This window comes from Bubalus bubalis, chromosome 5 (assembly GCF_019923935.1).
Source record: "Bubalus bubalis isolate 160015118507 breed Murrah chromosome 5, NDDB_SH_1, whole genome shotgun sequence".
Taxonomy (NCBI): domain Eukaryota; kingdom Metazoa; phylum Chordata; class Mammalia; order Artiodactyla; family Bovidae; genus Bubalus; species Bubalus bubalis.
The window spans coordinates 53,809,378-54,097,735 of NC_059161.1; the positions used below are offsets into that span (position 1 = coordinate 53,809,378).

General features: G+C 40.5%; 5 protein-coding genes, 1 long non-coding RNA gene and 1 pseudogene across 12 annotated transcripts in view; 3 read left to right on the forward strand and 4 right to left on the reverse strand.

Annotated features, from left to right (window-relative positions):
- The window catches only part of CNIH4 (cornichon family AMPA receptor auxiliary protein 4), a 17,475-nt gene extending 16,119 nt beyond the window's left edge, over window positions 1–1,356 (reverse strand). For 2 of the 3 annotated variants that reach the window (XM_044943146.2, XM_006062744.4), the window contains exon 1: window positions 1,202–1,356. In XM_044943146.2, coding sequence (XP_044799081.1) covers window positions 1,202–1,270 — 69 coding nt within the window. In that variant the 5' untranslated portion in view covers window positions 1,271–1,356. The remainder of the gene's footprint in view (window positions 1–1,201) is intronic. The other variant, XM_006062747.4, reaches the window with a different exon arrangement.
- A 27,975-nt stretch (window positions 1,357–29,331) lies between these two features.
- On the forward strand, window positions 29,332–193,367 carry NVL (nuclear VCP like). 5 transcript variants are annotated; one of them, XM_006044915.4, is made up of 24 exons: window positions 29,332–29,532; window positions 36,010–36,083; window positions 38,559–38,611; window positions 38,694–38,793; window positions 42,174–42,228; window positions 42,787–43,059; window positions 45,953–46,085; window positions 46,306–46,382; window positions 46,941–47,075; window positions 48,527–48,628; window positions 50,764–50,881; window positions 57,377–57,521; window positions 61,932–62,196; window positions 63,452–63,670; window positions 66,511–66,615; window positions 71,709–71,771; window positions 74,422–74,541; window positions 76,107–76,206; window positions 91,876–91,982; window positions 99,814–99,890; window positions 102,891–102,979; window positions 110,534–110,604; window positions 192,693–192,771; window positions 192,974–193,367. In XM_006044915.4, exons 1-24 carry the CDS (start codon window positions 29,476–29,478, stop codon window positions 193,006–193,008), a joined length of 2,652 nt encoding a protein of 883 aa, XP_006044977.3. In that variant the 5' UTR covers window positions 29,332–29,475; the 3' UTR covers window positions 193,009–193,367. The 5 variants fall into 5 exon arrangements, with proteins under 5 accessions (XP_006044977.3, XP_006044979.3, XP_006044978.3 ...); XM_025286065.3 differs by having other exon boundaries at window positions 29,474–29,532; window positions 38,564–38,611; XM_006044917.4 differs by lacking the exons at window positions 192,693–192,771; window positions 192,974–193,367 and adding an exon at window positions 148,064–148,096 and having other exon boundaries at window positions 29,335–29,532.
- On the reverse strand, window positions 124,886–125,272 carry LOC112585109 (small nuclear ribonucleoprotein G). Its single transcript, XM_025286067.3, has one exon. The coding sequence runs from the start codon at window positions 125,233–125,235 to the stop codon at window positions 125,005–125,007; it is 231 nt and encodes a 76-aa protein (XP_025141852.3). The 5' UTR covers window positions 125,236–125,272; the 3' UTR covers window positions 124,886–125,004.
- LOC112585108 lies at window positions 148,918–150,502 on the forward strand (annotated as a pseudogene).
- Window positions 156,577–166,674, reverse strand: DEGS1 (delta 4-desaturase, sphingolipid 1). Its single transcript, XM_006044914.3, has 3 exons — window positions 166,473–166,674; window positions 159,918–160,660; window positions 156,577–157,064 (listed from the first exon to the last, which is right to left on the reverse strand). The coding sequence occupies exons 1-3, from the start codon at window positions 166,552–166,554 to the stop codon at window positions 156,918–156,920; spliced, it is 972 nt and encodes a 323-aa protein (XP_006044976.1). The 5' UTR covers window positions 166,555–166,674; the 3' UTR covers window positions 156,577–156,917.
- LOC123465800 lies at window positions 166,677–167,604 on the forward strand. Its single transcript, XR_006641105.1, has 2 exons — window positions 166,677–166,980; window positions 167,241–167,604. It is a non-coding gene; the product is annotated as an uncharacterized LOC123465800 (long non-coding RNA).
- Window positions 193,368–194,577: 1,210 nt separating the features above from the next.
- Window positions 194,578–222,543, reverse strand: FBXO28 (F-box protein 28). The gene is made up of 5 exons (XM_025286066.3): window positions 222,241–222,543; window positions 211,730–211,839; window positions 208,402–208,540; window positions 200,623–200,818; window positions 194,578–199,199 (listed from the first exon to the last, which is right to left on the reverse strand). Exons 1-5 carry the CDS (start codon window positions 222,505–222,507, stop codon window positions 198,805–198,807), a joined length of 1,107 nt encoding a protein of 368 aa, XP_025141851.1. The 5' UTR covers window positions 222,508–222,543; the 3' UTR covers window positions 194,578–198,804.
- Between the last annotated feature and the right edge of the window lie 65,815 nt (window positions 222,544–288,358).

Below are 288,358 nucleotides of genomic sequence, written 5' to 3' on the forward strand. Positions count from 1 at the left end.
TTGATTCCAAGTTTTGTCTCATCCCACTTTGACAGGTTGCCAGTCCGTAATAAATTATAAAGCCACACTGAAAAATACTCTGTACAACCATCCTAATGCCAGAATGCTCTGGCAAACAGTTTAATTCTGCCAGAAAGAGACGCATATAATTTCCAAGGGGAAAAAATAAAATGAAGAGTTTCTCATGCTTTTTCTTAGTTTTAAGTAATTTAATTACTTAAAATTTGATTGTGCATTACATCACTGGGTGACAACTAAGACTAGAAGCTTCCTCAAGAGCAAAGTGATAGCCCCACACGCTTTCTAGAGTTCAACGACCATTTATTAGCCTGGAAAATAGTTTGAATACTATAGCGCGAACGGCTATACAAAATACGGAAGTTTTAAACACACACCGACAGAAAAAACTAAAAGTTGAGAAACAACGGAGAATTAAATCACGTGTATAGATATTGAAATTTACAGATATGCAACCAACAAGGGCAACGAAATAATCAGCTGTACCTGGTTTTTTAAAACAAACCGTTCCCAGCACTCCCTACAAAACCGCATCGTGAAAGAAACACTTCACTCGCTTTTGAAATGAGTCAACTTGGGGATGTGAAAGGTTCCCTACAAGTTCCAACACCCGCGAGAACAAAGGGGCAGGCAGCGGGGGAGTTGCCCAAAGAATGACAAGAGGCGCCAAATCGTCTCCGCCTGGCTCAGCGCGGGACCGTCCACGAGAGACCGCCCCTGGGACGTGGGCCCTCGCTCTCCGGACCCCGGACATCAGGCGAAGGGCCCGGGCACAGGACAGCTGCAAGACAAATCGTGATCCTTCTCTCTCGAGAGCCAAAAAAGAAGTAAACCGCGACCCTCTCCCCCGAGGGCCACAAGGAAAAGCCAAGTGCCAGTGCTGGCGCATGGCAGAGCGGGTCTGGGCGTCGCGGGGAGCAGAAGCGGCGGGCAGGCCGGGCCCGGGCGCTTCGAGTAAGGCCCGCTCGGACCCCCCAGGTGAGGGGCGGAGTTGGGCCACCGGGTCCCTCCTCCAGCCCGGGCTCGCCTCCAGTAGTGCCAGCACCCAGGGTACCCGCGCCCGACGCCGGCCGCCTCCCTCGTTCCCTCGACCCTGCCCTGGCCCCCACACGGGCCCAACCCCAGCCCGGTCCCTCGGACGGAGGGCCCCAGGCCGGCCTCCGCCCGTCTCAGGCAAGGATACGAAGTACACCGAAAGGAAGATGAGCGCGCAACAGTCGAGGAGAGAGAAGACGAACACCACCGCCTCCATCCTCCTCCGCCGCCGCAGCCACCGCTGCCGCGCCGCTTCTTCCGTCAAACCGGCTCAAGAGATCCGACCAGCCCCGCCCCGCCCCGCCTCCCGATAGTCTTTGCCCTGGCTTGTCGGGTCGTGTAGTCCGCTCCGCCAGGCCTCGGCATGCCGGGAGTTGTAGTCCATTGGAAAAAAAAAAAAAAAAAAAAAACTTGACCTCCCTAAGTCTGATGCATGCTGGGAAATGTGGTTCAGTAGTACGAATACCTATCAAAGCGGTGGACCAGGTCTCTGTCCTAAATCTGATTATTTCCAGAGATGTGACGAGCAATTAGTCAACAAGTGTTTACTGATCGCTTGTAATCTTCTGGATATCCAGTAGAACTTCTTTGCCATGTGCTAAATTCTTTAGATTCTGCACTGGACCCACAGGACCCCCTCACTTGGGAATGGTAAGAGAATTTCATCTCAAAGTACATATCTAACCTCAGTACTCCTGGCTTGATGGTTGAGACTTGCCCTTCCTGATCTCAGTTTCTCCGGAGATTTCACAGTCTCTTGCTTGTTCTTCGTTACAGCCATGTTTCTCTCCACTCTAGATTTTAAGATCTTTGAAAATTGAATATTCATTTACCACAGACTTACCAACTCCACTTCTCTATATGCCAAAAACTTCTGTAGACTCCAGAGATACAGAAATGAGTAAGGCAGACAAGATGCTGCTCTTACCAGGTGGGTGTGTGGGAGGAACACACAATAAATAAGCAGCTAACCAAGAAAAAGATAACTTCAAAGGGTTATAGGATCTAGGAACATACCTTATGAAAGTCATACATTCATTCAACCAGTATTTTATGAGTAGCTAGCATATGCCAATACTGGACCTTAAAGATACAGAATAAATAAAAGAGAAAAATATCCTCTGTATTTTTTACAGTTGTAAAAAATTGTTTACAATTTTTTGAATTATTATTAGGCAATGGCACCCCACTCCAGTACTTTTGCCTGGAAAATCCCATGGATGGAGGAGCCTGGTAGGCTGCAGTCCATGGGGTCGCTAAGAGTCAGACACGACTGAGCGACTTCACTTTCACTTTTCACTTTCATGCACTGGAGAAAGAAATGGCAACCCACTCCAGTGTTCTTGCCTGGAGAATCCCAGGGACGGTGGAGCCTGGTGGGCTGCCGTCTATGGGATCACACAGAGTCAGACAAGACCGAAGCGACTTGGCAGCAGCAGCATAATATTATTTTTATATTTTTAAAATATAAGAACATCCTTTATATTTTAAGCTATATATTTGTTATATAGCTTACTTTACAGTCGGGGAGACAGACACATCCATACATGCACACATACATATATAAGTAAATATCCATGACAAGCAGTTTTAAGATTGAAGAGTAACTGGTCAGAGACGGCCAAGCTGAGGAACTGACATAAAAGTTGGAATCTGAACAATAGCTATGTAAAGATTTGCGGGCAAAGTTTCAGACACTGAGAAGAGAGATCCCAGAGGCCTAATTGCTCATACGAACTTCCTGTGTTTAAAGATCAGGGGGGAAAAGCTAGTGTAGCTGAAGTAAAATGAATAAGGGTGAGAAAGTTTTAAGAAAGGATGTCAGAGGCCTGTAGGGCAAGGTCACCTGGGCCTTGTAGACCCCTAGCAAAGAGTTTTTAACTTTTATTCTCTTAAGATGATAAACTGTTGGAGAGTTTTAAGTATAAAAGTACCTTGATCTGGTTTACATTTTTTACTCTGATTTACATTTTAAAAATATCCTTCTTGTTGGTACACTGAATGTATGAAAAGGTGATAAGTTTTTCTGCAAGGTAACCACTTAGGGGAAAAGAGGATGAATAGGAAAATTAGTATGAAAGCAAAACCAGTTGGATTTGCCTGACACAGCCTAGGTTCATAGGATCATAAAGGGTTCATAGGCTAAAGCCAGATGAACTGCTAAAAGATTATTTATAAACCAGCTATCATTACACTCCCACTGCACCTTGAACATACCTGTATCAGAGCATTTATTACATTAACTGTCTTCCTTATATGCCTCGCCCACCATGCCTTAAATTTACAATGAAAGTAACATATTGTATTTGTTTTTGTACCACCAGTATCTTCTATCCTGCAAATAACTGGTGTTTGATAAGTGTTTGCCAAATGAATGATCCATACTGACTATATAGGAGATATATTATTAAAATTAGTCCATATTTTATTTAAAACATAAACTTCATCTCACATTAATTTTCCTCCAGTTCAAACAGAAAACACAGTCTATCTTATGTTCTCTATCAGCTGTTTTATCTTGAGTTAATTTTTAAAAAGGTGGCACCATAATCCAGGATTAGAAATATCAGTTCTAATTAAGATACTTTGTCTAATCTATGTGAAAAGTTAAAACATGGTTGCAATATCAAAACTATGGGGAATGCAAAATTTTAAAGGGGAAATAATCAGAATTAAAAAGCAATAAGTAGGGTGTGTGTATGTGTGTGTTGTGAGAGAGTTTTCAGGACTTGTGGTTTAAAATACATGCTATAGTGGGAATTCCCTAGCAGTCCAGAGGTTAGGACTCTCAGTTTTCACTGCCAAGGGCCCAGTGTGTGTGTGTGTGTGTGTGTGCATGTGCGTGTATTAAAATGCATGTTATATGTTTAAAGTACAAATTGAATTGTTTTAGTTTCCAGTCTGACACATGAGGAGCTTAGAAGTTATCAGTAGGTCCTAACATCAAATAAAAAGCCAAAGAAACTGAAAAATCAAGTCTTCTTGGGTTTGTCAGAGAAGTGAGGTCACTGCTCCAAAAATGGTAGCAACAGACCAATAGAATCACAATTTACCAGAGCAGGAAAAAAATAAAACAAAACCTCTAGTAGAAACCTCCGTGGAACCAGTACTGGAATAGGAAAACATGAACTGTACCTGAGGAGAGTATGGAGGCTTAGCATGGACAGGCTGAATATAAAAACTCGGTGCAGGGAGGGAAGAAGGAAGGCAGGGGCTTGCTTTTGTGAGTCTTATGCCCTATAGTTCTGCCAGATTTTCTTAGTGAAGATCAAAAAAATCTTCTGTCATGTCTGATTCTGCAACCTCATGGATTATAACCCGCCAGGCTCCTCTGTCCACTGGATTCTTCAGGCAATAATACTGGAGTGAGTTGCCATGCCCTTCTCCAGGGGATCTTCCCCAAGGAGGGACTGAAGCCCTGTCTCTTGTGTCTCCTGCATTGGCAGGCAGTTCTTTACTTCTAGCGCCACCAGGGAGGCCCGGTGATTCCTACGGGAGAAGGCAAAAAGAGGCCACTCGAAAAATACCAGAGCATTCTGCTCTTAACAAGTCCTGCCCTCAGGAGAAAGTATATTACATGAGCCTAATCTACTGGGGTTTTATCAGAGTCCAAATGACCTGAGAGAAGGGAAATACTCAACTCCAGTCCCTTTAAGTCATCAGTAGCCACTTAAGAGGATAGTGGGGGGAGCACTGAGAGGCACTTGTGAAGTTTACAGCTCAGGGGTAAAGAGTGACTAAAAAACTAAGACTTGGTTATAGGACTATATTTTTTGTTTCTAAACATTTTCTTTTTATCTTCCAGCTGTGCCGTGTGGAATGTGGATCTTATTCTCTGATCAGGGATCAAATATGCACTCCTAAGTCTGGAGGCATGTAGAGTCTTCACCACTGGACCATCAGAGAAGTCCCCTAGTCATGTGACTATACTATCTATCCGTCCATACCTTACTACTCTGTCACTAAAGGTGCCCTATTTATTGGAGTTTCTTTCACCTAATATATTTTGTGGTATTTTTCTCTCCATACTATTTCATTTCACTCTCTTCTTTCAACAACAACAACAAAATTACAATCTATAATAAAAGGCAAAAAAAAAAAAAAAAAGACACAGTCATTTGAAGAGACAGCAAGCATGTGATTCAGACTCATGTGCCAGGGATCTTAGAATTATCAGACCATGCATTTAAAATGACTGTGATTAATATGCTAAGGGCACTACGGAAAAAGTAGGTAATGTGCAAGAACAGATGGATAATGTAACCAAAATATAGACATTCTAAGAAAGACTCACATAGAAATGCTAGAGATCAGAAACATTGCAACAGAAATGAATAATGTCTCTCATAGGTTCATTAGTAGACTGGACATCACTAAGGAAAGACTGTCTGAGCTTGAGAATATGTCCATAGAAATGTCCAACAGTGAAAAGCAAAGGAAAAAAAAGACAGGAAAATGGACAAAATATTCAAAATCATGGGACAATTAGAAAAGATATAACATGCTATATGGGAATACCAGAAGGAAAAGAGAGAAACACACAGAAGAAATATTTGAAAAAATCATTACTGAGAATTTCTTCCAAATAAATATTAGACAAAACACAAATCCAGGAAACTTGGAGAATATAAAGCAGGATAAATGCCAAAAAACTAGGTATGTCATATTCAAATTTCAGAAAATCAAAGGTAAGTTTTAGAAATTGTTGAAAGAAGCCAGAAGAAAACAACAACTTACCTACAGAGAAGCAAAAATAAAAATTACATCCAACTTCTTCTCAGAAGAAGAGAGTGAAATGAAATAGTATGGAGAGAAAAATACCACCAACTTGGAATTCTGTATCCTGTAAAATTATCCTTCAAAAGTGAAGGAGAAAGAAACATTTTCTTAGACAAAAAGAAACAGAGAATTTGTTGTCAGTTGACCTGCCTTGCAAGAAATTTTAAAATAAGTTCTTTAAAGAGAAGGAAACTGGTTTAAGTCAGAAATTCAGATCTAAATAAAGATCTTTACAGAAAGAATAAGTGAAAATAAATAAAAACTTTTATTTTTCTTATTCTTGATTGATCTAACATAAAAATTTGTTCAAAATAATAATAGCAGCAATATATTCAAATATATACATATATATATATATATATATATATATATATACATGCGTGCTTACTATAAGTGAAATGAATAACAGGAATGATACAACCGAAGAGAGAAATTGTTTAAAAACTAAGCCATGTCTGACCCTTTTGTGACCCTATGGACTGTAGCCCTCCAGGCTCCTCTGTCCATGGAATTTCCAAGCAAAAGTACTAAATTGGGTTGCCATTTCCTTCTCCAAGGGATCTTCCTGATCCAGGGATCTAACCTATGTCTCCTGCACTGCAAGCAGATTGTTTTACCACTGAGCCACCTGGTAAGCCCCAAGGAATATTTTATTATAAGGTACTTGCATTATCCACAAAATGGTATAGTGTTATTTAAAAGTGGAGTTGGATTAATTGTAAATGTATATTGCAAACCCTAAGGCAACCACTAAAAAAAAAAAAAAGTTAAAACAAAATAAAACTGACATGCTAAGAAAGAAGAGAAAATGGAATTATTTAAAATACTCAATTAAAACCCCAAATGGAAGGAAAAGAGTGGAAGACAAAAATAGCAACAAAGGAGAAGGCAACAAATGAAAACAGTAACAAACATGAATCCAATATAGTACTGGTCCAGCTTTATATATCAATACATCACTTTTTATTTATTTATATTTTTGGCTGTGCTGCACAGTTTGCAGGATTCTAGTTTCCTGACCAGGGGTTGAACCCATGCCTGAAGCAATGGAAATGCAGGGTCCAAACCACTCTGCCAGGGGATGTCTAAGAAATACAACCTAACTCTATGTTGTCTACAAGAAACCCACTTTAAATATAAAAACACATAAAGATTGAAAGTAAAGGGATGGTTGCTATGACATTAGAGCTTTAATGTTTTCACTGTAATAACAAAATGGTAATTATGTGAAGCAAAGGATATGTTCACTAACTTTATTGTGGTAAATATTTTGTAGTAGTATACGTGCATCAATCTGTAAACCTAAAATTTACAGAATGTTATAAAGAAAGCTGAGCACTGAAGAATTGATACTTTTGAACTGTGGTGCTGGAGAAGACTCTTGAGAGTCCCTTGGACTGCAAGGAAATCAAACCAGTCAAACCTAAAAGAAATCAATCCTGAATATTCATTGGAAGGACTGATGCAAAAGCTGAAGCTCCAGTACTTTGGCCACCTGATGCGAAGAACTGACTCACTGGAAAAGACCCTGATGCTGGGGAAGATTGAAGGCGTGAGAAGAAGGGGATGGCAGAGGATGAGATGGCTGGATGGCATCACCGACGCGATGGACATGAGTTTGAGCAAGCTCCAGGAGTTGGTGATGGACAGAGAAGCCTGGCGTGCTGCAGTCCATGGGGTCGCAAAGAGTCAGACACGAGTGAGCCACTGAACTGACTGATATATGACTTATGTCTCATAAAATTGGAGGAAAAAGTAGCAAGGGGCTAGGGATGGAGAAAGATGTACTATGCTAACACTAATCAAAAGAAAGCAGGGGAAGCTATATTAATTTCAGACAGAGCCATCTTCAGAACAAGAAAAATGATCAGAGATAAGGGAGAGCACCACATGGTGATAAAAGTTCAATTCTCCAAGAAGACACAACCATCTTTAATGTGTATGCACCTAACAACAGAGCATCAAAATATGTGAGTCAAAGTTGACAGAAATGCAAGGAGAAATAAATGACTTTACTATTATAGTTGGTGTGCTCAGTCGCATTCTCCTCTTTGCAATTCTGTGAATAGCCCACCAGACTCCTCTGCCTGTGGAATCTTCCTGGCAAGAATACTGGAGTGGGTTGACATGCCCTCCTCCGGGTGATCTTCCTGACCCAGGAATCGAACCCATGTTTCCTGCATCTCCTGCACTGCAGGCAGATTCTTTACACTGAGCTGCCAAAGACCTCAACAACTCTCCAACAGAAATAGCTTCAGCAAGCAGAAAATCAGTAAGGACATAGCTGAGTTCAACAATACCATCAACCAAGTATATGTAATTGATATCTAAGGTGATTTCATCTGAGAGCAGAATACACATTTTCTTCTCAAATTGAACTGTTCCCTCACTTTCAGGGGGCTTCCCTGATAGCTCAGTTGGTAAAGAATCTTCCTGCAATGCAGGAGACACCAGTTGGATACCTGGGTCAGGAAGATCCACTGGAGAAGGGATGGGCTACCCACTCCAGTATTCTTGGGCTTCTCTTGTGGCTCAGCTGGTAAAGAATACGTCTGGAATGTGGGAGAACTGGGTTTGATCCTTGGGTTGGGAAGATCCCATGGAGAAGGGAAAGGCTACCTGTTGTAGAAACCAGTACTCGAAAAACCAAGCACCACACTCAGAGAGTTGGAGAACTCAGGTTTATTATGCTGGTGGGCCCATAGGAGTTAACACTCCAAGCTCTGAGCCCCAAACAAAGGGGTTACAGAGTTTTTATACATGGACAGGCATGATTAAGCAGGTTTGCGGGTTTGTAGGGGCTAGGGCGATTGCACAGAGCAGGACAAGGGTGAGTGATATAAGCTCCAGTTCCTAGTGTTATGAGTCCCCACTTTCTGAGACCTGCGTGATCCAGACTTTGCAAGGAACAAGCTGAGTTACAGAGGCAGAAGGAGCAGGTTATGTAAAAAATTTAACTTTTCCTCTTCACTCCCCACTCTTGATGCTTCTATCACTCATTGTAGAAAGCATCATCTCACGTTTTGGTAAGACATTCAGAGATCCCCCTCAATATAGGGGGCTATATTGAGCTATTACCATTTGTAACTTTATGGATTCAATTTGAGAGGTTATGAACTGGGTAATAGCTTTGAGAATACAAGGGCCAGACAAGAGCGCTGCAAAGAACATGAAGAGAGGATCAGTTAAAGGGAGAAGCCACAATGCCCAGCTCCAGATATTGTTCCAGTTACCCCAGGAATTTGCTAGTTCTTCTTTCCTCTTCATGATTCATTCCCTTAGCTGTTGGGCCATGTCCCTGACTATTCCTGATTGGTTTACATAAAAGCAGTATTCTTCATTTAAGAAGAGGCAGAGTCCTCCCTTTTCAGCTGGCAGTAGGTCTAGCCCTCTCCTATTCTGTAAAACCACCTCAGCCAGGGAATCTAGTTGGTCCTGTAAGGCCACTAAAGATTTGGCAACTCTCTCAATATCGTCTGTGAAATCCTTGGATAGTGTATGGCAGAAGGTAGTTGATGAAGCAATTCCTCCTATTCCCATTCCTATACCAGCCATAATTCCCAGACCAATTCAGTTCCGTTCAGTCGCTCAGTCGTGTCCGACTCTTTGTGACCCCATGAATCGCAGCACGCCGGGCCCCCCTGTCCATCACCAACTCCCGGAGTTCACTCAAACTCATGTCCATCGAGTTAGTGATGCCATCCAGCCATGTCATCCTCTGTCGTCCCCTTCTCCTCCTGCCCTCAATCCCTCCCAGCATCAGAGTCTTTTCCAATGAGTCAACTCTTCACATGAGGTGGCCAAAGTACTGGAGTTTCAGCTTCAGCATCAGTCCTTCCAAAGAACACCCAGGACTGATCTCCTTTAGAATGGACTGGTTGGATCTCCTTGCAGTCCAAGGGACTCTCAAGAGTCTTCTCCAACACCACAGTTCAAAAGCATCAATTCTTCTGCACTCAGCTTTCTTTATAGTCCAACTCTCACATCCATACATGACCACTGGAAAAACCATAGCCTTGACTAGACAGACCTTTGTTGGCAAAGTAATGTCTCTGCTTTTTTCCTTCCAAGGAGTAAGCGTCTTTTAATTTCACGGCTGCAATCACCAGACCAATTAGTAGGGGTATACACTGGCTGGCTCTTTTTGACCACATGTGCGCTGTCAGAGGTATGGCGAGAGTCCAGTTGTTAGGGACAATGTTCATCTGGGGAATGAGGAAAGCTAATGTGCAGATACCCATCCGGTTGATTGGCAGATGTAAGTAAGCATTTGTCCAAACAAATAAAAGGCCTTGATGAGGGCGGCACCATATTGTGTTTGTGGGGGGATGAGTGAGCCACTCACCTTTTAAAGTTTTATTACATTGGTCCCTGGTTAAATTGCCTACAGGTTCAGTTCCTCCATCATTTGTAAAGCATTCTGGAGCCTTTTGAGTTAACTCAATTGGCCTTAAGATTGGCCCTTGTAAGGGTGGATCTATAGGAGTTCCCATGGCTGTTGCATTATTTAATGGTACTGGTGTGGCTAAATTCCATGGAGCTCCTAAGGATAAGCAAAGTCAGCAATCCCTGGCCAGCTGGGGGTTGGTGTCATTAAAAAGGCGATGAGTTGTGTTGAGAACATGGTATACAGACAAGAGTCTAAGGGGGAGTTGACTCTGTAACCTGGGTCATGCTGCTCAGTGTTACCTGAGGGTAACACTAGCAAAGCAGCCTGCACATAACAGATAACTGAACACTAGCAAAAGGTTTTCTCCCCATCTTTGGGTTGTCACGGCTATAGCAACTGAGCCTATCGTGAAGGGGGGGACGGGGGCGGGGTCAGCTATGCTGTGAGTGATTTAGTTAGTAGGGAGAGTTGATCATACTGTTGCTACTGCTGCTAAGTCACTTCAGTTGTGTCTGACTCTGTGCAACCCCATAGACAGCAGCCCACCAGGCTCCCCCATCCCTGGGATTCTCCAGGCAAGAACACTGGAGTGGGTTGCCATTTCCTTCTCCAATGCATGAAAGTGAAAAGTGAAAGTGAAGTCGCTCAGTCGTGTCCAACCCTTAGCAACCTCATGGACTGCAGCCTACCAGGCCCCTCCGTCCATGGGATTTTCCAGGCAAGAGTTCTGGAGTGGGGTGCCATTGTCTTCTCTGAGAATCGATCATCAGATCAGATCAGTTGCTCAGTCGTGTCTGACTCTTTGCGACCCCATGAATCACAGCACACCAGGCCTCCCTGTCCATTACCAACTCCTGGAGTTCACTCAGACTCATGTCCATTGAGTCGAAACATCTAATAAGAATGAGGCTTCCCCACTACGGTGAGGTAACAGACAGCTAACCGGGGCTCAGTGTCTTTAGTGGGTGAAGACCTTTGTTTTTGGAACCAGACCTTGAGGGGATTTTCGGGGTCCTGAACTGTTTTCCAGTTGTCCTCATTACAGGAAGCCACTGCCTTCTTGACTGGTGTGGTGGATCCAAGGGATGACACCTGTAACCGTGAGAGCAGTAGGGGTTGTCAGGACGACTGTGAGAAGGCCTGTCCAAACTGGCTGAAGTGGTTCTTTTTTCCAGTGTTTAACTCATACCTCATCTCCTGGCTTATAGGGATGAACCCAATTTCCCAATGGAATGGGTGTCCTTTTTAAGGTTTCTCGGGAGAAATGGTGGAAGACTTTTCCCAGGGCCTGTAGGTGTTGAGACATCCCCAGGTCAGCTAGTTGTTGGTGGTCTCCCTTGAGCTTTTCTATCACTGGGGGTGGTCTCCCGTATAAGATCTCAAAGGGAGACTAGCCTGAGGACCTCGGGGTGCCTTTATGGAGGGCGGTAAGAGTCCACAGAATGATAAGGCAGCTTGTTCTAGTGCTGTCTGGGTGTTGGCCGGGGGATATTCTTGTCATACAACTACTTGGAGAAACAAATTTAACAAGAAAGTTAAAGATACATGGCCCAAAGATTAATAGAAGTAGGAAAGCTGAGGAGGGGCTAGCCAGGAGAACCAGATCCAGACATTGATTTGTGACATTAGTGTTTCTCTAGGTTTGGAAGATGCAAGAATTTGGACTCACAAAAATCTTTACCTGAAAACATCTGACTATCTGAAGGCCTGGTTTTTTTGTTTGTTTGTTTTTGTTTTTTCCAGAGTACTTAGTGCCTTATTTTTTTGTCTCCATCCTGAACTCCTTTCAAGGGGGTGTTGAAGGTCAACATCTTGTAGTGGTCATGATTTAATTTTTGTAGAGGCAGCTGGCAAGGGCCAACTTTCAGTCAGCAGGGCCCCTTCATAGCCACATATTTGACTGTGTCTTGTGGGTATTTCATGGTCATTGTGTCCCGTGGTGCTGGGAAGGCTCATTTCCAGGTCTAACAAAGATTCTATTGACAGGCCACTCACATGTGTTGTCACTGGACCAGACCTTGTAAGTAGCAAAAATCTCTGGACCATACCTGTCTTACTAGCCTCTTGGTCCAGGAAAATATTTCCTCTTGTTGCTTCTTCCCATATCTAGAGTTACATTATTACAATTATTGATCTCATATGGAACTGCATATCAGCATTTTATCACAGGCTCAGTCACACATTTGGTAACATAAGAAATAATCTTTTGAAACAATCTACCTAGAAAATAATATAGCTAGCAGTTATTAGTAAAGTCACAAGCAAGAATTTAAGTCAAAAACTTTCATTGGGTATAGCCTGGTATTCCCCAGGTCAGTTGACTCAGTTAAATGATTATGCTGCTGCTGCTGCTTGCTTAGTCACTTCAGTTGTGTCCGACTCTGTGCAACCCCATAGACGGCAGCCCACTAGGCTCCTCTGTCCCTGGGATTCTCCAGGCAAGAACACTGGAGTGGGTTGCCATTTCCTTCTCCAATGCATGAAAGTGTAAAGTGAAAGTGAAGTCGCTCAGTCGTGCCCGACTCTTAGCGACCCCATGGACTGCAGCTTACCAGACTCCTCCGTCCATGGGATTTTCCAGGCAAGAGTACTGGAGTGGGTTGCCATTGCCTTCTCTGTAAACGATTATAGCTAAGTGTTAATCTCCTGGTTGTATATCATGGAGCATCTGACTTTTATCCAAAGACTGGTTACTGACATAAGCTTTAGAAATAATCTTAGAGTATCCTTTTTAATAACTTAATTAAACCTTTTAGCAATATAATATAACAAGGAACTATTTCAGAAGTGTCTTAGTAAGCACAGACCTTAATTAGCAAAACTAGGACTTAATATTCAGTGAAACATAATTTTTTCTTTTCTTTTTTTTTTGAAGAACTCATTGTAAAGGCATTAACACTGTAGCCAGGGAAGGCTTTAACCCATCAAATAAAAATGAGGTCTGTCAGGGAGCCAGGAAAAGCCAAGCTACTGTCTTGGATTTCCCATAGCCCTAGCTCTTTGATTTTTAGCTGTTGTTTATCCATTTTTAATTTCCTGATTTAGGAGCAGACTATTACCATGTTTTAAGAACATCAAGATAGCAAAAGTCTAACCGTGAGGGATTATTTTTTTATAGAAGCAGAATGAGCTTTGTCTACATGTACCGTAATCTTAAATAATGTTTATTTACTTTACCAAAGTAACAAAAAGATTTTAAAAACAAATATAAATCACTTAAAGGCAAAGAAATTCATAATCTGTTATCAAAAGCTGCATTCTAAGAAAACTTCATTCTCTAAACAGAAAGAAGACCAAATTCCAGTCTGGTACCAGCTTACTGTTAATAACAAAATTTTTTTATCTGCTTAATCTTAGAAAGTCTTTTCATATATTTTGAAAAACTAGTAGTATTCTTCTAAAGGCATGAGAGTAAAACCATAGGAGGCATGTTTAAAATCTGGTTCTATTGCAACTGATAAAGAAACCTGTTCATAACACTTTAATATGATAACTAGAATTATAATTGTATTTTATCATGGCATATCAGATCTATATGAATTTCACATAATTTTAGGGTATCTATATTGTAACATCAACCATACAGTATAACCTGAAAAGATTTATCACCCCTTCAACAGTACTTCTCATATAATTTAACATATCCAATGAACACAGGTAGCTTAATAGCTCTTTGGGATGTTTCAGGGGCCCTCTGGAAGCATCCCAAAGTTAGCTGGAAGTCAAGTTATTTGGAAGTTTTGTTGATAAATATCAAAAAGGTTTATAACACTTAGTTAGGTAGGATCATATAAGTTACTGTGAAATAATAGTTATTCACTTAGCCAAAGTTAACAAAAGATTTCAAAGGTAAATATAGAACAGATCAATTAAGAGGTAAAGAAACTTAAATCTATTATTAAAAGCAGTTCAGCATCTGAAGAAAGTATGTCCTCTTAACAGAGAGAAAGGCCAAATTCAAGTTTTTGCACCAGCTTACTTTAAACTCATTTAGGTAAACTTAACTAAATTTATTTTAAACTTAATCCATGCGCAAAACTTTTTTTCAGGGTCCACTTTCCACAAACCTTTTAATTACTTTCTGTAACAGCCACCTGTAAGTCAGATCTACTTTCTTTTCCCTTTATAAAATGTAATTTTATTCCTATACCTTCTTTATTAAAAGCATACATCCCACTTCCTTATTAGATTAGCAAACAAACATTAATACTAGATATTTAATATTGAATATTTCCAAGTTTATGTGAATCTGAAATTTATTTAGGTTAATTTTTCTTGTATTTAGAATTGTTTGATTTGTAAGTACTTACTTTTCTTTAGGCCAATTAAATTAGAACCCATTTACAACGTAAACAATATTATCAGAAAAAAACAAAAGACATACACTGAGACATACATAAATCCAGACAGACAGACTGACAGAGATCTTATAGTTTTTTGTTTTGAGATTTAAAATATCTCTTTGACCCTTTTTTTTCTTTGCTTGAAGTTCTAATTTGCCCAAGGCTGAGGTTTCAGGCAAAGTTGGCTGTGTATTTCAAGGACATGGAAAGGGTTAACTTCAAGCTTTTTCCTAGGCAGGCCTTTTAACAAGCTGCTGCTGCTGCTAAGTTGCTTCAGTAGTGTCCGACTCTGTGCGACCCCATAGACAGCGGCCCACCGTAGTTTTTAATTGCATATGCAAAAAGAATTGGTTTTGCAGTTTCCAAGAAGAAAAATTTCTCTCGCTCTGTTCAATCAGCAACCACACACTCACAATCATTCAGAGGCTATCACAATGCCTCCTTTCTCCCGAGTCTTCAGGTTTCCTTAACTGTTGTTCCCTTCCTGGGAGCTCCAGGGAGGTTATCAGTCACAATACCTCCCTTCTCCCGGGTCCCCAGTTCTCACTATCTGATGTTCCCTTCCTGGGAGCCCAAGGAGGTGATCAGTCTCCTCTTCTGCCCGTTGGGGTAGGTCCTCACTGGTAACTGGCCCTGGAGCTTTACCTTATCCTGTGGCCATTCCTGGTGAATTGGTCCGTCCCTCCAGTGAGTCCATTCGGGGCTTGGCCATCTGGAGAGTCGGAACATGGGTCCAAAAGAGAACCCGGAATACCGTCAGGTGGTGTGCCTCCTCCTTCTTCTCAGGGTTCCTTCACTCCAGCCCGGCTGAGCCACCAGTCCAGTGACTCAAGGGGCCGGCGTGGTTGGACTCTTGCTGGGGCCTCCAAAAATGTTGTAGAAACCAAGCATCACACTCAGAGAGTTGGAGAACTCAGGTTTATTATGCTGGCGGGCCCAGAGGATAAAGCTCTGAGCCCCAGACAAAGGGGTTACAGAGTTTTTATACATGGACAGGCATGATTAAGTGGGTTTGCAGTTTTGTAGGGGCTAGGGCAATTGCAAAGAGCAGGACAAGGGTAAGTGAGATAAGCTCCAGTTCCTAGTATTGTGAGTCCCCACTTTCTGAGACCTACGTGATTCAGACTTTGCAAGGAGCAAGCTGAGTTACAGAGACATAAGGAGCAGGAGGTTATGTAAAAATTTTAACTTTTCTTCTTCATACCCCTCCAGTATTCTGGCCTGGAGAATTCCATGGACAGTCCATGGGGTCACAAAGAGGCAGACACAACTGAACAACTTTCACTTCACTTTCTCACTTGCTGGATGGCTCCCTTCAGTAGATTCCAGCGTAAGGATGTGAGTGCCCTCTAAGTTGCTTCAGTCGTGTCCGACCCTTTGCAACCCTATGGACTGCGGCCCACCAGGCAACTCTGTCCGTGGGATTCTCCAGGAAAAATTACTGGAGTGGGTTGCCATTTCCTATTCCAGGGGATCTTCCCAACCCAGGGATCAAATTCACGTCTCTTATGTCTCCTGCATTGGCAGGCAGGTTCTTTACTACTAGTGCCACCTGGGAAGCCCCCAGAGAAAGGATATATGAATGTAAGGCTACATGGAAACTTAGTATATCTAGCTTTTTACTAACTATAGCTAGTAAGACTAGCATTTTACCCCTACCTTGACTGATACTTTGAATTAGTACAGAATTATAGGTTGAAATTATTTTCCAGAATAATTTTGACAGCATTGTATTACTGAACACATTGAAAATTTTCTGCCATTCTAAAATTTTTGACACTCTGGATGCATCTTGTCTGTTCTCCCTGAAAGATGTAGGATCTTCTCTTAGCCTCAACATTCTGAAATGTCATAATAACATGTCTTCTTCATTGTTCAAGGCATTCAGTAGGCTTATTGAATTTAAATACCCATGCCTTCCAGTTCTGATCATTTAAAGGTTGCTTCTTTGATTGTTACTTTTTATTTCTGCTTTCTCCCTTCTAGGTTCATAAAACTCCTTTTAGTTATACACTGGGACCTCCTAGATTGAGGAATATTTCCTCTCCTCTTTTCATCCCTGTGTATTTTTTGTTTTACTTTCTATAAGAATTTCTCCACTTTACCTTATAAACATTCTAATGAAGTCTATAATATTATATTTTTACTTATGAGATTCTTTTTGTCCTCTGATTGTTCTGTTTTACAGCACCCTCTTCTTATTTCAGTGATACAGTATCTTCCCCTTTCTGTGTGCATGCCAAGTCACTTCAGTCATGTCTGACTCTTTGCAACCCCATGGACTGTAGCCCACCAGGCTCCTCCATCCATGGAATTCTCCAGGCAAGAATACTGGAGTGGGTTACCATGCCCTCCTCCAGGGGATCTTCCTGATCCAGGGATTGAACCCAAGTCACCTGCAGCTCCTGCATTGCAGGAGGATTCTTTACCTGCAATGAGCCACTAGGGAATCCCCTTCCCATTTTTACAAGAGTATAAGTTTTGAAGTACTTGAAATACCTTGCTCTGTGCTTTGCCTTTGTTTCTTCTATTTTTTCCACCATTACTTTGTTTTGATCTGTAATTCACTGTGCAAGCAAATTTTGGTTCCTGACAGTCTTTTCATGTGTTAAATTAAAAAAAAAAAAAAACAATAAAATGTGGTTGGAGAAATTCCCTGGCTCTTCAGTGGTTGGAACTCTGCATTTTCACTGCCGATGGCCCAGATTCGATCCCTGGTCAGGGAATTAAGATCCCACAAGCCACACAGTATGGCCAAAAAACAAAACAAAAGAAATAAGAAGGTAGTGGGAAGCTCAGTGTGGATGAGCAGGACTGGTTGGTTAATGGTTTCATTGTATGTTGCTCAGTGGTGACCCAGTTGATCAGTAGTTGACCCTCACCTCCTCAAATATGGATCTTTTCCAGAGGGCCCTTCAGTTACTCCAGAAAAAAGCTTACCTACAGGAGTACAAACCAGGCTGCCAGTGTTCTGAAAGACAAATGGGGAAATGGAACTGTGGTTTCATATTCAAAGACTTTCACTTAATCTTGTTTTCAGTGTTGGCCTTTCTGTTCTCTGCTATGACTAGTCAGTACAAGAAGGAAAGAAAAAGTACTTGCAGGCTAAAAAGGAGGGTATTGATTTTGTCTATATCGATTGTCTTATTAACAAGATTGAAAGACACAAAGTCAATACACAAGAACCAATTGCATTTTTATATACTACTGGGGTTTCCCAGGTGGTGCTGGTGGTAAAGAATCTGGCTGCCAATGCAGACGACAAAAAAGACGTGAAGATCCCTGGGTCAAGAAGATCCCCTGGAACATGGAAGCAACCTAGACGTCCATCAGTGGACGAATGGATAAGAAAGCAGTGGTACATATACACAATGGAGTATTACTCAGCCATTAAAAAGAATACATCTGAATCAGTTCTAATGAGGTGGATGAAACTGGAGCCTATTATACAGAGTGAAGTAAGCCAAAAAGAAAAACACCAGTATAGTATACTAACGCATATATATGGAATTTAGAAAGATGGTAACAATAACCCTGTATGTGAGACAGCAAAAGAGACACAGATATAAAGAACAGACTTTTGGACTCTGTGGGAGAGGGAGAGGGTGGGATGATTTGGGAGAATGGCATTGAAACATGTATAATATCATATATGAAACGAATCACCAGTCCAGGTTCGATGCAGGATACAGGATGCTTGGGGCTGGTGCACTGGGATGACCCAGAGGGATGGTACAGGGAGGGAGATGGGAGGGGGGTTCAGGATGGGGAACACATGTACACCCGTGGCAGATTCATGTTGATGTATGGCAAAACCAATACGATACTGTAAAGTAAAGAAAATAAATCCTAAAAAAAAAAAAAAAGGAAGAAGATCCCCTGGAATCAGAAGTGGCAACCACTCCATTATTCTTGCCTGGAAAACTCCATGGACAGAGGAGTCTAGCGGGCTATAGTCCATGGGACTGGAAAGAGTTTAACACAGTTAAGCACATACTACCAATTAACAGTTAGAAATGAAAATTTTAAAACAGTACCGCTTACACTATCACCAAAAATGTGTGAGATATTAGGGATAAAGCGAATAAGTTATCTTCAGGATCTTTTTTCAATAATTACAAAACACTCATAAAATAAATGAAAAACTTAAATGAATAGAGAGAGAAACAATGTGGATGGATCAGAACATTCAAAATGCTTAAAAATGTCAGTTCCTCCAAAAATGATCTGTAGTTTCTGTACAATTCTAATCAAAACCATAGTAGGATTTCTTTTATAGAAATATCAAGCTTATTCTAAAATTTATGTAAAAAGGCAAAGGAAATATAATACTTTATATTATAATATAAATATCATTTCAAGATGATTTTGAAAAACAGAAACAAAGTTGAAGGATTCACATCAGCTGATTTCAAGATATACTAAATCTACAGCCATCAAGACATTGTGATATTAATGAGAGTTGAGACACAGTCAGCTTCCCAGGTGGCACAGTGGTAAAGAATCCACCTGTCAATGCAGGAGACTTAGGTTCGATCCTTGGTTTGGGATGATTCCCTGGAAGAGGAAATGGCAGCCCACTTCAGTATTCTTGCCTGAAAAATTCCATGGACCAAGGGGCATGACAGGCTATACTCTACGGGGTTGCAAAGAGTCAATCACGACTGAGCTACTGAGCGCACGCGCGCACACACACACACACACACACACACACACAGGTAAGTGGAACAAAGTAGAACATTCGTAAGAAGACACATATTTATATGGTCAATATATGAGGATATGGAGAAACTGGAACCATTTTGTACTGATAATGAGAATGTAAAATTGTGCAACCGCTATAAAAAAATAGGATGGAAGTGTCTTTAAAACTTCAGAATAGAATTACCATATGATCCAGCAATCTCATTTCTGGGTATATATATACAAAAGAATTGAAAGCAAAATCTTAAAGAGAGATTTGCACACCCATGTTTTTTGCAGTATTATTGACAATAGCAAAGAGGTCGAAACAACCCAAATGTTCCTTGACAGATCAATGGATAAAGAAAATGTGGTATATAAATGCAACAGAATATTATTCAGCCTTTCATGAATAATATTCATGTGACATGCTATGATGTGGATAAATCTTTAGGCTATTATGCTACATTGAAATAAGCCAGCCACAAAAAGACAAATATTGAATGACTCCATTTATATGAGATACCCTAGTAGTAAATCTCACAAAAACAAAGCGTAGAATGGTGGTTTCCAGGGGCTGAGTTGAGGAGGAAATGTGGACTTTTTAGTCAATGCATACAGAGTTTCATTTCTGCAAAATGAAAAAGTTGTGGAGATCTGTTGCCCAACAACGTTAATGTGGTTGACACTACTGAAATATACACTTAGAAATGGTTAAGATGGTGAACTGTTACATATTTTTGAAAATTTGCTTACATATTTTTTAATGTTTTTTTAGCTTTTTTGTGTGTGTTGGGTTATAGCAGATTAACAATGTTGTGATAGTTTCAGGTGAACAGTGAAGGGACTCGGTCATACATAAACAAGTATCCATTCTCCCCCCAACTCCCGTCCCCATCCAAACGGCCACAGAACATTGATAAGAGTTCCATGTGCTATACAGTAGGTCCTTGTTGGTTACCCACTTTAAATATAGCACTGTATCCATGTCCATCCCAAACTCCCTAATTATCCCTTTCCCATACTTTCCCCTCTAAAATGTTTTTAAATGAAGGAGAAATGAAAACATTCTCAGGTAAACAAAGATAGAGATTTCTGTGCTAGGAGACCCACTACTAAAAAGATAAAGAGTATCAGTCCTCATGCAAAGAGTTGACTCATTGGAAAAACTCTGATGCTGGGAGGGATTGGGGGCAGGAGGAGAAGAGGACAACAGAGGATGAGATGGCTGGATGGCATCACTGACTCGATGAACGTGAGTCTGAGTGAACTCCGGGAGTTGGTGATGGACAGGGAGGCCTGGTGTGCTGCGATTCATGGGGTCACAAAGAGTCGGACACGACTGATTGACTGATCTGATCTGATCAGTCCTTTAGGCTGAAATAAAGGACACTAATTTGAAACCATGTGAGGAAATAAAGAATTCTGGTAAAAATAACAACTTAAGTAAATATAAAAGTTAATGTTAATTTAATTTTGGTTTGTAATACTTTCTTTCCTATATGATTTAAAATACAATTACATAAAACTATAATTACAAATCTACTGATGGGCACACAATGTATAAATATGTAATGAGAATGACAAAGCTATATATATATGTATATGTGTGTGTGTGTGTGTGTGTGTGTATGCCAATATGCCAGGTTTTTCACTCTCCTCTTTCACTTCCATCAAGAGGTTCTTTAACTCCTCTTCACTTTCTGCCATAAGGGTGGTGTCATCTGCATATCTGAGGTCACTGTATTTATCCCAGAAATCTTGATTCCAGCTAGTGCTTTATCCAGCACGGCATTTCACATGATGTACTCTGCATAGAAGTTAAAAAAGCAGGGTGATAATATACAGCCTTGACCTACTCCTTTCCCAATTTGGAACCAGTCCATTGTTCCATGTCTGGTTCTGTTGCTTCTTGACCTGCATACCAGTTTCTCAGGAGGCAGGCAAATGAGTGAGTGAAAGTTGCTCAATCATGTCCGACTCTTTGCAACCCCATGTATTATACAGTCCATGGAATTCTCCAGGCCAGAATACTGGAGTGAGTAGCCTTTCCCTTCTCCAGGAGACCTTCCCAACCCAGGGATCAAACCCAGGTCTCCTGCATTGCAGGCAGATTCTTTACCAGCTAAGCCACAAGGAAAGCCCGGAGGCAGGTAAAGTGGTCTGGTATTCCCATCTCTGGAAGAATTTTCCAGTTTATTGTGATTCATACAGTCAAAGGCTATGGCGTAGTCAGTAAAGCAGAAGTAGATGTTTTTCTGGAACTCTGTTGCTTTTTCTATGATCCAACAGATGTTGGCAATTTGATCTCTGGTTCCTCTGCCTTTTCTAAATCCAGCTTGAACATCTGGAAGTTCTTGGCTCACATACTGTTGAAACCTGGCTTGGAGAATTTTGAGCGTTACTTTGCTATATATATGTGTGTGTGTGTGTGTGTATATATATATATATATATATATAGTAGTAGCAAAGTTTTCATATGCTATTGAAATATGTTAATTCAAAACAGATTTTTGTTATAAATTAAGGTATTTAATTGTACATCCCAGGGCAACCATTAAGAAATAAACTTTAGGGAAATGCAAATCAAAAACAATGGGATATCATTTCACACCTATTAGGATAACTGAAATTAAAAAACAAAATGACAGAAAATAAGTCTTGGAGAGGATATGGAGAAATTGGAACCTTCATACGCTGCTGGTGGGAAGGTAAAATACTGCAGCTGCTGTGGACAGTGGTTTGGTTGTTCTTCAAAAAGATAAGTATTGAATTCCCACATGACCTAGCAATCCCAATCTTAGCTGTATACCCAAGAAAACTGAAACCACGTATTCATAGAACAATTTGTATACAAATGCTCAAAGCAGCATTATTCTTATAAGCTAAAAGATGAAATAATCCTAATGTCAAACAACTATGAACTAATAAGTAAAATGTGATATATCTATACAATGGAACACAACCACAAAATGAATGAAATGCCAATACATGCTACAACCTGGATAAATCTTGGAAACAAACTATGCTCAGTGAAAGAAGCCAGACACAAAAAGTCACATATTGTATGGTTTCATGCATATGAAATGTCCATAATAGGCAAATCCAAAGAGATAGACAGTAGAGAATTCACCTGCAATGCAGGAGACATGGATTCGATCCTTGGGTTGGGAAGATCCTCTGCAGAAGGGAATGGCTAGCACTCCAGTATTCTTGCCTGGAGAATCCCATGGACAGAGGAGCCTGGAGGGCTATAGTCCACGAGGTTGCAAAGAGTGTGAAATGACTAAGTGACTAACACTTTCAGTTTCACTTTCATAGATCCAAAAAGTGGCTTAGAATGCTTTCCAGGGGCTGAGGAAAGGGAGGAATTGGGAGTGATTGCTTAAAGGGCACGGGCTTTCTTTTGGAACTGATGAAAATATTCTTGAACTACGTATTCATGACACTGGCCCAACACTGTAAATATACTAAAAGTCACAAAATATCATCTGTATTATATTTAAAATGGTGAATTTTATGTTAATTTTACCTCAATTAAAAAAGTATTGAATTATACAGTTAAGATGAATACATTTTATTATAGATACAAGATACATCAATAAAGTTTTTTTAAAAAAGAGTATTGATATTTAACTTCTCATTCAACAATCTTTTGCTCTTCTTGGCCATTTGTTCTTTCACATTAATCTTAGGCTCAACTTTTGAAATTTGTCATTATTGTAATTATATGTTTGTTTGTTTGTTTATTTATTTATTTTGGCTGCATCAGGTCTTAGTTGCAGCATGCATGGCATGTGGGATCTTAGTTCTCCAATCAGGGATCAAACCCATGTCTCCTGCACTGCAAGGTGGATTCTTAACCACTGGACCACCAGGGAAGTTCCATGTGTTTATTATTTAGCCAGCCCACTGTTTGACCCTCTCACTAGAATATAAGTTCCAAGACCATATCTGTGATCATCACTGTATCCTCTGACTTTAGCATAGCAACTGACATATAGTAGACAATAAACATTTGTAGATATAATGAAAAAATGACAGCTCAAAATATTACTTGTATTCTCTTAGGATTAGGGGCATGAATATGGCATTCATCTCAAAGGAGGACAAACTTGATTAGAAATCAGAATTATTGGCCTTCACAAAATAAACCAAATCAAAGGTTTTTTTCCTCATCTCAGAAAACATGGATACAGACTCAGCCTCAAGCTCACAGCAAGCAGGCAACCTCCCTTTTGAACCTTGGTAAGGAATCTCAGCTATGCACACTCTCACAGTTTTCCTCCATATTCCTATTATACACTGATGACTATATAATTCATTGTCTAAACTGGAACCCTTATGAGACATAAAGGTGAGAAACTGGGTATTCAAATGAACAACGGCCAGACGCTGTAAAACAAAACAGAAAAACTATGCTCTGATTTATAATCTGCAGCAACCAGCCCAGGAAACCAACCTGCTATCTACAAGTTAGACTTATAGGAAGTCAGAACAATATCTCTAGCAAACAGTCCCAGAAGCCAAACAATAAACCCTGTAGCATTGGTCCTGAGTGTCTAGGACTCCACTGACAGGACTCACCAGAAAAATCAAATATGCTCCCCTAAGTAGTCACCTGGGCTTCCCAGGTGGCACAGTGGTAAAGAATCCGCCTGCCAATGCAGGAGACACAAGAGATGCAGATTAGATTTCTGGATCAGGAAGATCCCCGGGAGTAGGAAATGGCAACCCTTCTAGTATTATGGTGGGCTATAGTCTATGGGGTCACAAAGAGTCAAACACAACCAAGGGACTGAGCACACACAACTAGTCACAGAGATGCCCTGCTTTTTAGTTAGCTCTTCCACAGCTTCTCCATGCCAACAGCCTTTAGTCAGTGCACATCTGAAACCTTCCCTTCTCTCAGCTATGACGCTTTCCCAGTCCTTTACCCACCTTTGAGTCTCTGCCAAAATGTACATGATGGTGGTCAACTCCCTTGCTATTTTTGCAATCTTTGAATAGTCTTTGCCTATTCTCATTTGGGTGACTTTCACTCATTTCCATGAAAGGAATACTCTTAATAATTGTGCCAAGGACTTCCCTGGCAGTCCAGTGGTTAAGATGTCATCTTCCAATGCAGGGGGTGCGAGTTTGATCCATGTTTGGGGAACTGAAATCCCACAGAGTGTGGCCAAAATTTACAATAAAATAACTTGTGCTGGGACTTCCCTGGTGGTCCAGTGTTTAAGACTCCATGCTCACATTGCAGGGGGCAGGGGTTCAATCCCTGGTCAGGGAGGATCCCACATGCTGCAAGGCATGGACAAAATAATGATTGTGGTGGGTCAAGAGGCAAAAATTGGGACTATTTTGAGTAAATCAGGACACATATCATCTTAATTAAGAAGCACAGTTAGACAAGAGGCTATTTACCATTGAGGTACAAGGTTTGGGAGGGCAAAGCTGTGAAAAATAGTAAAATGTGCCACTACCACTAGGTGGGATTGTGCCATCAAAGAATGGAGGACAATTAACTTTCTGTGGGAAGTTCTTGAGATGTACATGCACTCAGGTTACTGTTCAGCAATCTTTTTGGTTTATCTGTATGGTACTGTAAAATCTGAATACTGGAATTGATGTAAAATTATCTTCAGGGCAATAATTAATGGAAATAACTCCAAAGGAAAATGTTATAGCATACCAGTATTGATGCTGAGCATTAACTTACTTTGAATTATTGCCTACTGCACCTGATGCAATAAATGGGTGAAAAATACTCCTTGCCCTTAATAGGTTTGCATTCTAGAGTACTTAAGGTCCAAATAAGTTATATAATTTTCAGGGCCCTGTACAAAATTAAAATAAGGGGCCTCTTGTTCAAACAGTGCCGGGGTCCAGCCCCGGCTGATCCAGGGTATTCGAAGCAGGGACGGCGTCGGTGACCTATTTATTTATAAATATTTATCAAAGATATAAAGAGTAATAGAATGAGGATAGCTCAGTAGGAAAATTCAGTGGAGAAAAGAGGCTGAGTAGCTTGGTTTACGCGGGAGACCAATAAAACTTCAAGACAAGATGTTTGCACCACTTACGTAGGCCGCAGGCGTCCTTCCGTTCTCCAGAAGGAGAGGAGACACTGAGGCCTCCCCGGTCGGATCTTAGAAGCCCAGGCATAATTAGCAAGCATGGCGGGTTCCGCGCTCCAGATGGAGACTCAGCCAGAATTTGAGAAAGAGAGCGACATGGGGAGACCAAGTTTCGGTGAACAAGGCCCACACTTTATTTTCCAAAGTAGTTTTTATACCTTAAGTTGTGCATAGAGGATAATGGGGGAAGAGGGGGAGTCATGAAAGCACAGCAGTTCCTGGTCCTAATCGAAGCCAGGCTTTCAAACTTATCATATGCAAAAGTTCAGGTGAATTACATCATCTTCTGGCCAGGAGGCCTATTAACATTTTAAGAAACTTATTTTTCTCTAAAGGTGATTATTCCAAAGTCAGGCACCAGCCTCCAAAAAAGCATTGGACAAAGCTGCATTCCTATAGGGCAAAGGTGAGGTGGGCTCAATCAAGAAAAGAATTAACTCAAGGGTCCAAGGTTACAAACATTGAGGCTACTACTTACATTTTTATACACCCATTATATCAATCAATACACTGCCAAGGACACAGTAGGTAAGGAGTATGGAGACTTAGCAGCAAACATTGGCCCAATAAGTGAAAAACCCTTCACCAATACAATTTCTAATCAATCTTTTAACTACTCAAAGGAATCTGCGTTTAGACAGTTTAGAACATCTCCTGCCTCTCACAGTTGGGAGGCTCTGAACAATCACATGTGGCCGGAAAAACCTATTCAGGCAAGCTAGAGGATTTTCAAAGGAGTTTGTAGGTTGAAACACTGTCACACTCAGGAATTATTAACTGGAGCTGTAAGTTAACTCCTTTTTCAGAGAGAGGTAGTGGGGGACAGCCCCCCGTAAAGTCAGAGGTGTAGGTGAAAGCACAAAGCAGAAAGTAGGCAGACTCTGGTTTTGGAGGGTAGATGCTCGAGAATTTCCAGGGGGACCCCTGAGGCTCGATCCCGCCTTTGCGTATGCCAAGCCTCCTTCCTCATGACCTTTGTCATGGGTGGAGCTCCTCACGCTGGCTCCCGGCAGTGATAGAATTCCAGTTGAGCTATTCCAGATCCTGAAAGATGATGCCGTGGAAAGTGCTGCACTCAATATGCAATATGCACTCAATATGCAATATGCCGGCTCCTGGCAAAACAGTGTTAAGAATTTCAGGATAGCAATTGTGGAGCATTAACCTGGTGTTGAGCCCTTTCTGAGCACAAAGCTCTTTGCAACTGCACAGGTCACACACCCATGAAGCTGACCCCAAATATAGGATAGTACTCTCAAACAAATTATGGACTAATAAACTATGCTGCTTGGTATATGTTGTAATGCTGCTGGGCCTGTTTTATTCCATGTAGTACATTTGGTACTCAGTCCCTCAGTTGAGTCCGACTCTTTGTGACCCATAGACTGTAGCCCGACAAGCTCCTCTGTCCATGGGATTTCCCAGGCAAGAATAATGAAGTGGGTTGCCATTTCCCCAGTTCATGGGTCTCAAAGAGTCTGACTCGACTGAGTGACTAACACTTAGTGGGCTTCCCAAGTGGCGACAGTGGTAAGAATCTGCCTGCTGATGCAGGAGACATAAAAGACATGGGTTCAATTCCTGGATCAAGTGGAGGATGTCCTCAAGCAGGAAATTGCAGCCTGCTCTAGTAGTCCTCTCAGGGTGCACCATTAGGGGCAGGATATGGCTGATGGCATTATGGCCACAATATTCTTTGTTTACTAAAATGGCAGGCAACATTCTTTATCCACACTGTCAACATTTCACCACCTTCTCTTAATTCCATCTCCTCTCCGCACCTCAATGCACTACTTCAGTTCAGTTCAGTTCAGTTGCTCCATCTTTTCTGACACTTTGCGACCCCATGAACTGCAGCACCAGGCCTCCCTGTCCATCACCAACTCCCTGAGCCTACCCAAACTCACGTCCATTGAGTCAGTGATGCCATCCAACCGTCTCATCCTCTGTTGTCCCCTTCTCCACCTGCCCTCAATTTTTCCCAGAATCAGGGTCTTTTCAAATAAGTCAGTTCTTTGCATCAGGTGGTCAAAGTATTGGAGTTTCAGCTTCAACATCAATCCTTCCAATGAATACCCAGGACTGATCTCCTTTAGGATGGATTGGTTGGATCTCCTTGCAGTCCAAGGGACTCTCAAGAGTCTTCTCCAGCACCACAATTCAAAAGCATCAATTCTTCAGTGCTCAGCTTTCTTTATAGTCCAACTCTCACATCCATACATGACTATTGGAAAAACCATAGCCTTGACTAGATGGACCTTTGTTGGCAAAGTAATGTCTCTGCTTTTTAATGTGCTGTCTAGGTTGGTCATAACTTTCCTTCCAAGGAGTAAGTGTCTTTTAATTTCACGGCTGCAATCACCATCTGCAGTGATTTTGGAGCCCCCCAAAATAAAGTCAGCCACTGTTGCCACTGTTTCCCCATCTATTTCCCATGAAGTGATGGGACCAGATGCCATGATCTTAGTTTTCTGAATGTTGAGCTTTAAGCCAATTTTTTCACTCTCCTTTTCCATTTTCATCAAGAGGCTCTTTAGTTCTTCTTCACTTTCTGCCATAAGGGTGGTGTCAATCTGCATATCTGAGGTTATTGATATTTCTCCCAGCAAACTTGATTCCAGCCTGTGCTTCATCCAGCCCAGCGTTTCTCATGATGTACTTATATAAGTACATCTCATGATGTACTCATGATGTTTCTCATATAAATTAAATAAGCAGGATGACAATATACAGCCTTGAGGTACTCCTTTTCCTATTTGGAACCAGTCTGTTGTTCCATGTCCAGTTCTAACTGTTGCTTCCTGACCTGCAGACAGGTTTCTCCAGAGGTAGGTCAGGTGGTCTGGTATTCCCATCTCTTTCAGAATTTTCCACAGTTGATTGTGATCCACACAGTCAAAGGCTTTGGCATAGTCAATAAAGCAGAACTAGATGTTTTTCTGGAACTCTCTTGCTTTTTCCATGATCCAGTGGATGTTGGCAATTTGATCTCTGGTTTCTCTGCCTTTTCTAAAACCAGCCTGAACATCAGGAAGTTCACGGTTCATGTATTGCTGAAGCCTGGCTTGGAGAATTTTGAGCATTACTTTACTAGCGTGTGAAATGAGTGCAATTGTGCGGTAGTTTGAGCATTTTTTGGCATTGCCTTTCTTTGGGATTGGAACGAAAACTGACCTTTTCCAGTCCTGTGGCCACTGCTGAGTTTTCCAAATTTTCTGACATATAGGCTGCACTATATGTCTCATAAGCCAAGTAAGACCTCAAATAAGAATATTGAGAACACAATTGAAACAAGCAAACAGGTAGAAACTAAAGACAGTAAATTTTTTGAAAATTGATTCTTTATTTGTATCTTCTGAGATGCAAGATAAACTTCTTTGTGGTCAAATACATACAGTTAAGAAAATCCCGGGCAGTTTCTAGCCCAAGATGGAGTCTGCCAGTGGATGTGCTCAAGGAATTATCTGCCGAAAATACCATAAGACCAAGCGATTCCCAAATGTAACAGACGGTTTAGTTTTCTGGTTAAGCTAATTTTTTTTTTTTTTTTTTTGGACACCAAGCCCCTTTGTCGGGACTCACTAACGTGGGTCACTGTGTGCGAAAATAAGCAGGAGAGTGGCGGTGTGTTTTTACCCTGATCTAATCATCACAATTACCCAGCTTCGGTTTTAAGATTCCGGGTCAAGATTAACTAAATTCGCAAACTGCGCCTCGACAGGCTAGAAACCTGTTACAGATGTGGGTGGCCACGCCCCCGCAGGAACCTCCCAGCTCCCGCCCCTGCGCTTGTCCGCAGAGTCGGGAACAATAAAGTTGAGCGTGTTCAAATGGGTCCTTGTATTCCAGGGCCTCTTGGACAAGCCTGTAAAATAAGACTCTGAAAAACTCCCTTCTTCTCTCAGATCTTCATCTTGTTCTTGGTGATTTTTTCCCCGTTTACTCGCGGTACAAAAGTCTTGAAGGGAACGGCGTGGGCTAGGGTGGGTGGGGCGCATTTCCTTGGGCAGCTGGCCCGGCAATCGCCGTGGGCAGCCTCGGGGAGGCCCCCGGTTCACGTGAAGCCCGTGCAGCAACAGTCGAGGCAGCTGCGATGAAGCCCAGGCCCGCGAGGTTCGTGGATAATAAACTGAAGCAGCGCGTCATCCAGGTGTGTATCCTGCACGGCCGGCTCTCAGAGTGGTCCGCGTTCGCTGCTCAGGCGCCCCAGAGGCCCTTTCTCGCCGCAGCTGGGAGAAGGGGGGGAGGCTTCTAGATCGGACTGACTTGCCGCCAGCGCCAGTCTGGATTCCAGCGTGGGGCTGTTGACGACTCCACTTTTTCGCGGGTGATTCAAGCCCCTTCCTCCTCATTTTGCGGCCGAGTTTCAAGGCGCAGCCCGAATCCCATGAGAGGCAGCAGCTTGATGAGGGCCTGCCCGGATGTGCCTGACTTCTGTGCAGATCCGTAAAGAGAGTGGAGATGGCGTTTGAGTTTAAAACTTCCTGTCTTGTGTAGTTGGGAAGGAAATATTCCTCGAAACCTTGTAGGGACGAATTGCTTTCGGGGTCATAAAGAATACGTTAACTTCCTTTCTTAGGAAACTTGGAGTCAGGTTCGGACACCAGTAAAGACAAGTACTCTGAATCTTACTTCATAACGGGCACTTTACCTGCCCTTTTTTTTTTTTTTGTATTCATAATCGTCAGTGGAATGCATTGTGTGGTAAATGCCTTGGACATTTAGATTACTAAGCACTCAGTTAGAAGGAGGGAGAGAGACTTTAAGAGCTATATTCTCACCTTGTTTTTCTTTTACCCTTCCAGCTCCTGTATCGTCAGTTTTTTGAATCTGTTTCTTCCTTTCTCCTTTAAATGTTGGAAGTGCCTTGAGCACCTATGCTCTTACCTTCTCTTTATATTCTATCTATCTGTGCATACTTCTAGGTGATCTCATCCAGTCTAGTACCTTTAAATATTATACATCCATTCATGACTTCAAAATTTATATTATAATCCAGTGCTGATTTTATCTTGAGTTCCAGATTGATATATCCAACTGCCTACTCAACATCTCCTCATGAGTATCTTACAGGATTTCAGCTTAGAGTATTGATCTCCAAACTGTTATTTTCTTTGTGTTGTTTTATTTCAGTAAATGACATCGCACCATCCATCCATTTGTTAAGGCCCAGAACCTTAAGAATCATTCTGACTCTTGCTTCCTGTAACCAATTAATCAGTGACCTATTTGGCTTTGCCTTCAAAATATACTTCAAACCTAATCACTTGGGCTTCCCTGATAACTCAGTTGGTAAAGAATCCAACTGCAATGCAGGAGACCCCGGTTCGATTCCTGGGTCGGGGAGATCCCCTGGAGAAGGGAGAGGCTACCCACTTCAGTATTCTGGCCTGGAGAATTCCGTGGACTACAGTCCATGGGATCGCAAAGAGTTGGACAGGACTTAGAGACTGTCACTTTCTTTCTAACATCCTAGTTCAAACCACACTCCCTTTAGACTGTTGAAATACCTCCTAACTGATCTCACTGTTACTGGTTTTACTTAGTCTGTTCTACACTAAGAGCACCCAGGGAGATCATTTTAAAGGGAAGATTGGAGTGTGCCAGGGTCCTACTCAAAACCCTTCTGTGGACTTTCAGACATCTAGAGTAAAATCCATTCCTAAATAGCCCTTTGTATTTTGGCCCCATCTACCTTTTTGTCCATTGCTTTTTTCCCCTTTTGTAATCTCCCTTGATTGCACGGTCCTATCCACATGGACCTTCTTAAACTTCCTGGGCACAGGACTTTTGTTTTTGCAGTTTACTCACTTGATTGCTCTTTCTCTGAATGTTCGCACAATTTGCTGCTTCAGTTTGTTCAGATCTCTGAGCAGTGACTCCTAATGGCTAAATCCAGTGGCCTCTTCTCAGTTTTTGCCACACTTGACTGCTCTGCAGCGTTTGACATTAGCAGTTTTCCTCTCGTTTTACTTTGGTTCATTATAAAAGTAATAGGGGGACTTCCCTGGTGGTCTGGTGGTTGAGACTCCATGCTCCCAATGCAGGAAACCTGGGTTTGAACACTGGTCAGGGAACTGGCTCCCACATGCCGTGTCGAAAACCAGGAATACTGTATGTCACAACTAAGACCTGGCACAGTCAAATAAATAGTAATTTAAAAAATAAGAGTAATAGGTTCTTATGGTTTAAAATAAAGGGAAAGAAAGTGAAGTTGCTGTCGTGTCCGACTCTTTGCGACCCTGTGGACTATAGCCCTCCAGGCTCCTCTGTCCATGGGATTCTCCAGGCAAGAATACTGGAGTGGGTTGCCATTTCCTTCTCCAAAAAAATAAAGGGAACTGGAGGGTATAAAATGAGAAGAAAGAATTCTTTTCATCTCCACTCCACTTCTGCATGAGTAATCATGGAGAGTTTCTGTTGTACCTGTCTTAAAATTTTGTATGCATATATGCACTTATAGATTTTTTTTTTTTTAAATCACACTCACAGGCTCATCTGCATCTCTTCTGCTGCTTGTTTGTTTCATTTAGCAATACGTTTTAGACATCTTCTTTCAAGCAGTAGACTTGCCTCCTTTTAACTAGCACATTAATCTATTGCTATATAACAGATTACTCTAAAACTTAGCAGGTTAAAGTGGTTTTAGTCCTGTTGTTTTTTGATTTGAAGTGGGTTTGAGATATATATGTGCAATTCAAGATTGACTGTGGTAAATGACAGCAATCTATAGGAGTCCAGAAAAGGGGACAGTTAACTGAAACTGCAGCCTTGGACACCTAGTCTCTTGCCATTGGGGGCATTTATGCAGAGGCATAATGTTAGGCATTATGTTAGGCATAATGCAGAGGCATGTGTTAGGGATGCTTGAGAAGAAATTGCTGTATGAACTGGGGAACCTAGACTAGATAATTAGCAAATATTGAAACTTGTGAGTTGATCACTAAACATTCTAGGTTTGAAATCTGGCCCCGTAACCCATGGGCTGGTAAGCAAGTAAGTGATGCTTTCTAAGGCCCACTTGACTTCACATTCCAGGATATCTGGCTCTAGGTCAGTGATCACACCATCGTGATTATCTGGGTCGTGAAGATCTTTTTTGTACAGTTCTTCTGTGTATTCTTGCCATCTCTTCTTAATATCTTCTGCTTCTGTTAGGTCCCTGCCATTTCTGTCCTTTATCGAGCCCATCTTTGCATGAAATGTTCCTTTGGTATCTCTGATTTTCTTGAAGAGATCTCTAGTCTTTCCCATTCTGTTGTTTTCCTCTATTTCTTTGCATTGATTGCTAAAGAAGGCTTTCTTATCTCTTCTTGCTATTCTTTGGAACTCTGCATTCAGATGTTTATATCTTTCCTTTTCTCCTTTGCTTTTCGCGTCTCTTCTTTTCACAGCTATTTGTAAGGCCTCCCCAGACAGCCATTTTGCTTTTTTGCATTTCTTTTCCATGGGGATGGTATTGATCCCTGTCTCCTGTACAATGTCACGAACCTCATTCCATAGTTCATCAGGCAGTCTATCTATCAGATCTAGGCCCTTAAATCTATTTCTCACTTCCACTGTATAATCATAAAGCATCACTATGAACAAAGCTAGTGGAGGTGATAGAATTCCAGTTGAGCTATTCCAAATCCTGAAAGATGATGCTGTGAAAGTGCTGCACTCAATACGCCAGCAAATTTGGAAAACTCAGCAGTGGCCACAGGACTGGAAAAGGTCAGTTTTCATTCCAATCCCAAAGAAAGGCAATGCCAAAGAATGCTCAACCTACCACACAATTGCTCTCATCTCACACGCTAGTAAAGTAATACTCAAAATTCTCCAAGCCAGGCTTCAGCAATATGTGAACCGTGAACTGCTTGATGTTCAAGCTGGTTTTAGAAAAGGCAGAGGAACCAGAGATCAAATTGCCAGCCATCCGCTGGATCATGGAAAAAGCAAGAGAGTTCCAGAAAAACATCTATTTCTGCTTTATTGACTATAAAAAATATTTGCTATATTGACCAAAGCCTTTGACTGTGTGGATCACAATCAACTGTGGAAAATTCTGAAAGAGATGGGAATACCAGACCACCTGATCTGCCTCTTGAGAAATTTGTATGCAGGTCAGGAAGCAACGGTTAGAATTGGACATGGAACAACAGGCTGGTTCCAAATAGGAAAAGGAGTATGTCAAGGCTGTATATTGTCACCCTGTTTATTTAACTTATATGCATAGTACATCATGAGAAACGCTGGACTGGAAGAAACACAAGCTGGAATCAAGATTGCCGGGAGAAATATCAATAACCTCAGATATGCAGATGACACCAGCCTTATGGCAGAAAGTGAAGAGGAACTCAAAAGCCTCTTGATGAAAGTGAAAGTGGAGAGTGGAAAAGTTGGCTTAAAGCTCAACATTCAGAAAATGAAGATCATGGCATCCGGTCCCACCACTTCATGGGAAATAGATGGGGAAACAGTGGAAACAGTGTCAGACTTTATTTTTCTGGGCTCCAAAATCACTGCAGATGGTGATTGCAGCCATGAAATTAAAAGATGCTTTACTCCTTGGAAGGAAAGTTATGACCAACCTAGAAAAGGTTGAAAAATTGAAATATTGAAATACCAATATTGAAAAGCAGAGACATTACTTTGCCAACAAAGGTCCGTCTAGTCAAGGCTATGGTTTTTCCTGTGTCATGTATGGATGTGAGAGTTGGACTGTGAAGAAGGCTGAGCACCGAAGAATTGATGCTTTTGAACTGTGGTGTTGGAGAAGACTCTTGAGAGTCCCCTGGACTGCAAGGAGATCCAACCAGTCCATTCTGAAGGAGATGAGCCCTGGGATTTCTTTGGAAGGAATGATGCTAAAGCTGAAACTCCAGTACTTTGGCCACTTCCTGCGAAGAGTTGACTCATTGGAAAAGTCTCTGATGCTGGGAGGGATTAGGGGCAGGAGGAGAAGGGGACGACAGCGGATGAGATGGCTGAATGGCATCACTGACTCGATGGATGTGAGTCTGGGTGAACTCCGGGAGTTGGTGATTGACAGGGAGGCCTGGCGTGCTGTGATTCATGGGGTTGTAAAGAGTCGGACACAACTGAGCGACTGATCTGATCTGAAGCAAGTAAGTAAGCTTTTAAAGCTTCAAATCAGAGCAGAGTGTTTCCCTTATTACTCACTGGTAAAGAATCTGCCTGCCAATACAGGAGACATAGCTCCATCCCTGATCCTGGAAGAGCCTACATGCCCCGGATAACTAAGCCCATGTACCACAACTACTGAGGCTGTGCTCTAGAGCCTGGAGCTGTGCATACTGAAGCTTTTGCGTCCTAGAGCCCCTGTTCTGCAGCAAGAGAAGCCACTGCAGTGAGAAGCCCGTGCAGCAACGAAGACCCAGCACAGCCAATAAATAAATAATTTTTAAAAAATAAATAAAATAGGGGGAGAGTAACATCTACCTCATAGCATTGTGAGCACTAAAAGAGAATGTGTAAAAGGCCCCTAGAACAGCTTTACCAGGCAGCTTTACCAGGCTCTTCTTTCTAGGTCCCAAAGTCAGTCAGTGAAAGTCACTCAGTTGTGTCCGACTCTTTATGATCCTGTGGACTATACAGTCCATGGAATTCTCCAGGCCAGAATACTGGAGTGGGTAGCCTTTTCCTTCTCCAGGGGGTCTTCTCAACCCAGGGATCAAACCCAGGTCTCCCACATTGCAGGTGGATTCTTTTACCAGCTGAGCCACCGGGGAAGCCCAGGCCCCAGTATGTTTGTATTGGGTTGGCCAGAAAACCTCCATTCAGGTTTTTTACTTTGGCTGACCCAATATTTCATTCTTAAATAACCACAGTTATTTACTGGTGAAATTTGTATGCCTTTTGGGCACTGCACAACTTCTCATACTTTGCGATCAGATTGACACTGTTACTCATTTCCTGTTCCACCTTGATTTTTATTACAAGAAATGCTGGAAACCCAGTTTTGCAAAGATGTGACATCGTCAGAACGTGCTTTAATATTGAAGCCATGAATTGTCTCAGGCTAGTACAATTGACCCTTGAACAATATGAGGGTTGGGATGCCAACATCCCCTTCTCCCCCCAACCCCATTCATTTGAAAATCTGTGTATAGCTTACAGTTGGCTTTTTATATTTGTGGTTCTATATTGGCATATTCAACCAGCCCTGGATCATGTAGTACTGTAAAATGTATTTATCGAAAAAATCTGCTATAAGTGGACTAGTGCAGTTCAAACCCATGTTGTTTGAGGGTCATATGTAGTTCCTGCAGATGGACAGATCAAATATTGTGTTCCTTCAAATTTAAAATATCCCTTAGTGCTCTTACGAGTTCAGTTTGTTGTGGTATGTCGGGGAATCTGGGATATAACAAGCTCTCATCTACTGCCTTATAGCCATTCTGGTTATTGTTATTGCATTTCATAGTGATTAATAATGTTAATTAAATTCTTTTATTCTGATTTGGCAAATATCTGGTGATTGTTGTTTATGTTTCTAGCATACTTTATTAATGAAGAGTTTGCATTAAAGTATAACATGTTCGAATAGCTCAATTGCTTAGTTGTTGATTACAATCACTGAGTTTGGACTACTGTGTTGTATTTGTCATGTTTTCTGTTTTAGTACCTCACCAGTAACAGATGTGGCAAATATGTGGACACTGGAATCTTAGCATGTGATTTACAAAGAATGTACAGGTAAAGAAATGTAGTCTCCAAATTTTTGCTTTTCTTTCCTACCTTTCTTTAAAAACAGATTTATTTGTTTATTTGTGTGGCTGTGCTGGGTCTTCGTGCTGTGAGGGCTTTCCTCTAGCGGCCATCAGGAACTACTCTCCAGTTATGGTACTTGGGCTTCTCGTTGCGGGGGCTCCTCTTGTTGCAGAGCATATGCTCTAGAGCATTTGGGCTCAGTAGTTGTTGCTCCTGGGCTCTAGAGCACAGGCTCAGCAGTTGAGGCGCATGGGCTTAATTGTCCTGCAGCATGTGGGATCTTCCTGGGCCAGGGTTCAAACCCATGTCACCTGCATTGGCAGGGGATTCTTTTCCACTGCGCCACCATGGAAGCCCCTTTCCAACCATTTTTTAAATCTCCATCCTGCCTAAATTTCCAGTTGATATTTATAGCTGCTAGCTTTAGTTCACCAATCCACAGGTTTAGAACTCAATTCATTTATATAAGCATTTATCAAGCACCAGTTATATGGAAGGAGCTGCCCTTGTTATTAATGAAAATGGCTACTTCTTAGATTTCAGCATCTTACTCACTGGTCAGTAGTATTCTTCTTTTCACTAAAAAATGAAAACCATCAGGCATGATCTCCTTCAGCTTCCTGACTATCTAAAAATGTGTCACTCCTGCAGTCTTTGCACTACAAATTAAATCCTTCTTTTGTGCCTCGGTTCCAGGTCTTCTGATATCTTTCCTCATTAATTATCCCTGCTTTGTGTATTGGTGTCTCTGTTTTCTTCTCTCCCTTTGTCTGTATATTAATTTGCTAAGGCTGCCATCAAAAAGCATCATAGACTAGGTGGCTTAAACAACAGAAATTGTATTCCTTAATGTTATGGAGGCTACAGCTTCACAATCTAGGAGTTGTCAGGATTGCTTTCTTTTTGAGGTTTCTTCCTGACTTGCAAATGGCTATCTTCTCCCTGTGTCTCTACTTGCTCTTCCTTCTGTGTGAGTCTGTATCCTAATCTCTTATTCTTAAGAAGACACTGGTCATATTGGATTAGGGCCCACCCATATGACTTCATTTTACCTTAGTTACCTCTTTTTATCTTTTGGCCAATACTGTGTGCCATGTGGCATCTTATTCCCTGACCAGGGATCGAACCTATGCCCCCGGCATTGGCAGTGCAGGGTCTTAACCACTGGACCTCCAGGGAAGTCCCTTTAGTTATATCTTTTTTTTTTTTAATGTGTCTTTATTTAAATTAATTTTAATTGGAGGATAATTAGTTTACAATATTGTGATGGTTTTTTGCCATACATCAGCATGAATCCACCACAGGTGTGCATGTATCCCTCCCATCCTGAACGCCCCTCCTACCTCCCTCCCTTTAGTTGCCTCTTTAAAGCCATATCTCCAAAAACAGGTATATCCTGAGATACTGAGGATTAGGACTTAAACATTATGAATTTTAGAGGGACACAGTTAAGCTCCTAACACTGCCCTTTTGCCCCCCAAATTCATGACTTCATTGTTTGTAAATATACTCTGTCCATCCCAGCCACCCCAGAAGTTCTTAACCAATTTCAGCATCAACTCTTAATCCAAAATCTCATCTGAATATCATTTAACTCAAGTACGGGTGTGACTTGGAGAAGGAGATGGCAACTCACTCCAGTATTCTTGCCTGGAGAATTCCATGGACAGAGGAACCTGGTGGGTTACAGTCCATGGGGTCACAAAGTCGGACATGACTGAGTGACTAATGTGCATGCATGGGTGTGACCGGAGGTATAGTTCCTCCTGAGGTAGAATTCCTGTCCGGCTGTGAACTTGTGAAGTCAGACAACAACTTAACCTGTTTCCTAAATATGATGGGATAGGCATAGGATAAACATTCTCATTCCAAAAGGAGAAATTGGGAAGAGGAAAGGTGTCATGGTCTTAAGCAAGTCCAAAACCTGGCAAGGCAGATTCACTAGACTTTAAGAGTAATTGTTTTTGGCTCAGTGCTCTGTCCTCTGGACTCAATAGAATGACTGCCCTGCTCTTTGGGACCAAGCGAGAGACAGTGCCTGTACCTGGGCCTGTGCGCCCTGGGTGCATGGTGTGAGTGGCAGCCCTGCCAACTTTGGAGCGTCCCTTGGAGCCGCCTTTCCTTTTTTTGAAGGGTAACACATGTTCACAGCTGCATTGTTCTTTTGGCTTGTCTTGTGGGATCCAAGAAATCCAGTAGCCTGCCTTCATTTCATCCCTCCTCTGTCTTCTTCAGTACAAGGTGGCAACTTTGCTGTGGCTATAACTCTATTTCTAGTCAAGGAAAAGTAGAGTAGTAAAAATATAAACATAGAATTTGTTTGAAAATAGGTTTATGGTTAATGTAAGTATAGTGACATAATCATATATACATGTAAGGTTAAGTTCTCAATTTAGATTGAGCTTAATGGGAAAATATTGGTGGAGACCCTGGTACTAAACTTCTTGTTATGTTTTTCAGTATAGACTATGGTCGAAGGAAAAGAAATGCCTTTAGGATTCAGGTGGAAAAAGGTGAGTCTTTTAGTGTTAGAGCTGAATTATTAATGAAGTCATAGAATTGTTTCAGCTCATGGCATTTTTCTTTTTGTTTCAGTTTTTAGCATAATTAGTAGTGAGAAAGAACATAAGGATCTAGCAGAATTAGAAGATGAACATCTGGCCAAAAGAGCAAGACATGGTGAAGAGGATAATGAGTAAGGATTATGGAGTGGAGGGTTTTTCTAAAACATTAACCTGATCATGTTACATTCCTACTTGTAAAACTTCCAAATAGGATAACTTGGCCCTTCATTGCCAATAAGTTCCTGCAGAATACTTACCTAACCTCTCCAGACTCGTTTCAGACATGCGGAATACTCGCTGTTTCTCAGAGAGGTTAGATTCTTTCTTTGTGCCTTTGTGTGGGTGGTTTTCTGTAGCTGGAGTGTTCATTTCCCCTTCATGAACTTTCACTCAACCTTCACCAGTCAGCCTTCAAAAGGTTATTTTCTTGCCTTTCAAGCCTTTTTGGACTCCTTTCTCAGCTTTTCCTTAACTCAAAGGTAATTTAGTATAGTGTTTCTGTCATCTGGTATATGAGATTATTTGTGTTACTTACAGAACTTTCTCATTAGCTTTGTTTTTCTCTGTCCTAATACAATGCCAGGTATATAAAAAGGTGTCAATTAATTTTTTGTTTAAGAAGTAATATTGTTGACACTTTTATGACTATATTGCAGTATAATTGACGTACAATTAGTGGTACATTTTTAAAAATGTACAGTGTATTGATTTTTGACATATGTATATACTCATTAAACCATTACCCTAAGCAAGATACTAAGCATATCCATCAACTTCACAAATTTTCTTGCACCCATTGGCAGTTTATTTTTCCTTCCATTCCTATTCTGAGGTAGCCTTTGATTTACTTTCTGTCACTATATATTTATATTTTCTAGAATTTTATATATATGGAATTGCAGAGTATGCATTAATACTTTAAAAATTTAGATTCTTTCGTTCAGGATAATAAGTTTGAGATTTATCAGTGTTGTGTGTATCAAAATTCCATTGCTTTTTATTGCCCTGTATGTATGTATATACCACTATTTTTTTTAATCTGCTTACATATTAGTGTTGGATTGTTTTCATTTTTTGGTTTTTACAAATAAAGCTACTATGATCACTTATGTACTGGCATTTTTGTGGAGAGTGTTTTCATTTCTTAATACTAGAACCAGAATAGCTGAGTCATATGGTAACTGCATATTTAACTTTATAAGAGACTGCCAGACTCTTTTCCAGAATGTTTGTATCATTTTACCTTTGCATCAGCAGTATGTGAGAGTTCCTCTGTTACCATGTGAGAGTTCTACATATTACCAGCATTTGGTATGATCAGGCTTTAACTTTAGATAGCCTGTAAAGGAAATGGCAGCCCATTCCAGTATTCTTGCCTGGGGAATCCCAAGGACTGAGGAGCCTGGTGGGCTACTGTCCACGGAGTTGCAAAGAGTTGAACACAACTTTGTGACTAAGTAACAAAATGTATGTTAGCTGTAGGTTTTTTTAAAAGGTGTTCTTTATCAGATTGAGAAAGCTTCCTAATATTCCTAGTTTGCTGAAAGTTTTCATCGTGAATAGGTATAACATTTGTCAAATGCTTTTTATGTGGATATTTAAGGGTTTTATTATTGGCTTTCTCCCTTTATTCTATGAATCTGGTGAATTTTATTGATTTTTGAGTGGTAAACCAATCTTGCATTCCTGCCACAAACCTTACTTGGTCCTAAAACATTATCTTTGTAATATATTTGAAAACTCTATTTGCTAATCTTTTTCTGTAGATGTTTATATCTGTATTCACATTGATCTGAATTTTTTCTTTCTTTTTTGCTCTTTGTTAGATTTTGGTATGAGTTCTAGCAGAATACTTATCTCACCTCTTCAGACTTTTGTTATAGTGGTCTTATAATATTAGTTGGAAAGTGTGTGGTTTTTTTGGTCTCTAGTTTATGTTTGTATAATGTTACTGTTATTTTGTTCTGGAACATTTCTTAGAATTCATCCAGGATTCATCTGGGCCTGGAGTCTTTTTTGTGGATAGGAGTTTGATAACATTTAATTTTGGTAGACATAGGTCTCGTCCCCCTTTTTTTTCCTTACATCAGCATTGGTAAATTGTACTTTTAAAAAAATTTGTTCATTTCACCTATTTTGGCATTTTGGCATTGAAAATTTGTGGCATTTATTGACATAAAACTTTTCCAGATACTCTTTTGTTTTCCTTTTAATAACTGTAGGATCTATGGATGATAACTCCTTTTCGTTCTTTATAGCTGCTCTTTTTTTATTTGGCTTTACCATAGTTCTTATAATTAGTTTCACATTTGTGGGCTTATAATTGTTTCCATTTTTGCACTATTGTATATGTAATAAATAATCCTTTAGTATATATATCTTTGTACAGATTTCTTTTTTATGTTGAAGTCCTGAAGTGGTATTTCTAGGATCAAAAAGATTTATATTTTTGAAATTTCTGGTACATATGCAGTTGCCATCCAAAAAACTTGCCTTTGGTTTATATTCCCAACAGTTTTGTATAAAGAGTGCATTTCTCAACATGCTTGCAGTTCTGGTTATATTTATTATTTAATCTTTGCCAGTTTTATAGGCAAAAAGTTGATTGTGTTATTTTCACTCATAATATTTTGATAACTAGTTTTGTGTTTCCTTTGTGAATTGCTTATTTATGGATTTTGTTTTTCATTTGAGGTCTATTTGAACTTTCCTTATTGTCAGAGCTCTTTGTGTAAAATAATCTCTTTTTATATGTATTACAAATGCTTGTCACAGTTTGCCATTTGCATTTTATTTTTGTTTATAGTGTTTAATTGAAAAATTATACATCTTTACCTAGTCATATCTTTCAATCTGTTCTTTTATGATTTATGCTAATGCACTTAGACCTCTATCACAAGAGTATGTAGAATAATTACCTATACTTTTTTCTTATATCTGTGGTATTTCATTTAACTCTTGATAATTTTGTAGAGCATGAATTGTAGGGTAAAACAATTTTTTTAAAGCTTTTATTTAATCCTCTGATAAGCCAGTGTGTTTGTGCTCAGTCATGTCTGACTCTTTGCAACCCCATGGACTGTAGCCCACCGGGCTTCTCTGTCCATGGGATTTCCCAGGCAAGAATACTGGAATGGGTTGCCATGCCCTCCTCCAGGGGATCTTCCCAAGCCAGGAGTCAAACCTGTGTCTCTTGTACGTCCTGCATTGGCAGGCAGATTCTTTACCACTGTGCCATCTGGAAATCCGATAAGCCAGTGAGAGATAGACATCATTTATAATCTCCATTTTATAGATAAGGAAGCTGAGGCTCAGGTTACAAAGCTAGTATCTGGTGAAGATGGATTTTTTTTTTTTAAGCTGTATTTTGAATCCACACTTCTCTGATTCCAAAGCCTGGATTCTTTACCACCATAGTATTTTGCCTCAGTTTATTTTCTTGTTTTGAGTAGTATTTTTTTTTAGGATGTGGGAGAAAATCATTTACATTTCTTTTCTTCTTTTTACTGAGGTATACTGAAAGCTATTCTGATGCCTCAAGTATGGAAGATTACCCAGACCCACAGGTAAGCAAGATATTTAATGAACCAACTTTGATTTTTAGAAAATCATTTTGAATCCTTCTCAGGAAAGACCAGTAAGGAATAGAGTTAGAGACTTTGAACATCTTCATTAGTAAATAATTGAATATTTCTGTGTGGAGCATTGAACTCATGGATTGGCCATCCTTCCAGTATTTGTGTGTATAGCCTGTTACACAGGGAAAAAGAAGGGAAGAGAATGGCCAGAAAAGTCATGATGATATCGTTATATTTGATCTAGTTGAATTGATAGGATAATAATTGCCTACCAGCTCATTTTCATACTTCGATGTTTTAGAAACAACCTTTCTTATTTGGTTTTGTTTGCCAATTATAAATTTGTACATTAACCTGGAATGGAGGGGGTACATCTTTTTGAATAGTAAATGTTTGTGAAGTATTGTATTGTGAGCACATGTATTTTCTGACTGTAATTGTTTTGGGAAAAGGTATTGAGAAGAAAATATAGAAAACTTAATACATGTAATCAAATTTTCATGAGTGCCTATTGAGTAATTTATGCTAAAATCATGTTTCCACCAGTCAGCAAATCATATGAACAGTTCGCTGCTCTCCTTGTATCGGAAAGGAAATCCTGATTCTGTTTCAAGTACTCCTGAGATGGAACAAAAAGAATCCATTACTTCATCACCACGGATAACTTCCAGAACAGGCTCCATTCCTTCAAAGGCCCCTGCCGGAGGTTCTGAAGGAGGATGGTTTATTGACAAAACCCCGGGTAGAAAGAAGGACAGTTTTTTCTCGGATCTATCAGATGAGAAGTGTAATGATAAGAAGCCGATCTCTGAGATAGAGGTATTTTTTATGCTGGCATTTTAGCCTCTTGTAGTTGGAATACATTACACCCTTTTCATTGAATGTAATACCATGTAGATTCTTGTGTTTTGTAAAAGGCTTAGGAACTTGAGATAGAATTTGCTCACTTCCCACTATGGTCATCATTTTCGTCCTGGTCCAAGCTTCTACTCTTTCTTCCCTTAACTTTTGAAATAACCTTCAGTTGCTTCTGTGTTTGATCCCCTAGTTTATTCTACACACAGAGATCATTTTTTTACAAGTTAAGTCTGATGATTGTCCTTCTTTTATTAAAAACCCTCCAGTGGCTTCATTCAGTCTTCAGTCAGAGATCTTGCAGTTGGCAGCCCTGCCTGACTTGGCTCCATGCTGTCTGTTTAATCTTATCTCCTGCTCCCCTCCTCTCCCACCTCCAAGTTTGGCCTCAGCCACAACTGAGCTTCTTGCTGTTTCTGAATAAGCTGACCCTTCTCTCATTTGGGACAGTCACACTTGTACTTTCTGTTTGGAACATCTTTCCCGAGATTCCTGTGGCTTACTCTATCATTTCTTTTAATTTTTATATTGATTCTTATTCTTGGCTACACCGTGCAGCATGTGGGATCTTAGTTCCCCCATCAGGGATCAATCAAACGGTGCTCCTTTGTTGGGAGTTCGGAGTCTTCACTACTGGACCACCAGGGAAGTCCCACCATCATTTCTTCACATCTTGTTTCACTTGTGATCTTTCCGGAGGCCTTCCCAGACATGTAAAATAGCGCATCATTGGATATTCTGTTTCCTAACCCTACTTTTTTCAAGTAATTAAAAAAATCACTATATTTTAAGTATTTAAAATGACTGTTTGTATAATTGTTTTTGGGTTGTTGTATAAGAATGGCAACTCCAAGAGAGGAGGGGCTTTGTTTAATAATGTGTCCCTGGCTAAAATATGTCTAGCATGAAGTTGTTAGTTTGTGAATTAGTGCCTGATAAACTTCCCAAGTTGTTTTTATTAGTGAAAGTTAAGGAGTAACTACTACCTTTGGTGTGCATCACAGAAAATTGATGATTGTAGACAGAAGGGAGGGTAGCTGCTAAAATATCTGTGTGGTTTATTTTCAGTTTAGGATGATACTTTGAGGGATCCAACATAAATAGATATACTATGAAAATGGATAAAATAAATAGATACTTAAAATAATTTTCTTTTAATTAATTAAAAAAATATTTATTTAGCTGCTCTGGGTCTTAGTTGCAGCATGCAAATTCTTAGTTGTGGCATGTGGGATCTAGTTTTCTGATCAGGGATCAAACCCAAGCCTCCTGTGTTGGGAGCAAGGAGTCTCAGCTACTGGATGACCACGGAAGTCCCTTTTTTTATCTTTTTAAATTGGAATATGCCATATATAAAAAAAGTAAAGCTTGATGGACTGTTGCAGAGTGAGCACATCGGACATCATTCTTACTTGATTCTTTTAATGCCTGGCAGAGAGGGGGTTTCAGGTACTCTGTCTCCCAGTAGAGTGGCTGCTTGTGCTCCGGGTCTCGCTGTCTGGTATGGGAAATGTTAGCTGCCTGTGTCTGTTGAGCTGCTGAAATGGGGCTAGTGCTAATGAGGAATTGAATTTTTAATTTAAATGTAAAAACTATCAGTCAGTTTAGTTACTAGGAAACTTCTACGTATATTTTAAATAACTTGGGTATGTGAATATACTTTTTCAGCTATAGATTTTATAAAATATAAACACATCAAGTGTTTCTCGTGAAAATTTTTTGTCTGAATTAAGATGTGCAGTAGATATAAAGTATCCACTGGACTTTGACAGCTTATTGTAAAAACAGTGTAAAACATTTTATTAATAATTCTTAAACTGACTATATGTTGATACTGTTTTGAATATATTTGGTTAAATAAAATAGATTATTATTTTCTTAAAAAATACTTTCACTTATTTTTTCCCTTTTTAAATGTGGCTACTAGAATATTTGGGCTTCCCTGGTGGTGCAGTGGTTAAGAATATGCCTGCCAATTCAGGAGACACAGGTTCAATCCCTTGGTCGGGAAGATCCCCTGGAGTAGGAAATGACAACACACTCCAGTATTCTTGCCTAGGAAATCCCATGGACAGAGGGGCCTGGTGGGCTATAGCCCACAGGGTCATAAAAGCGTCAGACATGACTTAGCAACTAAACAATGACAGCTAGAATATTTAAAATCCCATATGTGGGTGGTATTATGTTTCTCTTGGGTGATGCCATTCTAAGTGGTTTTCAAGCACCAAGCTCTTTGATTTGGCGAAGCCTCTCCCCTCTGCTTTTGAATTATTAATAGGCCTTTTCCAAATCTGTTTACTTTGTCTTTAAAGAACATTATTATTGTTGGCAAGGTCAAGGACAAAGCTTGACTTTTATGTTGAATTATATGGCTGTCAGAGCAGCTTTCTAGTCATACTTAATTTAGTGATTGATTAGACATCAGATGAGTACCAACTACGTAAAAGGCTCAGTGAGAAATAAAAGATGAATGCTATTATCTTAACTCCAGAAGCACACAACTCAGTGAGGAAGAAATAACATAGACAGGTGAGCCACTCATTTACAAGCAGATTGTATAGGCTCTACCACAGTTGCAAATTCAGTGTTCTGAGAGTGTGAAGAAGAGATTAATTCTATCTAGAAGATTCTGGAAAGGAGGTTTTTCAGGTTTTAGGAAGTAAACTGAGCAATAAGGTTGTGGAAAAGGACATCCCCAGCAGAGGTCACCCTTAAGCTAAAATGTTGGGAATAGCTAATGGGTGAAAGTACCAGGGTTGAAATGTATTTTTATTTATTTATTTTTTTAGTAATGCCTCCCCCCCCCCTTTTAAATGGCCTAGTTCCAAGCATGACACATTTAATTTTTTTCCCCCAGAATTCAAAAGATTCTTCTCTTCTGGAGAGTAACAAAAAAAGAAAAGGCAAGCTAAACAGCAAAGGAGGCAAAAAGAAGAAAGAAGATCTTCAGGAAGTAGATGGGGAAATAGAAGCTGTCCTGCAGAAGAAAGGTGGGATGGAAGTCTTGTGGGTGGCGGCGGCTGTGTTTGCTTTGAGCGAGACATTGTGATTCCAAGCTCTTTGGCCTGGGGAACCTCCTATGTGTGGAGACATTTACTAGAAAATATTTCAGTGTCTAATGGACCTTTGTTTATGTAAAGATTATTCAGTATAGTTCTGAGTCGCTACTGAATCACTAATCTTTTCACCTCCTCCTTTTTTGTTTACCAGCTAAAGCCAAGGGGCTAGAATTACAGATCTCCAGTGTGAAGTTCGAAGACGTCGGTGGCAATGATACAACATTAAAAGTTAGTTCAGATTCAGAATTTCTACCTCAAATGGGTAGATTACCAATCAAATAAGGCCTTCAAATAAGGTATTCAATAAGGTATTCAAATAACGCCTTCCTCTTTGTATCTAATAGGAACTGAGTCTAGAAAAGGAGGCCAGGAAGGTGAGAAGGGCAAGCCTGACTTGTCCCCTTCAGGGTCATGAGGGATACAAGAAACATATCTTCAGTTTTCTCACCATTTTAGCTACAGTGTGCATAAGATACTTGCTTTATCAGGAGTAGCACTTTAACAGTTGTAATGGTTAGTTTTTTTGTGTTTACTCTGTTTCAGTTACTATGCTAGTTACTATTCATTCTTTCTGCAAGGTAGGTATTATTACCCTTTGGAAATGGAAGCTCACAGAGGGGTTATTGCTAATTCCTCATGACAGTTACCAGAACAGGATTCAAACTCAGGTGTAAGTCTAAAACCTGTCTACTGCATGTTGTTGCTCCAAAGAATAGGTCCTTTCATTCCACATTGATTCATTCCCTTTGGGGCTGTGAAGGACATTGTTCCTGTTTATTCCTACAGGAGGTCTGCAAGATGCTCATACACATGCGTCACCCAGAGGTGTACCACCACCTGGGCGTCATACCCCCACGTGGAGTTCTTCTTCATGGACCACCAGGCTGTGGGAAGACATTACTTGCACATGCCATTGCTGGGGTGAGGTTTACTGACGTTTGTTTGCTTTTGTTCTTTTGTTGTTACTTGTTTTTCTTTTTTCTCATTGGTCAACTCGAACCAGACTTGGCGTATTTTCAGGAGGACTGATCCCTTCATTCTTTTCATGCTGCTCTTTGTGAGATGGTTTTTTTTTTTTTTTAATGTATCCAATTATATGGCAAGGGTCGGGTGGGAAGCCAAATAATATACTTATGAACAACCCATTTTTTTAACCCATAGTTCTTGTTTTAGTTTTAGTTCCTACCCATTGTTTTAGTTCTTGTTTTTAGTCCCTGTTCTTTCCCTTTAAGCTAGTGGTTTTCAAGAGCAATAAAATTAAACTGGAGGATCATATTTTACATAAAGCCAAATTTATTCAGAATTTGCATCCAGAGTCATGTTTTTATCCTTTTTAGTGTAAAAATGTCCTTTCTTAAATGGTGATAATAGATACTCAGTTGGCAAAATAAAAAGTTAGCAATTTTCATTGTAGCCCCATCAGGTTTCTCGGAAACTGTAAAATGCAAAATGTCCCAGTAAGTTTAGTTTGAAGAGGAGCACACTGTCAGTCATTAATAGATCGTGTGCTTTGAAAGAAAATTGTTTTTCTAGGAGAAATTGATAGATGTGCCTCTTTTATTCATTTGTTAAATAAACCTTTTGTGTGACTATTGCATGCCATACATTGAGACATAGTGATAAGTACAAGAAACTCAGTTTTTATCTATAAGGGGTTTTTCGATCTAATACGCGAGACACATTAAACTGTCTTTCACACAAATAAATGTTGCTTCATGGTTACATTTACACTGAGTGGGAGACAAGAAGTGCAGAATGCTATGTGGTATGTTGTTGGTATGTTGCTTTTACCCACGTTAAGAATTAGGGTTAAAGAGAATATCATTGAGGAAGTGAAATTTCAAGATAGTCAGAAGAATAGTAGGGTTTAGGATGGGTTGTTGCCAGTTATATTGGTGGGACAGTGGTAGTTTCTCTTCTTTTAAGAATCTGCCTCCTCTGACTTGTTACTGGCTATTTCTCTGGGTTTCTTTGGTGGAGAAAAATGCCAGTAGGGTGTGTGGGAAATGACTGTGTCACAACTCCCTGCTGTTTCATATCCAGCAGATAAATAACAGAGATTTGTTTCGGCTCAGCTCTAAGTAAGGGCAAATATATTTCTTAAGATTCAAGACCCTTTATTCAGAAGAGATAATAACAGTTTTATGATATCTGTAAAGTAAAAATAAGTAGAAAGTATCTAGTCAATGTGTTTGGATATAATTTCAGATTTTTAAGTAATGTTTTTCATTGGAACAGTACAAAAAGAATACGACGTTCCTCAGAAAATTGGTCATTTAAAAAATGTAATTTTGAGAGAGGGACTGAGTAAAGAAAAAGTAGGTAAGTGAAACTTTGAAAATTTAGTCATTTTTTAATATATTTGTGCATAGGAACTTGATCTTCCAATTCTCAAAGTAGCTGCTACAGAGATTGTATCTGGAGTGTCTGGAGAATCCGAACAGAAGCTAAGAGAACTATTTGAACAAGCTGTGGTGAGTCAGCTAATGACTGTAATGTCAGGTTGTCAGATCGTATGAGGCTATATGGAAATTCTTGTTTTCTTTAAGGTTGGTATTTGTTAACATGTTCACTGGCTATTCTTTTCTAAACGTAGTAATTTGTTCCTCATGATGGCTAAATGTTTAAAGTAGATTAATTGATAGATTGTTGGGTAAAATAATCTGTTTAATCTGAAAATAACATAATTGGTGAGAAGTTCTGACTGTCATACCTGTAGCGATATGCTAAAAATAGGTTATCCTTGTGATATATTTTTTTTTATTCTGATTATAACTCATTAAAATTTGGCTGCTTAAGAACTTCTGAGGAAGATGACATTTGTATTCCATTGAAGTTTTATCTTCAGTATAGTGTTATGGTTAAATGTACTTTCAAGTTAGAAACAGAGGTTCAAATCCTTAGGCCACTGCATACTAATTGTGTAATCTTGGGCAAGAGATTTAACCACTCTTAACCCTGTGTTTCCTTACTAGCAAATAATACTGATCAAATCTCATGGGGTTGTTGATTGTATTAAAGGGTTTATGTAAATTTTTAATGTAGTGTCTAACACATAGCAAAAGCCATGTAAATACTGGCTATGACATCATGCTCATTTGACCAGTCACTGGTCATCACTGTGGTTAAGAAGTTAAAAATACTGATAAGTTTAATTTTACATTGTCATCATATGCATCCCAAATACATTGGGACTGGTGACTATGGCCAGTGCATCTGAAATGCCAAGCTGAGAAGATAAAGTATATTTTACCAGAACTTGAAAATGTTTTTTTTAAATAGTAAGAAAGTAGCAAAATTTGTTACCTAGTCCAAGCTCTGTATTGCTTGCTGTGGCAGGTCAATAAATTGTTAACAAGTAGTTGGGGCTGCTGCTGCTGCTAAGTCGCTTCAGTCGTGTCCGACTCTGTGCGACCCCGTAGACAGCAGCCCACCAGGCTCCCCGTCCCTGGGATTCTCCAGGCAAGAACACTGGAGTGGGTTGCCATTTCCTTCTCCAGTGCATGAAAGTGAAAAGTGAAAGTGAAGTCACTCAGTCGTGTCTGACTCTTTAGCGACCCCATGGATTTCAGCCCACCAGGCTCCTCTGTCCATGGGGTTTTCCAGGCAAGAGTACTGGAGTGGGGTGCCATTGCCTTCTCTGGAAGATAGACTGCTGCTGCTGCTAAGTCGCTTCAGTCGTGTCCGACTCTGTGCGACCCCATAGACGGCAGCCCACTAGGCTCCCCCGTCCCTGGGCTTCTCCAGACAAGAACACTGGAATGGGTTACCATTTCCTTCTCCAATGCATGAAAGTGAAAAGTGAAAGTGAAGTCGCTCAGTTGTGTCCGACTCCTAGCGACCCCATGGACTGCAGCCCACCAGGCTCCTCCATGCATGGGATTTTCCAGGCAAGAGTACTGGAGTGGGGTGCCATTGCCTTCTCCGGAAGATAGACTGGTGTCCCCCAAACCATCCTCCCTGGGTTAGAATATAGGTTTTTTTAATTCCAAAAAGGAGAAGGGCTAAAGTCCTTGTTCCAGTCAGACTCCAGAGGGAATGTGTTCATTTCTTCCTTCCTGTAGTCATTCACAGGTGGGCCTGATCAGGATGTTTCCTGTGAGCTAAACATAGACTGGCATTAGAAAAGCTGTGGGCACGTACAGAAGATGCAGTGGAGGGTGGGAAGGATACTATGCAGAGCACAGCTACGTTCTTTAAGGTGTTACCTGTTTTCCAAAATGAGCTTGATTTGTTTGTTAACTGGTGTACAACAGAAAGACAGGTAACCACATTTGTGTTTATGGTGAACACAATGATGAATGAGAATAAAAGAGACAAAGGGAAAAATTAGTTATTAGTTCTGTGTTTATCTAGCTCTGAACCAGTGCTATGCTGGTACGATGCATAACAGCCGATACTTAATAAACATATGGTCTAGTACCCTTCTTTTCCAGTCTCCCCATTTCCTGGTGAAAGTCAGTACAATAAGATATGTGTAAACTGCTTTCTTTAGGGTAGTTCTTTTGGTGAATGGTCTCTGAACTTTAAGATCGAAAAAAACATACATACTTAACCACACCAGTATAGGGAATACATTTACATTTATGATTTTTTTTCTTATTTCTAGTCAAGTGCACCATGTATCCTCTTTATTGATGAAATTGATGCTATTACCCCCAAAAGAGAAATTGCTTCAAAAGATATGGAGCGAAGAATTGTAGCCCAGCTCCTAACCTGCATGGACGGTGAGTTTGAAACAGTGAATTCACTTTAAGATAATGTTTTTTTTTAAATATTGTAAGATGTGAAGATATGAAATATTTAAGTAGCATAAAACTTAGAGTACAAAGCAGAAATCCTTTTCTTTTCATAAAAAATTGTATCATTAATTTTTGGAGTATATCTTATTATTTATTTTTAACACATTTACACACACATATAAATACACTAAAATCTTGTGTTGCTTTTTCCAATACTGTGCACCGTGCACACTATTCTATACTCTTTGTATCTTAATAATATCTTGGAAATGTTGCCATTTAAAAAAAAATTTCATTTTTAATTGATGATTGGTTTACAACATTGGTTTGATTTCTGTCATACATCATCATGAATTAACCATAGGTGTACATATGTCCCCTCCCTCCTACCTTCTGCCCAAATGTTGCCATTTTAATCCATTTATATCTACCTCTTTTTAATTGCTGCTTGATATCCTTTAGAATAAATTCATTATATTGTACTTAAATATTTCCATTTTGATGGATATTCAAGTTTTGATTTTTGCTTTACAGTGAACTGTAAAGGATATCCTTAAATGGGCCTTTTTGGTACACATAAATTTTTCTAAGATGAAATAATGGTTAAAGATTACACATTTAAAATTGTTATAAGAAATGGCAAATTGCTTTCCAAAAAGACTTTTCCATTTACATCTTTACCAGTACTATTCGAGAGTCACCCTTCCTCCAGATTTTTCACAACACTAAATTGTTTTAGCTTATGACACTCTTGAGGGATGAAAAGTGGTATGTTTGTTGTTACTTGCATTTCCCTGATTACTATTGATGTAGATCATCTTTCCATAGTTTTTGGCTTTTCATATTCTTTCCAAAATCCCTTTTTTTATCTTTTTCCCATTGATTGAATTTTTAAAAATTTGAGTGAATACTATATTTTAATATATTATAGAAACAAATCCTTTGTTAAATATAGTACAATTCCTTCCTATCTGTAACTTGTTTTTCAGTTTTGTTTAATGGTTTTTGGATACAAATTTGGAAGAAAGAAATCAGCACAAGTAGAACTTCTGGAACTAGATCTTACCTGCTGGAAAATAGCATATGTTTTGTGTACATAATAAAATTTGAAATAGTATGTAATTTGCATTTCTTGTGATGGTAGGTTGTAGGTTGTTTATTCTGCTGTTTTATTCTTATGTAAAATTTTCTTGCAATGTCTTAAGGCCTATGTTCTGAATTGCCATCTTTTTAAATTTATTTTTTAATTGAAGGATAATTGCTTTACAGAATTTTGTTGTTTTCTGTCAGACCTCAATGAATTACCACAGTTTATTGAAGCTAATATGTTATCATAAGATGCACCATCATTTTATGTACATCTGAGAAGGAAAAAGACATAACACCAATCAGAATATGACATAATGCTTATTACATTGATAGTATAAGCATTCTGATTTCAGAGATATTAAAATGTGGGAAAATGACTAAGTATAGGGATTAAGCAGACTGCTTATTACTAGAACATTACTGAAAGCTCTGTTAGTTGAGGTTTTTGGTGTGTCTCTGTGTGTGTTTTAAGGTTTCCTTTTTTAAAACAGAATAGGGAAAACAGTAAACAATTCAGTTTACATAGTCAGCCTGTTACTGAACTGAACTTGGATCCAGTTGCATGACGCCCAGCAAAAGCCAATTTACTGACGCTGGGTTGTGGTGAAAGAAAGTATGGTGTTTATTGCACGGTACCAGGCAAGAAGAGTAGGTAGCAAATGCTTGAAAGACCCAAATCCCTGATGCAGTCAGGCAAGGGTTTTTAAAGGCAGCGTTAGAGGTGAGGGTTTCAGGGTGCATGAAATCAGCTCTTGGGACATTTTTCTGATTGGTTGGTGGCATGGTGATATTTCGGGAATCTTAATCATCAGCCAGTCTGGGGTCTCTCTGCTTGTGGTCGGCATGTAGTCACTGTGCTCCACTGGGTAGAGGGTCTTACTTTCTATAGAACAACTCAAAGATCCCTACAGATTGTTATCTATATATCCCTTCCTGTGACTCCCTGGTTCTAATTATTAGCTGCTTGAGTTCACTTTTTAGAACTCTGGGAGGACCAGACAAGAAGCAGAGGACATGGAGGGGCTTGTACCCAGGAGAGCCCAGCAGGATCTTGCTTGGTCTCAGCCCTCCCTTTTCTTTGAAACTTCTCAGTGCTGAGGGGGAACAAGAGTGAGACAAAACAGGAAATAAAGTGTTGGATAGAGGTGTCAATCATAAATTCTGCAGAGGAACTTTATTTTGGGGGGCTTGTTTCTTTCTCCCCAAATAACCTGTGACTTGTAGTCATTTTTCTTCCTACAGTTTGAGAATTTTGTAAAAACATGATTAATTCAGAGTTTATAAATCTGAAATTGTAGTAATTTTAATAACTAATTTTAATAACAAAACTCAGATGTAATTCTAATTACTAAGACCTGTGAAGGATGTTAAAAATACCATTTGTTTATGAGAAAACTGATACACAGCTGAAGGCCAGATGCAAACTGAGTCATTGGCAAAGTATCAGCTAGAATCCAGATATTTATTTACACATACAATTAATGACCTACCCACGAATGCTTTATTTATGAGAGCTGTTACCCAAGAAACGTGTTAACTAGTTTTTTTTATTAACTCTGTAAAAAGAACTGAAGCTTTCATTTTTTTAAATACTCAGAAATTCATTCTTTTGGCTAATGTAACTTCAGTTTAAAAGATCAAGTCCTCTAGAAGAGGGAGAAAAGGAATGAAGTTTGTCTTATAGTGGATGGCCAATCCTAGCTGAGGTCTGATTTTTATCTTTCTAGAAGCTTTTGAAGCAACCTTTATGTTGCTAAGTATTGATTTCCTGGGGAAGGATTTTTTTCATTACTGAAGATTTAACAGATTTCCATGATTGTTCTTTTTGAATTCTGTTACTAACCCTTGCTGTGTTCAGAGCTCATCACCAAGACTGTATTGTCTGAGCAACATGAACTAGCAAAAGGAAGCTGACTGCTGCCCTTGGTCATGTTTCTAGCTGTGAGAATGAAAGCAGCCCTGAGTTAGCAGGGGGACAGCTTTGGCTCTGTGCCTGCATTAGTGCAGGGAGGGTTCAGTTATGAGAACATCTTTCTGTGACTGCAAGCATGTAACTCATGGTGCTACCTCAATTACGGGGTGTCGCCTTGTTACCTATGAAATATAGGTCTCTTTGTTCACGGATCTCCTTTTGTAGCATATGAGTCTCCTTTTTTTAGCTAATTCCCTTTTTTCAGTTTTCAAAAAGTGTTACAGAGCTTTCCTCTCTCACTTAAAGATATACCTTATGCATATTTTCTTTATTCAAAGAGTAATTACTTCTTTATTCAAAGAGTAATTACTGCCAACTAAATGCTTCTAATTTGGTTTTGTTTTGTAACCCCACCCATGTAATTGTCTCTCTGCCTCTGCCATTCACTGAAACTAATCCCAGAAAGGTCATTGACAATTCCCACTGGCCACATCTTTGGGCGTGCTTTTAGCCCTCACCCCTCTGAACCCACCTCTTAAAGTTAACTGGTGGACGGGACTCTACCGAGAGTAGTGCTGGCCCAGGGCAAGCACCCAGTGAGTGTTAGCAGTGGGTCTGGGAGCATCTGATACTGTGGTTACCTTGTCCTTACAGGTGTCAGCATACTTGACTTGAGTAACACATTGTCCTTCTCCTGTTCTCTGATAGCTCTCTAGCACTTTCTCTTACTTGCCTCCTTTTCCCCATCCTTTAAAGAAAGATATTCCATAAGGTTTTACACTTGATCTTCTTTTCTTCTTGCCCTCTCCCTACTTCCAACTATCTCCTGTTCAGCTCATCTTTGGAAAACTTTCAAATTACATCTCTAACCTTCATTTCTGATAAACTTCCAACCCATGTTCACCGCTGCCTGCTAGATACTTGCAGGTAAGTGTCCCACGTCCCCTCATACTCAGTAGGTCCACTGGCTTTGCCTGTGGCCCTTTCTGCTGTCTGACCCCCCTTCTGTATTCCATATTTAAGCTAACAGCTTCCAGACTGAGTTGTCTTTGTCTCTTCCTTCTCCTCCTCCTTCACATTGAATCATTTGTGTAGTGCTTTTGATTTCATCTACAACTTGGACCTTGAATTGGGGTTTTCTTTTCTATTTCCTTTGTGCCTGCCTTCACTCATCTTTTACCTGATTATTGTATTCAAATCACAGCAAACTCTTGTATTTATTCCTTTTTATTCCATTCACAATTATTATTAGAGTTATCTTTCCAAAACACACATCTTAACAGAAAAACATTTCTTGGCTTCTGTTGGCAAAAGAATGTTCTATAAACTTCCTATGACTTGACTGTTAGAGGACTTGGTTAGCCATTACCTGTGTGTGGGGCGGGGGGCGGCGTGGTTGGTGTGTAAACCTCAGTCTCTCCGCTACTCCACTCTGGTTCAGTTGTGAGAAATAATACGTGTGGAAGGCACACTTTAGGCCCTGTATTCCGTCCATGAATAAAAATCTGTGTCTAGATTAGTTGCCAGAGCAACTGGAGACTATGTTGTATTCCCCCGTCTCAGTGCCATGAGTGTGTTTGAGATACTTACTACTGTGTCTTGCCCAGACTTCCTGATGGTGAACCACTCTCCCTGTCTAAACATGGCACAGCTGTTTGTACCTCTGTGCTTTCACTCGTTCTCTTTCTTCCATGTACAATTTCATTAGCCTGTATCTCCTTGTTAATAGCCTATCCACCCTTTAAGCCTTTTTGGAATGTTACCTGCTCCCTAAGTTCTTCCTGATTCCTCAGTCTGAATTCATAATATCTTCCATTGTATCACTGCAGTGCTTTGTTTATACTTCAGTTCAGTTCAGTTGCTCAGTCGTCTCCAACTCTTTGCGACCCCGTGAATCACAGCACGCCAGGCCTGCCTGTCCATCACCAACTCCCGGAGTTCACTCAAACTCAGGTCCATCGAGTCAGTGGTGCCATCCAGCCATCTCATCCTCTGTCATCCCCTTCTTCTCCTGCCCCCAATCCCTCCCAGCATCAGGGTCTTTTCCAATGAGTCAACTCTTCACATGAGGTGGCCAAAGTATTGGAGTTTCAGCTTCAGCATCAGTCCTTCCAATGAACACCCAGGACTGATCTCCTTTAGGATGGATTGGTTGGATCTCCTTGCAGTCCAAGGGACTCTCAAGAGTCTTCTCCAACACCACAGTTCAAAAGCATCAATTCTTCAGCACTCAGCTTTCTTCACAGTCCAACTCTCACATCCATACATGACCACTGGAAAAACCATTAAGTGAAGTGAAGTCACTCAGTCGTGTCCGACTCTTTGCGACCCCATGGACTGTACCCTATCAGGCTCTTCCATCCGTGGGATTTTCCAGGCAAGAGTACTGGGGTGGATTGCCATTTCCGTCTTCAAGAAAAACCATAGCCTTGACTAAATGGACCTTGGTTGGCAAAGTGATATCTCTGCTTTTCAATATACTATCTAGGTTGGTCATAACTTTCCTTCCAAGGAGTAAGTGTCTTTTAATTTTATTGCTGCAATCACCATCTGCAGTGATTTTGGAGCCCAAAAAAGTAGTCTGACACTGTTTCCACTGTTTCCCCATCTATTTCCCAGGAAGTGATGGGACCAGATGCCATGATCTTCGTTTTCTGAATGTTGAGCTTTAAGCCCACTTTTTCACTCTCCTCTTTCACTTTCATCAAGAGGCTTTTTAGTTCCTCTTCACTTTCTGCCATAAGGCTGGTGTCATCTGCATATCTGAGGTTATTGATGTTTCTCCCAGCAGTCTTGATTCCAGCTTGTGCTTCTTCCAGCCCAGCGTTTCTCATGATGTACTCTGCATAGAAGTTAAACAAGCAGGGTGACAATATACAGCCTTGACGTACTCCTTTTCCTATTTGGAACCAGTCTGTTGTCCCATGTCCAGTTCTAACTGTTGCTTCCTGACCTGCATATATACTTACTGTGCTTCAAATAGATTGAGTTGCTTGAGGACAAAGTTTGTATTTTCCTCACATCTTTCACATATTGCTGCTACTGCTGCTAAGTCGCTTCAGTCGTGTCCGACTCTGTGCGACCCCATAGGCGGCAGCCCACCAGGCTCCCCCATCCCTGGGATTCTCCAGGCAAGAACACTGGAGTGGGTTGCCATTTCCTTCTCCAGTGCATGAAAGTGAAAAGTGAAAGTGAAGTCGCTCAGTTGTGTCCAACTCTTAGCGACCCCATGGACTGCAGCCCACCAGGCTCCTCTATGCATGGGATTTTCCAGGCAAGAATACTGGAGTGGGGTGCCATTGCCTTCTCTGTTTCACATATTAGGCATTTAATAAATGTTAGTTTTATATTCATATATATAATATATCATTGTCATTGTGTAATACTTTCTCTCTAACCACTTAATAACTTGGATAACATTATTACCCTTAGTGTCAAGTGTCTTGTTCACCACTCATCCTCTGTCTGGTTCTTACTAGATCTGAATAATGTGGCTGCTACAGCTCGGGTCCTAGTCATTGGAGCTACCAACCGACCAGACTCCTTAGACCCTGCTTTGAGACGTGCAGGAAGGTTCGACCGAGAAATATGCCTAGGTATCCCGGATGAAGCGTCCAGAGAAAGGTATACTCTTACAGAATGAAGTTTGTATGCCACTATGTCATCTGAACTGCATGTTTTGAAAATGAGGGGTGAGAAATGCCATGAAGCCTTCTTTCTCTCTTATCTCTTTCTTTATGTGCCAGTGAAATTGATTTGGAAAGGAAAAAGCCCACATTAAATTAATGCTTAAGAAAACAATTTACTCACTAATATGGCAGTGGTTTCAGGCTGCTTTTCCAGTAGTGATAATGGACTTATGTCCACATTCATTTGTCTGATCTTATTAACAATGTCTTTTGTTTTTTAGGCGGCTGTCAGCCTAGGGAGAGTGTTTAGAGCTATGGAATAGTGCTCTTTGGTTCACACATGGGTTAAATCTGAGTACCATATTTTAACCTGTTGCACTAATCTGCCTAAAACCATAAGTCCCCTGACAGATAATTGCGTGGCAGCCAGAGAGTTGAAAGCTGTCTGTTTGCTATAAGACTACCCTTTCCTAGTAATTGGGTTTGAAGGTCCACAGAGCAGAGAGGTGTCCACCAGCATCTCAATAACAAAAATATCTGGGGAGGCACTGTTCAGGCAGTGGAGTAAAGGAAATCTAGTAAAGAAGTGTTCTGAAATACTGTATTTATAATGACTTTCAGCTTAAGTTCATGACACTAAATTGCTGCACACGATCACCAGCGGCTTTTAGGGAAAGTAGTATATAGTGAAAGGATAGGCATGGGGACAGGGAAGACGGGTAGAGATGAACAGGAGACTTCATGAGTGCTGAACATAAAACTGACCAGAAGACACTGGGCAGGAGAAAGCATTAGGAAGAAGAGGTCATCCTTCCCTTCTTGCTAATACTTAATGTGGCTTCCGCTTTTGATTGATTGGCAGTTGCTTCTTCAGCTGTTGTATTCAGCGTCATCTATAGGTATGCTCATTGTGTTCTCACATGTATTAATATAATCTTTAAACGGTTACTCAACTATTCAAGTTAAGTTGTTTGTATTTATTTAGGAAACATGTATTAAACATATAGTATATGTATACTAATGGGATAGGTAATGTAAGGAATGTAAAGAATTCTAAATCCTTGCTTTTAGGATGTTTACAGTACTGAAAGAAAAATAAGGCCTGTATCCTTTATCAAATCTTTTTTTGGTTAAGTGTCAAACTTTATCATAATAGAGACATAGACACAGTAAAGCCCACCATCCCTACTAGATAAAATTGTTCCTTGATCCACTCACTATTCCATCTTCAGTAGAGTCCTTAAAGGGCTTTCCTAGGTAAGTCATATTTTGAAAATATTTAAGCCTACAGAAAAGTTGAAAGAATAATACAATAAATATATGTATGTCCTTTAGCTGAATTTACCACTTGTTAACATTTTGCTATGTTTGATTTCACTCTTTATGTAAAAACATCATGTGTGTATGTGTGTGCGCATGTGTATATATCTTTATTTTTTGCCAGCCCACATGAAGGATAGTTGAAGAAATCATGATACTTTAGCTGTAAATACTTCTGTGTAACTATACCATTTTCACAGTAAATAAACTTAACACTGATAATAATATTACTCAGTACAATCTATTCTGATTTTCCCAGTTGCCCCCAAATGTCCATTGTTCTTTTAATCTTTCATTTTTTTAAAACCTAGAATAAAGGAGCAAACCTGCCATGTAGTTGGCATGTCCCTTTAATCTCCTTTAAAAAGTCTTTAGTCATTCGATATGGACATATTTATAGTTGACATGACATAATGCCTGGGATTTGCATTAAAACACTCCAGAGGGGGAAAAAAGTAGGGGATAAATAAGACTGTGAAAATGTTGATAATTGTTGAAACTGAGTGATTAAAAACATGAGGGTTCATTATTGTGACAGTTTTAAAGCATATATTTGTAAATTCTCTGTCCTCCTCTTAGTGGGAGGTGGGTCCGTGTCTTCTCTTCTTGAATCTGGGCTGAGTGACCCATCAGTCAATACAGAATAGGGGAACTGATGCTACGGGACTTTTCTTCCAGGGCTAGCTGATATGCTGTAGACAGTGTAGAGCTCAGTTTCTGAGTCCAGGCCACCTGCTCCAGCTTCTTTACTCAATTGTCTTAAAACTGGAAATCTCTTAATGGTAGTTTTCTCCTCCTTTGGAGTTTCCATGTCAGTGTTAGTCTCTCAGTCGTGTCTCTTTGCGACGCCATGGACTATAGCTCACGAAGCTCCTCTGTCAGTGGGGATTCTCCAGGCAAGAATACTGGAGTGGATTGCCATTCCCATCTCCAGGGGATCTTCCCAACCCAGGGATTGAACCCTGGTCTCCTGCAAGCAGATTCTTTACCATCTGAGGAGTTTCCATAGTATGATGACCAAAGTTACATTTTTTTAGGAGTAGACTGTTAATGAAAAAAGGATGATATTTATTTTATGTTAGCTATTTTTTCTTTAACATTCTAAATTTCTTAGTATTCTTATGCATAGTAGCAAATCAGATCTGTGTTTTGAGGAAGTAGTTCTTTTTTTTTTTTAATTTATTTATTTTTGGCTGTGCTGGGCTTCGTTGCTGCTCAGGCTTTTCTCTACTTGTGGTGTGCAGGCTTCTCGTTGATGTGGACTTTTTTGTTGTGGAGCGGGGGCTCTAGGTTGTGGGCTTCAGTAGTTGCAGCCCATGCACTGAGTAATTGCAGCTCCTGGGCTCTAGAGCACAGGCTCAGTATTTTTGGCACATGGGCTTAGTTGCTCCACAGCATGTGGAATCTTCCCAGATCAGGGATCCAATCTGTGTCTCCTGCATTGGCAAGCAGATTCTTTACCACCAAGCCACCAGGGAACCCCAGGAAATAGTTCTATAATGAACTTTTTCTTCACTCCTACTATTTACAGTATCTAAGTGAAAATTTTCATTTATAAGTAATGTTCATCTGCTTCTCTTCTGTTCACTTACATGATCCCAAAGGGTGTTTCTATAACTTATTGTCCAGTAGCTTGACATATTAAACTATTTGTTTCTCTTACACATTTGAAAATTTCACAACATGTTATTTTGTCCAAGTTAATGTATAATATCACAATATCTAAATAATAATGAACATTTATTGGGAACTTACTATGCATCAGCCAGTGTTCTGGCACCTTTGCATATATTCACCTAACATCCCTATGATTAAGTGCTATTATAATATGTACGTAACAGAAGAGAAAACTAAAGCACAGAAATGAAGTAACACAGAGTGGCAGAGCTGACTTCAAACTGAAGTGGTCTGGTATCAGACCTTTTGTCCAGAATATCTTTACTATTTTTAAATTTTATTCAGTATTACCAGAAATTATTTTAAGTATTCCTTTAGTGATAATAGACTTCCCTGGTGGCTTAGACAGTAAAGCATCTGTGTGCAGTGTGGGAGACCCAGGTTTGATCCCTGGGTCTGGAAGATCCCTTGGAGAAGGAAATGGCAACCCACTCCAGTACTCTTGCCTGGAAAATTCCATGGACTGAGGAGCCTGGTAGACTACAGTCCATGGGGTCACAGAGTCGGACACGACTGAGCGACTTCACTTTTTCACTTTTAGTGATAATAATTATCCAGAAGTCCACATTTCATTGACACATACCATGTTGCCAGTTGAGTTCAGCAAAGTTTTTCACACATGAAATACAGGGGATCAGCAGTAAATAAAGATGAAATTGGAGAAATAACTGTCCTAATATAGGATTGAGTATTAAAGTTTGTATCAGCATAACTTTTCGTGATGAATAAAGCTAATGGTTTGAGTTTAGAGGCTTTTTTTATTTTTAGCAGATGTCTGTTTAATTTACGCTAAAAGAATTTACCTTATATTCTTATAAATCATTTATCTTATTTCTTCTGTAATACTGTCAAACTCTTAAAGGCAGAATATTTTTTAAAAACCTATTTTTTTATTCTATTGTCTAATACAGCAGATATTTATAACTTAATCCCTAATAGAATAAGGTGGGATATATATTAGAGAGTTAGCATTTGTTAAATAAGGGAACTATTTGATCTTATATTATGTCTGTTAAGTGAACTGTTTGATCTTAAATTGTGTCCGTTATAATACCATTGGCAGAGAAGAAAGAATTCCATAAACATATATAGTTTTTAATATTTGGCTGTGTCGAGTCTTAGTTGCAGCACTCAATATCTTCGTTGTGTCACATGAGATCTTTATTGTTTTGGTGTATGGACTCTCTCTAGTTGTGGCCGGGGGCTCAGTAGTCACGGCGTGGGGACTTAGTTGCTCCGTGGCATGAGGGATGTTAGTTCCCCAACCAGGGATCAAATCCATGTCCCTTGCATTGCAAGGCAGATTTTAACCTCTGAACCACCAGGGGAGTCCCCATAAATATATTTGGTGACTTATTTTTACTAGTAGGTTAGGAATCTCAATTTCTTTTCCTTGTCTCTTCCACAGAATACTTCAAACTTTGTGCAGAAAACTAAGACTTCCGGAAACTTTTCATTTTCGTCACTTGGCACACCTCACGCCGGGCTTCGTTGGTGCTGACCTGATGGCACTCTGCCGAGAGGCAGCCATGTGTGCAGTCAACAGGGTCCTAATGGAGCTGCAGGGGCAGCACAAGAAAAATCCTGAGATTGAAGCTTCGCCCTCTGAAGGAGACCAGGAAGAAAGGACTGGGGCTGAACCCACTTCTAAAACACAGGTGCTTTCTATCCAGGTACCTTAAATGACCTTAAACTTTCCATTTGAATGTTTCTAATTTGTGTTAACCTTAAAAGCAGGCAGGTGTCAGTGTTGTTGAAGTTTGCGATTTTCTGTTTCACTGGAACTGTGTCTTTAAAATAATTGTTATACCCAGTATATGTAAAATTTCCGAAGTACAAATTTTACTTTTTTCAGTTGATTCCAAATAAATTCCCTTTGTAATAATGATTATGAAATCTAGAGCAGGAGTTGACACATTGTGGCACGCTGTGGCCCACCTGCTTACCTCCTGTTTTTGCAAATTAAAATTCTGTTGAAGCATAGGCATGCTCATTTATTGATGTAGACTCTTTTTCTGTTTTCATACGTGACAGCAGGATTCTCATAGGTGTCTGTACAGCAGAGAGTGCACGACTCACAAAGTCTCTGGTGTTTACTCTCTAATTCTTTCCAGAAAATTTGTCAACTCCTGTGATAACACTGACATTTGGTTATAATTCCAGGTTATCTTTTGTTAGGCAGACTAAAATAGTCTGCTGACATAACCATATCCTTGGCCCTAACTTCAACTAGGGGACAGTGCTGGGAATGTGAGAGGGATGTTTATCATCTAAGATCTGTTAAAATTTTGAGTCTTGTGAGTCATGAAAACTCAATATAACATTTATATAGCATTTTATAGCTTGAACAGGGGGATTTTATATAATTTGATCCATATAACTTTATCAAATAAATACCATTCCTGTCCCCATTTTATAGTCAAAGAAATGAAGCTTAAGAGATGGTGACTTGCCTGAGGCCATATGGCCTCTACTTTCCAGAGCAGGGGCTTAGATCCAGGTCTTTGGTTTTCAAATCATTTGTTTCTTTCTTACTCGTTTGGAACCAAAAGGATATCTGTTAATAATAATAACAGACTTATTCCTTTTATAATAGTGCATGTAAGCTAGGATTTTTATCAAAATTCACCTGTTTCTTGAATATGTAAAAAGTGAAAATTGGAAATACGTGGTTGTTGAAATGAATATTTACCAATTGCTCATGCCCTAGTATAGTATATAAAGATTATTTTTCTTATCTTTGTTAATAGTTGATATATCTTTTCTTGACTAAATCAGAGCAAAAGAAATGACCTATATCAATGAAGAAAATTATTAAAATGTATAGAGGTTTATATACCTTACAGAAATGTTGCACTAAGTGTAAACAGTAACTTTTTCAACAAGCTTTGTGGTTTTTCAATTTTTCCCTCATTGGTTTCCTTTAAGGAAGAATTACAAAGGCTGCTGGGGTTGCTAAGGAACCAAGATCCCCTCTCAGAGGAGCAGCTTAAAGGACTGTGCATTGAGTTGAATGACTTCATTGTTGCTCTGTCGTCTGTCCAACCCTCTGCCAAAAGGGAGGGCTTTGCCACTGTCCCTAATGTGACATGGGCAGATATTGGTGCCCTGGAAGACATTAGAGAAGAGCTCACCATGGCGATATTGGTAGGTGTTTCTGCCACTAAATGTTGTTGGTGTGTGTGATGCCCAAACAGCCATGCATGTGTACTGGATTATATATCTAAATTGGCATGATGATATACTTTCTGTGATAGGTTCTCTTGTAATATTATTATTATATAATAATATATCAATTATAATAATATAATTATTATTGTATGATAATACGATAATAATTATTATTGTATAATAACACAGTGATATTATTGTAACACCCCAATGATGGCTTTTCATTCTTCTGAGATTTGTTTTATATTTACTCTTTTGGTTGTGTTTGAATTCTATGACACTGAGGATTAAAGAGAAAAAGATTTAGGATTCAATCAAGAATAAATTGTTTGAGAAATACTTTCTGAGCTCAATCACACTCATTGGGATCAAAACAGTTTTAGTGCCCATGAAACTTTCGGTTAATTTTCATTTACTCTTTTCTACTTTCATGCTCCTTCATGGTTCCTTAATGATTTCCAATCCATTTCAGTTCAGTCGCTCAGTCGTGTCCGACACTTTGCAACCCCATGGACTGCAGCATGCCAGGGCTCCCTGTCCATCACCAACTCCCAGTTTGCTCAAACTCATGTGCATTGAGCCAGTGATGCTATCCAACCATCTCATCCTCTGTCATCCCCTTCTCCTTTTGCCTTCAGTCTTTCCCAGCATCAGGGTCTTTTCAAATAAGACAGTTCTTTGCATCAGGTGGCCAAAGTATTGGAGTTTCAGCTTCAGCATCAGTCCTTCCAATGAATATTCAGAACTGATTTCCTTTAGGATGGACTGGTTGGATCTCCTCGCAGTCCACGGGACGCTCAAGAGTTTTCTCCGACACCACAGGGCAAAAGCATAAATTTTTCAGTGCTCAGCTTTCTTTATAGTCCAAGCTCACATCCATACATGACTGCTGGAAAAACCATAGCTTTGACTAGACGGACCTTTGTTGGCAAAATAATGTCTCTGCTTTTTAATATGCTGTCTTAACTTTTCTTCCAAGAGCAAGCATCTTTTAATTTCATGGCTGCACTCACCATCTGCAGTGATTTTGGAGCCCCAAAAATAAAATCTGTCACTGTTTCCATTGTTTCCCCATCTATTTGCCATGAAGTGATGGGACTAGATGCCATGATCTTCGTTTTCTGAATTTTGAGTTTCATGCCAGCTTTTTCACTCTCCTCTTTCACTTTCATCAAGAGGCTCTTTAGTTCTTCTTCACTTTCTGCCATAACGGTGGTGTCATCTGTATATCTGAGGTTATTGATATTTTCCCTGGCAATCTTGATTCCAGCTTGTGTTTCATCCAGTCCAGCGTTTCTCATGATGTACGCTGCATTTAAGTTAAATAAGCAGGGTGACAATATATAGCCTTGACATACTCCTTTCCCAATTTGGACCAGTCTGTTTTTCCATGTCCAGTTCTAACTGTTGCTTCTTTACCTGCATACATATTTCTCAGGAGGCAGGTCAGGTGGTCTGGTATGCCCATCTCTTTCAGAATTCTCCACAGTTTGTTGTGATCCACACAGTCAAAGGCTTTGGCATAGTCAATAAAGCAGACATTTTTCTGGAACCTCTTGCTTTTTTGATGATCCACTAGATGTTGGCAATATGATCTCTGGTTCCTCTGCCTTTTCTGAATCCAGTTTGAACATTTGGAAGTTCATGGTTCACGTACTTTTGAAGCCTGGCTTGGAGAATTTTGAGTATTACTTTGCTAGTGTGTGAGATGAGTGCACTTGGGTGGTAGTTTGAGCATTCTTTGGCATTTCCTTTCTCTGGGATTGAAATGAAAACTGACCTTTCCCAGTCCTGTGGCCACTGCTGAGTTTTCCAAATTGGTGGCATATTGAGTGCAGACCTTCCACAGCATCATCTTTTAGGATTTGAAATAGCTCCACTGGAATTCTATCACCTCTGCTTTGGAGAAGACAATGGCACCCCACTCCAGTACTCTTGCCTGGAAAATCCCATGGACGGAGGAGCCTGGTAAGCTGCAGTCCATGGGGTTGCTAAGAGTCGGACACGACTGAGCAACTACCCTTTCACTTTTCACTTTCTCGCATTGGAGAAGGAAATGGCACCCACTCCAGCGTTCTTGCCTGGAGAATCCCAGGGACGGGGGAGCCTGGTGGGCTTTCATCTATGGGGTCGCACAGAGTCGGACACGACTGAAGCGACTTAGCAGCAGCAGCAGCTTTGTTCGTAGTGATGATTCTTAAGGCCCACTTGACTTTGCATTCAGGATGTCTTGCTCTAGGTGAATGATCATACCATCGTGATTATCTGGGTTGTGAAGATCTTTTTTGTATATTTCTTCTGCGTATTCTTGCTGCCTCCTCTTAATCTCTTCTGCTTCTGTTAGGTCTGTACCATTTCTGTCCTTTATTGTGCCCATCTTTGCATGAACTTTTCCCTTAGAGGTGTGTAAATATTAAAAGAAAATACATGGAGATGATAGTGAACAGGTTATCTCCTGCTGTTGACTACATGGAGTACTTCTGCTTCTGATTTCTTAAAGGGGAGCAGTGCCTAAAATTTTTATAGCCTAGAAATCTAGAGACATTTTCTAAAAATTTCCGAGTTTAGAATGTTGAAATATTGTATCTAAAATGTTCCCAGAACTTACATTTAAGTATAAATTTTTTAAGAGCAAGGATTTTAAATTTATCACCCTTTACCTCATGCTGGGAACAGAGGGAAGCACTCTATGCTAAGCCCTGTTCTTATCTTCAGGCCTCACAATCAGTGTTGAAAATAGGCATCTAAAGATAATTTGAATATGCAGTATAAAGTGGACATTTGTAACAGGTCGATGTTGGGATTGTGTTTTCCAGGCACCAGTACGTAACCCAGATCAGTTCAGGGCTCTTGGCTTGGTGACTCCAGCTGGAGTCCTCCTGGCTGGTCCTCCTGGCTGTGGGAAAACTCTGCTCGCAAAGGTATGGCATAAATCAGTGGCATGTGTTTTGTTTCTTACTATCAGGGTAATATGAATTCAACTTTAAATGTTACAGTGGGATATTTTTGCATAGTTTCTATTAGAAGTTCATTTTGGAAAGACTAGCAAATTTTCTTCATCAAAGTTTCCCACTTTTATTTGAATTAAAAAGATAATATCATTGAAAATTTAGAAAAGAAAAATTTTAATACATCAAAACCCCATCGATTTTAACAGAAATTGTATATTCTATGTATTATATTGATTTTAATGAGCATTATCACATAGTTGTAGTTTGTAGCTAAGATTGTTTCCTGCCTTGGTATAGTTATTTATAAGTGAAGTATTTTTTTCTGCATTCCTTATTGCAGTTGTTATTTTGAAAACTTCGTTTTTTACAGTATTAACAGAAAAAATAGATAAGCAAAAGGGGAAAGCATTACTTATAATCCCCTCTTTCTTCCCTGCTAATAATTTCATTTTGTTGTTAGTCCTTCCAGATGTTATTCTCAACTTACATATCAAGATAACATACATAACTTTTACACATATATGTACAGCTCTAAGATTTTTAAACATGGATTTCTCACTCAGCGATACTTCTTGAACATCTTCCCATGTCAATATACATAGATAAACATTAGTGTTTTTAATACCTGCAGAGTATTCTGCTATAAAGATGCTCTATAGTTCATGAAATGATCCCCTGTTTAAACAACAGTGCATGAAACAGTCCTGTGCTGACATTTTTGTACTTTGATGGGTAATTTTAGTAGAGTGCACTCCTGAATATTTCTTTAATGAAAAGAACGCATGCGTTTAAAGGTTTTGATCCATTACCATTCCATCAAAATACTTTGTTACCCAGGTACATTTGATCCATTACCAAAGTGTCTCCTAAGAAGTTTGTGCCAGTTTCTCCCCTTTCAGTAGAGTATGAGTATCTATTTCCCCAGCACCCTGAATTAGCAGTAGCCGTTGACACTGTTTTTAATATTTGACAGTCTTATAGGTAAACATGGTTATTTTCCAGGTTTTAAGTTATGTTTTAAAAATATGGCACCCCACTCCAATAACTCTTGCCTGGAAAATCCCATGAACGGAGGAACCTGGTGGGCTGCAGTCCATGGGATCGCTAAGAGTCGGACACGACCAAGCGACTTCACTTTCACTTTTCACTTTCATGCACTGGAGAAGGAAATGACAACCCACTCCAGTGTTCTTGCCTGAGAATCCCAGGGATGGCGGAGCCTGGTGGGCTGCCGTCTATGGGGTCGCACAGAGTCAGACACGACTGAAGTGACTTAGCAGCAGCAGCAGCAGTGGGTTTTTAAAAATAATGTGTTTTATTGGCTTTTTTCTTGATGAATTGTTTGTTCATATCCTTTGTTTTCCTACTGACATGTATGTGATTTTCTTTTAATCACTCTTCATATAGTAAGATCTGTTATATTTGTAGTTTATCAGTATTTTGGGCCTTCTTTTGTTAATCATATTTTTGACACTTTAAGTTTTGTGGCTTCCCTTCCTACCCCCAGTAATCATCTGGGCAGTTTTCTCAGTCTTTTGTGATTCCTACCTTCCCTTTGGAATCAAGCTTACTAGAGTCATTTTTGTTATTTGTAACTTACATTAGTCATGGTTTTTAGTGTCTGTATAATATTCCATCTATAATTTACTTAACCCTTATTACCTTTTAAAGACATTTGGATTACTTGTAAACAAATTAAAATTGATGCCAAAAATAAATTAATTGATTAAAAATAAAATTACAGAATCAAAAAATAAAATCAGTGGCATTTTTAGTAAGTTTCACAGCAGCCAAATAATTTGTGGCTCCTCAGTAAATACCAAATATCCACAGTGCCATTTGCTCATGTGTGTGTGTATACATGTAAAATTTTTTAAACTTATTTTTACTTAAATCATTAAATTTTCTTGCTTAATGCTTCTAGTACTCTTACACAGCATTGCTGTAAAGGAGTTTGGGAGCGGATGAGAATAAAAGAGGGGGTTGTTGGCCTGCATTTTTTCACAACAGTTTTAGAAAACTGTAGCCAGAAGGAAGGTCCTGCAAGCTAATATGTGGATTCACTGGGTTGATGCAGTTCCCTGGCCTGGGTTCCTTGTCATGTATGTTTGTTTTTGAATTGGTTATATTTGCACCTCAGGTTCTTATTAGTTACCCATTTTATGTATGATACTGTGTGCATGTCAGTCGCAATCTCCCAGTTTATCTCTCCCCTCTTTTTTTAAGAATTTTTAAGAATTCCTTGACAGTTAAGTGGAAAATGGACTGGAGGAAGGCAAGAGGGAAAGGAAGGTAGTCAGGGTTTTGGGGGTTTGATTTGATCTGGGTTTTTTGCCTGTTCAGACAATAGGACATGATGTGGATGAAGGTGATGGTATAGTGGACAAATAGGAAGTGACAGACTCACCTACATTTTAGCATTAGAGCCAGTAGAACTTCCATATGGGTTCACTGATCTAACAAGAGATCAAGGGGAGGCACCGTGGCTTTGGCTTAGAAAATATATTTACTGGGATGAGGAGGAAAAGAATTTGGAGTGTGGGGTTTGGAGTGTTAGGGGAGATTCAGGAGTCCTGCTTTGGAAATGACAGACTTGACATTCCTATAAGATCCAAATGGAAAAATTCCAAGTGGAGATGCTGAGGAGTGTGTTGAACACAAATCTTGAACTCAGATACCAAGTTTTAAACATAGAAAGGAGCTTTATTCCTTGATTGTTTTGAAGTTTTGAGTGATTTTATTTAGATTTCATCTCTGCATTCACAGTATAGATTTTGGATTCTTCTAAATGTATCACCATATATTTCTCCTTATTTGTTATCAGTGGCTTTAAACCATACAGCTTAATCTTTATTAAAAAAATAATCTGTAAGTACCATAAAGGACAGAAAAGGTATGGACCTAACAGAAGCAGAAGAGATTAAGAAGACGTGGCAAGAATACACAGAAGAACTATGCAAAAAAGATCATGATCCAGATAATCACGATGGTATGATCACTCACCTAGAACAAGACATCCTGGAATGCAAAGTCAAGTGGACCTTAGGAAGCATCACCATGAACAAAGCTAGTGGAGGTGATGGAATTCCAGTGGAGCTATTTCAAATCCTAAAAGATGATGCTGTGAAAGTGCTGCACTCAATATGCCAGCAAATTTGGAAGACTCAGCAGTGGCCACAGGACTGGAAAAGGTCAGTTTGCATTCCAGTCCCAAAGAAAGGCAATGCCAAAGAATGCTCAAACTACCACACAATTGCACTCATCTCACACACTAGCAAAGTAATGCTTTAAATTCTCCAAACCAGGCTTCAACAGTACGTGAACCATGAACTTCCAGATGTTCAAGCTGGATTTAGAAAAGGCAGAGGAACCAGAGATCATATTGCCAACATCCGTTGGATCATCAAAAAAGCAAGAGTTCCAGAAAAACATCTGCTTTATTGACTATGTCAAAGCCTTTGCAGAGAAGGCAATGGCACCCCACTCCAGTCCTCTTGGCTGGAAAATCCCATGGACGGAGGAGCCTGGAAGGCTGCGGTCCATGGGGTCACTGAGGGTTGGACACGACTGAAGTGACTTGGCAGCAGCAGTAGCAAAGCCTTTGACTGTGTGGATCACAACAAACTATGGAAAATTCTTCAAGAGATGGGAATACAGGCCACCTGATCTACCTCCTGAGAAATCTGTATGCAGGTCAAGAAGCAACAGATAGAACTGGACATGGAACAACAGACTGGTTCCAAACTGGTAAAGGAGTACTTCAAGGCTGTATATTGTCACCCTGCTTATTTAACTTATATGCAGAATACATCATGAGAAACGCTGGGCTGGATGAAGCACAAGCTGGAATCAAGATTGCCAGGAGAAATATCAATAACCTCGCATATGCAGATGACACCACCCTTATGGCAGAAGGCAAAGAAAAACTAAAGATCCTCTTGATGAGAGTGAAAGAGGAGAGTGAAAAAGTTGGCTTAAAAGTCAGCATTCAGAAAACAAAGATCATGGCATCTGGTCCCATCACTTCATGGCAAATAGATGGGGAAACAGTGAGAGACTTTGTTTTCTTGGGCTCCAAAATCACTGCAGATGGTGAGTGCAGCCATGAAATTAAAAGACGCTTGCTCCTTGGAAGAAAAGTTATGACTAACCTAGACAGCATATTAAAAAGCAGAGACATTAATTTACCAACAAAGGTCCATCTAGTTGAAGCTATGGTTTTTCCAGTAGTCATGTATGGATGTGAGAGTTGGACTATAAAGAAAGCTGAGCGCCGAAGAATTGGTGCTTTTGAATTGTGTTGGAGGAGGCCCTTGAGCATCCCATGGACTGCAAGGAAATGCAACCAGTCCATCCTAAACGAAATTAGTCCTAAGTATTCATTGGAGGGAACTAATTTGAACTCCAATACTTTGGCCACCTGTTGCAAAGAACTGAGTCATTGGAAAAGAGCCTGATGCTGGGAAAGATTGACAGTAGGAGGAGAAGTGGGCGACAAAGGATGAGATGGTTGGATGGCATCACCGACTCAATGGACATGAGTTTGAGTAAACTCCGGGAGTTGGTGATGGACAGGGATGCCTGGCATGCTACAGTCCATGGGGTCGCAAAGAGTAGGACACGACTGAGCAACTGAACTGACTGAAGTACCATAAAGACTAATATTGATGCTTTTGAATTTTGGATTATAGATGAATGAATGACTGATTGCTTTCATTGGGCAGGGCATTTGTGCCCAGTGAGATTATGATTTTACTAGGATTATAAACTCAGGCTTCAAATATGCTTACATATACCACATTTATGTAAACAAAAGATTTACATAAATGTTTCTGGTCATTTCCATCTAAATTTTGTCTGAGTAATTTGTGAAAAGTATTGAGTTTCTTTTTATTCCCATTTGTCTATTGTCCTTCTAATGAGAAAGAGGCAGCTATGAAAAGGGGGAAATAGAGATAAACAGCAAAAATTCCTTGTATTAAAAAAAAAATTCCTTGTATTATCACACATTATTAGTATTTTATTGTATCCTTGTCTTATTTGTGTCTTTTTTCTCTTACTAGGCTGTTGCAAATGAGTCGGGGTTAAATTTTATATCTGTCAAGGGCCCTGAATTACTAAACATGGTAAGTTCCTGTGGCATTAGCTATTATTTTTTATTAGGAAAAGTAATGGTCATTCAGAGTACAGGGTCCTCAGATTGTTGAAATAGTCATGGTATTTTGGTAAAATCGCTGCATTAGGAGTGAAGAGATTGAGCTTTGCTTTACTGTTCATTGTGTATAAATGCTTTCTTAATTAAGTCTGTTAACATCTGAGCCTAAATTTTTTCACCAGCAAAATGGAAATAATCAAAATAGTCAACATTTTAAAGTGTTAACTCTGAATTTGTCAAGCACTTTACATGTATTATTCTTCAGCAACCCTGTGAGGTACATATTATTGTTGCCCCGATTCACAGATGAGGAAACTTAAGTTTCAAGGAGTTGTATAACTTGGCCAGTGCCCAATAGCTTGGAGTTAGTGGAGCTGACATTTGAATCTTTGTCGTCAGACTCCTGATCTGCTTTCCTTCAGATGAGCTAAGGATTAATAAATAAAAATACTTAGAGGGAAAGAAATCACTGAAGTATTTACTATATAATAACTTCTTTCTGCATTTAAGCAGTTTGTATCTCAAGTTTGAGACTTTGAATTTCTTATTTCCTGTTTATGCCGATGAAAAGTAAAAATGCCATTCCATAATATTCAAAGAAAGAAGAAATGAAAATGGTATCATTTGTTTAAAAAGCCTTTTTCAATTCATTCAGTGCACTTTTTACATTTACTATATATTATATATTTATCCCTAAATTAAGAAAATAACTTTTAAGTGTGGTAGTCATGTAGTTAATGTTAAAACTACTATCTCTTAGGGGTAGTAAAATATTTATAAATAAAGTTATGATGTCTGGGCTTTCCATCAAAATAACAAGTAGAAAGAAAGTGGACAGGGTTTAGATGAAAGAAAACTGATCATGAATTATGTTGATAATTATGAAGATGGGTGATGGAGGTATTTGGGATTCATTACATTATTATGTCTACTTTCATTATATGTTTGGAACTGCTTTTATAAATGATAAAAACAAAGCCACTTTTTATAAATGTTATGTGTTCTTTTATAACTTGATTTTGTTATTTTTGTTAAACATTATAATATTTCCCTTGTTGATATATTTGCTTCTAGTTATTAGTTTTATGTGTAGTAGTCTATTGAATGACTTATAACCACAGTTTTAAAAACTTTGTTACAACCTAGAGGGATGCATGGGTTGGGAGATAGGAGGAAGGTTCAAGAGGGAGGGGAAATATGTATACCTATGGCTGATTCATGTTGCTGTATGGCAGAAACCAACATAGTATTGTAAAGCAATTATTATCCTTCAATTAGAAATTTGAAAAAAATAAAAACTCAGGTTTTTTTCTGGATAGATGTTTAAGTTGAGCATTATATACAAGTCAAAGTGCAGCAACAAAGACCCAGTGCAGCCAAAATCAATTAGTTTAAAATGATAATTTAAAAACATCTACTGAATGTTTCAGTTCAGCATTCCAAATTTAATTTTTGTTAATTTAGATTTTTTCAGGAAACTAAATTGGTCTGCTGTATTTGTACACTGTGCAGGATGTTATGGTCACAGAAAAATTAGAAATGGTCATGGCTTCTGCTTTCCAAGGACTTACGTTGTAATATGGTGAAGGTATTGTAGAATAGCTCAGAAATTACAACAGTAGGAGGTGCTATAAGAGATGAGAGAGCGATGGGAAGAAAGATCAATGATCCTTTAGACTGCAAGAACTGTGTTGAGGTAGGTTGGAAAAGCAGGTCCTGTGAGAGAAGCAGAGTAAGGCAAAGCACAGTGAAAGCTATAGGACAGATCTGAAGAAAAGAAGATCTCCTCAGATAGAAAACAGAAGTGCTTTAGTCGTGTCATCTCTGATGTCTTCTGTGCCTTAATTACTTTCATATGGCCATGTAGTCATACAGTAATAGAAAAGATACTTTAGGTATAATTGGCATTGTAAAGATGTTTTCAGATTCTGTCTTATTTAGCAGTATTAGAAAAAAGCTTTTCTTAGTTAGCTAGGTTGAAATTTTACACAAATAATTTTTTGTGCCTGGCTAAAAGTGAAACTATTTTACATATAACTTTTTATTTGAGTTAGTTCTAATGTTATAGCTGCCTGTGAATTGCTTTGTATTTTGATTTTACCATACAGTATGCATTTATGAAACCTGGTAGATATCTAGCTGGCTTGATTTGCCTCCTCTGATGCTATATTATGATCATGAGTTCTTCCTTTAGCAAGATGACCTATATAGAAACAACAGTAGGACAGTAAGTTGTCCTCTTCGCATTTAAAATACTGTTGAATTAATGAAAATATATGCTGGGTGTTTTATATGCATAAAGCTTTGATCAGTTCTAAAATGCCATAGAATTGTGGAATTTTTCTTGACCTAGAAGAGACCTTATATTCTATTTAGTCTTCATTTTATAAATGAGGAAATTTATAATAAGTTTAAATAAGACTTAATTTTATGAAGTTGAACCAAATAAAACTATTTTTATAGGTCAAAATGGTTAAATGTCAGCTGTTGTCTGTGGTTTGACCTAATGCTTTTTGAACTCTGATATATACATGTCATTTAAAACTAGTGTTACTGTAATTTGGCCCAAACTCCAAAGTTGAATTGTTTCTACATTTTATTTCCATTCTGTGTATGGTCAGTATGTTGGTGAGAGTGAGCGTGCTGTGCGACAGGTCTTTCAACGAGCCAAGAACTCAGCACCCTGTGTGATATTCTTTGATGAAGTAGATGCCTTATGCCCTCGAAGATCAGCCCGGGAGGTAGGTATCATAGTTTAGTGATTATAGATTTTTTTGAAGCACCAAACCTTTTTTAACTTCTTGTAAAATTATGTAGAGTTCAAATAGTTGTTTTATAAAGTCATTCCTTGAGAACGCTGAGACTGTTTAAGTGAAGAAAGCTAGTAATTTGAAAACGGCCTAAGGATAACAGTTTTATTTTTATTAGTCTCTGTATTCATTTTGTTTTCCTGTGTATTATTTTGGTTTGTCATACCTGTTTGACAAAAGTGTGTTGTTGGGAATGGAATGTTAGTTCTGGATAGCTTACCTTGTAATCCGATTATTCTTTTCAGGGTTCCTGAAACAGTAGAAAATATAATTAAAGACATCATGTGCTCTAAGTAGGGTCAGATAATATGCTTTAAGACTCAGCACCGTTTCTATCTGGGGAAGATATAAATTGATCTGCATTAAATACCACTTGCATTACTACTGTGAGTCACTGTTCTTAGAAATTTCAGTAAAATGAGTGCTCAGAAATAGTTCTCAGGAATACTGTTATAAAGAGTTGGAAGAGTAGTGAAGCATAGTATAAAAAAATACATAACCTTTCTCTTGGATGTTGCCCTGAGCTTTGTATTACATGCTTCACGGAAAAGAGAAAAGGCCTCAGTGTCCCAGCTTATCGATAGCTCTGGATATCCAGTGTCCTGGGGAGTCTGATCTGGCATCCAAACACTGAGTCTTGGGACTTCCCTGGCAGTCCAGTGGTTAAAACTTCACATACCAATACAAGGGGTGCATGCTTCATCCTTGGTCAGGGATCTAAGCTCCCACATGCCTTGTAGCCAAGAAACCAAAACCTAAAACAGAAAAAATATTGTAATAAAGTCAATAAAAACTTTAAAGATGGTCCACATCAAAAAAATCTTTAAATACCTTAAAAAAAAGAGCTGAGTCTAGATTTGCCCAAAGGGAAATTCACTGTAGCTGTTAGATCTTTTTTAAAAATTTATTTTATTGATGTATAATTGATTTACAGTGTTGTATTAATTTGTATTAAAGCTGATGGTATTAATTATACTAATATCAATATTTAGTGCATTAATATTTATGTTATTTGTTATATTAATATTTAATATTAATGCAATTAATATATATAATATTAATTGTATTAAAGCAAATTGATTCAGTTATACACATGTACATTTCTTTTCATATTCTTTTCCATTATGGTTTATCACAGGATTTTGAATTCTCAGCTGTTGCTTCTTCAACTGACTCAGAAGCGTAAGACTTTGGGACTAGCTGAGCCTGAGACTGAATTTCATTTCTATCTTTATCTAGCTTTGAGACCTTGGACAAAGAGCCTCTCTCAGCCTTGGTTTCCTCATCTGAATTGTGGATAGTAGCAGGATTGCGGGGGAAGCACTCTGACAAGAACATGTTTTGCACAGTGATCAGATACAGTGACTTCTTTGGAAATGATATTATATCTTTTGACAGAAACTTTCATTCAAGTTAGCAATTACAATATTTTGTATGAAAAAAAAGTAGCAGTGTGTTCTTTTTATTAGGAACTGATGGAGCTATATTTGTTTTAGACAGGGGCAAGTGTCCGAGTGGTGAATCAGCTGCTTACAGAGATGGATGGTCTGGAAACACGTCAGCAAGTTTTTATTATGGCAGCCACTAACAGACCAGGTAAGAAAGAAGATTATAAAACAGCTAAGTCTAAAGACTTCCAGCATTTACAAACAGTATAATTTACATACATCCTAGTAAAGAAAGATTAAGTTTGGGGAATCCCTTTTTGGTTCATAAGTTGGAATAAAACTTTAGAAAGCATTTAAGTCACCTATAATTTTTTTTAATGGATGGATGTGTGTGTGTGTGTGTGTGTGTGTGTGTGTGTGTGTGTGTGTGTGTGTTTGGTGGTATGGCCTGGATTCTGTAAGACTTTTTTTCTTTGTTGGTGGACAGCAAGTTGTCTTGTTGGCCAAGAACACTTGTAACATACACTTTGACCGTGAAGTATTATCAGGATTTATATCCTGTGGTTCCTCTCAAGCTTATAGGACACAGGAACCAGACTCTTTTTCACTGTATCTGAAGGTTGAAGGTGGGTGTTTAAGGTTTTATCGTAGAAGCTTATCCATATACCTGCACTTAACTCATTTTTTAAATTGTTAAAAAGCTTAAGTCCTCTGGGAAAGGCTTAGAAAAAGCCTCAAAACTTTAGAAATAATGAATGAAGGTGGCTTATACTTTGGGTCCTAAATTGTTTTCATATTGTTTGATACTTCACCATCCGTATGAGCGACTCTCATAGCTGCCCTGCATTGAGGTTTCTAACTATGTCTGCCAGCAGTGACATGGGACTTTAATTGCTTAAATGGATTTTTCAGTTTTCTAAGCTGATATAATTTTTCGTTTCTCGTAAGTTAGTACAGATACTAAAATCTTCATGAATTGTATACCATTTCATTTTAAAAAGAAAAATTGAAAGGTGTTATGGTTTAACACCTTTGAATTAGACTCTTATCTTTGAATCAGAGATATTTCCTTTGAGTTCAGCAGTACTGGGTGTGAGTCCTGGCTGTAGCACTTCACATCTTACCAACTCTTCTCTTTCAACCGTAATTAGTCTGTACCAACTGAGTAGGTTATAATTCAGTTCCGACACTAACCACTTAAGAGTTAGTGCCAGAACCTGCAAGTTAAGGGGTGAGTCGTCTTGGCGACTGCCCTCCGTCAGATGCCAGCTGCACGGGGTGTCTCCAGGACACCTGCGCTTCTGACCAACTTGCTACACAGGCTTGGGGATTCCCATAACTGCCCTCACGTTCAATAACTTGCCAGAAGGACTAACAAAATGAAGAAAAGCACTATACCTACATTTCCAGTTTGTTATAAAGGGTACACTTGGGGCTAGATCTCAGAGGTGGTACGGTTTCCAGGCCCTTTCTCCACGGAGTCAGGACACGTCACCCTCCTGTCCCATCAGCGTGTTCATCAACCAGGAATCTCCCTCAAGTTTGATGTCCAGAGTTTTTATTGATTACTCATCAGCCATGTGTTTGAACTCAATCCCCCTGCCTCCCCAGATGTCTGGCTACAAGTTCCAGCCCTCTAATCAGATGGTTAGTTATTCTGATAACCAGCCCCATCCTGAAGTTATATTGGGGCCAACCTTGAGTCATCTCTTGAGCATAACAGAGACACTCCTGTTGCACAGAAAACTCTAGCCAAGAGCCAGAGGTAACGACCACTGTACTTATTCTTTACTGTACCACATTAATCCTGAGCATATATTACTTCATATTGCTGCTGCTGCTGCTTAGTCACTTCAGTCGTGTCCGACTCTGTGAGACCCCATAGACGGCAGCCCACCAGGCTCCCCTGTCCCTGGGATTCTCCAGGCAAGAACAGTGGAGTGGGTTGCCATTTCCTTCTCCAACTTCATCTTGCTAACCAGTACTTATTCATCTATAAAATGAGGATGATAATACCTAATAGGCAGTATTGTCAACAAAGCTTAAGTGATGTTGGTAATGTATATATTGTAGTGTGTGGCAAGTAGCTGTTAAGTAATTATTATCATTGTCATACACACTTTAGGTATTGGCAGTAGGAACAGTCGTTGGGTCATAAAATCAGAGTCATGCTAGAAGAAACCTTGAAGGTCTCAAATTTGGATAGCATCACATCCTGCCTTTCCAAGCAGCTGCAGATCTTTTCTAGCAGATTTCGAGAAGACAGTATTGGGTCTGCCATAACCTATTCTGTCTTTAACTGCACTCAACGTCTTTCATTCATGTTTATTGTAGACATCTTATCTTTTAGTTTAATCTCTGTAGATTAGAAAATAGTGAATCCTTCAGCATTACTTAAATTTTACTTAAAATCCTTTCCTTCAAAAGGATTCAGGTACATTGTCTTTCCACTTTTTTTTTTTCACCTCCTCTGATCTCTTTATTCACCTCCTCTGATCCCTTTATTCACCTTTTAACTCCTTCTCCAGATTCTCCTTAGTTGTAAAAGCGGACAACTGAGTGTAGTCGTCTATTGAGCTTAGCCAGTGAATGGAGGCTGAATCATCATATGGCCCCTGTGTTTTGTTCTTTCCAGCATCCTTGAGTATTGTCTTCCTCTCTACTGTACCTCACCCATCACTTCCTCCCGATTACATTGAAGAGCCACATAAATTTAAAAACAGATGTTCTGGGTCTCTCTGCTTGTATTGATGCTTGTTTGGCAGTTCTGTCCCATTTTATTCTATCCTGTGACATTCTGTTTGGTTGTTTATAACTTCTTTCCTGGTTAGCCTTAAGAAATCCGCTCCTGCCTGATGTACTGGTCAGCTATTGCTGCGTGACAAACTGCTACCATACTTAGTGTCTTAAAATCACCATTTTTGCCTTGTTCTCATTTTGTAGGTCAGGAATTCAGGGAGGGCTTGTCCAGGTGGTTCATCTGTGATCCACATGCCACCAGCAGGCATGGCTGGGCCAGAGAATCCCTTCCGAGGTGACTTCTCTGCTCACGTGTCTGGTGCCTTGGTGCTCCTTGGCATTATGCCTCCCCTCTCCCTCTGCAGTTGTCCTCTTCCAAAGCCTCGCCATGTGGCTTGACTTCTGTTAGCATGGCTCTCTGAGTACTCACCCTTCTTAGACAACAGCTGGATTCCAAGAGATAAAGGCAGAAGTTGCCATTCCTCTTGAAGGTAAGGCCCAGATTAGACAAACTCTCTTTGTCAGGACAGTGACAGGAAGAGCCAGATTCAAAGGGAGAGAATTCGGAATGTAAAAACATGTAGTTATCTTTAATCCTTGTTATGTAAATTTTTCTCTCATCATATTCATTTTATTATGGTGCAAGTTATACATCAGCCTTACGGTTTGGTGTTGTATATGGATCAGTTATATCAGTATAGTTTTCTTTAATCTCAGAAGATTTACTTTTTCACTCATTTTTACAGAATTTTTATTATATGCCTGGTCCTACTGAGCTTTGGGAATTCAAAGGTTAGCAATTCAGAAAACTTATTTGCCTGCATATGTTCTGATTTGGGGCTGAACAGGGAATAAGTAATAGGCAGTCCAATAAAACAGGGTAAGAGGATGGAGAATGTCTATTTTGGGGAAAGGAATGCTAACTTAGATATCATGGTCCAGGAAGCCTTCTTCAGAAGAAGTGACATATGAGCAGGAAACCAAATAATGTGAAGAATTGAGCTATACAATAATCTGAGAGAAGGCATTCCAGGTAGGCAACAATAAGTGTAAAGGCCCTGAGGTGAGAACAGGTTTGGAGAACCAGCACGGCCAGTGTGTCTCAAGTGAAAAGACCTGCGGGGGGCAGGGGGGAGTCAGTAATGGAGAGGAGCAAGGGGTCTTTTAGGCCACAGTATGGGGTGTGGGTTTTATTCTGCCATGAAGATTTTTTGAATGGGAATGATGTGATCTAGTTTTCTTTTTATAAAATATATGACTTTTTTTATTAATAACTTTGTATTTTGAAACATTTATAAACTCACAGGAAATCATAAAAAATAATGCACAGATGTTCCATTTACCCAGTTGTTACATTTTACATAACTATGGTACAAAATCAAAACCAGGAAATAGACATTTGTGTAATTTTGTCTATTTCTGTGCTGTTTTAGCACATGTGTGGATTCATGTAATCCCATTGCAGTCAACACAAGAACTGTTCCATCACCCACAGACCTCCTTCCTGCTGTCCCTTTATGGAAATAACCACCTCTCTCCCCCCATCTCTAACTCAGGGCAACTGCTAGTCTGTTCTCCATCTCTATAACTGTATCACTTTTAAGAATTTTGTATGAAAGTTATCATACAAAATGTGACCTTTAGGTTGGCTTTATTCACCTATTCTAATGCCCGTGTTGTTCAGTTGCTAAGTCGTGTCTGACTCTTTGCAACCCAGTGGACTGCAGCACACCAGGCCTCCCTATCCTTCACCATCTCCCAGAGTTTGCTCAAACTCATGTCCATTGAGTCGGTGATGCCATCCAACCATCTCATCTTCTGTGTTCCTCTTTTCTTCCTGCCTTCGATCTTTCCCAGCATTAGAATTCTTTTCCAATGAGTCAACTCTTCACATTAGGTGGCAAAATATGAGACTGATTGAAATTCTTGTATGTATCAATAGGCTGTTCCTTTTCAGTACTGAGTAATGTTCTGTGGTGTGGAGGTAGGTCCTAGTTTGCTTAACCATTCTCTTCTTGGGGGCATTATGTTCATTTCCAGTTTTTGAGTGCTTCATATAAAGCTGCCCTGAACACCTACATATAGGTTCTTGTGTGGACATAATTTGTTTCTTTGAAATAGATGCCCAGGAGCATGGTTGCTGGGTCATATGATAAATATATGTTCATTTTTAAAGAGGTTATCAGACTCTTCTTGAGTGACTGTGATTTCTGTCAGTAATGCTGAGAGAGATTCAGTTTTTTTGCATCTTTGTCCCAGTCTGTAGCTTGTCTTTTCATCATCTTATTTCCTTTTATACATTACTTTCTGAGGACCATGTCTAAAATCTGTTTTTCAAAACTATGTCACAAAGATTGTCTCCTGTGTTTTCTTTCAAAGTGTTATGGTTATGTTTCACACTTAAACCTGTGATCTGTTTTTAGGTAACTTAAGTGAGTCACAAAGTTTTGGTCAAAGGTTTTTTTTTCCCCCTGTGGTATCCAGTTGTTCCACCATCATTCGTTGAAGACTCCTTCCTCCACTGAGTCACTTTTACACCTTTTTCAACAATAAGTTGATCAGTGCTAGCAATGAACAATTGGAGTTTGAAATTGAAAATACAATACCATTTACATCAGCACCAAAAAGAAAGAAAAACAGGGACTTAGGTATAAATTAATAAAATATGTACAAGATCTGTATGAAGCAAACTATGAAACTCTGATGGAAAAAAATCAAAGATCTGAATAAATAGATATCTCGAGATGTTGTGTCTGATAGGAAGACTCGGTGCTGTCAAGATATCGGTCTTCCCAGTTTGGTCTATAGATTCAAAGCAATCCTAGCAAGTTTTTTTAAAGAACATTTGTTTCTAAAGTTGATATTGAAGGGCAAAAGTTTATATTCTAAAGTTTATATGGAAGTTCAGTTCAGTTCAGTCGCTCAGTCGTGTCCGACTCTTTGCGACCCCATGAATCGCAGCATGCCAGGCCTCCCTGTCCATCACCAACTCCCCGAGTTCACCCAAACATTGTCCACCGAGTCGGTAATGCCATCCAGCCATCTCATCCTCTGTCGTCCCCTTCTCCTCCTGCCCCCAATCCCTCCCAGCATCAGAGTCTTTTCCAATGAGTCAACTCTTTGCATGAGGTGGCCAAAGTACTGGAGTTTCAGCTTTAGCATCATTCCTTCCAAAGAAATCCCAGGGCTGATCTCCTTCAGAATGGACTGGTTGGATCTCCTTGTAGTCCAAAGGACTCTCAAGAGTCTTCTCCAACACCACAGTTCAAAAGCATCAATTCTTCGGCACTCAGCCTTCTTCACAGTCCAACTCTCACATCCATACATGACCACTGGAAAAACCATAGCCTTGACTAGACGGACCTTTGTTGGCAAAGTAATGTCTCTGCTTCTCAATATGCTATCTAGGTTGGTCATAACTTTCCCTCCAAGGAGTAAGCGTCTTTTAATTTCATGGCTGCAGTCACCATCTGCAGTGATTTTGGAGCCTGGAAAAATAAAGTCTGACACTGTTTCCACTGTTTCCCCATCTGTTTCCCATGAAGTGATGGGACCAGATGCCATGATCTTCGTTTTCTGAATGTTGAGCTTTAAGCCAACTTTTTCACTCTCCACTTTCACTTTCATCAAGAGGCTTTTGAGTTCCTCTTCACTTTCTGCCATAAGGGTGGTGTCATCTGCATATCGGAGGTTATTGCTCTTTCTCCCGGCAATCTTGATTCCAGCTTGTATTTCTTCCAGTCCAGCATTTCTCATGATGTACTCTGCATAGAAGTTAAATAAACAGGGTGACAATATACAATATTGTCATATTATACAATATACAATATATTTGTATATATACAACTCCTTTTCCTATTTCTCCACAATTAGTTTAATCAGACTTGCTGTTTAAGATATTAATAAGGAAGTACATGTATTATTAGAGACTTCCCTGGTGGCTCAGACAGTAAAGCATCTGCCTACAATGTGGGAGACCTGGGTTCGGTCCCTGGATTGGGAAGATCCCTTAGAGAAGGAAATGGCAACCCACTCCAGTACTCTTGCCTAGAAAATCCTATGGACGGAGGAGCTTGTTAGGCTACCGTCCACAGGGTTGCAAAGAGTCAGACACAACTGAGTGACTTCACTTCATATGTATTATTATTCAAAATTTTGTTTTCCTAACAGTTTGATAACTTTTAATACCATTGATTTCTTTGTAATCCTATGTATTTTGCCTTATGCATTAAAGCACGTTTTTGACAAGGAGTCCATAAATTTCACTGTAGTCCCAAAGGAGTTCTTAACATAGAGGATCATCTTGAGTTAGAAGATCCATGGTCCAGGGGAGAATTGGTATGAGCTTGGTGGGAGAATTAAGAAGTGATCAGTGGGAGCTGATCCCACTTTGGGATATATTTTGAAGGTAAAACCAATAGAAAGTACTGTAATTAGATGTGGATGTGAGACAGAGAATAAACAAAGATTACTATTAGTTTTTTTTACCTAAAAGCTAGGTAAAAAGTTTGCTACTTGCTGAAATGGAGAGCACTTGGAGAGGAGTAAGTAGGTTTCTATTTTATTTGTATATCAGTTTCTTTTGCTATTAGCATACCTAAGCAATCATTGCCTATCCTGAGGTCACAGAGATTAACTCCTATGTTTTCTCTTAAGAGGTTTATACTTTTAGTGCTCACATTTAGGTCTTTGATCCATTTTGAGTTAATTTTTGTCTGTTGTGAGAAAGGTGTTCATCCTTTTGCAGGCTATTCATGTGTCTCAGGATTCTTTGTTGCAAAGACTAATCTTTTTCCCATAGAATTGTCTTGGCAGCATTGTTGAAAATTGAAGGTCCATTGGTAACACATTATTTTCTGTAAGTTGAAAATTGCTACTGTTAGCTCTAAAATTTTAGCTTTTTTTTTTTAGTACTTAATAGGATGGCTAAAAAGCCTCTTGATGAAAGTGAAAGTGGAGAGTAAAAAAGTTGGCTTAAAGCTCAACAATTCAGAAAACGAAGATCATGGCATCTGGTCCCATCACTTCATGGGAAATAGATGGGGAAACAGTGGAAACAGTGTCAGACTTTATTTTTCGGGGCTCCAAAATCACTGCAGATGGTGACTGCGGCCATGAAATTAAAAGACGCTTACTCCTTGGAAGAAAAGTTATGACCAACCTAGATAGCATATTCAAAAGCACAGACATTACTTTGCCAACAAAGGTCCATCTAGTCAAGGCTATGGTTTTTCCAGTGGTCACATATGGATGTGAGAGTTGGACTGTGAAGAAAGCTGAGCGCCAAAGAATTAATGCTTTTGAACTGTGGTGTTGGAGAAGACTCTTGAGAGTCCTTTGGACTACAAGGAGATCCAACCAGTCCATTCTGAAGGAGATCAGCTCTGGGATTTCTTTGGAAGGAATGATGCTAAAGCTGAAACTCCAGTACTTTGGCCACCTCATGCGAAGAGTTGAGTCATTGGAAAAGACTCTGATGCTGGGAGGGATTGGGGGCAGGAGGAGAAGGGGACGACAGAGGATGAGATGGCTGGATGGCATCACTGACTCGATGGACGTGAGTCTGAGTGAACTCGGGGAGTTGGTGATGGAGAGGGAGGCCTGGCGTGCTGCGATTCATGGGGTCGCAAAGAGTCGGACATGACTGAGCGACTGAACTGAACTGAACTGTATGGGATAGCAGTTGCTTTTTGATCAATAGCTGAGGAAGAGTTTCTCCTGTTATGCATCTGTCTGATTTGTAAGCAAATGGATTTTGTCCTTAAATCTTTAGAATTGTTGATGACTTTTTCATCGCAAAGATAAGAATTGTTCTGTTAGAAAACGAAGAGGGTAAGAATTGTTATCTTGAGTCTTCAACTTAAAGACACAATTAGGTAAGGAACCATTTAGGAAGCTGTAAAAATAATCCAAGTAAAAGATGATAGTTTGAATCAGGTAATATCTGGGGGTAGAAAGAATCTGAATATGTTGTATGATAGAGTTGACAGGATTTGCTAATGGGTTGAATATAGATGTGGAAGAATGGAATCCAGTATGACTCCCAAATTTCAGGCCTGAAAAGCTGGAAGGATCTGTTGGCCTTAACCAAGGTGGGAACTGATGGAGAAAGATCCGAATCTCAGTCATCATTAAGATGCCTGTAGTGAAACAGAATTGTTGAGTATGAACCAGCTTTTCTTTGAGAAATGATGTAATACATGAAAATTTATAAGAGCTTTTGTTGGAACATTGTTTAAATCATCTAACCCCCCCCCCCCAAACCTGGCACGCACCCTTTATGGCATGTAAACTACTCAGGATGCTTTTTACTGTAAATAAAGTAAGTAAATAATTTACGAAAATAATAAACTATAAGATACTAAATGTGATGTTTGTCAGTAAGAGAGTTTAAATTATTATTAAAGTCCTAAACTAAGAATCCTTTCTAAATACAATAGGGATTGTTTATATCAAGCTTTATTTTGAGACATGCTGATCTGGCTTTAAGATCTACATTTGTGGACTTCCCTGGTGGTCCATAGGTTAAGACTGTGCTCCCAGTGCATGAGGCGCAGGTTCAGGCCCTGGTCAGGGAACTAGAACCCACGTGCCTCAACTAAGAGTTTACATGCCATAACTAAGACCTGGTGCAGCCAGATAAATAAAACTAAATAAGTAAAAATTTAAAAAAGATCTGCATTTTTATGTTTAAAATAAAAGATGTTTTCACAGCATGGTATTGGTATAGACATAGACATATAGATCATTGGATTATAGCATCAAAACAATGTTTCTACAAATATGTGGACAATTGACTATTTTTTTTTAATAAAGCACAAAGGCACCGGTGGGAAAAGGATGACCTTTTCAGTAGTGATGGAACAATTGAATATCCATATGCAAGAAGAGTGAACTTTAATCCATACCTTTTATGACGTGTAAAAATGAACTCAAATGATCAAAGACCAATGAAAATCCAAAGCTACGAGACTGCTAGAAGAAAATATAGGGTAAAATTTTTTCTACCTTGGATCAAGCAAAAGATTTCATAGATGTGATACCAAAAGTGCAGTCTTTAGGGCAAGTGGTTTAATTGAACTGCTCTTCAAAGGATGCCACTAAGAGAATAAAAAGACCAAAGACTGAGAGAAAATTTGCAAAGTATGTTATTTGATAAAGGATATTTCATGAACTCAACAACATAACTAAAAACTCAACAGCAGCAAAAGGTATTAAAAATAGGCAAAAGAATTGTACAGACACCTCATCATAGAAAGTATAGGTGACAGATGAAAAGGTGCTCAATGTCATTAGTCATCAAGGAAATGCAGATTAAAGCTGCAGTGAGATATCACTGCGAACCTTAGAATGACTAAAATGAAAGAGACTAATTATAGGGCATTTCATGGACGCCAAGTCTGCGAGAGCACACGTGGGTGCCAGGCGGGAGGGGACCAGGAAGACCCAGCTGAAGGTGTATGGATTTGAGCCTCGATATTTCTAACCCAAGATTTAGAAGTGCATTGTGATTCCTGTCCATTAGACTGTAAAGTTATGTAGGTAATGTTGGAAACTATGATGACGGCTGAATTGGAATGACCTTTAGGCTATTTTGGACCACTCCAAAGAATGTGGGTTGCTAGAAACCCTCCCAGCTTTGCTTTTGTTGAATTGGAAGATCCCTGAGATGCAGGGCTAGATGGGAGAACAGTATGTGGGCATCTAGATCAGAGGTTTGAGAGTTCTGCCGTTGGTGTTCGCACTGGACAAGAGGTTTTCCAGTTGGTGTGGAATCCTAGAAATTTCAAGATAGATAGTTTACCTTTGCTTTGGGTCAGAAGGTCTGTATGTGATTCCCTGGTGGTGGGCTTCCCTGGTGGCTCACAGGGTTAAAGCATTTGCCTGCAATGCAGGAGACCTGGGTTTAATCCTTGAGTCAGGAAGATTCCCTGGAAAAGGAAATGGCAACCCACTCCAGTATTCTTGCCTGGAAAATGCCATGGATGGAAGAGCCTGGTAAGTTACAGTCCATGGGGTTGCAAAGAGTTGGACATGACTGAGCAACTTTACTTCACTTCAACAGTATCTCATGACTTCCTACTTTTGCATTCCAGTCCCCCATAATGAAAAGGACATCTTTTAGGGTGTTAGTTCTAGAAGATCTTGTAAGTCTTCATGGAACCGTTCAGTTTCAGCTTCTTCAGCATTACTGGTTGGGGCATAGACTTGAATTACTGTGATATTGAATGGTTTGCCTTGGAAATGAGCAGAGATGATTCTGTCATTTTTGAAATTTCACCCAAGTACTGCATTTTGGACTCTTATTGACTCTGATGGCTACTCCATTTCTTCTAAGGGATTCTTGCCCACAGTAGTAGATATAATGGTCATCTGAGTTAAATTCGCCCATTCCCAACCATTTTAGTTGCCTGATTCCTAAAATGTTGATATTCACTCTTTGCATCTCCTGTTTGAATAAGTTTGTCTTGATTCATGGACCTAACCTAACATTCTAGGTTCCTGTGCAATGTTAATGTTGTTCTTTACAGCACTGGACTTTACTTCCATCACCAGTCACATCCACAGTTGGGTGTTGTTTTCACTTTGGCTCTGTCTCTTCATTCTTTCTGGTGTTATTTCTCCACTCTTCTCAAGTAGCATATTGGGCACCTACCGATCTGGGGAGTTCATCTTTCAGTGTCATGTCTTTTTGCCTTTTCATACTGTTCATGGGGTTCTAAAGGCAAGAATACTGGAGTGGTTTGCCATGCCGCCTCCAGTGGACCACCATGTTTTGTCAGAATTTTTCACCATGATGCATCTGTCTTGGGTGGCCTTACACGGCATGGTTCATAGTTTCAGTGAGTTAAAATAAGTTGGTTCATAGTTTCACTGAGTTATGTATATGAATACATAGCTCTTTGTAACATTCTTTATTTGGAAATTTGAGACTATTCAAGATAACTGTGGCCTCCAGTTTAAGGGTACATTGTAGAGCTGAACTTTGAGATACTGTGCAAGAATTTTTTCCATACTGTCATTTGTAATATGTTTTGTGAGAATTCTTGGGATTAAAGTTTTGGTTACAAATTGTTGTTTTAACCTGAAAGCCTGTTTTTTCCTTAAAGAACTAAAATAATCTGAGCTTGGTATCACGTCTTGGTATAACACTCTTATTGGAAGCCATACTAACGTATTTTCTTGTAAAGTGCTTTTAAAAAAAATGTTAAAGATAAGGTGTCCATATGGCGTGGATTTATCTCTGGGCTTTCTATTTTGTTCCATTGATCTATATTTCTGTCTTTGTGCCAGTACCATACTGTCTTGATAACTGTGGCTTTGTAGTAGAGCCTAAAGTCAGGTAGGTTGATTCCTCCAGTTCCATTCTTCTTTCTCAAGATCGCTTTGGCTATTCGAGGTTTTTGTATTTCCATACAAATTGTGAAATTATTTGTTCCAGCTCTGTGAAGAATACCGTTGGTAGCTTGATAGGGATTGCATTGAATCTATAAATTGCTTTGGGTAGTATACTCATTTTCACTATATTGATTCTTCCAATCCATGAACATGGTATATTTCTCCATCTATTAGTGTCCTCTTTGATTTCTTTCACCAGTGTTTTATAGTTTTCTATATATAGGTCTTTAGTTTCTTTAGGTAGATATATTCCTAAGTATTTTATTCTTTCCGTTGCAATGGTGAATGGAATTGTTTCCTTAATTTCTCTTTCTGTTTTCTCATTATTAGTGTATAGGAATGGAAGGGATTTCTGTGTGTTGATTTTATATCCTGCAACTTTACTATAGTCATTGATTAGTTCTACTAATTTTCTGGTGGAGTCTTTAGGGTTTTCTATGTAGAGGATCATGTCATCTGCAAATAGTGAGAGTTTTACTTCTTCTTTTCCAATTTGGATTCCTTTTATTTCTTTTTCTGCTCTGATTGCTGTGGCCAAAACTTCCAAAACTATGGTGAATAGTAATGGTGAAAGTGGGCACCCTTGTCTTGTTCAAGGGAACAAAATAGAAAGCCCAGAGATAAATCCACGCACATATGGACACCTTATCTTTGACAAAGGAGGCAAGAATATACAATGGATTAAAGACAATCTCTTTAACAAGTGGTGCTGGGAAATCTGGTCAACCACTTGTAAAAGAATGAAACTAGAACACTTTCTAACACCATACACAAAAATAAACTCAAAATGGATTAAAGATCTAAACGTAAGACCAGAAACTATAAAACTCCTAGAGGAGAACATAGGCAAAACACTCTCTGGCATACATCACAGCAGGATCCTCTCTGACCCACCTCCCAGAATATTGGAAATAAAAGCAAAAATAAATAAATGGGACCTAATTAACCTTAAAAGCTTCTGCACGTCAAAGGAAACTATTAGCAAGGTGAAAAGACAGCCTTCAGAATGGGAGAAAATAATAGCAAATGAAGCAACTGACAAACAACTAATCTCAAAAATATACAAGCAACTCCTACAGCTCAACTCCAGAAAAATAAATGACCCAATCAAAAAATGGGCCAAAGAACTAAATAGACATTTCTCCAAAGAAGACATACAGATGGCTAACAAACACATGAAAAGATGCTCAACATCACTCATTATCAGAGAAACGCAAATCAAAACCACTATGAGGTACCATTTCACACCAGTCAGAATGGCTGCAATCCAAAAGTCTACAAGTAATAAATGCTGGAGAGGGTGTGGAGCAAAGGGAGCCCTCTTACACTGTTGGTGGGAATGCAAACTAGTACAGCCACTATGGAGAACAGTGTGGAGATTCCTTAAAAAACTGGAAATAGAACTGCCTTATGATCCAGCAATCCCACTGCTGGGCATACACACTGAGGAAACCAGAAGGGAAAGAGACACGTGTACCCAAGTGTTCATCGCAGCACTGTTTATAATAGCCAGGACATGGAAGCAACCTAGATGTCCATCAGCAGATGAATGGATAAGAAAGCTATGGTACATATACACAATGGAGTATTACTCAGCCATTAAAAAGAATACATTTGAATCAGTTCTAATGATGTGGATGAAACTGGAGCCTATTATACAGAGTGAAGTAAGCCAGAAAGAAAAACACCAATACAGTATACTAACGCATATATATGGAATTTAGAAAGATGGTAACAATAACCCTGTGTACGAGACAGCAAAAGAGACACTGATGTATAGAACAGTCTTATGGACTCTGTGGGAGAGGGAGAGGGTGGGAAGATTTGGGAGAATGGCATTGAAACATGTAAAATATCATGTATGAAACGAGTTGCCAGTCCAGGTTCGATGCACGATACTGGATGCTTGGGGCTGGTGCACTGGGACGACCCAGAGGGATGGTATGGGGAGGGAGGAGGGAGGAGGGTTCAGGATGGGGAACACATGTATACCTGTGGCGGATTCATTTTGATATTTGGCAAAACTAATACAATTATGTAAAGTTTAAAAAAAAAAATGTTAACATAATTGTGTAATAGTTGAATCCACTATTACCATAGTTCTTGTCCCATAGAAGGCAGTTGGTTACACAAATCTTATTTTGTAAAGAAACACAATTGAGGGTTTTGAATTGAAGGAAGACTTTGGTTGTCTTACCTTAGTGATGGTATACTTTTAGGAGCAGAAACCAGTTCAAAGGTCATGATACTCAGTGACCAACATTTTAAAATACAGTTACATGATACATTATAATTCAGTTTCCCTAAAAAAAGAAAAACTTTTATCATTAGTACGAAAACTTCCCACAAAGCTTTAAAAATTGCTTCCATTTTATGTAATTTGAGATACTACGTGGGAATTCTTCATTGATCCATCATGATGTAAAACGCACTTTATGACTCAGAGGTAACTGCAGAATTGAATATGGAGGCACATATATCCTTCCACTTAGAAATGGAGAGGAGTTGTAATTTCAAGGTTTTGTACAATTAGATTAAATCGTAATGCAACAACAACAAAAGATTAACTGTACTAAGAACTGACAAGGATACAGAGTATATGAATGTATTACTGTTGGCAATGGAAGATGGTACAGCTTGTTTGGAAAGCAGCTTGTTGATTTTTAAAAGTTAAATGTACACCTGCAGTGTGTTATTGCCATACTGCTTTGCATCCCATACACAGGTATTTACTGAGAGAAACAAAAGCATATACAAAGACTAGTACTTGAGTGGTCACAGCATCTCTGTTTATAGTAGTCCAAAACTGGAAATGAACCAAATGTTTGTCAACAGAAGAATTAAAAAACAAATGTGATATAGCCACACAATGGAATGCCACTCAGCAATAAAAAAGTTAAATACTGATACATATGACAACTTAGGTGAATCTCGAAATAATTATGTTGAGTAAAAGAAAGCAGACAGTATATACTGTATGATTCCACTTACATAAAATTCAAGAAAATGCAAACTAATCCATCGTGACAAAACGGATCAGTGGCTGCCTAGGATAAGGGGATTTAGGGAAAGACAAGAGAGAGAGGAAATCATCAGTAAAGTGGAATCATCAGTAGAAAGGAATCATCAGTAAAAAGGAATCGTCAGTAAAGTGCACTCCATTTTTAAAGTGCAGTGGTTTCCTAAGACCACAATTGTTTGCAAACCTTTGCCCTGTAGAGTCAGGTAACCCTTAGGCTTGTCAGACACATGGTGGTGAAAGTGTCAGGCTTCATTCTGCAGGGTGGAGCTGGATTTGAGAGAACTGAATATGTATTTTAGGAGGATAACTCCGGCAGCATTGTAAGGGGTCCCAGGGAGGGGAAATTTAGAAAAGAACCAGTTAAGGGGACATTACATTTGGCCTTGACTGAGGTTCGAGGTAATTGGAAGCAGACTTGATAAAATTGATAGAATGTGTCACCAATTAGAGGGAAGGGAGAAACCTGCCTGGTATTTGGGGGACAGGCAGGGGTCATCATATAAGTCTGAGAATCCTGAAGGAAAACAGGTTTGGGGTAGGAGGTGGATAGATAGACTTCACTTTTTTAAGGACAAGGAGAATCTTTTATTTCTAAAACTACTGTAATTTATCAGTTTTTTTCTCTTAAAAATGCACTCTTCCTGTCTCTCATGTTAATTATATTTTGTAAAAGATTTTATTTTATTTATTTAAGGCTTTTCCTCCCTTTGTCTCTAGATATCATTGACCCTGCAATCCTGCGCCCAGGCCGCCTGGACAAAACACTCTTTGTGGGTTTACCACCCCCAGCAGATCGTCTTGCCATCTTAAAAACTATCACAAAAGTGAGTAAAGGAAATGGTATATTTTTGTGTATGTTTCTGACATTTTAAATATAGATAGGTTTAAATATTGCCCAACCTATATCTCCCAAGGGAGAAGGTGAACTATTATTTATAATTTTTTAATTAATTTTTATTGGATTGTAGTTGCTTTACAGTGTTGTGTTTCTACTGTACAGAAAAGTGAATCAGCTATATGTATACATATATCCCCTCTTTTGGGAATTTCCGTCCCATTTAGGTCAACACAGCACTGGAGTTCCCTGTGCTATATAATAGGTTCTCCTTAGTTACCTATTTTATACATATATGTTACCTAGTGTATACATATATGTCAGTCCCAGTCTCCCATTTCCTCCCACCACCCCTCTTTCATCCTTGGCACCCATACATTTGTTCTCTACTACTTTTGCTTTGCAAATAAGATCATCTTTACCATTTTTCTAGATTCCACATATATGCATTAATATACAATATTTGTTTTTCTCTGACTTACTTCACTCTGTATGGCAGTTTTTAGGTTCATCCATTTCTCTACAAATGACCCAATTTCATTCCTTTTTATGGCAGAGGAATATCCCATTGTATATATGTCCACATCTTCTGTATCCATTTCTCTGTTGATGGACATTTAGGTCATTTCCATGTCCTGGCTTGTGTAAACAGTGCTGCAGTGAATATGGGGGTGCATGTGTCTTTTTGAATTATGGTTTTCTCCAGATATATGCCCAGTAATAAGGTTGCTGGGTCATTTGGTAGCTTTAAGAAACCTCACACTGTTCTGCATAGTGGCTATTATCAGTTTACATTCCCACCAGTGGTACACGAGGGTCACATTTCTTCATACCCTCTCCAGCATTGATTGTAGACTTTGATGATGGCCATTCTGACTGGTGTGAGGTGATACCTCATAGTTTTGATTTGCATTTCTCTTGTAAAAGTGGCAAGAATACACAGAACTATATTTAAAAAGTCTTAATGACCCAGATAACCACAATGGTGTGGTCACTCACCTAGAGCCAGACATCCAGGAGTGTAAAGTCAGGTGGGCCTGAGGAAGCATTACTATGAACAAAGCTAGTGGAGGTAATGGAATTCCAGCTGAGCTATTTCAGATCGTGAAAGACGATGCTGTTAAAATGCTACACTCAATATGTCTGCAGTTTTTGAAAACTCAGCAGTGGCCACAGGACTGGAAAAGGTCAGTTTTCATTCCAGTCCCAAAGAAGGGCGATGCCAAAGAATGTTCAAACTACACACAGTTGCACTTGTTTCACAAGCTAATAAGGTTATGCTCAAAATCCTTCAAGCTAAGCTTCAGCAATATGTGAACTGAGAAATTTCAGATGTACGAGCTGGTTTTAGAAAAGGCTAAGGAACCAGAGATCAAATTGCCAACATCCATTGGATCATAAAGAAGGCAAGAGAATTCCAGAAAAATATCTACTCTGCTTCATTGACTATACTAAAGCCTTTGACTATGTGGATCACAACAAACTGTGGAAAATTCTTAAAGAGATGGGAATACCAGACCACCTTACCTGTCGTCTCCTGAGAAACCTGTATGTGCGTCAAGAAGCAGCACTTAGAACTGGACATGGAACAACAGACTGGTTCAGAATTGGGAAAGGAGTACGACAAGGCTATATATTGTCACCTGGCTTATTTAACTTATATGCGGAATGCGAAATGCTGGACTGGATGAAGCATAAGCTGGAATCAAGATTACCAGATGAAGTATCAGCAACCTCAGAAATGAAGATGATATCACTAATGGCAGAAAATGAAGAGGAACTAAAGAGTTTCTTGATGAAGGTAAAAGAAGAGAGTAAAAAAGCTGACTTGAAACTCAACATTCACAAAACTAAGATCATGGCTTCTGGTCCCATTACTTCATGGCAAATAGAAGGGGAAGAAGTAGAACCTGTGACAGATTTCATTTTCTTGGGCTCTAAAATCACTGCAGATGGTGACTGCAGCTATGAAATTAAAAGACACTTGCTCCTTGGAAGAAAAGCTATGACCAACCTAGACAGCATATTAAAAAGCAGAGACCTCACTTTGCTGACAAAGGTCTGTGTAGTCAAAGCTATGATTTTCCAGGAATCATGTATAGATGTGAGAGTTTGACCACAAAGAAGACTGAGCACCGAAGAGCTGATGCTTTCGAACTGTGGTGCTGAAGAAGACTCTTGAGAGTCCCTTGGACTCCAAAGAGATAAAACTAGTCAATCCTAAAAGAAATCAACCCTGAACATTCATTGGAAGGACTGATGCTGAATCTGAAGCTCCAGTACTTTGGCCACTTGATACAGAGAACTGACTCACTAGAATAGACCATGATGCTGGGAAAGATTGAAGGCAAAAGGAGAAGATGGAAGCAGAGGATCAGATGGTTGGATAGCATCACTGACTCAGTGGACATGAATGAGCAAACTCCAGGGGATAGTGAAAGACAGGAGAGCCTGCTGTGCTGTAGTCCATGGGGTCGCGAAGAGTTGGACACGACTTAGTGACTGAACAGCACCACAATAAGGCCCCAGAAAGCTCCCTCCCTGCTTTCATCGTTTGATATTATAGCAAAAAGAAAGTCTGTGAACCAGAAAGTGGCCTTCACCAGACACCGAACCTACTGGCATGGCTTAGAGTCGGACAAAGAGTCGGACATGACTTAGTGACTGAAAAACAACAGACGTGATTATCCAGGAATCTTGTTTTTCTGTCGATCCATCCTGGTCAGGAATGGGCTTGTTTGATGTTGATGTTCTATAAAAAAAAAAAGTGTTTATGTTCAACAGAAGAGCACCACTGCCTAGCTGTGAGCCCAGTCAACTCATAGCAATGCCATGGGCCACTTGCTGGATGTCAGGGCCTGCTTTTCTCTGTCTTGGTGGCTTTATATTTCCAGATTTTTCTATCATGAACATATAGCTGTATATTAGGGGGAGGGGTATGGAGAATTTTTTCCTAAACAAAAACATAAATGTTGAGGTTAAAAGGGAAGGGCCTAGAATTAGCTAGAAAGGCTTTTTGGGCAGCTTCCCTGCACAAAGTTGTGACTGTTGAAAGAAAAGAAAAAGCGAAAGACTGATAAAAATCTGTACAGCTTCAAAAGGAACTTTTGTGGGCTTGTGGTTTAGACTGTTAAATTGTCAGTTCTCAACATCTGTCTATGCTAAAGGCTAAGGAGGGCTCTGGGCCACTTTTTCTTCGACTTTGTTTTTGTAGCAGTTTTGAGTGTGTCATGTTCTCAGACCCATTCCACAGGAAGGGACCCGCTCGGGCCTGGGCAGCCAGGCACATTTTGTTGCCCTCTGAGGAGAGCTCCTTGCACTGCATTTCACATCCTTACCTCACTTTTCCCCTCCAGAGGCCTGGAATGTTTAAACATCTTTGTCGATGGCTAAAGCTGAAGCAATGTAGAGGGAGCGGAAGCAGAATCTCTAACTTCAGGGCAGAGTCCACAAGGCAGACCTCCTGCCCACAGGTTGTCTTTATAAAGACTCAGCCAAAAGTGAGGAAAATTGGCATTTTTAATGTTTAGTAAGCCATTGTATTTCAAAGTTCGCTAGCTTTTTACTTAATGTCCCCAGATGGTTTTATATATACTCTTTCCTCTTTTTCCAATTAAGACTTGAAATATTATGGGGAGATTAGAATAAACTTCTTTAGTCTTGGTCTGAAAAGTGTAGGTCAGAGCAACTTTTCAGTATCTCTCGGAACCTAAGTTTCTTAAGAGAACAGTGAGCAATGACATACTGTTTCTTTATACTTTGTATTTGGTGATTCTGGTAATCAATCATGTGATAATGAGAGGCTTATCACTAAAAACCCCCTTGGACAAGTGGAATTTTTTTCTTTCGTAATTTCCATTTCTTTCCTATAAGTGTTATTAAAACTTACCCTTTTCTCAGAAAGCCAGAAAGGTTATTTGATGTCTGCCAAATGCTTTGAGATAATAATATGCAATCTTTAAAATGGTGATAAAAATCCTACTGAAAGACCCAAGATTCTCAGTGTTTATAAAATGTGCTCCAGAAGACTAAAACATATAAAACATCTCACCTAGAAGTATAACTGTTAAGTTTTCATGAGCTAAGATAAAAATATCTGATAGAATGATAAGTGATATTTATTAAACACTCTGTTCTAGGTACTTTGCATATATGAATATGCTTAATCCTTGCAACTGCTTTTTGAACTCTAACATTTAAATATTCAAATGAATATTATTTCCATTTTACTGATGAACTAACTCTCTCTCAACAACAAGATACAGAGATGTGTGTTTCTTTTTATTTTTTATTTTATTGAAGCATAGTTGAAGAGTCCATCTCCAAAACTCTTCCTTTTGCAGCCTAAAAATCTATCCCCATTAAACTCCCCATTCCACCCTCCCCCCACCTCTTGGCAACCACCTACTTTCTGTCTCTATGAATTTGATTACTCTTTCAACTTCTCTGGTGGCTTAGGTCACCTGCAATGCAGGAGACCCAAGTTGATTCCCTGGGTTGGGAAGATCCCCTGGAGAAGGAGATGGCAACCCACTCCAGTATGCTTGGAGAACCCCATGGACAGAGGAGCCTGGGGTTACAGTCCATGGGGTTGCAAAAGTCAGATTCTTAAGAGACTATTTTTCTCTAACAGTTCCTTTGATTCAGCTTTCTCTAGTCATGAAATTATTGAGACTTCCATTAGAGTTTTATTAAGAGGGGCTTCCCTGGTAGCTCAGATGGTAAAGGAATTTGCCTGCAATGCAGGAGACCTGGATTTGACCCTTGGGTTGGGAGGAGAAGGGAATGGCAACCCACTCAAGAGTACTTGGGAAATCCCATGGACAGAGGAGCCTGGTAGACTTTAGAGTCCATGAGGTTGCAGAGTCGGACACGACTGAGCATCTAGCACTTTGGCACTTTCAAGAGGTGATAAATCAGTAGTGAAGAAGACCAGTATAAAAAGTTCTAAATATTTTCATACACATGTAAGTATCATGTTAATAAATGAGTCTCTATAGTATTTACATATTTGGTTTTATAAGCTTACTAATATTCCACTTAAACTTGTCCTAATTGCTCCCACTTGACAGTAAATAGAATTGACCTTTCATTTTACTTCTTACTGAAGGTCAGAAACATTTCCACATTTCAGTTAGGAATAATTAGATTTTAATGATCCCAAGATTCCTTAGCCCACATTTCTACTCATTGGAAAGTAATATTGCTATTGAAACTTTTGCAGGTATCTTATGTTGACCACACCACTGCTGCTACTGCTGCTAAGTCACTTCAGTCGTGTCTGACTCTGTGTGACCCCATAGACTGCAGCCCACCAGGCTCCCCCGTCCCTGGGATTCTCCAGGCAAGAACACTGGAGTGGGTTGCCATTTCCTTCTCCAGTGCATGAAAGTGAAAAGTCAAAGTGAAGTCGCTCAGTTGTGTCCGACTCTTAGCGACCCCATGGACTGCAGCCTACTGGGCTCCTCCATCCATGGGATTTTTCCAGTGCCTTCTCCATGACCACACCACACACACCCCCAAAAAAGGACAATTTGTTATTTTTTTCCAACTGATAATATATTGGGAGTTAATTTTTCTAAAATATTGCTCTTAGATAAGCATTTGTTTATTGTGTTCCTTTATATATTGAGCTTTCTCAAAATATTTAAAAGAGTTCCCTGAATATAGGAAGTGGCGATTGCTCCCAGTATGTAGTTGTGAGAAAAGTTTCTCCTCTAGGTTGTCATAAGGAAAGCACTCAGATGTGATAGATGTTTTTGATAATATCCCTGTCAAATAATAGCACAATAATAACACAATAAACACAATATAAGCTTTTCAGTACTGAAGCTGGTGGTTGTCCTGGTGTAAGCTGAGGACATAACTAAAAACGGGCTCATTAAAAACAACTTGATGAAAGGTCAAAGACATGCATTCGGAGATGTGTGGGCCTCTGTGAAAGTCCAGCTTGACCCAAGAATAGAATTTAGATATTGAGAAATATAAAAGAAGTATCCTCAGGTATTCCTCCATGAATTGATTTCTTATGATTGAGTTTTTGATCAGAACAGGACAATAGATAGTTTGAAGTAAAATTCTCTAGCAGCGCAGGGAACGTCCATATGCTGGGTGACAGTCAGGGTAAGGTTGATAGTTTCTCAGGAACATTAAAGAGACTCATAAGGGCTCAGGCCTAATGAGGAAGCCTCTCGTCCCACCCCGTGCCTCCTACAGTGGACTGGGACTCGACATGGCAGTGTTCTCAGGCTTTCCCACTGCAGACGTAGCTTGGAAAGTCCAAACATTTTTCTCCATCATAATAAATCCTTATTACATGTTCATCATCACTATTTAAACAAGACTTCCCCTCCCTCTCTTAAATATAGCACCAAATTATCTCTATTTATCTGGTAATAAGATCTTGGGTTTTTTGGGGGGATTCCCTGGTGGCCCAGTGGTAAGAACTTGGTAAGAACTTGGTGCTACCATGGACTTGGGCCCAGTCCCTCATCTGGGAACCTAGATCCTGCCTCCTTGAATCCCTGCCCACCTCTGCCCCCTGACAAAATTGAAAACATTGATATTAAAAGGAACCGTAGGGGTCACTTAGTCTGTCTAGTTTTATATACAACCGGAGAGAGAAAGGAAAAAAGCACCAAAATTGTCTGCTGAGGTCACCCAGAGAGTTTACTTTCCCATGTTTATTTTACAGGTGTGGATTGAATGGGAAACATAACTTTCTTGAATCTGTGATAGATGAACATTTGCATTTTATCATATAATAGCAGCTAGCATATGTACAGTTTGTGAAATTCTTAAACGTGCCCAGCGGCAGGGACACCTGCTGAGCCTGTGCTAGAGCGAGGTGATGGCTCGAGTGCCGGTCGTCTGACCCTCTGCTGGGAGCACCTGCTGAGCTAATATTTACACTTGAGGCTTAATGACATATGTTTATTTGCTGTTTTCCTATATATATATTTCTTCTTAAACTGTGTCCATGTAATATTTACTACAAAGAAAAGGCAGTATGCAGTGTAGATATAAGTTATGAATCAGAATAAATCAGAATAATAAAGCACATATAAGCCTACCATCTAACATCGTAAACTTTGTCACTAAAATCTGTTTTATTTGCCTCTGCAGTGTAAGTCACTAAAAATGTTATTAAATATGTACTGTATGCATGCAAAGTACCATGTTAAGTGTTGTTGAAATTTTGAGACTGTTCTGATACTTGTCCTTTCTAGCATCTCTTGGTATGAGCTGGAGGGGAGTTGGCATCAGAGTGAGGGTTAAGTTTTAGATAAAGGGTTGGAAAAGAAGACATTGAGCACAGAGGGCTTTAGGCTTTTGTTGTAGAGCCGTTTGCTGATTGTTCTTTCCTGGCCACGGTCAGTGTTATTTCTCCCTTCCGAGCCAACCTCACACTAAAACTAAGCTAACATATACACATCAAAACTAATTACTGCTTGTGTATTTGCCATATTGAATCGGGCAAAGGAAATGTGATTCTTCACCTTTGGAAAGATTGAAGGTGTGGGTTTTGTTCTTGGTGTTTTGTTTTTGGCTGTGGTGCTTGCAAGTTTGTCATACTTCACCAGCATGAATTGTTTGCCTTTGGCTTTCCCAAGTTTGGGATCTGCTTCTTAACCTTGTTTCTCAAAACTGAAATTTGTAAAAATCTGTAACACTAGTCTGGGAGTCAGTTACATTCATTCAGTCAAGCAGCCGTTACTGTCTGTTTAGAACCTATCATGTGGGGAAATACTGGTCTTTAAAGTCTTGACTAAGGTGGTCTTTAAAGTCTCGACTAAGGTGGATGTTTCTCTCTCGCTTAGAATGGTACAAAACCCCCACTGGACGCAGACGTAAACTTGGAAGCAATTGCTGGTGACCTTCGCTGTGATGGTTACACGTAAGTATGTCGGTCTCAGATCACTTAACTCTCTGAGGTCCCATTTCCTCATGTGTAAAACGAAGGAGAGTGATAGCAAGAGGATTAAGTTAGGAGTCCTGTAAAGCACCAGGGTCTGGCTCTTCCTCCTTCTTAGAGACAGGACCACCCATTTTGAGGCCCTGAGGAGTTCTCAGGAATAGGTGAGTCCTCTCGTATGTCAGCTGCTGGTGTTCAGCCATCCTGACCACCATCACTGCCCTTCACAACTTGTCTCTCTGTCCTTCCAGAATATTGCAGGAGACATCTCATTACCAGCTGCCAAATTATCTAGGTGCTTCAGCATTTAAAAGAAGAAAATCTACAAGCTTTTCAAGTCTCAGAATGCATTTTTCATAGCACACCTATTAATATCCACATAATCTATGAAAACAGGAGGTCAGATATTTCTACTTTCATAGTTTGTGGTGGTTATGAGTTTTTGTTGTTTGCTTCATTATCATAAAACTTCATTATAGTAACTTTCCCAATTTTGGGTCACAGGGAAGAAAATGAAATTCACATTTAACAGGGCACATCTCTCCCTCCGTTTTGGGGTTTGTTTGTTTTTTTAATGAGGTGGTGAACCTCAAAGCATGTGGGATCTTACTTCCCCAAGCAGGGATTGAACCCATGCTCCCTGCCATCGAAACATGGAGTTTTAACCACTAGACCACCAGGGAGTTCTCCTCTGGCTTATCCCTGTTGATTGTCTACAATATACTTGGTGTTCATGATATTCCTATAGCTGAAGGCCAAATAAATGTGCTTTCTGAAGCTAAGTCAAGGAAGGTGGTGTTTTAATCTTCGAGGTCTTCTAGAGTCTGTTGTTCACAGTGTAAATTTATATCTGAAGAACATAGCTACCGGTACTGATACAGGCACCCAGTTCTTTCCAGTTCTGGTTGAAGATTTTCACAAAACTGTCTCATGAGATGATTACACTTGAAACCATGCTACTCACTTTCAGGGAGTGTGGCCAGGCAGGATCCAAGGTCTAATTTCCAGTTTTTTCATACATAAACATCTTAGGGATCTGAGTCTTGATCTTTGTTCTGCTACTGCACCCCTAGCGCTCCTGAGAGATTTGCTGCACTCCAGTTGGGACTCCTGTCTCACTATAAAAAGCGGTGACTGTCTCAGTGGAGGGGAAATGGTCATTCCCAGGCCATGGTGTTGAAGGGCCTGTGTAAAAGCCCTGCATTACCTTTAAGGAGAATGTACCTTTTTCCCTCATTGGGAATCAAATGCATGCCAGTCTGTAGTTAACGAACTTACTGCTAAAGAAAATAGGACTTAAGTGAGTAGTTTTTGTATTTGAGTGCTAAAATCTGAAAAGATTTTCAGTTGATAACAGAGGCAGTTTTGATGCAGAACTGACCCTGGGCCAATCTTTTGGATTCTGCCACATAGGAGGTCACTCATTAAATGGGCCAGGGTTAAACTTGGACGGTGTATGTTTTGGGTTTTAATACCACTGTCATCACAGGGACTGTGTAAGACTGCAGCCTTCAGCTGCTTGGTACATTAGTTAATGGTGTCTCTGCACCAGTGTTGATTTAACATATGGGGTTTCCCCCATGTCTCAGACAGTAAAGAATCTCTGAATGCAAGAGGCCTGGGTTCGAGCCCTGGATCGGAAAGATGCCCTGGAGAAGGGAATGGCAACCCACTCTGGTATTCTTGTCTGAAGAATTTTATGGACAGAGGAGCCTGGTGGGCTACAATCCATGGTGTCACATAGAGTTGGACACGACTGAGTGACTAACACTTTCACGCTTTTCTCAAAGAAATGAATACCCTGGCATGTATGTACCCACTCCAGTGTTCTTGCCTGGAGGATCCCAGGGATGGGGGAGCCTGGTGGGCTGCCATCTCTGGGGTCGCACAGAGTCAGACACGACTGAAGCGACTTAGCAGCAGCAGCAGCAACAGCATGTGTATGATTGTTAAATAATATTACAAACCTAACACCTAACCAGCAGAAACATTGAGTTCAGTTAATAATTTAAACTAAATTAAATAATCTTAGGTATGTGGATTATCAGCATTATATATTAGTTTGTCTAGAGATGAGGATTTTAATTTTAAAGATGAGGTTTTTATCTCCCAGTTGAAACTCTTTCTCAAAGAATCTCTAAGAATCCTGTTAAAGATGTAATGTATTGAAACACCAGTCAACCCCAACATCTTTCATTGAACGCAAGAACCATGCTGATTCAGCATGTTATTACACAGACCAATTAAATGAAGGCTTGTTAGTTCTTGTCATATTTTAAGTAATTTATGATGTGTCAATTCAGCTTGAGCTTGAATCAGATGCATCAAACTCTTTAGCCTTTGTATTTTCCTTTTTTGAACTAGGGGTCATAAATGACTTTTTATATAAGCTTAGTTTAGACTTTAGGTAATATATTAATGGTATATACTTGTAATGGGCCAGTTTGTACTTTAGCATGAGCCTTGTGAATAAAATTTTACAGTAAATAATGTGTAGGTTGCTTTCTTCTGACTGAGACTTTTTATATTAACATTACTATCTATAGTGATTAGCGTGAGAATATTTGACTCACTGCATGTTTCCTTCATAATTTCCTTTTTTCTAAAACTTAGAAGTATTTTGAGTAAAAACTAAAAGCTCTTTCCTAGTGACCATGATTGGTTTATCCCACCTTTATTGGTCAGTTTCTTTCCTAAACGTTTAATATGTGACTTAAAAGAAAATTACAGGACTTCCCTGGTGATCCAGTCCAGACTTCGCCTTCCAATGCAGGGGACACAGATTCAATCCCTGATCGAGCAGCCAAGATCCCACATGCTTCTTGGCCAGAAAACCAAAACATAAAACAAGCAATATTATCACAAATTCACTGCTTTCAAAAAATACATTTAAAGAAAAAAGGAAATTGCTTTCAGACTTTTTTCTGGGCTTTTGCACAGTGTCTAAGAATAAATGAGTTAAGAGCTCTTCTCGTATTTCAGGGGTGCAGATCTCTCTGCTTTGGTACGGGAGGCTTCTATCTGTGCCTTGAAGCAGGAAATGGCAAGACAGAAGAGTGGAAGTGAAAAAGGTACAGTTCTCGCTAAAATCTCTCAGTCCTAGTTAATTATCACTCTGGGTACCTAATGCCACTGGTAACCTGAAAAATAACCATTTCCTAGCATCTATCATCTGTGATATTAAAACTGACATTTTTCTGATGAGACCTTTAGCAGCTGTTCTGGAATATTATATAACCTCTGTAGCTGACAACTATAATAACAGCAGTTACTTGGTGCCTTATACAATGTATTCTGTCTTTGCTTATCATCATACATATACTGTTTGCATCATGAGTTTGGTCTGTTTATCGTCCTGGAAAACCTCCTCATTCTTTTTGTTAGGGCAGTGCTGCTGCTGCTGCTGCTGCTGCTGCTAAGTCACTTCAGTCGTGTCCGACTCTGTGCGACCCCAAAGACGGCAGCCCACCAGGCTCCCCCGTCCCTGGGATTCTCCAGGCAAGAACACTGGAGTGGGTTGCCATTTCCTTCTCCAGTGCATGAAAGTGAAAAGTGAAAGTGAAGTCTCTCAGTCATGTCCGACTCTTAGCAACCCCATGGACTTCAGCCTACCAGGCTCCCCCGTCCCTGGGATTCTCCAGGCAAGAACACTGGAGTGGGTTGCCATTTCCTTCTCCAGTGCATGAAAGTGAAAAGTGAAAGTGAAGTCTCTCAGTCATGTCCGACTCTCAGTGACCCCATGGACTTCAGCCTACCAGGCTCCTCCGTCCATGGGATTTTCCAGGCAAAGAGTACTGGAGTGGGTTGCCAGTAAACTTATATGCATATATAGAGGCTCCCAGACCAATCTGCTGTCTAAATGCCTTCCAAAGTACCATTTCAGAGACAAGAAGGAGGGATTTAGAGGGGACAGTCTTTGAATCACCATTTTGCCTTCAATTCTTTACTCCACTGACATCTGAGAGTTTGGCATATTGGGGGTCTTCAAATTTAAAAGAAATGCCAAAGCTTGACTAATGCAATCGAAGAAAAATGGTATAAACTCCAAATGCCTGTGCAGTTTTCTATAATTTCCAGCATTCTGCCTTGAAAATTTATCAGATTTAAAACTTAAGCCACTTCCCGTAGATGGTATAATTTTAGGAAAAAGCATTATCCAAAAATTAAGGTAACACTAAAATCGTATACCCCAAATTCAAGTCTAATGCTATTTTGTTGTTCTGGGTTACTTAGTGTGTAGGAGGATGTATGCAGATATTAACTTTGTTTTTGAAAAAACTTGAAAATTTTCCAGTGATTCTGTCTTACAGTTTCCTCAGTATATGTTCAGGAATCTCCCTCTTTGAGGTTGAATTCTACTAACCACCAACATGGTCCTCTTAAAAATAGGTCTCCGTCCATCATCCCCCTCCACCATGGTCTAAAAAATGTTCCATCTTCCATAGTTCGGGGCCTGATACAGCCAGAGCTGAAAATAAGTATACTTCACCTTTGCTGATTTCCATATTTCAGCTTAATACAAATAGGAGTCATGGCATTGACTGACCTCTGCTCTGTACAGCACTACTTTTGCAGTTATTCTGCTGTATTACTTTTGCAGTTATTCCACTACTATTCTTTTTTCCTCAGAAATATTAAGATTTATGTGCTTAAATATCTGAACGCTATGCATAAGAGCAAGACTTGCAGTAAGAAGTATTAAGTTGGAAAAAAAAAAATAAACCTGAAAAACAAGATGTTATCTTGTTTTTAAAGAAAGAGGGCTGAATTCCCTGGTTTCAGAATTAAAATTTGACTCTAGTTTAAAAGGTAAAAAGAAGGACCATTGATGTACTTCTTTGTGTCAAATTTCACTTAAACTTTAAAGTATCAGTGCAGAATAGAAAGAACTGGAAAGAAAGGATAGAAACATACGCTGCCAATTATTATTTAAGAGTAGATATGACTTCAGCCAAAATCACAAGTATATCAGGAATTGGCCTCTTTTAGGGAGTCCTTTAAAAAAAAAAATCTGTCATTTGGTATAGCCACTGCACATCAACTTTGAGATTTCTTTAAATAAGTTAGTATTCTTGTCTAGCTATGTGAAATTTTTCAGAGTAATTTTACTAGGAGGTAATTGGATATCATTTGGTACCTTCACATATGACACTGACATGGAATAAAAAGTTGACAGGTGGGAAAGGGGAGGAAGGAAGATCCACAAAGTATAAAGTGAATTATAATGTGTAAAAACTTTTTAAAAAGTAGGGCTGAAGAATTTGAAACCATAAGAACAAGCTATGTGTATACATACATATCTAAAAAACAGTTTTAAATCTTTAAAATTAGAATGTTATTTTACTTTAAATGTACAGCATGCAAAATGCTTTGTAAGAGTAGAATGTGTACAACAATATAAATTTAAGTTTCTAGACACTGACCTAGGTCCTTAAGCACTCACTTACCCAGCAAAGAGATTATTCACCCAGCCATCACTCTTGCTTGGACAATGCTTACTGGTACCTGGAGAATTTAAAGTGTATATGAATTGTTTTCATCAGTGAAGACACAGCTGTTCAGTTCAATTCAGTCACTCAGTCGTGTCCGACTCTTTGCGACCCCATGAATCGCAGCACGCCAGGCCTCCCTGTCCATCACCAACTCCCAGAGTTCACTGAGACTCACGTCCATCGAGTCAGTGATGCCATCCAGCCATCTCATCCTCTGGCGTCCCCTTCTCCTCCTGCCCCCAGTCCCTCCCAGCATCAGAGTCTTCTCCAGTGAGTCACCTCTTCTCATGAGGTGGCCAAAGTATTGGAGTTTCAGCTTTAGCATTGCACTTTCAATTGCTGAATTACATGTTTTTTCACTTTGATGATACATACCGTATGATCATTAGAAAGCTACTTACATAATGTTATAATCACACAGTATGCTAACTGCCTATTTGTAACTACAAGAAACTTGTTAAAGACACACTGTTGACTATGATACTTTACAGAATCATGGCCACAAGTTTCTGCAAATGAGGTTTACTTCTCTCAAATCAAAAAATATCCCACAGTTCAGATTTTCATAAGTAATGCTTCTTTTAAAATAAAAGCAAACATGTTGTCCTGTCTGTAAAATTATATTTCTAGTCCACTTTACAGAATGTTAAAATGCTTATAAATGCATTGCATGCTGTGTGCTCAGTCACTCAGTTGTGCCTGATTCTTTGTAACCCCGTGGATCTGTCCATGGAATTTTCCAGTCAAGAATACAGGACTGGGTTGCCATTTCCTCTTCCAAGGGCTCTTTCCAACCCAGAGATTGAACCTGCATCCCTTGCATCCCCTGCATTGGCAGGCGGATTCTTTTTATCTCCTAGTGAAAAACAAAAACCAGTCATCACACTGGCCCATGGAGCCATCTAGGGCTATTTTATGTTTCCTACCATTAGAAAAATTGAACTAAACAAGGAAAGAAAGCAAAGGAGAGAAAAGAAATTTTACAAAATGGCAACTAGCATGACCTAAAAAAAGAGTGTACTGAAATATCTTCCTTCAGTTCAGTAACCAAGCCCTTTCTGGAATGAACATTTATGGGTAACTAGGTTAGCAGAGTGTTCCTCTTAGTGCTCAGGACAAAAATACAAGGTATGTTGAAATAACTTCTATCTTTGTATAAGGAAAGACAGACTTTGAAACGGAGTGACTTTTAAAAACCACAAACCTATATTTAGCCAGAATGTTCAAGATTGACAGGTTTGATGGAAGATTTCATCACTGACAACAAAATTAAAAATCATAATCTTATGGATGCCAATTGTTTTTAGCAATGTGAAGATTGTTTGAACTTGTAACATGTCTCTTAGAAGTAAAAAAGTTGCTTTAGTTCTGTGGACTGTTGAATTGCCCTATTTAAATAAATATTGCCTCCATCTTAAAAAAAAAAAAAAGAAACGGCTTCTGAATAGCGTGGACTTCTTCACTGTGGGAAAATAGCCTTGGCAAACTTGTTTCAGAGGCTCCCTCCAAGGAGATTGATTCATCCCATCAAGTCTATAGTTATCTTAAGATCTGCATAAGATTGATTTCATCCCATCAAGTCTATAGTATCTCCAGATCTGCACCTCAGACTTCAGAAGTCTGTCTACTTCAGCTCCTAACATTTTCTCCATGCTTAAGCATAAAAGTCTAGTTCTTTCGGAATCTTCACGTTTTGAATTTCTCATAGCATTTATTCAAAATCTGGTTTTTCCAAATATCGTGTTAACAGCTCATCCATTGAGATCTACTCCTTCCTTCAAGCTTACTTTCCCTAATCCCATCCTTTACTGATGAGTTGTTCTCCAGGAGGTCAGTAAGCTGCTGTACTTGTTCTGGCTGGCTGCATTGCCCTAAGAGTGCTTCTGTGTTAGTGTAGATGAGGAATGCTGCTGCTGCTTAGTCGCCGTTGTATCCAACTCTTTGCGAGCCTGTGGACTGTAGACCGCCAGGATCTCTCTCCAGGGGGATTCTCCAGGCAAGAATACTGGAGTGGGTTGCCATGCCCTCCTCCAAGGGATCTTCCCAGCTCAGGTATCAAACCCAGGTTTCCCACATTTCAGGAGGATTCTTCACTGTCTGAGCCACCTGGGAAGCCCGAGGAATGCTGAGACCATGTCTGATAAGATGCCATCACACAAGAACGTAGGTTGTCATACAGTGGATAGCGTGCTATAGAAGTAAGGCCACACAAGCGGCTGCTCTTGTCACTCCCGACACTGCTGCAGTATCCTCCAGTAGTTTTTGTTACATAGATTGTATACTATCCAATATTGAGGCCTGCGCCGCTGCAGACAGCCTCAGCAAACCCAGAAAATCAACACACATATCTTAATCATGAAGCCCCTGAGTTTTTGGTTGTTTACTTTGAAGATTCAGTTATCTGAACTTCTTTTATGTAAGCTGTTTTAAGTTTGTTTTGAAAGTGGGTGGGATATATTTCACAAAATTAGAATGTCATGTAAAAAATCCTTATGTGGTACTATGCTGCCTGAGAGCTGATTATGATAACTATATTTGGATTTGTTTGTCACTAAAAATTAGCAGGCCTCTGTATATGTATTGACTGCTCCTAATAACTCTGATGGGATGTCTTCGTATAAATATGTGTAACAGATTCTGACATCCCTGCTTTGCTGCAGTTTGCATTTCCAGCTGCCTGTCCTTGAGGGACTTTGCATTGATATCTTACTGAACCTGAAATCAGTAATGCCATTCAACTTCCATTTGACATGTTCAGCTACACATTGTATTTTACTTTTAGGTAAATACACTTTCTTAATTTATATATTAGTACTATTTTGAGTATAAATTGTCATCATATAAGTTGTCATATAATTGTAAGCGAAGCCTTTCTTAATTAACATTTAGTTACTAGATTTCTCTTACCGTGTGTTGGCATAACCTTATAAGGAATTAAAGCACCCTTCTAGTCCAGTGTTGTCATATGATCTGTATATATTATGTATTATGATGTAACTCCCTACATCTCATTATGTGTATGTACCCTTAAATAATATGGAATTCCGTTTTCCATTCTTAGTCAAATTAATTTGAATTATCTTGAAAGAGAACAATTCTGACTCTTTGTCCTGAACATTGCCATTAAGTTAAACAATACAAAGATAACAGGGTTATCTGTTAATGAGTGATAGTTCTCTTACTACATTAAAATATGATGAGCCAGAGAGTGGGAAAAATGGGGAGGTATTGATCAGAGGGTACAAATTTCCTGCTATATGATGAATAAATTCTGAGGATCCCGTGTACTAATTATCAGTAGTGTGTTATATACAGTTAACCTGGGTTTGAACTGTGCAGATCCACTTATACATGTGGATTTTCTTCAGTAAATATGTAGTACAGGACTACACGATCCATGCTTGGTTGAATCTACAGAAAAAGAACTACAGATTCAGAGAGTCAACTATAAAGTTATACATAGATTTTTGACTGAGGGCCACCACTCCTAACCTTCACATTGTTCAAAGGTCAGCCAAACTTGAAAGCTGTTCAGAGAGTAGATCATAATAAGTATTACCACAAAAATAAATAAAAAGGTGATCATGAGGGGCTGGAGGTGTTAACTAACCTTACTGTGGTAACCATTTTGCAGTAGATCATCATGTCACATTGTACTTCTTAAAGTTAACATATTTATTATGTACCAACAATATCTTAGTAAAGCTGAGGGGAACACAAAGTAACAGAATATATGAACCATTTATCTTTTTTAAGGATAAGAATCTGTTTTTCTAATTAAATATGGACAAAGTACTTTTTAATATAATTTGTCCCATAATAAACTATTTTGATTGCTGGGGGGAAAAAAAGACTATGCTTTTAAAATATATGACATAACTTAAGCATTTATGGAAAATTAAATATGGTTCAGTGTAGTTCAGTCACTCAGTCGTGTCTGACTCTTTGCAACCCCATGAATCGCAGCACACCAGGCTTCCCTCTCCATCACCAACTCACGGAGTTCACTCAGACTCACATCCATCGAGTCAGTGATGCCATCCAGCCATCTCATCCTCTGTCATCCCCTTCTCCTCCTGCCCCCAATCCCTCCCAGCATCAGAGTCTTTTCCAGTGAGTCAACTCTTCACGTGAGGTGGCCAAAGGACTGGAGTTTCAGCTTTAGCATCATTCCTTCCAAAGAAATCCCAGGGCTGATCTCCTTCAGAATGGACTGGTCAGGTCTCCTTGCAGTCCAAGGGACTCTCAAGAGTCTTCCCCAACACCACAGTTCAAAAGCATCAATTCTTCAGCGCTCAGCCTTCTTCACAGTCCACCTCTCACATCCATACATGACCACAGGAAAAACCATAGCCTTGACTAGACTGACGTTGGCAAAGTAATGTCTGTGCTTTTGAATATGCTATCTAGGTTGGTCATAACTTTCCTTCCAAGGAGTAAGCATCTTTTAATTTCATGGCTGCAGTCACCATCTGCAGTGATTTTGGAGCCCAAAAAAATAGTCTGACACTGTTTCCACTGTTTCCCCATCTATTTCCCATGAAGTGATGGGACCAGATGCCATGATCTTCGTTTTCTGAATGTTAAGCTTTAAGCCAACTTTTTCACTCTCCACTTTCACTTTCATCAAGAGGCTTTTGAGTTCCTCTTCACTTTCTGCCATAAGGGTGGTGTCATCTGCGTATCTGAGGTTATTGCTCTTTCTCCCGGCAATCTTGATTCCAGCTTGTGTTTCTTCCAGTCCAGCGTTTCTCATGATGTACTCTGCATAGGAGTTAAATAAACAGGGTGACAATATATGGCCTTGACGTACTCCTTTTCCTATTTGGAACCAGTCTGTTGTTCCATGTCCAGTTCTAACTGTTGCTTCCTGACCTGCATACACATTTCTCAAGAGGCAGGTCAGGTGGTCTGGTATATGTAAATTAAATGAAAATGAAAAACTGTCTATAACTTTGATGAGCAGAATATATCTGGCTTGAATATTGCTCTGAAAAAGAATAGAGCCAGTGTCATTAATTGCCTCGGTGTTTCCCTTGAATGCTTGTAAGTCTCTCAAGAGAAATTTAGTTATAAATCACAGTTAGCTTACCATACCCAAAAATTATGTATGTTCATGCATTTGCTCCACAGGTGAACTGAAGATTAGTCAGAAGCACTTTGAAGAAGCTTTCAAGAAAGTAAAATCATCTATATCACAAGAGGTAAGCAATGCTCTTAAAGGTAGAAGAGCAATTAGAATTGAGAGTAGTAAGTATGAATTTATGAGAAAAAGCAAAATGGTTGCCTCTAAGAGAGTGTTCTTGAGAGACTGTAATTTTTAATGTTTCTGGAGACTAAACACAGAGAAAATGACCTCGTGTATGTTCATAATCTGAGAATTTTTAATCATTCAAGTATTACTTGACCTGTATCATCCTTTACACTTACCCATAGTTTCAGGAAAGTAAAAATACCTTCACTGTAAAGTCAGAGAAGAGTTAAAAATCGCTCAGACTTGTCCTTACAAAAGATGCTGAATTTTACTGTATTTCTTACTGTGTTGAGGTATTCTGTCTGTAATAAGTTAAAATGTTTGCTGTTAAGTGAAGTGAGGTTACTGTAACACAAAAGAGTTGAACCCAACCCAAAGTAATGTCTGAATTGAACACTGGATATCTTAGGGCTTCCTCATAGCTCAGTTGGTAAATCATCTACCTGCAATGCAGGAGACCCAAGCTCTATTCCTGGGTCAGAAAGATCCCCCTGGAGAAGGAGATGGCAACCCATTCCAGTATTTTTGCCTGGAGAATCCCATGGACAGAGGAGCGTGGCAGGCTATAGTCCACGGGATCACAAGAGTTGGACACAACTTAGCGACTAAACCACCTATCTTGGATGGATATCTTTTGTTTCTGGACTTCCAGAAGTCTAATTTGCCTTAGCCATGTGATTGTGTTTATTGACTATACTTAAAGTTCCTCTAAGTCATTATCCATTTATTACCCCTGGCTCAGTATTTCTTAAGATTATTGATTGAAAACACTCAAGTCCAAGTTCAAACAGTTATATGAGATGGGTTGCTGTGTTCCAGTGCCTCCAGTCCTGGTATAAATACTCTTATTTGACCATCTTACCACTTTTAACTAAAGTAATCAGTTAAGGAGTTTGGGCTAGTGATGGTGTCTTTTAAGTATATATTTTACTTCTTTTTCAACTAAAGTCTAGTCTGCTGAACCTGGCCTGGGCCTTTTACTCTATGTGGAGAAATGCAGTCTGTTTTGACCTCCCAGGCATTTTTTACACTAGAGGAAATGTTTTTATTTCATTGTCTGTCTTTGAATAAGATAATCTTATTAATTAAAATCAAACAGTTTTACAGTTAATCTTACTGGCACTTTTCATTCCCCCCCAAAGATTTAGTCATTAAAAGACAAATCTTCTTATGTTTATTACTTGTAATCAGAGTTCTGATTTGAGGCTTTTCAAGAATCAGGACATACTGACATAGCTCCACATTTTCACTCTCATCCTGTAACCTTACTTTTTTTAAATTAAAATTGTATTTACCTTTGTAATGCACAAATACAGTTCTGTGCGTGTGCGTATTAACTTGCTTCAGTTGTATCCAACTCTGTACAACCCCATGGACTGTGGCCCACCAGGCTCCTCTGTCCATGGGGATTCTGCAGGCAAGAATAGTGGAGTGGGTTGCCATGCCCTCCTCCAGGGAATCTTCCCGACCCAGGGATCGAACCCACGTCTCTTATGTCTCCTGCATTGGCAGACAGGTTCTTTACCACTAGCGCCATCTGGGAAGTCCTACAGTTCTGTAAGTTTTGGCAAGCTTAACTGGTACTTCAGTCAATATAGAGAACATTTTCATCACTTCAGAAAGTTCCTGTGTTCCTTTGTAGTTGTAGTCCCTTTACAGATGCTGTACCAGGTAACCCCTAATCTGACTTCCGTCATCATGCTCTAACTTCACCTGTTTGGGAACTTTATGTAAATAGAATCATATTGATATACTCATTTGTCTGGCTTCTTTTGCTCAATGTAATGTTGCAGAGACTCATCCACATTGCTATTTTTCACTAGTTTGATCCATTCTCTTGCTGAGTAGTTTTCCGTTAAATGAATATACTGCAGTTTGTGTATCCTTTCCCCTGCTGGTGGGCACTTGGGTTTTTTCCAGTTTTTGGCTTCCTCAGATAATAGTGTGTCAGAGAGAGAGAGAGAGAACGAGAACATGTGTTTTTATTTCTCTTGAGTAAATAACTAGGAGACGAATTGCTGGAACTGTGGCAAGTGTATGTTTAACTTTATAGGAAACCGCCAACCTTCTTTCCAAATGACTGTAATACCGTTTTGCATTTTGTGAGCATTCCAGTTGGCCCACACTCTTACCAACACTTGAGTATTTTCAGTCTTTTAATTTTAGCCATTCTACTGGATGTGAAATAGTATCCTGTTGTGGTCTAAATTTGTTTTCCTAATGACTAAAATGTTGAGCATTTGTTCATATGCTTATTGATCATTTGGATATCTTATTTTGTATCCTCACCTTTTGCTCTTAAAACATTGAGTTGTTTTCTTATTATTAAGTTATGCAAATTCTTAGTTTATCTTGGCTTGAAGCCTTTTATGAGATACACATTTTTTTCTGAAATATCTGTAGGATTTATTTTGGAGTATAGTTAAAATGTGTTTCAAGATTTATACAACAAAGTGAATCAGTTATGTATATATATCTCCACTCTTTTTTTTTTTAGATTTTTTTTTCCTCATATAGGTCATTACAGAACATTGAGTAGAGTTCTCTGTGCTGTGCAGTAGGTCCTTATTAGTGATCTATTTTGTATATAGTAGCATGTGTTATGTCAGTCCCAATCTCCAAATTTATCCATCCCTCCCTCTTCCCCCCTTGGTAACCATAAGTTTGTTTTCTATATCTGTGACTCTGTTTCTGTTTTATAAATAGAAGTTCATGCGTACCTTTTTTTTTTTTTTTAGATTCCACATATAAGCAGTATCATATTTGTCCTTCTTTTTCTAACCTACTTTACCTACTATAATAATCTCTAGGTTCATCCATGTTGCTGCAAATGACATTATTTTGTTCTTTTTTATGGCTGAGTAATACAGATGTGCATATTGAGGATATTTTGTCCTAATTTGGTTTTTTTTTTTTCCTTTCAATTTTCTAAAGGCATCGTTTGGAGAACAGGAGTTTTTAATTTGTATGAAATTCATTTTTTAAAAACGATTTGTGTTTTTTCTGTCATAAGAAATCTTGATTATCCTAAGTTTATGAAAATTTTCTCCTTTGCTTTTCTCTAGTAGTTTTATAGTTTTATCTTTTACATTTAGAACTATGATCCATTACAAACTAATGTTTTTTAATTTAAAGTTAGAAAAGTCATGATTATTTTTTTCCATGCATCTATCTAGTTACTGTTGTCTTGTTGGTTGAAAATACTTTCCTTTCATTGAATTATCGTGCCCTCTTTTTGAAAACCAATTGATCATATATGCATGAATTTATTTATTCACTCTTTTTTCTGTTCCACTGATCTTTATATCCATTTTATGCCATGTATATGTTTTGCCACTCTGTTGATTGTTTTACATCAATTTTTAATTTTTATTTATTTTCTGGCCACACAATGTGGGATCTTAGCTCCCCAACCAGGGATCAAACCTGTGCTCCCTGCAGTGGAAATTTAGGTTCTTAATCACTTTCGGGGAAGTCCACTTGATTATTACAGATTAGATATGTTAATCTTGAAGACAGCTAGTGTAAGTTATTCAGATTTGTTCTTTTTCCCCCCCAAAATTGTTTTAACTATCTTAGTCTCTTTGCTTTCCCATATAAAATTTGCAGTCAGTGTATCAATTTCTGCAAAACAAACTTTCTGGGATTTTGAATGGATTTGCATTGAATCTGTAGATCAGTTAGGAGAGTATTAAAAATACTGAGTTTTTCAATCAGTGAACTTAGTATATCTGTTCATTAATTTAGGTCATTTTCTTTTATATAAATTTATTCATTTTTTAAAAATTCACTTATTAGAGCCATTTGATCTCTCCCAGCAATGTTGTACATTTTCAGGATGCAGATTTTTCAGGATGTACATTTTTCATCAAATTGATTAATTTATAGTTTTTTATTTTTACAATGTTTTTTAAAATATTGTACTCTAATTGCTACTAGTATATAGAGGTTCATTTGGTCTTTATATATTGACCTGGGATAGCTCTTCATTTGTCACTCTTTTACCTTCTTTACCTCTAAAAAAATTACTTCAGTTTTCTAGACTAAAAAAATGAAACCATCTTGTTTGTATTTGCCTGCTCTAATTTTGAAAAGCTTCCATGTTTAATGTTTTTACATTTAAGAGTTGCATTTATATTTTGCAGTTACAATTAAGTAATTGTATTAGAGTTGGCTATAAAAATGTCATGCAGGGTTTGAAAATTGCTTGCTTGACCTATCCTTAAATTGGGCCACATTTTCATCCTTGCATTTGTGATAATTAAGGAGTAAATCTTTATTTTGTTACCTGTTCTGAAACTCTGCTGGTAGATTTGAAACCAGTGGATGTTACGTTTGGTGGGGGGCGGGCACTCAGTCTCTGCTTTCTGATTCTCGTCCTTCACAGTCCACAGCTGTACCAGAGAACATCTTCCTTCCTTAAATTGTTCTTAGTTGAAGTATAGTTGATTTACAATGTTGTGTTAGTTTCTGGTGTACAGCAAAGTTGAATCAGATATATATTTATGTATATTATATATGTGTGTGTATATATATATACTTTTCATTTTTTCATTATTATTTTAAGATATTAAATATAGTTCCCTGTTGCTATTCAGTAGGGTCTTCTTTATCTAGTTTGCTTATTTATTCTGGCCAAGCTATGACGCTTGCAGGATCTTAGTTCCCCAACCAGGGATTGAACCCCAGGCCCCTGGCAGTGAAAGCATGGAGCCCTATCTATTGGACCTCTGCGGAATTTCCTATCTCTTTTATATATAGCAGTTTGTATCTGCTAATCATGAACTCCTAATTTATCTCTTCCCCAGCCCCTTTCCCCTTTGGTAGCCATAAGTTTGTTTTCTATGTCTGTGAGTCTGTTTTGTAAATAAATTCATTTGTGTCCTGTTTTAGATTCTATGTATAAGTAATTTCATGTGGTATTTTTCTCTTTGTCCGACTTAATTCACTTAGTATGATAATCTCAGTCTGTGCATGTTGCTGCAAATGGACGTTATCTCATTTTTCCAGAAGGGTGCCCAGGAGTGGGATTGCTGGATCGTATGACCACTCTATTTTTGGGAAGCCTTGTTCTGATTTAGGAGAATTCAGTTGAAATGAGAGGAGTTGGGTAGTCAAACAGAATCCATTTGAAAAATCAAACCAAAAGACAGGTGTGGCGTTTGTTGATACAATTCTGAACGTAGGATTGAGTGGCTCATTTGTAACCCACCTCTTTCTACTTTTAATATTAGGGTTCCTTTAGTTGTAAATGACAGAAACCCAACTCTCTAAGTGGGAATAAAGAGGAATCCATTCCACATATAAGGAAGTTGAGAGTACTGCTGGCTTCAGGCATGCTGGATCCAAAAACTTCATTGCTTCGTTTCTTGGGGGAAAAGGCTGCCTGCAGGCCCAGACATACAGGCTACTTGTTTATTAACCCCCATAGCAAGAGAATTTCCTGATAGCTCCCACAGGAGAGTTTCAGGGAACCTGTGATTGGTCCAGCTCAGGTTAGAGCCCATGGCAAAACTAATCACTATGATTAGCTCAAAAGTTAGATACTCTGGCCAGGTGGAATGTAAGCGGTAGCATAGTTTTCTAAAGATCATGACTTCAGGCCCTAGGATAAAAAGCTATAGATAAGGCGAACTTAAGTCTTTTCACACTAAAAGAAAATCTACTAGGCTTGTTAAACACAAAAGGAACATTTAATTACATTTTACATTTTAACCTTTCAGACATACTTACAGAGATAGCAGTTGCTTTGAAGTGAGTTAACATTAAATAAATGCTTGGGAGATGTCGAAAAAGGAAAAAGAAAAATGAAAGGAGAACGATGTGCACATTCTGTCCCAGAGTCCACAGAGCTGGTCCGTATAGTTGAGAAATGTCCAGCCTGTTCTCAGGCTAGGTAAATCTGCCCTGCTAGCTGGTGCCTTCTCTTTCCTTGAGGCAGTCGGCTCCCTGGTGCTGCATGGTTTTTAGTTTGAGGTTGGAAAACAACAGCATGTGAAGTGGATTCGGTGTCCAGCAATTGGCAACGTGATAGTAGGGTCTGGTTTAAAGGCCAGATGTGGAAACTTGTCATCTGACCCACTGAATCCTCATAACCAGCTGAGGGTGAGAGGTGAACATAGCTTGCAAACATTCCTTCTGAGACTCTGCCTGTATTCCTCATTCGTTCCTACTTCATTGCTACCAAACTTTCAGGCTCCATCTGAAGATCCCTGCCCAGTCCTAGTTTGTCATGAGAGGCCACGTCCTCTTGTGATCCTAAGAAGACTGAATGGATCGGCAATTCATTACGCCAGATACCCCAACTTAGACGATTGGACTCTTTTTGCCAGTTTCTTCTAAGTCAGGTGTTATTTTCTTCCCTGAATGAAACCATTGTCCAATATGTGTCACTTCACAGACTTATAAAGCATAACTTACTTTGTTGGTTTGGTTTTTTTCAGTAATAACTGCTCACCAGAAACCTGAGCCTGGGTTAACATCAGTAAATGTTGAGACCTTGAAATTGTTTTCCCAGCTATGTATTATCTCAAATGTAGGCTTTTCCCTCTGCCTACTATGACATTGTTCAACTGTCAGGAAGGAAACCTCACTCAAACATAAATTGGGTATTTTTTTCCTTCCTCCTCTATTAAAACCACACCACAGAAACCCTCCTGTTTTATTAACTCATTGGTCTAGTGTTTTTCACACCCACTGGCTGGCGCACATTGATTCTCTTCTTCACACTCAGGATTATGTGGTTCATCCATTTGCTTGATCAAGTCTGTCACATTGAGAGAGAAAAACTTCCCGAGTAGAGTTGCTCTTGCCTCTAGCTGTGTATTGAGTTGCCTAGGATCCCATCCTTTCATCCATCGAGAAACATATATGTATCATGTACCTGCCATACACATGCCAGGCTTTGTGCTAGACTCACAAGATACAAAATTGTATAAGACCTGGGTTAGGAACCATTTTCACCAATTAAAGAGTTGTAAACACTACCATAGATGTGTATATAGAATACATATTAACCTGATCACTCAGATTCCTTCAGTGTTACAAAATAGTTTGCAAGTAACTTTTGCTTAGAAGGTATCAGCACAGTGTGACAGAGGCAATGTGACTGGTTTTATTACTCACATATCTGAACCAGTGGTTCCACACACTGTATACTTTGTTTTATCCTCTGAAGAACATCCACAGGAAGGCCACGTGTGTGTCCCAGTGATACTACTTGATTCCAGTATATTCTCTTTAATACTTTTGATGGTCATAAACCTTAAAACTTTGAAATATTTAATTTCTGAAAACTACCCTAGTGAATCTTAAGCTATCACTTCTCTTTTGGAGATAGGCATAGTATGAATTTTGAATAAATAATAAATAGATGACCAAGCTGATTATTACTTTGTGAGATCTTTTAAAAAATTAAGGCACAACAGTTAAGGTAGAGAGACAGCTTTCCTTGTTTGGCATCGTAACTGGCCCTTATGAAACTAATAATGATTGCTTGTGGGGAGAGAAACTGGGTAACTGGAGGACAGAGTTTGAAAATGGACCTTTCATCTTATTTGAATTTTGAACCATGTAAATGTATTACCTAATTTAAAAACTTAAATACTAAAAAAATAATAATTTAAAAGATCTTGAGGACCGAAGTACTAGTGATAGTTATTTCTGAAAATTAAGGATTTTTAATTTTTTTCTGCTGATCTGTATTTTCTAATATTTCTACAATAAATGTTTTATAATTTAAAACATTATTATTAAAAAGGGAATCACTTTAATCTGGCTCTAAACACAGCATGCTTGAAATGTCTTTGTTGTTGTTGTTCAGTCCTGTTCAACTCTTTGTGACCCCATAGACTGTAGCATGCCAGGCCTCCCTGACCCTCACAATCTTCCAAAGTTTGCCCAAGTTCATGTTCATTGCATTGGTGATGCTGTCTAGCCATCTCATTCTCTGACGCCCTCTTCTCCTTCTGCCCTCAATCTTACCCAGCATCAGGGACTTTTCCAGCGAGTTGTTTGGAATTCCAGCATCAGTCCTTCTAGTGAATATTCAGGATTGATCTCCCTTAAGATTGAATGTCTTTATTACACCTTTATTGTTTAGCAGTGAGTTGAAATACCAAAGCGCTCTTACCCTACTTCAGAGTTAATTCAGCATTTCACTAATGCCTGTTTTATATTCACTGTTGACACTGTTTGAGACCTACTTGCCAGGAGTTGGTCCAAGGGTTACAAAATGATGTTTTCACTGCCATGGGTCCAGGTTCAATCCCCGGACAGGAAACTTAAGATCCTACAAGTTGCATAATGCGACCAAAAAAAAGAAGAAGAGAGAGGTACTTGAAAAAAATCACTGAATTAAATATATAGAATTTTTTAAATTAATCTTTACATGGTCTTTTGTGCCTTAGTCTTTACATAGTCTTCCCTCTGTGCATGTCTGTGTCTTACTCCTCCTCTTATGAGGACACCAGATCATATTGGATGACTAAAGCCCACCCTAATGACTTCATTTTAACGTAAATCGCTTTAAGACCCTCATTTCCAAATCCAGTCACACTGTGAGGTACTGGAGGTGAGGACTTCAACATCTGAATTTTGGGGAACACAGTTCAGCTCATTTCAGTTTCTAGCTCCATATTCTGTCCTCTCCTCTCCTCTCAGGATCGAGCAATGTATGATGCTCTCCAGTGGTCCCTCAGCTGGTGACTTCTCTAGCAGCGAGCCTTCCGGGAGTCCAGTGCCTCGAGATGCCAGAGATGCCCACGTCCTCTGAGCTGCCCACTTTCAACTTGACACATGTGGTCTCACATAAGCGTTTTATCCTCAAATTAATGAGGCCAAGTCAAAGCTGAAGATTCTTCCCATCCGGACAACCTCATATGGAAACATCCTACCTCCTATTTAAGGGGAAAAAAAAAATTAATTGTCAAAGTAAAATAACAGATAACCTTTTTAAAATAAAATGTTTATTTTGAAACAACCTCGACTGTACTACAGAAAAGTTGTAATTACAGTAAAAAGAACTTCCCCCCCAAAACCATCTGAGGGTGCTTCCCAGCCTGATGCCTGATCACCCGTAAATACTTTATATTTCCTGCACAGCAGGATAGTCCCCTACATAACCAGCCATCCACATCAGATCAGCCATGTCAGCTGTGATGCTTCCCTGTCAAATCCTCAGGCTGCATTCAGGTTTCTCCAGTTGTCCCAATAAAGTCCTTTATAACAAAGGAATCTAGTTTGGAATTAGCTGTTGCAACTCATTGCTTTTCTTTTGGGGGCGGGGGCTGCACTGGGTCTTTGTTGCTGCACGCAGGCTTTCTCCAGCTGTGGCAAGTAGGGGCTACTCCTTGTTGTGCGGGCTTCTCATGGCAGCCACTTACCTTGTTGCAGAGCACAGGCTCTAGTTGCCCTGCTGCATGTGGGATCTTCCCCGAACCATGTGGGATCTTCCCCGAACCAGGGATCAAACCTGTGTCTCCCACATTGGCAGGCAGATTCTTAACCACTGAACCACCAGAGAAATCCTGCTATTTTCCTTAAAGTCCAGAACAGCTCCTGTCTTAACTTTTGACACTTTTGAAGGTTATTGGCCAGTTACTCTGTAAAATGCCTTCAGTGGAGTTTGTCTGATGTTTCCCCATAATTAAATGCAGCTTGTACGTCTTTGGCAGGAATAAATATCATGAAGTGATGGTCTTCTCACTGCATCCTGTCCGGTAGGTGCAGTTTCAGTTTGTTCCATTACTAGTGATGTTCACTTTGATCACTTAAGAGGGTTCTGCCAAGCTGCTTACACTATAAAGTTACTCTCATCAAACTCAGGTATTGCTATTGTTTTAGTGTGTTCTCTTTTATGTTGTTCAAATCGTCCCAGATTCAGTCAGTTGGGAGCCCCTCTCATTTGCCTCTGTGCACTCGTGACAAGTCTCTAGCTGATAATTTCAGAAGGGTTTGTGTCCTGTTTTATCTCATTGCTGATTTACAGTGCTGCTCACAGTGTTTTCTGAGACTGTGTAGATGGCTTTGGTTACCTACTTTCTCCCCTTCCAAATTTTCTATTCCACCTGACTCTACAAAAGTGTTTATGCTACTTTTAAAAATGTGATTGATAAAATGAAGAAAATAGTAATAGATCAAAGCAAGTCAGGTAAGTAAGGCACAGTCCTTTTTTTTGGAGTTCACAACTGAATACAGGCTTCTAACCAGAGTATCACAATACCCAAGGGAGGGGCATGAAAAGGAGGGTGCTGTAGGACCCCAGAGGAAGAACACCAAAAGAAAAAGCAAATCAGGATCATGTCTTCAGCATAGATGATTAAGAACGAAAGCTAAAAAGTGTAGGCCAGAAGGTCTTAAAGAGTTATGTAATTTGAGTAATAAATTTGATTGGGCTTGGTATCAGCCAAATCAAGAGAGAAACGCAGTCCGGTATGTCGTGTATATAATATAAGAGATAGTGAAGATTGTCTTGACAATTGAATTTTCTTGACAATTTCTAGACAAGTCTAAAGTACCGAACTTTCTGGTTGTTTAGCTTATCCTAAATGCCAAGTGTTGACTGCATCACAGGTTAGGCTGCATTTGGCCATCAGCTTTGCAAATCAGCTGTGATGTAGGTTGGACAGCAATGAGTTATTGGGCAGGAAGTTAACCAACTAATGTCACAGAGAATATTGCCAGCACTCTCCATAAGAAAGGAAAGATAACATGTTCTAAGCACCATCTGTGTGCTGGACAGTGTTGTATTGTTTTAATTCTCCCAACTCTTACTCCCCATACAATAGGGATCCAATAGCTGCTTCATTTTACTAAAAAGAAGAGCTTCTTCACAGTCACCTGCTGTATATACATGCGTGTATATGCAACAGCTGAATTCTGGTCCACAGCTGTCCATCCGGCTTTTCTTTCTCTTGAGAAAAAGTTCCAGCCCTGTGTTAGGAAACATCTGGAGTTGTATCCTCTGTTCTAGCATTGTGAAAGATTCAGCAACCTCATTAAATGCTTTGTGCTGCGCACTGATAACATAATGGTAAACTCGGAACTTACTGCCTAATTTGATATGTATAGCGGAAATAGCCAATTGTCCCATAATATCCATTCTTCCCTTCTTCCTTTTAGTAGGAAGAGTTCTTGCTGCCAGGAGAGTGAGTGTGTTCTGTCTAGTGTAATATGAACACTGGTGATGACCTCAGTTCTGGTCACATCCTTAAAAAGAAGACACTTGAACTGCAAACCTATCATTAACTGGGGGCAGTCTGCCTTGAACTCAATGCATCTTAGCCCATAAGCAGACTCTGGAAAATGTCCTCAGAAACCACACCTGGTTTAAAAAAGAAAACACTGTTTGTGCATTTAATTCTAGTTCTCCTTCCCTAGGCTGGAATGATGAAGTAAAGAACTGGCTTTGACCATATAAATAGGGACATTCTAGGAGGTGACAGAACCATAAGACATAAGAAACTTAAGGTCCCTAAGCACTTGTTGGGCAGTTTTCTCACCACTCAAGGCTCATTTAGCCTGAACTTTTATGTATGACCTTTATCTTGCTTAAGCCAATTAAATTTTTGTCTCTGTTAGAGCAGCCAGTCTAATATCCTAGTTAATAGCGTGTTGAGACAAGTAAGGAGGAAGTTGCAAAACAGCGCGCAAATGGCTGTGAAGGGATGAGAGTAGATGCTCTTAGGAGGAGCACAGAGGAGAAGCAGCTGGTTCATCATGGGGTCAGGAAGAGTTCAAAGAAAATGATGCCTCACCTCAGCTGAGTCCTGAAGGCTTGAGAGGGAAATGCAGGAAGAGAATAAATGATCTGACAGACGGTAGAAACCTCAAGATGTGAGAGGGACTGATGTCTGGGAAACTAACTCTGTTCATCCATCAAAGTTGTGTTTACAAGAGGGTCTTACTTCCAAAAGCTGAAATAGTGAGAAAGCAAGATAGTTATGTGTTAGGCACAATCTTCAGTCATTGTTTATCTCGCTCACTGTTGAACTCAGAACTGAATGGATTTGGATATATTTTTGCACCACTCAGTTCCAAAGCCTAGAGGCCAGGTACATTTGGGATAAAACGGAATCCCACATCATTCAGATGTTATCCTTAACTCCATTGCTTTAGTTCCATGAGACCTATGCTTGTGCTGGCATCAGCATTTTTAATTTTCAACTTATTTTTTATAAAATAAGGACAACAAATTCAATTAAATATGCAGGTGTTATAGTTGGATGACTGACTTTAGGTCTCCTGCTAAGTTTCATGAGGGGAGGGATCCTGTCAGGCTTGTCTCCTTAGCATCCAGCCCAGTGCCTGGATCACAGGAAGCATTTAATAATAAATATTAAATGTTCTTAGGCAACAGGACTGCCAAAATTAGACACTGTGCCCAGCGTCTCCCTCTGTGGGAGAACTGTAAGTGTTGATTCATTGGGTAATAGAAACCTCACTGTGTCATATGAAAAAAGATAAAGGAACAAGTGAATAACCTATAACCAACAGTTTCACTCTAACACATATATCCAAAATAGAAATGCATACACAAAGGCAGAAAAATTCATAATTGACCAGAAATGGAAACCTAAGTATCCATCAATAGTAGAGCGGGTAAACGTGGTATCTTCATGCACTACAATACTACACGGTGATGATGAACTATATATATGCAACACACGGATGATTCTCACACATACTGAGTGGAAGAAGCCTGTCCTGAAATCATCTTAGGCAATTCTACGTATTATATAAAATTCAAAAAGGCAGCTGGTCAATGCCATTAGAAGTCAGATCAGATCAGATCAGTTGCTCAGTCGTGTCCGACTCTTTGCGACCCCATGAATCGCAGCACGCCAGGCCTCCCTGTCCATCACCAACTCCCGGAGTTCACTCAGACTCAGGTCCATCGAGTCAGTGATGCCATCCAGCCATCTCATCCTCTGTTGTCCCCTTCTCCTCCTGCCCCCAATCCCTTCCAGCATCAGAGTCTTTTCCAATGAGTCAACTCTTCACATGAGGTGGCCAAAGTACTGGAGTTTCAGCTTTAGCATCATTCCTTCCAAAGAAATCCCAGGGCTGATCTCCTTCAGAATGGACTGGTTGGATCTCCTTGTAGTCCAAGGGACTCTCAAGAATCTTCTCCAACACCACAGTTCAAAAGCATCAATTCTTCGGCACTCAGCCTTCTTCACAGTCCAACTCTCACATCCATACATGACCACAGGAAAAACCATAGCCTTGACTAGACGAACCTTTGTTGGCAAAGTAATGTCTCTGCTTTTGAATATGCTATCTAGGTTGGTCATAACTTTCCTTCCAAGGAGTAAGCGTCTTTTAATTTCATGGCTGCAGTCACCATCTGCAGTGATTTTGGAGCCCCAAAAAATAAAGTGACACTGTTTCCACTGTTTCTCCATCTATTTCCCATGGAGTGATGGGACCGGATGCCATGACCTTCGTTTTCTGAACGTTGAGCTTTAAGCCAACTCTTTCACTCTCCACTTTCACTTTCATCAAGAGGCTTTTTAGTTCCTCTTCACTTGCTGCCATAAGGGTCATCTGCATATCTGAGGTTATTGATATTTCTCCCGGCAGTCTTGATTCCAGTTTGTGTTTCTTCCAGTCCAGCGTTTCTCATGATGTACTCTGCATATAAGTTAGAAGTCAGGCTTATGGTTAATATTAGAGGGCAGTGCCTGGAAGAAGCACCAAGTGGCGTGGCCTCTAGGTTGCTGGCCATACCCTCCTGGATCTGATAACAGTTTCCTGTGTGTGTGAGTGATGACTCATTGCTCCATATGCTTATCATAGCTCTTTTCTGTAAGTATGTTCACATCAGTTAAAAAGTTTTTCTTTTAAAAACTTATGAAGATTTATCTATAATTTATGATTTCATCTGATTTTATTTATAATAAACATTTCAAAAATTTAAAAGGATAGGAGTAGCAGTATTAAAAATGTATATCATTTAAAAGTAAAGAACCACACAGAGCCCAGTGTACTTGAAGAAAAGCCAGCCACATGCTTCTTTTCCCCCTAAAACACCAGGCATGTTGCTCATACTGTCCTTTCAGCTGGTTAGAGTTAAGAAAAGTTAAAAGAGGTGAGTGGGAGTGGGATTTGGTTGTTTAAATTACCCCAGTTCTAATGTCTCTCTCTCCACTTGGGAGAATGTGAGCTTCAAGGATGTCTGTAGCCATCAAGGTTGTCTGGAATGTTTCTTTTTTTTTTTTTTTTGGCTATTACAAAAGTTTATTTAACAAAAAAGTAAGAAAATGTACACAACCCAATTTTTCTGGTAGTAAAATGTGGAGAGGGGACACATGGAAGCGTTGATTTCTCTGGTGAACACAGCCATTGTTCATACTCGTTCCAAGGCTTCTAACATGATGATACTATTTCCTCGTATTACCACCATTCCAATATTGTTCTGTTGCCCACTAGTTGCCATCTCCACACATTCATCTATCACAAGATTCATAAAGGGATCAAATCCCCGCAATATTCCTTGGACATGTCTGCCACCATTTAATTTCAATGATAACTTCTTGTCCATAAATTTCTTCAACTCGGGAGGGTGTGCTTTGCTCATGTCTACTCTGCGAGCTCAAAGAAGCCTCCAAAACCTGGAATGTTTCTTTAGAGGGCATGTTGGCCATGCAGTCTGGTCCCACTGCCAGGCAAGCTTTGCCCCTAAGAGGATTACAGGAGGAACTTGGCAAAGTTTGTTCCAAAGACCTCTTTCTTAGGTGTGCAGGTGCAGGCTCCCCCATCCCTGGTGTGCAGTCCGCATTACTTCATAGGTGTGCAGTCCACATTACATCATAGACAAGGATGTTCTATTTTCCAAGACTGCAGTAAGCCTCAAGATGGAGAAACTCAACAGTTCCTTCCTTTCCTTTTGTGCCCCACCTCTGCACTGAAACACCACCTCTGCTTCCCACAGTCCTCACCACCCAAGCCAGAAGGGTGAAAGTCATCTTGAGTACTACTACTCAGTGATCAGTCATTCATTATTCATTCTCACAGACACTGACCTAGTTCAAGCTGTAATCAGCCTTCATATGTTTACTTTGACCTAATTAATCTCCTATTCCAAACTTACTAAAACCAGGATTGCCATCAGAAGATACTTACTCATTATGTCACTTTTCAGCTTAGCATCCTCCTGTGGCCTAAACTCATTGGTCTAGTTATGCATGGACCTTTGCAGGCAGTACACCTCTGACACCCATCCAACCTCCTCTCCCCTGACTGGATTCATTGCCATTCCAGTAGAACACCATATTGTTTCACATCTCAGCCTTGGCTCACGAGGTTCCCATTACCTGGCAAATCCACCTAAACACAGGACCCCCTTCCAGGCTTGAAACACTCCTATTGAGAAGTCTTGCCCAGTCCCTCACTCAGCTTTTTGCTCACTGTTCTGACCTAGACTCTGTGCTTTAGGTACTAGATTCTCAGTGGCAGAGTCCTTAGTTTATTTTTGCATTACAGCACTTGACACATAATAAGAACAAAGTAGCTTTTTAATAGCACAATTCAATCACTTTGCTCTATGGCACAAAGCACTGTCAACAGTGGGGGGATTTGGTGCAGATTTTATGTTGTTTTCATCTGAGGAATCTACCAGACTGGAACTTCATGGCTCATGGCTCTCTGAAGAGAAATCAGCAAAGTTCTGGAGGTGTGGCCTCCTCTGCTGCTGCTGCTGCTGCTGCTAAGTCGCTTCAGTCATGTCTGACTCTGTGCAACCCCATAGACCACAGCCCACTAGGCTCCCCTATCCCTGGGGTTCTCTAGGCAAGAATACTGGAGTGGGTTGCCATTTCCTTCTCCAGTGGCCTCTAGCACTTAGTTATTGCTTGTCAGAAGTCCTTTTAGCAATACTTCTCCATGGCTAAGGAACCCCTCTAGGTGTGCTCAAGGCATTCAAAAGAAACTATTTCTAAGAGCTTGCTCTACATAAGTATTCTCTCTCTAAAGCAGAAAGCTTTAAAAAAGAGATTATATATATTTATTACAACTGCTGTTTATTACAAATGCTAATTACCTTCTTTACACAGACAGGAAAACCTGCTCTCCTACTCTGTGACTGAGTGAGCCTGATAAATGGACAATGGGTCTTCTTTACAGACTCCAGGAAGTTTTTCTAGCTTGAACTTTCTCAAAACTAATATTACAGAAAGCTAAAAGTTTCACAGGAACTGAGGCCGTTAAAAGTGGAAATACCAGGTGGCAGAAGTAGCTTAATTCAGGGACCTGGAGAATCACTGTTTTGCAGTATATGTATAAGAAAGTCTGAGCTCCCTGGGTGGGTCAGTGGTAAAAAATCCACCTGCCAAGCAGGAGATGTGAGTTTGATCCCTAGCTTGGGAAGATCCCCTGGAGAAGGAAATGCAACCCACTCCAGTCATTTTGCCTGGGAAATGCTATGGATGGGTGAGCCTGGTGGGTTACAGTCCATGGGGTCACAAAAGAGACTTAGCAACTAAACAAGCAAATTAATTAATTCAACACTTTTGGAACATCTATTTCATATCTGCTTTTGCTTTTTTATTCATTTGCCTCCATTATTCTCAGCTCACTTAGAACTTGGATGTTGGAGCAACAGATTCTCTGACACTTTATTGTCAAACTCAGTTTGTAGTCCAACGTAGATTCATTTATTAAAAATGAAATTATTTGTGCCACTTTAATTTTGTACCTTGCATGGCAGAGGTTTGGAGCATTTGTGCTTTGATAAACAAAATATCATAGGCTTTGTTGTTATTGCCAGTGGCATGGGATGAGGAAAGAAGAGGAAGGTGGACTTACAAACTGTTTCTTTACTGACACATTAAAACTGAGACACATAGTATCCTCATTTTATATTTGAGAAAACCCAGGCTCAGAGAGGCTCCCAGGTGGCACCAGTGATAACCCTCCTGCCAATGCAGGAGACATAAGAGACTTGGATTTGATCCCTGGGTTGGGAAGATCCCTGGAGAAGGGCACAGCAACTCACTCCAGTATTCTTGCCTGGAGAATCCCATGGACAGAGGAGCCTGGCGGGCTACGGTCCATGGGATCACAAAAAATCAAACACAACTGCAGCAAATTAGCACGAGGCTCAGAGAGGTTGAACAACTTATCTTGGTTCTCAGCTAATAACTTATTATCTGGAAAAATCAAACTCAAGAGTGTCTTACCTTTAAAGACTTTGCCCTTCTCCTACATCTTACTGGCTTTGGGGGACAGAAAATGGACTTCTGTGTCATTAACTAGTGTGAGTTGTAATAATAATATTCTTTATTAAATAGTGAATAACTTTTTTTTCCTTTGAACTCAAGCAACTAATATCAGAAACTGTACACTCTTGCCACCCAGAAAACTCATAAGATTGTAGCAGACAAGCTTTGAAGTGACTATTTGTTGTTCCGTTGCTATGTCATGTCTGACTCTTTGTGACGCCATGAACTGCAGCCTGCCATTCTTCCTTGTCCCCCACAATCTCCCTGAGTGTGCTCATATTCATGTCCACTGCATCAGTGATGCCATCCAACCATCTCATCCTCTGTCACCCCCTTCTCCTCTTGCCCTCAGTCTTTCCCAGCATCCGGGTCTTTTCTAGTGAGTCGGCTCTTCACAGGAAGTGGCCAAAGCATTGGAGCTGCAGCTTCAGCCTCAGTCCTTCCAATGAATACTCAGGGTAGAATTCCTTTAGGATTGACTGGGTTGATCTCTGCAGTCCAAGTGACTCTCAAGAGTCTTCTCCACCATCACAGTTCAAAGGCATCAGTTCTTTGGTGCTCAACCATCCTTATGATCCAATTCTCACATCCATACATGACTACTGGAAAAACCATAGCTGTGACTATATGGACCTTTGTTGGTAAAGTAATGGCTCTGCTTTTTAATATGCTGTCTAGGTTGGTCATAGCTTTTCTTCCAAGGAGCAAACGTCTTTCAATTTCATGGCTCTAGTCACAATCTGCAGTGACTTTGAAACCTAAGAAAATGAAACCTGTCACTGTTCCACTTTTTCCCCATCTATTTGCCATGAAGTGATGGGACTGGATGCCATGATCTTAGTTTTCTGAATGTTGAGTTTTATGCCAGCTTTTTCACTTTTCTCTTTCACCTTCAAGAGGCTCTTTAGTTCCTCTTCACCTTCTGCCATTAAAGTGGCATCATCTGCATATTTGAGGTTGTTGATATTTCTCGCAGTAATCTTGATTCTAGCTTGTGATTCATCCAGCCCAGCATTGGCATTTTGCATGATGGACTCTGCATAGAAGTTAAATAAGCAGAGTGACAATATACAGCCTTGACGTACTGCTTTCCCAGTTTTGAACCAGTCGGTTGTTCTATGTCTTGTTTTAACTGTTGCTTTTTGTCCTGCATACAGGTTTCTCAGGAGGCAGGTAAGGTGATCTAGTATTCCCATCTTTTTAAGAATTTTCCATAGTTTGTTGTGGTCCACAGAGTTAAAGGCTTTAGCATAGTCAGTGAAACAGAAGTAGATGTTTTTTGGAATTCCCTTGCTTTTTCTATGCTCCAACAGATGTTGGCAATTTGATCTCTGGTTCCTCTGCCTTTTCTAAAACCAGCTTGGACATCGGGAACTTCTCAGTTCACATACTGCTGAAACCTAGCTTGAAGGATTTTGAGCATAATCTCGCTAGCATGTGAAATGAGTGCAGTCGTACGGTAATTTGGACATTCTTTGGCATTGCCTTTCTTTGGGACTACATTCTTTGGGACTGGAATGAAAACACCTTTTCTAGTCCTGTGGCCACTGTTGAGTTTTCCAAATTTGCTGGCATATTGAGTGCAGCACTTTCACAGCATCATCTTTTAGATTTGAATTAGCTCAGCTGGAATTCCATCACCTCCACTAGCTTTGTTTATAGTGATGCTTCCTAAGGCTCACTTGACTTCTCACTCCAGAATATTTGGTTCTAGGTGAGTGACCACACCATTGTGGTTATCTGGGTCATTAAAGGACTTTTTTGTACAGTTCTGTGTATTCTTGCCACCTTTCTTAATCTCTCCTGCTTCTGTTAGGTCCTTGCTGTTTCTGTCCTTTATTGTGCCGATCTTTGCGTGAAATATACCCTTGGTATCTCTGATTTTCTTGAAGAGATCTCTAGTCTTTCCCAGTTTGTTGTTTTCCTCTGTTTCTTTTCATTATTCAGTTAAGAGAATCTCTTCTTGCTATTCTCTGGAACTCTGCATTCAGATGGGTATATCTTTCCCTTCCTCCTTTGCCTCTCTTCTCTTCTTTTCTCAGCTATTTTTAGGGCCTCCTCAGGCAACCACTTTGCCTTCTTGCATTTCTTTTTCTTGGGGATGGTTTTAGTCACCACTTCCTATACAATGGTACGAACCTCCATCCATAGTTCTTCAGATACTCTGTCTGTATAGTGACTGTATAGGGTCCTTTTTGGAGAAGGCAGTGGCACCCCACTCCAGTACTCTTGCCTGGAAAATCCCATGGATGGAGGAGCCTGGTAGGCTGCAGTCCATGGGGTCGCTAAGAGTCAGACTCAACTGAGCAAATTCACTTTCACTTTAATCTTTCATGCATTGGAGAGGGAAATGGCAACCCACTCCAGTGTTCTTGCCTGGAGAATCCCAGAGACAGGGGAGCCTGGTGGGCTGCTGTGTATGGGGTCGCACAGAGTCGGACATGACTGAAGCAACTTAGCAGCAGCAGAAGGGTCCTTTTCAGGAGTTAACTATTGGTCAAGCTCTAAACTGTAAAATGTAAGCACAAAGGTAAAAATGAGAGGAATGAGGATATAGCCGAGTGTGTGATTTCACTGTTCACCATGGAAATATTCAAATATATGTATAAAAAAATCATTAAGTTATACCAAATGAAATGCTCATTTTTATAAGTTAAAAGGATCAAATGTACCAGTGCCACATGGTTCAACTAAATAGAATGATTCCCATGTGCCCCATCACCCAGCTTCACCAGTGATCACCTCATGCTCAATCTTTTCATCTGTTCTTTCCCTTGCTACTCCCCACCCTGAATAATTGTGAAGGAAGTCTGAGACAACCTATCATTTAATTCATATACATACATAAATGCCACGTGTAAGTTTTATACATATGCATACATACATTTATTTTTGGCTGGGCCATGTGCCATGCAGGATCTTAATTCCCCAATCAGAGCTGGAACCTGTGGACCAGGAGTTGATCCCACACTGCCTGCAGAGGAAGCTTTGTAGACTTAACCGCTGGACCACCAGGGAGATACTGCCTGTGTGTATTTTAAATAGTGATTTTTAAATGGGTAGGCTGGAGGCAGAAAAGTCATTGGAAAAGTCCCTGATGCTGGGAAAGATTGAGGGCAGAAGGAGAAGAGGGCATCAGAGGATGAGATGGCTGGATGGCATCATTGACGCAATGTACATGAACGTGGGCAAACTTTGGGAGATGGTGAGGGACAGGGAGGCCTGGCGTGCTGCAGTCCGTGGGGTCGCAAAGAGTCGGACAGGACTGGGTGACAACGAGAACAGGCTGTAGGCAGAGAAATAGCATCTTACTCTCCAGCCTTGGGAGTAAAAGGTGTAAGAAAATGGACAAGTGTTTAAGTCTGGGGACACTAGACAATGCTCAAGTCCCTCCTTAGGCATAATCGGAAACCATTGTTTGCATTGTGCTTTTCAAATCCCATTGAATTCTGGAGAACAATGGTTATTTCTCCACATCCAGGGATCTCAGGTCATCTAGCAGCATTACCATTTGAGTTTTATCTTGCAGATCATTACCTCCAGTTTACTTACAGCCTCCTTCTCAAGACTATTGAATTGTCATGCTACAAGAGGCCTTTGAATCCTCTGTCAGTGTTTCTCAATTCTGCATGACAGAAAAATCAACTGAGGCTTATAAAAAAATACGTTATCTGCCTGTCTCCCAAGTCAATACAAATAAAAGCAAAAATAAACAAATGGGACCTATCAAACTTTTAAGCTGTTGCACAGCAGAGGAAACCACTAAAACAAAAGCCTACAGATTGGGAGAAAATATTTGCAAATGATGCCACGGATAAGGAACTTAATTTCCAAAATATACAAGCAGCTCATACAATTCAAAACAACAACAAAAAAACCCCAAACAATCCAACCAAAAAATGGGCAGAAGACCTAAACAAACACTTCTCCAAAGAAGACATACAGCTGGCCAATAGGCACATGAAAAGATGCTCATCGGTAATTATTAGATGCAAATCAAAACTACAATGAGGTAACACCTCACACCAGACACAGTGGCCATCATTAAAAAATCTACAGGGAGTTCCCTGGCCGTCCAGTGGTTCAGACTTGAGCTTCCATTGGAGGATTCCATCCCTGGTCAGGGAGTTAGGATCACAGGTGCATCTTGGCCAGAAAGAAACAGAATACAAAGCAGGAACAATATGGTAACAAATAAAATACAATTCTCTTTTAAAATAGTCTACATCAGAAAAAAATCTACCAAAAAAAAAAAAAAGAAAGAAAAAAATCTACAAATAATAAATGCTGCAGAGGATGTGAAGAAAGGGGACCCTTCTTATGTTGCTGGCAATATAAAGGGTACCACCACTATGGCAAACAGAATGGAGGTTCCTCAAGAAACTAACAATGGAGTTGCCGTATGATCTTGCAGTCCCTCTCCTAGGCATATATCCAGACAAAACTGTGATTTGAAAAGATACATGCACCCTAATGTTCATAGTAACCGTATTTACAATGGCCCAGCCGTGGAAGCAACCTAAACGTGCATTGACAGATGAATGGACAAAGAAGATGTGGTGCATGTACACAATGGAGTAGTACTCAGCGATCAGAAAGGATGAAGGCCACTCGCAGCCACACAGATGGGCCTAGAAATTATCACACTAAGTGAAGTAAGTCAGAAAGAGAAAGACAAACATGCTGTCACTTACATGTGGTATCTAACATACGACACAGATGGACATATCTACGAAACAGAAATCGGCTCACACACGTAGAGCACAGAGTTGTGGTTGCCAAGGTGGAGGGGAGGGAAGGACTGAAAGTTTGGGACCAGCAGATGCAAACTATTATATGTAGGATGGATACCCGACAAGGTCCGACTGTATTGCACAGGCAACCACATTCAGTATCCTGTGACAGACCACAATGGAGAAGAATACAAAAAAGAATATATATAACTGAATCACTTTGTAATACAACAGACATTAACACAACTTTGTGAATCAACTTTACTTCAATAAATGTTTTTTAAAAAAGGCAACCTGGGCCTCACTGCAGTCCTATTGAGTCAGAGTCCCTGGGTGGGGCTTGGGGAGCTGCAACTCGGATCTCCCTAGGTGATTTTTTTTTTCACTTGGAATATAGTTGACATACAATAATATATTAGTTTCAGGTATAGAATATAGTACATTAACATTTATATTCATTATGAATTAGTCACCACAATGTCTAGCCAGCATCTATCACCATACAAAATTATTATAATATTATTGACTGCTTCTATATTGTATGCTTCCCTGGTGGCTCAGAGGTAAAGAACTCGCCTACCAATGCAGGAGACACAGGTTCAATCCCTGGGTCAGGAAGATCCCCTCGAGAAGGAGACGGCAACCCACTCCAGTATTATTGCTTGGAAAGTCCTATGGACAGAGGAGCCTGGCAGGCCACAGTCCATAAGGTTGCAAAAGTTAGACATGACTGAGCGACTAAACAACATCAACACATGACCAGGTAAAGCCTCAGTCATGTTGAAAACAAAAGAGAAAGCGAAAGTGGGTTCTGCCAACCCTGGCTTTCTGCTGACCTTGACCAAGCAAACAAGCCAGCCTTGGTGTGCAAATATGTGCCATCCAGACATGCCCGCCACCCTCCTTCTCAAGGTGAAGTCTGGAGAGTTACCAACCCAGGGATGGCTTTGGTGCCACAGTTTCCACCTCCTGTTTCTTTCCTTCACCTTTAGCCTAATCCACGCAGCTAGCTGTGGAGTGAGCTGACACATGACAAAATTTGCCCCAGTGGAAGTTCACGTGTTCCTCTCATACAGTGCAAGAGAGCAGGAGAGGCGTTTCAGATCAAGAGGGTGTGCTGGGCAGGGAGCGGCGTGATTGGCAGCAAAGGGGCTGAGGGACAGATTAGGAGCCCTCTTTCCTGCTGCTAAGCATGTGGCAAAGCTGGAAAAGGGGGAAGACTTTCAGATTTACATGAGGTCTCAAATCTTGAAGAATCCTAAATTTGTTTGCATTCGGGAACCCATAACAGTTTCTGTTGCTAGATGAAACTCAAGTTCATTTAAGGTGAGTCTGATGATTGAATTTTCATTGGCATCAGGGCACAGCAGCTATAGTAGTTTGCAGTCCAGAGTCCACTCGTAACTTGAAATCAGAAACTAAAAGGCAGTCACTTAAGTGGGAGGAGAGATTTCATTAATTTGTTCAACAAATATTTCTTGACTGACGACTGAGAGCAGGTTTGGTGCTAGTTGTGGACAGTACAGCTCAGCCTGGAGCAAAACCCACGTCATTCCTCTGAGAGGTGTGGGGAGGTAAAAAGGCAGAGTTGATAAGTCCAAGTGTTGTTCAGTCACTCAGTTGTGTCCAACTCTGCGATCCCTTGGACTGCAGTACCCCAGGCTTCCCTGTCCTTCACCATCTCCCGGAGCTTGCTCAGACTCATGTCCATTGAGTCAGTGATGTCATCCAACCATCCCATCCTCTGTCGACCCCTTCTCCTCCTGCCTTCAATCTTTCCCAGCAGCAGGGTCTTTTGCAATGAGTCAGCTCTTTCCATCAGGTGGCCAAAGTATTGGAGTTTCAGCTTCAACATTAGTCCTTCCAATGAATATTCAGGACTGATTTCCTTTAGGATGGACTGGTTGGATCTCCTTGCAGTCCAAAGGACTCTCAAGAGTCTTCTCCAACACCACAGTTCAAAAGCATCAATTCTTCAGTGCTCAGCCTTCTGTATAGTCTCACATTCATAGATGACTACTGGAAAAAACTCTCACATCCATAGATGACTACTGGAAAAACAATAGCTTTGACTATATGGACCTTTGTTGGTAAAGTAATGTCTCTGCTTTTTAATATGCTATCTGTCATAGCTTATCTTCCAAGTAGCAAGCGTCTTTGAATTTCATAGCTGCAGTCACTGTCCACAGTGATTTTGGACCCCAAGAAAATGAAATCTGTCAATGTTGTTTCCCCATCTGTTCACCATGAAGTGACGGGACGGGATGCCATGCTCTTAGTTTTTTGAATGTTGAGTTTTAAGCCAACTTTTTCACTCTCCTCTTTCACCTTCATCAAGAGGCTCTTTAACTCCTCTTCACTTAGTGCCATAAGGGTGGTGCCATCTGCATATCTGAGGTTATCGGTATTTCTCCCAGCAATCTTGATTCTGGCTTGTGGTTCATCCACCCTGGCATTTCGCATGATGTACTCTGCATAGAAGTTAAACAAGCAGGATGACAATATACAGCCTTGACATACTCCTTTCCCAATTTGGAACCAGTCCATTGTTCTATGTCCAATTTTAACTGTTGCTTCTTGACCTAGATATATGTTTCTCAGGAGGCAGGTTAAGTGATCTGGTATTTCCATCTCTTTAAGAATTTTCCACAGTTTGTTGTGATCCATCCACACAGTCAAAGGCTTTATAGCATAGTCAATGAAGAGAAGTAGATGTTTTATGGAATTCTCTTGCTTTTTCTATGATCCAACCAACAGATGTTGGCAATTTGATCTCTGGTTCCTCTGCCTTTTCTAAATCCAGCTTGAACATCTGGAAGTTCTTGGTCACATACTGTTGAAGACTAGCTTGAAGGATTTTGAGCATTATTTTGCCAGTGTGTGAAATGAGTGCAGTTGTGCAGTAGTTTGAACATTCTTTGGCATTGCCTTTCTTTGGGATTAGAATGAAAACTGACCTTTTCCAGTCCTGTGGCCACTGCTGAGTTTTCCAAATTTGCTGGCATATTGAGTGCAGCACTTTCACAGCATCATCTTTTAGGATTTGAAATAGCTCAACTGGAATTCCATCACCTCCACTAGCTTTGCTCGTAGTGATGCTTCCTAAGCGCACTTGACTTCGCACTCCGGGTGTCCAGCTCTAGGTGAGTGACCACACCATCGTGGTTATCTGGGTCTTAAAGATCATTTTTGTATAGTTCTTTTGTGTATTCTTGCCACCTCTTCTTAATATCTTCTGCTTCTGTTAGGTCCATACTGTTTCTGTCCTTTATTATGCCCATCTTTGCATGAAATGTTCCCTTGGTATCTCTAATTTTCTTGAAGAGATCTCTAGTCTTTCCCATTCTATTGTTTTCCTCTATTTCTTTGCATTGATCACAGAGGAAGGCTTTCTTACCTCTCCTTGCTATTCTTTGGAACTCTGCATTGAAATGGGTTTATCTTTCCTTTTCTCCTTTGCCTTTCCCTTCTTTTCTTTTCTCAGCTATGGCCTCCTCAGGCAACCATTTTGCCTTTTTGCATTTCTTTTCCTTGGGGATGGTTTTGATCACCACCTCCTGTATAGTAATATGAACTTCTGTTCATAATTCTTCAGGTATGCTATCTATCAGATCTAATCCCTTGAATCTATTTGCTACTTTCACTATATAATCATAAGGGATTTTATTTAGGTCATACCTGAATGGCCTAGTGATTTTCCTTACTTTTTCAATTTAAGTCCGAATTTTACAATAGGAGTTCGTGATCTGAGCCACAGTCAGCTCCTGGTCTTGATTTTGCTGACTGTATAGAGCTTCTCCATCTTTGGCTGCAAAGAATATACTCAGTCTGATTTTGGTATTGATCATCTGGTGATGTCCATGTGTAGAGTACCAAGTACATGTATGCTTATGTACAGACATATCAAATAGAATGAGAGGTAAGTGCTGCTAAGAAAAAGGAGGGAAGGGGCAGAGCCCAGTTTGTGGGTCTGTGGGTCAATGGTTGTTTTACGTAGATGAGTGGGAACAGGAAGCAAGAGAGAGGCAGGCAGCCTTTGGGGTTAAGGGTGCTGGACCACACTGCCATTCATCAGGAGCTCCTTATTCTTCCCCATGAGGCCTCAGAACCTAAACTTCCATCAGTCAAAGGCATTTATTCCCCACTGGGCCACTGTGCCTTCACTTTCTACCTACATCTTCATTAGACCTACACACAACATAGTGACCCCTGGGCAGCCTCTTCCTGCTGGATGTGCGGCTCCTCAGATACTTTCTAGCCTCCTAACAGGCCAGGCTGGTGGTCTGGTCCTGTCTCTGTCCTCCTCACTCGCCAGTGTAGGGCATGACTGCGTTGCGGCGGTCTCAAGCTCCATCTGTGGCATCAGTGACCCCTAACCTCTGCAGGGAAGGAGGTGTGCCGAGCTGTCACACCTGGATTCCTGTGGCCTCAAGGGTCATGACCTTGAGGCTGAGGGGCAGTGAGCTGGCTGCCTTCCCAGATTTTAGCTCTTTCACTTCTCCCTGTAGCCCTGGGAAGATGGTGTGTCTATTATCCTCAGTTTGCAGATGAAGGTAATCACCCACGGCTGGAGGCAGAGTTGGGCAAGTCTTATCCATAAAGAAAATCCCTTTCTTTAGGGAAACAAAGCACAATTATAGAAAGTTCAAAGGTCTAGGGTTTAAATAACGCCCCGAGTGTAGTCACAAGGCAAAAAATGGTGACTTAGGAAAGGAGAGAGGACTTAAGTACTCTTAAATACTGCCTGTGGGTTGGCACAAAAAAGGGTTGTTTGTGAGGAGCCTAGATAGAATGACCAACTTAGGTATGGGAGAGCCATTTAATACACCTGTGGATAGCTTTGTTCATATATCTTTTTGTTGCTAAAGGAATTTGTAAAAAAAATTACAGAGAGTTATAAAAAGTCATCCAGAATCAGAAAAATGTCCACAAACTGACCACACACCCCACAACTCCCCTCCCTCCCTCACCCTCTTTATAAACCTTTGCCTTAAAAAAAAAAACCTTTCCCTGAAAGCCTTCGAGGAGTTCAGTCCCTTTGAGCACTCGCCACCTGGACTCCTTGCTTGCCGCCTGCAATAAATGCTGCACTTTTCCTTCACCACAGCCTGGTGTCCGTAAATCGGCTTTTTTGGGTGAGTGGTCCTGAATTTGGTTCGGTAACAGTGCCATGCTCCATGTATCCCAAATGTCCTTGAAAGTCAGTTAAAAATAAGAGAGAATAGGTCCAACCAGTCAATTTACATACTTATTGTTCAAGGAAAGTTTAGTGAGCCCTGCCAGGCTCTGTTAGAGAGTTGGGGACGTGGTGGCAAATACGGCCCTTTCTCTCCCAGAGCCAACGTGATGGTTCATGACTGAAGCAAGCACATATCTGGGTGGGACACCTGTGGTAGCAATGCGTACCTGGAAGGAAATAAGTTGGGAATGGGCGGGGGCAGGTCCCAGTTGTGGATTGTTTTGGATTTTTTTTTAAAAGATATATTTATTTACGGGCTGTGGTGGGTCTCCATTGCTGAACGAGGGCTTTGTCTAGTTGTGGTGAGGGGGCTACTCTTCGCTGTGGTCCATGGGCTTTTCAATGCAGCGGCTTCTCTTGTTGCAGAGCATGGCTTCTAGGATGTCCGGACTTGAGGAGTTGAGGCACGTGGGTTCAGTCGTGGCTCCCGGGCTTGGTTGGTCCTCTTGTGGGATCTTCCTGGACCAGGGATCGAACCGGTGTCCCTTGCATTGCAAGGCAGATTCTTAACTACTGGGCCACCAGGGAAGCCCCAGATCCCAGTTTTGTGGAGGCGGAAGCTTATCTGAGGGCCATCTTTTAGAAAAAGAATACACGAGCTATTAATTTTCCAGGGCTGTCATGAAGTATCACAAACTGGAGGCTTCAACAATAATTATCTCAGTTCTGGAGGCTAGAAATCCAAGGTCGGGTTGATTCCTTCTGAGGACTCTGAGGGCAGGTCTGTTTTAGCTCTCCTTGGCCCATCCTTGGCTTACAGATGACACACCACTCCATCCTCCACCTTCCCATGGCGTTGTCCTGCACTGACATCTTCCTGTACATCTTGTTGGATTAGGAGCATGACTTTGCCTTTTGTTTTTAATTTTATATTGGAGTATAGTTAATTAATGTTGTGTTAGTTTCAACTGTACAGCAAAGTGATTCTGTTATACATATGCATGTATCTATTCTTTTTCAAATTCTTTTCCCATTTAGGGTATTATAGAATATTGAGCACATTTCCCTGAACTACACAGTAGGTCCTTGTTGGCTGTCTATTTTATACATAGTAGGGTGTACAGGAAAGCCCAAACTCCCTTTTTAATTGTGCATACCCACCCCACCCCCACCAGCATCAACTCATTTTAACTAATCACGTCCTGTGACCCTACATCCCATAAGATCCCGTTCTGAAACAGGCAGCCTTCAGCATGTCTTCTGTGGGGGACAAAATTCAACCCCAACACAAGGCTAGGGCTCTTCCCAGGGCTTACAGGGCCTTGTGCCAGCGAGGGGCTCTGCAGCATAGCTTCTTCAGCGTGGCAGCAGCTGTCCCCGTGGGATGCAGGTGAGCAATGGTGTGACGGGGGTGGACGCACCATCCCTGGGGTGGAGGGGACATGGCCGACCCATCACTGCCCCTCCTGTCTTCTCCACCCTCCTTGGAGGTCCCAGTCCCTCTTTTGCAGAAGCCCTCCCTGGGTTTCTCAAGGGCTTCCTCTGTCCCCACCCTCAGCAGCCTAGAAGTGGCCCCAGGAGAAACCATCAAGCAAAGAGGGTCAGGAGTTGGTGAACATACCCCTCAGCCTCCTCCTCCCTCAGAGGGACTTTTTAAAAAATCTTTTATTGTGAGTGCAGATGCAGAAATCGAGGGCTTCATGGATTACTCTAAGGCAGACACCCCATGACCACTGGGGGACTGTTCTCAGGTGCAACCCGTCCAGTCTCAGGAGGCACCAAGGCGAGACTTTTCTGACTCACTTCTCCATTGCCTCATTGTGCTCCTGGCACCACTTTCCAAAGAAGTGGCTTGCACCAGCTTCTTGTCTCTGGATCAGTTTTTGGTGAAACGCAAAGCAGGCTGTTGGTAAGGAGAGGCTTCTTTAGAGAAATGGCATCTGCGGTGGGACCTGGCTGTTGAAAGGACATTGGCCATGCAGGAATGTGGCCAGGTGTTTCAGATATTGGTGGGGGGGGGGGTGCCCATGGAGGCCCCAGGAGAATGGGCCCAGGTGCCCAGGCAACAGAAAGAAGCCTGCTCTGTGGCTGCGACACAGGCACAGGAGAGGCAACAGAAGCCTGGAGATCCTGTGTGTGTGTGTCTGTGCGTATGTACGTATTTGAGTTGTGTGGGTGGTGGGGCAAGGGCTCTGTGGGGAGAGGCCCTGCCTCCTTCCCTACCCAGCCCCCGCCCAATCCAACCTGAACATCCACAAATGCACACACTCACTGGAAGCAGAGCTTTGAAAACCCAATTCCATTTCCCCATTCACAAGTATTTATGCAAATCAGGTCATTCGAAACCAAATCATCTCCCCATGAGCCACACTAAGTGTGAAGATACCTGAATCACCAGGATGCCGCCTTAACTGTGCTCTTCTGGCTAATGATGGAGATACGACCGTGCTTGCCCAACTGCAGCCCTGGAGCTGAGATGCCCCTTCCTGGGGGCAAGTCTCTCCAGCAAAGGGGAGTGAGTCAGTGTGTGGAGAACTGCCCCGACCTGAGGCTGGGGTGGGTGTGGCTCCCCCTCTAATGAATACCTTTCTTTGTTACTCTACTGTGAAACAGGCCTGCCATGGAGTGCTTGTCGTGTGGATTGACATGCACAGTGAAAGATTTTGCTGGAAAAAAAAAAACCACTCAAGTCAAACTCAGAGACAGAAAGTAGAATGACAGATGCTAGCGGCTGGGGGAGGGAGACTTGTTCTGTGGGTACAGACTTTCAGTTTTGTAAGGTGAAACAGTTCTGGAGACTGGTTATACAGCGTTGTGAACGTTGTTTTTCTTCAGTCTCCAAGTCATGTCTGACTCTTTCTGACCTCATAGACTGCACCTTGCCAGGTCTCCCTGTTCCTTACCATCTCTCAGAGTTTGCCCAAGTTCATGTCCATTGAATCCGTGATGCCATCCAACCGTCTAATCTGTCACCCTCTTCTCCTTGTGCCTTCAATCTTTCCCAGCATCAGAGTCTTTCCCAATGAGTGGGCTGTTCGCATCAGGTGGCCAAAATATTGGAGCTTCAGCTTCAGCATCAGTCCTTCCAATGAATATTCAGGGTTGATTTCCTTTAGGATTAGCTGATTTGATCGCCTTGCTGTCCAAGGGACTCTCAAGAGTCTCCAACACCACAGTTCAAAAGCATCAGTTTTTCAGCACTCTGCCTTCTTTATGGTCCAACTTTTACATCGATACATGACTACTGAAAAGACCGTAGCCTTGACTACACGGACCTTTGTCTGCAAAGTCCTGTTTAGGTTTGTCATACCTTTTGTTCCAAGAAGCGATCGTCTTCTAATTTCATGGCTGCAGTCACCATCGCGGTGATTTTAGAGACCAAGAGGAGGAAATCTGTACAGCTTCCACCTTTTCTCCTTCTATTTGCCATGAAGTAATGGGGCTGGATGTCATGATCTTAGGTTTTATAATACTGAATTTTAAGCCACTCTTTCCACTCTCTTCTTTCACCCTCATTAAGAGGCTCACAGTGATGTGAATGTACTTAATAATATTTAAGGATGGTTAATTTGGGGGCCTCTCGCCTTCTGAGATGGCTCACACTCTGTGGAGTGTATGTCTCTCTAAGTAAATCCACCTCTTACCTATCAAAAAAAAAAGACTGATTAATATGGGTAAATTTTGTTATGTGTATTTTACCACAATTAAAAAAAAAAAATTCTAGGACTTCCCTGGTGGTACAGTGGATAGGAATCCACCTGCCAATGCGAGACACAAGTTCAATCCCTGGTCCGGGAAGATCCCACAGAGATGCCATGGAGCAACTTAGCCCGTGTGCCACAACTACTGAGCCTGTGCTCTGGAGCTTGGAAGCCACAACTACCGAGCCCATGTGCCGCAAGTACTGGAGCCAGCACACCCTAGAGCCCGTGCTCTGCAACAAGAGAAGCCACCACAGTGAGAAACCTGCACACTACAACTGCGAGTGGCCCCTGCTCGCCGCAACTAGAGAAAGCCTGCCCATAGCAACACAGACCCGGTGCAACCAAAAGATAAACAAATAAAAAATATTTTTCTAAAAATTCTCGGGACCTCCCTGGTGATTGAGTGGCTAAGGCTCCACGCTCCCCATTCAGGGGGCCCAGGTTCCATCCCTGGTCAGAGAACTAGATCCTACATACCCCAACTAAAAGATTCCATGCGCTGCAACTAAGACCCAGCACAGCCAAATAAATAAAAATAAATATATATTTTTTAATTCCTGAAAAAGCTCAGATATCAGACCATAGTTTAGGCAGCGGTTCTTAATTGCTCTGGGTTGGAACTTTTTTGGTTTCTGGCGCTGTTCCAGGTGGCCCATTCCAGCACCTTGATGTTCCCAGGGGCGGTAGTCATCATTCCTAGTGACAGTGCCTTACATATTTAATTTCCACAATCCAGCCCAACAGTCCAAGAGGTAGATAGAAAGATAAAGAAACCAGCTCTGAGAGGTTAGTTTAACTGGCTCCAGGCACATGAAGGTCCTGTTTTCTTCCTCACTGCTGTGACTTTCCTCCAAAAGCCACAGAACATTGGTGACCCAGTCAAGATCCCTTTCCAGGTTTCCCCCTCACAGGCCCGTGCTCTGTCCTGGGCCCTGGCAACTAGGGTTTACAGCTGAGGCTTATTAAGTAGCTGACAGTTGTCCTCCTGTCAGGAAAAGGAGTCACCGTTTTAAGGAGCTCACAGCACCCAGCTGTCCACCTTCCTTTCTTGTTGGCAAATCAGGCCCAGGTTTTGCCTGCTTTTGCTGGAGCATCTAATCTGGGCTTTGTAGGACTGATTATTTAGAAAATCATAACTGCTGAGAAAGCTCTTAAAAATGTGTGGTTAAGTGTGAGCTCCAGGCCACAGGCTCCTGTTCTGACTTTTGCTTAAGTACCCTGTGACCTAGGACATGTTGAAATAGCTTGAGGAGTTTACAGGCCAAGCCTTCCCCCTCATGGCACCCTGTCACTGAGCCTGCTGCCCAAATTCCTGGGAGGGTCGAAATTGATAATATCTTAAAAAAAAAAAAAAAACCTTCACATGTTACACTAATTAGGACAGGGCTCTGAATTCACCAGTAATGTTCACTGTGAAGTCCAAATGCAAAAGTCACGAACTTTGATTTTTAATTTTCATTTTTTGGCCATGCTGATCAGCATGTGGGAACTTCCTTGATCAGGGATCGAATTCCCACTTTCTGGGCCTTAACCACTGAACCACCAGGGAAGCCCCAGAAGTCATGGACTTTCAATTTAGACACTGGATTCAGGCTGACTGTGGCTTTAGACAAGTTACTTATTCTTTCCTATTCATTCATTTCTTGACTGAGAAATGAGACTGATGCCAGCGTAAAGCAGAAAGTATTAAGAAGCGGTGGCAAGAATACACAGAAGAACTATACAAAAGAGATCTTCATGACCCAGATAACCACGATGGTGTGATCACTCACCTAGAGGCAGACATCCTGGACTGTGATGTCAAGTGGGCCTTAGGAAACATCACTAAAGCTAGTGGAGGTGATGTAATTCCAGCTGAGCTATTTCCAATCTTAAAAGATGATGCTGTTAAAGTACTGCACTCAATATGCCAGCAAATTTGGAAAACTCAGCAGTGGCCACAAGACTGGAAAAGGTCAATATTCATTCCAGTCCCAAAGAAAGGCAATGCCAAAGAATGCTCAAACTACCACACAATTGCACTCATCTCACACACTAGCAAAGTAATGCTCAAAATCCTTTAAGCTAGTCTTCGACAGTATGTGAACCAAGAACTTCCGGATGTACAAACTGGATTTAGAAAAGGCAGAGGAACCAGAGATCAAATTGCCAACATCTGTTGGAGCATAGAAAAAGCAAGAGAATTCCAGAAAAACATCTAGTTCTGCTTTATTGACCATGCCAAAGCCTTTGACTGTGTGGATCACAACAAACTGTGGAAAATTATTCAAGAGATGGGAATACCAGACCACGTTACCTGCCTCCTGAGAAACCTGTATGCAGGTCAAGAAGCAACAGTTAGAACCAGACATGGAACAACAGACTGGTTCCAAATTGGTAAAGGAGTATGTCAAGGCTGTATATTGTCACCCTGCTTATTTAACTTCTATGCAGAGTACATCATGTGAAATGCTGGGCTGAATGAAGCACAAGCTTGAATCAAGAATGCCAGGAGAAATATCAGTAACCTCAGATATGCAGATATGCAGCACCACCCTTATGGCACAAAATGAAGTAGAATTAAAGAGCCTCTTGATGAAGGTGAAAGGGGAGAGTGAAAAAGTTGGCTTAAAACTCAGCATTCAAAAACTAAGATGATGGCATCCAATCCCATAAGTTCATGGCAAATAAATGGGGAAACAATGTAAACAGTGAGAGACTTTATTTTCTTGGGCTCCAAAATCACGGCAGATAGTGACTGCAGCCATGAAATTAAAAGCCGCTTACTCCTTGGAAGAAAAGCTATGACCAATCTAGACAGGATATTAAAAAGCAGAGACATTTGCCAACAAAGGTTCATCTAGTCAAAGCTATGGATTTTCTAGTAGTCATATGTGGATGTGAGAGCTGGACCATAAAGAAGGCTGAGCACCAAAGAACTGATGCTTTTGAACTGTGGTATTGGACAAGACTCTTGAGAGTCCTTTGAACAGCAAAGAAATCAAACCAGTCCATCCTAAAGGAAATCAGTCCTGAGTATTCATTGGAAGGACTGAGACTGAGGCTGAAGCTCCAAACTTTGACCACCTGATGTGAAGAGCTGACTCATTGGAAAAGACCCTGATGCTGGGAAAAATTGAGGGCAGGAGGAGAAGGGGACAACAGAAGATGAGATGGTTGGATGGCATCACCGACTCAATGGACATGAGTTTGAGCAAGCTCTGGAAGATGGTGAAGGACAGGGAAGCCTGACGTGCTACAGTACATGGGGTCACAAAGAGTTGGATACAACTGAGCAACTGATCAACAACAGCAACAACCAACATAAAGATTAATAGTGCATGAACAGACTGGTCCAGTGCCTGGCACGTGGCAGGAGCCTCATCAGTACTGTCAGCCCCCCAGTTAGGATTCTCTGGGAGCATGTATGCTTATGGCCCTTATATCCTTAGAAACAGTTTGGCTTCTTACCATGTAATTCTGTGAAGAGGATTAAGGTTCTTCCTACACGTTTGCTTACATAGTTTTCTCAGCAAACTTTTACGGGCCGGCCAGATCCAAATGCGTCTGGAGCAATGTCACTTTTCCCCTAGAAGGGCAACCATGGGCCTGAGTTGGTAGCAGAGACAGCTGGTGATATTGTTAGCTGTTTCTCCCTGGAATGTGGGGAGGGGATTGGGGCATGGGTGGGTTTTAGCCCTCTGTGGTGGAACATTCAGAAACTCTAGGATTCCAAACTGGATGGCACTATACCCCAACACCTTTGCTTCACATGGGAACAAACAGATATTCTTCAGAGAGAAGTTAGTAACTGAAGGGAGGGGTCCTACTGTGCTGGCAAGGGCTTGGACTGGGAGTAAGCTCATTAACATCTGGGTTGTGGGAGATCAAGCTGGCCAACCCAACCTGAAGCAAGTTACTTAACTTCTTTGATTCTCAGTTTCCTCCTCCTGTAAATGCAAGTAAGATTAGGGACTGTAATCAAGTGATTTAAAAAGAGATAATGATGCTAAATGGAAATAAGACAGTGACTATCCTAATCCGACAAAGGTCTGTCTAGTCAAAGGTGTGATTTTTCCAGTAGTCATGTATGGATGTGAGAGTTGAACCATAAAGAAAGCTGAGCACTGAAGAATGGATGCTTTTGAACTGTGGTGTTGAAGAAGACTCTTGAGAGTCCCTTGGACTGCAAGGAGATCCAACCAGTCCATCCTAAAGGAAATCAGTCCTGAATATTCAGTGAAAGGATTGATGCTGAAGCTGGAGCTCCAATACTTTGGCCACCTGATGTGAAGAACAGACTCACTGGAAAAGACCCTGTTGCTGGGAAAGATTAAAGGCAGGAAGTGAAGGGGACCACAGAGGATGAGATGGTTGGATGGCATCACCGACTCAACGGACATGAGTTTGAGCAGGCTCCAGGAGTTGGTGATGGACAGGGAAGCCTGGTGTGCTGCAGTCCATGGGGTCACAAAGAGTTGGACACGACTGAGCGACTGAACTGAACTATCCTAATACATGATTACTCTTGTCTCTGATCCTTTAAGAAAGGAAATAACAAAGCTATCAAACAGATGAGTGAGACCATCAGAGCACACTTGGGGTGGTGCCCCCACTACTTCCCAGGGAGCCTGGCCTGTGAGCTCAGGGGTGGCAGAATCCCACACATACTTGGAGAAATCTCCTGACTCTACAGAGGAAGAGACTCTAGATCAGTCAGCTAAATGCCAACTTAGTTCCCAAAGGACTACGGAGATTTTCAAAATCTGTCTTTTCCTCTGGTCAAGCCCCTCCTTCTGTTGCAAACAAACAGCTCTGGTCAAACTACTTTAAGATCCAGCTTGTTTGATGGCCCCAGGGACTCGGGCCCCAGAGGGAGTCAGGTACTCAGAAAGGAAAGAAAGAAATCTTCAGAAATTTGACGATGCTGTCATTCAGACTTGATTTTTGGTGAATTCTCTTGCTTTCACTTATCTGTTTTTGAGAAGGTAGCAGGAGATGAAAAGATTGGTTTCATGAAATTTAGGGATGGCAGAATTTCAACTGGAAACTGCAATTGTTTTCAACTCTAAAAGTCCTCAGAGTAGGGGCATCGTGGGTGAGCTACCAGGCTTATTTATGCATGTGGAGGGAAAGCAGCCACACCAGCCAGGGAGCACTTAGAGGATGGGGTGTGTGCCAAACAATGGGACATACAGGGTTTAGAAGCCCGGCTTGCTAGGCTAGCACTTCTTTGGTCAACGCTAAACCAAAAAGCAAGGAAAAGTGACATGAAAGTACTTTCACTCAAGGCTACAACAGAAAAGAATTACTTTCTCACATGTTTAAGGCCCAGCCTGGAGGGGAAACCAACTGTCATGATGTGTGTTTATTAAGTCAACTATACTCCAATAAAAATTTTAAAAATAAAATTTGCTTGCAAAATTGTGATGAAAAAAAGCTGTGTGATTATTATGGCTTATGGCTTAGATCAGACTGCCGTTTGGGGGGGGGTTGGAACCCCAACCTAACCCCCACAAAGTGCCAAAAAAAAAAAATCTCAACTACTAATTGGAAGGGAAATTTGAGGCTTAAACCACAACCAAACCAATGAATGCACCCCCCCACCCCGGCCTTTTTTTTGACTAATAAAGGGTTACTCTTGTTCTGAGGGTCTGTTCCTGCAGTCCTGGATCATAACCTCACAGGGAAGGGATATTAGTGGCCATCCTTGGATTAGCAACTTGCTGACCTATGAGGATTTAGAACCCAACATCGAGGGCAGCTCCATTCCTCCAGGTCTTTTTCACAATGCAACTATTCTGTGCCTTTGCTGAGGATTGCAAATACAGGAATGTGTGCCTAGTAACACGGAATCCACTCTTAATTCTACAAATGCTGCTTGGGTTTCTTCGGGCTCTGCTTTTCAAAGAAAGTTCTAGGTGTGTGCCCTGGATCACAGAAGGGGTCCATTACAAAGAACCCCCTCAAACCTGCTCTTTTTGATCTGTGTGTGCCAGTTCACACACAATTGTTACAGCGGCCACCTTCTGAGTGGCAGGGATACATTCTTTGTCCACATCTGAAAGCTTCCCTCTTGCTGGGTCCAGTTATTGGCCTCAGGAGCCATATGGCAATCTGGATTAAATTTAACAAAAACAAAACTCCAGTTTCAGATGACGCTCCGCATTCTTCTTCCTCTAACATGTGATTCATTTTCCAACCAAAAAGTACCTGCATGTCCCTCTGTTGTCAAATCTTACTCCTTTTCCCACTCTTTGGGTTGTCACCACACCCCTTTCTGCTAATCCCCACTGCAGACCTCGCCCACAGCCCAGTGGGGATCTCTGACTTTGATGTCTTTAGGCCTCAGTTGCCCCTTCTCCTCCACTCTGAGACCCCCCTTGCAGGTGCTACCCCTGTCCTTATCCTGTTTCAGAATCAGATACACAAAGAGGATCTCAGGGTTTTTGTGCTTTGGGGTTTCTGCGGGTACAATTTTTTTAGGACCTTCCCAGCCCAAGGATCAAACTATCCTTGCTTCATTCCAAATGACTAAGGCTTCTGGAAGGTTTCCCTAAGAAAACACTTTTTTTTTCCCTTATCCAAACAGATCTTCCAAGTCAGCTGACGAGTGGAACAGCAGCAACAGCCCTGGCTTGGACAGCTCACAGCGCTCACCTCGGGCTAATCTCTTGGAACCTCCCTGTCTTCATGGGAATTTACAAGGGATGATATTTGCCTCCCCAGGCCAATATGGATGAAAACGATAGCCTGCAGGGATGGTCTGGCAGAGTTTAGACACCTGATACTGTTGTGGACACCAGCCACATCGTGACTGTCCTATTTTTTTTTTTAATATTTATTTTTATTTATTTATGGATTTGGCTGTGCCCGGACTTCATTGTGGCATGGGGACCTCTCATCTTCATTGCAGCATTTGGGATCTTTGATCTTCCATGCGGCGTTCGAGATCATCAGTTGTGGTGTGCAGGATCTAGTTCCCCAACCAGGGATTGAACTCGTGCCCCCTGCTTTGGGAGCACAGAGTCTTAGCCACAGCCCCACCACAGAAGTCCCGTGACTCTCCTAGTTAAGGCATTGAGTTCTTTATTACTGAATTTTTTTCTTTTTTCAACTTTTATTGGAGTATAGTTGATTCACAATTTTGTTAGTTTCAGGTGTGTATAGCAAGGTGAATCAGTCATGTATATATGGATATGGATATATATATACTCATTCTCTTTCAGATTCTTTTCCTGTATAGATTATTACAGAATATGGAATAAAGTTCCCTGTGCTATACAGTAGGTCCTTGTTAGCAACCTATTGTGTATATGTTTATGTGTGTGCTCAGTCATGTCCGAGTCTTTGTGGCCCCATGGACTGTAGCCCACCAGGCTCCTCTCTGTCCATAGAATTTTCCAAGTGAGAATACTGGAGTGGGTTGCCATTTCCTACTCCAGGGAGTCTTCCTGACACAGGGATTGAACCCAAATCTCTTGTGTCTCCTGCTTTGGCAGGCAGATTCTTTACCACTGTTCCATCTGGGAAGCCCCTATTTTATAATATATAATAGTGTGTATGTATTAATCCCAATCTAATTTATTACTTCCTCCTACATTTCCCCTTTGGTAACCATAGGTTTGATTTTGAGATCTGTGAGTTTGTTTCTGTTTTGTAATAAAGTTCATTTGTATTTTTTTATTAGCTTTCACATATAAGTGATATCATATGATGCTGGTCTTTCTCAGACTTACATAAGTATGATAGTTTCTAGATCTATCCCTGTTACTGCAGATGCCTCTATTACTGAATTCTGATTCATTTGCGTATCCCAGCACTAGGGCCTCAGCTCCTTAACTTGGGATATTTTGTCTTTGCGTCCTCTCTGCCTAATGTAGTGCTTAGCCAAGTACCCGTAGAATGAATGTGCTTAGTCTAATCAGTTGTGTCCGACTCTTGGCGACCCACCAGGCTCCTCTGTCTATGGGATTCTCGAATACTGGAGTGGGTTGCCATGCCCTCCTCCAGGGGATCTTTCCAACCCAGGATCTTTCCAACCCAGGGGATCTTTCCAACCCAGGGATCAAACCCAGGTCTCTGGCACTTCAGGTAGGTTCTTTACCATCTGAGCCACTAGGGAAGCCCCTAGAATGAATAAGTAAGTTCTTTTTTACTTAGGATTTAAACCAGTGTTTCATATAAGAATTTAGATGGGTTCTTTGCTCAGCTTCTGTGAAGGCAGTGTTGGAGTGAGGCCCTTGTTTCTGGTGCTCAATGCACCTGGCAGTCATCCACTTGGCATTCGCCCCTCCACGGCCTCCATCTCTGAGCTTACCTGCATCTACCCAGCCCTCATCCTGTGCAAGGATGAGTTGCCACTCACGTAGAGTATGGCCAACGCCCTCATTAGCAGCAGCCAGTGTGAATGTCAAGCCTTTCTGGCCAGGTTTGTTTGCAAAGGCCCTGGCCAATGTCAACATCGAGACTCTTATCTACAACACAGGGCTGGTGGCCCTGCCCCAACAGGAGGTTCTGCCCCTACAGAGGACAAAGTGGGAGCAGAGAAAGAAGACTGAGGAGTCTGAAGATGACATAGGGTTTGGTCTTTTGATTAAATCTCTGGTGTAATATTTCTATTTTTTAATGTTCAATCCAAAGCTGACCTCTAGAAAAAAATAAAAAAGAATTTTTGATTGTCAAAAGTCAAACCCCCTCCCAGAAATATAGCCCAAACTGCTAGCACACAGGAAGGGGTCCACCAGGCAGTGGAATGAACACACATTTGATAACACATGGGAACATGTGTTCCTTCATGCTCCCGCTGCAGGACTAGGGCTCATTAGATAAGCCCCGTGAAGCTCGGTAGAGTCTGGGTTCTCCAGTCACTGTCTCAGTCTCACATCCTGTCTCTAAGTGTGACCTTGTGCCAGTTACTTAATCTCTCTGAGGCTCAGTCTTCTCATCTATAAAATGAAGATATTAATAATGTTAACTGCTTCCCTGGTGGCTCAGATGGTAAAGAGTCTGCCTGCAATGCAGGAGACCAGGTTCGATCCCTTGGTCGGGAAGATCTCCTGGAGAAGGGAATGCCAACCCACTCCAGTATTCTTGCCTGGAGAATTTCATGGACAGAGGAGCCTGGTGGGCTACAGTCCATGAGGTTGCAAAGAGTCAGACCCAACTAACATTTTCAACTTTTTTTCTTTCCTACATCACAGCCATGTTGAGAATAAAATAATTAATTAAAAACCTTAGTTCAGGGCTAGTGAATAATAGAATTCTCAATAAATGTCCACTGTGTTCAGTATACCACATTCAAAGGTTATCCAAGTGCCCTCTATCTTTAACTTTGCCTCTGTTTTCAATGAAAAGCTTCTGAAGTTTTAATAACCTCTATTGGTCTCCATTTATCAAGCACTTCAAGCCAAGCACTGACCCTGCTAGGCTTGGGCAACAGAGAAATAAAAGATCATCCCAGCCCTTAAGTTACAGCGTCAGGGGGAAAACAAACTGTGTATTTAAACAGTACATGGTAAGCACAAATGTTGGAAGAGGGTGTTTGCTATGACCAGTGCATTCTCTTGGCAGAACTCTATTAAGCCTTTGCCCTGCTTCATTCTGTACTCCAAGGTGAAATTTGCCTGTTACTGTTATTCCAGGTGTTTCTTGGAGAAGGCAATGGCACCCCACTCCAGTACTCTTGCCTGGAAAATTCCCATGGATGGAGAAGCCTAGTAGGCTGCAGTCCGTGGGGTTGCGAAGAGTCGGACACGACTGAGCGACTTCACTTTCACTTTTCACTTTCCTGCATTGGAGAAGAAAATGGCAACCCACTCCAGTGTTCTTGCCTGGAGAATCCCAGGGACGGGGGAGCCTGGTGGGCTGCCGCCTATGGGGTCGCACAGAGTCGGACACCACTGAAGTGACTTAGCAGCAGCCAGGTGTTTCTTGACTTCCTACTTTTGCATTCCAGTCCCCTATAATGAAAAGGACATGTTTTTTGGGTGTTAATTATAGAAGGCCTTGTAGGTCTTCATAGAACTGTTCAATGTCAGCTTCTTCAGTGTTACTGGTCGGGGCATAGACTTGGATTATTGTGATATTGAATGGTGTGCCTTCGAAACGAACAGAGATCATTCTGTCATTTTTGAGATTGCATCCAAGTACTGCATTTTGGACTCTTGTGTTGACTGTGATGGCTACTCCATTTCTTCTAAGGGATTCTTGCCCACAGTAGTAGATACAATGGTCATCTGAGTTAATTTCACCCATTCCAGTTCATTTTAGTTCACTGATTCCTAAAATGTCAATGTCCACTCTTGCCATCTCCTATTTGATCACTTCCAAATTGCCTTGATTCATGGACCTAACATTCCAGGTTCCTATGCAATATTGCTCTTTACAGCATTGAACCTTGCTTCCATCACCAGTTACATCCACAACTGGGTGTTGTTTTTGCTTTGGCTCCGTCTCTTCATTCTCTCTGGAGTTATTTCTCCACTGATCTCTAGTAGCATATTTGGCACCTACCGACCTGGGGACTTCTTTCAGTGTCCTATCTTTTTGCCTTTTCATACTGTTCATGTGGTTCTCAAGGCAGGAATACCGAAGTGGTTTGCCATTCCCTTCTCCAGTGGACCACATTTTGTCAGAACTCTCCACTATGACCCGTCCATCTTGGGTGGCCCCACATGACATAGCTCATAGTTTCATTGAGTTAGACAAGGTTGTGGTCCATGTGATCATCTTGGTTAGTTTTCTGTGATTGTGGTCTGTCTGTCCTCTGATGGAGAAGGACAAGAGGCTTAAGGAAGCTTCCTGATGGGAGATCCTGACTGAGGGGGATACTGGGTCTTGTTCTGATGGGCAGGGCCATGCTCAGTGAATCTTTAATCCAATTTTTTGTTGATGGATGGAGCTGTTCCCTCTCTGCTATTTACCTGGGGCCAAACTATGGTGGAGGTAATGAATGATGACCTCCCTCAAAAGATCCCATGCATATACCGCTACAATCCATGCCCCCAACCCTGCAGCAGGCCACCACTGACCCACGCCTTCACTGGAGACTCCTGGACACCCACAGGCAAGTCCGGGATAGTCTCCTGTGGGGTCACTGTTCCTTTCTCCTGGGTTCTGGTGAACAAGGTTCTGTTGTGCCCTCCAAGAGTCTATTTCCCAGTCCTGTGTAAGTTCTGGCAGCTCTATGGTGGGGTTAATGGTGACTTCCTCCAAGAGGATTTATGCCATACTTATGCCAGGACTTATGCTCTGGTGTGGACCCAGAGCCCCTGTCCCTGCAGCAGACCACTGCCGACCCGTACCTCCACAGGAGACGCTCATACACAGTTCAGTCTCAGCGTCTCTGGGTCCTGGTGTGCGCAAGGTTTGTTTGAGCCCTCTGAGCATCTCTGGCGGGAAAGGGGTTTGATTCTAAACATGAATTCGCCCCTCCTATCATCTTGCTGGGGCTTCTGCTTTGGCCTTGGATACAGGGTATCTCCTCACAGCCACTCCAGTGCCTACCATCTGTCATAGCAAACACCCTGTTAAAACAACACAAGGGAAGACTCTACACATGGACATCACCAGACGGTAAACACTGAAATTGGATTGATTATATTCTTTGCAGCCAAAGATGGAGAAGCTCTATACAGTCAGCAAAAACAAGACCAGGAGCTGACTGTGGCTCAGATCATGAACTCCTTATTGCCAAATTCAGACTTAAATTGAAAAAAGTATGGAAAACCACTAGACCATTCAGGTATGACCTAAATCAAATCCCTAAAGGTTCTACAGTGGAAGTGAGAAATAGATTCAAGGGATTAGATCTGATAGACAGAGTGCCTGATGAACCATGGACAGAGGTTCATGACATTGTACAGGAGACAGGGATCAAGACCATCCCCAAGAAAAAGAAATGCAAAAAAGCAAAATGGCTGTCTGAGGAGGCCTTACACATAGCCGTGAAAAGAAGAGAAACAAAATGCAAAGGAGAAAAGGAAAGATATACCCATTTGAATGCAGAGTTCCAAAGAATAGCAAGGAGAGATAAGAAAGCCTTCCTAAGTGAACAAAGCAAAGAAATAAAGGAAAACAATAGAATGGGAAAGACTTGAGATCTCTTCAAGAGAATTAGAGATATCAAGGGAACATTTCATGCAAAGACGGGCTCAATAAAGGACAGAAATGGTATGGACCAAACAGAAGCAGAAGATATTAAGAAGAGGTGGCAAGAATACACAGAAGAACTGTACAAAAAAAAATCTTCACGACCGATAGTCATGATGGTGTGATCATTCACCTAGAGCCAGACATCCTGGAATGTGAAGTTAAGGAGGCCTTAGGAAGCATCACTACGAACAAAGCTAGTGGAGGTGATGGAATTCCAGTTGAGCTATTTCAAATCCTAAAAGATGATGCTGTGAAAGTGCTGCACTCAATATGCCAGCAAATGTGGAAAACTCAGCAGTGGCCACAGGACTGGAAAAAGTCAGTTTTCATTCCAATCCCTAGAAAGCCAATGCCAAAGAATGCTCAAACTACCACACAATTGCACTCATCTCACATGCTAGCAAAGTAATGCTCAAAATTCTCCAAGCCAGGCTTCAATAATACATGAGTCGTGAACTTCCAGATGTTCAAGCTGGTTTTAGAAAAGGCAGAGGAACCAGAGATCAAATTGCCAACATCCGCTGGATCATCGAAAAGCGTGAGAGTTCCAGAAAAACATCTATTTCTGCTTTACTGACTGTGCTAAAGCCTTTGACTGTGTGGATCACAATAAACTGTGGAAAATTCTTCAAGAGATGGGAATACCAGACCACCTGACCTGACTCTTGAGAAATCTGTATGCAGGTCAGGAAGCAAGAATTAGAACTGGACATGGAACAACAGACTGGTTCCAAATAGGAAAAGGAGTACATCAAGGCTGTATATTGTCACCGTGCTTATTTAACTGCTATGCAGAATACATCGTGAGAAACGCTGGGCTGGATGAAGCACAAGCTGGAATCAAGATTGCTGGGAGAAATATCAATAACCTCAGATATGCAGATGACACCACCCTTATGGCAGAAAATGAAGAACTAAAGAGCCTCCTGATGAAAGTGAAAGAGGAGAGTGAAAAAGTTGGCTTAAAGCTCAACATTCAGAAAACTAAGATCATGGCATCTAGTCCCATCACTTCATGGCAAATAGATGGAGAAACAGTGGAAACCGTGGCAGACTTTATTTTGGGGGACTCCAAAATCACTGCAGATGGTGACTGCAGCCATGAAATAAAGAGATGCTTACTCCCTGGAAGAAAAGTTATGACCAACCTGCTAAGTCACTTTAGTCATGTTAGACTCTGCATGACCCGGTAGACGGCAGCCCACTAGGCTCCCCCATCCCTGGGATTCTCCAGGCAAGAACACTGGAGTGGGTTGCCATTTCCTTCTCCAATATGACCAACCTAGACAGCATATTAAAAAGCAGAGACATTACTTTGCCAACAAAGGTCCATCTATTCAATCAAGGCTATGGATTTTCCAGTAGTCATGTATGAATGTGAGAGCTGGACTATAAAGAAAGCTGAGTGCTGAAGAATTGATGCTTTTGAACTGTGGTGTTGGATAAGACTCTTGACAGTCCCCTGGACTGCAAGGAGATCCAAGCAGTCCATCCTAAAGGAAATCAGTCTTGAATGTTCATTGGAAGGACTAATGTGGAAGCTGAAACTCCAGTACTTTGGGCACCTGATGTGAAGAGCTGACTCATTTGAAAAGTCCCTGATGCCGGGAAAGATTGAAGGCGAGAGAAGGGGACGACAGAGGATGGGATGGTTGGATGGCATCATCGATTCAATGGACATGAGTTTGGGTGAACTCCAGGAGTTGGTGATGGACAGGGAGGCCTGGCGTGCTGCGGTTCATGGGGTCGCAAAGAGTCGGACACGACTGAGTGACTGAAGCACAAATGATTAGGTAAGCATTGGTTGGAGAGTCCAAAAGTGACACCTGACCTGATAGGAAGGGGGGTGGGCTACTGAATACCGGTGTGAGCCTGGTAAGGCCAGGAAGGCAGAAAGGGAATCTAAGCACAAGGGTAAATGTGGGCAAAGCCACAGAACCTTGTCTCAGGACCTGTCCTTGTGCCTTCAAGGCTCTGCAACCCAGCCTTCCTATGCCCTCTCCCTACCCCCGACTCCTCCTCCCTTTAGAAAAGTCACTGCCAGTGACAGAAAGAATGGCCATAGTTTGCAGATGGGAGCCAGACTGGCCCAGAGATGCTAGGAGGCCGAAACCTCCACCAAGCAAGAACCAACAGGTTTGGGGAAGGACAACGAGGCACCCCCTCTCCAGACCCAGCAGAAAATGGAACCGAGAGAGGGCTGACCCAGCGGGAGATCTAGGGGCTTTCAGCACTGGTCTGGCAGCTGCAGCCAGAGTTGTACAGGCGAAGGGAGTGCAGGGTTCAGTGAGAACGTAGGGCCCACTTAGCATCAAACCTGTCGGTAGGTTTTACCAGATACTTTTACTTGACTCAGCGTGTACATGTGAATCGTAAAGTTGGTTCTGTTATGACTCTAAACTTGTACTTTGTCCCCCAAAATTAGATCTGTGAGAAACCAATACTTTTGAGGGTGAATATTGTGCTTTTCACCACCATTAGGCAAAAGTATAATACAGCTGAGATTACACAAGTAGGAATTTTATAGTATCTTGTCTTCAGTACACCGGAGGGTTGGTGTTTTGTACAAATTGTAGACTATTTGACTTCTTTGATACTGAAGATTACTTTTAAAATAGTTCACTGTATTACAATAAATATACCCGAGTGACATGTTTCAGGTCACCAGGAATACCAGCCTAACAACCCCCAATACTGGCTACTTGACACCAGCCATCTACCATCAGACCCAACCAGTTTCTGCTGAAATGAAATGACATAAAATTATCAGTAAAGCTACTTCTAATCTGAGAGTCCACGCAGAAAAGGAAGTTGAGTTGTTGGACATGACTGAATTCAATAATGTCCTTATTTATGAGTAAGCCTGTGCTGGACTCAGTAAGCTCACCCCAGTCTGTGATTATAGTGTAAAGATAGTCAATTAAAAAAAAAAGTGATAAACGCTATGTATTGTGATTAATAGCTCAGTTTATTAGCGATTTTAATAAAGTAAATCCTTATAGTGAAAACAACATACTAGAAAGAGCTTTTTAAAAGCTTTTTTTATGATATGCTTACAAAGGGTCAGACCTAAGTGAAAACATCCACCACAGTGGTAATACAATGAGTACAGCTGAACACTGCGCAGATGGACTCTTTAAAGCCCGATTAGCTTCTTGACACTATGAAGATCACACTCTGAATTTGTATGAGGGCAGCTTCTAAACATAGTTGGTCTTAATAATGCAAAAATTCCACTTTCTCAGTTATGATCAAGTTTCAGAGAGGAGTTCCTTTGGTTTTAATGACATTTACTCCTGAACCTCGTTGCCTTTCAGATGCCTCTTCATTCTCGAATAGGGACTTATTGTATCATCTGTCACAAAATCATATAGCACTTTTATCCAGGAATTGTAGTGGGGGAGGTTGTCATAGTACTCAGCAGCTATTTTCCTCACCTAGAAGGGAAAAAATACAGCAAGATGAATAATGAGTGTTAACAGAGTCCTATTAAAGATGACAGATGGATGTCTGACATGCACACTCAGAAAAGAAACTATGAGACTTTCTCCTACCTCCCTCTTAAATAAATAAGTAACAGCAGCAGCTTTGGGAATTCTAAACAGAAAGCAGTTTACATTTTGGGAATAAACCATCCTTGACCCTCTAGGATTACTGACTCTTTTCAACAAGCTCTGAGGGATTAGTTTACTTGTAAATTTACTTGTAGTTTACTAGCTTACTTGTAAATGTGGCACTTGCCATCTTTTAACAACAGATACTTTCAATCCAATCAACTTGATGTTTTTTAAATGTCATACTGAATGACTGGCATTGCAGGGTTTAAAGGCACCACTTGATGCTGCCATTAAGGAACCTGCCTGCAAATACCGATCAATTATTGTGGCATGCCAGTAAGAAATTAATCACTTATCAAACGTACAATTCAGCCACCTCACATTAAGGATGTCTTTTTAAAAAAATGACTATGGCCAGTATGATTAGCAAGCAAGACTAGTTAGGGCAGAGTAAAACACTGATTTCAACAAAATGTGATTGCAGTGATTTTTTAAGGCTCTGAACAATCTAAAAACCACTGAATTGCACATTGTAAGTGTATGAATTGTATCTATGAGTTACATTTCAATAGAGATGTTGAAAGAAACCTTGTTATGCATATCTATTAACTAACCATGTGATCGTTACATGGAACATAATTACTGCAACACAACTATTGCAGAACAAGGTACTTCTTGGCATACACAATAGAACAGGCAGGAAAGGAAGACCAGAGAACTTTGAGAATGTCTATTAGTTCAGCTATGTGTGGAATGGAGTGGGAAATAAATTCTCACTGATGAACCATGAGCAGGTAATGTTTGAGCTGACCTAAGTTTTCAGTTTACAGACTGCTCAAGAAAATTACAAGTCAAAATATGTGGCTTATGTTGGAAAAGGTGAATTATTTTGTTCAAAGGTGACCAGCTTTCTCCTTAAACCATGTCATGTCCAACTCTTTTTGCGAGCCCATGGACTGTAGCCCACCAGGCTTCTCTATCCATGGGGTTTTCCAGGCAAGAATACTGGAGAGGGTTGACATTTCCTTCTCCAGGGGATCTTCCTGACTCAGGGATCAAAACTGTGTCTCCTGCATTGCAGGCAGATTCTTTACCAGTGAGCCACCTAAGAAGCCCTAATCTCTTAAAAATACAAAAATGTACTTTCCTAGGCAGGGAAGAGGTGAGCAAAGGTGGGCACACTCTCCAACCAAAATGACACAAAGTAGCCACACGGGCACATCACACCACGTTCAAAACTGTTTTCAGCCAGCTGTGTGGTGATTTCCCCCATTTTATTTTGAAAACACAAAACCGACAGAAAAGTTGAAAGAACAACAAAACCATCAGCCATATGCTCTTCATTTAGGTCCACCAATTAACACTATGCCACAGCTACTTTCTCTCTCTCTCTCCATATATGATATAGACCACATACTTTGCTCTTTGCTGGAAGAGAAGTTGCAGATGTTATGTGCAAACTTACCCTGAATATTTCACCCTAAATATTCAATACATATCTCCTAAGAAAAAGTTATGTCATCAGTCGTGTCTGAGTCTTTGCAACCCCATGGACTGGTGCCTGCCAGGCTCCTCTGTCCATAGGATTTTCCCAGCAAGAATACTGGGATGGCTTGCCATTTTCTCCTCCAAGGGATCTTCCCTACCCAGGGATCGAACCTGCATCTCCTGCACTTGCAAGCGGATTCTTTGCCACTTAGCCACCTGGGAAGCCCAAGAACAAGGACATTTCCCGACAAAACCATAATAGCATTCCACACCCAAGAAACTTAACACTGACACAATATTACTATTATGTGGTTCATATTCCAAACTTCCCACTAACTCAATGTCCTTTCTAGATTTTTCTTTCCTCAACTAGTAATCCAATCAATAATCAAATGTTATATTTAGTTGTCATGCTGTATGCAAGTTTGTAAACAGTCAACAGTTAAAAACTTAAGAGGAAATCTATAAAATTTGGGTGAGTAGATATGCTAGCATAAAATATCTGGTTATGGTTTCCTTAATATCACAGCTAAAAAAATAAAAAATCAAGAAAAACTGATACTACATCTCCTACAACTTCCCTTTTTTAAAATTACAGAAACATTTTTTGGTAATGGAACTGTAAAAGCTATCCATTCTGAGGATGGAAAGTCTAATAAGCTAATTCATCAGAAATATAACTGAAGTTTGGAGAGGATTATCCTTTGGGGAAGGATGAAAGTCAATATGCTGCCTTTCATTTACTCCACAAGCAGTAAGATAAAAGTCTACTGTGACGGGAAACGGATGGTCCCTGCTGTGGGATGTCTGCACCACTGGAAACTGACATTCACTTATTTTGCAGAGCAATTATACAGGGTATCTGTATTTCACAATAAACCAACACAAACTTTAGCTAAGTGTATTCAGTTTAGCAGTGATAAAGGTTATGTAAATTTTTGCTGCCTCCACAGAGGGAATTTCATTTTCCATTTCTGAATTACTTTACATGTCAGTTGATTATACAGACCCCCACCCCCCAACATTCTAAACTTCATGTGTCACCACAAAGCTTAGGGATCCAGGACAGTGAGCTCTGTAAAATTAGGCTGCCCAACTCATGACTTTTAAGACTTTTGCTGTTTTCTTTGATGAACTGCCTAGATGGACAAAATATACTACATTTCATTTTAAATGAGCAAGTCAAGACTAATTGTGATCACAGAACCATCAGAAATTAGAACATGTATAAAATCCTTTACTTACCAGGGGAAGGCTTTTTCCGGGAATGTTGGGAAAGTCGTGGTGTTCATTATGGTAACCCACATTGAAGGTGAGTAAATTCAGAGGCCCATAATATGAGTAAGTTTCATGTCCCTTTAAGAACATATAATGTTCAGCTATAAAATGTCCAGAAATTGGGTGCAAACCTAGGCCAAGTAAGGAGGCTGCCAACATGTAGACTAAAGATTTAACTCCCAAAACATAGTAAATCACGATGTCAAAAGTGATCTGGATCACAGTATTGATTATTTCCAGATAAGAGATTGGTTTGGGGTTGATGAACAGAGGTCGAAAAGCATAAAAGAGAGGCTGAAGGATGACCCATATAAACTTTCTGAAAGTAGTACAGAAGAACCAGCCTTCAAAGTCGGTTGGAATGTCCACATCGATGCCGTCGCCTCCGAGGTATCGATGATGATCCATGTGATATCTCTTAAAGGAAACTGAATATGGGACACCAATAGGGAGATTGGCAAATATTCCAAACCAACGATTCCACATAGCTTTGCAATGGCCAAAGGCACTGTTGTGGGAAACTTCATGAATAGCCAGAGTCATTGAATGATTAATGCAGCTGCCAAAGGCATATGCCCAAAACAGGACCCATTTCCAGTCTAAGTCCTTTACTAAGTAAAATGCAACAAACTGAGTGAGAACCATCATAATTACAATCCATATCAAGTTGGAATCAGGTTTCATTAAGGATTTTATCTCTGGATACTTTGCTGTAAGGAAAAACACAAACAAAAAAAATCACAGAGTGAGAAAACTGCATAACAGTTCTGCAATTAAACTAATATCAATTTACACATCAACTAATTTTTTCCAAATCATATGCTCTCTTTGAAACTATCAAATATTCATCTACTACAGGGAAGGGGTATATTCTTTTTTAAAAATAGGTATATTTTGATGTGGACTCTTTTTAATGTCTATTGAATTTGTTATAATACCACTTCTGTTTCATCTTAGCTCTCTAACTAGGGATGGAACCAACACCCCCTGCATTGGAAGTCTTTTTTTTTTTCTTTAAATAGAGTATGCATGGGTTCTAAGTCCCTTCTGACTCTTTGCAACTCTGGACTGTAGCCTGCCAGGTTCCTCTGTCCAGGGCCCAGGCAAGGATACTGGAGTGGCTTGCCATGCCCTCCTCCAGGGTGGAAGGCGAAATCTTAACCACTAGACTGCCAGGGAAGTCCCAGGAAGAAGTATATTCTAACAGTAAAGTTACTAAATATCATGTCACAACAAATTTGAGAATTTTTGTAGGAAAAAATTAGCCTCAAAATCTAGACCCTCATACATTAACAGAAAGATAGTCACAACATGAGTAAATGTTATCTAGTTCCCTTTTCTGGAGAAGGCGATGGCACCCCACTCCAGTACTCTTGCCTGGAAAATCCCATGGATGGAGGAGCCTGGTAGGCTGCAGTCCATGGGGTTGCAAAGAGTCGGACACGACTGAGCGACTTCACTTTCACTTTTCACTTTCATGCATTGGAGAAGGAAATGGCAACCCACTCCAGTGTTCTTGCCTGGAGAATCCCAGGGACGGGGGAACCTGGTGGGCTGCCGTCTATGGAGTCACACAGAGTCAGACACGACTGAAGTGACTTAGCAGCAGCAGCAATTCCCTTTTCACTCTTAAAAATTTTTGTATGTTAAATTTGTAAGTTTTACATAAGTGGCAATCAGAGTCTGATAAACTGATGTATCTGATTTAGGTTTTATAATTTCCTTATACTAAGTCACTTCTGCTTGCCAGTTTGTTGTAACTTCTAACCATTTCTGTATTTTCAGATGTTTAGATGTATAAATTTCTGCCAATGTAGACTTTTAGTTATCTCAAATTAGTGTAAATTCTAAAGAACTCTATCAATTCACAATGCCTCTTTCTTTCCTTTCCTTCTGCATTAGAACTGAACAATGCTAATTTGTGTTAGATTATTATTTGTTGACTTCACACGCAAATATCTAACCAAGTATTATGGAATATGCTAGTAATTCAGGGAAGTATTGCCTAGAGGCAAATGCAGATTCTTCTCCATATCCTGCCACTCCAGGTAATGGAAGCCCAGGTACACACTTTGGTTTTGTGGGTTGGCAAGTATGTTTAACCCAGCACAGCAAAAAGAAGAGGAGCAGCTTCACCTTCTTTTCTCTAAAAGTGAAATGAAGAATTCTAGCTTAAAATACAGGACAGGAAGGTAAGTCCAGTTTCACATATATAAGGGTCGGGTTAATTCAAGGTAATTCTTCTTGTTCCTTTCCTTTCCCCTCTCCTATCCCTAACTTCTCATCTTTCTTGCTGTTAGTCCATTTCATCAGTGTTAACAATTTTGTAGGCAATGGGTCAAAAAAAGTAATCTTATGGGTTTTGAGTCTAAAACTAATTATCCTGGGATAAATTAAAAGCTCAAATAAGTCTTTCATTTAAATATGGGTACGTCCAACAGTTGTTCAAACATAAAATAACAAAGTATTCAGTTCATTGGTGAATAAGTAGTAATTCTTTTGTATTAAAATGTTATTTCTATTTAGAGCTCCAGCATTTTTAGTTTAAATAAAATTTGATTAAATGGACATATCTGATAAAAGATAGAAGATAACACACGTTTTGCAGGTGTGCTGCTGCTGCTGCTGCTAAGTCACGTCAGTTGTGTCCGACTCTAGTATATAAAAAATCAACACTAGGATGCCAATATAATTAAACAGGAAAAAGAATAGTCTTTTCAACAAATGGTGCTGGAACAACTGGTCATCCACATGTAAAAGAATAAAACTGGACCTCTCTCTTACACCATACACAAAAAGTGAGTGAGTGAAGTTGCTCAGTCGTGTCTGTGGACACATGGACTCGTGGACTGTAGCCCACCAGGCTCCTCCGTCCATGGGATTCTCCAGGCAGGAATACTGGAGTGGGGTGCCATTTCCTTCTCCAGGGGATCTTCCCGACCCAGGGATCAAACCCAGGTCTCCCACATTGCAGGCAGACACTTTAACCTCTGAGCCACCAGGGAAGTCACAAAAATTACTTAGCTACAAAAAGGAATGGAGTACTGATACATGCTGCAACATGTGTGAACCTTGAAAACGTTGTGCTAAGCGAGAGAAGTCCATCACGAAAGACCAAGTATTATGACCTCATTCATAAGAAATGTCCAGAACAGTAAAATCCACAGAAACATAAAGATTAGTGTTTGCCCAGGACTGGGCAGTGTGAGTGAAGGATATACTCAATGCTAATGAATATAGGGTTTCTTCTTGGGGTGACAAGAACTTTCTAAAAATTAGATTGCAGTACCGACTTGATGGACGTGAGTTCGGATGATCTCCAGGAGTTGGTGATGGACAGGGAGGCCTGGCGTGCTGCAATTCATGGGGTTGCAAAGAGTTGGACACGACTGAGCGACTGAACTGAACTGAACTGAACTGAATGGTTTAAAACTGTGAGTATATACATAAAAAAAAAAAAAAAAAAAAAAAAAACACCCCACTGAATTGTACACTTTAAATAGGTGAGCTTTTGGGATTTCCCTAGTGATCTAGTGGTTAAGACTCTGTACTTACAATGAAGGGGGCTCAGGTTCCATCTCTGGTCAGAAAACTAAGATCCCACATGCTGTGCAGCAAGGGCAAAAACAAAAAAGGGGAGGGGGAGGGGGAACTTTACAGTTTGTGAATTATATCTTAATAAGACAGTTTTTAAAAAAAAAAGTTTCCCAGCAGAAGTACAGCAGTAAAAGGAACATTTCTTGCAATTATATGACCTACTAATAATCATCCTTTCCCTGATAGCTCAAATGGTAAAGAATCTGCCTGCAATGCAGGAGATCCCAGTTCGATTCCTGGGTTTGAGAAGATCCGCTGGAGAAGGGATAGGCTACCCACTCCAGTATTCTTGGGCTTCCCTTGTGGCTCAGCTGGTTAAGAATCCACCTGCAATGTGGGACATCTGGGTTCGCTCCCTGGGTTGGGAAGATCCCCTGGAGAAGGGAAAGGCTACCCACTCCAGTATTCTGGCCTGGAGAATTCCATGGACTGTACAGCCCATGAGGTCCCAAAGAGTCAGACACTACTGAGACTTTTACTTTCACTTCACTTTCACTTTCTGATGGCTCAGTGGTAAAGAATCTGCCTGTCAATGCAGGAAATGCAGGTTCAATCCCTGGGTGGGGAAGATGCCCTGAAGAAGGAAATGGCAAACCACTCCAGTAAGCTTGCCTGGGAAATCCTATGCACAGAGGAGCCTGGTGGGCTACAGACCTGGTGGGGTTGCAGAGAGTGGGGCATGACTGAGCGACAAAACAATAGTAATGGTCCAACTAAACAACAATAAATGGTCCAATCAATAGCTTTCATTAGTTTTGTACATAAATTTTGTAAATTTAGTGTATGGATGTTGGCTGTTATATCCATGTTCTCTTGTGCCTCTCTCCCTGTCAAAACCTGACACATTTCAAAAATATCTCATCATTTAAGTATAATTTAAACAAATCTCCAGATTCTTATCTTTTCTGAGGTTATTCCATCTCCACCGCTGATATGGAACACTGAGCAGTATTTACACCTGCAGAGAAAATGATTGGCATCTTCATCGGGAAATACTGTAGTCCTTTTACTTTCCAAATGAAATGGTCCAGTGATAATAAGTTTGTGGAAAAAAGGTTCATGTTGAGATAAGCATGGACAAACACCTTTTCAATTCCTTGATTTTCTGAGTATTAAACAGATAGCTATGTTCTGGTATTCAGGCGTTGGTTTTTACAGAGTTGGAGACCAGATTATTCTTATGCATGTATTGATTAGGCATAGATTAAAATGTACTATATGCCATCTCTTATGTGTGATTTGCAAAATACACATTTCGATTAAAAATAGTAAAGAAAGCATCCACGAACCAAAGTCTCTTAAAGGGGTAGCCTTAATAGCAACTATAAATGTTCACGCTCCCAGCTTATTGATTCGATTTTTTAAAAATCCATTTCAGTAGGATCTACTAATGCTTTTTTTTTCTTTTTACAATTTATAAATTTATTTAACAGAGTCCCTAGTGTCAGAAGGATATGGGTTTAAATCTAGATTCATCCATTTATTAGTTATATGATCACGTGTTACCCAACTCAGGTTCCACTGTTTGCTAATACTTGAGAGACAAGTATTGGTTGGAAAGGAACAGCCGGCAATCTGGAGAAGGTGAACTGCTGTTCAATAGCCAACTTTGAAGAGTCTGCTCGACTGTGGAAGTTTTTAAAGGTCTAATTCCTTTCCTTTTGTGAAAATATGACATTTCTACCTTATTCCAGCGAAGAGCAGGGACTTACTTGCCTTTTCTTTTCACTTGGCGAATGGATGCTGACAAGAACAACTAGGCGGATACTCTGTATGAGAAATAATTCCTCCTATTCAACTTGCCACCCATTAGTTTCCAGATTTTCAAAACAAGAGCGAACGTTGTGGTAGAATCTAACCCAGATCAGAATGCCCCTCTAACAGTTATTCACTCCTACCACATCTTTAAAATAGGGGTAACATCGACATAGTCACTGGGAAGATTAAATTGGATAATGTTTGTAAAGTACTCAACACAGTACCTAACACAACCCTGGGAGAGATGAGAGAATTCTCTATATAATATAGAAGCTGCAAACAGCTGAGCGCCTGACACCTCCAGAGAGTTGTTAGGGCCTAGTTTAACCTGATGTAAAGGCCCTAAATTAGCAGTCAGGGAACCAGAAGGCTAATCTTGGCAAGTCTTCCACACACAGCCTTTTTGTCCAAAAAAAACTGTGATGGATGAAAAATAAACATGAATCTGCCCCTCTCGCATCCCAGCCTTATTTGTCAGAATTCACGAGATCAGCGTGAGCACCCCAGGACCCAGGCCCTGGAAAGGTTACCCTTCCGGTCCGAAAGGCCCCTGGGGGCAAACGGGTCGGATACCATCAGCCCCCTCCCTGGGCCCAAGGCTGCAGCCGCCGGCGCCGGGATCGCTAGCGGGCGTCGGCCAGCGTCCGCGCGCCCCGCGTGTGGGCCTCTAGATGCTCCGGGACCACGCCCTGCCTCGCACACGCTCGCAGCCTGGCTTCGCCCGGGGCCGCCGGGCAGAGGAAGAAGGGAGAGGAAGAGAAAGAGGCGGGGGAGGGGGGAGACGGGGAAGGGGGAAAGGCGGAAGGGAGAAGGGAGAGGAGATTACTGCGCCCACCGGCAGCACGAGTATCTCTGGGCGAGAGGATATACTCGAGCGCGGTCTGGCCGAGGGGACCCGGCTGAAGGAAACCCCGTCCCCGAACGGACGCCCGCGCTCGGGGGCGCGCCTGTGCCTCCCCCGCCGAAGGTTCGGGTCCGCGCGGCCAGGCGGGGGCGCGCGGGGGAATCCCTCCCTCACGAGCCGGGCCGGGGCCCGGGCGGCGGCGGGACGCGGCCGGGAGCGGGCTCTTAACGGGCCTCGGGCGCGCAGGGGCCGCCGCGGGGAAGGCGCGTCCAGGTGGCGGGAGGCCGCGCACGCACATAACGGGGCGCGGGCCCGAGCCTCACCCAGGATCTCCTGGCGCCGAGTGGCGTGCGGCTGATCGGTGTAGACCCACTCGAAGTCTTCCCGCGAAACGCGATTCCCCATGGCGGCGGCTCACGGGCCAGCGGCGGGCTCTTGCTCCTACCCACTCTCCTCCCGGGCGGCGGCGAAAGCGAAGACTGCAGCTCCGCAACTCGTGTCAGCCGGCGGCGGAGGGGCGGGAGAGGAGACGCAGGCCGGGGCGGAGTCCCGAGGCCCCGCCCCCCAGCCTGCAGCTGGGTGGGGTGGGCGGGCGCCCCCTCCGCGGGGCGGGATTCCGTTGCTCCGGGGCGCTGGTTACTGCTTTTTATGTGACTCGGCGACAAGCCGGGATGCCGAGTTCCTGCAAGTCCCAGCTCCCTGAGGCCTGTCCTGCGCGGTGCTGGTGCTGGTGCCCGGGAAGAGGTGAAAAAGGCAGGAAAGGTCTCAAGTGAAATGAGACTGCGCTTTAACGCCTCGCGGGGAGGCTGGAGCTTGAGTCAAGAATCCTTGGTCAGTAATCAGTGGCAACTTGCCCAAGTTTTGTTTAATTTTGAAAAGCAAATTATTTACTGAGCTGTTTTTGGCTGCCTCCTCGAAATAATACCTCAGGAAAAAAATGCGGAGCGTGTGGTGATTAAGAGCTAATTAAGAAAAAGGAAATCACTCTCGTTGAGTGTGAAAAATCATGAGGAATTTGTTGTTCTGCCTGAATTATTCTAGTGTGACCATTTCTCTTGTAAATTCATTGCTCAACTTTACATCTATCACAGGTCGTTTGAACCACCGCCTCTTCCTGAAAGAGAGGACATTTTGTCTCAAAATTAGTTACCGCTTCTCCAATAAAAAAGAAACTAAGATTACAATAAGGAAGATAACCAACAGGATATTCTCGGTAAAACACCACATCCACACATGCACAGTACAGCCAAGTGTGATCAAATACCTAGAACCAAATGCTAATGTATAGAAAATAGAACAGAGGAGCATGTTAAACTACACCACAGAGATAGAATCAGCAAGATCTTGACTGTGGGAAATTCTGTAGGGCAACATCCTGAGTACTTTAATAAATAAAATGCAAGAGAAACAAAAGAGGGAAAACCGACAGATTAAAAGGGCTGCAAAAAACGTCAATCAACTGCAATTTATTGATTTTGTATTTTAAGTCGTTTACAAACTGTATTTACAGCATTTTAGTTTGTGTGTGTGTGTGTGCGCGCGCGGCTGTTCTGGGTCCTCCTTACTTTGCAGGCTCTTCTCTAGTTGCAGTGAGCAGGCTTCTCATTATGGTGGCTTCTCTTGTTTCAGAGAACAGGCCCTAGGGCCCCCGCGACTTCTGTAATTGCCACTCCTCAGCTGTAGAACACAGGCTCAATACTTCTGACAAGGGCTTAGTTGCCGGAGCCATGTGGGATCTTCCTGGGTCAGAGATGGAAGCTGTGTCTCCTGCTTTGGCAGGTGGATTCTTTACCACTGAGCTCCCAGGGAAGCCCACAGCTTATTCATCTTATTTAGATTATGATTCAAATTGTGAAAAGTTTTAAAAATTGACACGTGATCATTTCATTCAGATATTGATTAGATATGTGGTGATATTGAGGAGTTGTTAATTTAACTGTGATAATAGTGCTATATTATGATTACAGTTTTTTTTTATGGTTACAGTTTTATTTATTTATTTTTTTTTTAAGACCGTATCTGTTAGTGTTTCATACCAGAGGTAAAAACCTCAAACAAACTAAAACAAATAATGGTGCATGCAGTTAACCATACAATGTTATACTATGCGTCACTAAAAATAAATGAGGAAGGTCTTTGTGTGTTAATATGAACTAATCTTCAAAATACACCATTAAATGCAAAACATTGAGCAGGAATGGGGAGTGTATGCATAATGCATATATAATATGTTTTTCCTTGGATATGCACAAAATAGGTTTAGAAAGACACTCAAGAAATGATTATATTTTAGGAGAGTAAGTAGAAATCTGAGGGAAAGGGTTGGGAGGGAATATTTTCACTTAGTTCTTTTCACCTTTTATATTTGAATTGAATGTGGATTTTGACATTCTAGAGAAAAGGAGAAGAACTCAGTTACAGGCTTTTTGTGGGGATTAACAATATTTTAATTACACATAGGCATGCACACGCACTCAGCAGTGGCCACAGGACTGGAAAAGATCAGTTTTCATTCCAGTCCCAAAGAAAGGCAATGCCAAAGAATGTTCAAACTACTGCACAATTGCACTCATCTCACACCCTAGCAAAGTAGTGCTCAAAATCCTTCAAGCTAGGCTGCAATAGTATGTGACCAAGAACTTCCAGATGTACAAGTTGGATTTAGAAAAAGCAGAGGAACCAGAGATCAAATTGCCGACATCCATTGGATCATTGAAAAGGCAAGGGAGTTCCGGAAAAACATCTACTTCTGCTTTATTGACTATGCCAAAGTCTGTGACTGTGTGGATCACAACAAACTGGAAAATTCTGAAAGAGATGGGAATACCAGACCACCTGACCTGACTCTTGAGAAATCTGTATTCAGGTCAGGAAGCAACAGTTAGAACTGGACATGGAACAACAGACTGGTTCCAAATAGGGAAAGGAGTATGTCAAGGCTGTATATTGTCACCCTGCTTATTTAACTTATATGCAGAGTACATTATGCAAAATGCTGGACCGGATGAGGGACAAGCTGGAATCAAGACTGCTGGGAGAAATATTAATAACCTCAGATATGCAGATGATACCACCCTTACAGAAGAAAACAAAGAAGAACTAAAGAGCCTCTTGATGAAAGTGAAAGAGGAGAGTGAAAAAGTTGGCTTAAAATTCAACATTCAGAAAACTAAGATTATGGCATCCGGTCCCATCACTTCATGGCAAATAGATGGAGAAACAATGGAAACAGTGAGAGACTATATTTTCTTGGGCTCCAAAATCACTGCAGATGGTGACTTCAGCCATGAAATTAAAAGACGCTTGCTTCTTGGAAGAAAAGCTATGATCAACCTGCTGCTGCTGCTAAGTTGCTTCAGTCGTGTCCAACTCTGTGCGACCCATGAGACAGCAGCCCACCAGGCTCCCCCGTCCCTGGGATTCTCCAGGCAAGAATACTGGAGTGGGTTGCCATTTCCTTCTCCAATGCAGGAAAGTGAAAGTGAAGTCACTCAGTCGTGTCCGGCTCTGAGCAACCCCATAGACTGCAGCCTATCAGGCTCTTCTGTCCATGGGATTTTCCAGGCAAGAGTACTGGAGTGGGGTGCCATTGCCTTCTCTGATGACCAACCTAGACGCATATTAAAAAGCAGAGACATTACTTAGCTAACAAAGGTCCGTCTAGTCAAAGCTATGGTTTTTCCAGTAGTCATGTATGGATGTGAGAGCTGGACTATAAAGAAAGCTGAGTGCTCTTTTGAACTGCAATGTTGGAGAAGACTCTTGAGAGTCTCTTGGACAGCAAGGAGATCCAACCAGTCCATCCTGAAGGAAATCAGTCCTGAGTATTCGTTGGAAGGACTGATGCTGAAGCTGAAGCTGAAACTCCAATACTTTGGCCACCTGATGTGGAGAACTGACTCACTGGAAAAGACCCTGATGCTGGCAAAGATTGAAGGCGGGAGGAGAAGGGGATGACAGAGGATGAGATGGTTGGATGGCATCATCGACTCGATGGACATGAGTTTGAGTAAGCTCTGGGAGTTGGTGATGGACAGGGAAGTCTGGTGTGCTGCAGTCTGTGGGGTCACAAAGAGTCGAAAAGGACTGAGGGACTGAACTGAACTGATGCACATACATACATGTTTCTTTAGTTTGGGCTTTTAAAAGATCTTATTGTGTTGTCTTACTTTCATATCTTTTTCTTAAAAAAAATTCTGAATATCTTTTTCTGTGGGTCGTATATTGTACACTCTTTAAAAGATTTATTTATTTTTGATTACACTGGGTCTCGGTTGCTGCACACGGGCTTTCTCTAGTTGCAGCAAGTGGGAGCTGCTCTCTGGTTGTGGTGCTCAGGCTTCTCATTGCAGTGGTTTCTTTTGTGGTGCATGAGCTCTAGACCACAGGCGCTTCAGTAGTTGCCACTCCCAGCCTCACAACTGGCTCAACAGTTGTGTCTCTTAGGCTTTGTTGCTTTGTGGCAAGTGGAATCTTCCTAGACCAGGGATTGAACTGTTGTCCCCTGCATTGCAAGGTGGATTCTTAACCACTGGACCACCAGGGAAGCCCTCATTTTCTTACTCTTGCCAGGGAGTTTGTCTTAAAACAATCATACCAGACATTCTAGAAAGGCACTACTATCCAGTCTGCTCTCAGAAGTTGTGGGTAAATCCCAATAGCTTCTGATGATAATTGGGAAATGTCAGACAATGTAGTTTCAGAAGACAATAATCATATTTTTGAAATCAACCTGTTCTTCCATTTGAATTTTTCATTTTCCATTAAAAAAAATTTTAATGGGAATTCATTTTTAAACATTGAAGCATAATTGATTTACAATATTGTTAATATATTTCAGTTTACACTATTGTTTTGTTATACAACAAAATGATTCAGCTATATATATTTATCAGACTATTTTCCCTTATAAGTTATGACAAGATATTGAATGTAGTTCCCTATGTACATTCTTTTTCTAAAAATATTTATTTATTTATTTGGCTATCCTGGGTCTTAGTTGTGGCACGAAGAATCTTTGATCTTCATTGCAACGTGCAAATTCTTCATTTCAGCAAGTGGGATCTAATTCCCTGACAAGGAAACCTGCATTGGGAGAATGGAGTCTTAGCCACTGGACCACTAGGGAAATCCCCCTTGTGTAAATTGTTGTTGAGTATCTGTTTTATATATAGTAGTATGTGTTAGGAGAAGGCAATGGCACCCCACTCCAGTGCTCTTGCCTGGAAAATCCCATGGACAGAGGAGCCTGGTGGGCTGCAGTCCATGGGGTCGCTAATAGTCGGACACGACTGAGTGACTTCACCTTCACTTTTCACTTTCATGCATTGAAGAAGGAAATGGCAACCCACTCCAGTGTTCTTGCCTGGAGAATCCCAGGGACGAGGGAGCCTACTGGGCTGCCGTCCATGGGGTCGCACAGAGTCGGACACAACTGAAGCGACTTAGCAGCAGCAGCAGTATGTGTTAATCCCATACTCCTAATTTATCCTCCCTCCATTTTACCCTTTGGTAACCACAAATTTGTTTTCTATGCTACAAGTCTGTTTCTGTTTTGTTAATAGATTCATTTGTACTATTTTTTTAGAATCCACATGTAAGTGATATAATATTAGTCTTTCTCTTTCTGACTTACTTAGCGTGATAATCTCTTGGTCCATCATATAGCAAATGCAATATTTCATTCTTTTTTTTTGGCTGAGTTATATCCCATTGCATATAAATACCACACCTTGTTTATCCATTTGTCTGTTGATGGATAATTTGCTTCCATGTCTTGGCTATTGTACATAGTGCTGCTGTGAACTTTGGAGTACATGTATCCTTTTGAATTAGAGCTTTCATCTTTTATGGATATATGTTCAGGAGTGGGCTTGTTGGATCAAATGGTAGCTTTATTTTTAATTTTTTTTAAGGAACCTCCACACTGTTATCCATTGTGACTGTAAAAATTTGCATTCTCACCAACAGTGTAGAAAGATTCCCTTTTCTCTACACCCTCTCCAACATTTATTATTTGTAGACTTATTGATGATAGCCATTCTGACTGGTGTGAGGTTATACTTCATTGTAGTTTTGATTTGCAATTCTCTAATAATTAGCAATGTTGAGCATTTTTTCATGTGCCTGTCTTTCATGTGCCTGACATACATTTTTTCATCTGTATGTCTTCTTTGGAGAAATACCTATTTAGGTCTTCTGCCCATTTTTGTATTGTGTGTGGTTTGGTTTTTTTAATATTGAGTTGTATGAGCTGTTTGTATATTTTGGAAATTAACCACTTATTGGTCGTATTATTTGCAAATATTTTCTCTCATTCTGTAAGTTGTCTTTTTGGTTTGTTTTTTTTTTTTTTTTTGATGGTTTCTTTGCTTTTAAGTTTGATTAGGTTTCATTTCTTAATTTTTGTTTTTGTTTATTTGCGTTGGGAGACTGATTTAAGAAAATATTGCTATGATCTGTGTCAGAGGATGTTTTGCCTGTGTTCTCTCCTAGGAGTTTTACAGTCTTATATTTAGGTCTTTAAACTATTTTTTGGCCACCTCATGCGAAGAGTTGACTCATTGGAAAAGACTCTGATGCTGGGAGGGATTGGGGGCAGGAGGAGAAGGGGACGACAGAGGATGAGATGGCTGGATGGCATCACTGACTCGATGGACGTGAGTCTGAGTGAACTCCGGGAGTTGGTGATGGACAGGGAGGCCTGGCGTGCTTCAATTCATGGGGTCGCCAAGAGTTGGACACGACTGAGCGACTGAACTGAATTGAACTATAGTCACCATGCTGTACATTATATTCCTGTGACATTTCTTTTATAACTGGAAGCCTGTACCTTTTGACTCCCTTCAAATCTTTTGTGTTTTTATAAACAGTAACAACCAGTTAAATAATGCAGTCAAATAGAAAGATACATTTATAACATAAAAAAGGACCTAAAAGCAGAAAAAGGACCTAAAAGCAAATCTAACAAAAGATGTATAAGATCTTTAAAAGAAAATATTAACATTTTATTGAAAGACATTAAAGACAAATGGTGAAATAGGCTCATAGATTGAAAGACTAAATACAACAAAGATGTCAGTTATTCCCACTCCTACAATTGATCTACAAATTCAGTGTAGTTTTATTCAAAATTAGGTTTTGGTGGAACTTGATAAATTTGTATTAAATTTATGTAGAAGAGTAAAAGCAGAGAAGGCAATGGCACCCCACTCCAGTACTCTTGCCTGGAAAATCCTATGGACAGAGGAGCCTGGTAGGCTGCAGTCCATGGGATCGCTAAGAGTCGGATATGACTGAGCGACTTCACTTTCACTTTTCACTTTCATGCATTGGAGAAGGAAATGGCAACCCACTCCAGTGTTCTTGCCTGGAGAATCCCAGGGACGAGGGAGCCTGGTGGGCTGCTGTCTATGGGGTCACACAGAGGTCAGACACGACTGAAGTGACTTAGCAGCAGCAGCAGCAGCAGAAGAGTAAAAGGGTCAAGAATAGCCAAAACATATCTATAAAAGAACAGGTAAGAGAACTTAGTTCACCAGCTGAAAAATTCTTATAAAGCTTTAATATATAGTTTGAAGATAGCATATTAATAATATAGTGTAGTATAATAGATAGCATAGTAATAATTCAGGGATAAATAATATAATAATGAGACAGAATAGAGGGTACAGAAATAAGTTCTATCAGTATATAGAAATATAAGATCAGTGAGGAAAAGGAAAGATTTTCAGTAAAAGTAGTGCTGGGATAATTGGTTATCAATATGAGAAAACATGAGATTGAACTTATATTTTATACTAAAATTAGTTCAGTGTATCTTATAGACTTAAAAGTGGAAGATTAAACTAAGAAGATTTTGAATAGAAGATATTTAGGGAAGTTTAGGAAGTGATTTCTTAAAAGAAGATGCAAAAAGCACAAACCATCAAGAAAACATATTTTAAAAGTAGACTACTTCATTAACTCTAGAAACTGTTCATCAGAAGTCATCATGAAGGCTTCCATGGTGGCTCAGTGGTGAAGAGTCTGCCTGCCAATGCAGGCGATGGGGCTTTGGTTCCTGATCTTTGAAGATGCCACATACCGAGGAGTAGCTAAGCCCATGCCCCACAACTACTGAGCCTTGTGTTCTAAAGCCTGGGAGCTGAAACTACAAAGCCCACGTGCTGCAACTACTGAAGTCCTCATGCCTTAGAGCCCACAACAGGAGAGGCTACTGCAGTAAGAAGCCCGTGCACCACAATTAGGAGCCCCTGCAAATCCCATGGACGGAGGAGCCTGGTGGGCTGCAGTCCATGGGGTCGCTAAGAGTCGGACACGACTGAGCGACTTTACTTTCACTTTTCACTTTCATGCATTGGAGAAGGAAATGGCAACCCACTCCAGTGTTCTTGCCTGGAGAATCCCAGGGACAGGGGAAGCCTGGTGGGCTGCCGTCTATGGGGTCGCACAGAGTCAGACACGACTGAAGCGACTTAGCAGCAGCAGCAGCAGCAGCAGCTCACCACAACTAGAGAAAAGCCTGAACAGCAACGAAGACCCAGTACAGCCGAAAATAAATAATAAAGTAAACAAAACTATTTTAGAAAAGTCATCGTGAAGAGTGAAAAGACAAACCATAAACTGAGAGATTTCCAACACATACAAATAATAAAGGACTAGTATAAAATACATACTTTAATATATATAAAGAACTCTTAAGAATTAAAAAGAAAAAAAGGAGGGGAGACTATAAGATAAAAAAGTAAAAACTAAGACTTTAACAGAAAAGGAAGCAGTAGTGTTGTCTCAGAGTCTAATCTGACATGCAGATACCATGTCAAGTATTTACAGCAGAGGGAATTTAACATAGGGCACGAGTTATACAGGTGATGGAGGAGTTGGGAGGCAGAGGGAATAGTGAGGACAATGTGGGAAAGTATTCCCATTCCCGCAGCTGGAAGGAGACAAAGGCAGGAGAAAGTGTTCTAGGGCCCCAAAAGGTAATACTACACAATGGAAGCTGCAATTGCAGTGAGCATGTCTGGGAAGAGCTCAAGCCACAGTCGCAGCAGGCAAAGCCCGGGGTAGAGAAGGGAGGGGAGAACGCCTTGGCTTCACCCTTCTGCCTTCAAGTGTCCTCCCCTTGGTGTTTCCTATTAACCAAACTCAGCCAGAATCCAGTTGACATGGGAGCCCATGGAGTGAGCCCCTCTACGGTGCACTGCAGGAAAACATGAGGAATGGATCTGAGGGCACACGGGCATAAACTAGCACAAATGACCCAGGATGAAGTGAAAAATGTTCAACCTTATTATATCAATGACATGCAATTAAAATCTACAGTAAGATACCATTTTAGAAGTTCTCACTCCCAGCCAAACAACTACAACTGGTGGATGTTTTAGAGAACAACAGCTATTTAAAGTCTGTGGAAATTGTCCTAAGGACATACAGCAAATAAAATATTTATTCAAAAAGATCTACTAAATTTCAGCAAAAACAGCAAATGTCTACAGCACTTGAATGATGACCTGCTTTTACTCCCGTCAACCCAATCTCAACATAACAGATGCACCTCTCCAGGCAGCTGTGGCCAAGAAGATAAGGTTCCCTATTCCCCAGCTCCCAGTAAAGGGCTATAGTGTCTTCCTAGGAGGGACAGGTTGCCAGCATTTTTCATGCTTCCACCTACTGCCTCACCACAGTTCCATGTTGCAAAGGCTAAATTCCAAGAGAAATGAAGCAGGAAGTCAAGAGTATTCATCCACTTGCCATCTCATGGAGTGGGAGCTCTACAAAAGCTGAGGCAGACTGAGAATACTGGGCTCTCAATCATCCTCACATCAACTCGTTTGTATCCCTGGAAAGGGCCTCACATTTAACTGAATCAGATTGTGGAGCAACTTATGCTCGAGGACATTGTCAATAATAAGAGAGTTATCAGCCAGCAGTTAGACAAACCTAACAGCTGGGTGTAATACCAAAAGAAGCAGCCAACACATCAGGGAAAGGTATAATCAAAAAGTGCCCTGTGGTCTTCCCTGGTGGAAGAGTGGATAAGAATTCACCCGCCAATGCAGGAAACATGGGTTCGGTCCCTGGTTCGGGAAGATCCCACATGCCATGGAGCAACTAAGCCCATGCGCCGCAATTACTGAGCCCATGCTCTAGAGCCCATGCTCTGAAACAAGAGAAACCACAGCAATGCGAAGCCTGTATACCACTACAAGGAGTAGCCCCTGCTCGCTGCAACTGGAGAAAGCCAACGCACAGCAATGAAGACCCAGTGCAGCCAAAAATGAAAAAAAAATATTTTTTTAAAAGTACCTTGCTAATCACATTCTGAAGGAGATCAGCCCTAGGATTTCTTTGGAAGGAATGATGCTAAAGCTGAAACTCCAGTACTTTGGCCACCTCATGCGAAGAGTTGACTCATTGGAAAAGACTCTGATGCTGGGAGGGATTGGGGGCAGGAGGAGAAGGGGATGACGGAAGATGAGATGGCTGGATGGCATCACTGACTCGATGGACGTGAGTCTGAGTGAACTCTGGGAATTGGTGATGGACAGGGAGGCCTGGCGTGCTGCAATTCATGGGGTTGCAAAGAGTCGGACAAGACTGAGCGACCGAACTGAACTGAATCACTGAGTGACTGCAGAACCTCAGGGAAATGCCCCATGGTGAGCAACATTAAGGCCTTCACAATGATAGAGAAATAGGATTTACTAAAATAGTCCAGCCAAGGGACTTCCTGCGTTCCCAATGTAGGGGACCTGAGTTCCATCTCATCAGGGAATTAGGTCCCACATGCTGTAACTAAGAGTTCGAATGCCACAACTGCAGCTAAAATATCCCAAGTGCTGCAGCCAAGACCTGGTGCAGCCAAATAAATTAAAAAAAGAAAAAGTCCAACGAATTCACTTAACAAACAGCTACCACAACAAACTCTGAGGGATAGGGGGAGGAGAAATCAGTATTGAGAGCTCCTATAATTATATTACCCAAGCTGTCCGTTTTTCAGGATTAAAAAAAAGAGAGAAGACATGCAAAGAAACAGGAAAGTGAGTATCATCCACACAAGGGGAAAAAGCAAATGACAGAAATTGTCTGTGAGAGGGCCCAGACTGAACAACACTTCACAGCTGTGACAATAAATATGCTTAAACAACTAAAGAAAACTGTGCTTAGAGAGGAAAAGGAAGGGGTGATGAAAATATCTCATCACATAGAGAATATAAATGAAGAGATAGAAATTATAAAAAAGAACTAAAGGGAAAGTCTGAAGTTGAAAAGTTTAAGACCTAAAATGAAAACTGCACTAAAGAGGCTCAACAGTAGATTTAAACTGACAGGAGAAAAATCTGTTGAATTTATAGATAGAGATGACATGACCTGAAGAATAGAGGGGTTTTTTTTGTTTTTTTTTTTTTTTTAATGAAGAAAAATGAGCAGAAACAGGGCAAATGCCATGTGAATGTGAAGATAGACATCTACAAGCTGAAGATAGAGTTCTAGAGCAAATCCTTCCATCAGAGCAAAAGGAATCACCCTTGCCAACAGCTTGATCTCATGGTGTTAGCCTATAGAACTGTGAGATAGTAAATTTCTGTTAAGTTTCCCAGTCAATAAGTTTGCAGTAGAAACTAATACAGGCGCCAATCTGTCATCTGCTGCTAATCTCTCCAAAGTGAGTCTGAAAAATGTTTTAGCATAAACTTTGATTCCGCAATACGAGGGAGCTTTCAGTTAAGAAAAGTGTAAAACCTGTACAGGTTGGTCTTTTTCTTTTTAATTTGTCTGTGCTGAGTCTTTGTCTTTAGTTGAGCCGTGTGGGACCAGGCTCTGACCAGGGATTGAACCCGGGCCCCCTGCATTGCAAGCATGGGGTCCAAACCACCAGATCACCAGGGAGGTCCCTCAGGTTGGTCTTTGAAGTCATGCTCCATAAGCAAAAATGCTGACCTACGAGGGGTTCATGCACAGAACATACAGAACAGAGTTGCTTGCATCTTCTTTCACCTATGACACTATTTGGAAAATAGGTAACGTGATACTTTTCTGTAGCAAAACACTTCAGAAGAAGCTACTCTTGTGGCAAAATTGCTGAAGGAGTAGACTGGAGGAAAAAATCATTGTATTTCCCAAATGTATTTCTTTCTGTCAACCCTAGAGGTATTGAAGAGACACAGACTGTAAATTATAGTAAAACATCAGCGTGTCAGGAGGCAATGTATGGAAAAGCCCTGCAAGCATGACTCTTCCTCGAATGCAAGTAGACTTTCACTTGCTTCTGCTGAAGTTGCCAGATGCCTTCACTCCTTGATAGTCTGGTGCCAAGAAAAATACACATGTGTTTTCAGTGTAAGCAGAAATCTGTGTGAAGTCTCTGCTCATCTGCAGACATGGGATCAGAGAGAGGAATTCAAACTTGTGGAACGTGTGATCGATTTTGTGAGAACCTTCTCAGGCAACAAGTTTAAAAGCATAATCCTAAGTATATTAATGTTGGATACAAATTTGACTTTTCCTTTTGTTTAGGTGTTTTATCAGAGGCTTCAAAACTGTGAACGGGAGGGGATCAGGTGCTCCATGTCAGTCATGCCCAAAGATGATGCAAACTGCAAAGACTAGAAAGAAATGTCCTGGACTTCAGACTTCTGATAAGAGATACGTCACATGCTCCCCACGTTGTTATATATGAGGAAACTAATGCCTGCTGAGGGTAAATTTTGTTATTATTAGCTTATCACCCCCCACCCAAGTGTCTGTAAGAAGAAGCAAAAAGAATAATCAAGAAAAGTAATAGAGAGGATTCCTTGGGTGGTTCTGTGGTCCAATGCAGGGGCCCAGGTTCAGTCCCTGGTCGGGGTAGATTCCACATGCTGCAACTAAAAGACCCTGAGTGACACAACTATGACCCAGCTTAATCCAGTAAATAAATTTTTTAAAAAGTAATAGAACTTCTTAAATTTCTTTTGAGTGAGTTAGTGGTGATGGGCTGGGCTTCTCTTCTCTGGTACACGAAGCAACCACATGCTCTGCTGAAAAAAAGCATTGTCACTTTGTAAATCCTGGCCAAGTGAGGAGGGTTTCATGAAACCATCCCTAGAGCTTGACTTTTGTGTCTGGGGACACACAAGGGCTAGTCCCTGCCTCGGGACTGACAATACCCAAAGGTTAGAGGTGCTTAGGAGCTGTCTGTGGACAGAAAGTCTCTGCAGGTAGTGGCTTTGCCAGCAGAGAAATCAGGTGAAATGGGTCAGAGTATAACATTTGACAAGGGCTGGATCTGCACCTTCATGGTTGCTGGCATGGCAGAAGAAAACTACCAGTAGTGTGGGACTCTGTCCTTTTAAAAAACCTGCCTATCACCCCCTCGCCTTCTCCCACCTTCCTCACCCTCCTCTCCTCCAGGTTGCTGCTACTGCTGCTAAGTCACTTCAGTCGTGTCCAACTCTGTGCGACCCCAGAGACGGCAGCCCACCAGGCTCCCCCATCCCTGGGATTCTCTAGGCAAGAATACTGGAGTGGGTTGCCATTTCCTTCTCCAGTGCATGAAAGTGAAAAGTCAAAGTGAAGTCACTCAGTCGTGTCCAACTCTTAGCGACCCCACAGACTGCAGCCTACCAGGCTCCTCTGTCCATGGGATTTTCCAGGCAAGAGTACTGGGGTGGGGTGCCATTGCCTTCCCCCAGGTTAGATGCCAAGAATCCTGCAAGAGGGGGTAGAGGAAAAGCCAGGAAGAAATATCCTCCTCCCTGCCTTTCTCCTCTGTAAACATCTAAGCCTAAATCAGGCCTGACCAGTAGAAAGAGGAAAGAAGCTTTTAGTCTAGTGAAACAATATCATGTTTACCTGGATCAGACTGGAGTTTTAAATACCCAAATAAAGGGAATTAATTTATTAGTGACCAAGAGAAACTGAAAGGCTCTGGGCTCTGCCTGAGTCTTCATCTGAGTCAGAATTCAGCAGAACAGTATAAAGGGCAGCTAAGAAGGAAAACATACTATCTACTCCTGTCAGCACTCTTCCACGTCCAGCTCCTCTGAAAGCAGTTGCGCTCTGATGACTCTTGTATCCTCCAGTGTCTCTGGTTGATGAGAAACAAACATCATGACTCAGAACAGGGGCAAAGGGCAAAGACTCGAAAGAAACGTCCCAGACTTCAGATCCCCTGATGAGAGATATGTCACACGTTCCCCATGTTTTGTATGAGGAAGCCAATGCCTGGGAAGAGTAAGTGGTGTGTCTTAGCTCATACAGCTTACAAAATGTCAGTAGCTCAGCTGGTAAAGAATCTGCCTGCAACGCAGGAGACCCTGGTTCGATTCCTGGAAGATCTACTCCCTTTGATTCCTGGAAGATCTGTTGGGACGATCTGCTGGAGAAGGGATAGGCTACCCACTCCAGTATTCTTGGTCTTCCCTGGTGGCTCAGCTGGTAAAGAATCCACCTGCAGTGTGGGAGACCTGGGTTCGACCCCTGGGTTGGGAAGATCCCCTGGAGAAGGGAACGGCTACCCACTCCAGTATTCTGGCCTAGAGAATTCCATGGACTGTATAGTCCATGGGGTCACAAAGAGTCGGACACGACTGAGTGACTTCCACTTTCACTTTCAAGAAGGAACCAAGGCTATCTGGCTCCAAATCCCAAATGGAAAAGGGAATGATCTGGAAGGGACTTGCACTGTGAGGAAGGTGGGGCTCAGGACCCTGTGAACACCATGAACCTGAGACAGAACGGTTCACAGGGTGAAGTAGTTGCCAACCATACCCATGAGTGGAGGAAATGGTGTGTAGCTTTTATTCTTTCCGAGTCTGGATTTTGCAGACTGAGTGACTGTTTTGTATATTTGTAATAAATATACAGGGGACTTAGAGCTTTTCAATGCGTTGAATTTTCTAGAAAACAGAGGCTGTTTTCTAGGCTTTTATTGATATAAGGCATGTCCAAAATAAAACCATAAAAGGCTCATGTCTTCCTAAAAATACTATGTTTCTGGTCCGCTGATGCCTGGAGAAGCATTAGAATTGGTACAGACCATTTCAGGGGGGGGAAAAATAGGAAGAAAGAAAAAGAGGAAAGAGTTTTTACATTATTGCCCATAAAATGTAGAGAGCCTGAACATGAACATACAGAAATTATTTCTTCTGGCAGATGTGTAAAGGAGCGTCTTTACTGTTTTTAGCTACAGCACTTCTGACACCAAATGAGAGGCTTTTTTTTTTTTCTCCTGACATGAAAGAGGTGGTGTCTTTTCCATCATTTCTTCTTCAACTTGCTGACATGACCTACCGAGAATTAGCATCAGATTCCACAGATTTAAAGGTTCAGTCCCCTCAGTGGTCCTCCACTTCAGATCTCAATCACAAGTCCTGGGCCTCATGAATGTTTGACCAAGCCCAGCTATAAGTTGGGGGTTCCATAGCCCCTCCTCAGGTTTGATAATTTGCTAGAATAACTCACAGAACTCAGGAAAGTGCTTTACTTTTCTCTTTTTTTTGGCTGCATTGGGTCTTCGTTGTGGCTTGTGGGGGTTTCTTCTGTTGCCGAGCATACGCTCTAGAGTACTCAGGCTCTTTCATTGAGCTGCTTTCAGCTTAGTTGCTCTGTGGCATGTGGGATCTTAGTTCTCTGACCAGGGATTAAGGCTGAAAATCCTAACTCTCTAATCATGCCCTGGCCTTTCTGGTGACAAGGCCCATCCTGAAGCCATCTAGAGCCCTGCCAAGAAACACTTCATTAGGAAAAAAAAAAATACACAGGATGACTCAAGGAATTCCAAGCCATTTAGGAGCTCTAGGTCAGGAACCAAGAATAAAGATCAAGTTTCAGTTCAGTTCAGTTCAGTCGCTCAGTCGTGTCCGACTCTTTGCGACCCCATGAACTGCAGCACACCAGGCCTCCCTGTCCATCACCAACTCCCGGAGTTCACCCAAACCCATGTCTATTGAGTTGGTGATGCCATCCAACCATTTCATCCTCTGTTGTCCCCTTCTCCTCCTGCCCTCAATCTTTCCCAGCATCAGGGTCTCTTCAAATGAATCAGCTCTTTGCATCAGGTGGCCAAATATTGGAGTTTCAGCTTCAACATCAGTCCTTCCAGTGAACACCCAGGGCTGATCTCCTTTAGAATGAACAGATTGGATCTCCTTGCAGTCCAAGGGACTCTCAAGAGTCTTCTCCAACACCACAGTTCAAAAGCATCAGTTCTTCAGCACTCAGCTTTCTTCACAGTCCAACTCTCACATCCATACATGACCACTGGAAAAACCATAGCCTTGACTAGATGGACTTTTGTTGGCAAAGTAATGTCTCTGCTTTTTAATATACTGTCTAGGTTGGTCATAACTTTCCTTCCAAGGAGTAAGCGTCTTTTAATTTCATGGCTGCAATCACCATCTGCAGTGATTTTGGAGCCCAGAAAAATAAATAGGTTAGGGTTAGCTGCTCTTGCTAAAAAATGATTCTCCACATCAAACATTTAGAGAGACATATACCCTCCCTCAGTCCTCAAAAGGATGCTATTTACCCATACCTATCAGGCTCAGGAGGTAAAAGTGCTCTAATAATTTTTAAAAAACTTTTTAATATAGCCTTCCTGCCCCAGATTATTTTACGTATGTATGTATGTATGTATTTGGCTGCATTGGGTCTTAATTGTGGCATGCAGGATCTTTATTGCATCATGCAAGATCTTTTCTGCATTTACAATGGAGAGAAGACAATCTCTTTAACAAGTGGTGCTGGGGAAAACTGGTAAACTACCTGGAAAAGAATGAAACTAGAACACTTTCCAATACCATACACAAAAATAAACTCAAATGGATTAAAGATCTAAATGTAAGACCAGAAACTGTAAAACTCCTAGAGGAAAACATAGGCAGAACACTCTCTGACATAAATCACAGCAAGATCCTTTATGACCCACCTCCCAGAGTAATGGAAATAAAAGCAAAAATAAACAAATGGGACCTAATTAAACTTAAAAGCTTTTACACAATGAAAGAAACTATAAGCAAGGTGAAAAAAAAGCTTTCAGAATGGAAGAAAACAATAGCAAATGAAGCAACTGACAAAGAATTAATATCCAAAATATACAAGCAGCTCATACAGCTCAATACCAGAAAAATAAATGACCCAATCAAAAAATGGGCCAAAGAGCTAAACAGACATTTCTCCAAAGAAGACATACAGATGGCTAACAAACACATGAAAAGATGCTCAACATCACTCATTGTCAGAGAAATGCAAATCAAAACCACAATGAGGTACCATCTCACACTAGTCAGAAAGGCTGCTATCAAAAAGTCTACAAACAATAAATGCTGGAAAGGATGTGGAGAAAAGGGAACCCTCTTACACTTTTGGTGGAAATGCAAACTAGTACAGCCACTATGGAGAACAGTGAGGAGATTCCTTAAAAAACTGGAAATAGAACTGCCATGTGACCCAGCAATCCCACTCCTGGGCATACACACTGAGGAAACCAGAATTAAAAGAGACATGTGTACCCCAGTGTTCATCACAGCAGTGTTTACAATAGCCAGGACATGGAAGCAACCTAGATGTCCATCAGCAGACAAATGGATAGGAAAGTTGTGGTACATACACACAATGGAATATTACTTAGCTATTAAAAAGAATGCATTTGAGTTCTAATGAGGTGGATGAAACTGGAGGCTATTACACAGAGTGAAGTAAGTCAGAAAGAAAAACAACACCAACACAGTATATTAACGCATATATATGGAATTTAGAAAGATGGTAACGATGACCCTATGTGCAAGACAGCAAAAGAGACATGGGAATAAAGAACAGACTTTTGGACTCTGGGGGAGAAGGCAAGGGCAGGATGATTTGAGAGAATAGCATTGAAACATGTATATTATCATATGTGAAACAGATGACCAGTCTAAGTTCGATGCATGAAACAGGTGCACTGGGACAGCACAGAGGGATGGGATGGGAGTTTGGGATGGGGGGACACATGTACACCTGTGGCTGATTCATGTCAACGTATGGCAAAAACCACCACAATGTTGTAAACTAATTAGCCTCCAATTAAATAAATTAATTTACAAAACCTTTTTAAATAGCCCTCCTGCCCCAGATTATTTTATGTATGTATGTATATAAGTACGTATGTGTTTGGCTGCATTGGGTCTTAGTTGTGGCATTCAGGATCTTTATTCCATCATGCAGGATCTTTCACTGTGGCATGGGTGCTCTGTAAGTTGTGGCTCTTTGACTTAGTTGCTCTTCAGCATCAAACCCAAAGGCCCCTGTATTGGAGAGTGGATGCTTAGCCACCAGACCACCAGCGAAGTCCCTGCCCTAATAATTTTTGAATGCATTTACTGGTGACATGTTTTGAAATGACTTTGATTATAATAGGAGCTTCTCTTCATAGCCAACCAACCTATTATTTGAAAACCATGTTAAGTCTTGTGCAAAAAACTCTTTCATCATATCATCTTACAGAAAACAATTGATATAAGCAGTAATTCCTTAAAACCACAAACTTTGAGGTTCATAATCTTTGGGAACAAGAGCAGACAATGTACTCAGGCACCATTCCTTTCCCTGGGCTTGCCCTTGAAACTGTTCATCTATGCTGTGTGATCAGATAAGGGAATCAACTAACTTTATATAACCTTTGCTAATTTAAGCTGAGATTTGTCCTACTGATCAACAAAGATATTCTGGAGTGCCTGGTGAGATGAATCACCACCATTCCCAGTGGCCACTGGCTTGTATTTGTTTTGTTTTGTTTTTTTCCCTAGGCAGTTATTTTGTCAAATTATATATTTAAGCCAAAGAATTTCCCCTCCTTCCCTATGTGAACGTCCGACTAAAAAGGGAGCTGCTGTGGTTAAAGTTTAAAAGTTGACCAGCTGTAGAGACATAAAAAATAATAGATGTTAACAGAGGCAAAGGAAGAGAAGAATGGGCAGTTATTTTTGATGAGTACAGAGTCTCTGTCTGGACTGGTAAGTGGATAGCAGTGATGGCTGCATAACATTGTGTGTATACACAGGGCCACTAAATTCTACAGCTAAAGATGGCTAGAATGGCAAATTTTATGTATATTTTATGACAACAAAAGAAATGAATAGGGCCTCAGAGAAATATGGGACACCATAAGCTCATCAACATACATGTACTGGAAATACCAGAAGGGGAGGAGAAGTAGGAAAAAAATTTTTTTAAAAAGCTGAAAACTACCCAAATTTGATGAAAGACAAAGAAATCTAAGCTCAGTGGACTCCAAGCAGAATGAACACAAAGCAAAGAGATCCTGACCCAGGCACATCACAGGAAAAATGCTAAAAGACAAAGAGAAAACTTTGAAAGAGCAAGAGAAAAATCACACAAAAGGAGACCCCAAAGGATTAACAATGGACTCCTCATCAGAAACAATGGGGACTGGAAGGCGGCGGGATAGCATATTCCAAGGGCTGGCTGGGCAAAACACTGTTAAGCAAGAACTAGATCCCAGGGACTTACTTCCCTGGTGGTCCAGTGGTTGAGAATTTGCCTTGCAATGTGAGGGACGTGGATTTGGTCCCCGGTCAAGGAGTTAAGATCCCACATTGCTGTTGGTCAACTATGCCTGGTGCTGCAACCACTGAGCCCATGCATCACAACTAGAGAGTTCACGCACTGAAATGGAAGGTCCCGAGTGGCGCAACTAACATCCCACGTAGCCAAATACATACATAAATCAATCAATCAATATTAAATAAAACAGAAGGTCCCGCGCACCACACTAAGGGAACCTGTGGGTCACAGCAAAGATCAAAGACCTTTGCAACTAACACCTGGCCCAGCCAAATAAATAAATATTTAAAAAAAAAAAAACAAAAAACCAACAAACCAGATCCCACATGCAGCAGCTAAAAGTTTGCATGCCACAACTAAAAAGATTATGAATGCCACAACTAAGACCTGGCACAGCCAAATAACAAAAAGTAAATAATATTTAAAAAAAACTATCTTTCAAAAGTGAAGACATAATGTAGAGGTTTTCAGGTAAACAAAAACTGAGAGAATTGCTACTCAAAAAGCCACTTGCTAAGAAGTATGGAAAGAAGTGCTTTAGGCTAAGAGCAAACGATCTCAGAATGTAACTGAAGTCCACATGGAAAGATAAATAGCCCCAGTATATGTCAAATAATGATGAAAGACAGCATAAATGCTTATTTGTTTTCCTTGCTCCTCTTAACTGATTTTAAAAGCAATTGTGTGTGTTTGAGTGTGTGTGTGTGTGTATATATATATATATATATGTAAATTGTATTATTGGGCCTATAACATATAAAAATGTAAAATATTTGACAACAACAGCACAGAAGATATAATGGGAGCAAAGCTGCCTTGGATTAAGGACATGACACCAGATGATAACTCAATTCCACAGAAGCAAAGGAAGAGAACTAGAAATGGTAAATAAGGAGGCTAGTATAGCAAACTTTATATGTACTTTCCTCTCAGTTTCTTTATAGGCATAAAATTATATAAAGTAACAGTTATAAGTGTATTTTTGTAATGTATATAGATGTAACATGTAACAATAATATTAGGTTGGGGCAAACATAATTGCAGTTTTGGACCATGAATTTTAAATCACTGTAACGAGGCTCATTATAACACATCTTTATTACTCAAAATAGGAATCATTACAATCAACACATTTTTGCCAACGAGAAATAAGTTTGTTTATTCCTGTGTCATAAAATCCATGCATTTTCTTCATCCCAGTGGTTGTGGAAGCGTTTTCCTTGCAAAAAGTTGTCAATATGCTTGAAGAAGTAGTAGTTGGTTGGCGAGAGGGCAGGTGAATATGGCAGATGAGGCAAAACTTCGTAGCGCTATTTGTTCAACTTCTGAAGCGTTGATTGTTGTGATATGAGGTCAGATTTGTTGTGGAGAAGAATTTGGCCCTTTCTGTTGACCAATGCCGGCTGCAGGTGTTGCAGTTTTCAGTATATCTCATTGATTTGCTGAGCATACTTCTCAGATGTAATGGTTTCATTGGGATTCAGAAAGCTGTAGTGGATCAGACCAGCAGCAGACCAACAAACAGTGACCATGACCTTTTTTTAGTGCAAGTTTGGCTTTGGGAAATGCTTTGGAGTTTCTTCTCAGGCCAGCCACTTAGCTGGTCATTGCTGGTTGTCGTATAAAATTCACTTTTTGTTGCATGTCACAATCTGATTGAGAAATGATTTGTTGTGGTTGTGTAGAATAAGAGAAGACGACACTTCAAAATGACAATGTTTTTAATTTGTGCTCAGCCACGAGGTACCTATTTATCAAGCTTTCCTACCTTTCTAATTTGCTTCAACTGCCAAACAACCCATTGAATGGTCAACTTTGAGTTCTTTGGCAACTTCTGGTGTAGTTTTAAGAGAATCAGCTTCAGTGATGGCTCTCAATTGGTCATTGTCAACTTCTGATGGCCAGCCACTCTGCTCCTCCTCTTCAAGGCTCTGCACTGTACGTTTGTTAGCAGTTCTTGGGCCAAATGCGTTATTGAAGTTGCAAGTTGTCTCTACTGCTTTATGACCCATTTTGAATTCAAATAAGAAAATGCCTTGAATTTGCTTTTTGTCTAATATAATTTCCATGGTTTAAAATAAATATAAAATAAACAGCAAGTAATAAATCATTAGCAAAAAAGAGAGATGCACATTAAAATGATGTATAACATAACCACATTTATTTAAGAATGTATTCCAATGTCAAAGGGCAAAGTTCAACAGTGCAAGAACTGCAATTACTTTTGCACCAACTTATCAGCATGAAATGGAGGAAAAAGAAATAGCTATATATTTCTACATCTTACTGGAATTAAATTAGAATAAATTTAAAATATTCTAATTAGTTAAGATGTATATGTTAAGTTCTAGTGCATCTACAAGAAACATAACAAAAACACACAGTGAAAAACTTAATGGAATTAAAATTTTACATAAGAAAATATTTATTTAATGCAAAAGGAAGCAATAAAAGAGGAATAGTGTGAAAAAAGAGATGGACCATACAGAAAACAAAAATTAAAAAGCAAACATAAATTCAAGCATACCAATTTTATTATTAAATGTGAATGGATTAAACAATCCAATAAAAAGGTAGAGATTGACAGATTAGATTTTTTTTAAAAAAAAGATCCAATTACATGGTGACCACAGGAGACACACTTCAGATTTAGAGATACAAATAATGAAAATAAAACAGTGAAAAAAGATATGTGTGCAAACAGCAATCATAAGAAAGCTGGACACAATAGACTTAAAAAAATTGTTACTAGAGTTAAAAAGGGACTTTTTTTAAAATGGGACATTTTATAAGGATTGAAAGGTTAATCTATTAGGATATCCATCTAAGAACAGAGCCCCAAAATACGTGACGTGAAACTGATAAAATTGAAGGGACAAATAGAAACTCAATAATAATAGCTGATCGAGATGACAATACCCCACTTCCAATAATGGATAGAACAACTACACATATGTTCCACAAGGTAATAGAAGAACTAAAACTTCAAACCCACTTTAAACCTCAAAATCCATAGAACACTCCATGAAAAAACAATAGAATACACATTCTTCTCAAGTGCACAAGAAACATCCTTTAAGATATACCACATTTTAGGCCATAAAGCAAGCCTCAAAATGTTTGTAAGGATTGCAACATGCTAAGTAAGTTTTCTGACCACAATCAAATGAATTAAAGTCAAAAGTAGAAATTTTGGGAATTCACATGTGTTCTGGATATTAATTCCTTATCAGATATATGCTTTGCAAGTATTTATTCCCATTCTGTGGGCTGCCTTTTTAAAAAATATTTATTTCTTTGGCTGCGTCTGGTCTCAGTTGTGGCACGAGCAGTCTTCATTGTGTCTTGTGGGATCTTTTGTTGTGGTGCAGACTCTCCAGTTGTGACACGTGGGCTCTGGAGTGTGAGGGCTCAGTAGCTGCGGAGCTCAGGCTTAATTACCCAAGGTATGTGGGATCTTAGTTCCCTGACTAGGGGTCGAACCGGAGTCCCTGGCATTGCAAGGCAGATGGTTAATCACTGGACCACCAGGGAAGTCCCCAATACTAGCATTTAGACTGATTTTTTTTTTAATTTTTATTTTATATTGGGGTTTAGTTTTACAATGTTATGTTAGTTTTGGGTGTCCAGCAAAGTGATTCAGTTATCTATCTATTTATATGTATATCCATACATATATCCATTCTTTTTCACATTCTTTTCCCATATAGATTATTACAGAATATTGAGTAGAGTTTCTGTGCTACAGAGTAGGTCCTTGTTGATTGTTATATATGGTAGTGTATACACATTAATCCCAAATCTTTTTTAAAATTTTTATTTTTATTTTTTTAACACCAAAAACATTTTGTCTTGGGTATGAATGGATACATGTATGTATGGCTGAGTCCCTTTGCTATTCACCTGAGACTATTGTTAATTGGCCATACCCCAATCCCAAACTCTCAATTTATTCCCCCACCTTTCCCTTTTGGTAACCATAAGTTTGTTTGTGAAGTCTGTGATAGACTAGTTCTTTTTTCTTTTTTTAATTTTAAAAAGTTTATTTATATTAAAAATAATTATTTATGGATTTTTGGCTGCACTGGGTCTTCGCTGCTTTGTGTGGACTTCTCATTGTGACGGCTTCTCTTGTTGTGCAGCACAAGCCCTGGGCACGAGGGCTTCGGTAGTCGCAGCTCATGAGCTCAGTAGCTGTGGAGCTTTGTTGCTCCGCAGCATGTGGAACCTTCCCGGACCAGGGATTGAACCCATGTCCCCCGCATTAGGCAGGCAGATTCTTATCCACTACACCACCAGGGAAATCCCTTTGAGCCTCTCTAAAAAAGTTATTTTAAAATGTCTGTCTAGTATATCTGCCATTAGGCCTTTTTAAGTTCTGTTGATTTATATTTTCCTCTTTAATGGGCTGTAAGTATAAGCTTACACTTATAAGTATACTTATATCCTGTTTCTTTGTATGCCTTGTGGGCTTTTGTTGTTGCTGAAAACTAGACATTTGAATCTAATAATGTGGTGACCCTGGGAATCAATTGTTTTTATATGTTTATTTTGATTGTGGTAGGCTCTTTCTGTGCTGAGGCTCTGGCTGAGGTGTAAACTTAACGTCTTTTCAGTTCTTTATTTGAGCCTTTCCCTTGGCATACCTCGTCACTTTCTAATTTTCTCTGTACATATCGAGGTTGTTAAATGTCTTAGTCTTTAAAGTGTGGCTTTTAGACAGTAACAAAGAGAAAGATGAAGGAGTGTTGGGGAAAGGAGTGCTGGCTTTTTAAATCTCAGGGCTTCCCTTGTGACTCAGATAGTAAGAATCTGCCTGCAATGCGGGAGACTGGGTTTGATTCCTGGGTCAGGAAGATGCCCTGGAGAAGGAAATAGCTACCCACTCATACTACTATTCTTGCCTGGAGAATTCCATGGACAGAGGAGCCTGGTGGGCTACAGTCTGCTGCTGCTGCTGCTGCTAAGTCGCTTCAGTCGTGTCCGACTCTGTGCGATCCCAGAGACGGCAGCCCACCAGGCTCCCCTGTCCCTGGGATTCTCCAGGCAAGAACACTGGAGTGGAGTGGGTTGCCATTTCCTTCTTCAGTGCATGAAAGTGAAAAGTAAAAGTGAAGTCGCTCAGTCGTGTCCGACCCTCAGTGACCCCATGGACTGCAGCCTTCCAGACTCCTCCGTCCATGGGATTCTCCAGGCAAGAGAACTGGAGTGGGGTGCCGTTGCCTTCTCCGGGGGAAGTTCTGAAGAGGCTCCTCTCTTTATTCTACCAGGTATAGCTCAAGGTCCTCCTTCCTTTTCAGGTCCATCAGCCCAAGGTGGAGAAGGATGAGGGCTGCCAGACTGGTTTCTGTCCCATGGCTCTCAAGGAAGTACTGTTGTTGTTCAGTCACTCAGCTGTGTTTGACTCATTGTGACTTCATGGACTGCAGGACGCCAGGCTTCCCTGTCCTTCACTATCTCCTGGAGTTTGCTCAGATTCATGTCCATCGAGTCAATGATGCCATCCAACCATCTCATCCTCTGTCGTCCCCTTCTCCTGCCCTCAGTCTTTCCCAACATCAGGGTTTTTTTCCCCAGTGAGTCAGCTCTTCGCATCAGGTGGCCAAAGTATTGAAGCTTCAGCTTAAGTCCTTCCAATGAATATTCAGGATTAGTTTCTTTTGGATTGACTGGTTTGATCCCCTTTCTGTCTGTCCAAGAGACTCTCGAGAGTCTTCTCCAGCACCACAATTCAAAAGCATCAGTTCTTTGGCACTCAGTCTTCTTTATGGTACAACTCTCACATCAGTACATGACTACTGGAAAATCCATAGCTTTGACTATGTGGATCTTTGCTGGCAAAGTGATGGCACTGTGGGGCAGTGCAAAAAGTCCTGTGAAATGTTAAAAATATCAAAAGCAAAAGTTTTAAAATATTAAAAATAAGCTTCTCCAGGAGGCTAGAAAGGCTGTAATAGCAAATTGTTTTCTGTGGTTAAAAAAATATATATACATACTTAAAGTAGGACTTAGAGGAAATACATGTAGCCAGTGCAATATATATTCTATACTTCTATTTCCTTAGTCATATCTATTGCTCTATATAAACCACGATTTATTATTAATTACCTGCTTATTATGCGCTGAGCACTGTTAACTCCTTGACATTCATTGCTTTATTATCCTCTTATAAGTAAGACACGGGCTTCACTGGTAGCTCAGCTGGTAAAAGAATTCACCTGCAATGCAGGACACCTTGGTTTAATTCCTGGGTGGGGAAGATGCGCTGGAGAAGGGATAGGCTACCTGTTCCAGTGTTCTGACTCAGACAGTAAAGAATCAGCCTGCAATGTGGGAGACCTGGATTGGGAAGATCCCCTGGAGGAGGGCGTGGCAACCCACTCCAGTACGCTTGCCTGGAGAATCCCCATGGACAGAGAAGCCTGGCGGGCTACAAAGAGTCAGACACGACTGAGCAACTAAGCACAGCACAAGGGAGGCACAAACTGCATTTGCTTTGGGAATGAAAGGCCACTGTTGTGGCAGCACCTAGGGTTATAGAACCTGGATATCTAAAGAGTTAAGGCACTTTCTTGAAAGCTTGCTGCAATCCTTCAAAGGAAGAACAAGCATTTTAGGTCCCCTTCCCTTCTTCCCTCACTCCATCTTCTGTTTAGCCTTGAAGTTTTAGCAGTTTTCCCTGTGTCTTAAGACAGAGAGACACACCTTAGGTCATCCCAGGAGCCAGTATTACTCGTTACACTGCTGCTTCAGATTCCAAGTAGAAACTGACTTTTGTTCAATGCAAAGAACCCAGGAAAAAAGAATCGAAGGAAATGTAAGAGTTGAGGAGATTGAAAGCTCTTTGGTTGAATATTTTTCTATGAACAAAATTGACTGAATTTGGGGGAAGTTCATCCTTGATTTGTACTCCTTTTCCAGGCGTAATTTGGACTTTGTGCTCAAACATCCACATTGTTTTTTCTCCTTACAATTTCCTATAATTTTGCTTTCAGGAAATGACTCACCAATACCAGAGCAACACAAGCAAGTTAAAATATTTTCTGGATGAAAGAATCACCTTTAATGGATCCTGTAAGTGTTGTTTCAGGAATTAACATGAGAAAGGTCATGAGTAGAGACATCCTTTTATTTTTAAAGCAACAATACTGGTGAAGTTCGTGGTTTCCCAAAATGTGCTTTCTACACAACTGAACCACCTGAGGGGTACAAAGAATTCCATCCTGATCCACCCTCCAAAGACGGGGAGATACACAAGCTGTCTTTCTTCTTCTAGGTTTCTATGGTAGCTTGATGACCAGAATGCAGTGATGGTGTTGGAGTAACCGCTAACACTGCTGTCGTCCTCATCTTTCAACATAAATTCATCTGTGATCTCTTTTCTGAACATCTAAGTTATGAACAAAGTAGGTAAAGTGTGTCTCAAAGAGTGTTTCCAGTCATGTCGTTTCTAGTAATTCCTTATCAGTTACATCTTTGTGAAACAGAGGTGAAATTGATTTGCATGGTTTTATTTCATTGAAATTTTGAATACTTAGTTTTGGAGCTGGAAGGAATTTTGAAAAGAGAACTAGTCTTCTTCCCCAGCAGGGCAAGAGAATTGGTATCACTTCTTTTGTATTGATCGGTAGCCAACTTTGTAATAAAGTGACCGTGTTAGTGGCCTCTGACCACATCTATTGCCAGGACTGCCTTATTTAAGATTATGGGTTCTCAGAAGTTGGACACGACTGAGCGACTAAGCACACACACACACACACACACACACAGAAGCCTTAAAAATATTTTTTACCCATATGCCTAATGTAAATGCATTACCAAAAAACTTCAGGACAAAAGTTGCCTCCTTAAAGCCGTCTTTCCATGATTTTAAGCTTTGTATATTACTCTTAACATCAGTGATTCTGGCATAGACTGTTTCTGGTTGATGTATGAAATCTATATATTTATTGAATTTGAAGAATTAATGTAATCTAGAGTCCCACAGCTCCCAGACATTTTAGAATGTAGCAGAGTGTAGCAGCGGAGAAGGCAATGGCACCCCACTCCAGTACTTTTGCCTGGAAAATCCCATGGACAAAGAAGCCTAGTGGGCTGCAGTCCATGGGGTCGCTAAGTCAGACACGACTGAGCGACTTCACTTTCACTTTTCACTTTCATGCATTGGAGAAGGAAATGCCAACCCACTCCAGTGTTCTTGCCTGGAGAATCCCAGGGACGGGGGAGCCTGGTGGGCTACCGTCTCTGGGGTCGCACAGAGTCGGACACGACTGAAGAGACTTAGCAGCAGCAGAGTATAGCAGGAATACATAAGCTTAGGAGGCAGGGTTCAAATCACACTTAGGTGACATTGTGGCTATGTTGCTTAACCTGAGTTTAACTTCCTTATAGACAGTAAAACCTGCTTTATAAAGCAGCTACTGTTTTGTGCTTACCCGCTCAGTCATGTTCAACTCTTTGTGACCCTGTGGACTATAGCCCGCCAGGCTCCTGTCCCTGGGAATTCTCCAGGCAAGAATACTGAAGTGGGTTGCCATGCCCTTCTCCAGGATATCTTCCCAACCCAGGGATCGAATCCAGATCTCCCACATTGCAGGCAGATTCTTTACCATCTGAGCCACCAGGGAAGCTCAAGAATACTGGAGTGGGTAGCCTATTCCTTCTCCAGGGGATGGATCTTCCCTACCCGGGAATCGAACTGGGGTCTCCTGCATTGCAGGTGGATTCTTTTACCAGCTGAGCTACCAGGGAAGCACTTACAAAGCGGCTGTGAGGATTAAATTAACAAAATAAACTGCTTTTAAGAGGTGGTAGCTATTAGGATGGCATTTAAGATGGCTCCGTCATCTTCCGTGTATGAAATACAAAGAAAACAGGTAGCACTGGTAACAACACATTTATTTACGTACCCTGTTGTGTGACCGGGAGGTGTTTTTCACTTTCCAGTAATTAAATTAGGTTATAACAATTAAAATTCCAGAGATAAACTACGGTAATTTATTGTTGCTCATGACCATAAGTAAACAGACATGGCACAACATAAAGGAATTTTAAACGCATCAAATTTTAGGTATAGCTTTGTATACGGACCAGTATCTACTTTGGCAATGGACCTAATGGATTACCAATATGCTTCTAAATCTCATGGTTCTCTTCAGACACAACAGGAAAAATTTCAGTTTTTGACCTTTGAATTTCAGAAATTTAACAAAGATTCTTAGGAAGCTGGAAAAGGCCATTACTTAAGCCTATCATATTTATCACAAATATAAATATATTGCTATTAAAAATAAACTCATGGTAGGCAGCAGTCAACTAATTGCTAATTTCATTTTGTAGATTATATAGTATTTCTTGAAAATAATTCACCTCAAGATGGCAGGCTACAGAGCTTTTTGAAGTAGTTCTTATTAACCTTTTGAGACTAGTGAAAGAAATTCAGATCCCAAGCCAAATCACTGCATGTACTGGATTTTACATTAGGAACAGCCATTTTTCAAGAGACTGCATCGTACAAGGCAGAATGCCTTTATTCCTGGTTTCAAATTTTACAACGTATGATTATTCTGAAGGACATTTGGTAAGTGTTAACAAATGGGTACTCATTGCTAGAGCAGTATATTAAGAATGTGCTGATCACCAAGTGTGAGATTTTAAATTAAAATTATATACTGTTGAAAATAAGACAAGATAGGGAGTTCCTAGATCCTAGAAAATATTATGGCTAAGGAAATAGAGAACTCAAAAGAGGAATCTACCTCCAAGAAACTACTTCGGTATAGTAAAATAGAATTAAGTGCCCTGTCTCAGGAAACAGTTATTAATAAGGAACAACTGGGACATCACACATCATTTCTTTGGAGATTAAAGTGCAGGCTATGAAATGGCATATAAAATAATGCATAAAATAGTGCAATCTTAAGGTGCCATTATTTTTATTACACATAGCCTATGTTCATATGTCCATTTTCTCTCAAAAATCCAGCTGTAGTGACACCTTTTAGCTTATTTATTTAGGCATTACTTATACTGTCTTACCCACCTTAGGGGCTACATAGAATATTTTAACAAGTAGAATAGCGCATATATCTTGAAACTACTAAATAGAGATTAAGGCAAGCCCCTGTAAAGTTCAGTACTCCAAAAACATGTTTTACCGAAAAAAAAAAAAAAAAAAAAGAAATTTGTTTCCAAAACCAGTGGCTTTAGACCTGATGGCACCCCAAGTTTTTAAAACAGTATGATTACTGATTACTCTGATTACATCTGTGTTTGCCCTTATTTCCAGGCTCTGTACATCAAAGAGGAGCTTGAAAAACAACAGGTTCTATATCCTCATGCTCTGAAATAATACATAGTTCAGAATACGTGAAAACCAAGTCAAGTCCACGTGGGAAACAAGCAGAGACTCCTGTGGGGGGCGAGCGGGCGGCAGTCCTTTCCATTTTTCATCCGCCTTTCCACATTTTATCTGTCTGTAGTGTTGTGATCAGTTTGCAAGTGGGACAACTTTAAGTATCCTCTGAAAGACTAGTCAAGGAAGATGATGGGAATACTTTATGAAATGTCCTAACATTTAACATATTAACATACAGTATTTAAATTACTGCCCTACAATCCAGAGCAGAATAGTTCTCTCTCGGGTTGCTAACTTACAATTTTCCTGTAACATATGTCAGTTTTAGGTGATGGAAATATTTTGTGATTTGTTGACACTTAAAAACCATTATACTACCCAAATGCAAGTATAACAGCTATCAAACTGGCCAAGGCAATATCCTAACATATTTTAGCTAGTTAAGATTTAAAACAACTGTAGTGCTTTATTTCCTACTGTTATGCCACATTCACCCATTAACAAGTGCAACTCATTAAATTTGTGGGCAGATGATTACAAGTATATATGGTAGAAATTTGGATTTTGAAACAGAAAATCTATCTTTTAATAGTGTGAATGTTTATTATGGAAGCCAAATATTCACGTTAACTAAGACTGTAGATACATTTAGGGTTATCTAGCTGGAGTTTAAAAAGAAACCCAGGAAACTTTAAATAACTCATTAACATTATTAAAAAAGATCATCTGAGGTTATATCCCTTTGATGCATCAAGATCATACTTTATAAACCTGTAGACATGTACTGTTACTTAAAAACATCTTCGTATTACCAGGAAAGCGAACTATTAAAGGCCATGAGCAAGTATTCCAGTAGGCCTCCTGCAAAGTTGTGAGAATATGGCTAAATCCTATGACTACACAAATGAGACCTGCTGAGAAAATGAGTTCCAGACAGGGACTTTTATGGATGATCTTGGCTGACAGATGATTTTTGGAAATTGTTTATTTTAAAATTACCTTCCCAACAAACCATGAAAACACTTGGACGTTATTTTATGGTTTTTCATTGAAAACATAACTACATAGTGAATGGAGTTTTAATGTTAGACAAAGAATTGATCAAAATCTAAGGACACTATTAAAAATGGATAAGAAGTTTCATTTGGTGAAGTTAATCTCAAGGATGCATAACCATATCATGTTGGACGGATTAAAAAAAGGTAGTGACCTTGTGCTTTTCTTCAACTAAGGTACTTACCAAAACCTTAGGTTTTATACAGGTGTCAAACTCCCACCTGGAAAGGGATAGTATTCTATATTACACCTAAGTTTACCTTAAATAACTGAAGCCCAAGGCAACAGTTGTTTAACTTAACAGTCAAATAATGACTACATAATTTAGTACATTAAAATAAAACTAGACAGTAATAGTTGACTGTTTCAAAAAATACACAACTGGGGAAAATAATCACTGTACAGGTGTTAAAGTGACCACTCAGAAGGTTGACAGTGCAAGACATGCTTTTCCAGTTACAAGCTCAAAACAGGAGTGCAAACAAAATTAAAGCTTTTGTTGAAAGTTGAAGGATAAGGAAAGCCTGAAATTAATATTAAAAAGCTTCCCTCAGGTCACCCCCCAGAAATGAAACAATCAAAATGCTTTTTCATAGTACAATTTTCTTCAATGAACAGTTTTTCAATGGCAAAACAACTGCATCCCATAAGTTGGGTTCCCTACTCACACCACTGGTCATGGCCACAATGGATCAATAAGCATACACAGTGGTGAGTCAGGAACAGTAATAGTTACCAGAGGTCTGATATCAACATAAAGAATTTGGGGTTCTGTCTTAGCCAGTGTACCTGAACCCTACAGAGAACAGCTAAAGCAGCGGGCTTTAATACTCTTATCCTGTAAAACCGGAGGACAAATGGACATACAAATACCACTCCCCCTCACCCACCAAAGCAAGCTGTTGCAGTGGAAGATGTTAAGCGCTTAAATGAACTAAGACACTGCTCTAAAAAGTGGAGAAGTATAGAGGTTCAAGATCAATACCAGTGCAAGAGCTTTTTTAAGTGAGTTGACTAGGCAATGCATGCATGCATCCATGCAAATGTAGGTCATGGCCCCAAAAGAGAACTGAAAACATGTATATAACAACTGGATAAGTCCCTTGCCAGTAGTTTATAAAAATATATAGTCAATACTGTAGAGGCCCCTTCTACAGTCAATACTATGGAAGTCCGTTTTAGTTACCCATTACTTCAATACCAAAAAGCATTTACTACTTTTCAGACATTCCAGACAAAGGTCACTTATAACAAAAAGTCAACTTTTTTTTTTTTTAAAAACAAGATACTGTCCATTTAAAAAGTAGGTCTTCTCTTTCAAGTGAACAGGACATTTTCTGTATTAAACTTAGTTTCTAGTCTGTCAAGACTGGTTTAAGATCCTTATGTAATGTGCATATATGCAGAAACAAATTTGCTTTAAACATTATCTGCACACAAAAAAAGGTTAACTTCTCAAAACATGATAGAATAGGTCTGGTTAGTACAAATCTATTGCAAAGTAAAAAGATTCTGTGCATCAGTTCAACGAGGAGAAGCAGGAAAAAAAAAAGTCCCAACCATGAGAGTTCAAGTTTAAGTTGTGTTCTGAAAGCCTAGAGCTGAGGGACACCGTGTCGCGCGGTGTCCAGATACGCAGAACTGGTCAAGCTACAAAGCCAGGTCTTCCTCTGGCGCTAGAAGCACATTCCGATTTACTTTCTATTCCGGAGACGTTTAGATTTCCTAAGACAGTCTATGGCTTCTGCGGCCTTTTTTCGTTTCCGAGGAGACTCTTCGCTCTGCCCAGACCCTGAGGAGTTTCCCACTGCACTCTCCATTACTTCTCGCAATTTGCGCTCCAGCTCTGCCAACCGTGCGTTCTGTTCACCTATGATCTGGGTCTGCTCTAGCAGTTTCTGGTCCTGGTCTTGAAGCTGTTTCTGCTGTTCTTGCACTTTGGTGCGAAGCTCAGAAATTTCACGCCTGAGAACAGTCACTCCAGCACCATTTGTCTTAACCTGCTGCTGGAGTTTGGTAACCTCTTGTCTTGAAGGGTTTTGCTTGGAGAAGAGTTGCATTGTAGTCAAGGCTGCAGACGGTCCTGGAACTATGGAGAAATGGTTTAAAATGGTCAATCACTTCAATGGCTCACCACCAGTAATAATTAATGAGACTTCTTAAAAAATGGAATGTCCTCAGTAATATCACCTCTGCAGATTTCTTCTTTGCAATCTACTTGGTCTAATGAATTAATCAAATACTTTGTATTAACTATAAATGAGTCTGAATTCTGATTCTCATGTTCATGTGGCAATATGTGGATTGCCAGCAAAAGCAAAGAGTGCCCAGGGGTGTTAACTTGGATTTAAAAATATTATAAAACTTTTTTAGAACCTAGTTAAGAAAATATAAATGTAAAACTAGAGTAGAATTACTTTCTATCTTATTACACACAAGGAAACATAAATATCTGAGTCAGACGTACAGACCTATTAGGTTCATAAGTCCTGTCTGCACTTAGTTGAATGTTTGGTGTCAACATTAGCCAAATAATTGGGATACCACCAAAAAGGGTTACATCACACTCGATGACCAGGAAGAACTTCTGACATGATGTAGGAAGGCTTTGGAACTATTCTGTTTTAGGAATAACAATGTACCATGGGCATAAAAATCACTTTTAAACCCTATCTCTGAAGCTTTTCTAAAACCCTATCAAGAACCATATGGATCCATCTGCACCCTAATGCTAATTTTCTCCTCATACATTTAAATAACCAGAATATTTTCCTTGACTGATACATTGTTCTTTCTCAGCTTACCTTTAGCCAACTAACAAGGCTCAGATCAGTTTCTCACCTCTTGTGAAGTCTCAATCAGACCAGCCAACAATGATTTTATCTTCCTTAAGATTTTTCTCTCTACTCATTTGGCATGTAAATGGACACTCCTTTAAACTATTCTCTTGCCTGCAATAATTTGAGTCATGATTATGTCTTACCCTATGAAATAATAAGATTCTTGAGAGCAGATATCATGTATTACAATTCTTTTTAGTCTTCATAGGACACAGTATAGTGCTGTCCGCATAATAGTACTCAATAAGTATTAGATATATTAATGCTGAGATGCCATAAGCTTTATTATTAAATTACAGACACCCACTCACTCTACTGAGTACTCCAGGGAGCTAACTAGTCTGAATGAAACAAATGTTTTACTAAAAATTGCTCTAACAAATTTATGCCCAGTTAAAAATTGTGGATATGTATAAAGATTCAGCCATAAGACTGTTCTTCAGTGTGGTTCAAATACTGAAAAACCTGGAGACAAATGTGCATAACAGCAGTGGATGAACTATGTAAGATATGGTCTGTAATGTAATCTGTCATTAAAAATGATGCTGCAGATACACAGTTACAGACCCAGAAAAGTTCAAGATACACAGTTAAGTGGGAGAAAAAAAAGGCAAGTTACAAACCTATGTATGAACATGATTATAAACTGAAAGTATTATAAACAAAAGATACCTGGAGGAGAGCCCATGAGTCTTCCAGATACATCTGATCCTGGCAATTTCCTCTTTAGAATTGGAACAATCTTTTCATCAAAGTATTCCATTGCCATGGAGGAAATATCCCTTAACTCTTGAAGTACTTCATGAGCTCGCTGAGGGGCTCTGGTAGAATTGACATATCTCAACACACGATAAATCTCATCAATCACCTAAAATAATGAGCTCTCATTAGCACTTTATCTTTTTTAAAGAATACAGGTAAACAAGGAGTAAGGTGACTGCTTGTTTTGCAAATTCTACAGAGATCTACAGGGTGACTTAACTGATACACTGACCAATGGTAACATTACCACCTGTAACACCTGGCTTTGGGCTTGTTATAATACTATATGTTTCATATTTATATTTATTAAGCATCTTTATTGTTCTGGGGCTAAAAAAAATTACCTAATATTTATATATAAATACAAAATGGTCAAATTACAAAATATACACTTATATACGTTAGCAGTAGTCCCTCATGTTACTAGTCTGTCACATTCTACTACAAAGAATCTGCTAGTGATAGGATATTAACCGACCCATAGTAGCGCTACATGTGTGTTGTAAGTAAGCAAAGTACTGCAACACTCCAGTATTATTTGATGTCTTCCTCAGTGCTAGTACATTCCACCTACAGGTGCAAAGTAACCCTCAGCTCTCTGACCTAAAGCAAACCCTCTCTCTCTCTGTTGCTCAGGGTTTTGCACATTATGAGCTCTTTTCTGTCATGTTCTCCCTGCATATCTCCCCTACCTTCTCCAGCCCCAAATTTCTAATTCACACTTGAGGTCTCAGTAACACTTTCTCAGAGTAAGCAGTCTTTTCTGAACCCTCTTTAAGTATGTTAACACCTTCATCAAATCCTTTATTTTTTCCTCAGAATACACATTAGAAGGTTTAAGTACTACCTCTTCCTGTTAATTTCTTTTTCCCATAACATAGTAAGCTCAATGAGAGAAGAGACCATACCTAGTTTCCACTGTCAGATCCCCACAGCCTAGCAGTATCTGGCACATGGCAGACACCCTAATCAACGTTCGTTAAATGAGTGATAAAGATGGTCAAATAACATAAACTGCCTAATACTTACACATCTAAATAAAACTGGTTAGGGACAAGCCACAAGGTTAAAGTCAATACAAGAAGATGATTTTTAGAGGCTAGATATTGTTTTGAATACAATGGTCATTGTTAACAGAATTTTTACTGAGAGGATAAATGGACCTAATAAGTTTATGTACATAAATACTGGTAGACAGAAGAATATTTACAGTATGTTTGACCTAGACTAGAAATGACTGCTACAATGACTCAAGCATGAATAAGACATACATCTTAACCTGTGCAAGATGACTTAGTGAAAGACCCATACACAGCAAAGACTAGTTCAAACTGAGTAAGTTCAATGTACAAGCAAAGCACTGTGTGAAAAAGGAAGCAGACAGGGATAAGATTTGTTTGAGCATTGAGTAGGCCTGATGAAGGACTTGGCAATGAGAAGTAAGCAGAATTTCAATGAGAAGAGAAGTCTGAGCAGGAGGGTGTACATGACTAAAGAGGAGCGCTGCAGTGAGGAGCTGGCTAGGAAATCCAAATGTATGTAGTGTTACTATGTACCATGGGCTTCCCTGGTAGCTCAGTCGGTCAAGAATTTACCTGAAATGCGAGAGACCGGGGTTCGATCCCTGGGCTTGAAAGATTCCCTGGAGAAGGAAATAACAAACTACTCTAGTATTCTTGCCATGAGAATCCCATGGACAGAGGAGCCTGACAGGCTACAGTCCATGGGGTCGCAAAAAGTGAGACAAGACTGAGCAACTAACACTTTATTATGTACCATGCATTTATTCTAGGTTTTTAAAATAAATTTATTATGTAGTGAATCCTCTTCCATAACCCTGATTCTTCAGAATTAATTTCATATCAAAATATCGCATAGGGATTACTAATACTAAATGACAACTGTAAAGCAAAATGTGAAATATTCTTATCTACCGTATTCAGCCTTCTAAATACAGTGTGAAAACAAGGTGTATCTCTCTCCCTTTGCCCAAGTGTTCTATTAGGAAATTTAGTGTTTTTAAATCTTACTACATAGAGGTTATTTTAATTAAGTGGACTCATCCAATCCATGTTTTCAATAAAATTAAAAACATTTTCTTTCCTGTGTCCAAAAGTTATAAGCAAAGGACAAGGTGAAGAAAAAGACAGCATGTTAGAACCAAACCACTTCTAGCATTCAGAGTCATCAGTGGCTGAAATGGTTGTAGAGATACATGTTAAGAAAAGCACAGTATTTACCTGATTTTTAAAATTTTTCATTTTCTCAATAGGTTTAATCACTTTCTGAAAATTACTTTAGCAACCAGAATGTAATGGTTTGAGTCTTATATCCAGTGTAAAGACCACAGGTCTTAGGCAGGTCATTGAAACTCTTTAATGGCTATTTATACACTTTTCAAGTAATATGCCACTGCTGAATACTAGAGATAATTAATACTTATGAAAAATATTTTTAAGTTTTAAGAAAGAATGGTAAGAAACCAAATGTGAACAACTATCACATTCCCAGCACATACAGTTTACTCTATCATGTTTATGTTTAAATTGGCAGAGTAATAAATGACATACTATGAACATCATTTAAGGCTTTCAACTATTATAGATGAGAGAATTTCTATCTTATTTAATCTACTGTTTAGCAAACAAAGTAGTGCAAGTGAGACTCTTTGGGACTCCATGGACTTCTCTAGGTCAGAATACTGGAAATGAGTAGCTGTTCCCTTCTTCATGGGATCTTCCCATCCCAGGGACTGAACCCAGGTCTCCCGCATTGCAGGAGGATTCTTTAGCAGCTGAGCCACCAGGGAAGCCCAAGAATACTGGAGTGGGTAGCCTATCCTTTCTCCAGCAGGTCTTCCCGACACAGGAATCAAACCGGGGTCTCCTGCATTGCAGGCAGATTCTTTACCAGCTGAGCTACCAGAGATGCCCTTAGCAAACAAAGCTCCCATTAGAATATTGAACCTTGTATGTTCTCATTTTCTGTTTCTTTTTGTTCCACTTGCTGATGTACTCAGCCATGGCTGACTCTTTGTGACCCCATGAACTGTAGCCCATCAGGTTCCTCTGTCCGTGGAATTTTCCAGGCAAGAATACTGGAGTGGGTTGCCATTTCCTTCTCTTTGCTCCACTTGAGATTTCCTTAATTTTCCTCTCATTTATTTTTTCTTCCATATTTGTAATTCTTTATATGGCATGTGTTTGTCTGTATTTTTCTGATTAATATTTCTCTTAGACTATTAGTCACAGTTTGTTCAAGTTTTATATCCTTGTATTGCTTTCTCAAAGGTCTTTTGTTCTCCATTTGTTTTACTTTGTGTTTCTTATTAGCCTGGTGATTCTCTACTCCTTGCTTATATTTAAAAATGCAGCACATAAAAAGCTGATCAGATCTTGTTAGCCAAACTGGTAGTAAAGGTGGAGTTTAGGGGTGTAAGAACAGGGACCTAAAAAATTCAATGAAAATAGATTAATTTTTTTTTCATTTTAAAGGTTCAATGACTGCATGTATTTCCTTGAGGACCAGCAAAATGAAAAGAGGAAATGCTTCTAAGCCAGAGTTATTTTTAAGAATGTCTTCACACTAAAACCAATTTTAAAAGAAACAAAAATACAACATTCTGGAAACATTAGATAAACTCAAATTGAAGGATATTTATTCCTCAAAATAACTTCAAAAACTTGAAGCCCAAGAAATACAAAATGTAGGGAATTATTCCACATTAAAGAGAACTAACAAATTCATGTGTGATCCTAGATTGGATTCTGGACTCAGAAATAAAAATAGCTAGGAAAACTATTATTGGGATAAGAAATGAACCTTGAATATGGACTGCTGATCAGTGTATTGGATCAATGTTAAATTCCCTGAGCTTGTTATCTGTACTGTGGTTAAGCAAGAAAATGTTCTAGTTCTTAGGGAATACACTGAAATATTTCAGAATAACGGTCACAGTATCTCCAACTTTTCTTCAAACGGTTCAGAAAAATAAAACACATATGCAGAGAGAGAACAAAAGGAAATGAGACAAAAGGTAAATAACTGCTGATCTGGATAAAAGAAATATGGGAATTCCTTGTCATATTTTTTGCAATTTTTGTGTAAATGTGAAATTGTATCAAAAGAGTGCTACCCCTCAAAAAAAGAATAAAGAATGACCATCACCAGTTCCCTCCCCCCACCGAAAACAGCATTAAAAACAAACCAGCAATACAAAATCTACAGATTTTTAAGTTCTTTCAGGGAAATCTAGCTTCATGACAATCATTTATACCATGAAACCACTGACTTTTGGAGACCACTATATTTCAATAAGCACAAAAGGTTTACTGGGGTTGTTAGTAATAATGAAGAAAAGAAATTATTCATGTCTTTTTTCATTATTATATCTCCTGGAATGATTAGTTGGCCTCTGCTCCATGTGGTTTTCAGTTTGTGTGAACTGCTGATACTGATCAAGAACTTACTATAAAAAGTTTGACTTCTGTATGTCAGTCAGAAGATTTGAGAAATATATATAGGAATAAGCCAAGAATCTATACTTGATTCTGAGAAAAGATGAATGGAACATCAATATAGTGGCCAGAGTCTGCAACTATGGCCCTAACTGACCTGTGCCTATTTCTGTAAATTAGGTTTTTATTAGAACATGAGCACACCCGTTCATTTACCACATGTAGAATCATGGCTGTTTCTCAGTTGAGAAACAGACCATGACATGACACAGACCACACGGTCCACAAAGTCAAAAATATTTATTATCTGGCCCTTTACAGAAAAGTTTGCTGATCCTTCCCAGAGCTCATAGTGGCAAACTCCCAACCAGTCTGAATTCTTTAGACAGACCTTTAAATGCCTTTGTTGTTAGTACAGTATCCTTGTCAAGAGACTCCATTTTAAACCCCTCCCATGAATAAGCCTTAGATTTTCACTGGGTAGAAGGGCAATGATTTAGCTTGTTTGGAGTTGGAGAGGGGACCTACAGATTTAAATCATTCCTAAATACAGATTCTCAACCAATCTTTTTGTTTTAGCCCCATTTTCAGAAGTGCTTTCAACTCTAGAATTTTTTAGAAGTTCAGCTGTGCATACTACATTGACTCCCAGCTTCCCCCACTGACAGGTTAGGAATTAACTTCCTCAGTTCTTCTAAGTCAGTTATCATTTGTTCATCTACTTTCCAACTTCCAAAATTCTGCTGCTACTGTCTACTCTCTTGATCTCCTTTTCATGGGGCTTTATCTTTTCTTCCTTTTAAAAATTACATCATTTACTTTACTGAGTCGAGTATGGGGAGGAGTTAAGAGGTAAACATACATTTAATCTTCTATCTTCATCCTACCATTTAATTTTACAAACGAATTTGATTGTTCTTTCAGAGAATAATTAAAAAAAAAATTTTTCCCCCATCTGTTAGTTTAAAAGTCCAAAATTCTGGTATATATCAGGCAATCTAATTTAAATGAATGTTGCTATTACCCAGATTCACTTAAGTAACTTGTAAAAACTAATTTGTGAAATGAACCCAGGAGCAAGATGCTGGAGAAACCAAGAATAAACTACTATAGAAATCATATACAAAATCAAGATTATACACTAAACTGAAAGAAAAGTATTTCATAGAATATCTTCATTTACGGATGTGATATTTAATGCCATATCCTTATGTTCTGAAGACAGAATATGAAAGTTTAAGGATGAGAAAGTTCAAAAAAGAATAATGATAAAACAACCCAAATATTGCAAACTATGTTAAGTTAGCAGTTTAGACTTAGCCTAAGCTAAAAAGTACCAGTTACATAAAAATAAAAAGTATTAATCTAAGTATACAGTATTGATTTAGGCAAAATATAAGCTATGAAGATGGCAGAAAAAACCAAAGTGATAATCAAAACAAAAATTATTTGTTTTTCCAGTTCAGACTTGTAGGAGAAAAATAAATTAGAATAAGATCTTGTGAAGAAATGGGTAATATTAAGGACAAATGGAAGACTTTTCCACTGCAGGTAAGGTAAAGGTCTCAGTTAAGGAGCAAATGCCCAAGGGGATACACATAAGCTTCAAAACTGAAACACCCTCCACTGCTACCACCTCCATTAGTACTAGAATTAAAAGAGAAAACAAGTGGTTTCCAAAAAAAAAATAGCAAGACTCAGCTGAATTTAACCTCATTTGTTTAGACAGTAAATATCATCATTTCAATCATATGATCTTGATCAACTAGAACAACAGATAGACAACTTCTGTAAAGGCTGGTACTAAAATATCTTTGGCTTTGCAGGCCATATGGACTTTGCTGCCAACTATTCAGCTCTCATTAACAATAACTGGTTGAACTGTCTCTTGAGGTTATGAAACAGAGAGAGGTGTCTTAAACATTCATAATCTTAACATTTTGAGATATGCAATAAAAACTATGAGGCTAACTATAGGAGACAACCTATTTTAGTTCAGTGAACATCACTGAATTAAGACCTATGAATTAGACCTGGATAAAATCTGGTCTAAGAATTAGAATCTAAAGTTTCTAACTGGTCACCTTTTTATAGAAAAGCATCAGTAGCTAATATGAGGAAAGTGAGCTATACCAAAGAATACTTTAAATAAGAAACAGGACTCCTCTGGCTCCCAACAAACATTATAGAATATTGAAAATGAAGAAAATAATAAAATACTGCCAATGTTAATTATCAATGGAAATAACAAAAAGAGAGCATTCAAATTTTACTAAGTATTAATTAGTTCCAACCATGTTAAGGGAACCTTTTGCCAGTAGCAGCTAAATAGCAAAATGATCTTTAATTCTATCTCCATCTCTTCCACATAAAAAGATACTGAAGTTATTTCATTCTGAATTTACACTCAATTCAAGAAGCAAGGTATCAGTGAAGGTATGAGCAGCATGTTGAATTCTGGGTCCTTTATTAACTTAGTCACAGTAAATACACCACAATAAACTTATTTCTGTGTTAAACAGCACTATTACTTAGCCCAGAGTATACTGCTATACAGTAATTATCTATTCTTGTCCAATCTGGAAGTTTTTAAGTTGTTTTCATGAAACATTTCTCAAACAAAACAAAACCAGCTTGTCTCTCCCAACTCCCCTCCCTAAAATGGTAACAATCTTGAAGGCAGAGACAATACCTATTCTTGCTCATTGCTGTATCTCTGGCATCTTTACAAAAAGTAAAAGCTTAAAAATTTTTCTTTGCGTATGAACCCTTAAAAAACTTTCCTGAAGAATTGTAGGGCTTTTATAGCATATTTCATAATCAAAAGTTTAAGTATACAGATCACATAAATGATATATATTTATATAAGTTATTGCACAGAAGCTAAACAAATCCATTCCTAGAAACCCACTCAAAGAAGTAGCAATGGGACTTCCCTGGCAATTAAGGAAGACTGCACTCCCATAGCAGGGGGCTTGGGCTGGGTCCCTGCTCAGGAAACTAAGATCCCACGTGCCTCATGTGGTGGCCAAAATTAAAAAAAAAAAACAAAAGTCAAAAGCCCACAATTATCTATACAACTTACCCTTTAATATTGTGATTACTGAATTCACAGATGACCAAAGAAGTAGGAGTGATTCTGTCATTTAAAAAAATCACTCTATAACTTCATAGTAATTTGAAGTTTAAACAGTCCAATCCAGCTGTTACTAAGTAAGCAATTCTATTTTACCTTTCCTGGTATGAAGCAACAGAGATTGGAGTCCACATACTTCATGAAAGTCATATTTAATAATGACAGCCTTGTTTCAACAGCAGCGAGGATGTCTGCATGCCGAGCTAATGAATGGTTTCTCCTTTCTGACTCTCTCCTACCAAAAAAAAAAAAAAAAGGAACCATTAAAAGAAGTACTGTGGACTAAAATGCTAACCAAACAAAGTACCTTAATGTAAGCCTAACATTTATTTACATGTTAATTTAGAAATCTACAACTGGGTCATAATTTAACGCAATGATAAATGAATCACTATGTTTAGAAATCCTTGCTAAGGATCAATCAAATATTTATTGATAAAACATTTGAAAAAAATTATTTTTTTATGTTTTGCCCTTTTGCTATATGGATTCCTTAGTGGCTCAGTTGGTAAAGAATCTGCCTGCAATGCAGGACACTTGGGTTCAATACCTGGGTTGGGAAAATTCCCTGGAGAAAGAAATGGCAACTCACTCCAGTACTCATGCCTGGAGAATTCCATGGAGAAGCTGGGCAGGCTGCAGTCCATGGGATTGCAAAGAGTTGGACACGACTGTGCAATTAACTTTTACTTTCACTTGGGTATATCAAGCTCAAGCCTAATGGCTATTAGAATCAGAGAAATGAGATAAATGAAAGAAGTATACATGGACATAAGGACAAGAGACCATGTATTTTTGCTCCAAGATCAGCTCATTTTAACTTTTCAAAAGTTTTGAGACATAATTCACATATAATTCACTTTTCAAGGGTACCATTTAGTGATTTTTACTATATTCACACTTGTGTACCCATCACTACCATCTCATTTCAGAACATTTTCATCATCATGAAAAGAAAGCCTGTAACCATTATTAATTACTCTCATTATCCAGCCCTTGGCAACAACTAATGTACCGTTTCTATGGATTTGCCTATTCGGGACACTTCAGATAACTGGAATCATAACAGTACGTGTTTTGTGTCTATCTTCTTTCACTTGGCATGTTTTCAAGGTTCATCCATGTAGAAGGATGTCTCAGAGTTCTTCATTCCTTTTTATTGCTGAATATTATTCTATGGACATTCCATAATTTTGATTATCCATTCATCTGTTGCTGGACTCCTGGGTTGTTTCCCCTTTCTGGCTATGATGAATAATGCTGCTGTGAGTACCTGTGTACTTTGTGTAGACATAGTTTCATTTCCCCTGAGTATCTACAGCGGTGAAATGCAGTATACAGCAGTATATGCATATAAGCAGCATATGCCCGCTGCATCTTTTGTTAACTCTGTATTTCAATTTTTGAGAAACTGTTTTGTAAAGTGGCTGCAACATTTCATTATCCCACCAGTAATATGTGAAAGTTCCACTTTGTCCATCTCCCTCCCAACTTTTGTCCTTTTAAATTTTAGCCATCCATCCTGGTGGGTGTTCACTGGTATCCCATAGTATTTTGATTTGCAATGCCCTTATGACTAATGATGTTTGGCCTTTAGTACATCTTCTTTGGAGAAATTTATATCAAATTCTTTTCCCATTTTCAAATTGGGGTTATTTACCTTTTTATTGTTTATACCTTAAAAAAAATATTTTGGTCACACCAGGAAAATGTGGGATCTTAACTCCTGGACCAGGGGTGGAACCTGTGCCCCTTGCATTGGAAGGGTGGAATCTTAACCAATGGCCACCAGGGAAGTCCCCCTTTTTATTGCTGAGTAGTAAGACTCCCTAATATAATCTGGATACAAGTCCCATAACAGATACACGGGTTGCAAACATCTTGTCCCATTCTGTGGCTGTCTTTTTATTTTCTGGATGGTGTCCTTGGAGGCATAGACATTTTAAATTTTGATGAATTCTAGTTTGTCTACTTTTTTCTTTTGTTACTTGTCCTTTTGGTGTTGTATCTAAAGAACCTAATCCAAGTTAATAGAGGTTTACGACTGTTTTCTTCTCAAGGTTTTATAATATAGCACTGACATTCACACTTAAGTCTGTGGTTAATTTTCAGCTAATTTTTGTATATGGTTTGAGGAACGTCTTCAACTTCATTCTTTTGTCCCAGCATCATTTGTTGAAAACACTATTCCTTCCTCATTGAATTTTCCTGGCATTTTTGTTGAAAATCAATTGACAAAAAATGTAAAGGTCGACTTTCCGGACTCTCTTCCATTGATCTGTATGTCTATTTTTATGTTAGCACCAGACTGATTATTGTGGCTAAAGCTTTGAAACTGGGAAATGGTAGTTTTCCAACTTTGTTCTTTTTCAAGATTGTTTTGATTATTCTGAGTTTTTTGCATTTCCATAGGAATTACAGGATCAGTCTGTCAATTTCTATAAAAAGACAGCTAGGATTCTGATAGGGGTTGCTCTGTGTGCTAAGCTGCTTCAGTCACATCTGGCTCTTTGCAACCCCACTGTAGCCTGCCAAGCTCCTCTGTCCATGGGACTCTCCAGGCAAGAATACTGGAGTGGGTTGCCATGCCCTTCTCCAGGTGATCTTCCCAAACCAGGGATCAAACCTGTATCTCTTATGTCTCCTGTATTGATATCCAGGTTCTTTACCACTAGTGCCACCTGGGAAGCCCAAGGGTTGCACTGAATATATATATATATATATATAAAAATTGGAGGAATAGTGCCATTTTAATGGGCTTCCCAGATGACTCAGTGGGTAAAGAATTTGCAATGAAGGAGACACAGTAGACGCAGATTCAATCCCTGGCCATCTTAAAATGAAATCTTCCAATCCATGATCACAGAATGCCTTTCCGTTTATTTAAGTCTTTAATAACTGTGCTTTCTGGTTTTTAATAAACAAGTTTTGTACTTCTTTTGTTATATATATATATATTACTATCAATGCTATTGTAAATGGAATTGTCTCCATTTTTGGATTGTTTATCGCTAGTGCATAGCATTATACAATTGATTTTTGTATACTAGTCTTTTATCTAGTATCCTTGCTGAACTTGTTTTTAGCTCTGATAACTAATCAGTGTATTTTATATATAATATCATGTATATACAAGATGATGTTATCTGTGAATAGAATTTTATTTCTTCCTTTCAATCTGGATGCCTTTAATTTCATTTTCTTGCCTAAATGCCCTGGCTCAAACTAAAATGTTGAACAGATATGGCCAGTGTGAACAAACCATAGTAAAATCACTTATGGTGATCTGTGTATATTTTCCTACAAAAACTTGGAAACCATTTAACATGTAAACCCTTACTTAGATTAAAAAATAATAATAATAATCAAGAAACAAATAAAATCCCCAGTTGTAGAATTACTGCCACTGCTAACCATAACATACCTTGGGAGTTGTGCTTTAACTTGTTTCTGACATAGATTATGGTACCTTTCCACCTTTAGAAATCCCTGATTCAACATTCTCTGGCAGACCAAGTCCATTCTTTTACAAACCTATGGGAAGACAGAATGAGAAAGAATTTTAAAAGTAAAAACTTCAGAAAATGTCTGTGGTAACCTAAATATAGAGGAAATCTAAAAAGGGGATATATACGTATATATATAACTAATTCACTTTGCTGTGCAGCAGAAACTAATACAACATTGTTAAGCAACTATACTCCAATAAAAATTAATAAAGGGACTTCCCTGGTAATCCAGTTGTTAAGACTCCATCCATGCTTCCAATGTAAGGTGTGTGGGTACAACCCTTGGTCAAGGAACTAAGATCTCAGATGCTGTATGGTGCAGCCAAAAAAGTATATAAAAATTAATTAAAAACAAATTGATAACAATTAACTTAGACTCATTAACTGATGGTTCAAAGTTCTCTGTGCTAGAATCGTTCTCCAGTTTGCTATCTGAATCTTTAAATCAGTATATGTGAATTCCTCCTTGTAACCTGCAATACTACATTTAAAAATTAATATTATATGTAAGCAAGGAATAATTTACTCTTTTTTAAAAAAGAGAATATATATGTTTCCTTGTTTATTTATATATTTGACTTTTTCTTGGTTGTGCGACATGGCTTGCAGGATCTTAGTTCCCTGACCAGGGATCAAACGCATGGCTCATGCAGTGGAAGCTCAGAGCCCCACTTGATTCTTCACTTTAGGTATCTGTTGAAATGTTCTGAATGTATCCCCACTATTATGCTCAAAGTCTATAATTCTGAAGATCATTAAAACAAAATATTTGAAGGCTTTTAATGGTTTGAAACAAGAAAATTCTTCTCTGGCCAAAAATACATATTCAAACTTGAGTCTAACCCCTCACAAAGTTTTTATCATTACCAGAATGAAAGTTTTAAATCATTTCTTCTAGTGGCTTGGATGAAGTATGACAGTTTATAATGGCCAAAGCCTCTACTAGATACTGTCATATCCTTCAAAATATTTTAACATGTATAGCAGACACTTAACTTTAAAAATGGTATCTTTATACAATAAAAGCATAGGATCTGAAGTCAGAACACCTAAATTTGAGTCCAGCCATTTTATGTCCTTGGGCAAATCAGTTTCTTTTTGAAAGCCTGAATCAGACATCTGTAAAATATGGATAGTACCTCATACACAGGGATATCATTAGGATTAAAAGAAATAGACATTAAATCACGGTAAACTATAAATTGCTATATAAAAATTGTTTAAACAATTTTGTTAACAATTTTAACTTTACCACTAATTTGAAAACTTTGCTTTATATACTTAGCTCTTATATTTCTGAAATATCCCAGTATCTTTCTTATCTTAATGAAACCTACTACACAAAATATGTTTGTTGTTTGTTTCCTGAGTATTTTGCATTGACTCAGAGGTATCAACCTGGACCTCAATTCTCACTGTATAGGTGTGGATGTTGAGAGCACAATGCTGAGATAAAATTGAGATAAATCTACATCAAGACTAAGTTGATTAGACAATGGCTGTCTTAACGCTTCTTTCTATCCCTCACAGCACCCAAATACAAATGCTTGAAAAATACTTGCTAAAACCAAATACTGATGAAACTCAAAAGTAGCTTTCTCCTGAGATTATACAGACAAAAGTTCCGGTAAACTGGGCTGAGCTGATAAAGGTTTTGATACCCTAATACTAAATACTAGCCATTCCCTACATAGTAGTACGCCAGATGAAAGGTATGAAGGTAAACAGTTCTTTTCAATTTCCAAGTAGATGAAAACATAATAAAGTACTGATACTTTACTGATAAATCATATTTTAAAATACAGTGGAATCTATTTCTAACTGAATAAGTTATAAACATTTGTTCAGTGTCCATTGAAAAAATAATAAACCCAATATGTACTGATATAAATGTTTCTAAAACAAAATATTTAATGAGTACATCTACAAATCTCTTTAATTTAGTTTAGGTCTAGTAGTTTAATAGAAATAAGTGAATTTTCATATCTGCTTCTTTTGCATTAATCTACTGAGGTATTCTTACCTAAGAAAATTCTAGAAAACACAATATACAAGTGCACATTTCATTAGCTGTATGATGGTACCATCACATATCACAGAACTACTGGAAAACTCCACTGGACCTTTGTGAAAGAATGAGAGTAAAAAATGCAAACAATACCTTAGTACAGTAATGAAAATATTTTAGATTATATAGACTCCCTGAGTCTTGGGAATCCTTCTGGTAAACCTGGACTGCATCTGAGAACCACATTGCCATAAACAATGGTACTGAACTTCGTGTGAGGAAAAAAGAAACTTTTATCATGTTACTGGAGGAAGAAAAAGAAAGTATGTCTTTGTATGTGTGATGAGGGGATATAAAGCTGGCTAAATTCTAATCTGTCATAGGAGAAAGTCAGTTCAGTCACTCAGTTGTGTCTGAAAGTCAACAGACATTATCAAGTAGGAAAAAAAAAAACCCCACCCAAAGACTTCAAAATGAACTCTGAGGAATAAAAATTGGGGATTTCATTGTTGTTAAAACTATTTAATGTGAGGCATCCCCTAAGACAACTTTGTAGAAAAATACTCTTTTGTTCTGTGGACTCTATAACCTCTTTGATAATTTCTGAGTTGAATAATGGAACTAAATCCACTGTGGTAATGATTTCCTAATTTTTTTTAAGTCAAATCATTATTTCGTACATCTTAAACTTATACAGTGCCATCTCTATAAAACTGAAAAAAAATGTTTATTTACAAAGTAAAAAATTAAGTCAGGAGGGGCTCAGTCACAAAGAATCCGCTTGCAATGCAGCAGGCACATGAGCAGCAGGTTCAGTCCCTGGGTTGGGAAGATTTCCTGGAGGAGGGCATGACAACGCACTCTAGTATTCTTGTTTGGAGGATCCCATGGACAGCGGAGCCTGGAAGGCAACAGTCCACAGTGCTGCACAGAGTAGGACATGACTGAAGTGATTTAGCACACCGCACACTGCTGTAATAACTTCCAAGGTACTTTCTAAATTATTTCATTATTCTAAAACTTTGCTGCACTAAATCTAGCTAAATACTCAATTTAGAAATCTTTTAATGATCTAGTAATGCAATGGAATGAGTACTGACTCGTATGAGCATACAATCGGCTGAGTAATTTGTGATAAATAAATAACCAGGTAAGGTCAACCAAGGAAGACTTAACGTGATCCTAGGCTTTAAAAGAAGAAAGGACAGGACTGCTAAGTTAATGCTGATGGGACAAAGGCACAAAGCCTGGAATGAATAAACCATTAGCAAACTACTTCTGAAGACAGATCAGATACGCAAGCAAGGCTGAGAAGAATAAAAGCTCCCGTGTTTTGATCAGGAAAATCAGACAGTAATGAGAAATAAATTGAAAAGGAAAAAGAGCATCCATTTTGGGAGAGACCTGGTATTGGGACAGTTGACTGGTCATTTTCCATAAGCAACTATACTGTTACAACTAAAGATAAGGTTCTGGAGATCTCACACGAAGAGAGCTGAAACCACCGCAGATGAATCCCAAATAAAGAGGTAAAAGACAAGAAAAAAGATTTATCAATGAGTCTTAACTCATCATTCTAATTAAAAGCTGGCAAAAAGATCAGAAAATATACATCTGAAACAAATACTGTAAATCAACCATACTTCAACTAAAAAAAATTAGAAAATAGGAGGTAACAAAAGCAAACTAGAATAGCACCACAAAAACCAAAAAGATCTGAAGCATTAGTTGATATTATAAGAACAGTATTTAATGTAACATTCTTCCTTTCATAAATGTTTTATAAGCACTGACTGACCAATAAAATAAAAACAAAGACACCATAGAGCATATAACTCTCTTTCATTCAGAATTCAGAAGGAAGCAAAGTGACCTCTGAAAAAACAGAAATATATTAATTGTCCCCAAGGTGAGCAGTATAATTATAACTGCTATCAATGCATATTCACTTGCAAAACAAAATTACCTTATTTAAGTGTAGCTCTAAATTTGGGGTTACTTTAATTATTTCCCAAGATTACAGAAAAGAAATATCATTTCCCCAGTTATTAAAACAAAACAAAAATCCTAGCAGTTTGGCAATTTACTCAGGACAGAAAAATTCTAGAATCTAATATACAAAGATGATGACTATGTCAAAAACGATCAATGTATTTAGAGATTAGGAAAATACATACTATATAAACAAAAGGTAACTAATGGAATAAGTATACAATAGAGACATTTAACTTGCCCCTCTGTTATCTGCTGTTCTAGTATGAAGAACAGATTTGTTTTCTTTGTTAATTATTTCAAGATTTAAAATGCCATGTTTATTTTTTTCTCAAATGAACTGAACAGTCAATGCATGCGTGCTAAGTCGCTTCAGTCATGTCCGACTCTTTGTGACCCCGTGGACTGTAGCCCACCAGGCTCCTCTGTCCATGGGATTCTCCAGGCAAGGATATTGGAGTGGGTTTGCCACGCCCTCCTCCAGCGGATCTTCCTGCCCAGGAATCAAACCTGCGTCTCTTATGTCTTCTGCATTGGCATGAGGGTTCTTTACCACTAGTGCCACCTGGAAAGCCAATAGTTTCCCCCAATTAATAAGGAAGCTATTATCAAAGATTAGGCTGCTTAGACCCTTGACCTGAAAGGGACAGAAGACACCAGAATCTACCCTTTCTTTTTACAATGAGAAAACTGAGGCCTTAGGAACTTATATAACTTGTTCAAGGTCATCCAATCATTAAGTGCAAAAAGTGAAATTAAGAATTTGGGTCTTCCAGCAAATAGTGATTCACACACACACACACACACGTTTACTCTCAGTTTCCTCATTTTTTCATACTGGCTACACATTTCAAGGGTTAGCAAAGTGCCTAGGACGGCACCTCAATAAAAATCAAGCTATGTTGGGGGCGGGGAGGGGAGGGAACAATCCAGGTCTTTTGATCTGTGTATTCTCTCCCCTAATTTTGTTTATTTCTTTTTGGCTGTGCTAGGTTGCACCAGCTTTTCTCCAGTTGCAGCAAGCAGGGGCTACTCTTTTGTTGGGGAGCATGGGCTTCAGGGTGCTTGGACTTCAGTAGGTGCAGTTCCTGGGCTCTAGAGCACAGGCTCAGTAGTTGTGGTGCAAGGGCTCAGCTGCTCCGAGGCATGTGGGATCTTTCTGGACTAGGGGTTGAACCTGTGTCTCCTGCACTGGCGGGCGGATTCTCTACCACTGAGCCACCAGGGAAGCCCTGATTTGTGTCTTGTTAAATTTAGTGATCAGTAGCTATGTAGACTGAAATGTTTATCCTAATTATTCTCAATTGATTAGGGTCTCTAATACTCTCCTGTTATAGAAACTGTTGGCACGAGTCTAGAAAGCAGGACTTCAGTGGGTGGGGGTTTTTTGCCACACCACTGAAGTTTTGCAATGGAGCTAGACCAAGATCTTCCTATAATCCTCTCAATTAGACAAATCTGTGCAGAATATTTGACAGCCATCTGGGCTGGATTCTTTACAAAGTCATGAAAGAATGAAAACAGTGAAAAGGCGGGAGAAATGTTCCAGATTAAAGAGACTAATGCTTTATTAGATTTAAGAACCTTAACTACCTCCCCAACCCCTCTCCAAACTATCAAAACACATTTTGGTGACAACTGAGAAACCTGAATATAAAATGTAATATTAAATACCTTGGAAGTGATGATATTGTGTTTATATAGAAGTATTTTAGGGGTAAAATGTCATTGTATTTGCACCTTACTTTCATATGGTGAATGAGCGTACAAGATAAAGTAAATGTGGGAAAAAGTTAATGATGGGTACATGCATGCTCAGCCGTGTCCAACTCTATGTGATCCCACGGACAGAGGTGATAAAATCATTTAAAAAATGAACAATGAATGAGCCAGTCCTATACAACTTTCCATCTCTTTCACAAGAACACTTTAATCTTTTATAAGAAAGAATTCTATCCTCTTGGTATGGACCATTTAAGATATAATACTATATAGAGAGACAGAGTTAATTCTCAATTGTCTGTTGGTAAAATTACAACAAATTAAAAATTCCCTGTGTGTCCCTCCTAAATATGCACTTGGAAAGAAAATGTAAATTTAATATTAGCCTGAACAAAACAATTAGGATAATTACATATCTTTTTTTTTTCCTACTGGGAATGTTCTTCCATTTTTACTGACTGGATAAAAATTCATGACCCTGAGGAAGCCTCTGCTGATCAACCTCAACACTCTTGTATTTACTACTCTGCATTTGTTATCCTGATTCTTTGTAAATGTGCTCAAGGAAGGTGTGTACATTCTGTCTCAGAGATGATATTGTGGACAGGGTTACTGATTAGACACCTTTGAGAATCTGCCGGAGTGAAGTATTCCCAAAATATAATTTCTTACCTATACTTAAGAACTTGTTAATAAAATAAATAACCTGATGATGACATGGTAGGGGAGAAAAACCCCAGCAGTATAGACAGTCTATTTTCTATAATACAGCGATACAGAGCAATGGTTCTCAAACTGTGGTTGAGGGACCCTTGGGGTTCCCAAGACCCTTTCGAGAGTTTCTGAAGCTAAATCATTTTCATAAAACCAAGATATTATTTGCCATTTTCATGCTTATTCTCTCACAAGACACAGCAGAACGTGTGTGGCAACATGACATGTGATAACAGCTAATGGAATTATGCACTGTGCATTCTTGTGTATTTTAGAATCTTCAAAGGTAAGCAAATTGGGTCCTCAATAACTTTTAAGAATGTAAAGGTGTCCTGAGACAAAATTGAGAACTACTGATATAGAGAAAGAGATATAAGGAAGACATCTTGCCTACTTAAAAAAAAAAGGTAATACTTTCCCATTTTCCTTCATATTTTCTACCAGTCAACTCTCTCTACAACTGAACTTTTCAAACACATTTGAAGAAAAGATGTGAAAGGAACTATAAATGAGTTAACCAGCTAGAGTGCACCAGAGAAATATCTTGGGACAAAAACATAGATTTACGTATTTTGCTGTCAAATGGAAAATTTCATTCCAGATAATAAGCATGACACTTGAATTGAACTTTTAATCAAATCTGTCCTGAACCACTAATAGGATTCCATTAAATTTACAGGAGCTCCACTAGAACCACAGAGGAAAAATCTATAGGAGATTTTATATATCTCTTTATAAAAGTGGCAGTCCACTGGGCTGCCAGGGAATTCTCTAAGACAACTTTTAAAAAGCCTTGCATACTTTTTTTTCCCAGTGAGAATTCTGTACTCACAAGTCAACGTTATATGTTCCAACTTGGCTGTGATGTGCTCTGCAACTAGGTGCAGGACCTTCCTTAACCTTTGCCACTTGTTTCAAAAACTCTCATACCTATGAAGGGGGCCTTATGTGACAGACTAATGCTGCATCAGCACAAATTTATGTGATTTACTGGAAAACAACTCAAAGTACACATTTTGTCATTTCAAAAGGTATCTTCATCCAAATAATTTTAAATATATTAGAGCCGGGTACATTCTGGGAGCAATAGTCAACGGTAGAAAAAAACAAAACAAAATCCAGTTCAATAAGGGATCTGGACATTCCTTTGGAAATAACCAGACTGGAGAGTCAAATTTCAATTATTCATGGTGAGAGGAAGCAAAAATAATTGGAAAATGTTATTTTAGCAACGTGGGACAAACTGTATAAAGAAAATATAGAGCAGTAAGTACATGGACCCTGCACCTGTCCTCTAATTTAGGTGTTAACAATAGTTATGACTGAGGCCTTAATGTGTGTGCTCAGTTGTGTCCGACTCTTTGCTACCCTTTAGACTGTAGCCCGCCAGGCTCTTCTGTCCATGGGGTTTTTTGGGCAAGAACACTGGCTGCTACTGCTGCTAAGTCGCTTCAGTCGTGTCCGACTCTGTGAGACCCCAAAGACGGCAGCCCACGAGGCTCCCCCGTCCCTGGGACTCTCCAGGCAAGAACACTGGAGTGGTTGCTATTTCCTCCTCCAGAATATCGTCCATGACCCAGGGACTGAACCTGAGTCTCCTGTGTCTCCTGCATTGCAGGTGGATTCTGTACCCCTGAGCCATCTGGGAAGCCCAAGGTTCTAAAAGGGCAAGTAAGCTGAAGGAAGAAAAAAATATGCACTTGACAAATATGTAAACTAGCTCATTAACTACTGAATGGTTGACATTTAGCTTTATGGAAACTAATTCTGTTCTTAATTAATATCACTCTTTTCTAAGTACACCCAAACTTAACTCTACTCAAAAAAATACTTGACAATAAAAGAAACTATGTAATTTATATGCCAGTTAGCAGCATACACACTGGTATTGATTTTCTCGCAAACAGTCTGTTAGGTACAAACGGTCACTTACATTAGGAAAGGCTTTACATACTACGCACTATCGCTAGACTGCCAATTTCATTAATGATCATAATTAAATTAATGCTGACACCTAGTGGCAAGAATCTTTCATGTTACTTGAATTGCACCTTATGACATATGAACCAAAGAATTTAAAACCAAAGACACTTCCAAATCGCCACAAAAGGTTACCCACTTAAATCTAAGAATTATCCATTAACCTTAAGTAAAGAAAGGAATAAGAAATAGTTCCCCATTACTAAAACAGAGAAAAAACCATCTTTAAGAAGTAAAACTGGGAGCTGAATCTTTTTAGGGGGGTGGTAAGGGACTCCTTATGATAAAAATCTCTGAAACTACAAATTTGTATCTTTAAAATAACTAGAATAGATAACTGCTTAAAAATAAGAATGCAGCTGAGTATTTCAGTTGAAAGAGATGTCATTTACTAATAAACTGTGGGATGTGTTTTTAACTCTGTCCCCTAGGATAGGCTGGTTTTCTCCCCTTTAAGAATGTTTTTAATTTTTAAAGAAGTAAATTGACCAACAAAATGAACACCACCCCCCCACACACACAGTTTTTCTCAATACTTATTAAGCAGAAGGTGAACATTCCAAGCTTTACAAAGGCATTGTCTGGCTGAAAGGCTCAATTCAAATGTCATGTCCAATTTCCAGGCAACAGGAATGTATACCATGAATTCTGATCAAATATCATTCTTTATCAAAAATCGAAGGAATAGTTAGGATTCTACAAGAAATTCTAGGATAACACGTTTTGGAAATTCAATCATTTAAGGGACAATCATTTTAAAATATTACTTTTCAAATGAATTTTTCTATCCTGCAGACTGGCATGGTTGATTGTGCTGTGTTGACAAGAAAATAAATGGTTCACCAGTTTGAATATTTAATAGCCTCCTTTAAAAAATATGCTTGCATCTCAAAAATACAATTATAATCAATTTTAAATTGAAGGTGTAAATCTAAAATAGGGTTTATTGATTATTAAGAAAACGCTATACACAGCACATTCAGATACGTCTTTGTCCTCTTAAAAAAAAACCCCGACCACATATTTAGCTTCTACACAGAAACGGTTTGTAATCATTTCAAAATGTCCACCTCCTTCAATTTCCTTCCCACTTAAAGATAAATTCACTGAGGAAGCAAAATAACTGACTGACTGAACTAAGACAGTCATTGAACCTTCAGTGAAGCCTCTGGGATGAAGAAAATCCCAAAGGCAAATTCATTTATTTTCATTAATCATGGACAGAATAACTGTGATTTTAAGGTATAAAACGTCTCCTAAAGCTGGCGGGTGGGCGTAAATCACTAGTTAGAAAATGAAATATAGGAGAGGAAAAAAACCTTCTCAAGGGGCAAGGTGCTTCACGATGGGGTGGCAACTGTCAGGGGTGAGGGAAAGCCCGATAGCCACTTCTCAGGATTGCCTTCACTGGTCAACCAAGGCGCTGGGGTTGAGGTTACCAAAACGAGTTTGAATTCCTCCAAACCTCGACTGGCTTTTGGGAGGACGGACCGATCCGACTTTTATCTTTTGCAACAAGGAAACTTGGGTGGTAGGGGGAACAATACGTTATTCTCACAGACAAACCAAACCTAGCCGGGATAATCTCGCCTACTTCGAAGTGCTCGCCCCCAACTCCAGCCTGGGGTTAGAAGGTGATATACAAAAGGCAGGTGGTGAGACCCCTCCGGCGTACACGCTCAGGCCGGACAGAGGTTGGAAGCCCAGCTCTTGCTGCCCCCGCCCGTGGCCCCGCTTCCGGATCGGGGGCACAGAGCCCCCGAGCCCCACAGACCCTCAAAGCCAAGTTCCTGCAGGCAGTCGCCCCCACTCCCCAAGCAAGGGCGGAATCTGGACAAGCCCCGCGGGCCAGCCCCAAGAGAGACTTTGGGGCGGGAGGGGTGCGCTTGGTGCTTGAGCTGCAGCTGCAGCTCGCCAGGGGCTCCCTCCCCGGGGAACGCTCTTCCCTTTGGGGCCCTCCCCAGACCTCGGCTCTCGGAGTGGGCGGCAAGGGTCCCCAGGGGGCCTCACCAGACGGAGCTGGCTAATTTCGTCGTAGGACATAAAGCTGAGGATGTTCTCGATGGCTACGATGGGCAGCGCCACCAGCGTGTTGTTTTGAGGCAGCTGGTCCGGAGCCAGCGCCGGGGCTGGGGGCGCCTGGGACCCCGGCTGCGGGGGCTGGGGCGGGGGCGGTGGGGGCAGTCGCTGGGTAGAGGCGATGGCCGAAGGGGAGCCGCCGTCGCCGTGACCGCCGCCTCCTTCCTCAGCCATCCGCTCCTCCGACGCCGCCGCCATCTTGGGGGTTTGATTCCTTCCCCCCTCTGCAAGGGGAACAGGGACACTTCCGGTGCGTCACTTCCTTCTCTTGAGCTGCCGGGAGGGGCACCTGGAGGAGGGGGAGGAGCCTATGGGGTGACAGGCAGAGAGAGACACTGATGCTAGTTCAAGTGGGAAGGAGAGAAGATCACGTAAACTCCTGAAAAGGTGGTCACTGTAAGACCTTTCATCTAAGATTGGAAACGACTTGAGGGCAGAGGAACCGTGTGTGAAATTGACTTCACAGTGCAATTTTTCCTAAAGTGCTTCCCTGATAAAGGGAGATAAAAATAATGTTAACTAGTAAGTGAAGTAAGATCATGGCACCTGGTCCCATCACTTCATGGCAAATACATGGAGAGACAATGGAAACAGTGACAGACTTTATTTTCTTGGGCTCCAAAATCACTGAGGGCAGTGACTGCAACCATGAAATTAAAAGACACTTGCTCCTTGGAAGAATCAGTTCAGTTCAGTTGCTCAGTCGTGTCCGACTCTTTGCCACCCATGAATTGCAGCACGCCAGGCCTCCATGTCCATCACCAACTCCCGGAGTTCACTCAGACTCACGTCCATCAAGTCAGTGATGCCATCCAGCCATCTCATCCTCTGGCGTCCCCTTCTCCTCCTGCCCCCAATCCCTCCCAGCATCAGTCTTTTCCAGTGAGTCAACTCTTCTCATGAGGTGGCCAAAGTACTGGAGTTTCAGCTTTAGCATCATTCCTTCCAAAGAAATCCCAGGGCTGATCTCCTTTAGGATGGACTGGTTGGATCTCCTTGCAGTCCAAGGGACTCTCAAGAGTCTTCTCCAACACCACAGTTCAAAAGCATCAATTCTTCGGCGCTCAGCCTTCTTCACAGTCCAACTCTCACATCCATACATGACCACAGGAAAAACCATAGCCTTGACTAGACGGACCTTTGTTGGCAAAGTAATGTCTCTGCTTTTGAATATGCTATCTAGGTTGGTCATAACTTTCCTTCCAAGGAGTAAGCGTCTTTTAATTTCATGGCTGCAGTCACCATCTGCAGTGATTTTGGAGCCCCAAAAAATAAAGTCTGACACTGTTTCCACTGTTTCCCCATCTATTTCCCATGAAGTGATGGGACCGGATGTCATGATCTTAGTTTTCTGAATGTTGAGTTTTAAGCCAACTTTTTCACTCTCCACTTTCACTTTCATCAAGAGGCTTTTAGTTCCTCTTCACTTTCTGCCATAAGGGTCATCTGCATATCTGAGGTTGATATTTCTCCCGGCAATCTTGATTCCAGCTTGTGTTTCTTCCAGTCCAGCGTTTCTCATGATGTACTCTGCATATAAGTTAAATAAGCAGGGTCACAATGTACAGCCTTGACGTACTCCTTTTCCTATTTGGAACCAGTCTGTTGTTCCATGTCCAGTTCTAACTGTTGCTTCCTGACCTGCATACAGATTTCTCAAGAGGCAGGTCAGGTGGTCTGGTATTCCCATCTCTTTCAGAATTTTCCACAGTTTATTGTGATCCACACAGTCAAAGGCTCTGGCATAGTCAATAAAGCAGAACTAGATGTTTTTCTGGAACTCTTGCTTTTTCCATGATCCAGCGGATGTTGGCAATTTGATCTCTGGTTCCTCTGCCTTTTCTAAAACCAGCTTGAACATCAGGAAGTTCACGGTTCATGTATTGCTGAAACCTGGCTTGGAGAATTTTGAGCATTACTTTACTAGCATGTGAGATGAGTGAAATTGTGCAGTAGTTTGAGCATTCTTTGGCATTGCCTTTCTTTGGGATTGGAATGAAAACTGACCTTTTCCAGTCCTGTGGCTACTGCTGAGTTTTCCAAATTTGCTGGCATAGTGAGTGCAGCATTTTCACAGCATCATCTTCACCTTGGAAGAATAAGTGTGACAAAACCAGACAGTGTGTTAAAAAGCAGAGTCAGACTTTGCTGACAAAGGTCCGTATAGTCAAAGCTGTGGTTTTTGTGGTAGTCATGTAGGGATGTGAGAGTTGGACCATAAAGGAGGCTGAGTGCTGAAGAATTGATGCCTTTGAACTGTGGTGTTGGAGAAGACTCTTGACAGTCCCTTGCACTGCAAGGAGATCAAACCAGTCAATTCTAAAGGAAATCAACCCCAGATATTCAGTGGAAGGACTGATGCTGAAGCTGAAGCTCCAATACTTTGGCCACCTGATGTGAAGACCTGACTTATTAGAAAAGACCCTGATGCTGGGAAAGATTGAAGGCAGGAGAAGAAGGAGGAGACAGAGGACAAGATGTTTGGATGGCATCATGGACTCAGTGAACATGAATTTGAGCAAACTCAGGGAGATAGTGAAGGACAGGGAAGCCTAGTGTGCTGCAGTCCATTGGGTCACAAAGAGTTGGACATGACTGAGCAACTGAACAACAACAGTAGTAAGTGTAGATGAAACAATGTAGAATATCATCATTTTCCAAGAACCATACTAATGATTGATTTACCAGGCTCCTCAGCCCATGGGATTTTCCAGGCAAGAATACTGGAGTGGGGTGCCATTGCCTTCTCCAAAAAAGGAATGTAGGATTGATTAAAACTGCCATATGAATGAGCCTTAAAAATGTTTTCAATTAAAGAAGCAAGACCCAAAGGACCACATATTGTATGAATCCATTGATATGAGATGCCTGAAATAGCCAAAACAATAAAGACAGAAAGTAGATTACTGGTTCTGAGAGGCTGGAAACAGCAGAGGAAAGGGGAACGACTGCTAAGGGGTATAGGGTTTTTTTCTGGGGCGATGAAAATGTTATGGAATTAGACAATGGTGATGGGTACACCTCTGAACCCTACACTTTAAAATAGTGAATTTTGGGACTTCCTTGGTGGACCAGTGGTTAAGAATGCACCTTCCAATGCAGACAATTCGGGTTCCATCCCTGGTCAGGGAACTAAGATCCTACATGCTTGGGCAACTAAGCCTGTGTGTGGCAATTATGGAGCTTGTGCACTCTGACTACATGCCACAACTAAAGCCCAGGGCCACAATGAAAGAGCTTGTGTTCTAACAACCCAGCCAAATAAAGGAAAAAATAAAAATTTTTTAAAATAGTGAACTTTATAGTATGTGAATTATATCTCCATAAAAAATTGATTTAGGCAAGAATCATCAAAAGATGCTAAAATGAGAAAATAAGAGTGTGATCTGGAAAATAATATTTACATAGATTCAAAATAACCCCCACAAATTAATTATCAATTACAAGATAAAAAAAAGTTTGCAATAGAGAGATTTGGTGGACACCACCATAACCAAATGATCAAAATTAACTTCACGAGTTATGAGTGGAATTGACATCATGTAGCTCCTGATATGATAGCTTGAAAAGGACATAGCATAATGTGGTATTCCTACCAAAAATGCATAACCTGTATTTGAGGTAGACAAATCTAGGTACTACCCCATAATTTTTTTTAATTTTTATTTATTTATTTTTATTTTTGGCTGTGCTGGGTCTTTGTTGCTGCTCACGGGATTTCTCTAGTTGTGACAGATGGGGACTACTCTTTAGTTGAGGTGTGAGGGCTTCTCATTGAGTTGGCTTTTATTGCAGAACACAGACTCTAAAGCTCGAGGGCTTCAGTAGTTGCCCCATGATGGAATGTGGAATCTTCCCGGACCAAAGATTGCAACCATGTCCTCTGCATTGGCAGGCGGATTCTTAACCACCAGACTACCAGGTAAGTTGCCCCATAATCTAAAAAATGATTACTGTCATGAAAGACAAAGACTATGAATTTGTAACAGATTAAAAGAGACTAAAGCAACAAGACAACTAAATGCAAGGGTAATCCTGGACTGGATCATGGATTAGAAAGAATGTAGTGAGAACACTACTGTGAGAATTAGCAAAATTTGTAATTTTTAATTGTATTTAAATTTAAATTGTTATCATATTGTGTTTAAATTGTAATCATATTAAGTTTCATTTCATATTACTATGAAACTTAATGTAATCATATTAAGTTTCTTGATTTGGATCATTTTATTGTGGTCTTGTGGAGAAGGCAATGGCACCCCACTCCAGTACTCTTGCCTGGAGGATCCCATGGACGGAGGAGCCTGGAAGGCTGCAGTCCATGGGGTCGCTGAGGGTTGGACATGACTGAGCGACTTCACTTTCACTTTTCACTTTCATGCATTGGAGAAGAAAATGGCAACCCACTCCAGTGTTCTTGCCTGGAGAATCCCAGGGACGGGGGAGCCTGGTGGGCTGCCATCCATTGGGTCGCACAGAGTCGGACACGACTGAAGCGACTTGGCAGCAGCAGCAGCATTGTGGTCTTGTAAGAGAATGTCCTTCTTCTTAGGAAATACACATTGAAATATTTGGGGTCATAAATGGGTCATGATGTCTCTGTTTGCTCTTCAGTGGTTCAATATGTAGACAGAGAATGAGATGAGTAAAGCAAATATGATAAACGTTAACACTTGGTGAATCCGGATGAAGAGCATACGAGAGTTTGTACTATCTTTTTTTTTTTTTACCTTCCAATTTTCTGGAGATATAGTTGTTATACATCACTGTATAAGTTTAATGTGTACAGCATAATGACTTGACTTACATACATCATGAAATGATAATCACAATAAATTTAGTGAACATCCATCATCTCATGTAGGTACAAAATGAAAGAAACAGAAAATTTTTTTTCCTGTGGTGAGAACTCTTAGGATTTACTCTCCTAACAACTTTCATATATAACCTACGTGCCTGCTCAATTGCTTCAGTCGTGTCTGGCTCTTTGTGACCCTATGGACTGTAGCCCGCCAGGCTCCTCTGTCCAAGGGATTCTCTGTGAGTGAAAGTCACTCAGTCGTGTCCGACTCTTTGTGACCCCATGGACTATACAGTCCATGGAATTCTCCAGGCCAGAATACTGGAGTGGGTAGTCTTTCCCTTCTCCAGGGGATCTTCCCAACCCAGGGATTGAACCCTGGTCTCCCACATTGCAGGTGGATTCTTTACGAGCTGAGCCACGAGGGAAGCCCAAGAGTACTGGAGTGGGTAGCCTATCCCTCCTCCAGGGGATCTTCCTGACCCAGGGATCGAACGCCCGTCTCCTACATTAGCAGGCAGATTCTTTACTACTGAGCCACCTTGGAAGCCCATCCTTATAATAGCCTATGACAAAGATAAAGGTGCAAAAATCACTGAATTTTGAAGCTTTCTCTTTTTTTTTGGAGGGGGGGGTCTTAATCTTAAAATCTCCAATATATCTTTTGGTTTTCAGCTTTGGTTTGGAATCTAATTGTTGCATGGTAGAAACTGCAGAGAAAGCCAGGCATGACTAAGGGCTGAGGAAAAGCAGGTAACAACTACAGCAAGGAAATGAACTGGAAGTGCTGTGGGTAGCTTATTAGAGTTGGCATCTTTTCTTCACTCATGGGTCTGTAAACTGTTGGTAATTTTACCTATCATTGTTTCACATCATAAAATTCTTTGAAGTCATTGAACCCAGGTTTCCCGCCTTGCAGGCAGATTCTTTACCAGCTGAACCACCAGGGAAGCTATATCTTCATAGAACCTGTTTCAATTTGATCTGAAATGAATTCACTTTTTACCTTGTTTTATTGGAGTTAGATACTTTCTTGGTAGATTGGATTGAAATTGAACTTCTGTAAATGGAATCATGCTTTTTCATTATAAAGGAAACCCGTAGAAAATCTTTTAAAAAGTGAATCATCACTGCCTTCATCTATTCGGTGAATCCACTAGTTATGTGCAGTTTTGTTTGGCTTGAAATGGACGTGGGGAAAGCCTTCCTGCTCCCTTATCTCTCCACATGTGGTCAACTAGTTAACATCTAGGGCAGGCTGACCCCTGAGCTAAACAGAAAATAAAACTTTGGAAACAATTTAAACCACTTCCTGCCAGTAAGCCCACTTAAATTATCCTCTGTTTATGTATATTGGATCTGTGCCCCTATATTTCTTACACATCTTTTTTTTTAAGTGAACATTTCAAAATAAATGATTGCTTCGTTTCAATTATTGAAACAAATGCTTGTTTTGGAGACATTTCCTGATCAAAACAAATACTTGTAACTAAAACAAATATTTGAAATTTTAGGAGTTCTGAGTTGTAAGTGTGGTTTTACACCATCAGCAGGATTTTTACACCGTTGCAGGATGATGATCTCAAGTACAGGATGGACCTATGCATTTTTAGATCTCTGTGTTTCTAGTTTCATTATTTATACCTTCCTTCTTTATCTCACAAAGTTAATCTGAGGCTGACGGGAGACAGCAAATGGGTGAGCTTTTGATTCCCTAGATTAAAGACATTCAAGTCAATTTAACGTGAGACAGTTACTGTATAGACAGCATATTAAAAAGCAGAGACATTACTTTGTCAACCAAGGTCCACCTAGTCAAGGCTATGGTTTCCCTGGTAGTCATGTATAGGTGTGAGAGTTGGACTATAAAGAAAGCTGAGCGCTGAAGAATTGATGCTTTCGAACTGTGGTGTTAGAGAAGACTTTTGAAAGTCCCTTGGACTGCAAGGAGATCCAACCACCTAAAGGAAATCAGTGCTGAATATTCATTGGAAGGACTGATGTTGAAGCTGAAACTCCAATACTTTGGCCACCTGATGCGAAGAGCTGACTCATTTGAAAAGACCCTGATGCTGGGAAAGATAAGGGCAGGAGGAGAAGGGGACAAGAGAGGATGAGATGGTTGGATGGCATCACCGACTCAATGGACATGAGTTTGGGTAGACTCTGGGAGTTGGTGATGGACAGGGAGGCCTGGCGTGCTGCGGTTCATGAGGTCGCAAAGAGTCGGACATGACTGAGCGACTGAACTGAACTGAACTGATCCTGGGCCCCGTTATCCGTCTGCCCTCCTGGTTAGGGTGTGTGTTGGGGGGATAGGATTGGGTTGGGTGCAGTGAAGTAAGGTAGGGGCTAAGCTATTTAATGGTACCTTCACAAGATGGACTTTACAATGAAAAGAGTATATTAAACCCAGACATTGTATTTACTGTTAGCAGATTTGCAACTTATAAAATAGACTAAATAAAAAGAGGTTTGAGAGTTTCAATGGATTCTGATTACCATATATACTTTTTCCTTTTTATGCAGAAAAAAACATATAACACAAAACTTAGCACCTTCAGTTCAGTTCAGTTGCTCAGTCGTGTCCGACTCTTTGCCACCCATGAATTGCAGCACGCCAGGCCTCCATGTCCATCACCAACTCCCGGAGTTCACTCAGACTCACGTCCATCAAGTCAGTGATGCCATCCAGCCATCTCATCCTCTGGCGTCCCCTTCTCCTCCTGCCCCCAATCCCTCCCAGCATCAGAGTCTTTTCCAATGAGTCAACTCTTCGCATCAGGTGGCCAAAGTACTAGAGTTTCAGCTTTAGCATCATTCCTTCCAGAGAAATCCCAGGGCTGATCTCCTTCAGAATGGACTGGTTGGATCTCCTTGCAGTCCAAGGGACTCTCAAGAGTCTTCTCCAACACCACAGTTCAAAAGCATCAATCTTCGGCGCTCAGCCTTCTTCACAGTTCAACTCTCACATCCATACATGACCACAGGAAAAACCATAGCCTTGACTAGACGAACCTTTGTTGGCAAAGTAATGTCTCTGCTTTTGAATATGCTATCTAGGTTGGTCATAACTTTCCTTCCAAGGAGTAAGCGTCTTTTAATTTCGTGGCTGCAGTCACCATCTGCAGTGATTTTGGAGTCCAAAAAAATTAAGTCTGACACTGTTTCCACTGTTTCTCCATCTATTTCCCATGAAGTGATGGGACCGGATGCCATGAGCTTCATTTTCTGAACGTTGAGCTTTAAGCCTACTTTTTCACTCTCCTCTTTCACCTTCCTCAAGAGGCTTTTTAGTTCCTCTTCACTTTTCTGCCATAAGGGTCATCTGCATATCTGAGGTTATTGATATTTCTCCCAGCAATCTTGATTCCAGCTTGTGTTTCTTCCAGCCCAGTGTTTCTCATGATGTACTCTGCATATAAGTTAAATAAACAGGGTGACAATATACAGCCTTGACATACTCCTTTTCCTATTTGGAATCAGTCTGTTGTTCCATGTCCAGTTCTAACTGTTGCTTCCTGACCTGCATACAGATTTCTCAAGAGGCAGGTCAGGTGGTCTGGTATTCCCATCTCTTTCAGAATTTTCCACAGTTTATTGTGATCCACACAGTCAAAGGCTCTGGCATAGTCAATAAAGCAGAACTAGATGTTTTTCTGGAACTCTCTTGCTTTTTCCATGATCCAGCGGATGTTGGCAATTTGATCTCTAGTTCTTCTGCCTTTTCTAAACCCAGCTTGAACATCAGGAAGTTCACGGTTCATGTATTGCTGAAGCCTGGCTTGGAGAATTTTGAGCATTACTTTACTAGCATGTGAGATGAGTGAAATTGTGCAGTAGTTTGAGCATTCTTTGGCATTGCCTTTCTTTGAGATTGGAATGAAAACTGACCTTTTCCAGTCCTGTGGCTACTGCTGAGTTTTCCAAATTTGCTGGCATATTGAGTGCAGCACTTTCACAGCATCATCTTTCAGGATTTGGAATAGCTCAACTGGAATTCCATCACCTCCACTAGCTTTGTTCATAGTGATGCTTTCTAAGGCCCACTTGACTTCACATTCTCTAAAAGTATAGTTCAGTAATGTTAAGTATAGTAACATTGCTGTGCAATCGATCTCTGGAAAGTTTTCATCCTGCAAAACTGAAACCCTGTGTTCATTAAACACCAACTACTCATTCCTCCCTGCCCTCAGCCCTTCGCAGCCTCCATGCTACTTTCTATTTCAATGAATTTGACTACTTATATAATGGAATTATTCCATTTATCTTTTTGTGACTAGTTTATCTCACTTAAGATAATGTCCTCAAGTTTCATCCATGTTGTAGCATGTGTCAGAATTTCTTTCCTTTTAAGACTGTATAATATTCTATCATATGTATGTACTCGATTTTGTTTATCCATCACTGGACACTTCAGTTGCTTCCACCTCTTGGCTATTGTGAATAATGTGGCTATAAACAGGGGTGTGCAAATATTTCTTCATGATCCTGCTCCCAGTTCTTGATATATGCTCAGAGATGGGATTGCTGGATCATATGGTATTTTCATTTTAACTTTTTGAGAAACTACCATACTGTTTTCCATAGCAGCAACACTATTTTGCATCACCAACAACAGTGCACGGGGGTTTCAATTTCTCCACACTTTTGCCAACACTTGTAATTTTCTGTTTTTTTGATAGTAGCCACCCTAATGAGTGTGAGGTGATATCTCCTCAGGGTTTTATTTTTCATTTCCCTAATTATTACTCATATCAAGCATATGCTTGTTGACTATTTGTAGATCATTCCTGGAGAAATGTCTATTCAAGTCATTGCTCAGTTTTTTAATTGTTTTTGTTGTTGAGTTGTTGGAGTTCTTTTTATTCTGGATATTAGCAACATGCAAATAGTTTCTCCCATTCTATTGGTTGTCTTTTCACTATGTAGATTGTGTCCTTAGATGCCCAAAGGTTTTTAAGTTTGATGTAGTCCCCTTTTATTTATTTTTTTCTTTTGTTGCCTGTGTTTTTAGTGTCATATACAAGAAATGATTGCCAGCCAAATCCAGTGTCACGAAGCTATTGTCTATGTTTTTTTTAAAGGAGAGATACAATTTTAGAACTTACGTTTAGGTCTATGATCTATTCAGAGTTAATTTGAACTTCTTTGGTGGCTCAATCCATAAAGAGTTGGCCAGCAATTCAAGAGACCCCGGTTCAATGCCTGGGTCAGGAAGATTTCCTGAAGAAGGAAACTGCTACCCTCTCCATGGGAAATTCCATGGACAGAGGACTGGCTATAGTCCATGGGGTCATAAGAGTCGGACATAACTTTAGCAACTAACCCACCAGAAAGTAAGGGTCAACCTTCTCTGCATAGATCCTTTGCCTAGATACCCAGTTTCCCTAGTATCATTTTTGAAGAGCCTGTCCTTTCTCCATTAAATGATCTTGGCATCCTTGTCATAGATTTTTTGATCACATATAATAAGTGGGCTTATTTTTGGACTGTCTAGTCTATTCCTTTGGTCTATATACCTGCCTTTATGCTAGTAACACCCAGTTTTGATTACTATAACTTTATAATAAATTTTGAAATCAAAAAGTGCAATACCTCCAACATTACTCTTCTTTAACTATGTCTTTTAAGACACATTTTAAGACTAGATGAGCAGTTTCCTGTCACAACTCGTGTCTGAAATTCTATCATTAGAGGTATTCTTTAAATTTAAAACTTTGAGTATAGGGAAAGATAGCTCACTAAACTTTCAGTTCAGCAAGTGTTTATTGGTTGCTAGATGGATAAGGCACTAGGGAGATACTAAGATAAATGTTTCACATCCTTGAGAGAATGTGAATCTGACTGCAATATTGGTTACCACATAGATCTGCTGAACTGATTCCATTGGCCTGGCTGACTGGACCAGTGTCTCTTTATTTCTTCATATATAGTCTTTCTAAAGTTATCTAGGTCTTCCCAGGTGGCACTAGAGGTAAAGAACCTACCTTCCAATGCAGAAGATGTAAGAGATGCAGATTCAGTCCCTGGGTGGGGAAGATCCCTGGAAGGAGGGCATGGCAACCCACTCCAGTATTCTTGCCTGGAGAATCTGGTTGACAGAGGAGCCTGGCAGGCTACGGTCCATAGGAAAGCAAAGAGTCAGACACAACTGAAGTGATTTAGCACAAAGTTGTATATTTGGAAAGAAAAGGTAGATTTCATGGAATATTTTTGATACAAAGTGATTCAGCTAATTGTGTTCTCTCCTGCCATTAGAAAAGTATATAAACAAAAATTATGGGAACATGTAAGTAGTAGTTGCTGCTGCTACTGCTGCTAAGTCACTTCAGTCGTGTCCGACTCTGTGCGACCCCATAGATGGCAGCCCACCAGGCTCCCCCGTCCCTGGGATTCTCCAGGCAAGAATACTGGAGTGAGTTGCCATTTCCTTCTCCAATGCATGAAAGTGAAAAGTGAAAGTGAAATCGCTCAGTCGTGTCCGATTCTTAGCGACCCCATGGACTGCATGCAGCCCACCAGGCTCCTCCATCCATGGGATTTTCCAGGCAAGAGTACTGGAGTGGGGTGCCATTGCCTTCTCCGAAGTAGTAGTTAATCCAACTTAAAGAATCAAGGAAAGCTTCACAAAGGTTACATTTCACCTTTACCTAGAAAGATGGGGTATTGGGATACTTGTGGAAGCTTTCTAAATTAAAAAGTGAAGGAAGTTATATTGTTGTTCAGTTGCTAAGTCGTGTCCAACTCTTTGCAACCCCATGGACTACAGTACGCCAGGCTCCCTTCTCCATCACTGTCTCCCAGAGGTTGCTCAAATTCATGTCCATGGAGTTGGTGATGTTATCTATCTCATCCTCTGCTGCCCCCTTCTCCTTTTGCCTTCAGTCTTTCCCATCAGGGTCTTTTCCAGGTTCTTCACATCAGGTGGCCAAAGTAGTGGAGCTTCAGCTTCAGCATCAGTCCCTCCAATGAATATTCAGGGTTGATCTCCTTTAGGATTGACTGGTTTGACCTCCTTGCAGTCAGTCCAAGGGACTCTCAAGAGTCTTCTCCAGCACCACAGTTTTAAAGCATCAGTTCTTCAGCACTCAGTCTATTTTATGGTCCAACTCTCATATCCGTACATGACTACTGGAAAAACCAAAGCTTTGACTATTCAGACCTTTGTCAGCAAAGTCATATCTGTGCTTTTTAATATACTGTCTAGGTTTGTTATTGGTTTCCTTCCAAGGAAAGGAGCAAGCGTCTTTTAATTTCATGGCTGCAGTCACCATCCACACTGATTTTGGAACCCAAGAAAATAAAATCTGAACATGCATGTTTAGTGAGTTTGACTCTTTGTGACCCCATGGACTGTAGCCCATCAGGCTCCTCTGCTCACGGGATTTCCCAGACAAGAATACTGGAGTGGATTGCCATTTCCTTCTCTGGGGATCTTCTGGGGGGGGTCTTCCTGACCCAGGGATTGAACCCACATCTCCTGAGTCTCCTGCGTTGGCAGGTGAATTCTTTACCACTTGAGTCACCTGGGAAGAGTGAAGAATGGCACGAGGACATTTCAAACAAGAGGAACAGTAAGAGCAAATAAATGAACTATGTAAACACCCAGAAGATCGGAAAAATGCAGGTGGGTACAGGATTTTGAACTTTAATTCTGTAGACCAGTGAGGATTCTTTTTGTTCTTAATTCTTTTAAAATTCTTGTGTCAGTTATCAATTTATTGCCTCTGAGCTCTAAATTCACTCTTTTTGCCTGCCCTGTGAATATGTTTTCCTTCCTGGAGAGATGTTGCAGCAGAAAAGGGTTTTCTTGCTGGTTCCTGTGAGCTTGCTTGACAGGCTCCTACAGTAAGCATGTGGGTGGCTTCTCCTTCACCAGCTCCTAAATGGTGTTAGGAGCAGCACCCTGTGATCAGCAGCTCTCCCTGGCACCTCCTCCTCCCTTGGTGGTTTTGTATTAAAGTGCCTCTGGTCTCCCTCCTGGAGAACAGTTTTCTCTTTCAGTAAGTTCTAGAGGGTGGGTTTTTTCCAGCAACTTTTGTCAGCACAGTACGACACAACAGCAACTTTCCTGCTGTCCTATGAACCACAGCTCTGCTCTCCCACAAAATCAGGGTCTCAGCCTTGAGGAGCCTCTTCCTTCAATGTTGTATCTTAGTTCAAAGAATATGGCTGCTCCTTATATTTGCCATCTCTGTATTCTTTAGAGTTCTCTTTATTGCTTACTAGCCAACCTCTCATTGTTCAATCTGCTACTATATTCAATCCTGATATTAAAGTTTTCGTGTTCAAATTACTATATGGTTTCTCTCTCTTGATTGGACCCAGACTGATAAAGTAGTGAAATTGATTTTTTACGATGGATATCTTTCAAGACTCCTAATACAGAGAACAGATAAAGGCAGATCTTTTCTAATTAAAGCCAAGTGGGAAGATCCAAGACTCATCTCATTCAATATTTCTTTTGTTCCCTGAGGAAATTTATCAAAATATACTATTCTACAAATACTTGAAAACTATTGCTGTGGGCAACTGGGAGCCATCTTGAGTTGGAGAAAAGACTTGATCAGTGGTGTGTTTCAGGAAAATGATTCTAGTAATAATAGAGAGACTACATTAGAAGGCAGAGAGTTGGTAGGTAGTGATGCCTATTAGGAGGATAGAGTGGTAGTTACAGAAAAATAAGATTTGGGGACTGAAATAGAGCAGAGACTTTTAGGATGGAAAAGAGAAATGCACAGAAACTGTAAAATTGCCAAAAATGAAAAAAAAATGGACACTACTTAATGACTGGATGTTGGAAATCAGGTACTGGAAAAAGAGTTAAAAGGTGACACTCTTACACAAATTCACCAATGGGGTGACCGGATGGGCCGTTAATGAACATTAGGACTATCAGAAAGGCTCAGGTTGGGGGTGGGAGGAGAGAAAATGAGTTTGATTTGGGGCCTAGTGAGATTAAATGCCAATGAGGCACCCAGAGAATGATAACAGCTCTAATTCTTTGAATACTTACCATGTGCCAATGACTCTTGCAAGTGTTCTCATTTTCTTTATGCTCTATTTTTAAATGTATCCAGGATTTTGTTTTCATCAGGTATAATGTAAGATGACAAGAGTCAAAGACAACTACTTTGAAAGGAGAGTTTATCACTTACAATTCCCAAGAGGAAGAGGCACGCCACACACACACAGTCCTCTCTCCCCGACTCCACGTGAAGTCACGTGGGGAAGAATCACGGTTCTTCCCCACGTGCAAGGAACAGAGAGGAAGGTATGGCTGCAGCCTTTATTGTGTTTTTTATAGGACAGAATGGGTGAAGCAAGGGAGGCAAGTTGACTAAGTTTAGGATTGGATAGCTTGAATAATTTCAGCAGACTCTAGGCTCCTGGGTTATCTCTGGTTCCACTGTACTTTTCTCTGGCATGGTTTATGGCAAGGGTTTAGTGTTCCAAACTACCAGAGGCTGATAAAAGGAGTTGGTTGGATTCTGAATTGGTCAGTGTGCATATCAAAGGCATGTTCAAAGACCAGTTGTTTTCTGGGGGAGAATGGATACGTGTATATGTCTGGCTGAGTCCCTTCACAGTTCACCTGAAACTATCACAACATTGTTAATTGACTATACCCCAATACAAAATAAAAAGCTTAAAGTTTGGAGAGGAAAAAAAAAAAAAAGACAAGTTGTTTGCTATCTCAGGGAATATGCTAACCCTGGGAGGACCAGTCCTTCCCCAGGTTGAAATGCCCCGAGATGTCAAAGCATTGTAAGATACAGAAAATAAAAAACATGATCAATACATTCTCTCTAATCTCTCTTCTTCTCCCAGTGATCTTATCTTCCATTCTATCACAGCTACTTACTCTCATAGTCATGTAGTAGACCATGTCATTATCAGTGACTGCAATTTTTTCTACCTGTTTCAAACATCCCAATCTCTGGCCATCTCTTCCTGTCTTTGCAGCTCACTGCCTCTAATACCTTATTGTTAAGAATCCTCTGAACCCACTGGGACCTACCTCCATTGATCACACTAGTTTTTTCCTGTTCCTCATCCTTCTCATAACATCTCTTCCTGCCTAACTCTGCTAAAATTCCACTGATAGTTATGATCTTTACTCCCTTGTAGAAATCCTCTACTCGCTTGCCCTTTCTTGCTTTATTATGTGTGCTTGTGCATGCTCAGTCACTTCAGTCATGTCTGACTCTTTGAGACCTTATGGACTGTAGACCTGCCAGACTTCTCTGTCCATGGTATTCTCTAGGCAAGAATACTGAAGTAGATTGCCATGCCCTCTTCCAGTGCTTTATCATACTTCTGGATAAACTATGGTTTCAGTTCAGTTCATTCGCTCAGTCATGTCTGACTCTTTATGACCCATGGACTGCAGCATGTGAGTCCTCCCTGTCTATTTCCAACCCCCAGAGTTTACCCAAACTCATGTCCATTGAGTTTCTCATCCTCTGTCGTCCCCTTCTCCTCTCGCCTTCAGTCTTTCCCAATATCAGGCTCTTTTCAAATGAGTCAGTTCTTCGCATCAGGTGGCCAAAGTATTGGAGCTTTAGCTTCAGCATCAGTCTTTCCAATGAATATTCAGGACTGATTTCCTTTAGGATGGACTGGTTGGATCTCCTTGCAGTCCAAGGGACTCGCAAGAGTCTTCTCCAACACCACAGTTCAAAAGCATCAATTCTTTGGTGCTCAGCTTTCTTTATAGTCCAACTCTCACATCCATACATGACTACTGGAAAAACCAAAGCCTTGACTAGACGGACCTTTGTTGGCAAAGTAATGTCTCTGCTTTTGAATATGTTGTCTAGGTTGGTCATAACTTTCCTTTCAAGGAGTAAGCATCTTTTAATTTCTTGGCTGCAGTCACCATCTGCAGTGATTTTAGAGCCCCCCAAAATAAAGTCTGCCACTGTTTCCACTGTTTCCCCATCTATTGGCCATGAAGTGAAGGGACCAGATGCCATGATCTTAGTTTTCTGAATGTTGAGCTTTAAGACATCTTTTTCACTCTTCCTCTTTCACTTTCATTAAGAAGCTCTTTAGTTCTTCATCACTTTCTGCCATAAAGGTGGTGTCATCTGCATATCTGAGGTTACTGATATTTCTCCCGGCAATCTTGAATCCAGCTTGTGCTTCATCCAGCCCAGCATTTCTCATGATATACTCTGCATATAAGTTAAATTAGCAGGGTGACAGTTTATAATATGGTTAAAGTATGATTAGGTGCAGTTCTCTACTTACTCCTGCCTGTATTAGAGAACTGAATGTGACTGCCAAAAACAAAAACAAAAACCCCAAAAAACTAAACCATGCTGATTGTTCTTACTTTAAATTCATGATCATGACTCTCAAATGTACCTTACTGCCACTCTGCAATCACTGTACACTTTCCAAGTTCATTTCCTCTACTGTTTTTCTAATGATTATTTCACACCATCTTCTCTCTTCTCTAACTTTAAATATTTTTCCATCTCCCCATCTACATTCAGTTATTGATCTGACTTCTAATTGCTTCAGTGACAAAGAGGACGAAATCAGAAGAGGACTTCTACAAGCTCCTCATTTCACATGTACTCACTGACCTGTACCTACCCATGAACTCTGACTTTCTTTTGTTACTTTGGATGAATTTTCTGTCTTTTTATTTTTTATTATTTAGCCATGCTGCATGGCATGTGAAATCTTAGTTCCCTGACCAGGAGCCAAACCCATGCCCCCTACATTGGAATCAGGGAGTCTTAACCACTGGACAACCAGGGCAGTTCCTGGATGAATTTTCTAGTTCCCAGCGAGGGCTAACCTTTCTGCATGTGCAGTAGATGCCGTCTTCCCTCCTCTATTCAAGGAATCACTCCAGCAATTTCTCTTTCTATTAAAAGTTCTCTCTTTACTTGGTATTTCTCCTCACCATACATAAATGCCATTAGTTTTCCCATCTTAAGGAAAAAACAAACAAAAACTCTTGACCTCACATTAACTTGAGGTAACTTGACCTTCCAGTTACTACTCCATCTCTCCCCTTCCTTTCACAGTAAAACTTCCCTAAAGATTTGGCCCCATTTGCTACCTCTAATTTCTCTTCTCTTATTCTGTCTTGATTCCCCTGTAATCAGGCTTTTACCCTGGCCACATCTTCAATATTGCTCTTAATAAGGTCTCTGGGAGCTGCTCATTGCTAAATCTAATGGCCAGTTGTTAGTTCCCATCTTATTTGACTTGTCAGGGACATTTGTGACAGTTAGTCATTCTATCCTTTTTAAAATACTTTCTGCATCTGGCTCTCAGCTTGTATGTCATCCTGATTTTTCTTCTATCCAACCAGTCTCTTCTTTTGTTCTCTCTTCATTTCCCTGATCTCCTAACATTGTGATGCCCTAGGGCTCAGCCCTTGACCATCTCTTTATTCTTATATTCGCTCCCTAGGTAGTCTCAGCTAGTGCCTTTTTTTAAAAAAGTATATATTTGGCTGCACTGGTCTTATTTTTATTTGTTTGGCTTGCAGCATGTGAACTCTTAATTGTGGCTTGTGGGGTCTAATTCCCTGATCAGGGATCAAACTTGGGCCCCCTGCCTTGGGAACATGGAGTCTTAGCCACTGGACCACCAGGGAAGCCCCTGGATGGTCCCTTGTTGTATCCTCAGATGGTGGAGAGCAGAGAGAGTTAGCTATCTTGTTCCCCTCATAAGAAAACAAGTCTCATCATGGGACTCCACATTCTTGACTTCATAGTTCACCTCTTCACATAAGTGGATTTGCCATAAAGCAAAGGAAGTTTAAATGTCAGGCTCTTTCACTTCCTATAGTCCCTTTATCTCACATTCAGATGATGTTTTAATGAAGGATGGTGAGAGATGGTGAGTTGATAGCAGGGCAGCTGGATATTTGAATCTCAGTGTTCCAATTAAGTGTTGGGACAGCTAGGCATGATCTGCCCCCATCTCTTGTTGCTATGGATCAGCATGTCTCAGAAGTGGGGCCAGAAACTTGCATCTGAAGAATCTGGAGCATTTGTTAAAAATGACGTTTCTTAGGCCTTATGCAAAATCTACCAAATCAGAACCTCTGAAAATCTTCATTGTAAATAAACTCCACAGCTATTCCTTAGACATGGTATGCTGCTGCTGCTGCTAAGTCGCTTCAGTCGTGTCCGACTCTTAGCGACCCCATGGACTGCAGCCTACCAGGCTCCTCCTTCCATGGGATTTTCCAGGCAAGAGTACTGGAGTGGGGTGCCTTTGGCTTTTCTCTGTTTGTGTGTTTCCCCATTCCTTCTCCCATGGCACAGTCTATGAGGAAGCTGGTATTTTTAGATTGCTTAATTGTGTACTAAAGTTCATAGTATTGTTAGAACTCAGATTTTCTCATCAGTTAACTATTTTAGAATTTTTCTTTTCTCTTGCTTTCAGGCACTGGCCCAAAAATGTGATTTTCATTTGTGCAGAATAGGTCATCCTACTTTTTTGATAAATAAATACTTTTGATTTTTTTCCCCCATAAATTTGGATTTGTGATTCTTTTCAAACATATTGACTCATGTATGCCTTGAATAGCTAGAATCGTGCATTAGCAGAGTAGATGTGAGCAAATATCCAGTGAACAAGATTAGATGACCATGAGGCACAGTAGAGGGATGTTTACATTTATTAGTCTTTGAAATGAAATTGGGGGTCAGCTCTTGAAGGTCTGTGGGGGTTGGGCAGTGGTAGAGGCATTGTCATCCACATTGTGAGCCACAGGAGTCTGACATTTGAAGGAAATTATTCCCCCAGGCAGATTCTCATCTACAAAACTTCAGGATCGAAAGTGGTTCTGATTCAAGACTAAACAGAGACTCCTGCCTACAGAGGCTTCAAAAGAAATGATGGTCCATGACTCAATAACTGGTCAATAACTGCTTCATATTTTCCTAGGCTTCATTGAAATGTCACCATGGTTTGGAGTCCCAAACCCTAAGCAGCAAGCTAAAATGTTTCTGAAGCTTAACAACAACAATAAAAAAGCTGGCAACCTTTGGATGGAAACACCACATACAGCAGTTCAAATGTCTTGATTGTCCTCTGGTCATTGTCCCATACCCACGTGTGAGGGGGCACGTGTGAGGGCGTAGGTATGGTGGACAGTTGTGCAGCAGAGCCAGATTAGGAAGTGAGGGTAGAGTTAAGGAGCAAAGCCAATGTACTGCCTGTCAGAAAAGAAGATGCCAAAAGCTATGGCAGAATTGGAGGCACAGAATGGTAGTCAACAGTCAAGAACTTACCAAACAAAATGAGATGGCAAGAGCTGCAGACTAGGGGTGCCTGACATGTTTCTGAGTCTGGTGGGGTCTGAACTAACAGTTGCGGTTCAGATCCCATCTGCTTGATTCAAGTACATCTCAGACAGCAGAAGACCGGTGAGAAGGGCTTTTTTTTTTAAGAAGTGGATTTATTTAGAGAGAAATACACTCCACAGACAGAGTATGGGCCATATCAGAAGGTGAGAGTGGCCAGAGGGACTTTTTAAACAAAAATGATTAAAGTAGAGTTGATTTATGATGTTGTATGAGTTTCTGTTCTACAGCAAAATGATTCAGTTATACATATGCATATGTATACATATGTTCCTTTTCATATTCTTTTCCATTATGGTTTATCATGGGATATTGAATATCTTGGGCTATATAGTAGGACCTTGTTGTTTATCCATCCTATATACAATAGTTTGTATCTGCTAAGTCCAAACTCGCAATCCATCCCTCCCCTCACCTCCTCCTCAGCCCTCTAGTCTATTCTGTATGTCTGTGAGTCTGTTTATATCTTGTAGATAGGTTCATTTGTGTCATATTTTAGATTCCACAAGTAAGTGATATCGTAAGATACTTGCCTTTCTCTCTCTGACTTACTTAGTATGATAAACTCTAGGTCCAACCATGTTGCTGCAAATGGCATTATTTCATTCTTTTAAAATTTCTGTATAGTATTTCGCTGTATATATGTGTCCTATCTTCTTTTTTTTAATTTATTTATTTTTTAATTGAAGGATAATTGCTTTACAGAATTTTGTTGATTTCTGCCAAACCTCAACATGAATCAGCCATAGGTATACATACATCGCCTACCTGTCCTGGGTCCTATCTTCTTTATCCACTCATCTGTCAATGGACACTTAGGTTGTTCCCACATCCTGGCTATTGTAAATAGCGCTGCTATGAACATTGGAGTGCATGTGTCTCTTCTAAGTATGGTTTTCTCCCGATATATGTCTGAGAGTGAGATTGCAGGATCATATGGCAACTCTTTTTTAAATTTTTTGAGGAACTGTCATATTGTTTTCCAGTTGGCTGCACCAACTTACATTCCCACTAACAATATAGGAGGGTTCCCCTTTCTCAACACCCTGAGAAGGGGTTTTAAAGAACTGGATTCTTGCCCTCCTGCTCAAATTCTGAGCTTCGTTGTCTCTGAAGGAATTAAGAAATTGTTATCTCTTTGAAAGTTTCTTTATCATTGCCCTGTTACAAAATGTCAAGTGCATGCTGGTAACTAAAGTCCTTGAGCATCATTCGGATGTCCTTTGTGTATTGGTCATCTCTTAGGTTGACCCAAGTATAGTGTCAGGGGCTGGGATGAAGGATAAAGGGCTTAGGAGAAACTGCCCCCAAGGATGAGTGGTCAGGAATCCACTATCTCAAGAGGCTTGGCAAACTGGGCCACAATACTCTTATCAGAGGATATTTTGTCTGGTGAGTTGGGGCAATATTTGGCAGAACTAAGAAGTAGTTTTAAGTTCTGGGATGTCATCTCAGAGAGCAGGAGGTGAGGGAGGAGGCTGGTGAGAGGAAAGCTCATGTTGGAATCTCTAATTGAGCTAATAATGTTCTAAGCTGGACTCTGACACTAAGTTCGAACTTGCAGAATTAAATGTGAAACCATGGCAGACAGGGACCTAATCTTATAGGTGGGACCAGCATTGTGAACAGTAGGAGGAGGCTCTTGTTCAGTCCAGCAAAGAGCATTTAGGAACTCTGCTGCCGTCACCATCAGCATTGGGCTATTATCTAAGAGAGTCTGCTCCATTCAAGGACCCCGCCCCTGAGCCATTTGACTTATTTTGGCCTTTGTTTTCTTCTTTCTTTCTTTTTTTTGGCTGTGCTGTGTCTTGGTTGCTACACTCGGGATTTTTGTGGTTACAGCAAGTGGGGACTATTCTCTAGTTGCAATTGGTGGACTTCTCATTGTGGTGGCTCCTCTTGTCGCAGAGCATGGGCTCAAGGGCATGAGGGCTGCGGTAGTTGCCCCACGGCGTGTGGAATCTTCCAGGACTAGGGATCAAACCCATGTCCCCTGCATTGGCACGTGGTTTCTTATCCACTGTGCCACCAGGAAAGTCCCTGTCCTCGGTTCTTTCTCCTGACTCCCTTGTTATACATCCATAGTTCACTTGGCAAGCTCTTGAGACACCCTTCCACACTGTCACATGTTGAGAATGAGTATATGAACACACCATCCCCCTTGGGAACATCTTCCCAGCATTTAGCCTAGTAAAACTTGAGCTGGGTCCTTGGATAGGATCTGCACCACCTGGGCCTCTCACCCTTACCCTGGGTCAGGGGTGGGGAGGAAATGAGAAACAGGGGCACAAAGGAAGGTCTATTTTGTGTTCCTCTCTCTTTCCTCCTTGTGTTATTACCCTCTCCTTAAACTACCATCACAATCACTTAATACCTTAAAAAAAATAGCTTCCTTTTCTCTGTTGTCAGATCTCACAAACAATATGGTGGTCTGCTTTCTACCTGTAATTCCCTGAGGACTCCAAGTCAGCCTCCACGTTTCTTTTCTGTTACCATGTATTGCTTGAGAACATTGCTGCTTTGCGAGCTCTCAGAAAGTAGGTTGGGAGGCTAATTAAGATGGTTCACTGAGGTTCTTTAATAAGAGGGAATTCAGAGGAACGAGAAACATATACTTAAGGATAGGAGCAAAACCAATTGGAGGGCTGAAATGACATTTAATCTTTCAGGTCACAATGATGTCATTTGCTGCCCTAAATTAGTGGTTATCAGATCATCGGTGCTTGTTAAAAATAAGGGTTCCTGGGCACCTCCTCTGGCAATTTGGAGTCAGTGGACCTGGGATGGGTCCTGGGTATCTTCCTTAACAAGAATGCTGAGAAATTCTTGGATGCCAGCAAGTTTGGAAGCCCTGTCTTCAAGTATCTATTACTGAACAGTCCCAGAGGATCTGAGAGTACACATGATTTTATTTTGTATAAAAATTTTCTCATGAAACTTATTGATTCAACCTTAAAGAAAAGTTTGGAAACATAAACTATCTCTATTTCTGTTATTCAAATACGGTAGTTTCACCGCCTCAATTCCTTGTGTACTGCACTCACATTTCACATACTTGTAAACAAAAAACAAAGTACAGAAAGTTTTATTCGGCTGTTTTTTAGCAAAACATATCAGAAACATTCTTTTTCTTGATGTTATAGAAGGTTGGTAGTTATAATGTGAAATATCTATAATTTATCTACTCATTTACCAAGTATTGCCCATTTCAGTTGCTTCTAACTTTTTATTTACATTATAGGTGATATAGAAACATTTAGTGGATATAGCTTTTATTTTCTAAAAAAAACTTTAGGATAGTTTCTTAAAGATATTATTGAATTTAAGTGTGGATATTTTAAGGTCTACTGCTGCTAAGTTGCTTCAGTCGTGTCCGACGCTGTGCGACCCCATAGATGGCAGCCCACCAGGCTCCCCCCGTCCCTGCAATTCTCCAGGCGAGAACACTGGAGTGGGTTGCCATTTCCTTCTCCAATGCATGAAAGTGAAAAGTGAAAGGGAAGTCGCTTAGTCGTGTCCGACTCTTCGTGACCCCATGAACTGCAGCCTACCAGGCTCCTCTGTCCATGGGATTTTCCAGGCAAGAGTACTGGAGTGGGTTGCCATTTCCTTCTCCAATGCATGAAAGTGAAAAGTCAAAGTGAAGTCACTCAGTCGTGTCTGACTCTTAGTGACCCCATGGACTGCAGCCTACCAGGCTCCTCCATCCATGGGATTTTCCAGGCAAGAGTACTGGAGTGGGGTGCCATTGCCTTCTCCTATTTTAAGGTCAAAGGGTTGCATATTGGAATATAAAATAGTTCTTCATTGGTAGAAACTGGTTAACTAGTTTCATGTTTAAAATGCTTGTAAACTTATGTCTCCACCTCTTTCTAATTAAAAGTAAATTTTCCTCTATTTGTATAATAACTGTTTAGTGTGCACTTCCTATATAGCAGTTACTGTTCTAATCACAAGGCCATGGGGAGCAAGGCAGAAAGGTGGGGTAAGATAGACAGTAAACGTACAAATAAGGAGACAAGGTAACCTTAGACGGCAATGACATAGAGTGTGACAAGATGCATGTGAAGTGTAATTGGGATTGATGAGTTCAGCTGGGTCTGGGTGGCAATGGGGAAGTGAGGTTGAGTCATGACCTGAGAGGCAAGACTGTGCTAACCAAGCGAAGGATGCAAGTGAGAGAATGTCAGGCGGGAGAACTGCAAATGCAAATGGCCCGGGGCGGAAGGAACTCTGTGGTTCTGACAGAAATCCAGGTGGGCGGGTGATAGTGAGAAGGACAGTGACAAGTTGAGGAAAGATCACATAGACTCTTCTGGACCATTGGAACAAGACTGGATTTTATTCTAAGGGCTCCAGGAAGCTACTGTAGTCTTTTCAGCGGGAAGTAACATGTTCTGATTTGAAAAGGTCACTGCCTGCTGTGTGGAGATTGAATGAGAGGGGATTTAGTGATGTGGGTGGAAAAGTCAGGAGCTATTTTAATGTCATCCTTGTTAAATAGTTTTTTTTTTTTTTTTTTTTTTAAGGAAACTACTGGGGAGTTTTGAGCTAGGAGGTCATATGAGCGGCTATATTGTAAATGGATCATTCTGGCTTCAGGGAAGCTCCAGGAAGCTACTGTAGTCTTTTCAGGGAAGAGAATAGTCATAGTTATAAGATCTGGCAGAAGTGGAGTGGGGGCAGGGGATGGAAGCATGGAGACCAGTTAGGAGGGTCTCACATCAGGCAAGAGATGGTGGGGCTTGGACCAGGGTGGAAGAAGGGAAGGTGGCGAGAAGGGATCAGATTTTGGATATCCTTACAGTGTAGATGAGACCAAAGAAAATACAGATAAAATACAGAGTAAAGTTAAAGATGTCAGCAAAATCCAAACAAATGAAAGAATGAAGCTATTTCCTGAGATGGGGAACACTGGGAGGAAGGTTAGGGTGAAAAGAATTAAGAGTTCTGTTTTGAACCTACTAAGTTTTCTTTTAAAATCAGCTTTACAGAGGTATGATTTGCATATGGTAAAGTGCACACATTTTTAAAAATGTAAATATGATAGCATAGTTTTATTTCCAAATGTTAAACAAATCTTGAAACAAACCAAAATTTTTGTGATATAACATCCTTTTACCTAGATTCAAGCAATTTATATTTTATTTAGGTTTTAAATTTTTATTTATTTATTTATTTATTTTAATCAGAGGCTAATTACTTTACAATATTGTGGTGGTTTTTGCCATACATCGACATGAATCCGTCATGGGTGTACATGTGTCCCCCCATCAAGAACCCCCCTGCCACCTCCCTCCTCCCTTCATCCCTCTGGGTTGTCCCAGAGCACCAACTTTGAGTGCCCTGCTTCATGCATTGAACTTGCACTGGTCATCTATTTTACATATGGTAATATACATGTTTCAATGCTGTTCTCTCATATCGTGCCACCCTTGCCTTCTCCCACATAGTCCAAAAGTCTGTTAGTTACATCTGTGTCTCTTTTGCTGTCTTGCATATAGGATCGCTGTTACTGTCTTTCTAAATTCCATATATATGCATTAATATACTGTTTTGGTGTTTCTCTTTCTGATTTACTTCACTCTGTATTGTAGGCTCCAGTTTCATCCACCTCATTAGAATTGCTGCTGCTGCTGCTAAGTCGCTTCAGTCATGTCCGACTCTATGCGACCCCACAGATGGCAGCCCACCAGGCTCCGCCGTCCCTGGGATTCTCCAGGCAAGAACACTGGAGTGGGTTGCCATTTCCTTCTCCAATGTATGAAAGTGAAAAGTGAAAGTGAAGTTGCTCAGTAAGTGTCCGACTCTTCGTGACCCCATGGACTGCAGCCTACCAGGCTCCTCCATCCATGGGATTTTCCAGGCAAGAGTACTGGAGTGGGTTGCCATTGCCTTCTCCATCATTAGAACTGACTCAAATGCATTTTTTTTAATAGCTGAGAAATATTCCATTGTGTATATGTACCACAACTTTGTTATCCATTCGTCTGCTGATGGACATCTAGATTGCTTCCATATCCTAGCTATTGTAAACAGTGCTGCAATGTCTCTTTCCCTTCTGGTTTCCTCAGTATGTATGCCCAGCAGTGGGACTGCTGGGTCATATGGCAGTTCTATTTCCAGTTTTTTAAGGAATCTCCACACTGTTCTCCATAGGGCTGTACTAGTTTGCATTCCCACCAACAGTGTAAGAGGGTTCCCTTCTCTCCTCTCCTTCACCAGAATTTATTGTTTGTAGACTTTTTAATGGCAGCCATTCTGAAATGGTACCTCATTGTGGTTTTGATTTGCATTTCTCTGATAATGAGTGATGTTGAACATCTTTTCACGTGTTTGCTAGCCATCTGTATGTCTTCTTTGGAGAAATGTCTATTTAGTTCTTTGGCCCATTTTTTGATTGGGTTGTTTATTTTTCTGGTATTGAGCTGCATGATCTGCTTGTATGTTTTGGAGATTAATTGTCAGTTGTTTCATTTGCTATTATTTTCTTCCTTTCTGAAGGCTGCCTTTTCACCTTGCTTATAGTTTCCTTCATGGTACAAAAGCTTTTAAGTTTAAATAGGTCCCATTTGTTTATTTTTGCTTTTATTTGCATTACTCTGGGAGGTGGGTCATAAAGGATCTTGCTGTGATTTATGTCAGAGAGTGTTCTGCCTTTGTTTTCCTCTAAGAGTTTTATAGTTTCTGGTCTTACATTTAGATCTTTAATCCATTTTGAGTTTACTTTTGTGTGTGGTGTTAGAAAGTGTTCTAGTTTCATTCTTTTCCAGGTAGTTTACCAGTTTTCCCAGCACCACTTGCTGAAGAGATTGTCTTTTCTCCATTGTATATTTTTGCCTCTTTTGTCAAAGATAAGGTGTCCATAGGTGTGTGGATTTATCTCTGGGCTTTCTATTTTGTTCCATTGATCTATATTTCTGTCTTTGTGCCAGTACGATACTGTCTTGATGACTGTAGCTTTGTAGTATAGTATGAAGTCAGGCAGGTTGATAAGTGCACACATTTTTAAAAACATTTATTTTTATTTATTTGGCTCCTCCAGGTCCTTCGTTGCAGCATGCACGAAGGGATCAAATCTGGGCCCCTGCATTGGGAGTGAGGAGTCTTAGCCACTAGACCACCAGAGGAGTCCCAGAGTGCATACATTTTGATGAGTTATGTCAAACATACAGGCTCATGCAAGCACTACCACAATCAAGATATAGAATATTTTCTGAAATTTCATATAAAAATACTGTACTTTAAACTGATTTTCTCTCCAAAATGGTATAACTTCTTAGAAATGATTTTAAAACTTAAAAATTAAAAGTTATTTCAGAACACCAAAAAGTCAGGACAAAGATATAACAGAATTGGCAAGTTTATAATTACATAAGATATATTTGGTTTATAATGTTTTTGTAGTGTTTAGCTTTCAAGCATTTATTTCACACTCATTTGTATTAAGTGCATACGCCTGGGACTGCTGATCAAGATCCACAGGTTTCCTGCCTTCGTTAGTCTTATGGTCAAGCAGGAAAGAGAGAACTACCAAAAAAGTTTTCTAAATACAACTTTAGGGGAAGTAGGTGATGTAAGTAAAAAGGGGAAAAACACCCTGAAACAAAAAAGCAAGTGTGTGTTTATACTAATTAAGAAATAAATTTGACCTGACACCATAAAGTATCTAGAAGAAAACAGAGAATTAAGCTCTTGTGACATCAGTCTTGGCAATGATTTTTTGGATTTGACACCAAAAGCAAGCACAACAAAAGCAGGGGGGAAAAAGTGGGACTACATCAAACTGCAAAGTTCCCGCACAGCAAAGGAAAGTGAAAGTGAAAGTTGCTCAGTTGTGCAGAATTCTCCAGGCCAGAATACTGTGGTGGGTAGCATTTCCCCTCTCCAGGGGATCTTCCCAACCCAGGTCTCCAGCATTGCAGGCAGATTCTTCACCAGCTGAGCCACAAGGGAAGCCCAAGAATACTGGAGCCTATCCCTTCTTCAGTGAATCTTCCCAACTCAGGAATCGAACTGGGGTCTCGTGCGTTGCAGGCGGATTCTTTACCAACTGAGCTATCGGGGAGGCCCCACAGCAAAGGAAAGCATCTACAAAATGAAAAGACAACCCATCGAGTGGGAGAAAATCTTTGCAAATCATACATCTGTTCTTGCTGTTCAGCAGCTAAGTCGTGTCTGACTCTTTGCAACCCCATGGACTGCAGCACCAGAAGCAGAAGATATTAAGAAGAGGTGGCAAGGATACACAGAACTATATCAAAAAGATCTTCATGACCCAGATAATCATGATGCTGTGATCACTCACCTAAAGCCAGACATCCTGGAATGTGAAGTCAAGTGGACCTTAGGAAGCATCACTATGAACAAAGCTAGTGGAGGTGATGGAATTCCAGTTGAGCTATTTCAAATCCTAAAAGATGATGCTGTGAAAGTGCTACACTCAATATGCCAGCAAATTTGGAAAACTCAGCAGTGGCCACACGACTGGAAAAGGTCAGTTTTCATTCCTAATCCCAAAGAAAGGCAATGCCCAAGAATGCTCAGACTACTGCACAATTGCACTCATCTCACATGCTGGTAAAGTAATGCTCAAAATTCTCCAAGCCAGGCTTCAACAATACATGAATTGTGAACTTGCAGATGTTCAAGCTGGATTTAGAAAAGGTAGAGGAACCAGAGATCAAATTGCCAATACCCACTGGATCATCAAAAAAGGAAGAGTTACAGAAAAACATCTATTTTTGCTTTATTAACTATGCCAAAGCCTTTGACTGTGTGGATCACAACAAACTGTGGAAAATTCTTCAAGAGATGGGAATACCATACCACCTGACCTGCCTCTTGAGAAATCCGTATGCAGGTCAAGAATCAACAGTTAGAACTGGACATGGAACAACAGACTGGTTCCAAATAGGGAAAGGAGTACATCAAGGTTGTATATTGTCACCCTGCTTATTTAACGTGTATGCAGAGTACATCATGAGAAATGCTGGGCTGGATGAAGCACAAGATGGGATCAAGATTGCCAGGAGAAATATCAATAACCTAAGATATGCAGATGACACCACCGTTATGGCAGAAAGCGAAGAAGAACTAAAGAGCCTCTTGATGAAAGTGAAAGATGAGAGTGAAAAAGTTGTCTTAAAACTCAACATTCAGAAAACTAAGATCATGGCATCTGGTCCCATCATTTCATGGCAAGTACATGAGGAAACAGTGGAAACAGAGGCAGACTTTTTTGGGGGGGCTCTAAAACCACTGCAGATGGTGACTGCAGCCATGACATTAAAAGATGCTTGCTCCTTGGAAGAAAAGTTGTGACCAACCTTGACAGTATCTTAAAAAGCAGAGACATTACTTTGCCAACAAGGTCCATCTAGTCAAGGCTTTGGTTTTTCCAGCAGTCATGTATGGATGTGAGAGTTGAACTATAAAGAAAGCTGAGTGCCAAAGAACTGATGCTTTTGCACTGTGGTGTTGGAGAAGACTCATGAGAGTCCTTTGGACTGCAAGGAGATCCAACCACTTCATCCTAAAGGAAATCAGTGCTGAATGTTCATTGGAAGGACTGATGCTGAAGCTGAAGCTCCAGTACTTTGGCTACCTGATGTGAAGAACTGATTCATTGGAAAAGACCCTGATGCTAGGCAAGATTGAAGATGGGAGGAGAAGGGGATAACAGAGGATGAGATGATTTGATGACATCGTCGACTCAATGGACATGAGTTTGAGCAAGCTCCGGGAGATGGTGAAGAACAGGGAAGCCTGGTGTGATGCAGTCCATGGGGTCACAGAGAGTTGGACATGACTGAGCGACTGAACAACAAGAACAACAGCCTTCTTTATGGTCAAACTCTCACATCCATGCATGACTACTGGAAAAACCATAGCTTTGATTAGATGGACCTATGTAAAGTAGTGTCATTGCTTTGTAATACACTGTCTAGGTTTGTTATAGCTTTTCTTCCAAGAAGCAAGCATCTTTTAATTTCATGGCTGCAATCACTGTCTTCAGAGATTTTGGAGCCCAAGAAAATAATGTCTGTCACTGTCTCCATTGTCTCCCCGTTTAAATGCATGAATTGATGGGACTAGATGCCATGAGCTTTGTTTTTGAATGTTGAGTTTTAAGCCAGCTTTTTCACTCTCCTCTTTCACTTTCATCAAGAGGCTCTTTAGTTCCTCTTCGCTTTCTGCTATAAGGGTGGTGTCATCTGCATATCAGAGAAGGCAATGGCACCCCACTCCAGTACTCTTGCCTGGCAAATCCCATGGACAGAGGAGCCTGGTAGGCTGCAGTCCATGGGGTAGCTAGGAGTTGAACACTACTGAGCGACTTCCCTTTCACTTTTCACTTTCAAGCATTGGAGAAGGAAATGGCAACCCACTCCAGTGTTCTTGCCTGGAGAATCCCAGGGACGGGGGAGCCTGGTGGGCTGCCATCTATGGGGTCGCACAGCGTCGGACACGACTGAAGCAACTTAGCAGCAGCAGCATCTGCACATCTGAGGTTATTGATATTTCTGGCAATCTTAATTTCAGGTTTTGTTTCATCCAGCCTGGCATGTCACATGATGTACTCTGCATATAAGTTAAATAAACAGGGTGACAATATAGAACCTTGATATACTCCTTTCCCTATTTTGAACAGGAAGTTTGTTCATAATCTGATAAGGGGTTAATATTCCAAGTATATAAAGAGTTCATACAACTCAGTAGCAAAAATAGTATATAAAGAATTCATACAAATCAATAGAAAAAAAAATCCAATTAAAAAATGGGCAGAGTAAATGATTAGGCTTTTATTTTTTGCCCAAAGAAGACATCAGTTCAGTTTAGCTCGGTCCAAGCTCATGAGTTCATCAGTTCAGTTCAGCTCATGTCTGACTCTTTGCGACCCCATGGACTGCAGCATGCTAGGCTTCCCTGTCCATAGATGACCTATAGGTACAGGAAAAGATGCTCAACATCACTAACCGTCAGAGAAATATGAATCAAAACCACCATGCGATGCCACCTCACACCTGTCAGAATAGCCATCATCAAAAAGACAAGAAGTAACAAGTGTGGGTGAGGATATGGAGAAAAGTGAACTCTCCTGCACCGTTGGTGGGAATGTAACTTGATGCAGCCACTATGAAAAACAGTATGGAGGTTCCTCAAAGCATTAAATATAGAACTATCCTATATATTGTCACCCTGTTTATTTAACTTACATGCAGAGTACATCATGAGAAACACTGGGCTGGAAGAAGCACAAGCGGGAATCAAGATTGCCGGGAGAAATATCAATAACCTCAGATAAGCAGATGACACCATCCTTATGGCAGAAAGTGAAGAGGAACTCAAAAGCCTCTTGATGAAAGTGAAAGTGGAGAGTGAAAAAGTTGGCTTAAAGCTCAACATTCAGAAAACAAAGATCATGGCATCTGGTCCCATCACTTCATGGGAAATAGATGGGGAAACAGTGGAAACAGTGTCAGACTTTATTTTTCTGGGCTCCAAAATCACTGCAGATGGTGACTGCAGCCATGAAATTAAAAGATGCTTACTCCTTGGAAGGAAAGTTATGACCAACCTAGATAGCATATTCAAAAGCAGAGACATTACTTTGCCAACAAAGGTCAGTCTAGTCAAGGCTATGGTTTTTCCTGTGGTCATGTATGGATGTGAGAGTTGGACTGTGAAGAAGGCTGAGTGCTGAAGAATTGATGCTTTTGAACTGTGGTGTTGGAGAAGACTCTTGAGAATCCCTTGGACTGCAAAGAGATCCAACCAGTCCATTCTGAAGGAGATCAGCCCTGGGATTTCTTTGGAAGGAATGAGGCTAAAGCTGAAACTCCAGTACTTTGGCCACCTCATGCAAAGAATTGACTCATTGGAAAAGACTCTGATGCTGGGAGAGATTGGGGGCAGGAGGAGAAGGGGACGCCAGAGGATGAGATGGCTGGATGGCATCACTGACTCAATGGACGTGAGTCTGAGTGAACTCCAGGAGTTGGTGATGGACAGGTAGGCCTGGCGTGCTGCGATTCATGGGGTCACAAATAGTCGGACACGACTGAGTGACTGATCTGATCTGATCTGATCCTATAATTCAGCAATTTCACTTCTGACTGTTCAGCCAAAGAAAATGAAAATACTAGTTCAAAATTATATATCCTCTCCCATGTTTTTTGCAGCTATTTTTATTTTAAACAATAGCCAAGATAAGGAATACCAGTGTCTACTGATGAAGTGTTGTTAGTTGCTCAGTATGTCCAACTCTTTGTGACCCCCATGGATTGTAGCTCACCACACCCCTCATTCCATGGGATTCTCCAGAAAGTAATACTGGATTGGGTTGCCGTGCCCTTCTCCAGGCAGTCTTCCTGACCCAGGGATCAAACCTAGGTCTCCTGCTTTGCTGCCAGATTCTTTACCATGTACGTCATCAGGGAAGCCTTACTGATAAATGAATGGATTAAAAAAAATGTGGTACAGGAATACCTTGTTTTATTGGACTTTATTGCTTTATTGCGCTTCACAGATACTGCATTTTTTCTGTAAATTGAAAGTTTGTGGCAACTCTGCATTGTCAGATGATGGTTAGCATTTTTGATCAGTGAGCTATTTTTGTTTGTTTGTTCGTTTATTTATTTGGCCAGATGTTAGTTGGGATATGCAGGATCTTTTTTTTTTTTTTCATATTTGCAGCATGTGGCATCTTTAGTTGAAGGTCAGGGATTGAACCTGGGCCCCCTGCATCGGCAGCATGAAGTCATAGCCACTGGACCACCAGGGAAGTCCCAGCGAAGTATTTTTAAAGTAAGAAAGGTACTGAACATTTTCATCACCCCCAAAGATTCCCTGGTGCCCCTTCCCAGTCAATCCCCACTCCTCATGCCCCTTGCTCTAGGCAATCACTGAGATTGCATTCTGTCATGACACATTGGATTTTTCTTTTTGTCCTGTCAGTTCAGTTCAGTCACTCAGTTGTGTCCGACTCTGCGACCCCATGAATTGCAGCACTCCAGGCCTCCCTGTCCATCAGCAACTCCCGGAGTTCGCCCAAACTCATGTCCATCAAGTCGGTGATGCCATCCAGCCATCTCATCCTCTGTCATCCACTTCTCCTCCTGCCCCCAATCCCTCCCAGCATCAGAGTCTTTTCCAATGAGTCAACTCTTCGCATGAGGTGGCCAAAGTATTGGAGTTCCAGCTTTAGTACCAGTCCTTCCAAAGAAATCCCAGGACTGATCTCCTTTAGAATGGACTAGTTAGATCTGCTTGCAGTCCAAGGGACTCTCAAGAGTCTTCTCCAACACCACAGTTCAAAAGCATCAATTCTTTGGCGCTCAGCCTTCTTCACAGTCCAACTCTCACATCCATACACGACCACAGGAAAAACCATAGCCTTGACTAAACGGACCTTTGTTGGCAAAGTAATGTCTCTGCTTTTGAATATGCTATCTAGATTGGTCATAACTTTCCTTCCAAGGAGTAAGCATCTTTTAATTTCATGGCTGCAGTCACCATCTGCAGTGATTTTGGAGCCCAGAAAAATAAAGTCTGACACTGTTTCCACTGTTTCCCCATCTATTTCCCATGAAGTGATGGGACCAGATGCCATGATCTTTGTTTTCTGAATGTTGAGCTTTAAGCCAACTTTTTCACTCTCCACTTTCACTTTCATCAAGAGGCTTTTGAGTTCCTCTTCACTTTCTGCCATAAGGATGGTGTCATCTGCGTATCTGAGGTTATTGGTATTTCTCCCGGCAATCTTGATTCCCGCTTGTGCTTCTTCCAAACCAGCGTTTCTCATGATGTACTCTGCATATAAGTTAAATAAGCAGGGTGACAATATACAGCCTTGATGTACTCCTTTTCCTATTTGTCCTGTAGGTTTGTGTAAATGGAATCATAAGTGCCGGGCACAGGAAGATGAATCAGACAGGGTCCACTGTCTGGCACAAGGTTTCTCAACTTTTAAGCCTGTGTCCTCTTTGATAACGATGGAAATCTCAGATCCTGTCCTGATTTACACGGTAAGTCTATAGCGAGGCATGACCCCCTGTCTCCTGCTTTCTTAAGACTTTGACAAACGCTGCTTCTTTGTATTCTCTGCAGCCAAGAAGATCTTGTTGAACATTATTTTCAGATGTATCGAAAATGTATCAAAAAGGAAAAACTTTCCTTTTTTCCAGTATAAAATTATATTACAACATTATAATGTGATTTCAAATTACATAGTTCACATCTCCAAATTTTGAGAAATTCCCATCTTGGGGGTGAGGGTAGGAGAAGGGAATGGCCCTTACCTTTGAGAATTACTTGTCTATTCTTTTTTTTTTTCCTGGCTATGGGGTCAGCTTGTAGGATCTTAGTTCCTCAACCAGAGATTGAACCCAGTCCACGGCAGTGGGCTTCTCAGATGGTGCTACTTACCAAGAACCCACCTGCCAACGTAGGAGATGTAAGAGATACAGGTTCAATCCCTGGGTCAGGAATGGCAACCCACTCTTGAATACTCTCCAGTATTCTTGCTTGAAGAATCCCATGAACAAAGGAGTCTGGCAAGCTACAGTCCATAGTGTTGCAAAGAGTCGGACACAACTGAGGCGACCTGGCATGCATGCATGCACAGCAGTGAAAGCCAGAGTCCTACCTGCTTGACTGACAGAGAAGTCCCATCACTTGTCTGTTCTAACAATCACATGGAAATCAGATGACTAACCATTGGCATTGATCTGCCAGAGGACATTCTGGGAAGAGTTGTACAGCCTTTTGCCTCATCCTGCCTCATTTAAAGAGCTTGGCCTTTTACGGGTGCCAAACATTTAATGATCACAGACCAAAGCAATTACTCATGTCTTTGTTTTATATCCTTTGGCTTCCTGATATTATTTTTAATAGTTCTTCCATAATCACGTAATAGCTCATTTATAAGGTCATTGGGATCCAGGAAATAATGAGCATTCAAATAGGTTTACCAGAGATTTCAGGTAGTTATACAGGCAGGGCATTCCCAGCTGGGCTGTTGTGGGATTTAGTTTTTACAGCAAAGAAATTACAAAGTATCATATTGCAGCTGCAGAAGAAGAACGTATTCCTCTTGGAATCTAATGTGTTCTAATAGAACATTGAAATTCTGACTAGTGGGAGGGCAGCGTACAGGGCAGTAGCTGTGGAGGAGGGTTAGTTTGTCAGAAGGAAAGAAGCAGTTGATTTATTTAGGGAATAAGTAAATGTTGTTTAGGAACACCCTCCTTTTCTTCCTCCTCCTCCTCTTTATGACAGTAATTGTCAGAATGACTTTGTACTAGGTTTTCATCTTCAGCCCAAGATTTTATAGCTTTTCCACTAATGTTAAAATACCAAAGAGCAGGTATTAGAGTAGGAGGAATAAGAAATATATATTGAGAAAGGAAAAAAAGAGAAAGAAGCTAGACATTGATTTGTTTTTCTAGTTACTATAAAATCTGTGCCTGTGTTGAGCCATCAGCAGGGAGCTGGATAACATTATTTTAGTTCCTATAGATGTTTTTGTGGCTGTTGATGACTATATCACACACTATTTCCTTTCTGAGAGCTTGCAGGAAAAACTTTTTCTCCGGTTTTAACTGGGAACGGTTGTTCTTTTCCTGTGCAACAGATTGCCTTAAATTTCTGAGAGTCCTGTGCATCATGTAATTGATCATATTTTTTTTTTCCATTCTAGAATCTTGAGTTCAGAATTTGTGACTCTCAGTGGCTCTACCCAGTAAATAAGCCCTCCTAGCCTCCTTCTCCTTTTTCTACCCTGATTGTCTCTTCATTCTGATTTCCTCACTTGATTTTATTTTATTACAGGGTATTGTAGGAGTATTGAGACACGTTGTATCCTTTTTGAAAACAAGGGCATATAAGTAAACAGTAATTAAAAACCCTAGGAGGAGAAATGCTTTGCTAGTAAGGGACCTTGGGCAGTTGTCTTGTGGTTTTGCAGTTTGAGTTTTTTTGGAAGTGTTAGTGCTTTAAGCCACCGATTCTGGACTCTGGCCACTGGGGTACTTCCTGCTTGATCTAAGGGCAGTCATTTAACTTCTTCATGCCAGTAGTTTTCTGCTTAAGCTGATTCATCTAATTTTTTTTTTCATTTACCATTATTATTCAGGAATCCATTTGTTTGCTTTAATCTTCTAGGTTCTCTGTGTCTAGGGCATCACTGTCTTTTAGTCACAACATAGTCAGTGTATCAGTTATTTCCATTCTGTGTAACAAATTACCCCCAAATTTAGCAAATTAAAGCAATACATATTTATTATGTCATAGTTACTAAGAATCTGGAATCTCTGATGGACTTAACTGGTCCTCTGCTTCAGAGTTTCTTACAAGGCAGAAATCAGGGTGTTATCTGAAGGCTCAACTGGGGAGGCATCAGGTTCCAATCTCACACACATGGTTGTTGTTCTTTTGGGCTTTTCTAAAAAACTGAAGTATAACTGATCTACAATTTTGCATCAGTTTCAGGTGTGCAGCAAAGTGATTATGATCATATATATATCTATGTCTATCTGTCTATTATTTCTTTTTATTCTTTTCCATTATAGGTTGTTACTGAGTATAGTACCCTGTGCTATATGGTAAATCCTCGTGGTTTATTTTATATATGGTAGTATGTATCTGCCAATCCCATACTCCTAATTTATCCCTTCCCCTCTTTCCCCTTTGGTAACCATAAGTTTGTTTTCTATGTCTGTGAGTCTGTCTGTTTCTGTTTGTAAATAAGTTCAGTTAAATTATTTTTTAGAGTTCACATGTAAGTGATATCATATAGTATTTGTCCAACTCTGTCTGATTTGCTTTAGTTAGTATGATACTCTCTAGACCCATCCATGTTGCTGCAAATGGCATTATTTCATTCTCTTGTATGGCCTAGTAATATTCCATTATATACATATGTACACATTTTCTTAAGCCAGTCGTATGTTGATGGGCACTTGAATTGTTTCTATGTCTTGAATATTGTGAATGATGCTGCTGTGAACATTGAGGTGCAAGTATCCTTCCGAATTAGAGTTGTAGTCTTTTCTAGATATACCTTCAGGAGTGGGATTGCTTACTCATATGGTAGCTCTATTTTTAGTTTCTTAAGAAACCTCCATACTATTTTCCATAGTGGCTGTACCAATTTACATTCCTCCCAACACTGTAGGGAGGGTTCCCTTTTCTCCACACCCTCTCCAAGTCTACATTTATTATCTGTAGACTTTTTGATGATGGCCATGGCTCACTGTAGTTTTGATTTGCACTTCTCTAATAATTTGGATTCTGTGATTATGGTTTGTGTGTCTGCCCTCTGATGCCTCTCGCAACACCTACTGTCTTATTTGGGTTTCTCTTACCTTGGACATGGGGTATCTCTTCAGGGCTGCTCCAGCAAAGCACAGCCGCTGCTCCTTACCTTGGATGAGGGATATCTCCTCACAGCCGCCCCTCCTGACCTTGAACGTGGAGTAGCCCCTCTCGACCCTCCTGCGCCCGCGCAGCCACTGCTCCTTGGACGTGGGGTTGCTCCTCTCGGCCACCGCCCTGACCCCTGAACTAAGATCATGGCATCTGGTCCCATCACTTCATGGGAAATAGGTGGGGAAACAGTGTCAGACTTTATTTTTGGGGGCTCCAAAATCACTGCAGATGGTGATTGCAGCCATGAAATTAAAAGATGCTTACTCCTTGGAAGGAAAGTTATGACCAACCTAGATAGCATATTCAAAAGCACAGACATTACTTTGCCAACAAAGGTCCGTCTAGTCAAGGCTAAACAAAGGTCCGTCTAGTCAAGGCTATGGTTTTTCCTGTGGTCATGTATGGATGTGAGAGTTGGACTGTGAAGAAAGCTGAGTGCCAAAGAATTGATGCTTTTGAACTGTGGTGTTGGAGAAGACTCTTGAGAGTCCCTTGGACTGCAAGCAGATCTAACTAGTCCATTCTAAAGGAGATCAGTCCTGGGATTTCTTTGGAAGGACTGGTACTAAAGCTGGAACTCCAATACTTTGGCCACCTCATGCGAAGAGTTGACTCATTGGAAAAGACTCTGATGCTGGGAGGGATTGGGGGCAGGAGGAGAAGTGGATGACAGAGGATGAGATGGCTGGATGGCATCACCGACTTGATGGACATGAGTTTGGGCGAACTCCGGGAGTTGCTGATGGACAGGGAGGCCTGGAGTGCTGCAATTCATGGGGTCGCAGAGTCGGACACAACTGAGTGACTGAACTGAACTGAACTGAACAATTTGGATTCAGTTCTTTAAGGGTTGTTGGACCGACGCCTCCCTCAGTACTTTGCCATTTGCTTCGTTGAAATCAATAATAGGGAATTCCGTGGTGGTCCAGTGGCTAAGATTTTGCACTCCCAATGCAGGAGGCCTAGGTTCAATCCCTGGTCAGGGAACTAGATCGCACATGCTGCAACAAAGAGTTTGCATGCCCCAACTGAAGATCCTGCCTGCCACAACTAAAAATAAAAAAGGATCCTGCATGCCACAGTGAAGGTCGTAGATCCCATGTGCTGCAACTAAGACCCAGTACAGCTAAATAAATACTTTTTGAAAAACCCAGTAATAGAGTTGTTCTGCTAGCAAGATGAAAGTCACAATCTTTTGTAACCTAATGTATAATACTCTGTCTGATCTTTGTTCCTGTTTCCTGGAAGATAACCTCTAAAGCCTTGGAATTTCCTGAGTTATAGGAATGTCTTTGTTATTCATGGTGGGACCCTCGACCATACCTGAGTTCATGAGGTGACTCAGGATGGAAAGTCAGATTAGAGGGTTCGAATTTTCAGCTCAACCTCTAGGGAGAGAAAGGGGTTGGAAACTGAGTTCAGCCAATGATTAGATCAACCCAGCACAGGGGTAAAAACTTTGGCAACTGAAGCTCAGTGAGCTTCCTTGTTAGTGAACACCTTGATGAACCAAGAGGTTGCTGTGTCCTGATTCTATAGAGAGAGCACATGAGAACTCTGCATCTGGGACCCTTCCCTAACTTTGCTCTGTATGTCTCTCCATTAGCCTGGTCCTCATTTGTATGCTTTGCAGTAAAACTGTAAAAGTAGAGCACGTCCCTGAGTGATGTGAGTTGTTCTAATGAACTGTTGAACCTAAGAGGGTCTTGGTGAATCCTAGGATCTGGAGCCAGTTGCTCAGAAGGACCAGTGGCTTGGGGATGCCCAAACTTGTGACTGGCATCTTAAGTGTAGGCAATCTCTTTGGGGTCTGTGCCCTTAAATCTGTGGACTCTGTAGTCACTCCAGGTGGTTAGTGTCAGATTGCATTGCAGTATTGCACCTAATCATGAAACGACATCCCATCACTTTTGCTGTATTCTGTTGTTTAGAAGCAGTCGGAAGGTTCAGCCCACACTGGAAGGGAGAGGGCTGGATAAGCATGTGATCTCCAGGAGGCAGAGAACATTGGCAGCCTTGCCAGAAGTTTTTGATCACAGTCAGTGTAGCCTACAAAGTAAGGTTACTTGTCTTAGAACATCTTGATTGATTAGATGCACATGAGGTCATGGATTGTGAAATGTTAATGCTGGAAAGGATCTTAGGTATTGTCTAGTCTAGTTCAACCCTTTTGTTTTACAGATGAGAAAAATCAGGCTTAGTGTGCGTAGGTGTCTTGCTTGAGAGCATGCAATGAGCCAGTGTCAAGGTCAGGACAAGAACTCAATGCTCTTTTCCCAATACCATGCTAAATTGTTTAATCTAGCCAATATGTAAATCAAAACTGCTATAGATAAATGTGTGTGCTTAGTCACCCTGACATGTCCAACTCTTTGTGACCACATAAACTGTAGCTCTCCAGGCTCATCTGTCCATGGAATTTTCTAGGCAAGAATACAGGAGTGGGTTGCCATTTCCTCCTTCAGGGCTATCGATAAATAGTTACATTGATTAAAACACATTCACAGAGTTTATGGACTCCTTAGCCGAGACAGAAAACTCCAAGGATGAGAAGATTCAGGTAGGGTCAAAGATTTTGCAAAAGGCAAAGATTTTATGACAGAAAATTGAAAAAACTCTTTGTTTCCAGGACATGATGCTGTGATTTTTTTTTTTTAATTTAGACAGTTGAATTAAGAAGGAGGCAAACAAAATGTAGAAGCAAAAGAAAATTAAGCTTCAGACTCACAGTTCACAGTATTAGTCATGCTCTCTAGACTGGTCCATACATGAATTCAGCTTCTTGATTAGTGTCGTGATCAGTGGCAGGGGAGTTCTAGAACCTGTACTGAAACAAATGTTGCACCCTCACAACATGCCAGCAGAAATTGTATGATATCCTGAAGTGGTTTGACTTTAAATAAGATGGGCAGAAAAAAATGCTATTAGGACATAATAAAGAAGCTAATTGTGGCTTCTCTAATTGGGTTTACAAAATAGCTTCAATTCTGACCTCTGATCAGGTTGCCAGGAAACAGCAGATTTTGGTATTGCAGGATTTGGAGAGAGTGGGCAGGAAGCAATGGTCTGCTTCATTTTCAGCAAAGGCACAGGGCAGCTCGCACAGTCAAGGTAAAATTCAAACAATAATTCAGGACTAACAGGGGCTTTGGCTTCCAAAGGCATTTTTGGAAGAAAGGACTTCTTATAGCAGAGTGTAGTCCTGTCACTGATCATAAACAATGTTACTAACCATAAACAATGTCACTAACCCTATCATCTTTACCAATAAGACTGTGCCCTTTGGTGTGTAATTCACAACTGATACTCCCAGCAGTGTTATCTCTCTTACCACACTCAAAGTGAATCCTTTGTTCCATTCCAATAAAGTTACTCAGAGTTCCTCAGTCAGGGAACCCAGCCTCCTATGGGGTTCACCTATGGCGGTTGTTCCCAACCTCAGGGCCTTAGACCAGTACCTCCTGTCAGATTGGTGGCAGCATTAGATTAGAAATAAAGTGCAAAATAAATGTAATGAGCTTGAATCATCCTGAAACCAGCCCTCTCATCCCCAGTCCATGGAAAAATTGTCTTCCATGAAATTGGTTCCTGGTGCCAAAAAGGTTGGGGACCACTGACCTATGACTGCTATGTCACCTATGACATTTTTGCCCTTATGTCGAATCCTCTTACAATGCAGGAGTTCAATTCCTGGGTCGGGAAGATTCACTGGAGAAAGGATAGTCTACCCACTCCAGTACTCTTGGGCTTCCCTTGTGGCTCAGCTGGTGAAGAATCCGCCTGCAATACAGGAGACCAGGGTTGGGAAGATCCCCTGGAGAGAGGAAAGGCTACCCACTCCAGTGTTCTGGCCTGGAGAATTCCGTGGACTGTATAATCCATGGGGTCACAAAGAGTCAGACACAACTGAGCGACTTTTACTTTCACATTCCCTATTCCATCTAAGTCTTCCTCATTTTTCTGGACCAGGTAAAGTCTCCTCCTCTCTGGGAAAACTTCACACATGACTCCACTTTATCACTGAACAAAAGGCTAGCATTGTGCTGCTGCTGCTGCTGCTAAGTTGCTTCAGTCGTGTCCTACTCTGTGCGATCCCATAGACAGCAGCCCAGCAGGCTCCCCTGTCCCTGGGATTCTCCAGGCAGGAACACTGGAGTGGGTTGCCATTTCCTTCTCCAATGCATGAAAAGGAAAAGGGAAAGTGACACGACTCTTAGCGACCCCATGGACTGCAGCCTTCTAGACTCCTCCGTACATGGGATTTTCTAGGCAAGAGTACTGGAGTGGGGCGCCAGTGTGCTAAGTACTTTATAAATATTAATTCAATCCTTACAGCAGCTTTCAGAGGTAAATCCTATTGTTTCTGTCAAATGAAGGCCCAGGGAGAGGAGCATTTCGAAAAGGAAAGAAAAAATTCACTTACAAAGAATGCAGGAGAGGCAAACTTAAGCAGGTCTGGCTCAGCAAACCCAAACACAGGATTTAAAGGGATAAAACCTAAAAGTTACCAAGGTTACCAAGATTACATATCTGTTGACTATATAAAAACAACTTTCTCACATGATTATCGTATTCTCAAAAGTGATGATCTCTCTTCAGACAACAGCATTGCATGAAATGAGAGATAATATCACTTTTTTAAAGGGAGTTTATGGAAACTATTCAAGATTTTGTTATTTGGGGGGAAGAATCAGACTTATTTTTGGTTTATCTCAGATTCAAAGTAGTTTTTGTTCATCTGAGTATGGAATGTAAAGTACAGAATCATGTTGAAAATAAGGTGAATTATAAATTTTTTGCTTCTGCATTATCCCCCATCCCAACCTTGGCTCATTGCAGATCAGGAAACTGAGGCAAACAGAGGTAAAGTCACATGTTTCCGGTTGTAGGGGTGGCCGATGGGGGAGTGGATTTGAATACAGGTGGCCAGGTTCCACTGGGTAACGATACCTGCCCATTCTCAAGGGTACCTCCTTCCTTGGAAATTTACTAGCTACTTCCTGCCTGTCATTTAATGATGCATGCGTGTGTTAGTCCCTCAGTCGTGTCTGACTTTGCAACTGCATGCGGTGTAGCATGCCAGGTTCCTCCATCCATGGGATTTTTCCAGGTAAGGATATTGGAGTGGGTAGCCATTTTTTTCTTTGGGGGATCATCCTGACCCAGGGATTGAACCTGGGTCTCCTGAATTGCAGGCAGATTCTTTACCGTCTGAACCACCAGGCAAGCCCTTAATGATGCATGACCCTAGACTCTTATTTCATTTTGCATATGTGATTGTCCTCTTTCTCCACCGGCCTGAAGGACCCTTACTAGCTGGGATTTTGTGATGCTGGCATTTGATAGCGCTAAGCACACACAGCTGTTGCTCTATAAATATTCAGGAATGGGTGAATGACCTCTGGGCCCATTTCCACTTGTAAAAACTGGTGGGTGACTGCTCATTATTTATCAAACCTATTCATGCTCAGGGTTTTTGAAAATACATGTAGCATTATTTTTAACAAATAATTTGAGCAAAATTTTGAAAATTTGAGCAAAATGTTGAAAATTGAGATTTCTGTGAGGATCCAGAAAGATCTGCCCTAGGCTTGGGAATGCTAAAATTCAAGTTATTTTTCTTCCCATTTACATTGAAATACTCACCAGGACTTCTGAAATGTCACTGAAGGTCAAAATTTGAGGTGCCACAGAGAGCTCCTGCCATCCAGGGACATGGTTTCAGCCAGTACCCATAGCAGTGACCGAGGAAAAATGGCTTAATCTTCCTAGTCTCTCATTTCCTATAACACAAGCTTAAGAACCCATCAATATAATGATCTCCCCAAAGAGCTGAGGAGAGAAATGTCAGAAATAAGCTTTCCAAGAGAAAGAGATTCACAATAATAAACTTTTGCTAAAAAGCCTTCAATATACTTAGCAGGCTAGAAAAAGAACCATCTTTTCTTTTCCGGTGAAAAATAACATTTTCTTAGCATTATCAAGAGCTGATTGCTGGTTAGTTGTTCCCTATTCATGGGTTATTTTATGACGGGATTTTAAACTCTTGTAATAAATGGTTTCTATCAAAAAGCTTGGCACATCCTCATATCACAGTTATCGCCAATGGGGCAACCTTCATCTCTGTAGCTGAAAAAAAAATCTAACTTCCTCTAAGTGTTTACATAGTGCATAGTATTCTTTACTTTGCCAAATGTTGGCTTCAAAATGCATACTTTGGATGTCATTCTTTTGACGCAGAGAATTTCATAAAGTTATTTTAACATACTAGGGTATGGTATTCCTTTTCCCCTTGGATAATTTTTTTCGCTAGTCAGTAGAAAGCACTTTCTATGAGAAGTAAAGAAAACCACACACACTGTTTAGTTTCTCTCTGAACATATTATAGGAGCATGCTACCTAATATTTTTAATAAGCCAGATTCTAAGTAATATACAACCAAACGAAAAGGAAACTAGTTATGGTACAAGAATGACCTCTCTAAGGAAGCCACAAAAACACGCCATTATTCTTCTTTGGGTAAGTCAAGAGCTCTGTCATTGTCAGCCCGTGAAAGAGTCGTTCTAGCCTTGGGCAGTTACTGAATTGTTCCGCTTTGCTACTGACTGTTGGTTTTGGCTTTTATTTTTCTTTATTTTTCCTCTTTCTCTTCGTCTAGTTCAACTTCAAAGGAACTATTTCATGTTCCTCTATCCCATGATCAAAAATTCCTCCAAATGTTCTTGGAACTAGGGTCTTTCGAGGCTGGGTTTTTGGCTGCCTTCGGTCCTAGCTTGTTGAGTGTCTAGGCTCTGTTCAGTTTTACCACTGGCCATTCGATTACGGCTCAAGCCGCTCCATGGACAAGGTCTGATGAGCCAGGACACCGCACACAGTGGGACACAGCATGAGCACCTGCAGTGAAGTTCAGTGGCAGGTGTGGCTCTGAGAGCACTGCTGTCCTTTCTGTCTCCTAGTAGCACATCCAGGCCTGGCCTAATCTCTGGCCACAATAACTCGGCCTTGGCCAGAGTACTTATTCATCCTTTGTTCAGGGATTGGTATACATCTCAAGCAAGGATAACTGGAGTCTTTCCCAGGATTCTTCTCTTGAGCCAGGAACGAAGACTTATCCCTTATTTTGAATCCCAGTGTGGAGAAACCTCCTCCTATAGTAGGAGAGAATAAGACCAACTCACAGAGAGAATCTGCAGATAGAGGAAGAGGATGAGAGTTGAGACCTCTGTCTATAGTTGAGATCTATTCCACTCTTGGGCACCTGTCAGCCAATAAATCCCCATTTCTGCTAGCTGATTGGAACTGGAAACCTATCATTTGCAACAAATTGAGTCATGATCAGATCAGATCAGTCGCTCAGTCGTGTCCGACTCTTTGCGACCCCATGAATCGAGGCGCGCCAGGCCTCCCTGTCTGTCACCAACTCCCAGAGTTCACTCAGACTCAGGTCCATCGAGTCAGTGATGCCATCCAGCCATCTCATCCTCTGTCATCCCCTTCTCCTCCTGTCCCCAATCCCTCCCAGCATCAGAGTCTTTGCCAATGAGTCAACTCTTCACACGAGGTGGCCAAAGAACTGGAGTTTCAGCTTTAGCATCATTCCTTCCAAAGAAATCCCAGGGCTGATCTCCTTCAGAATGGACTGGTTGGATCTCTTTGCAGTCCAAGGGACTCTCAAGAGTCTTCTCCAACACCACAGTTCAAAAGCATCAATTCTTTGGCACTCAGCCTTCTTCACAGTCCAACTCTCACATCCATACATGACCACGGGAAAAACCATAGCCTTGACTAGACGAACCTTTGTGGGCAAAGTAATGTCTGTGCTTTTGAATATGCTATCTAGGTTAGTCATAACTTTCCTTCCAAGGAGTAAGCATCTTTTAATTTCATGGCTGCAGTCACCATCTGCAGTGATTTTGGAGCCCAGAAAAATAAAGTCTGACACTGTTTCCACTGTTTCCCCATCTATTTCCCATGAAGTGGTGGGACCAGATGCCATGATCTTCATTTTTTGAATGTTGAGCTTTAAGCCAACTTTTTCACTCTCCACTTTCACTTTCATCAAGAGGCTTTTGAGTTCCTCTTCACTTTCTGCCATAAGGGTGGTGTCATCTGCATATCTGAGGTTATTGGTAACCTCAATTATCTTGATTGGCACTCTTGATTCCAGCTTGTGTTTCTTCCAGTCCAGCGTTTCTCATGATGTACTCTGCATATAAGTTAAATAAACAGGGTGACAATATACAGCCTTGACAAACTCCTTTTCCTATTTGGAACCAGTCTGTTGTTCCATGTCCAGTTCTAACTGTTGCTTCCTGACCTGCATACAAATTTCTCAAGAGGCAGATCAGGTGGTATGGTATTCCCATCTCTTGAAGAATTTTCCACAGTTTATTGTGATCCACACAGTCAAAGGCCTTGGCATAGTCAATAAAGCAGAACTAGATGTTTTTCTGGAACTCTCTTGCTTTTTCTATGATCCAGCGGATGTTGGCAATTTGAGCTCTGGTTCCTCTGCCTTTTCTAAAACCAGCTTGAACATCAGGAAGTCAATAAAGCAGAAATAGATGTTTTTCTGGAACTCTCTTGCTTTTTCCATGATCCAGCGGATGTTGGCAATTTGATCTCTGGTTCCTCTGCCTTTTCTAAAACCAGCTTGAACATCAGGAAGTTCACAGTTCACATATTGCTGAAGCCTGGCTTGGAGAATTTTGAGCATTACTTTACTAGCGTGTGAGATGAGTGCAATTGCGCAGTAGTTTGAGCATTCTTTGGCATTGCCTTTCTTTGGGATTGGAATGAAAACTGACCTTTTCCTGTCCTGTGGCCACTGCTGAGTTTTCCAAATTTGCTGGCATATTGAGTGCAGCACTTTCACAGCATCATCTTTCAGGATTTGGAATAGCTCAACTGGATTTCCATCACCTCCACTAGCTTTGTTCGTAGTGATGCTTTCTAAGGCCCACTTGACTTCACAGTCCAGGATGTCTGGCTCTAGGTCAGTGATCACACCATCGTGATTTTCTGGGTCGTGAAGATCTTTTTTGTACAGTTCTTCTGTGTATTCTTGCCATCTCTTCTTAATATCTTCTGCTTCTGTTAGGTCCATACCATTTCTGTCCTTTATCAAGCTCATCTTTGCATGAAATGTTCCTTTGGTATCTCTGATTTTCTTGAAGAGATCCCTAGTCTTTCCCATTCTGTTGTTTTCCTCTATTTCTTTGCATTGATTGCTGAAGAAGGTTTTCTTATCTCTTCTTGCTGTTCTTTGGAACTCTGCATTCAGGTATTTATATCTTTCCTTTTCTCCTTTGCTTTTCACTTCTCTTCTTTTCACAGCTATTTGTAAGGCCTCCCCAGACAGCCATTTTGCTTTTTTGCATTTCTTTTCTATGGAATGGTCTTGATCCCTGTCTCCTGTACAATGTCATGAACCTCATTCCATAGTTCATCAGGCAGTCTGTCTATCAGATCTAGGCCCTTAAATCTGTTTCTCACTTCCACTGTATAATCATAAGGGATTTGATGAATGGGGGAATTAAGACAGATATTGTCTCAGCTTTGGTAGAGCTTACTGTCTAGTGGGAGAGTTCTAGAAATTGGAGTACATGTGTTGAATGCTTCAACAGTGTGTGAGAGGAACTCCCAGTAGGGGAAACCACACTGGTGTAGGAGGTCAGGGGGTGTTTTACACAACCACATCCTGAAGCATGTGCAGGAATTAGGCAGGGGAAAAGGGGCAAGAGTGTGAAAGCTCAGTGGAGAGACAGCAGGGTAAAATGGAGACAATGTACCATGTTCATGTGGAGGGAAATGAAGCTGAAGAGGCTGTTGAAAAATATATAGTTCCTATCAGATTACTTGGTATTTTGCTGAAACAATGAAAGGCCATTAAAACATGTCATCAGGGCAATGATCTGATCAGACTTCTAGCTTAGAAAGGGCCATGCAGCCGCTCTATAGAGGGTAGATTAGAAGAGACTAAAGCTGGAGGCAGGAAGGCTGTTGCAGAAGCCTGGGAGCGTGAAGCAGGTTGCCTTGTTTGGACAGCAGGAATGGGGTTGGATAAAAGTGAATAAAATCAAGAAGGTGAAATTGACCATCCTTGGTGACTGACCTCTGTCCTCTTTCTTCCAAATCCAATTATATGTTCAAGTGGTGGTCCTTAGTCCTTTGCTTCACTTCTGGTTCCTTTCCACTTGGCTTTGAAGTATTGGATGAGTTCTGTTCCCTTTTCACTCATCATCGAAGGATTTTCTTAGCAAGGCTAAATGGCTTTTTCAATTCCTTTTTTTCCCCCTTCATTAATTCATTCTGATTTCAAGTAGTTTTTATTTTTATTACAATTTTTGTGCACATAAAGAATCAATTCTTCAGGGCTTGTGACAAAAAATACTGCTTTCTTCTGCATCTTGTTTCTTTCCTTAGAGGCAATAACTTTCAAATCTTTAAGCTGATTCTTTTAATATATATCTTCCTATCTCTACATGTTGTCATTTGAGATACTGTTTATATTGTTATTTCTTGGTATTTCCATTTTAGACATTATCTGTTGACTCCTTCCATGAAAGGTAAAGATATAATTCACTTTCACCACTGCCCTCTGCTACCATATATATATAGGTGTGTACATATATATATATATATACACATACACACACACATACTTACATATATACATGTATATCTCATCACCTCATCCCATCTTGGATAGAGGATGATTCCGTGTGTTCACTATTATAACTACATAAATACTATTCAGAAATGGACCAGGTAGCATACTGTGATTATTTACCCTTTCTTGCAGAACTTTTTTTATTTCCCCTGAGGTTAATAATTGTCTTTTAAAAAATTGTTGTTGTTCCTTGATTTTCTTTATACTTATAATAAATCAACCACAAACTTTCCACAATTGTCTAAACGCTTCTCTTAACGCTTGCAACCTCATCTGTCACTTTTATCTTCTTGAAGAATTCTTTCCCTGAGCTTTCCAACTTGCTCCTGTCTGACTTGACTGCTCTCTGTGCTGGCTGCATGGTGGTCTTCCTGGATTATCTCTGCACCATCATTCTAGGGAGATCCTTTGCTTTCCTCTTGAGTTGGAACTTCTGTTTCTTGTGACTTTCTCTCCCATGCTTGGCTCCTTGTTTTGGTGGTGTGCATTCCTTCAGGAGCTTCCTGAGAAACTGTAAATAGGAAGGAAAATGTGGGGGCCATTCATGTCTAAAAATATCTTCATTTTATCTTTACATGTAATTGATACATGAGATAGAATTTGCGGTTGAAAATCATTTTCCTTCTGAATTTTGAAAGCAATGCTCCATTTTCTTCTGTTTTCTAGACATTCTGATTCCTGATTATATATGGCCTGTTTTATGAGATCTTTTATGAGTTCTCTTTGTCACTAGTGAACTGAAATGTCCTGTTGATTTGTTTTTCTGTGGTTCTGTTTTCAGATATTGTGCTGGATATTGGATGAATGCTTTCCATCTAAAAACTTAAGCCTTTCAGTTCCAGGAAATTTTCTTGAATTATTTCTTTGATGATTCCCTCTCTTCCATTTCCCCTACCCGCATTCTTTCTTTATAGAAACTCTTACTATTCAAATATTAGACATTCTTGAATGATCTTTTTTATTTTCTTATCTCTACACTCATGTTTCCCATCTTTTGATCATTTTTCTCTACTTTTTGAGAAATTTCTTTAACTCGATCTTCTAAACCTTTCATTGAGATTTTCATTTCTGCTAATGGTCTCTAAATATTCTTATTTCATGAATGCAATATCTTCTTAACTTTCTGAGGTTACTAATTATTGTTTTGCAATGTTTTATCTCAGCAACTTTTGTTTCCTTTAAGTTTTATGTGTGTGTGTTTGTTGTGATCTGTTTTTCATGCTGGGGATTTTCCTCAGATGTGTGGTGAGCCTTAAAAGTCTTCTTATATTTTAGAGAGGCACCCTTGCAGGCAGTTGGGAAGTCCTGAGTATGTGGGTGGGACTTGCTTGTGGACTTCACCTATGATGACCTAGCTGAGGCATGTCTTTGAGGAACACAAGTCTGAATTCTTGGGTCTTTCCTCTTGGACTGGTTGGATTCTTTTGAGAAGAAGCTGTTAACATTTTGTCTATAAGAATGATAAAATGAACATGATGCTGAGCTGAAAATATTCCCTTTAATCCTCTGAAAACAGTATACCAACCTTAGATGGTGCCTTATGTCCAGATAATATATCTCGTACTAATAGGGTGGGAAAGGGGCAATCTATGAAAGCTAGATAGCAACTTTCATCCAATCAGCTGTTTGGGCCCACCTTCCTCCCCACTTCCAGTAGAACCTCAAGCCATCAATTCCGGAACTTTTTAGGACTCTGGGAGTACACATCAAACTGCATCTTTCCCACTGCTGACTCAGGATCTAGCTTTCTCTGATGCCCTGAACTACCGCTTGTCCATCAGCTTTCAGATGCCAAAATTTTATTACTGTCATGGCCTCTCCATTCTCTTTATCTTTAAGAGTTTGTGGCTTAAACCCCAAATCCCTATTTTGTTGATTTATTGGGGTTTTAAGAGGCAGTAAAAGTAAACACAGGGTTCAGTCTGCTCTCTTAATGTTGAAGTCACTGAACTAGGCTTCCTAGTTAACTCTGCTTCACAGGGCCTATTTCCTGTTTCATTTCCTTGAAGGTCCATTACTGATCCCTTTAGCCTTGAGATTTGCTATAGAATCTTTCAACACTAACTAGATGAAAGACAGCAGAGGTAAACTTTAAGATTCTTCCTTAGAATAAAAATCCTAATTAAACATGAACTCCAAGAGGTGTTGCTTAATGCCCATGCACATGAAAAAGACTAAAGGATCAGTGTAATTCAATAATGTGATGTGACGGTTCTTCAAATGCTTATTGATATGTGGGCTGCATTAACAGAAGTAGAATGCTCATAATAAGAGAGAGGAGATGCTCCTTCTCTCTTTGGTATTCATCTGTGGATGCTCTCATGTCCTCTACCGTATCCTTGGAGAAAGATGACGACAGCACAGAACAGAATAAGACAAGAGTGAAACGCGTGGAGACGGGACTTGAAATCTCAGTGAACAAGGAATGCGTGAAACAAACAATGCTTTGCTTGAAACAGAGAATGTAAGAAGGGAAATGCAAAGAGCTGTCATGCGAATGCAGATTCAATTTGGATTATGGGAACTTCCCTGGTGGTCCAGTGGCTAAGACTCCGAGTTTCCAATGCAGGGGGTCTGGGTTGGATCCCTGGTCAGTTCTGTTAGTCAGTTCATTCACGTAGTCACGTCCGACTCTTTGCATCCCCATGGACTTCAGCACACCAGGCTTCCCTGTCCATCACCAACTCCCAGAGCCTACTCAAACTCATGTCCATCGAGACAGGGATGCCATCCAACCATCTCATCCTCTGTTGTCCCCTTCTCCTCCCACCTTCAATCTTTCCCAGCATCAGGGTCATTTCCAGTGAGTCAATTCTTTGCATCAGGTGGCTAAAGTATTGGAGCTTCAGCTTCAGCATCAGTCCTTTCAATGAATATTCAGGATTGATTTCCTTTAGGATTGACTGGTTTGATCTCCTTGCAGTCCAAGAGACTCTCAAGAGTCTTCTCCAACACCACAGTTCAAAAGCATCAATCCTTTGGTGCTCAGCTTTTTTTGTAATCCAACTCTCACATCCATACATGACTACTGGAGAAACTATAGTTTTGACGAGATGGACCTTTGCTGGCAAAGTAATGTCTCTGCTTTTTAATACACTGTCTAGGTTGGTCATAGCTTTTCTTCCAAGAACCAAGCGTCTTTTAATTTCATGGCTGCAGTCACCATCTGCAGTGATTTTGGAGCCCAAGAAAATGAAGTCTCTCACTGTTTCCATTGTGTCTCCATCTATTTCCCATGAAGTGATGGGACCAGATGCCATGATCTTAGTTTTCTGAATGTTGACTTTTAAGCCTACTTTTTCACTCTCCTCTTTCACTTTTATCAAGAGGCTCTTTAGTTCTTCTTTGCTATCTGTCATAAGGGTGGTATCATCTGCATATCTGAGCTTATTGATAATTCTCCCAGCAATCTTGACTCTACCTTGTGCTTCATCCAGCCTGGCATTCCAAATGATGTACTCTGCATATAAGTTAAATAAGCAGGGTGACAATAGACAGCCTTGTCGTACTCCTTTCTCAATTTGGAACCAGCTTGTTGTTCTATGTCCAGTTCTAACTGTTGCTTCCTGACCTGCATCCAGATTTCTCAGGAGGCAGGTCAAGTGGTCTGGTATTCCCATCTCTTGAAGAATTTTCCACAGTTTGTTGTGATCCACACAGTCAAAGGCTTTGGCAAAGTCAATAAATCAGAAGTAGATGTTTTTCTGGAGCTCGCTTGCTTTTCTATGATCCGATGGATGTTGGCAATTTGATCTCTTGTTCCTTTGCCTTTTCTAAATCCAGCTTGGACATCTGGAAGTTCATGGTTCATGTACTGTTGAAGCCTGGCTTGGAGAATTTTGAGCATTACTTTCCTAACATGTGAGATGAGTGCAATTGTGCAGTAGTTTGAGCATTCTTTGGCATTGCCTTTCTTTGAGATTGGAATGAAAACTGACCTTTTCCAGTCCTGTGGCCACTGCTGAGTTTTCTAAACTCCAAACTCTCATCCCTCGTCAAGGAACTAGATCCCACATGCTGCAATTAGTTAAGCCAAATAAATGAATAAATACATTTTTAAAATTTTGGATTATGTTGTTGAGGAGGAAGGATTTGGACTAAGGGTAGAAAATACAAAGAGAAAGGTGGCTGTTCAAGATAAAGATCTTTCTCTGGCTATTGCTTCATTGCCTGGTTTGCCCCTGATTCTGGTAGGCCTCTTCTACGGCATGAACATCTTCTTGTACTTATTGAGCACCTAAAGATAGGTCACCTGATGCAAAGAGCTGACTCATTGGAAAAGACCCTGATTCTGGGAAGGATTGAGGGCAGGAGGAGAAGGGGATGACAGAGGATGAGATGGTTGGATGGCATCACCGACTCGATGAACATGGGTTTGGGTGGACTCTGGGAGTTGGTGATGGACAGGGAGGCCTGGTGTGCTGCGGTTCATGGAGTCATAAAGAGTCAGACACCACTGAGTGACTGAACTGAATTAAACTGAAAGACAGGAGAAACCATGTATGGGCAGGGAGGGAAAAAGGGGTAGGTGATATGGGAACTCTCCAGACTAATCTGTTCAAATTTTCTACAACTCTGAAACTGTTCTAAAACACTGAAATATGCTGGGACTTCCCTAGTGTCCGGTGGCTGACTCTGCCTCACAATGCAAGGGGACCGGATTTAATCCCTGGTCAGGGGTCTAGATTCCAAATGCTGCAACTAAAGATCCTGTATAGTGCAATGAGAAGGAAATGGCAACCCACTCCAGTGATCTTGCCTGGAGAACCCCAGGGACAAAGGAGCCTGGTGGGCTGACGTCTATGGGGTTGCACAGCGTCGGACATGACTGAAGAGACTTGGCGGCAGCAGCAGCAGCATAGTGCAGTGGAGATCAAATATCCTGTGTGCCACAACTAAGACTTGGTGCAGACAAATAAATATTTTTTTAAAAACCCTAAGATTTGTTAATGAAAAAAAAAAAGACTTTTCTCCTAATAAGAGTTGTTGGGAAAGGGTATGGACTGGCTGGGGAGAGGCTGTCCTTTATGTCTTGAAAGGTATGGTTGAATTAAGAAGCTTCCAGGATCCTTTCCAGGCTTGTGATTCTATCTCAAGGTCAAAGAATCATTCAGAACTGGAAGTGCTATAAATGTGGTTCAGAATCACCTTCCTTAACTTTTTAGACAAAGGAATTGCTAGCCAGCAGATTGCTCAGTGCCTGAGCAAGTTCCCCAGCCAAGCCTTCTAATTCCCCACCTGGCATTTCTCTTGGTCTTCCAGACTACTTTTATTTTAAGAACCTTAACATATTTGAACAGTTACAATAATAACTTCCCCATGGAATGAAACTAATTTTACATACAATGTTTTTGTGTTTGTAGATGATAAAGTGCTTCCCAGAATTTACATACTTCATTGAGTCTCTCTCCCACTGTCAGCCCAGTAGCAATTCCCTGACTGTGTATTTTTTGCTGTGTAATCCAGGGTGCATTTTGGGGGCTATGCTCCCTGTTCTGGGATCCAGGTTTGAAAAGTCTCTCTCTCATTAGTGTCCTGAATGAACCACATAGATATAATAAATGAAACCTAAGGCCTTACAGCAAGTTATGTGAAGTTGCTCAGTCGTGTCCGACTCTTTGCAAACCCATGGACTGTAGCCTATCAGGCTCCTCTGTCCATGGGATTTTCCAGGCAAGAATCCTGAAGTGGGTTGCATTTCCTTCTCCAGGAGACCTTCCTGACCCAGGGATTGAACCCAGGTTTCCCACATTGTAGGCAGATGCTTTACCGTCTGAGCTACCAGGGAAGTCCAGCAAGTCATATGTCCCCTCATTTGGACATTTGTATGATCACTGATGGAGAAGGAAATGGCAACCCACTCCAGTATTCTTGCCTGGAGAATCCCATGGACAGAGGAGCCTCGTGGGCTACAGTCCACGGGGTTGCAAAGAGTCGGGCATGACTGAGCGACCTTACTTACTTACTTATGATCACTGAATCCTTGGGTGGTCTGAGTTTATTTATCATGAACTCTGATCTTGACCATTTCAGTCTATGAACATCTCCATCCTCCCCAGACTGTAAGGACTGGCCTTCCAGGAACCCAACAATCAGAATTAAAAATCAGGTGGAAGGCCAGGATCTACATAGGTAGAATTGATAGGTGTTTAGTCAGACATGAGTGGGTCTCTGCATCATTTTGGATGGAGTCATCTTCCCCTCTCCAACCTGTACACTGGTGATCATGACATGCCCAGAGATCGTCCCCTTTTTGTGGTCCAGGACTGCTAAATTTCCAGCTTTATCAGGACCAAACAAGATACAACCCACCAGCACAGGTTGGTGGAGGTGCACCAAGACCTAAAAGGTGACTCAGAGTAATCGGGGGCTCATCATGCCATGTTTGTGATAAAGTAGCATTGTAGTTTTTGACCACCTCCATGGCTTTCACTTGGGTGCTTATGGATAAATGCCCACATACGAGGAGAAAACATATAACCTAAAACTGTCAGTCACCTTGTCAATCAAATGACCAGTACAGAGGGAGGGACTTTCTACCACTCAGAGAAACCTACTCTACCCCCATTGCCGGGTGCGGTCTGGTATCCAGACAGCCTGTTCTCATCCTGTTTTGGGAGTACGCTAGCACTTTGCTTAATACAGCTCTTGCTACTTGAAACTGCTCTATGTGTCCCATCTGAATTCTTTCCCTCTAGAGGACAAGAACCAAGGAAATCACCATTCTGCCAGTAACAGCACAAGTGTCAAGGAATATGCTGTTGCTGGAGGCCAAGAATAGATCAGGAAGCTGGGGGTGGGGCAAATCACAAGTTAAAGGACAGGCAAAGAGTCTCAAATCCAACCACACTGGAAAATCAGGCCCAAAGGCCAGCACTCAGAACACTGTGATGGAAACCTCCCCCTGGAGCAAATCAGAAATCTAGGTGTATATGAGCATAAGCTGGAAAGTCATTTGTCCCTGTCACTACCTGGGCAGAGAGGGGATCAGATTCTTGGTAGGGTCTGCTGATAGAATTAGAGAATAGCTTTGAAAAATGTCATACTTCCTTCTAACTGACTAAGGAAAAAAGTCTATGGTGATACTTACAATATGTACTCAGTTGTGTCCGACTCGTTATGACCTTTTGGACTATAGCCCACCAGGCTCCTCTGTCCATGGGATTTTTCAGGCAATGATACCGGAGTGGGTTGCTATTTCCTACTCCAGGGGATCTTCCTGATCCAGGGATCGAGCCTGTGTCTCCTGTGCTTCCCACATTGCTGGCAGATTCTTTATCTATTGAACCATTAGGGAAGCCCTGATACTCATAATACTTTGTGATTACAGAGTTCTTCTTCTAGAAACACCATTTAATTCATTCCCTTAAATTTCAATTGGAGAAGGCAATTTCATTTTTGGAAAGTAAAGGGCAGTTGTGATTTTAAATTCCTATGCTGCAGTTTTAGGAACAGATGGGGCAAATTTCAAAACAGCTTTTCCTGACCATCAGAAGTAAACCAACACCCCTAATAGCAAGGTCCTGTTTTTTATCTTCTCCTTTCTCTTTGTCTGTAGGTAAAAACAGAATAGCACCAATCTTTTTGATTGGACAAAGGTCAGGAGGTTACAGTAGAGAATAACAGTCAGTGAGTAACAAGGATAGACTAAATATTAATTCCTTCATGCTCAGGATGGGTGACCACAGATGAAATGCCCTGTAACCCATGGCCAGGCCACGGAGTCATCCTAGCTTGAAATGACAGGCTTCTATTAAAGTAAATCACACAGTCATGAAAGGAAACCAGAAAAGCAGCACTGATCTTCTTATTTATAAACCTTTCCATTTTCTTAGCTTAGGCTCATTTTAGGAAGTATCATTGTTCCTCTCGATCCAATCAAATAGGAGTTTCTTTTCTTACATTTTTGGCAAGACTTGAATATGCTAACCTTATCCTAGGAGACTTCCTGATTATCTGTGAAATGAGAGAGGGAGGCAAAACGTAAGAGAATTAAAAAGAAAAAACCCAGTGGTTTGGAAAAAATTTTAGAGATTATTTAATTGAACTCTGCTGCGTAGCAGCTTCACTTGAAACCTGAACTATTTCAGGAAATGGAATTTATTTTCTTAAAAACTCTCAAGGAAAGACTTATAACCATTTTAGGCACTTAGGCAAGTACTTAGGGGTTAGGTTTCATTTAAGTTCATCGCAGTGTTTCTTGCTTCTATAAAGGATTAAACCCAGTCATAATCTGTAGAGCCCTTTTGGTTTTAAATGATTCCATAGGGAAATTAATTCTTAAAGCTACAAGTTGTACTACTGTCCTAAAATTTTCACTTGGAACTCGTTTTAGTATTTGTGAAGTGAAGTGAAGTTGCTCAGTCGTGTCCGACTCTTTGTGACCCAATGGACTGTAGCCTACCAGGCTCCATCCATGGGATTTCCCAGGCAAGAATATGAAGTGGGTTGCCATTTCCTTCTCCAGGAGATCTTCCCAACCCAGGGATTGAACCTGGGTCTCCCACACTATAGGCAGATGCTTTACCGTCTGAGCCACCAGGGAAGCCTTAGTATTTGTAGTACACTTTAAACACCAGCCCTAGGGCATTCATACAATTGGAATGGCAGGTTACAGATGAGGAAACTGAGGTACAGAGAGCTCTGGTAACACTATTAGACAATCTTGCTTTTACAGCAAAGATAATTCTTTCTGGGTAAAGATTTGTCTAGACAGTGGTTTTTGTTCATGGAAAATGAGTTCAAGAAGAGCCTTCAGCCTTTCATTTGCTCCTTATGATCAGAATCTAAGCTGTCAACCTGGCAGTGATGAGTGAGGCTTGCTATTCACTGTTGCTTGGAATAAATTAATATTTCAGGGAATTTTTAATGATAAAGGTCAATAACTGACTTTGAAAAAATTAAGTTAAAAAAAGGAAGGAAAATTGCCCTTAAATGTGATCAAATAGCAATGGAATTTTCAGACCAACTGCCTATGTTTGGGATGATTTAGTCGTTTGCTTAGGTTGTAACTTCCTTCTCATGTTCTTTTATCTTTTACTTCCTTTCAATGTGTGTGCTTAGTTGCTTAGTCGTGTCCCACTCCTTGTGACCCTTTGGACTGTAGCCCGCTAGCCTCCTCTGTCCACGGAGTTCTCCAGGCAAGAATACTGGAGTGGGTTGCCATTTCCTTCTCCTTTCAATATCCTCCCCAAAAGATGGCATGAGGAGACTTTCTGGGAGGTGAGAACATGTTCATTGTTTACTTTGGGCAATCTGTCTCTTACAGAGGGCTTCCCTAATAGCTCAGTTGATAAAGAATCTGCCTGCAATGCCGGAGACCTGGGTTCGATCCCTGGATTGGGAAGATCCCCTGGAGAAGGGAATGGCTACCCACTCCAGTATTCTTGCCTGGAGAATTCCATGGACTGTGTAGTCCATGGGGTCACAAAGAGTCAGACACGATTGAGTGACTTTCATTTTTCTTTTACAGAAGGCACTTAGATTTTCTTTTAGGCTTCTGAAGTTATTGCCACCCATTATCTTTTTACTTTATTTTAAAATTTTATTGAAGTTTAGTTGATTTACAATTTGTGTTAATTTTTTCTGTACATCAAAGTGACTCAGTTATGCTTGTGTGTATATATACATATCAGTTCAGTTCAGTCACTCAGTCGTGTCCGACTCTTTGTGACCCCATGAACTTTAGCACACCAGGCTTCCCTGTCCATCACCAACTCCCGGAGCCTACTCAAACTCATGTCTATCTAGTTGGTGATCCCATCCAACCATCTCATCCTCTGTTGTCCCCTTCTCCTCCCACCTTCAATCTTTCCCAGCATCAGGGTCTTTTCCAGTGAGTCAGTTCTTTGCATCAGGTGGCCAAAGTATTAGAGTTTCAGCTTCAGCATCAGTCCTTCCAATGACATTCAAGACTGATTTCCTTTAGAATTGACTGGTTTGATCTTCTTGCAGTGCAGGGGACTCTCAAGAGTCTTCTCCAACACCACAGTTCAAAAGCATCAATTCTTCAGTGCTCAGCTTTCTTTATCGTTGAACTCTCACATCCATCCATGACCACTGGAAAAACCATAGCTTTGACTAGACAGACCTTTGTTGGCAAAATAATGTCTCTGCTTTTTAATAGTTTTTCTTCCAAGGAGCAAGCATCTTTTAATCTCAGGGCTGCAGTCACCATCTGCAGTGATTTTGGAGCCCCCCAAAATAAAGTCTCTGACTGTTTCCACTGTTTCCCCATCTATTTGCCATGAAGGGATGGGACTGGATGCCATGATTTTAGTTTTCTGTATCTTCTTTTCCATTATTGTTTGCCACAAAATATTGAATATAGCTCCCTGTGCTATACAGTAGGATCTTGTTGTTTAATAATACTTAGCCTCTGCTAATCCCAAACTTCCATTCCTTCCCTCTTCTCCCTCTTAGCAATCACAAGTCTGTTCTCTATCTGTGAGTCTGCTTTTGTTTTGTAGATATGTTGATTTGTATTATATTTTAGATTCCACATGTAAGTGATATTGTACATTTCTCTTTATCTTTCTGATTTATTTTGCTTAGTATGATAATCTCTAGGTTCGTCTATGTTGCTGCAGTTGGTATTATTTCATTACTTGTGATGGCTGAGTAGTATTCCATTGTACATATTTACCCCATCTTCTTTATTCATTCCTCTGTTGAAGGACATTTGGGTTGGTTCCATGTCTTGGATATTGTAAGTGGTGCTGTTATGAATATAGAGGTGCATGTATCTTTTCAAATTATAGTTTTGTTGGGAGTATATGCCCAGGAGTGGGATTGCTGGATCATACTCCATTATCCTTTTTTCTTGGCTGTGCTGCATCTTTCTTGAGGCCCACAGGCTTTTTTCCTCTAGTTCTGGCACCCGTGGGCCTCTCTTGTTGCGATGCCGGAGCTCTAGAGCATGCAGGCTAAGTAGATATGGTGGGCCGGCTCAGTGGCCCCACGGGATGTAGGATCTTAGTTTCCAGATCTGGGATCAAACCCATGTCCTCAGCACTGGAAGGCAGATTTTTAACCGCTAGACCATCAGGGAAGTCCCTGTAGTAGAATGTCTTCTGGTGTATGGTTAGGTTCACGTTTGCCTCTTTTTGGCTGGAATAGTACGCAAGTGCCGGTACATCCTGCCAATTGCATGAAGTCAGGAAAACTCAGACTGTCAATTAGTCCCAGTAACTACTGGTGATGTCAACTACTTTCTGGTGTTTTGATCATTGACCAACACAGGAAACACTAAGGGAACAATGACTAATCAATATGTTGGAATCCACTTAAGCGGAGGACTTCTTAGACTAATGTCATACGTTTTCTGGAGTTTTTTGTGTGTCTGTTTACAAGTTTCTCTTTGTACACATCTTCCAGTTTTCAATTAGTTCAGAAAAAGCGAATAATTGTAGTGCTGTAACAGGGTGGATTTCAGGAAAGAGGATCTGAAACACTTTGAGGCTGGGAGGAGATCAACTAGAGGGTTGATGGGTTCCCCACCTTTGAGTGGAGAGGGTGTGCTCAGGTCCTGGGACTCATCAAAGCTGTAGATGGACCTGAAGAATGGACCTGATCCCCACGCCCTACCACACACACACTCACCTCGGCCAACTTCACATCCTGTGTCACTGGTGCTTGCCATCGTGCTCATACTTCCGGATTTTACACAAGTGTGCCAGTTCAGGTGGATGAGAAGGGAAGGGACTGATGTTTACTGAGCTCCTGCTATGATCCATGTACTTTGATGATGCAGAATGAAAAGCTGAGTCATCGGGAAGTTGAGGTCAGTAGAAAGAGTAATCAAACAAAAGCTAAGATAGTCACATGTCAACATCCAGAAGTTCCTTTCCAGAGAGACTTTCCTGTCTTTTTCAGGTCTTTCTTTCTTTCTTTTAATTGACTGTATTGGGTCTTCGTTGCTGCTCCTGGGCTTTCACGAGTTGCTGCAAGCCGGGGCGGGCAGCTCTTCGTTGCGGTGTGCAGGCTTCTAATTGCCACCTCTAACAAGAGGTGGCTTCTCTTGTTGTACAGCATGGGCTCTAGGTGTGTGGGCGCAGTAGTTGTGTATAAAAGCTTCCATCTGCTAACCCCAACCTCCCACTCCATCCATTTTCCCAACCCCCTCATAAAGTGTATTTATCTTTGAGAAATCAAGTGCTACTTTATTATGTCTAATAATAAAATATATTGCTGTGTTTCTGAAGATGAATTAGAGAATGTGCTAGGGCAAAGGGGTGGTTTTCATGTCATTAAGTACTAAATCTCTATCACTCATATGCAGTAGTAATGTATCCTACACGTGGCATTTCCAGGGGAAAGATAATAGAGAGAGGTGTATTGATTGAGGGTGACAGAGTGATTGAGAACCCTGGTGAAGATGAGCGGAAGCAATAAGATTTATAGGAAATAGAGATGCTAAACCAGGAGCCAGTAAGGTGCTTTTGTGCACATGGAAAGGTGACCAGAAAGTGGCGGTCAATCCAAGTCCTACTTAGCTTGTCTTGCTACCTCTAACCTCCAGGAATCAACTGAAGTGTAATTCTCCAATGCAGCCACCAGGTGGCCATAAACTCCCTTGGGTGTGCACAGGCAGCTGCACTGCCCTTGGTGCCAAAGGTGGGACATCAGTAACCCAACTGAGAAATTCCCTCCTCTGCTGGTACTGACCTATTGCTGTGCCCATCTGCTCCTCCCTGTTCACTCGTAATGTCGACCAGATGGATGGACTCTGTCTTGAGACTTGAAGCAACCATTCAACCAAAACCTAATGAAGACTTCATTATAAATTGTTTCCACTCCTCCACACTCATTTTTAAAAATCTTTGACAATTCCTCTACATAGGTTTATGTAATGATAACAAATGTTTATCTACTATTTGGTTTTCTGTTTTTAATTCATTGTTATTTCACATATTCAAATTAGTATTGTCTACATGCATACATTTTAGAAAGTTAAATATTGTTTCAGTGCATTTCACATGTTTTCACTATTATAAATAGCAGGAGTAAGAACACGAGCATTTTGATCCAAAGCAGAACTAAAGGATAAAAGAATGATTTTATAATTCATTATAAGTGAGTTTACAATTCCTTATATATTGCCAGGTGACTTTACAGGAAAAAAAATTTTTTCAACTGTTGCTTTCCCTGAAGCCTCTAATTCCTGATGAAAAATAAGTTGCTGATATCTTGAGAAGCTAAAAAATACTCCCTACCTTTCCTGCATTATGTATGACCTGCCACCTTCTCTACTCAATTGACTGTGACCTCGCTTCTTCTGAAAGATTAGGTAGGATAAGAAGTGTATTTCAGCCGATACATATCAGCTTTGGGGAAAAGTGGTCAGACACCGTTTGAAAGATAGAACCGTTTTGCAAGTTCCAGGTTTTCATCTTCGATAGTATGTTTTCTGCTTTGCCTGAATCTTTCTTTCTTTCTTTCTTTAGTAACACGAGTTGGCCCTCCCTGGCAATAATTACCTCTTTTCTACTTAACTGTCTGAAAATGACTCACTGGCTCTGACCACTCATTACAGGAAATCTAACCACCAACATTATTTGCTTTTGTTTTTTTTAAATATTTTGTTGATGTTATGTTTTATACCTTATATTCCTGATTTTCTATTTTCATCAAAATTTTTAAGTTGCATTTTTCTTGGGAAGGAGCTGTTTGAAATTAAATAATTCATTACTCTCAAATAGGTTAATAAAATCCAAAAGTATTCATAGAGTATAAGTAAAAAGAAAGTATCCACCCTTCACCAAGTCTCCCAATTTATTTTCCCAGAACCTACCACTGTTCATGTGTTTTTTTTTAATATTTCCCAGATATAGTCTATGTATAAAAACATGTATATATTTGTATTTATACATGTAAATGGGCTTCCCTGGTAGCTCAGGGGTAAAGAATCTGCCTGCAGTGAAGGAGACTTGGGCTCAATCTCTGGGTCAGGACAATTCCCTGGAGGAGGAAATGGCAACCCATTCTAGTATTCTTGCTGAGAAAAATCCCATGGACAGAGGAGCCTGGCAGGCTACAGTTCATGGGATCACAGAGAGTCAGACATGACTGAGCACAGCACAGCAAGTCTGTGAGTAGCAAAACTATACATTTAAATATGTGCTTTTGTTTTTAAATACTGAGAATAACTACATACACATGATTTAGTTTCCTGCCTATTTTTAAATTTTATGCTATGTCTTGGAAATCTTTCCATATCAAGATGTTTGACCTGTCTCATTATTTTAACAGCTACCTGGTATTTCATTGCATGGCTATATCATAATTTATTCAACAGTGTCCTTTGGGTGTACATTCATTTTATTTCCAAACTTCTATTACTAAAGAATCCATCTGCAATGCAGGAGACCCGGGTCAGGAAGATCCACTGGCGAAGGAATAGGCTATCCACTCCAGTATTCTTGGGCTTCTCTTGTGGCTCAGCTGGTAAAGAATCCGCCTGCAATGTGGGAGACCTGGGTTTGATCCCTGGTTTGGGAAGATCCCCTGGAGAAGGGAAAGGCTACCCACTCCAGTGTTCTGGCCTGGAGAATTCCATGGACTGTGTGAGTATCCATGGGGTCGAAGAGTCGGACATGGCTGAGCGACCTTCACTTTCATTACTATAAATAGTAGTGCAGTGAATATCCTGGTATCTATGTTTTACATTCACTTGCAAGTTTAAATGTTTAGAAGAGGAATTGCTGGGTTAGAGATACGAATTTGAAAACTGATAGCTCTTGTCAGTTCCAGAGAACTTTTAATTTGCATATATAACATTATAAGTAAGGTCAAGTAGCTTTTGATAAATTAAGAAGCCACCTGTTTTTTCTCTTCTTGAGAAAAGATGTTTCAGAAACATCTTTTGTTTTCTTTTTAAAACATATTTTTTTGGTGTGAAATTCACATAGCACAGAATTAACCATTTTAAGGTGAACAGGCCAGTGGCATTTGGTGTATTTCCAATATTGTGCAACCACCACCTCTTGTCAAGTTCCAAAATGCTTTCGTCATCCCGGACAGAAGTCTCAAACCCAGTAAGTAGGCACTCCTCACTCCCCTTTCCCCCAAGCAGTCCCTGGCAACCACTAGTCTATCTCCTGTCTATGGATTTATCTATTCTACATATTGCTCCTTGTTCTTTTTCAAATTTAATATATTGGAATTCTTTAAATATTAAATAAATTAGTTCTTTGTCTTATGTGTTATACATATTTTCTTTTGTTTCTTGCTTGTCTTTTGTCTTTGTCCATCATATTTTCCTGCAGAATTTTAATCAATATGAAATTAAGTATGTGAAATTATTACCAAAAAGTGGGATCCGGCTGCTCACCGCTCAAAAGCCAATAAACAGGCCAGGTTGGTGGGAAGGAAAGTTTGCTTTATTTCAGATGCTGGCAGCTGGTGGGGAGGGCAGACGTCTGTCCAAAGGCCAGCTGTCTACCACTGACACCATGGGCCAAGAGCTTGTATAGGCCGAGGGAGACGGCTACATGCAGAAACAGCACAGTCAGCTCTGACGGTTGTCTTGAAATCTGTCATTGGCGGTCTGACCAATGTCATCTTGACTGTTTTAGGCACAGTTAATCATCACTCCCAGGGTCAGTTTGTTTCCATTTCTTTGAGGTCAGTGCTTGGAATTGTGGCAGCTTATGTCGTGGGTTCAGCCTGGTCATCATGTAGTTAACGTCTTCCACCTGGTGGGGGTTTCAGTATCCATAAGACCAGCTCACAGGATGTGGCGCAGAATATTATCTATGGCCCTTGAGAAGGAACTAAAGGTCCTTGTCTATGCTCAGTGACTACATTATTTTTGTTTGGTCTCCTTTGTTTTCCTTTGTTTCCGCATGTTTTCATATCTCTGATTAAGCTTATTCTTTGACTAAAGTTTTCCACAGCAAAATGCAGGCAGAGGACATGGGGGGCAAGGACCGTAGGGTCCTGCTTCATTTCAAAATTAAAATACATATGGACATATATATGTATATGTATTATGTATATCATGACCATTGAAATCTGACATCACAAGTTTTTCCCCTGCCTTAGCATTTTCTCTATTGTATCTCCCTTTTCCTACAGAAAATCCTGTTCCCTGAAATAGTAAATTTGCTCACCAGTAAACTTACTCATTGCCCTACAATGCAAACAAAATACCTTTGACTGTATCACCAATGCAACTACTAAAAATAAATCTATTAATTAAAATTCAATGTTTCTAGTTCTTTTTGTTCTTAGTATATGTCCCACTAATGATGTATTGTGTTAGTAATTACTTTCAATACATTCCTTTCTCTGTGTCCAATGGGATCACTTTTAAAAGATGTAATTTAATTCATCAATCTTTAAAAAAAAAATGGCATCTGAGTTTTGTGTTGCTCCCTCTAAGGTTATGGAGAACTTTCCCCATGTTTCTTTAAGTACTTTTAACTTTTTATTTTACATCCTACTGCTGCAAGGAACAAAATTTAATAGACTAGTAACAGAGGAAAAAGAGAATTTAAAAAAACAATTACTAATAGAGACAGAAAAGTATAGCCAAGGCAGACTTCCGGTCTTGCAGAATCCAATGTAGCGACGAAATGAGCGGAGCATGGATCTAGGGCTGGGAACCAGAGTCTGCCTGCCAGGAGAAGGGGCACAGGGAACAAGCCCTGTCCCAGGAATGGATCAGGCCTGGGAAATGTGGTATCATTATCACACAGGTATGACTTCTAAGCATTCTGATGTGTAAAAGGTTTTTTTTTTTTTTTTTTGAGGAGTTGATGGGGAGAGAGGAGGCTGTGGTCGTCACTGATGGGAATCCAGCAGGTCACACTAGGGGCACCTCTGAGAGATCCCTAAGGTCAGGACTCAACTCAGTCCTTGGTTTTTGGGTCCAGTACCCAGATTTTCTTTGTCCAGCTGGTGATAGATTTATGCTTGTTAAACATTATGTTGTTGCTGTTGTTGTTATATTTCAACAGGACAGTGCTGTCTACTCTCTCTTTTTTTTTTTTTTTTTGGCTTTTTTTTTTAATTACTTATAAAGCTTTATAGAAAGAACACATCTGAGTATCATTCTATTTGATGATGACAATTGAACAATACTCATAAAACATAACTATTCTTGAGTAACTAATAATTATCAAAGATTGTAATTGACTGGAGTTGTATCAATACATTTTTAGAGAGTGATGCAATTAACATCACTGTGTGAAGTTGATGGAGCTTAAAATAGCTCAAGGGTTCATTACACAGCTTACGATTGTTGTTATCATTCACATTTTGCTCTGTTAGGTTTTTGTTCCAACCTTGTGTATATTATAAACACAAACTTACTGTAGAGTTTAAAAAAAAAATGACACATTGCAAAATTTTGAGTGAAGAAGAATTTTTTGGTGAATTTTAAGCAGATACTTTACCCAATATGTATACTAGTGTCTCACAAGATGATAGTTCTTCGGAATATAGTTCTGATTCAGATGATGTGAGTATTAGACCCACAAAAAGATAGAAAGCCTTAGAGATTCATTTTGATAAGGAAAGTGAAAATGAAACTCATGGCGCTGGAGAAGACTTTACAGCTGTGTCAGGTATAACTGTTGAATGGAATAACCCACAAAGTATTATGATATAACAGAATTAATTAATATCTGGCCGACCAAAATAAAAATCGCCAGCCACAGGTATTAGTTTCTGCAAAAATGCCCCGGTCAATAATGAGTTAAACTGATAGTGGACTGACTTGTTCATTAGAATTCCAGCAAAATGATTGCAACAGGGTTTCCCTTTGCAGTGACCAAGATGCCTGAGTCTCCAAGCCTTGCCTATGGGGGCAGAACCATCATTTGTAATAGAAAGGCCATTGCTTCTCGGCCTTTTGGCTAAGATCAAGTGTAGTAATAGAAGGGCCCTGGGTGACCACATTATTAATCAGAAGGCTGTTTTCTGTGAACAGAGTATAGATAAGAAAGCATTCCGCCTGTGGGGAACTCTTCACCTATGTTCCTATAAAGCCTGATGAAAAATCCCTTCTTTTTATCAGAAGATGCTTCTCCGGTGACAAGGCTGTTTGTCCAGTGACCCCAGAAGCAGGATCTTGGATAGAAATAGACGCTATTGGTTTCTTTTGTCTCCCTGAATCCATTCTTTCTCCCTAAGTCACCTCCTCTCTGACACTTTCTTCTTTAGGCGATTTTAGTATCATTCATTGAAGCTACCATAGAGGGCTATTTCTGTCAGCCTGGCACATGATTCTGGAAAGCATATCAAGCTTTCCAGAATTTGAGGGGTGGATTTCTGTCTCAGTTAATAGTGTTTGTTAGATCAGGAGTTTGGGAAGAATTTCAGCTACCCTGAATTTTTTTCCGAGTTGACTAATCTGTTGTTTGTGTTGAGAAATCTACATGACTCTTTTTTCCCAGCAGCCTTGACTATTCTCTCTGAAGCTCCAGTAAGAGGGGATAAGCCAGAGGGATGGGACATTCTGGCTTCTACACCAGCTGCTAGAACACAGCTTGGATTCACCTCCACTAATTTCCCATTTCTTCATCCGCAGGAGGAATAGGTGGCTTTGCTACTAAGAGGAGTCCCACACATTTCTCTGGACCACAGTTTCCATCTTTAGCTCATGTTACTCTGGCCCTGTTCAGGGGCTCCCGATGAAATCCTAACCTTTGACGCCTCTTCCAGCACCCCACTCCGTTGTAGGATTGGGTGTATATGTTAATGTTATGGTGGGAAGACCCTTCTTCCCACTGCAACCCTCTCATGAGCACCAAGCCTGTAGTGAACACTGAGGCAGAATGTCTTTCAAGT

What these genes read in the sequence shown, in the direction of transcription:
- NVL (XM_006044915.4), top strand. Translation starts at nt 29,476, where the DNA reads ATGAAGCCCAGGCCCGCGAGGTTCGTGGATAATAAACTGAAGCAGCGC. An exon ending in TCTTAAAAACTATCACAAAA is followed by an intron (nt 91,983 to 99,813) that starts GTGAGTAAAGGA and finishes TCTCTCGCTTAG; the next exon opens with AATGGTACAAAACCCCCACT. An exon ending in GAAGAGTGGAAGTGAAAAAG is followed by an intron (nt 102,980 to 110,533) that starts GTACAGTTCTCG and finishes TTTGCTCCACAG; the next exon opens with GTGAACTGAAGATTAGTCAG.
- LOC112585109 (XM_025286067.3), bottom strand. Translation starts at nt 125,235, where the DNA reads ATGAGCAAAGCACACCCTCCCGAGTTGAAGAAATTTATGGACAAGAAG.
- DEGS1 (XM_006044914.3), bottom strand. Translation starts at nt 166,554, where the DNA reads ATGGGGAATCGCGTTTCGCGGGAAGACTTCGAGTGGGTCTACACCGAT. An exon ending in TCGGCGCCAGGAGATCCTGG is followed by an intron (nt 160,661 to 166,472) that starts GTGAGGCTCGGG and finishes TTTTCCTTACAG; the next exon opens with CAAAGTATCCAGAGATAAAA. An exon ending in CCGGAAAAAGCCTTCCCCTG is followed by an intron (nt 157,065 to 159,917) that starts GTAAGTAAAGGA and finishes TTTCCCTTCTAG; the next exon opens with GTGAGGAAAATAGCTGCTGA.
- FBXO28 (XM_025286066.3), bottom strand. Translation starts at nt 222,507, where the DNA reads ATGGCGGCGGCGTCGGAGGAGCGGATGGCTGAGGAAGGAGGCGGCGGT. An exon ending in AAATTAGCCAGCTCCGTCTG is followed by an intron (nt 211,840 to 222,240) that starts GTGAGGCCCCCT and finishes GTCTTCCCATAG; the next exon opens with GTTTGTAAAAGAATGGACTT. An exon ending in ACTCATGGGCTCTCCTCCAG is followed by an intron (nt 199,200 to 200,622) that starts GTATCTTTTGTT and finishes ATTTCTCCATAG; the next exon opens with TTCCAGGACCGTCTGCAGCC.